This window comes from Bos taurus, chromosome X (genome assembly GCF_002263795.3).
Source record: "Bos taurus isolate L1 Dominette 01449 registration number 42190680 breed Hereford chromosome X, ARS-UCD2.0, whole genome shotgun sequence".
Lineage (NCBI taxonomy): Eukaryota > Metazoa > Chordata > Mammalia > Artiodactyla > Bovidae > Bos > Bos taurus.
In genome coordinates, this window is record NC_037357.1 from 99,785,919 (window position 1) to 100,074,276 (window position 288,358).

At 41.2% G+C, this 288,358-nt stretch overlaps 2 protein-coding genes across 2 annotated transcripts; one reads left to right on the forward strand and one right to left on the reverse strand.

Annotated features, from left to right (window-relative positions):
• The first annotated feature begins 4,558 nt into the window (after window positions 1-4,558).
• MAOB (monoamine oxidase B) lies at window positions 4,559-126,478 on the forward strand. Its single transcript, NM_177944.2, has 15 exons — window positions 4,559-4,633; window positions 50,650-50,744; window positions 53,745-53,882; window positions 95,158-95,262; window positions 95,953-96,044; window positions 102,928-103,069; window positions 104,501-104,650; window positions 105,646-105,805; window positions 111,851-111,947; window positions 113,107-113,160; window positions 116,412-116,469; window positions 119,798-119,895; window positions 123,307-123,418; window positions 124,207-124,269; window positions 125,453-126,478. The coding sequence occupies exons 1-15, from the start codon at window positions 4,588-4,590 to the stop codon at window positions 125,603-125,605; spliced, it is 1,563 nt and encodes a 520-aa protein (NP_808813.2). The 5' UTR covers window positions 4,559-4,587; the 3' UTR covers window positions 125,606-126,478.
• Window positions 126,479-147,513: 21,035 nt separating this feature from the next.
• MAOA (monoamine oxidase A) lies at window positions 147,514-228,195 on the reverse strand. Its single transcript, NM_181014.2, has 15 exons — window positions 227,910-228,195; window positions 210,600-210,694; window positions 198,393-198,530; window positions 175,895-175,999; window positions 174,628-174,719; window positions 171,124-171,265; window positions 164,885-165,034; window positions 164,109-164,268; window positions 163,135-163,231; window positions 158,157-158,210; window positions 151,956-152,013; window positions 150,656-150,753; window positions 148,423-148,534; window positions 148,115-148,177; window positions 147,514-147,928 (listed from the first exon to the last, which is right to left on the reverse strand). Exons 1-15 carry the CDS (start codon window positions 227,980-227,982, stop codon window positions 147,782-147,784), a joined length of 1,584 nt encoding a protein of 527 aa, NP_851357.2. The 5' UTR covers window positions 227,983-228,195; the 3' UTR covers window positions 147,514-147,781.
• Between the last annotated feature and the right edge of the window lie 60,163 nt (window positions 228,196-288,358).

Genomic DNA, 288,358 nt, shown 5'->3' on the forward strand with positions numbered 1-288,358 from the left:
TGCTTACTTGGGACAGACACTGACTCCTGACTCGGAAACTTGAGTTTTGGGAGAAGCTACTACTTTTGGAGATGAATGGCTTGAATGTGAGATAAGGGGAAAGAGGAAACACGAAATAGCCCTCTTCCCTACTAGAAGCCAAGCAGTTCCTATAACAGAGCCAGTTTGTCAGGTGTAATCTTGAAGGACTCACGTGAGTGCACATCGTGAGACTTTAGACTGTGCTAAGATGGTTAACATAGAACAGGGAGAGAAGAAACTCCTGGTAAATTCCTAGATAGACTACATGAGGCTCTCTGAAAGTTTACTTATGTTGATCCCAAAAGTTCAGAGGGAGAAATGATCTTAAAAGATAGATCACTTAGTTGGCTCCAAATACTTGCTGTACATTACAAAAACAGGAATTTGGACCAAATCAGTCTTTAAAAAAAACTGTTACAGCTGGCTCAGATAGTATATTATGGTAGAGAATACAAGGAGGAAGAAAGAACCAGACAAAAGACTGAAGCCCCAACAATGACAGTTAGATCTGCTCTGAAACAGCCTGAGGAAAAATGTCCAGAGGAACCCAGGTGAAAAGAGATGGACTTGTTATTACTGTGGAAAGGAGGGGCATCTCAAGCAAGATTGCCCTCAGGCATCTATAAGCTGCCCCTGGATCCATGTCAAGTCTGCAAAGGACTATACTGGAGAAGAGACTGCCCTCTGAGGTGTAGGCCCCAGAGGTGGAATCTCAAGACAATTGGGACTGAAGGTGCCCAGGGGTCCCCACACAAGCCCTTATTCTAAGGCTGAAGAGCTCCATGTATTAATAACTGTGGAGGGCCTATCAGGGCCCCGTCGATTTTCTTTTGGACACTGGGGCAACTTTCTGCTCACTAAAGCCCCTGGTCTGCTTTCCTCCTGATCCACTGCCATAATGAGGCTGTCTGGACAACCCAAATGCTATTATTTCAGTCATCCTTTAATCTGAAACTGGGACTCTGTGCTATTTTCTCGAGTTTCTAACCTTGCCAGAGTCTCCCTCACCCCTTCTGGGTAGGGATATACTGAGCAAGGTCCAGGTCTCTGGTTTCATAAATATGGAACCTGCTGTTTTAATTGAACAAAATGTAAATCCTAAAGTGTGGGCTGATGGAAAAACTGTGGGTCAAGCACAAAATACTGTTTCTGTCGTCATCAAGCTCAATGACCCTCATCTATTTTCACATCAAAAGCAGTATCCATTAAAGCCTGACGTGTTAAGGAAAGGTTAAAACCCATCATTGAAAATTTAAAGGAACAGAGGTTATTAATTCCCTGTAACACTCCATACAACACTCCTATTTTGGGTGTAAAAAAGTCAAATGATAAATGGAGACTTGTTCAAGATATACTAATAATAAGTGTCTAATCCTTATACTTTATTGTCTGAAATTCCTAAACAAGCCAAATATTTTTCAATCAATTATTTGAAGGATGCTTTCTAGAGTTAAACCTATATTAGATCATCCTCTACCTATGATTTTAAGACAATTGAGAGGATTCTTGGGCATTACAGGCTATTGCCGCATTTGGATTCCAGGTTATAGGGACTTGCCCAGCCTTTATATAAACTTATAACTGAGACTCAGCAGGCGCAAACCCACTAGCTGGTTTGGTCCCCAGAGACTCAAAAGGCTTTTAAGTCTATTCAAACTGCTCTCTTGCAGGCTCCCACTTTGAGCTTGCCCACAGGATCAGAGTTTGTTTGTTACTGGAAAAAAAAAAAAAAACAGGCTATGGCCACCTTGCTTAAGGGCAATTGTTACTATTGTTTTGCTAATGCCTAAAGCTCATAAGTTTACTAATGGGCAAAATTTTACTGTACTGACTTCTCTTGATGTAAGTGGGATCTTAAACTTTAAATTTCAGAGCAAAGATGCTCCACCTTTAAAGCTGCTATAATTCAAGGGGTATTGAAAGCTCTAGGAATAGAATATCACTTACACTATTTCTGGAAACCCCAATATTCAGAAAAAGTTGAAAAGGCTAATGACATTATTAAAAGACATCCATGTAAGCTAATTCAGGAAACACAAGACAGTTTAAAGCTTTACCTATAGCTTTAATGAGGGCTTGAACTGACCCTAAGAAGAAGGGACTGTCCTAAAGCCTTAGAACTAACTATCTGAGTCAGCTTTCAGCTTTTCAACCTCCTCATCAATTGAAGGCTTCCCATGGTGGGTTTCTCCACTTCAAGGAAAGGACTTTCTTCAGCTCTGTGAATACCTTTACCAACAACAATCATATGTGACACCTCTTCTTGATCTGATGACATCTAGCAATCCTAAAATGGACTGATGTAACTATGGACATAATGTAACTTTTAATTTTGATTAGGTTTTAACTTGATTTAATGACTATTTTGCCTTACATCTGTAACTATATAACGGGGTTTGTTTCTAACCGTGTGAAGGCTTTTAGGTTACAAATGGTTTTCCAGGCTCCTACAAGTGTCATAGCCTCCTCCAACTATTACTTGGGGCCTCTGGATCAGAAACCCTCAATATGAGGTTTAGAAGAACATGTTGCCTCAACAATTTAGGGATGATGCCCTTCAACAGCAAGAAGTAGTTATGGAATGAGAACGATGCCCCTTTCCCTTTTCAACATAATTTTCCTAAAAGAAAAAGGGGAAATGAGAGCGTCAGTTCCTAGGCAGGTTGATAAGAAGTCCAGGGTCCTCAAGGAGAAAGAGGTCTGGGGCTCTTGAAGAGGAGATAGGGGTCTGGAATTCTCAAGGAGGAGGAAAGGGCAAACATCTTTTTTTTTTTCCTCTACATTCCTTAGTCTTAGTCACATTAAATGTTTTTTTTCTTTAAGCCTGGAACTGATGATTACACAACAAATAACTCAGTTTGAACTCTGTACTAAGGATTATATAACAACATATCCTGCTTGAGGACAGTTTCTCCTCCTGAGAAACTTCTGGCTAATCCTGTTATCTTAAAATGTAAATTATGAGAGTGGATCTAGTAAGATCTTTACAACTTTGAGACATTCTTTGATTTATTGTAATAATTAATTAAAAAGTATATAACTCCCTTGCTAACACTAGTGAAGGGGGCACTCTCTGTCCCCCTTCTGATGTCTATGTCAGACGCTTTCTCTGTCCCTTTTTACACTTTAATAAAACTCTGCTATACAAAAAAAAAGCATCAGTTCTTCGGCACTCAGCTATATGGTCCAACTCTCACATTCATGCATGACTGCTGGAAAAACCATAGCTTTGACTATATGGACCATTGTTGGCAAAGTAATGTCTCTGCTTTTTAATATGCTGTGTAGGTTGATCATAGCTTTTCTTCCAAGGAGCAAGCATCTTTTAATCTCATAGCTTCAGTAACCATCTGCAGTGACTTTCGAGCCCAAGAAAATAAAGTCTGTCACTGTTTTCGTTCTCTCCCCATCTATTTCCCATTCAAGTACAATGCCAAGATAATAACAATCCTGGGTAGCAGATCAAGGTAGGGCTTGGAATCTTCCTAGCCCTCAGGAAATTGTTGTGTGTGTTTTTTTTTTTTACTTTTTAAAAAAATTTATTATTATTAGTATTTTTACTTTACAATATTGTATTGGTTTTGCCATACATCAACATGCATCCACCACGGGTGTACACGTGTTCCCCATCCTGAACCCCCCTCCCACCTCCCTCCCCATACCATCTCTCTGGGTCATCCCAGTGCACCAGCCCCAGGCTTCCTGTATCCTGCATTGAACCTGGACTGGCGATTCGTTTATTATATGATTTCTGACTCTTTCTCTTGTCTTTGCCCCTTCTTAACGACTTTATCTCACTTTGCTCATCCATAAAATGAGTTGTTGTAAGGTTTAACTGGAATTATGCATGTAAAATGCTGAGGATGGTGCCTGGTACCAGAAAAGCCTTCACATTATGTTTGCCCTTCTCTACTGGCTTCCCTGGTGGCTCAGACACTAAAGCGTCTGCCCGCAATGCGGGAGACCCGGCCGGGTTCGATCCCTGGGTTGGGAAGATCCCGTGGAGAAGGGAATGGCAACCCACTCCAGTACTCTTGCCTGGAAAATTCCATGGACTGAGAGGCTCCTCAGAGCCTGGTAGGCTACGGTCCATGGGGTCGCAAAGAGTCAGACACGACTGAGCGACTTCACTTCACTTTACTGCTCCATTCCAGGGAGTCGTTTGAGGTGCTGGAGGAGGACATCCCGATCTGCCATCCTCCCAGCCCCCAAGCTGAACAGCGCACCAGGGAAGCTGATGGGAAAATACCGTGCAATGCATAAGGCCAACGGGGAGTGGTGGCCCTGGGGATGGACTCTTGGGGGCCCTGGGCGACCTTTCTGCCCCGGCGTCCACCCTCCCCAGATCTGAGCCGCAGACCTCCGGGCGGGAACGGGGGCGGTGCGCTCTAGCCCCGCCGGCGCGTAGGCGGGCGGGCGGGCGGGGCTCTGCGACCCGAAGCCCTGGGCCGCCAATATAGGCGCTCGGCGGAGGCGCTAGTGTGCGGGGGCAGCGCTGCAGGCGGGGGCCGAGATCCAGACACCGAAGCAGCTGGCACCCGGGTAGCCCGGAGAGGGGCGAGCAACATGAGCAGCAAATGCGACGTGGTCGTGGTGGGGGGCGGCATCTCAGGTCAGTGGCTGCTGCGCGCCCTCTTTCCCCCTCCCAGGGCTCCGACAAGTGGCCGCCCGGGGAGGCATGCGGGGCGGCCGTGCGGCGGCGTATCCCCCGGAGCCCCTAGACTCTCCGTGCGCCGGAGGGGATCTAGAGGGTCCCAAGCGTCGCACACGAAATCCTCCCTCAGGGGGAGAAGGATTTGGTGGCCCCCCCTCCCCTCCCCGGACAGAAGCTAGAGGATGTCTTTTGAAGGTCTGGGGCTAGACTTTGAACTTCTGCCCCGGACAGCTGCCAAGCCTGAGACTGCTGGAATTTTCAAAGCGCCGGGGGGCAGGGAGAGAGGGTGGTGGTGGTGAGAAAACGGGCAGGGGAGAGACTCTTACTAGGGGGTGGCATAAAGGTCAGTCGCTTGCCCCAGGCAAAGGTCAGTCCTTTTGCTCCAGCCCGACCTGGACACTCTACACCCTCACTCGGACCACGACGTGTTGTTATTCTGGAACCAGGAAAACGACCTTGAACAGCTTCCCGTTCAAAAAGAAGGGATTGGACCCTGGGGTATCGACCCTCCTGATCCCGATTCTTTCTGATTCCACGATTTCCATGGGTCTACCTGCGGCTGCAGGGCCTTCTTGTCAAATGCCTTCTTGTCGAATGTCTCCTCTCCTTCTGCCCCTTCTTCTCCTCGCCCCCACACTCAGTGCAGGGTGGCCAAAAAGCTTAGAAGGGATGGGGGACAGAAAGTACCCTCATAGACACGGGGAAGGGAGGTGGGACTGGGCCTCGAGAAACAGACGCCAGAAGATGGATGGGGTCAGCGGGGGAACCCACCTTCTGAAGAAAGTCAGCCAGATCCTATGGGGAGGGGTCAGTGGAATATGAAGTGATGCTTCCAGAACAGCCTGTCTCACAGACCCCTGAGAATGCTTTGGTCCAACCCCCAGGACCTCCTGGTACTTGAGCAATTACGAGGACACCTCCAAAATCCACCACTGTGTTGACTAAGACGTGCCCTAACCAGACGTCAGGAGCCGGCCTCCAACTTGCTTCCTGGGGGGCAGGCAGGGCAGAGGCGTTCAGATTCTCTTGTGGCAGGTAAAGAAAGCAAGGTGCTGGATGTTGGATGCCATGCCTCCATTCCAGCTTTCCTCACCTTTGAGTCAGATCTCAGGCTATCCCTTCTGTTTGCCGGGTCCCCCACCCCCTCCCCTAGCTCACCCATGCCAGGCTCTGTACACAGGGCTACAGATGCTTTAAGTACAACAGCATGCTGTGGTGGGCTCTGGCTATATAGATTCCATGTTCATTCAGTATTTTAGACATCATTTCTCCTAGAGGAACTCAGTGTGTGTCCGTGCGGCCTTGCACAGCACTCCCATCTTACGGAAGAGGAAACCTCTCTTTCTAGGCCTTCAAAGTCCTTTTCTTACCCAAACTATGTCTAACGTGTTCCAATTCTTCGTTTCCCCCTTTATTTTGTTTTTTTTTTTTGTTTGTTTGTTTGTTTGTTTTTTCTGATTCATTCTCTAAACCTTCACGCTCACTCAAATTATTCATGTAAGACTCGTACTGGAAGGATAGATAAGGGTTTAGTTATTTTTTACAGCAGTGGTGAATCTCTGCTTTTGACTCCCAAACTCTCCAAACAAGGGACTGGTGAGTAGATCTGCCTTTTCTCAAGAATGTCACATGGAATAGGCATTGTTCTAAAAACTGAGAAAGCAGGGTTCCAAGGCCTTACTTAAATGCTTTATCTGCTATGTGAGGATAACTCCAACTAGTCATAGCTAGATTACAAGATCATCTAAAAGGTAGGTGAAGCAATGTGTGTGAAAATGGCTTTGCAAAGTCTGATATATGTGTGACACAAGGGATTACAAGAGTTTTGCTCATTTATTCAAACAGTACACGTTAGGGCAGGCTGTGGTTGAGGATGCAAAACTAGATCACATTTTTCTTGTCCTGGAAGATTTTTCAGTCTAGGAAAAGAGATGAGGTATCCAGACAAAGACAATACAAGGTAGAAAGTGTTAGGTGCCACAAAAGAGGTCCATTCATTTGTTCATTATCCATTCATTCAAGGAACATTTGCTTCCTGTCCCACATCCTATCGAAAAGGGAAGGAAAGTTGAGTTAGTCAGAGCCATTGCCCCTGGGGTACTCACAAGCTAATGTGGGAGGCAGAGTTGTGAACGAGTGGTACTAATGACCTACGATATATGCCTTTTCCTAGGACCTCCTACTGAAAGTTATAGGAAAGGTGAATGTTGAACTCTAGGTGAATGTTGAACTCTGCCTGGGAATATCCAAGCAGACTTCACAGGGATGGTGAAGTAGATCTTAAAGAATGGATATGAATTCACCAGGAGACTGGATGAAGAAAGTATCTGAAGCTAAAGAATAGCTTAAATCACAAATACGTGAGATATTCTCATGCTTAGGAAAGATAAGAACTTTAGCACAGGGACTTCCTTGGTGTTTCAATGGTTTAAGACTTGGCCTTCCAATGCAGGGGGTTGCAGATTCAATCCCTGGTCGGGAAGCCAAGATCCCACATGCCTCAAGGCAAAAAAACCCCAAAACATAAAACAGAAGCAATGTTGTAACAAATTCAATTAAGACTTTAAAAATGGTCCACAGGAAAAATTCTTTAAAAAAAAAAAGAAAGAAAAAACTTCAGTGTGGAGAATTGAGGGGAACTTGTGGGAGACCAAGCTACAGAGGTGGGTTGGGATGAGTTGTAGGTAGCCTTGTATGTCATCACCCAAAGATTTAGCTCCCTGGTGGCTCAGATGGTACAGAATCCACCTACAATGCAGGAGACCCAGGTTCAATCCCTGGGTCAGGAAGATTCCCTGGAGATGGGAATGGCTTCCCACTCTAGTATTCTTACCTAGGAAATCTCATGGACAGAGGAGCCTGGCGGGCTACAGTCCATTTGGTCGCAAAGAGTTAGACATGACTGAGTGGCTAATTTTGGGGGCTTCCCAGGTAGTGCTGGTGGTAAAGAACCCACCTGCCAATGCAGGAGACATAAGAGATGTGGGTTCGATCCCTGGGTCAGGAAGATCTCCTGGAGGGGAGCATGGCAACCCACTCCAGCATTCTTGCCTGGAGAATCCCATGGACAGAGGATAGGGTCACAAAGAGTCAGACATGACTGAGTGACTTAGCACACATGCAGTCAATGAATAGCCACTAATGATTTTTCATTCACAAAGTGATATGTCGAGTGACAGGAATATGATCTACAAAAAGAGGAATGTGCAGAAGAGCAGGTTTGGGGAAAGATGGAGCATCTAGAATTGAAGGTGCTGATAGAACACCTAGGGAGAGATGTCTAGCAGCTCCAAGTGCAAAGAACAGGTTGGGCTGACAGATTTGTGTGACAGAGACGTATTAGTTGAGGCCCCTGAAGTCTGTGAAATGACCCAAACCAAGAGTGGCGAGAGAAGAGAGGATGCCTAGGATGGAACTGGTTGAGGCGGTGCTCACCTTCTCCACTGGGAGGAAGATATTTCGGTCTTTATAGTTTGATGAGAGAGATGAGGAAACTGAGAAACTGAAAAACACTTGCTGCTGCTAAGTCGCTTCAGTCGTGTCCGACTCTGTGCGACCCCATAGACGGCAGCCAACCAGGCTCCCCCGTCCCTGGGATTCTCCAGGCAAGAACACTGGAGTGGGTTGCCGTTTCCTTCTCTAATATATGAAAGTGAAAAGTGAAAGGGAAGTCGCTCAGTCGTGTCCGACTCTTAGCGACCCCAAGGACTGCAGCCTACCAGGCTCCTCTGCCCATGGGATTTTCCAGGCAAGAGTACTGGAGTGGGTTGCCATTGCCTTCTCCGGAAAAAAACTTGGTTAATCTCAAATCTTAGCTCATATGTCATTTACTGGGGACAGCCTTCCCAAATCCCTCCAAATAGGTTGAGATGCCTTTGTTTAACTCTCCTCTGCCATCTTGTTCTTTTCCTTGAGTTTTTAATTGTTCACATTTTAGTGTCATTTCTTGTTCAATCACTTTCTCCTCCACTAGTCTGTAAGCCCCTGGAGCCCTGGGAAGTGTTTCTATGTCTCCTGGAGAACCCCCAAACTCCAGCTCCAGAGCTCTGCCTGGCCTAGTTAGCACTTAATAAATGTGTTAAATGAACAAACTTTAACATATTCCCCACAAAACAGCAGTTGATTGCATCTGAAATTCACATCCACTTACTCCTGACCCTTTTGCATGTCCTGCCAAATCTTATTGAGTAAGGGGAAAATGGTAAAATCAGAATTTTAGGATTGGTTGGTGACTGACGCAGTTAACTTTGTTAATTATTAAACTTGGGCCATTCTGGTAGTTCTCTGATAGTTTTCGAAGCTGTCAGCAAATTTTAATCACTCCCTTTGGCATAAGCAGAGACAGACTGGGGGTACGGATGGTTAATATATAACCTTTTTTTTAGTGTTTGAAAAATTCCAAGGCGACTGCAGAACAGCATTTTGTTTGGGGAAATGCGTGTGGCATACAAACACACACCTGCTGACATCTCTTTCACCCAAGGAGCAGGTCATCTCTGGGGACTTGGCAGAGTAATGGCATTTCCCACATGGAGCTGGACAACAGCATACGGCTTCTGTTCCGAGTCTCGATTTTAATGTTTGGTTTGGTAGAACCATGGAAACTATCTTTTGCAATTCTGGAATGGCTCTTGCTCAAGCCTCAAAATAAAAGCTAAAAAAGGGAAACTTGAAACAGAAAGGAGAATTTTTTTTCCAGGCTTGAGAGAAGTGATCTGGCCATCTGAGGGTGGCAGGCACTCGGCTAACAGCCTGGAAGAGTCAAAGTCAGTCTTCCAAGTGGTAATCAACACCTGGAAGGTGATCTGTCCAGCCAGAAGGGCCAGGGGGGCAAGCCTGCTGCAGGCTGGAGGGACTGGCCTAGGCAGGGTGCATCAGAGAGGGCCCACAGAGGATCATGAGTTGAGGGATGTGATAGGCAGATGAGGCCTGTGTGTTAATGGCAAAGCCCCCGCCTCACCTTTGATGAAGAAAGATGGAGAACTTCCTGGACGCCTATAAACCACCTGAATGTTCTAAGAAATGGTAACTGGATGGAAGTGCTTGGAAATGTGTGTATCCCAAAGATAGGCTATAAAGAGGCAGTATGCAATGTTAAAAGAGCATAGGTCAGACATCAAACAGACTCGTTATGAATTCCGTTTCCTATACTTAGCTATTGTGTCACCTTAAAATTTCCCTCACCTCTCTGTTCTTCAGCTGCCTTTTAAAATGAGATTCCCAGTGCCGTTATTGGCCGAGAGCTTGTTGCTAGGATTAGAAAGAACGCACATAAAGGACTGTACACAAGAGGCCATTATGGCGACAGGTTGTACTAAAAAGACAGCTTGTCTTTTTGGAAAAGACATCCTTTTTTTTTTTTAGCTTCTAGGGTTTTTTCATCTGTGGGAGCAGAAGCAGGCATCTCTGTAATCATGTCTTCCTCTTTACTGACCAGTCATTTTTCTCGCTGTGAGGCATTTATAAGGTGACTACAGGATCTGTACAGGCATCATTCTGACCTCATCCTGCCCCACCCCCATCCCTTCAGTCCCTCCAGTGAGGAGTCTGAGAACTCAGGCTTATCCTGGGCTTCAGAGCCACCAAACCCATTGTGTTCCTTATCAGAAGAAATTTTCAAAGCCCTCGATCTGTATTTCATCACTACCCCAGCCTGGCTGTTATTCCCTTTCTGATCTGGTCTTCATTTTAGCCACCTGACACCCATCTTAATTATAAGAAATAATAAATGGGATTATTATTTATCTCTTGAATAATATTAATTATGTAATAATAATAGAAGAGTCAGCATTTTGAGTGTTGTCTATATGTTAAATTGAGTAACAGTGAGGTGATCTTAATATTAGCATCTCCAGGCACTGGATGAATTCAAACTCTTAGTGTAGAAATCTGTCCTGTGTTTAGAATTTCTGACATATTTATCTCTTAACTATATACAAAAAATAATTAGAATTTCAGACTTTTCTTTCAGTTTAGCTGCTACGTTTCTTACATCATCTGTGTTGGTAAATCATATACAAGCCAAGAAAGTAGGGCTGTGAAACACAGCCTTGTTATAAGACAATATTCCATGAGTGTGTGTGTGTGTGGGGGGGTACATATACATGCACAGCCACTAAGCCACTAGCCACCTCCTCCAGCTAAAGTTTGACAGTGGAGTTGGCCGCACACTGACACTTCACATCCACTAGTGGTTAGAGGCCATTTTGTCGGCCTGATTAACAATAATAGCAAGGTCTACTGTGTGCTTGCCAGATCCTAAGCCCCATTCCAAGCATTTTACATGCATTTTCTCCTTTACCCCTCTAGACCACTTTATGAAGTAGATACCTTTATTATCCTTACTCTCCAGATGAGAAAACTAAGTCATCAAAAGGTTACCAATTTTTCTTAAGGTGACATAGCTAGTGAGTGGTAAAACCACAATAAATGCCATGCTCTTAACCTCTGTACTCTACCACTGCTGATTTCTTCTGTTCCCAGTGAAAATGTCACTACAGGAACAGTTCCTTCCAATCTGTAGCAATAATTTAGGATTTGTTTTGATATAATTTGTTCACATTGGAACAGTGGAAAAGACATATATATTGAGTGATGTGCATGATATGTATGTCATCAGTTTGAAAATCATTTGTTTTATAGCTCGTACACCTTGATATAAAAAAAAGGCTCAATCAAAAAATGGGCAGAAGAGCTAGATAGACATTTCTCCAAAGACAGGTGACCAACATGCTCATGAAAAGATGCTGAATATGCTGATTGTTAGAGGAATGCAAATCAAAACCACAATGAGTAGTTGATCTTACACCAGCCAGAATGCCCATCATTAAAAAGTCTACAAATAATAAATGCTGGAGAGGGTGTGGAGAAAAAGGAACCCTCCTACACTGTTGGTGGGAATGTAAATTGGTGCAGCCACTATGGAGAATAGTATGGAGGGTCCTTAAAAACTAAAAATAGAGTTGCCATATCATCCTGAAATCCAGCTCCTATACCCAGAAAAAACTCTAATTCAAAAAGATAAATGCACAACAATGTTCATAGCAGCACTATTTACAATAGCCAAGACATGGAAGTAACCTAAATGTCCATCAACAGATGAGTGAATTTAAGATGTGGTGTATATATATGGGCTCCCGTGATGGCTCAGCAGGTAAAGAATCCACCTGCCACTTCAGGAGATGTAAGAGACACGGGTTCAATCCCTGGGTCAGGAAGATCCCTTGGAAAAGGGCATGACAACCCACTCCAGTATTCTTGCCTGGAGAATCCCATGGACAGAGGCACCTGGAAGGCTACAGTCCATAGGGTCACAAGGAGTTGGACACAAGTGAAGCGACTGAGCACACACACGCATATTCAGCCATTAAAAAAAGAATGAAAATGCCATTTGCAACAACATGGATGGACCTAGGGATTATCATACTAAGTGAAGTAAGTCAGACAGAGAAAGACAAATTTATGTGATATCACTTATATGTGGAATATAAAAAATGATACAAGTGAACTTATTTACAAAACAGAAACAGACTCACAGACATAGAAAATAAATTTATGGTTACCAAAGGGGATAGTGATGGGGGAGAGATAAATTAGTTGTTTGGGATTAACAGATACACACTACTATATATAAAATAGATGAACAATAAAGACCTACTGTATAGCACAGGGAGCCATATTCAATATCTTGTAATAATCTATAATGAAAAAGAATCTGAAAAAGAATATGCATATATATACATATCTGAATCACTTTGATGTACACCTGAAACTAACACAGCATCGTACATTAAATATACTTCAACTTTAAAATGGTTAAGAGATAAAGAAAGGCAGAATATACAGATTTCTGGATTATCACTGGAAAAAAAATCTGCTTATAAATGCAACCAATAGGGCAAAAGGAAAAGAAAAAAGAATAAATCAGCTGCTTTGATGATTTCTACATTTTTGTCAATAAATATACAGATGGGATCTGACTCAAATTTTGAGATAATTTAGTTTCTAACTTATTTCTCTAATATTTTGGGCTTCAGTGGCATTTTCATGTTCTACTAACACAATAAAGTCAATAAAATGTTCCAGTATCAAGCATTTCTCCAGATATCAGTAATGACAACAAATGTTGCTATCACCGAATTCTAATGTTTGTACATTTCTTTATTCTTGTCAAGATTCAAAGTCTATGTACACATGCCCTTAACTGATGTACACTGAATTAGAACTTCTGCATTTTAAATACCTTTTAGAATTAGGTAATATTGAAGTATTACAGGTGGCAAGGTCATAGTATAATGTCACCCGAGACACCTGGGACAAATGAAATGTGTACAGTAGCATGTCACTCTGAATTGGAACTCACACTAACTTTAGTTTCATCTTTGGATTTGATGGCCATTATACATATAGTCTTAGCAGTGTTCCATGTGTGTGTCTATTACCGGATCTCACTTACTGTGTTTAAATGACCTGTTTAAGCATCTGTGAACGTTCACCTGATCATAGGCTGCTCAAAATCAAAGACTTCGTACAATGTATCTCCCTATTTCTGGTGTTTAGCAAAGAACCCAGCTCACCTTAGCCCCCAGAAATTGAATTAAATTGATAGAATCCCTTGATCAAGATTGTAGGTCTTCTTAGGCTTTGGGCTCAGAAAAGGTAAGCCTTACAACCAGAGATCTATTGGAAGGATGGGACTAACTTTTTACTTCCTGGAGGAAGCAGGATAACACAGAAGTTAACCCAGAGGGATGATATGGGGAGGGAAGAGGGAGGAGGATTCAGGATGGGGAACACATGTATACCTGTGGCGGATTCATTTTGATATTTGGCAAAACTAATACAATTATGTAAAGTTTAAAAATAAAATAAAATTTAAAAAAAAGCAAAAAAAAAAAAAAAAAAAGAAGTTAAATGCAAAAACCCTAGGAGCCTAACATTTGGGTTCAGATCCTACCTGTGTCCCTAACTGTATAGCTTCGGTTAGTTACCTACTTCCTCAGCCTCCAGATATTCACTTATTAAGTAGAGTGATGTTTCTAGGGCTAACTTTTGGGATGCTCAGTCAGTGTTAACTCGGCTATTTTTACAAGTCAGCAGGCAAGGCTTAACTGAGGGGATCTTGGAAATGTACAAGATTGAATACACTTCTAGGTCCCCAAAACTGAGCCAAATGGAGAGGCCATGTTCAGGATGAGGGTTTTTGTTCCCATAACAAAATACTTTGGAAATTTCCTCATGTGAAAAGTACAGCATTTTCATTTTTCAAGGGCCCCAAGCTTCTTGAGCTTAGCTTTTTAGGGACGTCTCCAGTAGCTCAGCTGGTAAAGAATATGCCTGCAATGCAGGAGACCCTGGTTTGATTCCTGGGTCGGGAAGATCCCCTGGAGAAGGGATACACTACCCACTCCAGTATTTTGGGGCTTCCCCGATGGCTCAGCTGGTAAAGAATCCACCTGCAATGTGGGAGACCTGGGTTTGATCCCTGGGTTGAGAAGATCCCATGGAGAAGGGAGTGGAGAAGGCAATGGCAACCCACTCCAGTACTCTTGCCTGGAAAATCCCGTGGATGGAGGAGCTTGGTAGGCTACAGTCTATGGGGTCTCTAAGAGTTGGACACAACTGAGCGACTTCACTTTCACTTTTCACTTTCATGCATTGGAGAAGGAAATGGCAACCCACTCCAGTATTCTTGCCTGGAGAATCCCAGGGACAGAGGAGCCTGGTGTGCTGCTGTCTATGGGGTTGCACAGAGTTGGACACGACTGAAGCCACTTAGCCACCACCTGGAGAAGGGAATGGCTACCCACTCCAGTATTCTGGCCTGGAGAATTCCATGGACTATTCCATGGGGTCACAAAGAGTTGGACAAGACTGAGTGACTTTCACTGACTAGAAGTCAGTAATTCCCTTGATAATGGTATAAATTTTTTCCTGACTTTGACCATCCAAATCCCATAAATTTCTTCTGAGCTAAAAACATGTTCTAAGGAATTCCCTGGTGGTCCAGTGGTTAGGACTCTGCTTTCGCTTCAGAAGGGCATGGCTCCAATCCCTGGTAGGGGAACAGAAATCCTGAATGCCATGTGGTGCAGAAAAAAAAGTTTTTTTGCTCTAATAGAGTCATTGATGACTGAAGATGGAAATATCTTTAGTTTTATCTACTAGTGACAGCACCTGGTTTTCCAGTGAATAAAGTCCCTGTTCTGGAGGATGAACCCTCAGCTTTAGGAGAAAGGGCAGTTGGAACAAGAACCTGACCAAATGATGCTATGTGGAAGATAAAAATGACTAACATTTTGAATGCACTGTTTTTACTTTCAAGTTTACAAAACGGATCCATGTTCAGTCTCCTCAGTTAACTCAGTAAACCAAGTACTACAGAAAATGAAGATCTGTAAGCCATGATCTCAAGTCGTCATCTGTCGGTTTACTTAAGGGAGGTACAGAAAGTCTTCTGTAAGACCAAGTTCCTACCCTCAGAAAACTTAAAATGCAATTGCAGACACAAGACCAGCACATACAGGCAATAAGAAATGTCTAGAAATGATAAATAATTGAGTTTTGTACTGTGGGACCCAAGTAAATCACAGAAGACCCCAGGAGTTAGAGAAGTTCTTCTTCAGATCAGATCAGATCAGTCGCTCAGTCGTGTCCGACTCTTTGCGACCCCATGAATCACAGCACGCCAGCCTCCCTGTCCATCACCAACTCCCGGAGTTCACTCAGACTCATAGCCATCGAGTCAGTGATGCCATCCAGCCATCTCATCCTCTGTCGTCCCCTTCTCCTCCTGCCCCCAATCCCTCCCAGCATCAGAGTCTTTTCCAATGAGTCAACTCTTCACATGAGGTGGCCAAAGTACTGGAGTTTCAGTTTTAGCATCATTCCTTCCAAAGAAATCCCAGGGCTGATCTCCTTCAGAATGGACTGGTTGGATCTCCTTACAGTCCAAGGGACTCTCAAGAGTCTTCTCCAACACCACAGTTCAAAAGCATCAATTCTTCGGCGCTCAGCCTTCTTCACAGTCCAACTCTCACATCCATACATGACCACAGGAAAAACCATAGCCTTGACTAGATGAACCTTTGTTGGCAAAGTAATGTCTCTGCTTTTGCATATGCTATCTAGGTTGGTCATAACTTTCCTTCCAAGGAGTAAGCGTCTTTTAATTTCATGGCTGCAGTCACCATCTGCAGTGGTTTTGGAGCCCAGAAAAATAAAATCTGACACTGTTTCCACTGTTTCCCCATCTATTACCCATGAAGTGATGGGACTGGATGCCATGATCTTCGTTTTCTGAATGTTGAGCTTTAAGCCAACTTTTTCACTCTCCACTTTCACTTTCATCAAGAGGCTTTTGAATTCCTCTTCACTTTCTGCCATAAGGGTGGTGTCATCTGCATATCTGAGGTTATTGATATTTCTCCCTGCAATCTTGATTCCAGCTTGTGTTTCTTCCAGCCCAGCGTTTCTCATGATGTACTCTGCATTTAAGTTAAATAAACAGGGTGACAATATACAGCCTTGACAAACTCCTTTTCCTATTTGGAACCAGTCTGTTGTTCCATGTCCAGTTCTAACTGTTGCTTCCTGACCTGCATACAAATTTCTCAAGAGGCAGTTCTTCTTAGAAGTGTGAAATTGGAACAGTTCCTGAAGAACAGTCAATGTTTGGGGTTGGTAGAGAAGGAGAGGCTTTAAAGATGGGAGGAATAATATAAATCATAAGGCTATAGGCTCCAGTTTACAGGTGATATTTTTATTTATAGGAAGGTAAAAAGTGTAATAAGTCTAAGATAGTACTAGGGAGATATGGGTAATAAATTTGGAAGGAGGAGGGCAGGATCAAGCAATGAAATGTTGAAGAGCAAAGTGAGTTTGTTACGTTTTTCAGTGGTTTGGAACTAAGGAAGCATTGACAGTTTTTGCCAAAAAGATAAGATGGGCAGTTGTGAAAGAGGGCACCCCTAGAGCCAAAGAAACCAAGAGATGGGTAGTAATTCAGGAATAGGTTGAGAGGTGATTAGCTGATTATAATGAATTGAGTTATCCTGAAGCTCAAAGTAGATTGCAAGAGAAAGTGGGGGGAGGCAAGAATGGGAAGAAGTTCTTCTGTTTTACTGAGAAAACACCTAGAAAAGAGGTATCACAAAAATTAATTAGTATTTTCCCCCTGAAGTTTCATAGTTGAAATGGAAGGACTTGATTGTACTTAAAATTTTCCTTTTTTGAAAAAATAAGATCAAAGAGATTTTCTCCCTAAGGGTTGTGACCCAGCTTACTAAATGACAAACACACATCTTGAGCAATTTCAAACACAAAGTGAATCCTATTCTGTTCATCCTATTCTGTTCAGAATAGTTCATCCTATTCTGTAATGTAAGAGTTTTCATTGAAACCTGTTGTTTTGTGAGAGAGAGGACAAAATCAGAAAGCAAGGTCAAAGTTTGACTTTTCAAATGTTAGTTATGTTACCAGAGTCTCTATTTAATGGCATCTTAAATGTCATATTCTGGTTAATTTCCATTTTAAGTCAGAAGTTTACATTCTTTATCTTATGTTAGTCATCTCTTACCTGGCTCATTTTTCACTCTGGACTCATCATCAGCTTCAACATTTAATCTAAAAAAATGATGCAAATGAACATATTTATTAAGCAGAAGCAGACTCCCAAACTTAAAGAAGGAAACTAGTGGTGTTAGTGGTGAAGAATCTGCCTGCCAATGCAGGAGACACAAGAGAAACAGGTTTGATCCCTGGGTTGGGAAGATTCCCTGGAGTTGGAAATGGCAACTCACTCCAGTGATATTCCATAGACAGAGGAGCCTGGTGGGCTACAGTCCTTGGGACCACAAAAAGTTGGACACGACTGAGCTATTAAGGGGAGAAGGCTGGGGAAAAGGATAGTTAGGGAGTTTAGGATTGACATGTACATACTGCTTTTAGTATATATAATGATTTGTATGTTCATTCATTTTGAGAAGCATCCATTTGCACCTTGTACCTCAAGCAGTCTTAAAAACTTGTTATAAACTTAAAAAAAAAAAACACATTTGTCAGAATTGCACAATGCTGAAAGTGTCCTTCTAGGTCCTTAGTTTTATTTGCTCTCCTTCCAACCTAAATAACACCCCCCCTTTTTAATTTATCTCACAGACATTTCCAATGATTTGTTTATAGTGAATTTGGAATACTGACCTCATCTTTTGTATTTTTTAATTCCTGTGATCCCAGTCCTGTTTCTGTCTTAAATTGTGTCTTTATAATCATGTTTAATTCTATCTCACTTTTTTGGGTTGTTTTCCAGTTTTTTACATTAAAGCAACAAATTCTTTGGAAAAAGTTTGTTATCCAACACGGCCCCCTTTCAGATAACTTCGGGTAAAGAGTTAATAATCAAATTAATAACCAAAGTTCCCTCAGAAATTTTTAGGAAGACGAGCCACTGATGTAAATGAAAGATGAAATCACATTCGTTCTTGGTTATTTACAGCTTAAGGAGTTTTTTTTGGAGAGGTAGGAATGTTTTTTAATAATGTGAATTGAGGAATAATACATACTTACTGTGAAAATGTGTAAATTACAGAAAGGAGCAGAAAGAAAACAAAAATAGTCTATAATTGATTCCTACAAAAAAAGCCACTGTTACAATTGTCACCTGTATTTCCTATTTGTAAACCATCTACTGGATTTGCCATACTCACTGGTAGTCCCTTTAACATAAATAGCAACATATTATGAATGTTTAACCATGTCTTAAGTTCTCTTCTATACAATATTAATAACTTTATATTACTTCATCTGATTGTATTTATTTACCAATCTTCTATTGCTGAACATTTGTATTGTTTCCAAATTTCTATTTTAAATGAAGCTATTGTGAATGTCCTTGTACCTAAACCTTTGTGCATAATTATGATTACTTCTTTAGGAAAGTCCTAGACATAAGTGTTGGGAATCATTTTAAGGCATTTCGTAATGATCACGAAATTGTTACTCCAAGAAAGTTTTGTCAATTTAAGGTAGAATTTTAATAATGGGTTTCTTAGTTACTTCTCTAGGAAGCCAGTATTTTTCCATCTTTGACACAACACAAAGAAAACCAGGGATCTTCACCAGTTCAGAGGTGTAATTTAATGAAGTTGTAGGTACTAGTTTTTGTAAATGTTCTTTAGTTTTATAAAATTTCAGTAGTGGCATTCTTGCTCTCTTTCTCTTTTTGCTCTCTATAACATGCAGGCAAACCACTTTTGCAATTAATGCTTTATGCCTACCACTGTTTACTAGGTATTTATATATTATACAGTGCTTTAAAAATTTTTGAATATCATTATCCTGTGCTTCTAGAAGTTTGATATCATTAATTAGATCATTCTATGTGTTTCAGCCGGAGAAGGCAATGGCAACCCACTCCAGTACTCTTGCCTGGAAAATCCCATGGACCGAGGAGCCCGGTAGGCTGCAGTCCATGGGGTCGCAAAGAGTCGGATACGACTGAGCGACTTCACTTTCACTTTTCACTTTCATGCATTGGAGAAGGAAATGGCAACCCACTCCAGTGTTCTTGCCTGGAGAATCCCAGGGACGGGGGAGCCTTGTGGGCTGCCGTCCATTGGGTCGCACAGAATCGGACACGACTGAAGCGACTTAGCTGCAGCAGCAGCATGTGTTTCAGCACAGAAAAGAAAAAAGAATAGTCCTGCGGAAAACCATTTTCTATGATTATTTTTGCCCATCTAGATAAGAAATGAATATTGCCTGTGTCCAGGGTCTATTGTAAAAGCTGATCAAACAGCTGTTTCATGTTTTACATTTTAATTTCCTCTCCAGTTTGCATTCAAATCCCATGATAGATTTTGGTTTGTTTAGGAGTCCTGTAAGATACAGTTGGCTGTTTCAGAGTAGCCCTTTTATGCTATGCCTGTTAAAATTAAATAGCCCTTGTTAAGTAGTGATGATAAGCACCCATAAACGCATACACTCAGATGAGTTATCCTCATTTCATCAAGCATGTTTTATTTTATCATTTCTGCAGAGGAGAAAAAAGTCAAGTTTGTTCATTCGTTGATTCATCCATTCATCCAATAAACCCTTATCAAGGGCCCTATTTACCAAGCATGGGGCTAGACATGAGAATATACAGATGGGTAATCCATGTTTCCTTCTTTGAAGGGTACACCAAGCAGAGGGAGGCACATTCAGCTACATACAGGTGAATTCTCTGAGCGGTGGTGGGTGCTGAGAAAGATAAATTCATCTGGTTCAGGTGATACAGAAGAGAGGAATATGGCAGCTTCACCTCGGGGCCTCAGAGGACCCGAAGGAGGACTTGGTGATAGGATTTATTGGAGAGATAGTTAGCCAATTCAAATATTCTTCCATCAAATAGAGTGTTATGTGCTTGACATTTAAATCTACGTTGGTATCTACCTCTATTCTTCCCTTAATCTACAACCATTTTATGCAGCTCCCTGTAGGATTTCTCACAAGGAATCAGAGATGCTGAAAGTGATGAACAAGAGAGAAAGTGACACTGTGAGGGAGCTGTTGATAGGATTTGAGTGGAAAGGTTAATAGACTGAGGATCTTGGGTTAAAGGGCATTCATATTAGATGGATTTGAACAAGTGAACTAGAAAGATAGAAGATCATGATTGCAAGGGAGAGTGCTATAGTGTTTTGACAGACAACCTTTTGATTGTACTTCTTGGAAATGACCATTAATAGCATTTACATGAGCTGCAACATTTTGAATCAGCATATCCAGAGATGGGATTCTCTGTGTGATTCAACAAATGGTTTAAAGGCAAGAAAAATAAATGCCTTAAAAAAAGTAATTAATCTGCTATTTTACAGTTGGGCAGAGGAAACAACCAGTCATTTAGTCTAAGTTTAGGGATGTCTGGAAGGCCCCTCTGCTGGACTGAGAAACGCAGGAATCTTGAAGATGATTGGAAAAGCATAGAAAAAGGCAAGGGCTATATATAATGCAGCATTATGTAAAGTCCAGTAGGGACACCACATTGTCCCATTCCATGGCAAAACAGAGGAGAGAGAAAGAGAAAGTCCATCCTTCCCATGCCCCACCAGATCAAACGTTGTAGAGCTAGACTATTAGTATTATAATGACATTGACAATTGGAGGATTCTGTTCTCTGATTAAAAAGATGAAGCCTATGACTTATGCAAACGTCTGTAAAAGGAAATTGTGGTCTAGTTTTTAATCCTGTGATTCAGCCTCTTCTGTTTACAATCTATCAAAAAATCTTGGCTGGCAACATGCCAATCTGTCTCCATCCATCTGCTGCTAGTCTTAGATTGGGAAAACATTAAGTAAGAGCCTTTTTCACTCTCCTCTTTCACTTTCATCAAGAGGCTTTTTAGTTCCTCTTCACTTTCTGCCATAAGAGTGGTGTCATCTGCATATCTGAAATTATTGATATTTCTCCCAGCAATCTTGATTCCAGCTTGTGCTTCATCCAGTCCAGCATTTCGAATGATGTAGTCTGCATATAAGTTAAATAAGCAAGATGACAATACACAGCCTTGAATTACTCCTTTCCCGATTTGGAACCAGTCTGTTGTTCTATGTCCAATTCTAACTGTTGTTTCCTGACCTGTGTACAGATTTCTCAGGAGGCAGGTAAGGTGGTCTGGTATTCCCATCTCTTGAAGAATTTCCCACAGTTTCTTGTGAGCCACACAGTCAAAGGTTTTGGGGTAGTCAATAAAACAGAAGTAGATGTTTTTCTGGAACTCTCTTGCCTTTTCAATGATCCAATAGATGTTGGCAATTTGATCACTGGTTCGTCTGACTTTTCTAAATCCACCTTGAACATCTAAAAGTTCACGGTTCACGTACTGTTGAAGCCTGACTTGAAGAATTTTGAGCATTATGTTGCTAATGTGTGAGATGAGTGCAATTGTGCAGTAGTTTGAGCATTCTTTGGCATTGTCTTTCTTTGGGATTGGAATGAAAACTGACCTTTTCCAGGCCTGTAGTCACTGCTGAGTTTTCCAAATTTGCTGACATATTGAGCACAGCACTTTCAGAGCATCATCTTTTAGGATTTGAAATAGCTCAACTGGAATTCCATCACCACCACTAGCTTTGTTCGTAGTGATGCTTCCTAAGGCCCCCTTGACTTCAAATTCTGGGATATCTGGTTCTAGGTGAGTGATCACACCATCGTGATTATGTGGGTCAGGAAGGTCTTTTTGGTATAGTCCTTCTGTATATTCTTGCCACCTCTTCTTAATATCTTCTGCTTTTGTTAGATCCATACCATTTCTATCTTTTATTGTGCCCATCTTTGCATGAAATGTTCTCTTGGTATCTCTAATTTTCTTGAAGGTATCTCTAGTCTTTCCGATGTTGTTGTTTTCCTCTATTTCTTTGCACTGATCACTGAGGTAGGCTTTCTTATCTCTCCTTGCTATTTTTTGGAACTCTGCATTCAAATGGGTATATCTTTCCTTTTCTCTTTTGCCTTTAGCTTCTCTTCTTTTCTCAGCTATTTTCAATGCCTCCTCAGACAACCATTTTGCCTTTTTGCATTTCTTTTTCTTAGGGATGGTCTTGATCACTGCCTCCTGTACAATGTCACTCACCTCCATCCATAGTTCTTCAGGCACTCTATCAGATCTAATCCCTTGAATCTATCTGTCACTTCCACTGTATCATAGTAAGGGATTTGATTTAGGTCATACCTGAATGGCCCAGTGGTTTTCCCTACTTTCTTCAATTTAAGTCTGAATTTGGCAATAAGGAATTTATGATCTGATCCACAGTCATCTCCCAGTTTTACTGACTACATATAGCTTCTCCATCTTTGGCTGCAAAGAATAAAATCAATCTGATTTCAGTATTGACCATCTGGTGATGTCCATGTGTAGAGTCTTCTCTTGTGTTGTTGGAAGAGGGTGTTTGCTATGACCAGTGCATTCTCTTGGCAAAACTCTGTTAGGCTTTGACTTGCTTCATTTTGTACTCCACGGCCAAATTTGCCTGTTACTCTGGTATCTCTTGACTTCCTACTTTTGCATTCCAGTCCCCTATTATGAAAAGGACATCTTTTTTGGGTATTAGTTCTAGAAGATCTTGTACGTCTTTATAGAACCGTTCATCTTCAGCCTCTTCAGCATTGCTGGTCAGGGCATAGATTTGGATTACTGTGATATTGAATGGTGTGCCTTGGAAATGAACAAAAATCATTCTGTCATTTTTGAGATTGCATCTAAGTACTGCATCTCAGACTCTTTTGTTTACTATGATTGCTACTCTATTTCTTGATGAAAGGGAAAGAGGAGAGTGAAAAAGTTGGCTTAAAACTCAACATTCAGAAAACGAAGATCATGGCATCTGGTCCCATCACTTCATGGCAAATAGATGGGGAAACAATGGAAAGAGTGGGAGACTTTATTTTTTTTTTACTCCAAAATCACCACCAATGGTGACTGCAGCCAGGAAATTAAAAGACGCTTACTCCTTGGAAGAAAAGTTATGAAGAACCTAGATAGCATATTAAAAAGAAGAGACATTACTTTGCCAACAAAGGTCCATCTTGTCAAAGGTATGGTTTTTCCAGTAGTCATGTATGGATGTGAGAATTAGACTATAAAGAAAACTGAGTGCCGAAGAATTGATGCTTTTGATATGTGATGTTGGAGAAGACTCTTGAGAGTCCCTTGGACTGCAAGGAGATCCAACCAGTCAATCCTAAAGAAAATCAGTCCTTAATATTCATTGGAAGGACTGATGCTGAAGCTGAAACTCCAATACTTTGGCCTCCTGATGTGAAGAACTGCCTCACTGGAAAAGACCCTGATGCTGGGAAAGATTGAAGGCAGGAGGAGAAGAGGATGACAGAGGATGAGATGGTTGGATGACATCACCAATTTGATGGACATGAGTTTGAGTAGGCTCCAGGAGTTGGTGATGAACAGGGAAGCCTGGTGTGCTGCAGTCCATGGGGTTGCAAAGAGTTGGACACAACTAAGTGACTGAACTGAACTGAACTGAACTGAGAGCCTTCTATGTGCCTGGTGCCAGGAATGAATAGTGAAGAAACATTTCCAGTTTAACCAGGTGCACACACAAGGAAAGATGTTAAATTACATTTCTTGTGCACATCTATTGTTATTGCATGCACCAAAATGTCCTTTTTTTCGATGAAAGAAGCTTCTGGGTGCCTTTCAAGAGATCACCCTTGGACCAAGTTAGAATAGATGCTAAGATAACTTGGGGTTGAGTTTCCAAGTATTATGTCCTATCCTAGCTTTTTTAGTCTTACTTGTAGATAGTGTGATATTTCTGGCCTCAGGAGGGGTAAGGAGAACATCAGAAATGCCTTTTCTGTCATCAGAAATTGGGTTGCATGAGGGAACAGTCACAATTTGAAAGGAAATCACATGGTCCACCCTAGTTGATAAAAGGCAGAACATCCAAAATACACTGTCTGTTGTCTGATTTTCTCCCCTTGGTCCATCCTTTCTGATTTCATGAAGAATATGTCCAAAGGGAAATGAGTTTTCTGTAGATAAATCAGTCTGCTGGCCCACAATATTGCACTTCCAGTGGACAGGTCTGAGAAATGGGGAAAAGTACAAAAAGTTGAGCTGACTGTAAGATAAGGGAGGCAGAAATATTTTATTTGCAAAAGAAAAATCTTTTGGGTTTATGCTTGCTTTATTTCTGGGTTTTAGTTTGTGAACAGAATAGTATGAGAAGTGATGGAGTGCATTTTCTTCTCCCATTGCATTCTTTTAAAAGATATATTTCAGTAAACAGGTATCTTTTAAATCTGGCTTCCTTTCCGTTAGGTGTGAGAGCAAGTTTAAAACCAATCTTTAAAATTCTAAGCATTAGTAAATTATAATTTCCAAAGAATGCTTATGTGTTAGTGATTTTAATTTTTTCTTAGAAAAATAAGGGTTTTAAACAGTATTAGCAATTAGAATTTAAATCAGTATTCATATCTATACAGCATTCTGTATAGAAACTCTTAGCATTATTTTTCAGTGTTTTTTAAATACAGTGGATAAAGACCGCAATGACAGTGAAAAATGATGTCTGCATTTTTCAAATTACAAGTAATTGGTAAAGTAAGAGCTTATTCCATCTTGTGAAACCATTGGAATGAAGTGTGAAGAACAAAGCACATGTGCAAAATATAGTAACAAAAATATCTGCCTGACATTGCTAAAGGACCTTGGTTACGTACTAATATAATGACCTTCTGTACATGTAAGAACATATAAAGAAAGGCAATATTAGGATATTTTTCCTCCCCAAATACATCCTTCCTATAAGGTGGTATGTGCAGTGCCGGGGTCCAGCCCTGGCTGATCCAGGGAGTTTGAAGCGGGGATGGCGTTGGCGAGGATCAGGATACAATAGCTTCAATTAGATATTAATTAGAGATGTAAAGAGTAATAGAATGAGGATAGCTCAGTAGGAAAATTCAGTGGAGAAAAGAGGCTGAGTAGCTTGGTTTACGCGGGAGACCAATAAAACTTCAAGACAAGAAGTTTGCACCACTTACGTAGGCCGCAGGCGTCCTTCCGTTCTCCCGAAGGAGAGGAGACACTGAGGCCTCCCCGGTCGGATCTTAGAAGCCCAGGCATAATTAGTAAGCATGGTGGGTTCCGCGCTCCAGATGGAGACTCAGCCAGAGTGAGATAGAGAGCGACATGGGGAGACCAGTATTTCGAGAAACTAATCCCAATTCTTTATTTTCCATGGTCTACTTTTATACACTGAGCTGTTATGCAAAAGTCACGCGGGGTCAGCAGTCCTGACTTTTATCAAAGTCAGGTGCTTCATACAAATGTATACAGAGGTCTTAGGGGTGTTACATCATCTTCTTGCCAGGGGGCCTGCTGACAATTTATGACCCTCTCCTTGTGACAGCGGTCAGTCAACCAGGACACTTATTTCTCCAGGGGTGATTATTCTTAAAAGAGACGCCACCCAAATAAAGTTACATTTCTATAGGGTGAGGGTGTAGTGGGTTTTAGTTAAGGAAAGAATTTACTTAGCCTAAGGTCTAACGTGCTTAATATCAAAGGTTAATACTTATTTCTTCTATGTATTCGTTAATGTGTATAAGGGCAGGGGATGTGGAAACTTAGCAACAAACATTGGCTCAACAAATGAAAAATCCTTCACCAATAAAATTTCTAATCAGCCCATTATACTTATACTAATAGTTTTCTAACTTTTCTAAGGATCCTGTTTTTAGAAGGTTTAAAGCATCTCGTGCCTCTCATGGTTGGGAGGCTGTGAGCAATCACATGTGGCCAGACAAGCCTGTCAGGCAGGCTAGAGAACCTTCAGAGGAGTTTGTAGGTTAAAACACTTGTCACGCCCAGGAATTTTTATTAACTGGAGCTCTAAGTTAACTCCTTCTCTGAAAGAGGTGGTGGGGGACAGCCCCCCGTAAAGTCAGAGGTGTAGGTGAGAGCACAAAGTAGTAAAGTAGGCAGGCTCTGGTTATGGGGGTAGATGCTCGAGGATTTCCAGGGGGACTCCTGAGGCTCGATCCCCACTTTGCGTATGTCGAGCCTCCTTCCTCATGACCTTTGCCATGGGCAGAGTGCCTCACTCTGGCCCCCAACAGTGCAGTATATTGATTTGTGTGATTTTACATATAGTGGAAGGTCAGAAAGAGGTGGAGTGTGGGACTGCACTGGAAGCTTTTATTTCACTCACTGAGTTGTCTGGTTGAATAATGTTTCCTCCATCTTTGACATCTGAGCCTTGTGGTACAGCACAGGATAAGGGTGTTTATTTTTTGGTTTTAACTAATACTGTGTATTTTATTTAACTATAACCTTTTATTTAACTAATAACTGTTTTCCAAAAGAGTTCCCACTGTCTGAAAAAAAGATTTTTCAACTTTTTATGCTAAGTACTAACCAAGCATTTTAAAACAGCACTTCTCATCACTCCCACAATCCCACTGTTTCCTGCTTCCCTCCTCCTTCTCTAGTTGCTCCTTCCATCTCTTGTGGCAGCATCGACACCCTTCACCTCCAGTGTCCCCTGTTTTGGGAAACAGAATCACCTTCAGACAAGTTCTCAAGCCAAGACCCTTGACATTGGTAGCAGACATTGGAGGGGTCCCACTGTCCCTCTGCACTCCCCTGTATGGGGACCTATGGCTTCTGAGTGCTGCAAGTCTTTGCCTGAGGGCTTTCTCTGACCACTGGAACCCATAAGGGGCTCCCACTCAGGACAGGCCAGCAGTGGGGTGGGGTTAATGCCCCCAATAGCAGCCATCTTCCTAAGACTGACACAATGGCTCAGCACTTAGTAAAATCACCTAGGTGTGTTCCACACAGTCTTCAGAGGTCCCGAGCATGATCCATCATCAGTTGCCCACAGTGACAGTCTGCTGGCTAGTACACCTTTACTACCTCCCTTCTCTTCTTTGCCTCACTTCCCTTAAGCCCTACTTGGGCTTCTTGAGGTCTCCTTACGAATAAACTAGCGGCATCTAACTCCTTGTTTCACGGTCTGCTTTGGGATATTAGACATTTTCTTCTTTTCTTCTTCCTAAAGCCCTATTAGTTGCAGTTTCAAAATATAACTTGGATCTGTCCATCTCACCGCCTCTGTGTCCCTGTGAATCTGGGGTTCTGCACGTGGGCCACTCTAGTTCTGAGTCGCTCGTTTATGTCTGTCACTTGGTCCAGCCCTTCTCCAGTCCATTCTTTTTCTTTGTTTACAGTGATAAAATATGTATAATGTAAAAAATACCACTGTAGCCATTTTAAGCATACAATTCAGTAGTGTTATGTACATCCACATTGTACAACCATCACCACCATCCATCTCCAGAGTTTTGTCAGCACTCTAAATTGAAACCCTGTCCCCATTTAGCACTAACTCCCCATTCCTCAATCCTTTCAGCCACTGGTAACCTCCATATTACTTCCTGCTTCTATGCATTTGACTGCTCTGGGAACTTCATGTACTGAAATCATGCAATATTTGTCCTTTTGTGTCTGGTTTATTTCACTTAGCATAACACCCTCAAGATTCAGCCATCCAGTCCATTCTTACAACTGAAGGAAGAAGAATAATTTTTTTTTAATGGAAAAGCACAAATTTGATGTTTCTAAGTGACAAAAAAAAAAAAAAATTATTGTCAGAAGTGATGTAAACAAAGTTGTTCAGAGACAAAGCTAACTACCCGTCAGACTTTACCCCATCTCATCCCTTCAGAGGTGACTCGTGTTGACAGTCTGGCATGTATCTTTCCAGACTTTTCCCCAGGAAGGATAATCTTTCTAAAATATAAATCTCATGAGGTTACTCGTGTGCTTTAAACCCTTCAGTGGCCTTCCATTACACCCAAGATCAAGTCCAAAATGATGACTCTGGCCCAGACATGCTGCAAACCTGACCCCTGCCTACAGTGGAAGCCTGATCTCCCATGACCTCTTTGGTTTACTCTCTAGCCACACTAGTCCATTTTCAAGTTCTCAGTCTACCACAGACTCTGGCCATTGCACTTGCTCTTCATGTGGATCTCTTCCTAGCTCTTCTCCTTCCTATCTATCACTTTGGCAACTTGATTGTCTTTCAGAGTTTATTTTAAAACTTACTTTTTTGAGAGTCTCCTTATCTAATAACTTTCTGCACACTACCCTGCACCCCCACTTCTTCCTTCCTATAGCACCTTGTTTTATACCTTTCTTGCCCTCCCAGCAATCTACTTTTTGTCTCTAGATATTTGCTTGTTCTGGACATTGCATACAGATGCAATCATACCATAAATGGCTTTTGTGTCTGGCTTTTTTCAGCATAAGGTTTTCAAGGTTCATCTACTTTGTAGCATGTATGAGTACTTGATTCCTTTTTATGACTGACTAATATTTCATTGTACGGATATACCACATTTTGTTTATCTGTTCATTAGTTTATGGGCATTTTGTTTTTTCCACTTTGGAGTTATCATGGATAGTGATAGTGCTGCTATGAACATTCATGCATGTGGGGACTTATGCTTTCATTTTTTTGGGGGGTGGTTAGATGTCTAGAAGTGGAATTGCTTGGTTGTATGGTAAATCTATGTGTAACCTTCTAAGGATCATCTTCCTAAGATTTTTTTAAATTTTATTGAAGAATAGTTGATTTACAATGCTGTGTTAGTTTCTCTGTACAGCAAAGTGACTCAGTTTATATACATATATGTGTTATATTGTGGTTGTTTAGTTGCTCAGTCACGTCCAACTCTTTGCAACCCCATGAACTGTAACCCACCAGGCCCCTCTGTCCATAGAATTCTCCAGGCAAGAATATTGGAGTGGGTTGCCATTCTCTTCTCCAGGGGATCTTCCCAACCCAGGGATAGAACCCATGTCTCCTGCCTTGCAGGCAGATTCCTTACCACCTAGCCACCTTGGAAGCCCCACGTGTGTGTGTGTGTGTGTGTGTGTGTGTGTGTACTTTTCCTTTATGGTTTGTCACAGAATATTGAATATAGTTCCCTGTGCTATATGGTAGGACCTTACTGTTTATCCATCCTGTATATAATAGCTTGCCTCTGCTAATACCAAACTCTCATTCTTTCCCTTGCCTATCCCCCCACTTGGGAACCACAAATCTGTTCTCTCTACCTAAGGTTTTTAAATGTCACCTTCAGTGGTTTTCTGGATACCACATTGTGTGGATCACCTAGCAAGCTGGTATTTTTTGTTGCCTTCTGAGAGAAGAAGTTGACTGTATTAATCCAGGAAATTGGAATGAGACAGGCGGAACTTGCCTGCTTCTCCTGTATGCTTTCCCCAGATGACTGGGACTGAAAGAGATCCTTGGGGCAAAATGTTCCAACATTCACATGAAAACCCTGACCAAAAAAAAAAAAACAAAAAACTTACCTATATATTTAAGTATATGCTTATATAGAGAATGTGTATATTTACAGGAGTATATTTATGTGTATATTTAGATATTGTATTTAACATATAAGAAGTATTTTTCTTGGTTACAATTTTTTCTATTAACATTGGGGAATTTTAGTTGGCCTGTGAGCCTGGAATACAGATCATGATGCCAAATTCAGTCCCTTAATGGGTGAACGATAATTACATTGTATTCATCAGTTTAGAAAGCACAATATAAACAATATTATTAAGTTCCAAAATTTACAGGGTAATCTAATAAAGATGTATTGGTGGTGTTCAAAAAACAGTTAAGGGAAACAGCTCCTGAGCCTTGAAAAAATAATGTACATCCTTTGCTTTTCCCCCCAATCCCATCATTAGGTTGTAATTGGAGTAAATTTCATAAAATATCAAGTAGTTGAGTTTATTAGATTTGACAGCTTTGGGTAAGCACTTCTGTGAATGTACTTGCATGCAATTTTCTTCTGAAATAGGGAGGGTTGGTGTCAATATAAAGGCAGACTATGATTTACAGAGAGAGAAGTTTTGCAACTATGGGACTCTAAGTGCTTAATTTTAGGTCTCTAAAAAGTACAAATTTATAACAAAAAGTCAGTCATTTACACAGTGATTCCTGGAAATAGCCCAATAACCTAAACCACTCATTTGTCATCACAATAATTTTTTCTTACTATTCCTGGATGAGTTAGTTTCATAAGTTCATTTTTAAGTTTTACCATCCAAAGACAACCACTCTTAACACTTGGGTGTGTTTTCTTTCAGTCTTTTTTCATGCATTTGTTTGGTTCTTCTGCGTGTGTGTGACATATTGATATTTATAGCCATAGTACAGACACAATTTTATATCTTTTCACCTGATATTAAAACATGAACATTTTCTACATTTTTACAGTCTTTATGAACACAATTTAATATCAAATAAGCTTACCATAGCTTACTTAACTAATACCAAATTATTGGACATTATATTTTTTGTATGAGTATTGTTATTATAAATGACATTAACCCCAAAATCTTTAGGAATAATATTTTTCCACATTTGATATTATTTCTTGGAATTAAATCGTAAAGTAACAATGTCTGATTTAAAGATATGGACAGTTTAAAGGTTTTGATAGATACTGCCAGATTGCTTTTCTCAAATGTCTTACCAATTACTATTCCAGCCAGCTTTGTTTCATCACATTGTTGGCAGCCTTTAATACCATCCTTTTTTCCCAAAACTTTCTTAAATTGTGAGTGAAAATGGTATTTCTCCGTTTCTCAAATTGACAGGTGTATGGTTGTAATTTTTACTTACTAAAAAGTTGAACATTTTTCTTTTATCTATTAATCAATTACATTTTCTGGAAGGGCTACTATTATTTCATTATTTTTCTTAATTTGTGGTTAGAATATGGGGTGGAATCTATTCTTTTTGAATAAACCAGTATTTATGTATTTGTTTTTGAACTGGTAAGTAACTAATACTAGAAACATTTTAACCAAGATATTTAAATGCTCTTTGAGAGCCATTATGCATGCATGCAGTCTTCTGTGAGCTTCTCAGCCCCTTTCAGGGTACAGATTTCACACCCAGGTGTATGGCCAGTGGCCATAGGATGGTTCTGATACTATAATTAAAGTGACTTAATCCAATAAGTAAACGTCCTTGAACATATTTTCCTTGAGGTATTATTCTATGCAAAATTCGTGCTGTGATTCTCCTGCTTTCACAAAGCACTCCTACGGGAAAGAGTGATTTCAAACTTCGCCTGTGCTGAGATGAGTCCCAAATTGCTATATATTTTCAGCCAAAGTCAACAAATGGGAAAATAAGTAACTATTGGCTTTGTAGTTGGGTCAGTTATGAGAGACAGAAGGAACTGGGGAAGTATGGGATATAGATGGATATAGTAAGACAGAGCTAAGAATGTATTAAATACATGGAGCCCCACACACTTAGAGGGGCCCCAGAAATAGACTCACTAGATCTATAGAAATTCAGGGGGACAGAGGAGCACAGAAAAACAGAATATCACAGCATAACTTTCCAGATTTAGAATTTTGTTACTGCTGCTGCTGCTGCTGCTGCTGGTAAGTTGCATCAGTCGTGTCCAACTCTGTGCGACCCCATAGATGGCAGCCCACCAGGCTCCCCCGTCCCTGGGATTCTCCAGGCAAGAACACTGGAGTGGGTTGCCATTTCCTTCTCCAATGCATGAAAGTGAAAAGTGAAAGTGAAGTCGCTCAGTCGTATCTGACTCTTCGCGACCAGCTGTTAAATATAATTTTTGCAACTGTGGGTTATGAGTGGTGATGCTGGCATTTTCAGTTCCATTTGCTCCTTCATCTAGAAGGATTTTGTCAAAGATCACAGGATCCCTAGTTCTGGATTCTACCTCCATTTAACAAGATGAAGTGGCCTTTCCCATTAGAAGTGGTTTCTGCTTTCAATTTGGAAGGCGGCTATGCCCAGAGCTTGGGAGTACAGAGTTTGTTTAAGGTACTTAAACACACACACACAATTTCAGCTAGAATATATTAAAACACATTTAATGTATAAGAAATTTCTGTGAGTAGGTAGTTCAACATAGGCCAGGTACCTTTCTGTCCCATAATCTCATGGTGCAGGCTTAAGATTTAAATGCCCCAGAGGATTTAGTAATTAACAAAGCCTTTAAAATACCTCTTTAAAATATCAGTTGCTCCAGTGATCTTCTATTGAGTTTAGTTTTCTGACCAGTGCCAGGTTGTGTTATTGATTAAAAGGAACTCTAAAGCCTTTAGATGTGAGGAAGGCAGGCAGGCTATGGAGCTGACATTGTACTTTTAATATTTGGGGGCCTATTTGAATCCTTAACCAGATGGAAGGCTCCATTTCTATACTGATACTTTTTCCCTTGAAAAATTTTATGTTAAATTTGTGATTAAAAAGATACTTGGAAAAGGAAATTTGGGGTTGAATATTTTAAAGGGCACTTGCGATCAAATGGTCACATTGACATTAAAATAAGTTTCATGATACATCAGATTTTGAGTAGAAATGCATTCTGATGGACCCACTAGAGTAAGTTCTTTGCAAGATGAGCCCCTCTTCGTCTTTCACAGCTGAGCTAACTAACTTGTCTGACTTGTTTCAGATCAGATCAGTCACTCAGTCATGTCCAACCCTTTGCGACCCCATGAATCGCAGCACGCCAGGCCTCCCTGTCCATCACCAACTCCCAGAGTTCACACAGACTCATGTCCATTGAGTCAGTGATGCCATCCGGCCATCTCATCCTCTGTTGTCCCCTTCTCCTCTTGCCCCCAATCCCTCCCAGCATCAGAGTCTTCTCCAATGAGTCAACTCTTTGCATGAGGTGGCCAAAGTACTGGAGTTTCAGCTTTAGCATCATTCCTTCCAAAGAAATCCCAGGGCTGATCTCCTTCAGAATGGACTGGTTGGATCTCCTTGCAGCCCAAGGGACTCTCAAGAGTCTTCTCCAACACCACAGTTCAAAAGCATCAATTCTTCGGTGCTCAGCCTTCTTCATAGTCCAACTCTCACATCCATACATGACCACAGGAAAAACCATAGCCTTGACTAGGCGAACCTTTGTTGGCAAAGTAATGTCTCTGCTTTTGAATATGCTATCTAGGTTGGTTGTAACTTTCCTTCCAAGGAGTAGGCGTCTTTTAATTTCATGGCTGCAGTCACCATCTGTAGTGATTTTGGAGCCCAGAAAAATAAAGTCTGACACTGTTTCCACTGTTTCCCCATCTATTTCCCATGAAGTGATGGGACTGGATGCCATGATCTTCATTTTCTGAATGTTGAGCTTTAAGCCAACTTTTTCACTCTCCAATTTCACCTTCATCAAGAGGCTTTTGAGTTCCTCTTCACTTTCTGCCATAAGGGTGGTGTCATCTGCATATCTGAGGTTATTGATATTTCTCCCGGCAATCTTGATTCCAGCTTGTGTTTCTTCCAGTCCAGCATTTCTCATGATATACTCTGCATATAAGTTAAATAAGCAGGGTGACAATATACAGCCTTGACGTACTCCTTTTCCTATTTGGAACCAGTCTGTTGTTCCATGTCCAGTTCTAACTGTTGCTTCCTGACCTGCATACAAATTTCTCAAGAGGCAGATCAGGTGGTCTGGTGTTCCCATCTCTTTCAGAATTTTCCACAGTTTATTGTGATCCACACAGTGAAAGGCTTTGGCATAGTCAATAAAGCAGAAATAGATGCTTTTCTGGAACTCTCTTGCTTTTTCCATGATCCAGCGGATGTTGGCAATTTGATCTCTGGTTCCTCTTCCTTTTCTAAAACCAGCCTGAACATCAGGAAGTTCATGGTTCACATATTGCTGAAGCCTGGCTTTGAGAATTTTAAGCATTACTTTACTAGCATGTGAGATGAGTGCAACTGTGTGGTAGTTTGAGCATTTTTTGGCATTGCCTGTCTTTGGGATTGGAATGAAAACTGACCTTTTCCAGTCCTGTGGCCACTGCTGAGTTTTCCAAATTTGCTGGCATATTGAGTGCAGCACTTTCACAGCATCATCTTTCAGGATTTGGAATAGCTCAACTGGAATTCCATCACCTCCACTAGCTTTGTTCGTAGTGATGCTTTCTAAGGCCCACTTGACTTCACATTCCAGGATGTTTGGCTCTAGGTCAGTGATCACATCATCGTGATTATCTGGGTCATGAAGATCTTTTTTGTACAGTTCTTCTGTGTATTCTTGCCATCTCTTCTTAATATCTTCTGCTTCTGTTAGGTCCATACCATTTCTGTCCTTTATCGAGCCCATCTTTGCATGAAATGTTCCTTTGGTATCTCTGATTTTCTTGAAGAGATCCCTAGTCTTTCCCATTCTGTTGTTTTCCTCTATTTCTTTGCATTGATCGCTGAAGAAGGCTTTCTTATCTCTTCTTGCTATTCTTTGGAACTCTGCATTCAGATGTTTATATCTTTCCTTTTCTCCTTTGCTTTCTGCTTCTCTTCTTTTCACAGCTATTTGTAAGGCCTCCACAGACAGCCATTTTGCTTTTTTGCATTTCTTTTCCCTGGGGATGGTCTTGATCCCTGTCTCCTGTACAATGTCACGACCTCATTCCATAGCTCATCAGGCACTCTATCTATCAGATCTTGGCCCTTAAATCTAGACTTGTCTAGGCCCTTAAATCTAGACTTGTTTCAAGCCAGCAACAAATATTGAGAATGTCTGCATGTCAGATACTCTCCCTGATGCTGGGAATAAAGTAGGAAACAAAACAAATAAGATCCCTGCCTTCATAGAGCTTATAATCTAGTAAGGAAGATCATACAATAGATAACCAATTAATCAACCAGATAAATTCCTATCTACCTACATACATTGTTGTTGTTTATTCGCTCAGTTGTGTCCAACTCTTTTGCGACCCCATGGACTGTAGCCTGCCAGGCTCCTCTGTCCATGGGATTTTTCCAGGCAAGAATACTGGAGTGGGTTGCCATTTCCTTCTCTAGGGGATCTTCCTGACCCAGGGATCAAATTGCAGGCAGATTCTTTACTGCTGAGCCACCTATATATATACACACACAAAGTACTACCAGTGGTAAGTAATCCATGAAAAATAAAATAGATGGTGTGATGGAGCAGAGTCAAGGAATACTTCTTCCTTAGACTTGAAATATAAGTTGAGATCAGAGATGCTGAACATGTAAATATCAGGGGGAAAAAAAAGTATCATAGGAGATGGGAACAATTGATCCAAAGCCCCTATGGTGGGGAAACCTTGAAGTGTTCAAGGAACAGAAGGAAAATCAACAAAGCTAGAGTGGAATAAAGTGGGTAGGAAGGCAGGATACATAGACAAGAGTTCATATGTGTCCCGGTAAGTTAAGTAATGAGGTGGGGTTGTCTCTTTGCACTAGACGTCATTGGAAGATTTGAAACAGGGAAATGTCATAAATTTGATTTTGCTTTAAAAGATATTCTATGCTATGTAAATTGAAACTTTAGAGACGTTAGAGTGGAAGCAATTGCAAGGCTATTGCAATAATCCAAAGGAGAGATTCTGTCCTAAGAATCTCTAAGAGATCAAGGTGGTAGTAGTAGTAGTAGTAGTAGTAGTAGTAGTATGGGTGCTAAGAAATGGTTGTATTCAGGTCAAGTTGACTTACTGATGTATTGATTGGAGGGTGGAGTGGCCAGGGGAAAAAGAATCAAAGACAAATTCTGGATTTTGGCCTGAACAACTGGGTGAAAAGTGGTACCATTACTGAGATGGAAAAGCATGCACAAGAACTGATTTGGGGGAGGGGACTCACTCAAGACCTCTGTTTGGAATATGTTCAGTTTGAGATGATTTTTTAAATAGCTGAAGGCATAATTAAGGATCTCCCAGAAAGGATTTTTTTAAAAAAGGTCCAAGAAACCTAGTCCCAGGGTTCTCCAACATTTAGAAGCTGGAAAGGGGAGAAAATCCAGCAAAGGAGTCTGAGAAGGATAAGAGAGAGGAAGAATCTCAAGGAAGTGTGTAGCCCAAAAACCAGTGAAGAGAGTGGGTCAAGAAGGAAGATAAGAGAGTTCCAGGTGGCCTAGTGGTTGGGATTCCAGCCTTTCACTGCCATGGCCTGGGTTTGATCCCTAGTCAGGGAAGTAAGATCCTGAAAGTTGCATAGTGCAGCTTAAAAAATAAAGACATCAATGCAGATCCTACAGATATTTAAAGAGAGAGGAGGATAAAAAAGAGGACAAGACCAGAAGATGCTAAGAGGACAAATAATTTAAGGACCAAGACTGGACTGTGGGGTTTGCATTATGAAAATCACTGGCATACTTGACAAGAGTAGTCTAGGTGGAATGGTAAAGAAGAAAGTGATTGCAGTGAAATGGGGAAATAGAGGCAATGGCCAAAGATAACTCTCTGTAGTATTATGAAGAGATGCAGAGGGAAGGGGTTTTAGCTAAAGGAGATATTGGGCCACAGTTAGGTTTTTGGAAGATGGGAGATACCAGAGCAGGTTTGTTTGCTGATAACAGTGATCCAAGAGGGAGGGAGAAATTGATGTTGCAGGAGAGAAAGTATGTGATTAGAGGATCAAAGCCCTGGGGGGAATAGGATCCAAAGAGAGTCGCAAAGGTTGACTTCCTCAAAGAATCCACTTCATTTGAGTCATAGAAGGTAAAGCAGCACATATAGGCACAGGTGAAGGTATACAGTTGGATTTATTATGAAAAAATGAAAGAGTTATTTTATTTTCTCAATAAAAAATGAAACAGAGCCATTAGTTGAAGAGGGCTAGGGTCAGGGGGTTAGTGTCATGGAAGTTTAAGAAGAAAAGGTATGAAATAGCCATTTTGGACAGTGGGATGTGTGAAGATATCTGTCAAATAGGCTTCCCGAGTAGCTCAGCAGTAAAGAATCCACCTACCAATGCAGGAGATGCAGAGGAAGTGGGTTCAATCCCTGGGTCAGGAAGATCCCCTGGAGAAGGAAATGGCAACCTATTCCAGTATTTTTGCCTGGAGAATCCCATGGACAGAGGAGCCTGGCGGGCTACAGTCCATGGGGTCACAAAGAGTCAGACACGACTGAGTGACTAAACAACAATTTGTCAAATATAATGGCCTTAATTTTAGAAAAGAGATCGCAATATTCATTCCAAGGATTGCTAATCAAAAGATATTGCTTAGATTGCTCCAGGTCCATGATAAAAATGTTACCAACAGAAAAAATCGCTTTACCTCTTCCCTGCTGTGGTCGTTGGGCATTCATACAGTCTATGATGCAGTTTATCCATTTGTTTTGTATAGGTTAAAAATAAGGTGGCTTAAGATCCAGTCATTTTTTTGGTTGTTCTATCAACTCTGCCTGAAAGGGAAATCCCTGTTTTACAGACTGGAATTAGAAGGAGTTTGGAAGTTACTTCCTAAAGATTTCACAGGGCCTAAGGGGCAGAGTGGGATGGGAACCTCATTCTTCCAATTTCAAGGCCAAATACTTCCTAAGATGCTGGATTCATTCATCCGTCTGTTATTTACTGAGTATACACCATGCAACAGGCAATGTGCTGAGAGCCTTATATATTTGGCCTCAATTTCTTTTTACAACTACTTGACAAGGTAGGGAGTAAATAAGGGGGTGACAGACGATGAGATGGTTGGATGGTATCACTGACTCAGTGAACATGAGTTTGAGCAAGCTCCGGGAGAGAAGGACCTGGTGTGCTGCAGTCCGTGGTGTCACAAAGAGTCAGATACAACTGAGCGACTAAACAACAACAACAAATACTTCCACTCCTTTACAGATCAGGGACTTGAGGTTTAAAGAAGGAGGATACATTTATTTAATCACCTAACTCATGGTAGACCATGAATATGAGAGGGGTTGAATTTTTTAGAAAGAAGAACATTTCCTTTTTGAAGTGATACAAAGGCAATTTCACACAAGGAATTAATGAAGACAAATGGATTGGTAAATGTTGGGGCCCACTGCTCAGCATGAAATCTAGATATTCTGGCTAAAAGCACCCAAATTTGTTTCTGATTTGGGATTAACTGAGTAGATGTCCTAAGGTGGATAAGGAAACTAGATCCCAACTACAGATACCCCTGAAATAATTTGCTCAGACAGCAGCAGCTATTGTTTTCCTGTACATTTTGGCACTAGTTTTCATTCTTGTTGGCAGGTCCTCTTTTGATATTAGCCTGACAACTGAGTCGAGGGCCTCTCACTGAGATTTAACAATTTTTTTTTTTTTTTACTTTTTTTTTTAGGTATAATCTTCCTTAGAAAGAATTGAACCTAACGAACACATAAGTAATTTCATCCGAGTTCCATTTGAGGCCTTGTCTTCACAGACGTTGTCAGCTCATTTTGGCTTTCTGAAAGCCTTTTATCAAACCACAGGCTGAGTTTTGAACAGACATGGAGTGCTTTCAACCTATCTCTGAACTGTTGATATGAAATAACAGGAAAATCCTCTATCCAAAAGTAAATTGAGTGAGAAGTTTAAAATTATAGAGCTCTCAAAATAGTCTTGGGGATTTAGATGCAAATTTTGCCTCAGCCCCAAATGGCCTCCTCATTCTTATTGTAGGTGATCTAAAAGGGGGTAACGTATTCATTGTTATGAAAACCTCAACTCTGGGCTCCTAACCCACCTTGGGGTGGGGGGCTGGTTAGGGCAAATTGTCTACAGCCTGAGCCAAATTTTGGGGGGTGAGATGAAACTAAGTGAAATATTTCCAGTATAACAAAGGTCTGGAAACACTAAATAGTGTGGGATATGGAAAGAATCATGGGGAGGGGGGTGGGTGTGGTAGGATTTCAATATTGCTGGAGTATAAGGTGCCAGGTGGGGAACCGAAGGACAAAGATAGAAGAGTTGGCAGGGACAAAGTCATGCTGGATCTTTAGGGCATTAAGGGTAAGATGGGAGAAGGGACCAGGAAAATTAAAAGATGAATTCCAGGTTTCATTCCATGGGCTCTTGGGCAAATGACTGGGCCCAAGTTATGAGTCAGAAAAAAACCTGGGGAAAAGAAAAAAGAAAGAAAAAAACCTGGGAAAATGGATAAGAGTTGCTCATTCACCAGTTTCAGGTTTGTCAGTTATCCCTACATTGTAAATATGCTGAAAACTAGGGATTTCCTTATTGGTTTGATGAACAACCCTCCTTTGTAGTTGGAAGGACTGCCATATTTGAAGCCATGTGAGCAGCTAATGCATCAGTAAAAACCCAATAAAATGGTGTCCTTTGCTGAAGTCATGTCACTATTAATGAGTTGAGGCCCAGATAGTAGTTTAGAGCAGAGGTTCTAAACTGGTAGCCCATGGGCCTTCCTACTGTACTTCGTGTCTTGAAAGAGGAAGAAAGAGGGAAACTTCTAGTTTCATTCTTGGTAGGACACTTTTTCCTTCTCGTTTCACTATTTTCCACTTGGTGGAACTAAATACACTTTTCAGCCTCTCCAGGAAGCTCCCTTTCCAAATACATTACAGTCATCTTCTTCCCACTGCCTGGTGCCTCTCTTGTTGGGCGTTGTTCTCGTCTAGAAGCAAATCATGCTTGGTGATCAACTCCTTGACTACGTGCAGCTTAAGGACATGGTGTGGTTGAGAATGTTTGACATGTAGGGGGAAAGAGAGGAGGACTCTTTCTGAGAGGGATTTCTGTGACCAACCTACCACCAGTTGTAGCCACATTGACCAAATGGACCAGTTGCTTTAGGATAGTATTTCCCAAAATATATAAGGAGACATTTCTGCCTTTGAGAAAGTCATTTTCACCCCCTGTTGCCCAATAGGTTATAGAGACTAAGAAATGATATAAATAGTACATACAGCACCTGGGGCTTCCCAGGTAGCTCAGTAGTTAAAGAATTCGCCTGCAATGCAGGAGATGCAGGAGACATGGGTTTGATCCCTGGGTGGGGAAGATCCCCTGAAGGAGGGCATGGTAACCCACTCCAGTATTCTTGCCTAGAGAATTCCATGGACAGAGGAGCCTGGTGGGCTACAGTCCATAAGGTCGCCAACAGTTGACATGACTGGAGCGACTAAGCATGCACACAAGCATGCATATATAGTATCTGCTGATGCAGGTATGCATGTTAGTCACTGAGTCATGTCCATCTCTTTACGACCCCATGACCTGTAGCCTGGCAAGCTCCTCTGTCCATGGAATTCTCCAGGCAAGAAGAAGGAAATGGATAGCCATTCCCTTCTCCAGGGGATCTTCCTGACCCAGGGATGGAACCTGAGTCTCCTGAATTGCAGGCAAATTCTTTACTGTCTGAGCCACCTGGGAAACCCTGATGGAGACATACAGTACATTAATTAAAGACTCTCAAAGTCCATCTGGATGGAAACCAGTTTAACTTGTGTGTGTGTGTTTATTTTATTTTACAGCAGCTTGGTAACATATTACTAACAGCCATTGTTGATACAGAAAATGTCAGCAAACATTTGAACATTTGTACTTAAACAGTGCTTCACTCATCTTTAAGTTGGGCAAATCTTAAGTATTCTGCAATTAAAGATATACATATATGTGTGTGTGTGTGTGTGTGTGTGTGTGTGTGTGTGTATAGTCTAAGAAAACCCACCTATTTCACACTTCAAATAATCATCCTCATAATTTTGACTTTATAGCCAATTTTAGCAAATAGAGATACAATTGACATGTACCATTCATTATATCAGTTTCGGGTACACCATATAAAGTTTCAATATTTGTATATACTATGAAATGATCACCACAATATGTCTAGTTAATATCCATCACCACATAGGTGATGTGTGTGGATTTGTATGGAGAAGGAAATGGGAACTCACTCCAGTATTCTTGCCTGGAAAATCCCATGGATGGAGGAGCCTGGTGGGCTACAGTTCATGGGGTTGCAAAGAATCAGACATGACTGAGCGACTTCACTTTCACCACACAGGTACAAATGTTTTTCTTGTGATGAGGGCTCTGAAGATCTACTTTCTTAGCAATTTTCATATGTATAATGTAGTATTATTAATTATAGTCACCATACTATACATCACATCACGATGACTTAGTTTATAACTGGAAGTTTGTTCCTTTTGACCACTTGATTTAATGTTTTTTTCCCCCAAGATCTTTTTTATTGAGAAAATTTTCAAGGAATTATATAGTCAACACTCATATACCTACCAACTAAATTCTGTGGTTAACTTTTTTGCTGTATTTGCCTTATTCCATATTATCTATCTAGCTGTCCTGCTCTTGATCCATCAATCCTTCTTATTTTGTGATGCATTGAAGAGGAAATGACAGCATCAGAACCTTTTACCTCTAATTACCTTAGCATGCCTATCCTCAACCAGCTTTGTTTGAATCTGCATTTCCTGGTTCCAGCAGAGCACAAAAATCACATGTGTTTTATTAACACCTCTGGAGGTCACTCAAATTTCATTCTCCACAGGGCAGGCTTTGGGATAATGCTTTAGTGTTGTAAAGACACCACCTATATCATGAAATCTTGGATTACTTAAAATTGTTGTCTTGTCATATGTAGACTAATCACAGAATGGAAAGGGGGTTGATCTAACCACTTCATTTTATAGATGGGGAAAATGAGGGCCAGACAGGTGAGGACTCATGCTTTTCTACAGAATGCCTTGTCCTTGAATGAGGCTGTTTTCCCTTCACTCTAGTCCTTGCACACCGCTGACTGCCTTGGTCTCTGGCTCACAAGAGTGTTTCTGGGGCAAAGTAAAACTCCTGGGCCAGGCTCCAAACTAGGCTCCCAAGTGACTGCCTTGTAACTTCATTTCTTCCAGTTACTTGTTAATCTCATCCAGATTTCCTTTCCTTAACAATACCCACATTTTATTCTGTTCTGGAATTCCAAGTTGATCATCTCAGTTTTGGTGAATGGAGCTGTTTAAATGAGAAGTGTTCAAAGTATTCTACAGCAGACTTCTGACCCTTTTCTGGGCATTTGTAACACCCAGCTCTTTCAGAGACTAGGGTGTAGAGAGTGGGTGAGCCGAAGTGGGAATGATATCTCTGCAATTTTATGTTCTACCTTAAGAATGTTCATGATTCTAAAAACCATGTTGGTAAAAAAAAATTTTTTTAATCATGTTGGTAATCCATAGGAGGGCTGCTATCATGGCAATGAGTTATTTTACCCTTAAATCATAGTCAGGGAAATTATGGTGGTATCATATGATTATTTTTGATACTTCAAAAACAGTATTGCTAAAGGAGTATGTTTATTTATTTATATATATTCCATTGAATTTCCAAAAGGATTCAAGGCAGGTGAATTAAATGATTGTAGTTTTCTGTGCCAATTTAAAAAATGAAGACTATAACACCCATATTTGGGAAAGACCAAGCTGGAATTTCTGGGTTTGCCTCCTTTTTTCTTGGGAGATCATACTGAGGTAAGACAAGAACAAGTTTTGTCCACCACGATTGTAAAACACAAAAGATAACCCCACTCCTTTCAGACAACAAAGAAAGACAAGAGCTTGCCTATGAAACAAGACTCATGATGATGGCTGACATTTTAAGAAAATGCAATAATTTACATATAAAGCATGATAAAATGATTTGTATGGTTTTAGACGTATTCTTGGAGAAGGCAATGGCACCCCACTCCAGTACTCTTGCCTGGAAAATCCCATGGATGGAGGAGCCTGGTAGGCTGCAGTCCATGGGGTCGCTAAGAGTCGGACACGACTGAGCGACTTCACTTTCACGAATTGGATAAGGAAATGGCAACCCACTCCAGTGTTCTTGCCTGGAGAATCCCAGGGATGGGGGAGCCTGGTGGGCTGCTGTCTATGGGGTCGCACAGAGTCAGACATGACTGAAGCGACTTAGCAGCAGACGTATTCTGAAAGGCCTTGGAAGGCAGTCTTATTGTAGTATTTCAGAAGCAGCACATCTGGAGAAAGGTTTCTATGGCAACTCATGAAAGTTTGATTTTTTTTTTTCTCTCCTTTTCAAGAGCATAAATCATCCTACAGCCTAAGGCTTCAGTAAAGGTCTCCTGTATTTTAGCAGCTATTGCCATTTGTTTTGGGGGTTGTATATTTTGACTGTCTAAGAGAAAACAGAGCAAAGGGCTTCCAAGAAGGCTTGGAGTCTTACATTTTTCGTATTTGGGAGCAAGATGTCAATAATCTTATTCTAGACTTAGTTTCTCTGTGATCAAAAGGATGGTGCACACTGGTATGTTTGGTTTATAGCATGTGTTATTTCAGTTTTCAAGAAAGTTGTGGGACTTCCCTGGTGGTCCAGTGGTAAAGACTTGGCAGTCCCAATCCAGGGGCACGGGTTCAATCCCCAGTCAGGGATCTAAGATCCCCCAAGTGCCATGTGGCACTGCTTTAAAAAAAAGAAAGAAAGTTGTGATCAGTGTGTTCTCAGGAAAGAGGAGTCAGTCTAGACTTAAGAAGGAGGAACTGTTTGGCCAAAGCATCTCCTAATCAGTAGTTTAGTGGAGGTGTCCTACTGTCTTCACGTCTGCCTGTGAATGACATGGTCCTGGGGTTTTGCACACTGATATGCTTAAGGTGATTTTTTATCAATATATCCTTTCCAAGAAAGTCAATAAAGAAATATGATATATGGCAAAACCAATACAATATTGTAAAGTTAAAGAATAAAAGAAAAGAAAAAAACAAGATATTCAAAAATTAAAAAAAAAAAAAAACTCAGAACAGTTTGAGAAATTGTTTTAAACAACTTTGGCCTTTGTATATTATAGGATGTCACATGACTAATGAAAAACACCCAAGACACAGAAACAGAGCTAGACTATAGACCGAGCTCTGCCATCACTAATTGTATCATAGTGAGCAAGCCCTTGAGAATGTCTTTGAGCCTCCATTTTCTAATCTGAAAAATAAGATAAACAACACGAGCCTCAAGGCTTATTGTTAAGAACTGAATGTGTGTGAGTATTGGAAACTATAGTGTTGTAGCAATGTAAGGTAGTTATTATAATTGATGGGCTGGCTTTCTTTCCAGCTCTTTTTCTTTGTTAAAGTCCCTTTACCATTTCTGGTGTGACAAGAAGAAATCAGTTTCAATGTGCATCAATATTTTAGTTTTCTTATACTATGTTAAATATGATTATATAGACACCACTGCAGCCAGTTGTTTATTTCTTGACTAAGTAATTAAATATCATCTTTGCTGAAGGCTATTAAATGAATCCAGGCAAGTGCCAACTGTGTACTCACATTGAGGACACAAAGACTAGGTAATTAAATTCTTATCATTCAGGAAATAAGTTCTCTGAGTTTTGAGGCCACAGCATGAGCTATTCAGACTGATGCAGTGAAAGAGGGGGGATGCAATCCAGCTCACACACTGCTAGCCAAGCATCAATGTGAGCTGTATTCACCTGAAGAAAGGATGCTTTTTTGAAACTTACCTGCCACGAGTGTAATTTCTTCTTTCTTCCTATAATTTACACAAAGGCATGGAATGTGCTAGCAGTGGCCCTGGTATTTATGTGGTTCGTGATGTTCTGCAGAAGGCTTTCAGTGTTTCATCATTTAGTGTGAGGAAGACTGCTTTCCGTGTTTGTTTTCTGGAGTTACATTGCCTAGATTTGAATACTGGCTCTGCTGGTCGCCAGCTGTGTGACCTTGGGTACATTACTTGACCTCTCTGTGCTTTGCTTTTTACATCTGCAAACTTCATAGAGTTGTTAGGAGAATAAATAAATTCTTATATGTAAAACATTTGGAATTGAAACTGGCATGTAGTCAGTGCTCAAAATATTCCCGTCTTTTGGGAACTAAACCAATAAACTACTCATTAAGAAATACTTTGACCAAACAGTTCCTCCTCTTTAAGTCCAGACTGACTCCTCTTTCCTGAGAACACATTGATCACAACTTTCATTCTTCTTTTCTTTTTTTGGCAGTGCTGCAGGACATGTGTGATCTTAGTTCCCTAACCAAGGATTGAACCTGTGTCCACCTGCCCCTCTACTCTGTGTTGAAGAGTTCAGCAATTAACGTTTGAATTGTACCTATAAATGCCACTTTCCTTTAATTGATTTAGTCTCACATTGGTGATATTTTTTCTTCTTACCCCAGCCTCTTTTGTGTGTGTGTATGTGTTAAATAACTGAAAAGGCATTCTTTGTAGAGACATCAAAGAATTCCAGTTCTTTGATTAGAAGGTCAGTTGGTTGTTTCTAGAATTTTCTCATAAAACCATTGCTTTGTCCGAAGCGACAGAGGTGATGAGGGCTATTTGCATGTTTTTGGCTTTTTTCCTTCCTAAGAGCGTGCTTATAAGGTTTACTAGGGTTATAAGTTTAGAGATGCTTTGAGGTACCATGAATTTTTTTTTCTCAGTTTTGGTCAACATGATACTTTTTTGGTAACTTTAAACTGAGAAAAAGTCCTTTGTAACATGGAAGTACTGATATTTGATAATATTTTCAGAACAATTAGCCTTGCATTTCATAATGCCGAAAAATTCTGTTAAATATCAGCTTTTGATAGGAAGGACATAAGACAGACTGACAAAGCGAAGAGTGAGGCAGAGGGCGATTTTGATTTTTATCTTCCTTCCAAATCCCAACTCCTTCACTGTTCTTAAGACTCTTAGAAGAGGCCCTTTTGTTACTTGCACTGTGTACTTTTCAGTCTCCTACAGTCTCTAACTCTTAAGCCCTTTTCCGTGGCACAAAACAGGAAGCATAGAATGTTAATAATGCTGCAAACCACTGATTTCTAGGTATTTAAAATAATTTGGGCATCTAATACAGATTGAAATATCCAAATAATTGAGATAGTCATCACTTTGAGGAAACATTTTCCAAGTGAGCTACGTGGAAAGGGAGATGAAATATTTTGATCATTTCATGGCATTAGGCTTTCATCCACCATTTAGTCAGCTATGCCATACTATGCTTATTCATCCAAAGAAGACTCCCTGAGGCAAAATACCATAGATCCCGCACCATTTAGAACTAACAAGTGAGATGATCTTATCAGGGACCTGTCTAGGACACATAGGGGCTACTTCTGAAAGTGCCAAATAATCATTTGTTTGTGAAATATTCATTGATCCTGCATATTAAACTCAAGTTTTTATTAGCTTTTTAAAAGTAGGCAGCGATTATGTACTTGTTTCTAAACTGGTTGCCTAAAGAGTCTGCCACAATGTGGAAGACCCGGGTTCGATCCCTGGAGAAGGAAATGGCAACCCACTCCAGTATTCTTGCCTGGAAAATCCCATGGATGGAGGAGCCTGGCAGGCTGCGTGCAGTCCATGGGGTCACAAAGAGTCAGACACAACTGAGAGACTTTACTTTCACTTTCAAACTGATGGCAAAAATTAAATCTCTGTTTAAAAGAAAAACCAATATTTTAAGATTCTTCTGTTTAGATGGACAGCAGAATGTTTTAAAGACATTGCATCAATCTGTGTATAGAGTTACTGCATTTTTAACTTTTGCTTTTTGGTCCAAGGGCGGTGGCTAAGAAGTCCAGTTTGGGGCTGAACCCTCACCATTTACTAATTGTATAGTCTATGGCAAGTCAGTGAATGTCTCTTAACCTCCATTTTTGTTTTCTTTTTAAAATGAGGATAATAATACCTGTCAGTACTGTGGTGAAAATCAAAAGGTTTTTTTTTTATGTGAAATGCTACTTCTTCACACAGAGCAAAGTAACGCTCAGTGCTTTATGGTGGCGTTTGTTATTATCATGGATATTTTCTTTTTCCTTTTTTTAGCTGTTACTGCATTGTATCAGGAAATGATTGCCTAAGGGTTTCAACAGCACTGATTACATTGTTTAGTGTTTCTACTTTATATTATTTTTCACAATAGTATTACATTTTAAAATTCTCAGACTTCCAAGAGAATACACCATCTCTCCTATTTTTGTTTTATGGCAAAATGTGTCAAAAGTTCCAAATTACTGACATAAACATGAACCCTTGGGAAACAACCCTGTTGTCAGCCCGGGGGCTCTGGGTCCTCAGTTGTTTGCTTATCTTTTGATTAATTCAACCATTAATCCTTTTGCCAGTCATCAGCGAGGAATCCCTTGAGAGCTCAGTTGCTCAGTTGTGTAACACTGAACACCATGGACTGGACTGTAGCCCACCAGGCTCCTCTGTCCATGGGATTTTCCAGGCGAGAATACTGGAGTGGGTTGCCATTTCCTCCTCCAGGGGATCTTCCCAAGCCAGGGATTGAACCCACATCTCCTTGTCTCCTATATTAGCAGGCGAATTCTTTACCACTGAGCCACTGGGGAAGCCCCTCCCTTGAGAGCTACATGTAAACAATCTTTTTAAATTTTCTTTATTAAAAAATTTTTTATTGAAGCATATAATTGGTTTACAATGTTTGGGTTAATTTCTGCTGTATAGCATAGTGATTCTGTTATATATATCTATATATATACACATACATACATTCTTTTTTAAGTGTTTTTTCCATTGTGGTTTATCAGAGGATATTTAAGATAGTTCTCTGTGCTGTACAGTAAGACCTTGTTGTTTCTACATCTTGACAATCTTAATAACCTCCGGACCAGACTCCAACTCCTCAATTTCTTTGGTAACGTAAAACTCCCTCTTCCTAAAATGCAGAGGATGAGATGGTTGGATGGCATCACCAACTCAATGGACATGAGTTTGAGCAAACTCCAGGGGATAGTGAAGGACAAGGAAGCTTGGTATGCTGCAGTCCATGGGGTTGCAAAGAGTCAGACACAATTTAGCGACTGAACAGAAACAAACTGCAGGGACTTTCTTAAGCCATTGTTATTTGGGTCAGTTATTTTTCAAATCAGTCTTTGTCAGTTGATGTCCAACAAGCATTTTGAATATCACCCCGCATGAGCATGAGTGAGACAAATTGTGAGGTATTTCCCACAATATATTTTTGTATTGCTCTATTTAAAGATACTTTTGTAATTTCTATTTATGCCTTTTTAAGGCACATGAACCTAGAGAACTCTAGTCAATGATTTGATAAGACCCCGGATTGTTCTAGTAAATGTTCCAGTATAGCATCAGGTACTTACTTAGTAGTATCTTTTGTGGAATGTAAAATACTAGTGTATTTGAGTGATGTTGTGTTTCATTCTGAGCCCCTTTTTAAGCCTCAACATGCTTAGCAAGTCTATCTGAATTCCTTGATAACTGCTGTTACTATGGCTGCATGTTATTTCATCTTTCATTTGTTGAACTGATGCTTGATAAGAGAGATGGCATTGAATCGTGGGTAATTTTGACTCAATAGAAAGGTTTTCTTTTTTTTTTTTTTTTCTTATGGAGGTAAAATTGGGAAACTGTAGTTAAAAATCCAAGCCTTGTATTTCTAAATTAGGGTTGTGCAATGCTTGTGCACACTGTGTGTGTGTGGGGGGGTGGACTTTGGCACCATCACCCCACCACCTGCTGGATGTTCTGGCCTTGGCCCCAAGGACAGTTATCAGAAGGTGGATTAACTCAAATAATGAAATGTCACATCAGCCTCTTTAAAAAAAAAATGGTTTTCTTCTTTTAGGACAGCTCACAGAGGGTGAATGGAGCCTCATGTTTTCATTATGGTTTCCATGGTAGACTCATATCTTGTGTTCCACGGATTCTTATCAAACTGCAAGATACAAGTGTGCTTTCAAAACATGGTGACCCAAACAAAGTGAAAAACACTTTTGAAATGTAATTTCTCCCTGAAGCAAAAATTGAGAGATGCAATCTATGAAAAGGATGGCTCTAAGGCCCCATGGAAACCAGTGCTCATAGTGCTTATAGAAGCAGACACTGGAGTGAAACTGCCTGGCTTTGCTGCTGGCTCATTATGTGATCTTGGACACCTCTTTGTGCTTCAGTTTCCTCAGCCATAAAATGGGAATATCAATAGTACTTTTTTAAAAATTGGATTGCTGTGAAAATTCATTGAATTGATACATTAAAACACTCAGAATAGCATCTGAAATATTGTGCGCACTACAGGAATATGAGCTATTTTTGTAGGAATTTTTTTTTTCCACACTCGTGCTTGTGCTCAGTTGTTTAGTCATGTCTGACTCTTTGCGACCCCATGGACTGTAGCCCGCCAGGCTCCTCTATCCATGGAATTTTCCAGTCAAGAATACTGGAGTGGGTTGCCATTTCCTCTTCCAGGGGATCTTCCCGACCCAGGGATTGAACCTGTGTCTCCTGCACTGGCAGATGGATTCTTTACCACTGAGCCACCGGGGAAGCCCTTTTTCACACTGCTACTGCTGCTAAGTCGCTTCAGTCGTGTCCAACTCTGTGAAACCCCATAGACGGCAGCCTACCAGGCTCCCCCATCCCTGGGATTCTCCAGGCAAGAACACTGGAGTGGGTTGCCATTTCCTCCTCCAATGCATGAAAGTGAAAAGTGAAAGTGAAGTCGCTCAGTCGTGTCTGACTCTTAGCAAACCCATGGACTGCAGCCTTCCAGGCTCCTCCATCCATGGGATTTTCCAGGCAAGAGTACTGGAGTGGGGTGCCATTGCCTTCTCTGCTTTTTCGCACTAGTGGGATCTAAAAGTTCCAGAACTATTATTTTTAAAAGACAAGGTAGAAATTGTTTTATTTCTCTGTAAGGCACAGAATCTTGGCATTTCCTTGATTTTGTTTGATTTCATAAAGCAAATGAGTAAGGTATTTGGAACTGAGTAAATTCAATTCATTGTGGTAAGAACACCAGTTATATTGTCTGAAAAACTCTTACTAAACTCTGTAAGTTAAAGATGTAGAATTTTAAGATTTGTGAGATCAAAAACTACATTCAGGATGTATTTATACCAAAAATTACATATTTGAACTTTACACTAAGCTCTATCCCTTATCAAAACTCACTGAACTCATTGGTTAAAGTTTATTGTATGTAAATGTATCTCAGTAAGCTGTTTTGTTATGTTGAATTCATGATGTTGGAATTGTAGTAGGCATAAGTATTTTTGACTACATTAATAGATGAATAAATGAAAGGAGTCATTTTATTCTTCAGTGATGGATCCTACGGGGAATGAGGACAATTAAATGAGTTGCATTTTATGTCTTTGGTTTTGTAACTTTACATCAACTTCCAAAAGTTCAGTTTTAACAGTGAATTTTAGGTCCTTTCACATGCTTTGAAGAGTGACTCCCCTCTTTTCTCTTTCACCTAAATTTATTGGATTTTCATATTACCAATTGCTCCATTTGGTCCTGGGTTTGCTGGGGCTTATACACTTCTTTTTTGTGGGGCTTTGTGTTTTCTTTCATGTTGTCAGGCACATAATCACGTACTTTAGTCTTTAAAGATAAACATTTTGATAAAGTGACCAAAGAAGTTTTTTAGGGTTTGAGACTTTTACTAAAAATGAAACCTTTTTTTATTCTTTCAAGAAATAGCAGTTGGTTTTGCAGACTTGGAATCTGGGTCTCTAGTGAGAAACCCTAGACACCTGTAAGTTGGTTAAGTTGAACGTGATGATATGCTATGTGTATGAGCCAACATGGACTTTAATCATTGGCTGTTAGCATGGGGAGCTTATCTGGAGTTGAGTGTTTGGTTCTGATTTTTTTCTTGTATTTTCTACCAGGTATGGCAGCAGCCAAACTTCTACATGACTCTGGCTTGAATGTGATTGTTCTGGAAGCCCGGGACCGCGTGGGAGGCAGGACTTACACCCTTAGGGTAAGACAATAAGAATTGGCTGGAAAATTGTGACCCTGAAACTGAGTTTCCTTTTTTCTTTCTGAAAGTCTTGAACTTCACTTGACTCTTGACAAGAGAGTGAAAATTACTTCAAAACACTCCACGTCCTCTCAATTTGCTTTCTTTCCATGTCTTTCTTCTGTCCCTTTTCTCTTCTTACCTCATAACACTTGGCACTTTCCCCATAAATGATTGCACCAATAATTAGATTTTTGAAATACATTAGTGAGTAAAACAAAGATTCCCTGCCCTTGTGAAATATATACTCCCCCTTTTTTTTTAAGTGGGGGAGCAATAGTGACTCAGTAGGTAAAGAATCCGCCTGCCAATGCAAGAGACCCAAGTTCCATCCCTGGGTCGGGAAGGTCCCCTGGAGAAGGAAATGGCAACCCACTCCAGTATTCTTACCTGGAGAATCCCATGGACAGAGGAGCCTGGCGGGCTACAGTCCATGGGATTTCAGGAATTAGATGCAACTTAGTGACTAAACCATACCACCATACAATAAACAAACAAAAGCAGAAAAGGAGGACCTGCTCTGGTGTCCCTGACTATTAGGAATCCAGTTATGTTTGGACATGTTCAAACATAGGGAGTTTTTCTAGTCATTCTTGTTCAAAAGTTGGTCCTTAGTCATTGCAAATGGAGCTAATTCAAAACCATATGAAAGCCTTTCTACTGAACATAAGAGCAATTTCAAAGGTTTAAATTAGGACTCTAATGCTATCTTTCAAGTGTCTGGATTAACGAACCACAAAAGAAATGGTCATTTCCTGGATGGACTTAGAGTTTATCATACTAGGTAAAGAAAGTCACACAAAGACAATTATCATATGATATCATTTATATGTAGATGCTTTAAAAATGATACAGATGAACTTACAAAACAGAAACTGACTCACATAGAAAACAAATTTATGGTTACCAAAGTGAATAGAGGGGAAGGAAGTTTGGGATTAAAATTAGGAGTTTGAGATTAACAGATACACACTGCTGCTGCTGCTAAGTCGCTTTAGTCATGTCCAACTCTGTGTGACCCCATAGACGGCAGCCCACCAGGCTCCCCCGTCCCTTGGAGTCTCCAGGCAAGAACACTGGAGTGGGTTGCCATTTCCTTCCCCAGTGCATGAAAGTGAAAAGTGAAAGTGAAGTCGCTTAGTCGTGTCTGACCCTTAGCGGCCCCATGGACTGCAGCCTACCAGGCTCCTCCATCCATGGGATTTTCCAGGCAAGAGTACTGGAGTGGGGTGCCATTGCCTTCTCCACCCAGATACACACTATTATATATAAAATAGACAAACAAAGGCCTACTGTATAGCACAGGGAAGTATATCAAAATTTTCTAGTAACCTATAATGGAAAAGAATCTGAAAAAGAATATATATATACACACACACATAAAACTGAATCTTTTGACTGGTGTGAAATGGTACCTCATAGTGGTTTTGATTTGCATTTCTCTGATAATGAGTGATGTTGAGCATCTTTTCATGTGTTTGTTAGCCATCTGTATGTCTTCTTTGGAGAAATGTCTGTTTAGTTCTTTGGCCCGTTTTTTGATTGGGTCGTTTATTTTTCTGGAGTTGAGCTGTAGGAGTTGCTTGTATATTTTTGAGATTAGTTGTTTGTCGGTTGCTTCATTTGCTATTATTTTCTCCCATTCTGAAGGCTGTCTTTTCACCTTGCTAATAGTTTCCTTTGATGTGCAGAAGCTTTTAAGGTTAATTAGGTCCCATGCTGGAGAGGGTGTGGAGAAAAGGGAACCCTCTTACACTGTTGGTGGGAATGCAAACTAGTACAGCCACTATGGAGAACAGTGTGGAGATTCCTTAAAAAACTGGAAATAGAACTGCCTTATGATCCAGCAATCCCACTGCTGGGCATACACACTGAGGAAACCAGAAGGGAAAGAGACACGTGTACCCCAATGTTCATCGCAGCACTGTTTATAATAGCCAGTACATGGAAGCAACCTAGATGTCCATCAGCAGATGAATGGATAAGAAAGCAGTGGTACATATACACAATGGAGTATTACTCAGCCATTAAAAAGAATACATTTGAATCAGTTCTAATGAGGTGGATGAAACTGGAGCCTATTATACAGAGTGAAGTAAGCCAGAAGGAAAAACATAAATACAGTATACTAATGCATATATATGGAATTTAGAAAGATGGTAACAATAACCCAGTGTACGAGACAGCAAAAGAGACACTGATGTATAGAACAGTCTTATGGACTCTGTGGGAGAGGGAGAGGGTGGGAAGATTTGGGAGAATGGCATTGAAACATGTAAAATATCATGTAAGAAACGAGTTGCCAGTCCAGGTTCGATGCACGATACTGGATGCTTGGGGCTAGTGCACTGGGACGACCCAGAGGGATGGTATGGGGAGGGAGGAGGGAGGAGGGTTCAGGATGGGGAACACATGTATACCTGTGGTGGATTCATTCTGATATTTGGCAAAACTAATACAATTATGTAAAGTTTAAAAATAAAATAAAATTAGAAAAAAAAAAACTGAATCTTTTTGCTACACACCTGAAACATTGTGAATCAACTATACTTCAATAAAAAAAGTGGTCCTTTCCTTTCTTGCTTTTCCTCTAGCATTAGGTACCTCAAAATTAGCCAGAAATGCTAAGTAAAGAGAAATTTATTAATAATTCATAGTTTACAAATCTAAGCCAGTAAAACCCAGAGCACGTTGTGGTACATAGTGAGAATGATGGGGTTCAGAAATCTCTTGCTTATTTCAAGTCCGATCAGTTTTGTTTTAAAATTAGGAATGATTCAATAACCATTTAGTTGCATGAATGAGGTAGATAAAGAACAGAGTCCAGTTTTCTATAGGTACTCCTCAAGGTGTATCTAGAACCTGTGAAATGCCAATCTGCTTTTTTTAGGGCTGTCTTTTTTATCTTAAGAATAACATTTTCACAAATATTTATTTTTATTTCTTTCCATGGGAAAACAGAACCAAAAAGTTAAATATGTGGACCTTGGAGGATCTTATGTTGGGCCAACTCAGAATCATATCTTAAGATTATCCAAGGAGCTAGGATTAGAAACCTACAAGGTGAATGAAGTAGAGCGTCTGATTCACCATACAAAGGTAAGCCTGGAACAACCTTTGAAGGATTTGGAGATTATTCTGTCAGTATTTCCATATATTAGTACAAATTCCAGATCCTCCCCTCAGACAACCTCCTTTATCCTTGAATGATGCGTATGTATTTTATAACTATATTTCAACCATTCTAAGAATTTTCTTTACAGTTATCAAAGGCTAATTCTAAATCTATTTGGGAAGGTTATTGATGAAGTAGTATTAACCATTTGGTAACAAGATGAACAAAACCAATAGAGAAAAAACATTTGTGATTAATTAAATACCTCTATTAAAATAATTAGGGCTCTTTCATGTGATACAAAAACTTGTGAACAGTTTTACAAATGCTATCTTAGACATCATGTGATAGAGTATTTGCAATATGTCTAATGTAATTATTTTGAAATTTGGTTATTATGTCCTATATATAGGCTAAACTCACTTTCTTTTGGAGATTTACATAAACATAGGTCAAGTCCCAAATTTCATCTTCTGTGGGAAAGCTCCATTGATCTCCCTCAAATTTCTGTGAGTTTACTGTGTCTCGCATTCTCACGATCATTTGTGGTCCACGGTTCTTGCTTCCATGACACGTATGCTCATTCACATTCGTGGCCTGTGACTCTCTTCTTTCGTTTGCTCTATGTCAACCTGGGTTCGAATTCACCTCTTTGTCTTGACTTTCTTTGGACTACCCCGAGCATTTGTGTACAGTAGACTGGACTGAAGTTTTGAACAATGGGGGTGAGGGGTTCAATCACAGAAACTTAAAACTGAATATTGGACATTGTTATTCTAGGAAGCTCTTCAAACAGGGTGCCCTTGGTGATTTCTCACTGGCCACATTTTTCTGTGAATTCCAGTCTCCCACCATGTTTCTCCCTTTAGACTCTTCTCACAACTCCCTGATGCTTGTTTTCCCAGCATCTCTGTCTTGGTCCAAAATATCACTGATGTTCTCTGACAGAGATTTTTAATTTCAATCTTTCCTCTCTCTTCCTCACTTACCTCCTTAAAGGATTTGAGCAATATAGAGACAAGTTCCTCACTGGAAAAAATTGTACCCTTAGGAGACAGAAGAAACTATCAACAGTTAGTTTTGAATCACATAATAGTGTCGATGTGTTTATTATTTGTGGGTGATAATATTAAGAAGGACAAATAATAGACTATATGTTGTGAACTGTTTAATGAAACAGAAAATAAAAATTTATCTGATTTGGTATAATGTGGGTAACATTTATAAGAAATGTTTTGTTTGACCTTCAAATTTTGTTTTATGAGCCTTTTCACCTTGCTTCCATATGTGTCTAGTGGGAAAAGAGACATTTGAATTAGAAATGAAAATGAAGCATGGTAATAGCGTGATTTATTGAACATTCATCAGCAACTCTTTGTAAACATCGTTCATTGTGTTCCCGGCTTTTATATGTAGATCATCTTGACCGATTTCTTCTGTCTTCATGTCCTAACATTTAAGACTTGCAGAGACTGAATTCCCAGAACACTAGGATCTCTTTTAAATTTCTCTGGACAAAGGAGATGATGACTAGAAATTAAATTCATTTTTCTGTCTTTGTGAGGGCAGGGTTTCTTGGCAATCAGGGGCTATGTTCAGGACACTTTGTTTTTCTGGAAATCTTTCCGCCGACACTGTGTTCCTTGTTTGAAAGAGATTGCTCACAGTCATCAACTGTGGCAAGGATGTTATACTTGAATTTTTCAGAGTGATGACCAAATATGCTTCTTTCTTTAGCTATTTCATATAATCCACATGCAGCTAAGAAAATAATTAAGCACTATCTCTGATTTTATACAGAATACATATGCCAACATTGGTCTTCATGAAATTCAAATGAATGTTATTGCTTTCTAATTATTACAAAAGGAAAGCAGGTTTATTGTAAAAATATAAGAAGAAAACTTGGGTAGAGGAAAAACAATTACAAAACCCCTTCAATAATCTTATGTAGAGAAAATCACTCTAAAATATTCTTTTGGTACATAGATTTTCATGTTCCTGTATTGCTATTTTCTGACCTCTGCTGGAGGAAATAAGAAATATCAGTACACTTTAAAATATTGTATACATATGCATATGTGTATATGTTTGATATACTTACTCTTTAATTCTCATCCTGAGACAATTAAAGCACTAATGAATTTATGAAACAAAGATTTCAGTTTTCAGTCCACTGAAAACTGGTTGTATCCAGTGAAGTGTTACTTGATGATAAATAATAATAAAGATTTTAGAGCTAAAAAGTCCTCCCTAAACTAAAAATTTGTTCTCCACCATCATCACTTCCATGTCTTTGCTTATATGTCGTTTTTCTTCTTTTGAATCTGTAAAAAGCATCTGAGATGCTTCCATCCATTTCTGGAATTATTGACCAGAGCTCTGACATCTGATCTCCTACTACATGACAAAGAATGTAGTTCAGAAATTTGTTTCCTCTGTAATGGTAGGAAGTACTTTGGCCATTTGGACATTACCTATTTCAACAACTACTGTTCCCAAATGCAAACAATTATTCATGCAAATATCTAGTATATTTGTGCCTTGTTTCTTCAGTGGACCTGCACTCTATTTCTCAACCCAAAGCCTGAGAATGTCAAGAGTATCAAGTGTGTTACTTCTCATATTGTCAGATCCTGCTATTCAAATCAGCCTGCTCAAGGACTCTGTTTTTTCAGTTTCTTACATGATTGTTAACGTAAGACAGAGTTTTACATGCAGTCTTAATAACATTAAGCTAAAGAATTTGAAGTTGGTTGTTGGAATTGAAACTGGTGAAATGGATGGAGCTACTCACAAAGAGGGGTGAGGGGCCCTAGCAGCCCGTGATAGGCTAGCTATTCAAAGGAAGGACATCTTTTCTAAGAAACGAGGACCCTCAGTATCACCAGTTCTCTGATAGTACTGGAAGAAGTGGTCTGTTGACAGTTGGGTTGTGCCCATGCTAATCCCATAACAAGCATGCATCAACCTCTAATGTGTTATGATATACGGGGTGTTTTGCTCTCTGCCTCTGATCTCCAGAAATATTTCTGTCTACTGAGTGGTACTCATTTTTAGTGCTACAGTAGATCTGTCTTACATTGCTAAAAAGTGACTTTCCAAACCCTTGTTCATGAATTGGTACCAAGCTATATGGGGATTTTATTATCAGTGGGAAAATGATCACCTAAGCTCAAATCTATATAATTTAGAAAGTGTTTTCCATACTTCTCAAATCGGTGATGCAGTCCTTCATGCTTAATAATTATTGTGAAACAGCTACTCAAGTTTATAATCTATTTCACAGTCATGTTGATTTCTGCTAGGATGGTTTAGAAGGCAGTTGTTTACATGCCTTGGAAGTGAATTGTGAAAAATGTCCCCTTTTAGGGACTAACTCATAATTAAAGAGAAAAATACAAGAAATATAAACCTCTTATGGAATGTTGCTGCATTTTGCCTTGCGCCTCTTCCTCTTTTATCTTGTGTGTGTGTGTGTTTGCATGCTCACATGTGTGGTTATTGTGTTTTTGTTTGTTTTTTGTTCTTTCAGGCTCATACTTTGAAGGAGTTTTGTACAATGTAGGCTATTGACATTCAGAGTTTCTCTGTCTCAGAAGTTTTATAAGTCTGAAATTTAGAATGAGTGTCAAGTGAAAATATGCATGCAACTGCTTTAGGCCCAAAGGCTGAACTGCTAGGCATCTGGTGAATGTAAAGATGTAGCATGACTTAAACTTAAGAGTCCAACTTCACACTGATAGTTGTGTGTTTCCAAACTTCAGCTCTTGTGATAAACTGAAAAAGAAAGAAAGAAAAAAAAAAAGATGCTCTGGTCTTAGTCTACTTCCCAATGAGCAGAAGCCAAGATCACTGTCAAAGTCCCTTTTGTGTTGTATGTGGTAAATATCAATGCTTGAAGGGATGAGGAGCTATTTCTCAAATACTTTGCCTATGTGTCGCTGCTACAACTGCTATTGCTTAAACAGCTTTGTGGAGGAGGCACCATTTGGCAGAACTTTTCCATTTGTTGACAACACTGAAAGCCAACAGAAAATACGGTACCCCCAGAGGACATAAAGGCGTAGAGTAGAAACTAGATCTCTAGCGATCAGACCAGTTGGGTGAACTTCTTGGAAGAGATCACTGTCTCTCTGTGTTGGGGAACAGCAATAGAATTAGAGGAAACGTTGAAAAAGAAAATACTCAAATTTGAATTGCATTTGGCTAATGAAAACCATCCTAAGATGTAGGACTTCAGTATCTTGCAGAGATCAACAGACCAGGAGTGTCCAGTCTTCTTCAGACTCTTAGTATCCCCTTCTGCATGCCTCTCCCTCCAACATTATTAATCCAGAGAAGCCTGGATCAAAGTCGAGGGTGTACTTGCTTTTCTCACAATGACAGAAGAATCCAGGAACAGGTTGGACAAAATCTTGTATTTCACCCAGGAACAGCTGCCATTTTCCCAAGAACTTCACACATGCCACCCAGAGCTCACTGGTTCTGAGATGGGCTTCCTGAACCTTTTCTTCCATACATACCCCTACTCCACTTCATTTCTTATTTGTTGGAAACAGATATGTCTTATCATCACGGGAATATCCCCCCCCCCCCCCGCTAAATATGTAGAATAGTAATTTCCTCTTCAGCAGGAAAAACCTATTTGTCTAGTGATCATTCTGAAGCTTATGTTAAGTTCTTCTGGAAAACAAAGTGCTAATTTGCGTTTATGAAAGACAGGCAGATTTTTGACATGTAATTGATGAGGATGATGCTTTCAGTGGCTGAATGTGGGGGAATATTTGGGGGATAAGAGAGCAATTTATTCTAAGCCTTCAAGGTTTCCTTTTAGAATTTAAAATATGATAAAATCAGTAAAGAAAGTGAAGTCAGTCAGTTGTGTCCTACTCTTTGCAACCCCATGGACTGTAGCCTTTCAGGCTCTTCAGTCCATGGTATTTTCCAGGCAAGAATACTGGAGTGGGTTGCCATTTCCTTCTCCAAAATCTGTAAACATAGTCTCTATGTAAAAATACATGCACACACATCTGGATAAATTTAACAATGGTTAGAGTTGTGGGTAACACAGAGTTTTAAATTATAGTGAAGGTAGAAGGTAGAGAATGTATAGAATTCAGTTATGGTAGTGAAGTTCATGAAAGGAAACAAGCCTGTGGCTTAAAATCTTGTGGGAAATGTTTACAGCAGCTGTACCATATCATCATGGAGTATGGCCAAGTAGTCCAACTACTTGACTACATGCGTGCTCAGTCATGTCTGACTTTTTGTGACCCCATGGACTGTAGCCTGTCAGGCTCCTCTGTCCTTGGAATTCTCTAGGCAAGAATGCTGGAGTGGGTTGCCAGGGGATCTTTCTGACCCGGGGATCAAACCCTAGTCTCTTGTGTCTAGGGCATTGGCAGGTGGATTCTTTACCACTGTGCCACCTGGGAATCCAAGTAGTCCAAAGGAAATGCATTGGTGAGGCCCAGCTCATCAAAGGATGGCGACTAACAAGGGTGATCATATAATAGGTCAAAGCTTCAGCAGCCTGTAGGGATTGGCAGGAAGTAGAAGATGGCCTAAAATATGTTAGTCTACCTTGCCACACCCTCACAGAGCCCATGCCTTTCTATTGGCCTCTGCTTCAACTAGTAAATAATAACAATGGGAACGTTGCTCTGTTATGGACATCTAGAACCTTCCAAGTGCTTTCATGCATGACATCTTTTTTGTTTTTTTGTTTTTTTTTTGACTGCTTGGTATATGGGATTTTAATTCCCTGACCAGGGATGGAACCCACACCCCCTATAGTGGAGTCTTAACCACTGGACCATCAAGGAAGTCCTCATGATATCTTATTTGGACCTCACAATTGTGAGTCTCAAATAGCTAGAAGTTTTGTCCCCGTTTAACAGATTAGAATGTAAAGGCTAAAGAGATTAATTGCATATGGCAGGAAGCGATACAGTCAGAGCATGAACTGAGATGCCAAGAATACACATTAAAGAGCTTGCTGTCCTCTGTATGGGAGACTTTTTGTCATTTCCATCTGAGCCCCAGCACCTGCCTTTGTCCTCCTTCTTTCCTGCCAAACTTACACTCTAGCATCTTGGAAAAACCCTGTTGAAGATCCTCCCTTCTTTAAAATTATCTGCAATTGGCTCCAGTTATTCCACTAACTTCTTCCCAAGTCCTGTATTCTCTTCACTTTCTTAATTACATTCTGTGAAAAGCAGTTTGGAAGTAGAAAGTGAAAATCGCTCAGTCATGTCCGACTCTTTGCAACCCCATGGACTATATAGTCCATGGAATTCTCCAGGCCAGAATACTGGAGTGGGTAGCCTTTCCCTTCCCCAGGGGATCTTCCCAATCCAGGGATCAAACCCAGGTCTCCCACATTGCAAGCAGATTCTTTACCAACTGAGCTGTGAGGGAAGCCATTGGAAATAGAAAGAAGTCTGTTATTTGTACTTTAAGATTAAGACCCTGCCCCCTACCTTCCACACACACAGAGAACATATTTTGATTACATTTGACATTCTTGGATTCTTATTTTTGTATTTTCACATAAAATTTTTAGGTTTGCTTTTTTCACTTATAAATATTCACAGATATTTTCTAATGTCCTTAGACATTCTCTGTAGATACCATTTAAAATAGATATATAATATTCTGTCCCAAGAACATTCTGCAATGTAGTGGCTATTTTGCTGATCGGTTGCATTAGTTAAGTTTCTCCACTCTATTCAAACGGTCTAACATGTAATACAGATCTAATATAGGTTACTACTATGCAAGGCACAGGACTAAATAATTTAGTTTGTGACAATTTGAGGTAAAGTCGTTGTGGGATTTGTGGAATCAAAAAAATTTTTTTAATATGAAAAGAAACATAAAAAGGCACAGTGATTAAATAAAATAAAGCAGGAGAAAAAAAAGATTTCCATGGTGCAATTAAACCAGGAAAAGACTGCAGCCATAGATCATAAAATTTGAGAATTGATGGCAAGAAAATTCCTGACTGATAGCAAAAAAAAATTCATTCCTGGCTCTCCAATCCCAGAATTACTCCATTGCTGAAAGCAAACGTGTTACAAAGTAAAAAATCACTAAGGACTCTCACAGTTTCTTTTGGCCGCTTCAGGGTCGTTAAGTTACTTGGTCTGCTCTCCCAATCATCCAGGTGACAGTTTTGCCAATGCCTTACCACTTTCTCTGGTGGCTTAGATGGTAAAGGATCTACCTATTAATGCAGGAGATCCAAGTTTGATCCCTGGGTCAGGAATATCACCGGCAGAAGGGAATGGCTACCAACTTCGGTATTCTTGCCTGGAGAATCCATACATGCCATGGACAGAGGAGCCTGGTGGGCCCCAGTCTATGCGGTCATGAAGAGTTGGATGTGACTAAGCTAGTGCTTTCTCTACCTTTCAATCATGTGCCATTTCTTTCCTGGGCACTTGCACCAGATCCACTAAGCTAATGGTACACAATTTAAAATTTTGTCCTAGCAGTGCTCCACTTCAAGTTATCATCACATGGTGACTCCAGATAAAGAACTCTGGAATGGACCAGCTTGGATGAAATTGGCACTCAACATTAAATACATTTAAATAAAGATTTAAACATAAAGAATTAGAAGAATTATGATTGTAGTACAAAATGTACTATAGTTTGTTTTTTAAAAAAGCCCCTATATGGTCAAACATTATAGAATATATAAAATCTGAATGTGAGGAAGGTGAGAAAGGAAGAAGTATAAGAAAGATGAGTATTACTTGAAAATTTCCATCATAGCATGGAATCAGTATATACCAAAATTATACTTGTAGCTAATAAAAAAAAAGAGTCAAATCTCTTAATGATCTTTATGATCTTTTGACTTTATGCCACAGGGCTCTTTCTCTTGTTTTAAGCAACATGCATTTGAAGTTTAACCCTTTCTTCAATTCCCTTCAGTTTGTGTTTCTTCTGACTGAAGTGACTAAGCACACATGCATGTCATTAAAAATAGCAAATCTTATCTGATTTGATTCTCATATATTTGTATTTCTTTCTTTGCTCCTCCTTCTCGTCATCTCTTACTTCTCTGTTTCCTTCCTCTTTCTCTCAGTCATCCATTTGTTCACTTGTCCATCCATACCAACCATCCATCCATCCTTCTTTTGATGTTGTAGACGCATACACAGAGGTCTGGAATGTCGTGTTATAGCTATTTTTTTTAATCTGGAGTAGTACGATTTGAAGTAATGTGCGGCCTTCTTCATTGTATTTTTGAGTACTGCTCAAACTTTTTATGGACAGCTCCTTTCATTTTTACTTTAAAAATGTAATTAGACAAATACTCTACTTTTTCATATTCTTTACCATTATACTTTATGACAAGATACTGAATATAATTCCCTGTGCTATACAGTAGGAATTTGTTGGTTATCTATTTTGTATATAGTAGTGTATATCTGCTAATTCCAAACTCCTAATTTATGCATCCCCATACCTTTCCCCTTTAGTAACCATAGTTTGTTTTCTACGTAAAGATGCTACTTTGAGAATTCATGGTATATGAGAAGAGGTTAGGCCCAGTGTTTCCAGCAGATCTCTGTTATTCTCACATGCCAAGGCAGCAGTCTCTTGGGTGACATAACTATTAACAAGAACCGAACTGCTTCCAGCCAGGCTTAGCTACTGAGTTTTGACCCTTTGAGTTTAGACAGTCTAGATCCCAAAGCAGCTGTTTGAATGCAAACCCTCAAAGATTCTGATCCTGGTATTAATGGGCTGCAGAATTTTCCCAGTGTATTCCACACACACACACACACACACACTTCATTGACTTTTTTTGTGACCTTGGCCATGTTGTTTCTGCTTTGTACCTTGATTTCTCCATTTGCAAAAGGTGGATATTTGTACCTGTCCTATTTAGTGCTTTGAGATTTTAAAGAGAAAAGAGAACAGAAGCCACTGATTAACATTATTTTCACCAATAAGACTACTGTGGTACACTGAAGATACTAAGAATGTTTTGACAGAGCCTGTTTCCTTTCCTTTTGAAAACAAACTTTTCTAATAGGCTCTGAGGATTCTTACTACCAAGTAAAAATTTAAATGGTAAAACACCAGATAGGATAAAGCTATACAAGTTCTTTTCAAAAGAAAACCAGGTCAGTAAACTCACCCTGAAAATATTTTCACAGGTGCCTTATACAATGAAATATAACTTCTCTTACTGTAAAATCCAGCCTTCTTTATTTATTCCTCATATTTTAAAAAAAATCTGTATTTATTTGGCTATGCTGAGTCTTGCAGCATAGCCAAATGCAGGATCTATTTCCCTGACCAGGGATCACCAGGGATCACATTCAGACCCCCCTGCATTGGGAGTACAGCATGTTAGCCACTGGACCAACAATGTATTGGCTGCTCAATTGTGTCTGATTCTGCAACCCCATGGATGGTAGCCTTCCAGGCTCCTCTGCCCATGGAATTCTCCAGGAAAGAATACTGGAGTGGGTTGCCATTCTCTTCTCCAGGGGGTCTTCCCAACCCAGGGATCAAACTTGGGTCTCCTGCATTGCAGGCAGATTCTTTACCACCTGAGCCACCAGGTAAGCCCATTTGGACTACCCCCATACTAAGTGCCTTAGCGGCAGCAGCAGCATACTAAGTGCTCTAGTGGATACTGTATGGGAACAGCAGAGGCCTAGAAAGTTAGCAGATTCTGTGTATTTTTCCAAATGTTTCCAATCCAGCTTCAATTTTTTAAAAAGTCTGTCTAAAACATGTCTAGATCTTACAACAGAAACCCTACATTGTGGTGTAGATTAATTTTGCTTATTCTGTCAACTCCAAATGTATGGCATCACAAAGAACTTGGAAATATACAAAGAGTGAAATTCCTTATGTGCCTGTTGCTTCCTAAGAGCAAACCAGTTTGCTGCTGCTGCTGCTAAGTCGCTTCAGTCGTGTCCAACTCTGTGTGACCCCATAGACGGCAACCCACCAGGCTCCCCCATCCCTGGGATTCTCAGGCAAGAACACTGGAGTGGGTTGCCATTTCCTTCTCCAGTGCATGAAAGTGAAAAGTGAAAGGGAAGTCGCTCAGCCGTGTCCGACTCTTAGCGACTCCATGGACTGTAGCCTACCAGGCTCCTCCATCCATGGGATTTTCCAGGCAAGAGTACTGAAGTGGGGTGCCATTGCCTTCTCTGTAAGAGCGAACCAGCTTAGAATCCTTTTTTAAAAACTCTCCTAGGTACCCAGAAAAAGGCCATGTCCCTGAGGCTTTCATGTATAAGACAGTGAGCAAGTTGTAATTAAACAGGATTGAAGTAGTCAGAGATGCTTTCATAGAGAGCGCTTTGGACACTTCTCAAAACCTTGAAAGACACTGCTAAATGAATTTAAGGGACTAACTTTGTGGAGAGCATAAATACTTTTCCTATGGTCGCATTACTTTAATATTATTTTAATGAAGTTGTTAAACTATCCCTGACTGTGACTGACTCTGGAGAAACCACGGAACTGGCCCAAAGGGTTATAAATTATTATTGTCTTAAAATAGAGTTAAGGAAAATTCCTACAAGTAATAAGCTGTAGAGAAGATAAGGCTATAGTTAAGAGAAAGATGTTTATTCATTTCATCTTTGAACACACATGCTCCATGCAAAGCTTTGAGCAAAAGGGCGGCAGAGTGACCTGGAGCCTTTTACTGCTGACATTTACTGTTGCCTCTTTTTCAAGTTGGCAAATGTTAAGGGCAGCTGCTGCAGACAGTGTCTAGTCACATACAAACCAAGAAAAAAAAATTACAATTCACAATCACCTATAGTTTAGATTCTCACATAGAATTAAACACACATGTGCCTTGTGGTTCCTGGAAACTCAGTTCAAAATTGAATGTAATAATAGCCAATACCTTTTGAGATTCAAATATGTGCAAAGCACCATTCTAAGCATTTGATATGCATTATCTCAATCCTCAGGAAAGCCTTACAGCTATTACTATCTCTTATTTACAAATGAGGGCATTTCAGTACAAGATGTTTGGGTGATTAGCTCAAGTCTCTCAGTTGGTTAGTGATGATCCCCCTCAATCCAGAGTTTGTGTGCTTGGCTCCACAGCTGCGGTGCCAACCCCAGAAATCCTTATGAGAAAGGAGCGGAAGCCTCAAGAAAAACAAAGAAAAGGGTAAAGGTGCTCAGAACTGAACTGTGGACTCAACCCTCCTCTTCTTTCTGCTCAGTCTTGGTCCATAAGGCTACCTTTTTTCTGTCTTATTCCTCATTGCTGATTTTTTAAACCTCCATTTCACCTCCTGAGACCTACCTGATCTCCTGGTGGCATTAGGAGCCCATGAAGGCCACTGACATGAATTTTCCTTTTGGTTTAATCAGAGGCTTTCAGTATCTCTATCTCAGAGAGATATTGAACCACCTCATTTCATTCATAATCCAGGAGTTTAAGAAAGTATTAAAATTGCTCATTCTGGTAAGACTGCTGGAACTCTGTTATACCAGATCAGTCTGAGAGTAGACAGCCATACATGTGTCTCACATTTATTTCATTTTCCTACTACAAATTGTAAACATAATATAGTTAGAAGAAGAAGCATTGCTCTATGTCTAACTTGATGCTAAGGCAGAAAAGGAAAGGTAAAATAATATATTTAAGGGTGACCTATGTAGGGTAGGTGTTTTGGCAGTTGAAGGAGGTCATTATGATACCTAATGACATTGATCCTTTGGATTAGAAAGGATGAGAGTCCTTCTAAAAAACAACAGGTTGTTTTAAGCTCCTACCTCTCTTTTCTAAGGCCAGGGTGGTTGTACTGCTGCTATTTTAGGGACCTCATATTTCTCCATTATTACTTCCAGGCATTTTTCCCAGGTCATTCTTGACATCTTGTCTATGAATACAGGCTGATTTCTTGACTGGAGAACCCTGGAAGAAAAACAGCAGTAAAAAATAAATTAGAATGAATGAAACTAAATTTTTGTTATGGCTTACAACTACCTACATGCTGTGCCCCTTCCAATGTCGTGACCCAGGTCACTCTAGTCTCCAGGCACTCTGGCTTCTAGTATGTCAAGTTTATTCCTATCCCAGGGCTTTTTCACTTTGAAGTAAATTAAATATAAAACAATGATACAAATGAATTTATTTACAAAAGAGAAGCAGACTCACAAGCTTCAAAAACAAACTTACGGTTACCAAAGGGGAAAGGTGGAAGTGAGTGGTAAATTAAGAGATTGGAATTAACAGATACACATCACTATATATAAAATAGATAAAAAGAATTTACTGTATAACACAGAGAACTATACAAATGTCTTATAATATCTATAATAGGAAATAATCTGAAAATAATATATATGTAGATATATGCATGTTGGAGAAGGCAATGGCACCCCACTCCAGTACTCTTGCCCAGAAAATCCCATGGACGGAGGAGCCTGGTAGGTTGCAGTCCATGGGGTCGCTAGGAGTCAGACATGACTGAGCGACTTCACTTTCACTTTTCACTTTCATGCATTGGAGAAGGAAATTGCAACCCACTCCAGTGTTCTTGCCTGGAGAATCCCAGGGATGGGAAGCCTGGTGGGCTGCCGTTTATGGGGTCACACAGACTCAGACACGACTAAAGCGACGTAGCAGCAGCAGATATATGCATGTATATAAATCACTTTGCTGTATACTTGAAACTAATATAATGTAAATTAACTATATTTCAATTTTTAAAACATTAAAAAAAAGTGACTAGATATTCTTTGACACCCCTCCCATGGGGAGGGAGAGGTGAATTCTATGACCACCCACCCCCCGTACTGAGAGGGCTCTGTTGCTTATTTGACAAGTAGAATATGATGGAGGTGATGCTGTTCTAGTTTGGGGCCCAGGACTTAAGAAACTGGCAAAAACACTTCTGTCTTGGAATAGTCACTCAGTAGAGCTTTTGAGTTACATCATATGTGAAGTCCAAATACCCTGAGACCACTGTGCTGGAAGAAACCTCATATGCCTAGTCTCCTGTCCCAGCTGATTGTATAGTCTCCTGTCCCAGCTGAATGCTGCCTTCCAGCCTTACCTTTCAAGGCACTAAACTTGGCAGTGAAGCTGTCTTGGACGTCCAACACAGTCAAGCCTTCAAATGACTCCAGCGCCAGCCATTCTCTGACATAAGCCACACTAGTAACCTCAAGCAACAACTGCCTAGCTGAGCCCAGTCAATTCATATAACTAAAAGAGATAGTAACAGGCTAATGTTTTCCGACATGGACTGTTTCTTTATGCATCAATAGATAACCAACACATACTTGCTGTTTTTTCCATTTGGAATGCTCTGTCTCAGGTCTCAGCTCAAACATCCCCTCCTGGGAGACCTTCCCTGATAACCTCACCTTGCTGCTGCTGCTGCTGCTAAGTCGCTTCAGTCGTGTCCGACTCTGTGCAACCCCATAGACGGCAGCCCACCAGTCTCCTCTGTCCATGGGATTCTCCAGGCAAGAACACTGGAGTGGGTTGCCATTTCCTCCTCCAATGCATGAAAGTGAAAAGTCAAAGTGAAGTCGCTCAGTCATGTCCGACTCCTAGCGACCCCATGGACTGCAGCCTACCAGGCTCCTCCGTCCATGGGATTTTCCAGGCAAGAGTACTGGAGTGGGGTGCCATTGCCTTCTCCAACCTCACCTTAAGGAGTAGCTTCTCCCACCCCCACCTAATATTCTCTATTCCTAATTTATCCCTTCCCTGCTTTATTGTTTTTCCAATGCATTTATACATGCTTAACATCATATATGTATGTATCAGTGTTTTTTTAAATATTTATTTTTGGCTGCCTTAGGTCTTGGTTGCAGCATGCGGATCTTTCATTGTGGTGTGCAGGCTTCTCTCTAGTTGTGGTGTGGGCTCTGTAGTTTGTGGCACTCTGGCTCTCTAGTTGTGGTGCACAGGCTTAGTGGCCTCACAGCATGTGGAATCTTAGTTCTGCGACCAGGGATCAAAACCACATCCCCTGCATTGGAAGGTGAATTCTTAACCACTGGATCAACAGGGAAATCCCTATGTATTCAGTTTTCATATGCTTTCTCCAAGTAGAATATAAGCTCCACGAGGGAAGAATTTTGTTTCTATTTTGTCCACTGAGACACCTCCAACACTTGGATAAGGATCTGATGCATGTTAGGCTTTAGGTAAATGTTTTTTGCATTAATGACTGAAAGAATGGATGTTCACCCCCATGTGAGCCTATCTTTTAGAGCACAACTGGGTGGATTTTGATTTGGTATTGCTCTTAGGGGCAAAGTGAAATATTTTAGTCACAAGAAATCTAGTCTTACAAGACAACAAGTGCCTACCTCATCTGGTGTCAGGAAACCAGGCGATCCTACCCCCATCTCAATACATACACCACCAGTTCCCACCAGAATTCCACAACTAAAGACTTACTTTCTTTGTTCACCGTTAAGGTACAAATAAACTTACAAACAAAACATACAAAAATCCTTGTGTTCATGGAGCTTATGTGTTAACTGGGTAGGACTGGCAGTAAACAAACAAAATATACAGAAAGCCCAACTTTATACCCAAAATAGAATTAGAATTAACCATGTGTGGTTTTATATTACTTTTCAGGCACAATCAAGAAATATGAAAAAGTACAAAATAAAAAAGGGTATAAAATATGGATTTTCTTAAAAGTGAAGTTAATTCAAATGTACCAAAAATTCATGTATTTCTTTGTCTGAAACTTTTTTTTAAAAAAGTTCATTTATAATTTAACACTCTCAACTCTAATAAGTATATGAGTTAATTTTCAAATACATTTTAGAGTTAAAAATCAGTTAACCACCAACTTGTGAATTATGCAGAAAGCTTTGGCTTTTAAAACCTGTTATTTTTCCCATGTCAAGATTTAATTAAATTTCTATGAAGGGTTTAAACTTTTTAACCAGGTCTGCTAAAATCCCCTGTATACATTAAAGCAATGTGTAATAAAACATCTGCTCAACCATATTTGGATGAATATATATATATATATATATATATATATATATATATTTGTTTGTTTTTCAGAAAGTCCCAATGCTACAAAGAATTGGAGGTACAGGAGTGTAAGAGAGTGGGATAGAATATCAAATAAAGTAGGGCCTAACCCAGGGGGTGACATTCCAACAAAAACCTAACTCTAATCTGTAGGGTTTGCATGATGTAAATATTTCATTGTGGCTCAGGTCAACCTACCAACGTACTGTTAATTAATATAGACTTGGGGAGAGACGAGCACAGTGGGTTTTCCTGACTCAGTATGCACAAGCCCCAGTAACCCCACTGGAAGGTCAGTTCATATAGGCAGTTATAAGAATATTGGCTTTTATTCTGGGTGTTATGAGAATCCATAGGAAGATTTTTTTTTTTTTTTTGGCTATGCTGCGGAATGTAGTTCCCTGACCAGGGATCAAACCCAAGGCCCTTGCGTTGGAAGCACAGAGTCTTAACCACTGGACGGCCAGGGAAATCCCTATTGGAAGATTTTAAGTAGAGAGGTAACATGATCTTAATTTTGATTTAAAAGTTATATTCTACAGAAGTTCACTCATGAGAAAATAGATACTCTGTGTGTGTGTAGGCTCATATACATATATGCACATTAGCACATGGTTATGTGTGTATTTCTTCTTCATAGATGTCAATTCCCCCCAGCCACCACTCTGCTTTTTCTTTGGGGCAGATACAAGGGAAGAACGCACATCCTTTCCTGTGAAGGGCTGGTCCTTTTGCTTCATTGAGGCATTTAACCAAGAGCCTGCTGAAATAAAAAATGCCATATATTATCATAGCTTTTAAGAATATGTGGCTTATTCAACCCTAGAGCTTCTCATAAAAGCAAAATTCAGCATACATGGTGAAGCCTTAAGTTGTCATCACAATTAGTTATATTCATTTCATTAAAAATATTCTTATGATCCTGCTGTGTCCTCCAGCTTGGAAGCTCATAGCATTCTATTCAAATGGATTTATGTACATTTAGGAAACATAAGGGTTGTCAGCAGACATTCAATAACTTTGAAGGGGAGCTTTTTGAAACTATACTTTGACAGTCTGCATTTCTCATTGCTATGATCATCATTTAAATCTAGTTTCAGTCAGCATAAGTTAGCTAGCACCTTGTGGACTGTTTTGGAATTTAAAACAACCATATGAGACAGTATCCCTGAATGGAATTTTACAACTGAAGCTATGCATATGAATGGTGTTAGAGGTATTTTAGGAACCGTCTCAGTTAATAGATTAATTTCAAGTGAGTCTAAATGATACAGATCAAAGAAAGAAAAAATACTTGTATGGTGACAGACTTCCTGAGCATAAATACATAGACTTGGAGACAGAAAAAGTGAGATGGTTGAAAATAATGTCCAGAAGAAGAAAGACATAAATGCTTATAAATTTAACAGAGACCATGAATATGTCTTAATTACAATAAATCTTAAATAAAAGACATCTTAAAGAGTATCTCTCTTAGCTATGAATGAAACAGCCTTTGTCTCAATGGTCTTTTGCTATGATCTTCCACCAGCTTGAAGATATGTTGGCAGTATCATATTAAGGTTCCTCATAGCCTTGAAAATACATTTTGGGGGAAAATCAAAAGATAAAAACAACTCTCCCATCTGTAATAGTATAAAGACTGGGAACAAAATAGTGCCACTTGCAGCGACATGGATGGACCTAGAGATTGTCATACAGTGAAGTAAGTCAGAAAGAAAAAGACAAATATCATATAACATCACTTATATGTGGAATCTAGAAAAATGGTACAGATGAACTTATTTGCAAGGTATAAAAATAGCGTCACACATGTATAAAACAAACTTACGGCTACCAACAGGAGAAGGGATGTGGGATGAACTGGGAGGTTGGGACTGACATACATACACTACTATGTATAAAATAGATAACTAATGAGGACCTACTGTACAGCACAGGGAACTCTACTCAGTGTTCTGTGGTGACCTAAATGGGAACGAAATCTAAAAAAGAGGAGAGATATGTATAACTGATCCACGTTGCTGTATAGCAGAAACACAACATTGTAAAGCAACTACAATAAATATTAAAGATTGGGATCATAGGCTTAGAAGCCAGAGGATCTGAATTTGAATTTGAGTCACTACCTATTGGCTATGCAATTTGAGGCAAATTTCTTAATCTTTCTGCACCTCTATTTCTTAATCTAAAATGAAGATAATGATAACACCTTCCTTGTAGGTTGTTGAGAGAGAAATGAATGAAACTTGTAAAATCCTTGAAAGAATGCCTGGTCCAGAATTCCTGGTACAGAAAGTGTTAGCCATGGTGATGATGGTAATTATGATGCTTGCCTATCACAATCCTTATTTCTCTTACCCACCTTCTTCTTGCTCATGACTTCCCTTTTGCAGTGATGGTTTTTTTTTTTTTTTTTTTTTAAGCATATGGACATCCATCAGAAGTACCCCTTAAGTGAATTTCTTTGAAAACTCTTTGTTCCTGATAAGATTTTTTTTCCAAATAAACAGATACTTCTGGGATATTCCTTTCATCTCAGGCTGGTTGGTAAAGTTTGAATTCCCTTAAAGGGTCTACAGAGTGTATGTAAACTTCATGAGTGGCCTCTTTGCCAGATTTGCCTCTTTCTTCATCTGAATTTCACTCCAGGTTTCTCCTGCCATGTCTCTTCTCTACCAGAGTCCACCCCCAAGGATTAATGTCCATAGCAGTTATGTTCATTTTGGGGCCAAGGAAACCTTTCTATTTATGCATAAAATCTCTTTTGATTTATTCCAATGTGGAGTTCTTATTTCAAAGCATTGCATTTGAAATCTTGAGATCTTCTGGCTCATCAAGTGAATCATTGTTTTAGTCTGTACCATTAGAGAAAGTAAACAATTTGCCCCAAACTATTTATGGGGTGAAAAGTTGAAATCTTTACTGGCATTAATCAGTGGCTGACTTTGGAACTGGATGAGTTATTCAGTGGGAAGTAGAATACATGTTGTGTTGGATACATTCAAAGATATGAATTTCCATCTTGGGAGAGGACCTCTCCATAGACGAAGGCAGACTATGGAGTCATGGCCCTTCGTTAAGGCCTGGGCTTTCAATAAATTCGCTATGGACTTTAGATATATCACTTACTGTTTCTTAGAACCCTCAATTTCTAGTCTGTAAAGAGGGACTACTAGTTTCCACTCCCAGTGTTCTCATGAAAATTAAATATGGTAAGATAAAAAATGATTTTATAAATATCAGGTACTTTTACTATTTTAAAAAATCTTATGTGGCAGAAAAACCTTTCAGGTGGGAATTTTTTTTTTTTTGATAATTTACTTTTTAGACACAATTTTTCCAGATGTAGATCATTATGTATCCTCAGATTTCAAAATGATAGTGTGGTAACCCAAACAGGGTAATAATTGACATCTGAGGAAAAACCCATTGTGAGAAAAATTATTTCTTTTAGGAGACTTAATCTCTCTCTTATTCCCCTTTGATGTTGTGTGTGCCCAAGTTACAAAGAGCTTTTTCATCTTCTCATTACTCTATATAGTTTAGGGACATCAAAAGCATTTGGATAATACCTTTGAAAGACTAGGGACGCACCTGTCGTCTGGCACCTGTGAGCCCAGTGAGGCTACAGTTGGACTAGGAAAGGGGTGCAGTTGTTTGGGATTAGTTGAGCTGCTCTCTGAGGCTGGAGTTCAGGGTCCAGGTCAGGAGGTTGAGAGAGTCCTTGACAGAGAAGGTGGCTGGATGAACACCTTCCCTGACAAGGGTGTTTTGGGGTGAGCAGTGGGGATTGATTGTTTTCTGCTGGTAAACCCCAGCATGCTGAGTGATGCCATAAGGGCAGGAAGCTTTGCACCTTCTGCTGCAAAGTCCTCCAGGGACTCACACAGTGGAATTCCCCTAGAGGACCCCAGGGCATTGTGTCTGTAAAGTTCAGTTCAGTTGCTCAGTCGTGTCCGATTCTTTGCAACCCCATGGACTGCAGCACACCAGGCTTCCCTGTCCATCACCAATTCCAGGAGCTTGCTCAAACTCATGTCCATCAAGTCAGTATGTGTTTGTAAAGAGATATTGTATTTACTAAAATAATAATACTAGTATCCTTCTTAACACTTTACATATAGTATCTCATGTAATCCTCTCTTCAGCCCTGGAGGTAGGTATTATTACATACATTTTATAAATGATGAAAGTGTCAGCCGTGTAGAGTAACTTACCTACGGTCTGTCAGAGAATCAGCCTCTTTCTATGCAATCTGTTTCTTGCAGTCTCTTGGCCTCTAAATGACAGTTGGTAAATAAAAAAGAATGAAATAATGCCATTTGTAGCAACATGAATACAACTAGAGATGATCATACTAAGTGAAGTCAGAAAGAGAAGGACAAATACCATATGATATCACTTATCTGTGGAATCTAAAACATGACACAAGTGAACCTATCTACAAAACAGAAACAGAATCAGGGAAGTAGAGAACTGACGGGTGGTTGCCAAAGGGGAGGGAGTTTGGGGAGAGATGGGGTGAAAGGTTGGGGTTAAGAGCTTTGAGCTATTATATATGGAATGGGTAAACAACAAGGTCCTACTGTATAGCACAGAGAGTATCCTATGGTAAACCAAAATGGAAAAGAATATATTTTAAAACATGTATATGTATGTATAACTGAGTCACTTTGCTGTGTAGCAGAAATTAACACAGCATTGTAAATCAACTATACTTTAATTAAGAAAAGTTAATTGGTGATACTTTTTGTGGAAAGAAAAGTGTATCAAAAAAAAAAAAAGTGTATCGACAGTAGTGATGATATTAGTCAGTATTTACCCATTTGCTATAGACAGGGCACTCTGTTAAGAGATGTACTGCTTCCTGGCAATGACACCAGGACATTGGTTCTATTTAAAGCCATATTATACAGAGATTAGACAGTGGAAGTTGGTTGCCCCAGTTCATATGGTTAGCTAGTGCTGGACATCACAGGCTGTGTTCTCATCTCTAATCGTGTGTAATTGGGCACAAAAAGGGATCTTTTTCAAGTGACTTTTGATGTCTGAATATTCTAAAATAAGAGTTGGCCACATTTACTATTAAGCCAGTGTCCCTTTTTTGCTAGGACTAATTGTGTTTTTCGGAGAAGGCAATGGCACCCCACTCCAGTACTCTTGCCTGGAAAATCCCATGGACAGAGGAGCCTGGTGGGCTGCAGTCCATGGGGTCACTAAGAGTCGGACACGACCGAGTGACTTCACTTTCACTTTCACTTTTCACCTTCATACATTGAAGAAGGAAATGGCAACCCACTCCAGTATTCTCTCCTGGAGAATCCCAGGGACGGGGGAGCCTGGTGGGCTGCCATCTATGGGGTCGCACAGAGTCGGGCACGACTGAAGTGACTTAGCAGCAATTGTGTTTAGTTTTATTTCTTTAATGTCCTACAACCTACACAAACCAATTCTTTAACTCTTTTCACATTGACTGGGTAACCTACAGTTCAGTTCAATTCTGACACTAACTACTTGAAGTCCGCATGAACCCCACAATTTAAGGACTCAGTCTCACAAAACTGCTCCCTCTTCCGATGCCAGATGAAATTTCCATGCCTCACCTACTTCCGACTGACCAATAGAAATCAAAGGTTCCCAGGACACACTCTTCAGGTTCGAAAGTTTGCCACGGAACTGGTCACAGAACTCAGAGAAAACAGTTTACTATTACTGGTTTTATTATAAAGGATACAGATGAACAACCAGGTGAGAAGGTACACAGGGTGAGGTCTGGAAGGGTCCTGAGCACAGTAGCTTCTATCCCCAAGAAATTGGCATATACCATCCTCTAGGCATATAGATGCATTCTAGTTCACCGACTTGAGGCTCTCTGAACTCCCTTCTTAGGGGGGTTTATAGAGTTTTCATTATGTAGGCGTGATTGATTAAATCACTGGGCATTTGATTACATCAGTAATCAGCAACCCCCTTCCTCCCTGGAGGTTCTGGGGCGGGGCTGAAAGTTCCAACTCTCTCATCATGTGGTTGGTTCCCTTGGCAACCAGCTACCATCCAGAAGCTATCTAAAGGCTCGTTAAGAGTCACCTTCATTAGCATAAACTGGTTTGATTGAAGGGGGCTTGTTAGGAATAACAAAAGACACTCTTCTCACCCCAGTTGCTCTAGAACTCCTGAAGGTTTTAGAAGCTCTTGTGCCAGGAACTTGAGATAAAGACCAAATATATATTATCACAATATCACACTATTGAAGTAGCATTTTCCAAATATCTATATAAGCTCTTACAGCCCTTTAGTAATGGCTATTTTAATAAGCATTTGATCTATTTTTTCCTATGAATAAACCACATTGGATTTATTAATTAAACTCTAATACTAGACCTGAGAAAACTATCTTTCATGTAAATTATTTATGGAGGATTTTATAAAGTCTTTTAGTGAGACTACAGTGATCTTTTCTCTAATTTAAGATTGTGTATAAGTTAATGCAGCTAACAGAGCATGTTAAAAATGCATGGAAGGGAAGATTTCAATATTTAGATGTGTTTAAAATTTATTGGAATTTGGAGACCATGTGGATTTTAACTACCAGGTCCTTGCCTAAATAACTCAAAACATGCAATAGGAATTATTTTTTTTTAAGTCCTTGGAGATACTTTTATGATGGCAAATTCACTCTTGCTCCTGGTGCAAACCTCTATGTGACCTTAATGAGATTTTAAAATTATGATGTATGATATAAAAGTCAGTTTTGCTTTGTAGGCCTTCTGTCACCTGAAAACTTGGTTTACTCATGGGTGTCAAGCCCATAGACACACCCAAGTCAAAGTGAAGGAGAATTTATTATTACTTGCAGCAAAGAAGAACACTGGGGATCTTTCCCAAAGCAGCGTCTCCCCACAAAAATTGTGCTGTGCTTAGTCACTCAGTCGTGTTCGACTCTTTGTGACTCCATGGAATGTATGTATCTCTCCAGGCTCCTGTCCATGGGGATTCTCTAGGCAAAAATACTGGAGTGGATTGCCATGCCCTCCTCCAGAGTATCTTCCCAATCTAGGGTTCAAACCAAGGTCTCCTGCATTGGCGTGCATTCTTTACCATCTGAGCCACCAGGGAAGCCCCAGAATAACTGGAGCAGGTAGACTATCCCTTCTCCAGGGAAACTTTCTGACCCAGAAATCAAAGTGGTATCTCCTGCATTGCAGGTGAATTCTTTACCAGCTGAGCTACCAGGGAAGCCCCCAACAAAATTGAGGAAGTTTTAAGTTAAAGGTACATGCATATTCATGAAAGGGCTTGAGCAAAGGAGAATTCAGCATAGAATTGGGACAAAGGTCGACAGAGGCAAGTTTCGGTTGATTGGAGGGTCATGGGGGCCTTAATTTCTGCTGCTGCTGCTTCTGCTAAGTCGCTTCAGTCGTGTCCGACTCTGTGCGACCCCGTAGACTGCAGCCCACCAGGCTCCTCTGTCCCTGGGATTCTCCAGGCAAGAACACTGGAGTGGGTTGCCATTTCCTTCTCCATTAATTCCTGCAGAAGACCTCAAAGATATTATGTATATTCCTTGAGCAGGAACCAGGACCCTGCTTTAATGGCTGTGCTATTGTTTCTTATTCAGCTGCAAAACTTAACCACGGAACAACAAATTGTTTCTTGATTGCTCTTCCTTTGTTTCTGCATTCCCTCCCTTCCTTGATCAGCAACTGTTTGAATCTGCCTTTTGGAACTCTGAAAAGGTCAGGGAGGCTGAATGAAGCCTATTTCCTATGAACATGAAACATGCATTCATGCTTGCTGCTACTAATGCTGCTAAGTCACCTCAGTCGTGTCCAACTCTGTGTGACCCCATAGACGGAAGCCCACCAAGGCTCTCCCGTCCTTGGGATTCTCCAGGCAAGAATACTGGAGTGGGTTGCCATTTGCTTAGTTGTGTCCAACTCTTTGAGACCCCATGCACTGTACCCCACCAGGCTCCTCCATCCGTGGGATTCTCCAGGCAAAATACTGGAGTGGGCTACCAATTCCTCGTCCAGGGGATCTTCCCTACCCAGGGATCAAACCCACGTATCCTGTGGCTTCTGCATTGGCAGGCAGACTACCACTGAGCCACCTGGGAGGCCCCACAAACAAGAAACAGGGACTGAGGGTGGGACTCGGAAAGGATTTTTACCTGGGAGTCCTGCGGGTCCTGCTCAGTTTCACTTAGATTTGATTACAGTCTTTCTCCTCTGAATTTCCCCTGTCAGTCTGTTAACCTATCTGAATATGTTTGTAACAGCTATGGCTGTATTTCTTATTTCCTTTAGCAAGTCTCTGGTCAGGATCACAGAGAAGAAGATTGGGACCTCCCCACTAATCCTCCCCAAAGAAAACTTGTATTCTCAAAGGGGGTCCCGATGTACCTGGTTCTGTATATTTTCCTGAGATTAACCCCGCCCCTCACCCCCAGAGCCTGGAGATTGAGAGTCTTTAGACAATGCTACAGTCTGTTGTGTCTATTCCGTTGAATGGCTGTTATGAGGGAGTTTCCCAGGAATCAGATCTCTGAGATGGAGAGGAGCATCACTTCACTTCACTTCAGTCACTCACTCGTATCCAACTCTTTGTGACTCCATGGACTGCAGCACTCCAGGCATCACCAAATCCTGGAGTTTACTCAAACTCATGTCTGTTGAGTCAGTGATGCCATCCAACCATCTCATCCTCTGTTATCCCCTTCTCCTCCTGCCTTCAATCTTTCCCAGCGTCAGGGTCTTTTCAAATGAGTCAGCTCTTCACATCAGGTGGCCAAAGTATTGGAGTTTCAGCTTCAACATCTGTCCTCCCGATGAACATTCAGGACTGATCTCCTTTAGGATGGACTGGTTGGATCTCCTTGCAGTCCAAGGGACTCTCAAGAGTCTTCTCCAACACCATAGTTCAAAAGAATCAATTCGGTGCTCAGCTTTCTTTATAGTCCAACTCTCACATCCATACATGACCACTGGAAAAACCATAGCCTTGACTAGACGGACCTTTGTTGGCAAAGTAATGTCTCTAGCATGCTGGAGGGATGTTGGGGAGTGCTCTGGGCATCAACAGCTGTGGATGGAAGGGGAAAGAGGCAGGACCCAGCAGAGGGAGAAGTCAAACTGTGATATATTTTCAATGGAATCCTCAGCCCACCCTGAAAGGAATTCTGAAGATGGGGTGACACTTCAGAGCTGTCCTGACTGGGGCAAGAGGACAAGACTTCTCTACCCTCACATCAGTCAGTCACTGGAAGTGCATTGCTCAGAGAAGGGAGCATGACCTTGGGTAAAGTGGTTTTTTCTGCAGCTGGGGTTGTCTCTGAAGGAGGCTAAGAGCCAAGGGTTGCCTGCTAGGAACACTCTTAGCAGGTAAACAAATAAGACCCTTACTTCTGAGTGGGGAGATGGGCAAGCTCATCACAGTGTCCACCATATTGACCATTTGGGTAGACCACTCTGTTCTTATGTAGTTCTAGATCAAGCTTTACTTATTGGGGCTTTTGTAGACTTAGCCCCCTGGCTAACAGAATGGCTCTGGATGGATATGCATAGGGGTGTTTGGAGTAAGATAGCTGCCGTCATGGGGCTTCCTTTGTGGCTCAGGGGTAAAGAATCTGCATGCAGTGCAAGAGAGGCAGGAGATGCAGGTTCAATCTCTGGGTCAGGAAGATCCCCTGGAGGAGGGCATGGCAACCCACTCCAGTATTCTTGCCTGGAGAATCCCATGGAAAGAGGAGTCTGGCTGGCTACAGTCCATGGGGTGGCAAAGAGTTGACATGACTGAGGTGACTGAGCATGCACGCAGGCAGATGACCTCATGAATCCTGCTGACCGCACTCTGCAAAGCTCTCTTTAACAGCCATGTAGCCAGGTGACACCATGAAGTCAACCATGTACATGCCTTGTTATAATTATGGTGCTGTAACTGTTTCCATGGACCTGCTCTCCAACTAGACTTTGGAGCTCGTTGAGCCTGGGATTGTGTCTTATTTCTTTTCTGTGTCTTCAGAGGGTCACATGGTGCTTGTCTCATATCTGTGGTCAGTATGCTGTTAGTGATTGAAATAAATTGTCCTAATGTTCTTAGCAGTTAAAAATATGATGTCTAGAGATTTTTTTTCTGGGCCTATCCAAGCCTATCATTAGGGTTCCCTGGTGGCTCAGACAGTAAAGAATCCACCTGCAATGCGGGAGACCTGAGTTAGATCACTGGGTTGGGAAGATCCCCTGGAGGACAGCATGGCAACCCTCTCGGTATTTTTGCCTAGAGAATCCCCATGGGCAGAGGAGCCTGGTGGACTACAGTCCATGGGGTCTCAAAGAGTTGGACATGACTGAGCGACTAAGCACAGCAACATCCAAGCCTATCAGTAAAATGATCTTAATTCTCTTCATCATTTAGCTAAATATAGTGTCAGTTCTAATTTGATAGTTATCCTTTGCTTGGGCTTTTAAAGTCACAAACACATTTAAGCAGACAGAGTGTAATGGCAATGAGGTGGGCCACATTGGTGCCTGCTGCTGTTTATGCCCTTGTGACCATCCAGATCTTGGATCTCCTGCTGTTACTGAGTCCAAGCTCACTTTGCTTGCTGCGTGACAGGCCAATGAATCCGAGAGAGGAGGTGTTGAGGCAAAAAGAGACTTTAATTGGGGAGCCAGCAGACCGAGAAGATGGCAGGCTAGTGCCTCAAAATCACCATCTTATTGGGGTCCAGATGCCAGGTTCTTTTATAGATCAGAGAGAAAGAAGCAATAAGTAACTAAAGTAAAAGGGCAGAATAGAGAGGGAGAGGCAGTGGGGAAGTAAAGTGAAAGGGTTTTCAGTCTTGCAAAACATCTCAAAGGGAGTGGCCAGCCTTTGGAAGGGGTGTGTTAATCTCTTCTATTCACAGGTGAGCACGGACAAGCTATCTCTCCAGGAGCTGAACAAAGGCCTTTTAGTTTACAGTCATGCAGAGGGTCAGGGTTCTCCAGGCAAGCCATTAAGTATGATTATAATAACAAGAGTAACGAAAAGCAAGTCAAAGAAACAGTTTCCAATGTGGAGTCAGAATTGGCTTTCTCCCTGCAACACTGCTGCATCATGAGAGGTGGCATGAGGTGGAGAACCAGCTTGATTTTAAGCACGGCTAAACTTGAACCCCTCTCATTAGCTGGATGATCCCGGGGAAGTTGTTTATCCTAAGATTCACTCTCCTCTGTAAAATGGGTCAATACACAAATGTTCATGGACATTTCACATTTTTGCGTAGGTGTTTGGGGACCATTTTCTTGGGCGTTTACCTAGAAGTGAGTCATAAACTGTGTGCATAAGCATCTTTAGTAGATACTGCCAAAAGGTTTTCCAAAGTGGTTATACTATGTCACACCATCTTAATTTCACCAACACTCAGTGTTGTCATCAAGCTTTCTCAACCTCAAATTCGTGACTCTTAAGAAAGGGCTCAAGTTAAGTTTCAGTTATACTCTCTGATTTTACATACAGAATTGTTTGTATATGTGTGCTTTGCTGGAGAGATTACATGGTTTTCTACAGAGCTTCAGGGGGGCCCTTGTCCCAGAGAAGAGCAGGGACCACGGCTTCAAGTTGTTGGCTTTCTTATAATCCTTAACACTATAATGGTACACGTAGTGTTTATTCGAGCCAAGATTCCTCTTGGGAAAACTAAAACTGCTGGGTAGCTGTCTCTATTTTTGAAAAGCACATTATGGAAGGCCAAAGCACTCTGGCATTTTGCTAGTGCTGGTGGATGTCGGGAGATGTTGGCAATGTTCAAAATTTCATGCCCTAAAAAAAGAGATGATATTTATTGGGGTATTTTAGGTGTCTGTAATAATTTGATCAAATAAACACATACGTGTCTACTAATTGAAAGAGTGAAAAAATTGGCTCAGGAAGATAGATTTTAGCTGTGGGCGTTATTCTGCTTTGGAAACAACCTGTTGACATCAGTGGTGTGTCCTGATGGTTTGCAATGTGATACAGCTGGAAATGGCTAATACAAGTAGCAGAGGATTAGAGGCACAAAATCCTGCATCCTTCTCAATACACTCTTATTCTTTGAGGTAAATGTATGGGCTTATTTTGGGAACTCTTTCCTGTGGAGGTCTCCATCTCCATCAGCAGGTGCATTTAGAAAAGATTAGGAAAGTAAAGAGAACAAAGATACTGATCAAGTTCTGGTGGGGGAAGAATTACAATGTTCAGTTTTCCTAGTTGAAACCCTTTAAGTTTTTTTTTTTTTTCCGAAGATATTAAGTTTCATGGTGTTTACAAAGCATTCAGTCGTTCTTCTGTTTCAGACGGTGAAGAATTCTTCTTCTTATTTTAAAACTATTTGCCTTCATCCGTTTGGGTTGCTATAACAAAATACCACAGACTGGATGGCTTATAAACAGCAGAAATTTATTTCTCCCAGTTCTGGAGGCTGGGAAGTCCAAGATCAAGGTCACTGGCAGATCTGGTGATGCTGTCTGCTCGCTGTGTTCTTGCTTGGCAGAAGCTTCCAGACGTTCTTTTATAAGGGTGCTGATCTCATTCATGAGAATGAAGCCCTCATAACATAATCATCTCCCAAAGACCCCCGCCCTCACATACCATCATGGGGCGGGGTGGGGGGTGGTTAGGCTTCAACATACAAATTTGAGGGGGAAACAAATATTCAGTCTGTAGCACTGTTCATCCAATCAATCATCTATCCATCCAATCATCCAATTATCCAACAGTTGTAAAACACCAGTCAAATATACATCACCTTTAAGCATTATCAATCAGTCAATTCAGTCACTCAGCCGTGTCTGACACTTTGGAACCCTATGGACTGCAGCACACTAGGCTTCCCAGTCCTTTACCATCTCCTGGAGTTTGCTTAAACTTATGTCCATCAAGTCGGTGATGCCATCCAACTATCTCATCCTCTGTCATCCCCTTCTCCTCCTGCCTTCAATCCTTCCCAGCATCAGGGTCTTTGCCAATGAGTCAGTTCTTCACATCAGGTGGCCACAGTACTGCAGTTTCAGCTTCAGCATCAGTCCTTCCAATGAATATTCAGGACTGATTTCCTTTAGGATGGACTGGTTGGATCTCCTTGCAGTCCAAGGGACTCTCAAGAGTCTTCTCCAGCACCACAGTTCAAAAGCATCATGGGAGGAGGTAAATAATTGATTTTTTTCCTGAAGTAGCTGGGGAAAGAAGACAAAGTCACGTGGAACACCTAGAGAATAATGTCGAGCTGACATGGGCAAATATTAATATGAGTTGCTATGGTAAGAATTCAAAATGGGGTGAACTTTATGTTTTGAAGAGTAATGGGGGGTGAGGTGAATTTTTGGAAGGCTTCCTGAAGAAAGTGAGTCTTGAGCTGGGTGTAGAAAGTAGTTTAAGCTTTTCACTGCCAGAACTCAGAAGGCAAAGGAACATCTGAGGGCACATGGAGCCACGATGCAGGGGTCAGGTTGTCCTGCAGAGACCAGAGCACAGAGGCCTCTCCTCGGCAACCACCTCTTTCCAGCCTGGATTATTCCAGTGAGCAGAAGAAAGAGGATGAAACAGGCCTCCTTTCTGTTCTTGTGTATCTGTTTCATCTCAGGATGCTTGCCGGGGCCTCTAACTAAAGCACTGTTTCCTCTCCTGCCCCACCACACTGAGAGTCACATGGTTCCCTCTTCTCTTCTTGTCTTTTCCTTCAAATGGTACCTTCTCAGTGAGGCCTTCCCTGAAGACCTTATTTAAAATTGCAATCCACCCCAAACCACCAACAGTCCCTCTTTGCCTTTCTTACTCTCTCTTTCTTTCTGCTTTTTAATTAGTGTAATTGCTTTACCATGTTGCTATACGATGTTCCTGCTATATGATGTTCCTGCTATACGATGAAGTGAATTAGTTATATGTATACATATATCCCCTCCATCTTGGACCTCCCTCCCACCTGCATCCCCCATCGCACTCCTCTAGGTCACCACGGAGCACCCAGCAGAACTTCCTTCATAGCACTTATCATCTTTGAATATACCACATGATTTTCTTCTTTATGTTTTTAGCCTCTTTTATTTTGTTTCTGTCTATTACAGTGTAAGCTCCCAGGAGAGCAGAGACTTTTATCTGTTGTCACTCAGTACTGTGCCCCCAGAGCCTGGAACAGGTGCTTAGGAGGTGGTCAAGAAATATTTGTTGACCTATGTAATTTTAAAATTTCTGTTTTAAAAAAATTATTTATTTTGATTGGAGGATAATTATTTACAAAAATGTGATGGTTTTTGCCATACATAGACATGAATCGACCATAGGTATACATGCGTCCCCTCCATCATGAATCCCCCTCCCAGCTCCCTCCCCGCCCCATCCCTCTAGGTTGTCACAGAGCACCAGCTTTGGGTGCCCTGCTTCATGCATCAAACTTGCAACTAGTTATCTATTTTACATATGGTAATATATGTTTCAATGCCATTCTCTCAAATCATCCCACCCTCTCCTTCTCCAAGAGTCCAAAAGTCTGTTCGTTATGTCTGTGTCTTGTTTCACAACAAAAAAAAAAAAAGAAAGAAAGAAAAAGAAAGATCCGTGAGCTAATGAACTGGCATGGAAGTCATCTTAGGAGGGGGATGGACTGGTCTTTGCCTGGAGAGTCACAGAAAAGATCTGGCAGGTTATTGAACCCATCATTAGCTTCCACCTGGTTTGTAAGAATCTCAAGTGGTTCCTGGATCTAAATATCTTCCAGAGACCTTCTTGAGCAGCAGCTCACAGAGCAGAGATCTAAGTAAGTGCTTGAGCTCTAAATGAACAAACCTGAAGTTAAGTTCTGTTCTACTTGTGTGCAAGCTGTGTGACCTTTGAACATATTACTCAACCTCTGTGTGCTTCAGAACACATCTGTAAAGTGAAACATACAATTAGCAATTTACTCACTGGGTTGTGAGAATTTAAGTAAAACCATTAACCTAGTGTCTGGCAAATGGTATTCAATGATTATAATTAAAGGCTGGAAAGTTTCATGATCAAGAGCATTGACTTTTGAATGTCTGAATTTCAGTCCCATTGCCACTTAGTACTTGTGAGTCCTTGATAATTATTTTACCTCTCTCTGTCTCAGCTTCTCCATCTGAAAGGCGGCTGTGAAGATTAATGAATTAATACATGCAAAGTATACAGAACAAGGCCTGAATGGGGTAAACATTCACTGTAAGCTGTTGCTGTTAATGTTATTATAATTCCTGCAGAGCTTTGCCTAATGTCTCAGCCACTATCACCACCACCTTCCCTATTTCTCCCTACATGGACAATTCTGTTGCAGGAAGAAGGACCCTTCAAGGGCCCAAGAGTGAGCTCCTGTCTAACACTTGGATTGCCCGAGGAGATACATGTGCTGACAAAGTGAGAGACTTTATTGGGAAGGGGTGCCCAGGAGGAGAGCAGGAGGGTAAGGGAACCCAGGAGAACTGCTCTGTCATGTAGATCGCAGTCTCAGGTTTTATGGTGATGATGTCAGCTTTCTGGGTTGTCTCTAACCAGTCACCTTGCTTGGTCTGACTCAAGGTCCTTTCTGGTGGTGTGTATCTCTCAGCCAAGATGGAATCCAGCATGAGGATTTCTGGGAGGTTGCTCATCTCCTCCCTCTTTTGGCACCTCCCCAATTCTCCTGGTTATTTTTTGGAGATAGCATTCTATTCCTTATCAAGACCTCCTGTTGTGAGAAAGTCAGGCTGGCCTGGCCAAGGCGAGTGGCTTCCGTCAACAGTTACCTAACCACTCCAGGCCTTTCCTGTACTAAGTGTCACTGTTGTCTGTGCCTCCCTCCAGCTTCACCCATGTGATGATGCAATCAGAGCACAGTGTTGACACCAGGCTCCAGGCACTTAGAAATGAGAACACATTAACAGAGGAAGAAAGCCATTTGGCTAAGTAGAGCTTCCTGCCCTCCTCCCCCACAAAAGTGAATGTGAAGTTGCTCAGTCATGTCTGACTCTTTGCGACCCCGTGGACTGTAGCCTACCAGGCTTCTTCGTCCATGGGATTCTCCAGGCAAGAATACTGGAGTGGGTTACCATTTCCTTCTCCAGGGGATCTTCCCAACCCAGGGATCGAACCTGGGTCTCCCGCATTGGACGCAGACACTTTAACCTCTGAGCCACCAGGGAAGCCTAAATTTCTTTTCTTCCAAACTGGAAATATAGATCAAAAGTTAAGCTCGGTCCTCCTCCTGTTTTGTCTGTGACTCAGTTGGAATCCTTGCCAAGAGCTGTAAAAATGACTGCATTCTAGAGGGGCCAGGTGACTGGCTCTGGCTCCCAGGAGGAAGGCAAGATTTCCATGAATAGCAGAGGAGACACTGAGAAGGAATCTGTTTTGAATCTGTTGTTTGGTCTTTTAAAAGTCACCCTGTACCCCTTCTCCTGTAGTTGTGTTCCAGCCCTTCTCAGACTTTTTTCATTCTTGAAGATTACTGAGAACTGAAAGTAGCTTGGCCTCACCTGTTCTTACTGCAGAGACTGGGGTCAGCGTGGGAAGTTCAGTTCACTTGCTCAATCATGTCTGACTCTTTGCTACCCCATGGACTGCAGCATGCCAGGCCTCCTGTCCATCACCAACTCCTGGAGCTTGCTCAAACTCATGTCCATTGAGTCGGTGATGCCATCCAACCATCTCATCCTCTGTCTTCCCCTTCTCCTCCTGCCTTCAATCTTTCCCAGCATCAGGATCTTTCCCAATGAGTCAGTTCTTTGCATCAATGTGGGAAATAAGATGGCAAAAGGGCTTCCCAGATGGGACCGAATTCAGGGTGGGTGGTCTTTGCCTCCAAAGAATGAGGGTCAGGAGAAGGGTGAGAACACCTGGAACATTAGGATTGTCGCCGTCATTAGTAATGTGTGTGCCTGCCAAGCCAGCCCATCTCATTACGGGCCAAGAAGGCAGATTTCAGGTGTTTTAAATGGGCTTGCATGGCTCAAAGGCTACAAAATAAGGCCATGAGGTAATCAAGTTGGTTGCCGGTTGTCTGCAAGTTTCCTTTAAAATGTCACACATCAATCTCCATGCTAGGTTTTCTGATTCAAGGAATTTACTCAAAGGAGATTAATTGATAAACATGGATTTATGGGTAAGAAGTGGTTGTATAAATGACAGGGCATGCCTCATGATCCTGGAACTGTCAGCACCAACCATTTAGTGAGTGCATCCTATTTGCTATGCATCATTTGGGTTAATTCTGACAATACCCCTGTGAGATGGCTACCATTATTCCAAATCTAAGGATAGGAGTACACAAATGTTAAGCAACTGGCCTGTAGTCACACAACTATTAAGTTTCAGAGCCTGTTTTGAATCCATTCTTTGGTCTTTTAAAGCCACCCTGCATCCCTTCTCCTGTGCTTCTGTTTCAGCCCTTCTCAGACTTTTACATTCTTGAAAATTACTGAGAACTTCAAGTAGCTTTGGCTCAAGTGACTCCATCTGTTTGTATTTTCCATATTAGGAATCAAAACTGAGAGTTTTTAACAATATCTATTAATTCACCGAAACTTACTGTGTTGCTGCTACTGCTGCTAAGTCGCTTCAGTTGTGTCCGACTCTGTGCCACCCCATAGACAGCAGCCCACCAGGCTCCTCTGTCCCTGGGATTTTCCAGGCAAGAATACTGAAGTGGGTTGCCATTTCCTTCTCCAATGCAAGAAAGTGAAAAGTGAAACTGAAGTCGATCAGTCGTGCCCAACTCTTAGTGACCCCATGGACTGCAGCCTATCAGGCTGCTCCATCCATGGGATTTTCCAGGCAAGAGTATTGGAGTTGGGTGCCATTGCCTTCTCCAAACTTACTGTGTGGGTCACAACAAACTGTGGAAAATTCTGAAAGAGATGGGAATACCAGACCACCTGACCTGCCACTTGAGAAACCTGTATACAGGTCAGGAAGCAACAGTTAGAACTGGACATGGAACAACAGACTGGTTCCAAATAGGAAAAGGAATATGTCAAGGCTGTATATTGTCACCCTGCTTATTTAACTTGTATGCAGAATACATCATGAGAAGCACTGGGCTGGAGGAAGCACAAGCTGGAATCAAGATTGTCGGGAGAAATATCAATAACCTCACATATGCAGATGACACCACCCTTATGGCAGAAAGTGAAGAGGAACTAAAAAGTCTCTTGATGAAAGTGAAAGAGCTGAGTGAAAAAGTTGGCTTAAAGCTCAACATTCAGAAAACGAAGATCATGGCATCTGGTCCCATCACTTCACGGCAAATAGATAGGGAAACAGTGGAAAGTGTCAGACTTTATTTTTGGGGGCTCCAAAATCACTGCAGATGGTGACAGCAGCCATGAAATTAAAAGATGCTTACTCCTTGGAAGAAAAGTTATGACCATACTAGATAGCATATTGAAAAGGAGAGACATTACTTTGCCAAAAAAGATTCGTCCAGTCAAAGCTATGGTTTTTCCAGTAGTCATGTATGGATGTGAGAGTTGGATTGTGAAGAAGGCTGAGCACCGAAGAATTGATGGTTTTGAACTGTGGTGTTGGAGAAGACTCTTGAGAGTCCCTTGGACTGCAAGGAGATCCAACCAGTCCATTCTAAAGGAGATCAGCCCTGGGATTTCTTTGGAGGGAATGATGCTGAAGCTGAAACTCCAGTACTCTGGCCACCTCATGCGAAGACTTGACTCATTGGAAAAGACTCTGATGCTGGGAGGGATTGGGGGCAGGAGGAGAAGGGGACGACAGAGGATGAGATGGCTGGATGGCATCACCGACTTGATGGACGTGAGTTTGAGTGAACTCTGGGAGATGGTGATGGACAGGGAGGCCTGGCGCACTGGGATTTATGGGGTTGCAAAGAGTCGGACACGACTGAGCTACTGAACTGAACTGAACTGAAAGTGAAAGTTGCTCAGTCGTGTCCAACTATTTGTGACCCCATGGACTGCAGCACACCAGGCTTCCCTGTCCATCACTAACTCCCAGAGCTTGATTAAACTCATGTCTATCGAGTTGGTGATGCCATCCAACCATCTCATCCTCTGTCGTCCCCTTTTCCTCATGGCTTCAATGTTTCCCAGCATCAGGGTCTTTTCTAATGTATCAGTTCTTTGCATCAGGTGGCCTAAGTATTGGAGTTTCAGCTTTAGCATCAGTCCTTCCAATGAATATTCAGGGCTGATTTTCTTTAGGATGGACTGGTTGGATCTCCTTGCAGTCCAAGGGACTCTCAAGAGTCTACTCCAATACCACAGTTCAAAAGCATTAATTCTTCCGCACTCAGCTTTCTTTATAGTCCAACTCTCACATTCATACATGACTACTGGAAAGACCATAGCTTTGACTAGACTATATATAGTCCATTTGACTAGACCATATATAGTCCACTAGACTATACAGTCCATGGAATTCTCCACGCCAGAATACTAGAGTGGGTAACCTTTCCCCTCTCCAGGGGATCTTCCCAACCCAGGGATTGAACCCAGGTCTCCCGCATTGCAGGTGGATTCTTTACCAGCTGAGACACCAGGGAAGCCCAGTTCACCTAAAGTAACAATAATACCCCTATGACAAGTTAAAATAGTTGTATGGAAAAAAAGATGTTTTCTAAAGCAAACACATGAGTGAGTGCCACTGATTTTCATTTTTGTGTATCTTTCCCATCTGGCTGAAGAGGAAATAGCTGGATTCTCCTATCTGTGTTTGGCATTCAATCTGTTGTGATATGTTGCTTTGTCCATGAGCTGGGGACTTACTCTGATGTCTTCCCATGATTTCCTCAGATGAGACAGGCCTCCCTGGACAATATTCTAAATAGTAATAGTCACTGGAATGTTTCTACAAAAGCCAAATCTGAGGCACAAAACTCTCGCAGTATCTTTGGTTATGTCAAATAAATTTAGACCTTTCCCTACTTTCCCTACTTATTCCCTGAAGCTTGAAAACTTGAGTTTTTATGGCTCTAATAATAGTTATTTCCTGGGTTCATCATAAGATTTCTGTAATCTTATACAACAATACAGTTGGCTCTCCATGTTTGCAGATTCAACTGACCACAGATCATGTACCATATTTATGATTGTGGTTGGTTGAATTCGTGGATATAGAACTCACAGATACAGAGGGCCAGCTCTGGGACTTGAGAATCCATGGATTTGGGTGTCTGCTGTGCATCTTGGAAACAGTACCCTGAAGACACTGAAGGATGTAATCACTTTTATAAACTTAGCTAAGGTGCTACTTACTTGGATGTAAGACACCAAGGACTGTCAGTAAATGAACACATAAAAAGGGTAAAGTGTTTTATTCTTTTTCATCACAGTACTCTTTGTACATTGTTTGGTTTCCATTTACTCACACAGAGCTCTTTGTGGTGGTCACTTCTCACTTTGGTTTTGGCTTTAGAGTTCTGAACACACCCCCTGTCTACGAGCATTCCTGATTTAGGAGGGCTTTGGCAGCTGATCTCTGACCCCATTGTGTTGCCAGAATGATTGCTGTTGGTGTAGCCCCCACTGTGTTTAGGACCCAGTTGAATGCCTGGCCTTCAGTGGGGGTGACGTCTCAACTGGGCTGCTAAGCTGGCATCTGTCAAGTGCAGTCTTGGAAGCCCCGCACCCACCTCCGTCATACCCTTTCCATATGATGTGTGCTTTACAAAGGTGTTATCCTTGAGAAAGGAGGGAGGGATAGTGGAGAGGTACCCATCTCACAATGGGTCAAAGGTTAACCAGGAAGGAGAAATAGGTCACTGTTGTTGGATGGGGCTCTCTGTGCAGGTCATGATAACTCTGCCCTCACCCAAAAGCTGTTCTTTACCTTTTCCTGGGCCAAACCACATGCATCAGATAGACGTTCCCAGTTTCTGAAGCCATTGCTCTTATGTTCCCAGGAGCTGCCATGGCTGTTAGTGCAGACCTTGGCAGTGACAGAGCAGACACAAATTAACCAAATGTGCTGGGCTCACATGCTTCTTCAAGTCATCTGCTGGTGATTTCTGGCAGAACCAAAGTGTTTGTGAAAACCAGCACACACAAAGTGCTGAACAACCTGTCTGTCTGACTACTAATTTCTTCCCCTCCATTCTTGGTCCTGGAGCATGGAACAACAGACTGGTTCCAAATAGGAAAAGGTATATGTCAAGGCTGTATATTATCACCCTGCTTATTGAACTTATATGCAGAGTACATCATAAGAAACGCTGGGCTGGAGGAAGCACAAGCTGGAATCAAGATTGCCGGGAGAAATATCAATAACCACAGATACACAGGTGACATAACCCTTATGGCAGAAAGTGAAGAGGAACTAAAGAGCCTCTTGATGAAAGTGAAAGAGGAGAGTGAAAAAGTTGGCTTAAAGCTCAACATTCAGAAAACAAAGATCATGGCATCCATTCCCATCACTTCATGGTAAATAGATGGAGAAACAGTGGAAAAAGTGGAAGACTTTGTTTTCTTGAGCTCCAAAATCACTACAGATGGTGACTGCAACCATGAAATAAAAAGACGCTTGCTCCTTGGAAGAAAAGTTATGACCAACTTAGACAGCATGTTAAAAAGCAGAGACATTACTTTGCCATCAAAGGTCCGTCTAGTCAAGGCTACGGTTTTTCCAGTAGTCATGTATGGATGTGAGAATTGGACTATAACGAAAGCTGAGCGCCAAAGAACTGATGCTTTTGAACTGTGGTGTTGGGGAAGGCTCTTGAGAGTCCCTTGGACTGCAAGGAGATCCAACTAGTCCATCCTAAAGGAAATCAGTCCTGAATGTTCATTGGAAGGACTGATGTTGAAGCTGAAACTCCAATACTTTGGCCACTTGATGTGAAGAACTGACTCATTTGAAAAGACACTGATGCTGGGAAAGATTGAAGGCGAGAGAAGGGGACGACAGAGGATGAGATGGTTGGATGGCATCACCGACACAATGGACATGGGTTTGGGTGGACTCCGGGAGTTGGTGATGGACAGGGAGGCCTGGCGTGCTGCAGTCCATGGGGTCGCAAAGAGTGAGACACGACTGAGCGACTGAACTGAATTGAATTGATTCTTGGTCCTAAAGGATTTTGCAGCAAAAATGGGCTGTTCTTCCCATTTAAGGGGTGATTATTCAACCTGCTCGTGGTTTTATCTCTTTCTGATCTCCTTTACCTGTGGGCAGAAGGCCCAAAGAGTCCAGGGAGAGGTCTTTGAGTGCCAGCCTTGGGTGTATTCTGTCTTTGCGAGGTAGCCTGACCTATTTCTTTACTGTGGGAGTTCTATCTCTTAACTTCTTTTATAAGTGCATCTCTGGTGTGTGGTGGGAAGGGGGAAAGTATTGATGGTGGGGACCTGCAGGGGCCAGGGGAGGGAACTTAAAAGCAAAGAAGTTAATAATAGCTAATAATAATAGGAAACCTGCTATAAACCAAATGTTTGTGCCCTCCCTCAAATTCATATATTGAAATCCTAACCTGTAGTGAGATAGTATTAGAAGACGGAGCCTTTGGGAGGTGATTAGGTCATAAAGGCAGAGTCCTCATGAATGAGATCAGTGCCCTTATAAAGAGACCTAGAGAGCTCCCTTGTCTCTTCTATTGTGTGATGATACAGCAAGAAGATGGTCGTCTGTGAACCAGGAAGTTGGTCCTCACCAGACACCACATCTGCCAGTGTCTTGACCTTGAACTTCCCAACCTCCAGAACTTTGAGAAATAAGTTTCTGTTATTCATAAACACCCAGTGTATTGTATTTTTGTTGTTGTTGTTAGAGCAGCCCAAAAGGACTAAGACCAAAGATCTTTCTTAGAATTTAGGACATTGTGTGTCAAATAAGTAAGTTCAAGGTCACACACCTGAGATGATAGCCAACATTTATTGTGAACTTACTGTGTGCCAGCAATCTATGCCCACAGGTCCTAGACATGCAAAAATAATAATTACAGCAGTGGTAACTGCTGCAGGAATAACGGCGATGTTTGTTGATAACTGACAATATGCCAGTTGTCAGAGTAACTCATGTGAGTCATCTCACTTCATCTTTCCAGTACATCTATGAGGTAGTGACTGTCATCCCATTTTACACATGGATAAACTGAGGACAGAGAGCTTAAGCAGCTGAACACAGCTAGTGAGTGGCAGAGACATGACTTGATCGTAAGATTGGCTCCAGAGTGTGTGACCTTGTAGCTTAGAGTCCAGTGGGTAACACAGAGTGGTCAAATGACATTGGTGCAGTGGAGTTAGTGGCAGGAGAGCTCTGGGACATGGAGAAGTCCCCCTAACCCGGTTGTTTATGGTAATCTGGACATACTTCCTGGAGGAAGATGATGGGGCCAAGAGTTGTTGAGTTGGAAAGACTGATATATGGGGCCTAATGAGATCAAGCAACTTACTTGTTCCATGTCAATCAGCTTTGGAGAGGCAGTGCAGGGGTGGGACCCACCTGTCCTTTGCAATGAATGCTCCTGTGGATCCAAGTTTAGAAATGTACAGTGGTAATGTACAATATTAGCATTAGGGAAAACTAGTTGAAAGGTATAAGGGCACTTTCTGTACTGTCTCTGCAATTTCTCCATAAGTCTAATATTCTAAAATCAAAAGGTACTTAAAGCATAAAAGTCAACCAAGTGTTGATCAGGCTGTGGAGCAAGTAGAACTCTTGTACATTTCTGGTGAGAATGTAAAGCGGTAGAATCACTTTGGGAAGCTATTAAACTTGAAAAGTTCAATGTACAGCTACCATGCATCTCAGCCATTCCGGTCCTAGGCATTTATTCAAGAGAAAAAAAATACATATGTGTGTGTGACAAGAAACAAGGATGTTCTTAATAGCTTTATTCACAATGAATCAAAACTGGAAATAATCATCAGTGGAGGAATGGATAAACAAACCATGGTGCATCCATACAGTGAAACACTCAGCAATCAAAAGGGACCATTGCAGCATGGATGAGCCTCAAGAACACCATGTCGAGCAAAAGAAGCCAGATAAATGTGGAATCATACATGCTGCATGATTCCATTTGTAGAAAAACAAAAAAATTCTAGAACAGGCAAAACCAATCTATAGTGACAAAAAACTGATCAGTGGTTGTCTGGGGGCAGAAAGGGAATAGGAATTCACTGGGAAGGGGTAGGAGAGAACTTTCTGGGGTGATGGAAATGTTTTATATCTTGATTGTGATAATGGTTACACAGGTACATACAGTGTGTCAAAAACTTCCCAAATGGTGCGTTTAAAATAGTTTCATTGTATGTGAATTATACCTTGTGAAAGTTTTACTCAGTTGTGTCCCACTCTTTGTGACTCCCTGGACTGTATCCTCTGTCCATGGAATTCTCCAGGCAAGAATACTGAAGTGGGTAGCCATTCCCTTTGCCAGGGGATCTTCCCGACCCTGGGATGGAACCTGGGTCTCATGCACTGTAGACAGATTCTTTGTCGGCTGAAATGTGTAGCAGTTAATTTTATGTGTAACTTGGCTAGGCCACAATACCCAGATATTTGATCAAACACTCTTCTAGATGCTTCTGTGCAGGTATTTTTTTAGATGAGATTATCATTTAAATTAGACTTTGAATAAAGCAGATTCCCCTCCATAATGTGAGTGGACCTCATCCAATCAGTTAAAGGCCTTAACAGAAAAACACTGAGGTTCCCCAAGGAAAAGGGAATTCTGCTACCAGATGGTCTTTGGACTTGAACTGCAACTCTTCCCTGAGTTTCCAGCCAGCCGGCCTGCCCTGTAGATTATGGAGTTGCCAAGCCTCTACAATTGCCTGAGCCAACTCCTTAAATTAAGTTAATCTCTCTCTCATCACTCCCATGCACACACACATGCACACACATTCAATTGGCTTTGTTTGTCTGGAGAATCTTGACTAATAGAAGAAAAGTAAGCCTATATGATAACTCTTCCCTGAGAACCTTAGGACCTTGTTGGAGAAAAGATCAATATGACCATAGAGTTTGTAATTAAAATTATTTCTGTGAGCACAAAATCAGTATGAGATGAAACTTTGCTGAATGACTGAGATTATTGTGAGATTTGGGTTGATTGTGGACCTTGACTTACTCCAATTTGGTTGCAAGATGATGCCAGAATACACAGCCTGACTCAGGTTTTCAAATAAACCAAAAGTGATTAACAGTAGTTTTCTTCCAGCATTAACAAGTTAAGTTTCCCAGAGATGACTTACATGCTGCCATATTAGTAATCTTTGCCGAAATATTAATATATGCCTTTTATTTCTGTGTTGAGGTATCCCTGCTCTCTTGGAAGCACCAGGTAGTGTAAACGTGTCACAAAGAGATCCTTGAAGTCATCTGTTATTGTGTGTGTGGCTGTACTCTGCTTGCAGGATCTTAGTTCCCCAACCAGGGATTGAACCTGGGGCCATGACAGTGAAAGTTAGGAGTCCTAACTGGACCACGAGGGAACTCCCTAAGTTGTCTCTTCTTTTTGCTTTGACCTTGATCTTTGGGAACTCCTGTGTTGACCTAGTGTATCTATTCCTGGGAAAAAACTTTCTGGGCCCTCTTTTGTGACTCTCCCTAGAGATATTTCTCCTTAGAGAAGCCTGGCGGGCTACAGTCCGTAGGGTTGCGATTGGTTTTCTGTCCCCTTCTAACTTGTGTAATATTTATAGTTTCCATTTTCTGACCCTCCACCATGCAGGGATATCCTGGCTCTGAGATATTTGTAAGTACCATTGGCAAATGAGATTAGGTAACCTCAATTCTGTACTGGCATTTATATTTTACATGGAAAGAGTTCTAGTTTCAGAAAGAAGCTTCTCTATTGTGTTGGGTGTGGCACCAAATTCATTTAGTAACAGAGAATTCTGCTGGAAATGTTTATGCTTAAAAGTTAAGTTCTGAGGACAGAAGGAACTAAAACATTTGAGTATCTATCACAAACTGATAGGGGGCTTCCCAGGTGGTGCTAGTGGTTAAGAACTCATCTGCTAATGCAGGAGATTTAGGAGATCTGGGTTCGATCCCTGGGTGGGGAAGATCCCCTGGAGGAGGAAATGGAAACCCACTCCAGTATACTTGCCTGGAGAATCCCATGGACAGAGAAGCCTGGCGGGCTACAGTCCATAGGGTTGCAAAGAGTCAGACACGACTGAAACGACTTAGCATGCACATACTGATAACATGATTTTGCTTGCAGCTATTTAACAGCTTAGCATATTTAACTACTCTTCCATCGAAGTAAATGTTTCCTTTGAAAAATATCTTGTATCTCACAGGGCAAATCCTACCCCTTCAGGGGCTCATTCCCGTCTGTGTGGAATCCTATCACCTACCTAGATCATAACAACCTCTGGAGGACGATGGATGACATGGGACGAGAGGTAAAACTTCCACAAGCTTCTTTGATGACATTTGTATTCTTCATGATAAGTTTAGTCCTTGAAAGACGGTGAAACATGTCACCAATGCCTAGCACATTGTGTGGCACAGTGACTCACAGTAAAGATTTGTGAGATGAATGAATGAACTTGTTTCTAACCCTTAAAAGAATGAGATGTCCAACAGGCTCCTATTTGCATACCACCAGTGTTGGGGGAGGGAAGATTTTATATCATTCAGCCTTCCTGTGATAATGTTTCTAATTTACAGAAATAGCAAATAAGATTTCTGGATCTTTGAGTCATCACCATGCCCAAACCTGCATCTCCTAAGTAAACACACACAGAGTAAACACACCTGAAGGTCCAGTTTAAACATGATTTGGTGCAACTGACTGATCTTTGTTAAGGCGTTGACTTTCTGAATTGTTCTCTCTAAATTAGTAACTTAGTAGTTATTTGGAAACTGCCTGATTACAGAATCACCTCCATTTATGGTAGAGGAAAGGTTAGCATAAATTAAATATGGATTGAGTGAATAGGAATAGGAAGGGGATTGTGCAATAAAAACCACTATTGAGGGAATTTCGAATTTTCTTTCTTTAAGTTAGAGCTTTTAATACTATTGAAATGGTTATTTAAAATGGAAAATTACATTTGTTTTTTCCCCTCTGAATCATCACCCGAATGTAGATTCCCAGTGATGCCCCGTGGAAGGCACCCCTTGCAGAACAGTGGGACCTGATGACAATGAAGGAGTTGCTGGACAAGATCTGCTGGACAGAGTAAGACTCGCCATCAGACACAGGCATTGACTGTGACCTGCTTTCAGATGTATTTAGCAATTCCATTCAGCAACTCTGAGATAAAGAGCTGTTTTGTGTTTAAAACCACAGTTGGTCAAGTGGAGGGCTGAAAAATATTGCGATCATGTCCTAAAGGCGTCTATACATCAAACCTACTTCTTGGAAATAGTTTTGCATCACAAAGGTGATGTTGCCCCATAAAGTCCTCAGGACAGTCTAGAATATGCCATCTCTTTTATTTAGAACAGCTTAAAGGGAAACTTCCCTGGTGGTCTGGTAGTTAGGACTCTGTGGTTCCAGTGCAGGGGGCACGGTTTTAATCCCTGGTGGGGGAAACTAAGATCCTACAAGGCATGGCCAAAATAAATAAATAATTAATTAAAAATAAATATGTGTTTTTTTTAAAAAAAAAAAAACAGCTTAAAGATCTCATTTATTAAGCTGTTGAAGTAAAGATAGTTTTGTACTCCTTGCTAAAGGTCAGGTATGGAGATAGTGTACCAGGATATACATTTCAAACACCTATGGAATGGGGTGCAACTCTTTAAAGCTTTGAAGGGGAACTTCTAGAGACCTTCTCTGGATCATTCACGAGTATCCAGGAAATATGGATGACTAGACTGACTACTCCCCATTAAGGAGAAACATGTAGCATTGAAAGAAAGTGTGCATGAGTCAAGTATTAAATTGCAGTTGGCAGAGTTGTGGAAGCTGTATAGACAGACAAGATGAAGAGGCCTCACTGATCTTGGACATCAGGGAAAAGGGAAAGGATGTGGTGAATTTGTGGTAAACAAAGTAAGAAAATGGAATTGCAATGAGGGTATTTGCCCATGCTAAACAGCATTAGTTGGGAATATGACTCTGCGGTTGATATCTTCATTCTCTAGGCTTTGGGGAGGGAAGTTGGAGCTCTGGCAGCTAAAAATAAAAAAGATTTGAGGGATATCTGAATCTGAGATATGGAAATAATCGAAAGACATAAAATGTACATACATTTTCATATGTAAATTCAACTTTTAAAAATTTAGCTTAAAGAAGGAGAGAAAAAGAGAGAAAGGGAGATTCAAAGCATTATTATTATTATTATTTTGGCCACTTGGCTTGCAGGATCTTAGTTCCCTGAACAGGAATCAAACCCAGGCCCTTGACAGTGGAAGCACAGAGTCCTCACCACTGGATCACCAGGGAATTTCCTCAAAGCATTATTTTTAAAAGAAAAATCTAAAGGTCCTCAAATTGAAGATTGGTTAAATTAATTATGCTTTGTCTGAAAATTGGAATACCCTAAAATCTTTAAAGTTTTGTTGTAGAAGAATATTTAATGACTTGAAAAAATTGTATTATTAAACAAATAGAAAAGCAGACTATAATCAAGTATGTACAATGTGATCTCATTTCTAAAAAGGAAACAGTATATGCACTGCAAGCAATGGACATCCATCAGAACATTTTTTTTAACATATATTGCAGTGCAAACATTTGTCCGAGTAATTAAAATTCTTCATCAAACACCATATTTCATGGTTGCAGACTATTCCATGAAAAGTGAATATTATAATGTGTTTATCTATTATCATTAGATATTTTAGTTACTTCCAGTTTTTAATCATTGCCATTATTATATAATAGTTTGTGATAAACATGTACTACTCTTATGTCTTCAGCCTTTGAAAGCAACCAATTTTGAAAGAGTAAAACCCTTTTATTGTCATGAAATCATGCCTATTATTAATTACATCATTTTAACACATGTGATTTACCACATTTTTTGAGAATGTAGCTTGTGATACAACGGGTTTTTTTGGTAATAAAATTGCAGTATTAAGTTTTAAATTTTATACATGAGATTTTAAAAATATAATGAGTATTTATTACCTGCATTTATAACTCCCATTATAAAAAGCTTTTAATAAATTCATGAGTTCTTCTCTCTCCAGAGAGCTTTAAAGCTCACTGAAGATAAGACTAATTATATTTCTTTGGTCTCATAGAGATCTGAGTTTTTCTGTCATAGTCTTTGGCCTTGTCCTCCTGTTAGTGAATATTTCAGGTTGTTGGCTGACAAAATACTGCATTCTGAGATGTTAGGACTATATGAACACAAGCTAATTTTTAAATTTTTCCTAAGCAAGATAACTATGACATCATTTCGTAGTTTCAAAGAAAGTAACCCTTGGAACTTCTCTGGTGGTCCAGTGGCTAAGACTCTGCTCTCCCAATGCAGGGGGCCCAGGTTTGATACCTGGTCAGGGAACTAGATCCCACATGCTGCAACTAAGACCCAGTGTAGCCAAATAAATATTTTAAAAATAAATAAAATAAAGGGAAGGGGACAACAGAGAGTGAGATGGTTGGATGGCATCACCGACTCAATGGAGATGAGTTTGGGTAAACTCCGGGAGTTGGTGACGGACAGGGATGCCTGCAGTCAAGTGTGCTGCAGTCCATGGGGTCGCAAAGAGTCAGACATGACGGAGTGACTGAACTGAACTGAACTGAACAAAATCCCCACCATATCCAACCTACTGTGATTCAAACTAAAGTATAGTCATACATTCAAAAATTAATATTGATCATTTTGTCTGTTATTATCATTTTATAATACACTTTAAGAAACACATTGAATTTATGATATAGTCACAACTATGTAAATATACTTTTTAAAATTTATAACTAGAAAAAATGCACCAAAATGAGTCTAAGGATTATCTTTGGGGGAGGCAGAAATGTGGAAGATACTCATTCTCTCTTTTTATTTTTATAAATTTTCCAAATTTTATATAATATATTTATTTTTTCCATGTAGAAAATATAGTAACGTTTACCTTTTAAAAAGTCAACAAGGCAAGGAATACAAAAATATTATTGCACTAGCTTCCTTGACCTTCCATCCCTCAGATATTTTTCTTCTAGTTCTTTTCCCACTAAAGCTCCCAGAGTAAATCAAATAAAGCATTAGATATGGCCTGACCCTCCAGAGAGAATGACTTATAGATTTCCCTTGATTTCAAGCCAGTTATTTCTTTCTCACCAAAGTGGCAACAGTAACAATCACAGCACTATTTTTATGTTTGATATTGGTTATCTAGCCAGGGCAATATTAGATTTTAGTTATTTATGACTCCCTTTGGAGAAGACTCTTGAGAGTCCCTTGGACTGCAAGGAGATCCAACCAGTCCATTGTGAAGGAGATCAGCCCTGGGATTTCTTTGGAAGGAATGATGCTAAAGCTGAAACTCCAGTACTTTGGCCACCTCATGCGAAGAGTTGACTCATTGGAAAAGACTCTGATGCTGGGAGGGATTGGGGGCAGGAGGAGAAGGGGACGACAGAGGGTGAGATGGCTGGGATGGCATCACTGACTCGATGGACGTGAGTCTGGGTGAACTCCGGGAGTTGGTGATGGACAGGGAGGCCTGGAGTGCTGCAATTCATGGGGTCACAAAGAGTTGAACACGACTGAGCGACTGATCTGATCTGATTACCTTATATTGTCCGAATTCACCTATAAATTAAAGAACAAAGGATATAAGACATGAGGAAACAGCAAAGGATATTTTTACTTTGAAGTAATATTTTAAACCATTCTTTGGATATTTGCTTTAGATAGATGACAAAAATTGCCTCTACAAAGAAACCATGAGTCAGCAATTTCCGTCCCTTCCATTATCATGAGGAATCTTGCAAAACTAACTTTAAGTCACTTCAACATATATATTACACTATTTTCAGGCTTAATGATGGGGACTATCACAAAAGTGCTACCAGGTGGTTATGGTTGCAAACATTGTCACAAGTAACTGGTGTGTGTTATTTGATTCTACAAACTTCCAGAGCTAAGGTACACTAGGGTAGAGAGGTGTCCCTTGGTCAGGGGATTCATCCCTTTGAGGTCAGCTGATTAATTATAAAGCATTTTGAGGTATTAAAAGCATGAGGTTTGAATTATGTATGATGTGGTTTACAGTGGTACCATTTAATGAGCTCCCTGAGACTCAGTTTTGGGGCTTGTGAACTGGGGAAAAATAATAACTGTCATTTTTATAACAAATCAGTAAGACAGTGGGTTTAAAAAAACCATGGAGTATGAAAGAGTTCAATAAGTGGAAGACAATATTATTTATTCCATGTATTGTCAGCATTACCAGGTGGCAAATTCTGCCTCAGATATAAAACAACATGCAAACTTTATGTCAAAGTCAAAAGCAGGGTTGGTCCTAATTAAAGATATCCCAGAGTACACATTACTCCTGGTCTGTTAGACGTAACTGAGTTGTTGGAATTGCATGAGATCTTTCACCTTCTGGTGTGGCTACAGGTAGGACATAACCTCTCATCATTTACCTGCCAACCTCAAGCAAAAGTTCATCTATTTTTTGCCTCCTTCATTCTTTGGGCTGCTCTTCCATTAGGTGGTAAAATAACTGAATAGGTAACTGTGACTAATTCTGTACTTGGTACATCACCTAGCATATCCTTTGAGCATTATCAGTTCAGTTCAGTCACTCAGTCGTGTCTGACTCTTTGTGACCCCATGGACTGCAGCACGCCAGTCTTCCCTGTCCATCACCAACTCCCAGAGCTTGCTCAAACTCATGTCCATCGAGTCAGTGACGCCATCCAACCATCTCATCCTCTGTAATCCCCTTCTCCTACTGCCTTCAGTCTTTCCCAGCAGCAGGGTCTTTTAAGTGAGTCAGTTCTTTGCATCAGGTGGCCAAAGTATTGGAGTTTCAGCTTCAACTTCAGTCCTTCCAATGAATATTCAGGACTGATTTCCTTTAGGGTTGACTGGTTTGATCTCCTTGCTTATGTAGACCATTTACAAATAATGTTTAGGGAGTTCCCCCTAGTGGCCGAGTACTTAAGGATTCCAGGCTGTGGCACAGCTTCAATCCCTGGTTGGGAAACTGAGATCCCACAAGTTGTTTTGTTGTTTAGTTGCTCAGTTGTGTCCAACTCTTTGTGACCCCGTGGACTGTAGCCTGCCAGGCTCCTCTGCCCACTAGGCAAGAATGCTGGAGTAGGTTGCCATTTCCTTCCCCACGGGATCTTCCTAACCCAGGGATCAAACCTGGGTCTCCTGTGTCTGCTGCACTGGCAGGTGAATTCTTTACTCCTGAGACATGAGTGAAGCTCTGCAAGTTGTGTGGCATGGCCAAAAAAATAAATAAAATGAAAGTAATGTTGAATTGATATTTCTCATCAACGTGTGTTCATTCAGTCATATAACAAGTAATCTATTCAGTGCTTACTATGTGCCAGACATTATTTTATTAAAGAGGACACTATGATGAGCAAAAAAGTTAAGATTCCCGTCTCACTGATGATATTCTAGTGTGGGAGACAGCAATAAAAAATAATAAACCAATAATTAAGATAAGACAGTGAAAAGAGTTTAAATGATACTGTGGTAAAATGATAGAGAATGCCAGTGTGCTGGGAATATAGAAGCTGGTGCTCACTTTCATGAGCATGTAAGAGTTCATTTGGGGCTTCGCTGGTGGTCCATGGGCCTGGTTGCCCTGTGGCATGTGGGATCCTCCTTGACCAGGGATCGAACCTGTATCCCACATGCCATAGAGCAACTAGGCCCATGTGCCACAGCTACTGAGCCTACACAGCCCTAGAGCCCGTGCTCCACAAGAAGAGAACCGCCACAGTGAGAAAGCTGCACACCGCAACTAGAGAGTAGTCTTCACTCGCTGCAACTAGAGAAGAACCCACACAACGATGGAGATCTAGCACAGCCAAAAGTAACTGCATAATTAACTAACTAAACAAAAATTTTAAAATTTAGTTTAAAATAGATGTATGGCAAAACCAATACAATATTGTAAAGTAATTAGCCTGCAATTAAAATTTTAAAAAAAATTTTAAAAATTAAAAAAAAAACAGTTCATCTTTCTGAGGAGAAATTAGAATAAGGAGAGAAGGTATGGGATAAAATAGAAAACATAGGAATGGGTTAGACCACTTAGGACTTTGAAGGCTGTGGTAAAAGATCTGAATCTTATTCTGGTTTTGAAAGGATGCCACTGAAGAGTTTTAAGCAGGGGGATGATGTGACTTGATTTACACTTTAAAAAGAGCATCACAGAGGCAAAGGCAATAAACAGATTTTGGCTTCAAGAATGGTAAATAGATACTAGGTGAGGACAAATGGAACCTTGTCCAGGAACCAGTCTGGAGGAAATAATTGCAATAACCTTGGCAAGAGAGGTTGCCAAATTGGTAGTGATGAAGATGGAGTGATGTGGTGAGAAACAATAGGATTTCCCAATGGATTGGATGGGAGGGAGAGTGATGGAAAGAGAAATTAAAGTTGATTTCTCTAGTGTTGGCCTTAGCAAGTGGATAAATGGTGATGCCTTTTGCTGAGATGGGGATGACTGGAAGAGTAGCAAGTGTGTGGAGAGCAATCATGTGTGTGTTAGTTGCTCAGTTGTGTCCGACTCTTTGTGACCTCATGGACTGTAGCCCACCAGGCTCCTCTGTCCATGGGATTCTCCAGGCAAGAATACTGGAGTGGGTAGCCATTTCCTTCTCCAGGGGAATCTTCTTGACCGAGGGATTGAACCTGGGTCTCTTGCATTGCAGGCAGATTCTTTACTACCTGAGCCACCAGAGAAGCCTGCTTCTGAGTTAGGTCTTTTGATGAAGGGGAAAATATATCTCTTATTCCCCAAATCTTTGATGTCATGTTTTATAATATTAGATTCTAGTGATTACGAATTTCTACAACTTGCCAAATTGCATTCCACTTAGCCAAGTAAGTTTGCTGTTTGAATAATTTCCAGACAATGAAGAAGATGCTCCCCTGCATTTGCCAATGTTGCTCTTATTTCTTCCTGAGCAGATCTTCAAAGCAGCTTGCTATTCTCTTTGTGAACCTTTGCGTCACTGCAGAGATCCATGAGGTCTCCGCTCTCTGGTTCCTGTGGTATGTGAAGCAGTGTGGGGGCACGACCAGGATCTTCTCAACATCCAATGGAGGGCAGGTACCCATTCATACCCAGACCATTCCAACAGAAAACCACCACTGCCTAATTCAAAGATTGCCATCATCCATCCTTCATTCATGAACAGACAGAGCTGGAAGCACGCTTGTGGCTTTTGGAATTTAAGCATAGCAGCTCAAAGTGACTTTTGAAAGGGGGAGTCCATTGTTAGGTACCAAATGTGACAACCCAGTGGCCAATAGCATTTAAAAATTAGGCTTTTTAATGTACTTTTGCAGTCTTCCATTTGGATATACATCTGATGATTGTTTATAAGTTTGTAAGAGACCAGCTGATGAACTGGGTACTTCTTAGAAAGCTCAACAGAGAAAATCAGAAATATATTTTCAATTAAAAACACATACACCACATGGAATTCATTCATTGCTTATTTCCTGAAGCCCAGCTTTGTATAAGGGGCTGTGCTGGCACTGTAGGAAATGGATTAGAGTTCTTAGATAATCTGCTTGACAGCCATTTTCCTTTTCTTTCCTTACTCTTCCTCCCCTTCCTTCCTCTCATCTCCCTTCTCCTTCTCCCCCTCCGTTCTCTTTCTCCTTCACTTTCTTCTTCTGAGAACTATTTGAAATAGTCTTTTAAAAATTTAGCTGAACTGAACATGTAGGAGGAGGTGGTCAGTTCAACTGTGTGTACAATCATGCAGAACATTTTGAAGCGTTTTCCTGGGCTTGGGACAAGGGGGTGCAGGGAGGTGAAATGACCTCAGTGACCACAGAAACAGCAGGCACCTGACCCAGGGTGAGATAGACAGACTGTAACAGGGAGTAAGCTGGCCTGGGGACAGGTAGGCCAGCAAGGTTCTGAGACTGGGTGACAAGGAAAGGGGAAGCAGGCCTGTGTGGGCTCAAGCAAGTGGTTGGCCCAGCAACCCAATCAAAGGATGCAGGTACGACACAGAGCAGGGGCAGTGGCCAGGCAGGTGGGACTTGGGAGTCAGGCTGAGGATGTCTACCTGAGTTTGGAGCCTACGAGCCCATCAGAACATAGCATGAAATGTGACTGTTAGAAAACCTGTCATTTTGTTGAAAGCGGCTTCCCAGGTGGCACAAGTGGTAAAGAATCTGCCTGCAATGCAGAAGACCCAAGTTGGATCCCTGGGTTGGGAAGATCCCCTGGAGGAGGGAATGGTTTCCCACTCCAGTATTCTTGCCTGGAGAATCGCATGGACAGAGGAGCCTGGCGGGCTACAGGCCATGGGGTCTCAAGGAGTAGGACACGACTGAAGCTACTGAGGACAGAAGCATCCATCATTAGTTAGAAAACAAAGGTGAAAAAAAGCAGCCAGGAGAGCAACATGAAGCTGAATACCTCACACAGTAAAGATGTGTGAGGAAAACTAGCAATTTAGCAATTTGTATCTATTTTTATATTTCCTACTCACTCCTTGGGTCCTTTTTTTTTTCTTTCCAGGAGAGGAAATTTGTGGGTGGATCTGGTCAAGTGAGTGAGCGGATAATGGACCTCCTGGGGGATCGAGTGAAGCTGGAGAGGCCTGTGATCCACATTGACCAGACAGGAGAAAATGTCCTTGTGGAGACCCTAAACCATGAATTGTACGAGGTAACCAAGAGCCTTAAACCAGGTAGAGGAGACCAGAGTACCATAGGTAACCAGAGCACAAATAAAGCCAAGAACATTCCAGACTTCAAAGACAATGCCCTTGCCCAAAGTGAAAAAGCTACCTCTATCTGAAAGAAAGGAAAAGGGAACCATAATATTTGGGGCTAAGTTGGAAGATTTATAAAATATATATTATCAGTCCTCTGTATTGGGCTCCTGCAGAATTAGAAAACCAAACAAAACATTGATTTGATACATATTAAGTGCTTCCTATGTGCCTGGCATTCTTCTAGGAGTTGGAAACATAGCAGTGAACAAAACAGATAAAATTGCCTGCTTTCATGTGACTTACGTTCTAGTGAAGGAGAAAAGCTGTAATCAAATATATAGTTAAAACATAGACAATGCCAGATAGTGATGAGTACTGTGGAAAAAACCAAGCAGGAAAGGGACAGGGGGGTGATGCCAGAGGTGGGGTGGGCCATTGGTCATGCAATTTGAAATAAGGTCATCAAGGAAGGTCTCACTCAGAAGGTGATGTTTGAGGGCAGAACCCAAAGAGATGATAGATTGGGCCAGGTGGCTCTCTGGGGAATAATTTTTCAGATAGACTGAACATCAGTGCAAAGGCTCTGAGGTAGGAGCAAGCCTGGCATAATGAAGTAATAGCAAGGTAGTAAAAATGGTGATATTAAGAGGATTGTGGGGAAGAGTAACAGAAGATGAGATCAGAGATGTGACAGGGGTTCCTCTCATGTATGGCCTTGAAAGTGACTGAGGAACTTGGCTTGGACTCCAAGTGTGATGGGAAGTCATTGGAGGTTTTGAACTATGGAACAATCAGAGCTCATTCTGATTTTAACAGGGCTCTTCTAGTTTCTCTGTTAAGAAGAGACTGAGTAGGGGACAAAGGTAAAATGAGGGAGAAACATTTAAAAAGAGAGAGTAGAAACAACCCACCAACAATGTTTAATCACACCATTTTTTTCCCCCAGGCTAAGTACGTGATTAGCGCTGTTCCTCCTGTTCTGGGCATGAAGATTCACTTCAATCCCCCTCTGCCAATGATGAGAAATCAGCTGATCACTCGTGTGCCTTTGGGTTCAGTCATCAAGAGTATAGTTTATTATAAAGAGCCCTTCTGGAGAAATATGGGTGAGTACTTTTCTTTGGTAGAAGGTCCAAGAAACTTGGTGCAAAGTTACACATTTGTGTATAACTGTTTTTCTTAGCATGCGGGCATAAAACATTCATCCAGGTTCTAAGGTCAGTTCCATTAAGTAAAGTACATTGGCACAAACTCATGGAATTAACTTTCTTTAGAATATGATTAACTCTTTTTATGATTCAATATGGGCTTCCCAGGTGGTGCTAGTGGTAAAGAACCCGCCTGCCAATGTAAGAGACCCTGGTTCAGTCCCTGGGTTGGGAAGATCCCCTGGAGGACGAAATGGCAACCCACTCCAGTATTCTTGCTTGGAGAATCCTCATGGACAGAGGAGTCCGGTGGGCTACAGTCCATGGGGTTTCAAAGAGTCGTACAAGACTGCGGTAACTTAGCACAGCACATCATAATTCAATGTTTACTTAATCCTTTCACAGAATTTTGTGAAAATAGATTATTAACACTTTCTGATACAGTTTTTTTAAAGTGCAAGTTTATAGAGCCATTCACAAAGATGGGGATTCTGAAAATTTCCAGGCAATTTCTCGCTTGTGTCAGGATTCTACTGTGTAAAATACATATTCAATAAGTGTGTTGCCCTGCTGGATAGAATATTACATAGATGCCCACTAAAATACTAGATTCTGCAATGATGGAAATGTTCCAGAGTGGTTTTCTCCAGTACAGCAGCCACTGGTCACTTGTGTTGAGAATTGAATACTTGAAATGTAGCTAATAAGACTGAGGACCTGAATTTTTCAATTTTGTCTCATTTTAATTGCTTTAAAGTCAAATGTAAGAAGCCACACATGGCTACTTCATTTTAATTGCTTTAAATTTAAAAATATTATGCAGCCATTAAAAAGAGAGAAATAATGCCATTTGTAGCAGCGTGGATGGACCTAGAGATTATCACACTGAGTGAAGTAAGCCAGACAAAGACAAATGCCATATGATATGACTTATGTGTGGAATCTAAAAAGAAAAACTACAAATGAACTTATTTACAAAACAGAAACAGACTCACAGACTTAGAGAACAAATTTATGGTTACCTTGTGGGGAAAGGTTGTGGGGAGGGATGGTTAGGAGTTTGGAAATTGACATGTACATACTGCTCTATTTAAAATGGATAACCAACAAGGTCTTAAATGTATAGCACAGGGAACTCGGCTCAATATTCTATAGTAACCTAAACGGGAAAAGAATCTGAAAAAGAGTAGATATGTGTATATATATTAATGTATTAACTGAGTCACTTTGCTATACCCTTGAAAATATCACAACATTGGTTTTTTTAATTGATGAATTAATTTTTTTACTTTACAATATTGTATTTGTTTTGCCATACATTGACATGAATCCGCCATGGGTGTACACGTGTTCCCCATCCTGAATCCCCCTCCCACCTCCCTCCCCATCCCATCCCCCAGGGTCATCCCAGTGCACCAGCCCCGAACACCCTGTCTCATGCATCAAACCTAGACTGGAGATTCGTTTCACATATGATAATATACATGTTTCAATGCCATTCTCCCATATCATCCCACCCTCGCCCTCTCCTTCAGAGTCCAAAAGACTGTTCTATACATCTGTGTTTCTTTTGCTGTCTCGCATACAGGGTTATCATTACCATCTTTCTAAATTCCATATATATGCGTTAGTATACTGTATTGGTGTTTTTCTTTCTGGCTTACTTCACTCTGTATAATAGGCTCCAGTTTCATCCACCTCATTAGAACTGATTCAAATGTATTCTTTTTAATGGCTGAGTAATACTCCAGTATGTACCACAGCTTTCTTATCCATTCATCTGCTGATGGACATCTAGGTTGCTTCCATGTCCTGGCTATTATAAACAGTGCTGCGATGAACATTGGGGTACACATGTCTCTTTCAATTCTGGTTTCCTCGGTGTGTGAAAATATCACAACACTGTTAATCAACTTTACTCCAATATGAAATTTAAAAGCTTAAAAAAAGAAAAAAAAATTCAAATGTACAAAAGCCACACATGCCTACTATATTGAACAGCACAATGCTAGAGTCTTACCACATTTACCCTCATCACAGCTCCTTTTCTTCCAAGAGGAGGCCAGGTAAGAACAGTCAGTACCTGAGACTGAGGGCAAAGGGAAGGGTGGACTGAAATGAGGACCTATATTACAGAAGATGAGAGGAAGCTTGTGCTGCAGGCAAAGGGGGAAAGTTCCATGTTTTTCCCTTAGGACAGTTCTTACTGTATCTACCCCTTTCCACCACATTGCAGCCTCCTAATCCTCCGCCTTTGCAGGACATTCTATTTAGGACTGTTACTGGGTTGGTGCATCACTTGAGCAAGTAATTTATCTTTTCCAAAGAACTGGATAGTGACCCACCATGGAGAACTTGCTGGTGCTAAGCTGCTTCCCTCTGTGACCACAGATATTTCTCCACATCTTGGCATTTAAATCTACTTTATTTCAACAAGTGAATAAACAGTAATTCCCTGTATGGCTCTATCAAGATGTGTCCAGTAGTTATGCTGATAATAGGCATTTCCATTGTTTTTAAGTTTTTGCTATTATATACGATGCTGCAATAAACAGCTTCTTCTGTATCACTCTGAAGATTTGAATAGAAGCATTTCTTTTTTATAAAATCTGTAACTTTTATCATTAATAAGGCTTCAGAACTATGTAAAATCATTTTGTCAATTATCTCTTTGTCCTGTGCTCATTAATTTTTTTCTGCATCTGTTGCAAATATTTTCTTCCAGTGCATCATTTTTAAAAAATGTGTTTAAGATGGTTTCATCCTACTAGGAAATATATCTACATGGGGCTTTTCTGGACCAACCATTCTTTTTCTCTGATCTTTGTCACTGGGTTCCAGATGTGTTTTTTTGTAGCACTCTATATAAAAGGGGCTTCCCCAGTGGCTCAGCAGTAAAGAATCCAATGCAGGTTGGATTCCTGGGTCAGGAAGATCCTCTGGAGGAGGGCATGGAGACCCACTCCAGTATTCGCGCCTGGGAAATCCCGTGGACAGAGGAGCCTGGTGGGTTACAATGCATGGGTGTCACAAAAGAATCAGACACAGCTTAGCGACTAAACAAAAAACCACTGAATATATTATTTCTAAATTATGTCGGAAAAAAAGATATGTTTATTATAAGATATACAAGAGTAGTCAAAACAGTTAAAATTGAAAATAAGAATTTCGAATATCTTTCTCCTCTATCCAGATGTGCAATCTAGGTGGGCATACTCCACTTTAGAGAACACAGATTCTATTTTCTAGTCCTTTAGAAGCACTTGTACTATTGTAACCCATGTGGCTATAATATGTATGTTTGATATTTGGTACAAGAGTCTCTCTTTGGCTTCCCAGGTGGTGCTAGTGGTAAAGAACCTGTCTGTCAATGCAGGAGACCTAAGAGACTTGGGTTTGATCCTTAAGTAAGGAAGATGCCCTAGAGGAGGGCATGGCACCCGCTCCAGTATTCTTGCCTGGAAAATCCCATGGACAGAGGAGCCTGGAGGGCTGCAGTCCATGGGATTGCAAAGTCACACAACACTGAAGCAACTTACTATGCACACACATCCTCTCTTCATTATTTTTCCTATAATTTTGTCCTTGGTAAATATCATTCTTCCAGATGAATGTGATCATCAGCTCAGCATTCCTCCTTCCACACTCCCACACTAAAAAAAGCTTCTCATGTATTATTTGATTCTAAATAGTCCTCTTTGCATGCATGTACTAAGTTATTTCAGTCATGTCCGAATCTGTGTGGCTCTATAGACTACAGCCCTCCAGGCTCCTCTGTCCATGGGACTCTCCAGGCAACAATATTGGAGTGGGTTGCCATGCCCTCCTCCAGGGCATTTTCCTGACCCAGGGTTCGAACCCACATCTCTTACATCTTCTGTGTTGGCAGGCAGGTTTTATTTTATTTTTTAAACCACTAGCGCCACCTGGGAATAGTCCTCTTTATCACGGACCATAGGTACAATATCTTCTCTTTTCTCCCTGAGGATGTTACTTGCCGCTTTGGGAGGTACTTCCTCTCTTTGTCTTTTTTTCCTTAGGGTTCCTTTTTGTTTGTTAGTTTGTTTCTGCTTTTGTCTGCTTCTTTTGTTAAAGGACTTTGTTAAATGTCTAGATGTCTTTGAATGCCTCTTTTTAAGAGTAAGGCTGGACCAAGTTAATCAGAAGTCCCCTGTGCATGGGCAGAACTCCTGAGCTTTCTACCTACAAATGACAGAAATACTACTGTCATCTCATGATTTGTCCTGGCATGAACAGGGCTCTTCTCTCTGCCTCTTGGTCCTTTGCTTCCTCCCAGTGCACCTGGGTGGTACAGAGGCCAAGCAGCGTCTCTGCCCAGGAAGCAGGGCCTCCACCCCAGCCAATTCAGCTGACTATGTGACCAGTGTGCCCTTGCTCTTTTCTCTTATCACATCCTGTCTTCTTTCTTGTCTTCTTATAACATGGTGATTCCTTAGCTATTTCTCTTGTATTCTTAAATCTTCTTAAATTCTCCGACAGACTTTAAACATTTCTTCTCCCTGTAGTTCAGTTTTTCTCAATGTTTTTTCTAGCCCCAGTACACCTGCTACTGCTGCTAAGTCACTTCAGTCATGTCCGACTCTGTGCAACCCCATAGACGGCAGTCCACCAGGCTCCCCTGTCCCTGGGATTCTCCAGGCAAGAACATTGGAGTGGGTTGCCATTTCCTTCTCCAATGCATGAAAGTGAAAAGTGAAAGGGAAGTTGCTCAGTCGTGCCCGACTCTTAGTGACCCCATGAACTGCAGCCTACCAGTCTCCTCCATCCATGGGATTTTCCAGGCAAGAGTACTGGAGTGGGGTGCCATTGCCTTCTCTGCAGTACGCCTGAGGGGCATGCAAGTGCCCCTCAATTCAGTGACCGACTAGGACGTTGATTCTCACAGATGCAAAGTGGGGAGGGTCATGAAGGGAGACAGAGAAGCAAATGCAGGTTCAAAGGTCTAGAGGTGTGCCTGCTCACACACAAGCTGGGGGCATTGCATATCCTCCAAGTTCTTTCTCTAGTCGTTATTCCTCATTTTGAAGCCCTCTCATTGGATTTTCTATACAACCTTTGTTCCAAGGTGTCCCACCATAATTTTGTTCAAACAACCCCAATTTCCTAGTAAATTATGGAGCAGAAAGAGTGGTACACTGTAGTAGGATCTTATTCTAACATTTAAAATTCTGCCCTGACATTTTCACCATTGCTCTGTTGTATTCTCTTGATAAAATTACATATCTTTTTTGTTCAGGAGGGGAATCAGATAAGCACATTTGTCCAGAATGAGTTGAAATTGTTTCCCAAGTTGTTCTGGAGGTGCTGTATGAAATGCTCTCTGCCCTGTCTACAGATAATTAAGAACTAGTTAGAATAAGTACATGTGCTCTATGTCACTTCAGTCATATCTGACTCTTTGCAGCCCTTCGGACTATAACCTCTCAGGCTCCTCTGTCCATGAGATTCTCCAGGCAGGAATATTGGAGTGGGTTGCCATACCCTCCTCCAGGGGATCTTCCTGACCCAGGGATCGAACCCACATCTCTTATGTCTCCTACATTGACAGACAGGTTCTTTATCTCTAGCGCCATCTAAGTGGCCCCTCATAAAATGTGAATGTTCAGTGCCTTCTATTTTACAGGAATAGACTAGCATGTCTTTGATACATCTTTGGTTTTATGTGATTTTTTGTGAAAAAAGAAATGGGGACACATGTGGTAACAGTAAGGGAAAATAAGATTTCGTTTAATGGTGGCCTGGATTAATTCATGATATCACATTGCTTCTTTGCAGAGAGGAACTTAGCATTTGAGTTTTTCACCAAATGTTGGCTCCTTCACTTTCCAAACATCAGTTTGATTTGCCTTCATATATTTAGAGTATAAGTTCTTATTTTCATCTTTTGGGCTTCTCAAATTGAAAACTGTATGCTTCATTGTAACTGCTATAGGTAATTTGATAGGGTGATGAATGTCTTTTTCCATTTTGTTTTTCTCCAAGATTACTGTGGAAGCATGATTATTGAAGGAGAGGAAGCTCCAGTTGCCTATGCATTGGATGATACTAAACCTGATGGCAGCTATCCTGCCATAATAGGGTAAGGCATGCTTGTGGTGGTGTGATGATCTTCCATATTGACAATATGTTCCTATACTATCAATAATTGTGTCCCAAACTTTGTTCAATAATTTTTTACCCAATGTCACTTTTCTCCAAATCCAGCAGTAAGAAAGATCTTATTGATTTTTTACAAATAATGTCTTCTGGTAATTCCCTGATAGTCCACTGGCTAGGACTCCACACTTTCATTACAGGGGACACAGGTTCGATCCCTGCTCAGGTCCTACAAGCCACATGGCAAGGCCAAAAAATAATTTTAAATAATATCTTACAATGGGTAACAATTTAGAAAGGAATTAAAATATCAGTAACATTTTAAAATGTGTTATACTAGTTTTCTTCTTCATGTTTGGCACTGGGTGTTGATATATTATGGTAAGCTATCTTTTGTGAAAGCATGATATGAAGATTTGACTTACGGTGTTCCACTAACAAGGCTTCTTGTGGAGGCTACATGAGCATCGATGGTACTTATGTGGGATGCTGAGATTTCCCATAAGAGAGAAGCCAAGGCCAGCCCAGTCCTCAGTTTGGTAGGGAAGAGCAACGTAGATATGGTTGTCATGGGGATGGAGAGGTGGTGATTACCTGGAGCAGCCAAAACTGAGAAGGATCTTAGGATATGTATGAGTTTATTTCAGAGAGAGCCAAAAGTCAAAAGAGGGAGATCAAAGCCAGTTGGTTAGTTGACAATCATAGGGCTGGAAATGGAGGCAGATTCTAGAAGGCTGGGCAATTGGGAGAAGCATATTGAAAACAGAACCAAAGAACAAGAACTGGATGGAACTGTAAAATCTCAGGCACATCTTAAATAGGCATTTGAGATCCAGAGTGTATTCCTATTGACCACCAGCCATATATGGGGAGATAGCTTAGTCATGGTATACCCCTAGGCAAAAATTATGACCAGTGATCTGTTTTTAGTCCCTTGAATTCCTAAAACTAGAAGGTATCTTTTAATGTCAGGAGTGTAACACGTAAATAGTAAAACATGGAACATAAAATAAGATAGTGTGTTGTTTGTTTCTTCTGGCTTACTTTTAACTTGTACACTAGGCATATGTGTAGCTATAGAAATGAGGCCAAGACGATAGCACCCATTGATTTCCCCCCATTTTCTTATTTGTTTGTTTTAGATTTATCCTTGCCCACAAAGCCAGAAAGCTGGCTCGTCTTACCAAGGAGGAAAGGTAAGGAAAAAAGTATCTGTTCTTTCTCCCTCCCTCTCTGCCTCCCTCCCTTCCTTCCTTTCCCCCTCTCTCCTTTCCTGCACCACCCCATACCCCTCTCCTTTTTTCCTCTGTTTCTTCTTTCTACCTACTTTCAACTTCACTTTAACTTTTTAACTTAAAGACTGCTTAATGTGTATTCCTAATATGACATGTCTGTTAAGTTTCATCATGAGGGTCTTGTAGAGAGGCACAAGGCTGATAATTGAAGAACCAAGTATTCAAAATAATATTTGTTGAGTTTATCATACATAAGATACCATGCAAGGAGCTATGGAGAATACAAAAATGGATATAGCCCAGGAGCTGAAAACTTACTGGGGGAGGAGATAACCAGGTAAATAAACGACCCCTTGCAGGGCACTCTGCCATACATCCTGCATGAATGACGCATAACAATGAAAAAGTATAGGTACAGACGGACTAGGTTCCTTGGAGGTGGCAATTTCTTTCAGCAATTGGTATTCACCACTACCAACTATTTATTCCCATACCACCCCTGATAACATGGTGTGCTTCTAGCATGGTGTGCGTGCTTAGTCATGTCTGACTCTGCAAGTCCAAAGACTGTAGCCTGCCAGGCTCTTCTGTCCATGGGATTTCCCAGGCAAGAATACTGGAGCAGGTTGCTGTTTCCTTCTCCAGGGCACATTCCCAACCCGGGGATCAGAGCCATGTCTCCTGTGTCTCCTGCTTTGGCAGGCAGATTCTTTACCACTGCGCCACCTTGGGAGCCTCCCTGATAACATATTTACCAACTAAGAGCCCCTGGAGGGCTTCCCAGGTGGCACTAGTGGTAAAGAACCCACCTGCCAATGCAGGAGATGCAGGAGACATGGGTTTGATCTCTGGGTCGGGAAGGTCCCCTGGAGAAGGAAATGGCAACCTACCTCAGTATTCTTGCCTGGGAAATACTATGGACAGAAGAGCCTGGTGGGCTACAGTCCATGGGGTCACAAAGAGTTGGACATGATGAGCATGCACGCACAAGAGCCCCTGGATACATTATGGCACACCCTCTCCTGCCTCCATTCTTAGCTCGCTGCTTTATGACTATTGCCACCACTGTGCTTGGCCAGGGCTATGGAGGGCTGATTGGACCACTTACCTAAAAAATGTCCCCACTAGAATATTAAGATCCAAGGAGGGATGGATTGGGAGTTTGGAATTAGATGCAAACTCTTATACATAGAATGGATAGACAACAAGGTCCTGCTGTATAGCACAGGGAACTATACTCAATATCTGGTGATAAACCATAATGGAAAAGAATAGGAAAAAAAATGTACAAAAATTACATACAATAAAACATATTATAAACCAATAAGAAAGTAGTATTATCTGTAAATATTAATATTACAGTATTAAGTAAAATAAAATGTTGCAAAACAGTAAAAAGAAAAAAATCCATGAAAGTAGGAAGTTTTGTCTGGTTGGTTCACTGCTGAATCTCCAGTGCCTGGAACAGATCTTTTCCCAATATGTCTTTTGATCATATTTATGGCTTATTCATTTTATACTATAATAAATATTTAGCTTTTTATGAAGTTAGGTTGATCTGTTTTTAAAATCATTGCTTCTGAATGGTCTATCATGCATAGAAAAGACTTTCCCATTTCATTTCAAGATTGTTTTAAAGTACTCATTTTCAGTGCTTTTCTGTTTTCGTCTATTCTGTGTAAATCTTTGATCCTTCTGAAATATATTTTGGTGTAAGAAGTCACATAGGAGTCCAGTTTTGCTTCTTTCAGGGTAGCCATTTGTCCCAGTGCCATTTTATCAAATAATCTATCTTTTCTTCATGAGTTTAAAATGCCCACCTTTATGATTCTAAATTCCCTTATGTATTTGGTTCTATTTAATTTTCTTTGTTCTGTCTGACTATTCCTCTGCTTCTGCCAAATTAGTCCGTTTATGTAAAAAGAAATTAGAAAGAAAAAGTGAAAGAAAGAGAGATGGCAGGGTAGAAGGGAGGGAGGAAGGATGGAAGGAAGGAGGGATGGAAGAGAGGGAAGAAGGGAGGAGAAATTAGGAATTTTCTTTTTAAATTTATTTTATTGAAACATAGCTAATTTACAATGTTATGTTAATTTCTTCTGCACAGCAAACTGATTCAATTATACATATACTAGGCATCTTCATATATTTTTATTTGTAGAAAGAGTTCCTGTATTTAAAATAATAATAATGATAATAATACTAATACTTTTGAAAGTCATTGGCCTAACTTTATATCACCTGTAAGATCCCGTTTAACAATGCTATTCTCTAAAAATCAGAATGGAAATAAGTCTAATGTTGTACCTAAATTAACTAATTATAACTTTTGGCTTGTATCCGATTCCCCCATAAGACTAAATCTCTTAAGAGCTATCATTTATCAAGCATTATTACATATGTACCAGTTGTTGTGGAGATAGTGAGGGACAGGGCAGCCTGGAGTGCTGCATGCAGTCCATGAGGTCAAAAAGAGGCGGACACGACTGAGCAACTGAACAACAACCACCAGTTATTCACCTGGAAACTTTATATGCTTTCTACCCATGGTTCTCAAACTTAATCACCTAGAAGGTTTGTGAAAACACAGATGTGCCACTGCTGTTTCTGAATTGGCAGGTCTGGGATGAGATCTGAGAGTCTGCATTTCTGACAAGCTTCCAAATGATGCAGTTGCTACTGGTCCTGGGGCCACACTGTTTTACTGTGATTAGTGAAAAAATCAGGCAAGTTTGTGAACAAAACTAAAGGTCGAAGAGCTTAAGTAACCTGCTTAAGACTTCACAGCATGGAGGAGACAGAAGCAGAATTCAAAGTTGTTCTTTCTCCACTTTGCTCATTTCCTCTTAGTGGGATGAGGAGAGAAGGAGGGTAGCAGGAATCCTATCCTGGTCCTCCCAGAATCTCCAGTGCTTAGGAAATTGACAACAGGTACACAAGGTTTCCTTCGATGAATGAGTAAATTGCCCTGTGCCCCTGGTGATGCAGGCAATGCATCCCTTTCTTTTCATTATAACTTTTTGTGACCTCGTAGATTTCAGATACTGGAACTAAAATAAAGTGCCTTGTTTTGAAAAGTTAAAATCAAATGTCAAGTGGAAGCAAAAGTTCAGAGGCTCAGAATCTTTTTGAATGATGAGAATCATAGGTACCTCTTCCACTTTTGCTTCCTTCTTCATTTTCATTTATTTATTTTTTCTCCCATCTTCCCATAGGTTGAAGAAACTCTGTGACCTCTATGCAAAGGTTCTGGGCTCACAAGAAGCTTTGCACGTAAGGCTTCCCAACCCTTCCCTATGGGAGAGACATCTTGCTTTTCTTTTTCTCTTTTTCTTTCTTTTTTTTTTTTTCAACTTTGGCAGCACTATGCAGCATGTGGGATCTTAGTTCCCTGACCAGGGATTGCATCTGTGCACCCTGCAGTGGAAGCTGGGAATCTTAACCACTAGACCACCAGGGAAGTCCTGAGAGATCTTTCTTTGTTGTCTTGGGCCTAGCAGTGATGGGCTCATGCAAGTCAGGTTCTAGAGCTCATGTTTTTCTTGCTCTATTCTTGGAGGGCTGTGCACAACAGGGCTGGTCAACTTATGAGTTGTCCCAGAAGGGATGGACCCTGGCTAGTGGCAGCTTGAAAAGTGAAAGTGAGGTCACTCAGTCGTGTCTGACTCTTTGCAGCCCCATGGACTGTAGCCTACTAGGCTACTCTATCCATGGGATTTTCCAGGCAAGAGTACTGGAGTGAGTTGCCATTTTCTTCTCCAAGTGGCAGCTTAAGGACCCTGCAAACTAATGTGTTTTATGTGATGCTACCCTTGTCCCTGAGTTTAGAGCTCTTCCCGGAGCAGGGAAGCAATGCTGAATGGCTCAAGGTGAGCCTTAGCTGAGCTTCCTAGACATCTTTGCAGGTAGTTCTCCTCCCTTCCGCGTGGCTAAAGGTGGGATGATATGGGAGGCAGGGAAGTAGGGGCTTTTGGTGATAATCAAAGGACCTAATATGCCCATAACCAGTAACCATAACCACCACCCCCATCAATATTTAAAACAATGAGCTGACGTTTCCTTCCATTCACCAGACTGCTGGGTTTTAATGTTTTGACACGGATTACATCACCTTTTGAAAGCTATTATTAAATCCAGTTATCCATGAAGCATTTGAAGACAATGGAAAACAATGTACAAATGAGCGGTTAAAGCATAAGGAAAATCTAATGAAGGGGCTAAGAATATTTAACTTGTTAAGCCTCTTAAATCCAAATCTCTGCACCACACATCATGACCTACTTGAACAGCTCCGTGGCTTCATCTTATCCCTTGAACATTTATTTTGCTCAACTTTGCAATGGCTGATTTCCTCCTAGTCAAAAGTTGTTGTGGTTTTTGAATTCGTCATTTATGTTCATCCTTTTAAAGCAAGAGTTACTTGTTATAGGTGAAACACATGCTCTTGAAGCTTCAAAGAATTTGTCCACAACAAATGAACAAGAATGACAAATTGATTGGTTTGGAGAGAAACATAATAATAATGAAGAATGGGTTTTGTTTCATTTTTCACTGTCATACACCATTTAACAAGATTAAATATAAGCATAGCCTCTGGACACAAGGATACTATGAGTGAGGTAGCAAAATCCAAACTCTATGCATGTTAAAAATTAATCCTGTCACATCTGCTGAAATTGGCTGGTCTTTCTATTTAAAAATTACAGTTCAAGATATTTCTCCCTGGTAGATACTCAAGCTTTATTGAAGTTACGTTCTGAGACACCCTCAGGCTGAGGCAGTGCAAAGCTGAGGTTCCTCCAACCACCTGTGAGATGGTTGTTTGGGGAACCCCAGTGGGAGGGAAAAGCAGTTCTCAAAATCCCAAAAAGCTGATCATTTTTAACAGGGGAACAGTCTCTTTTTCATAGAAAAATATGTAAAATTAATTTCTGATGATAAAAATGAGTTGTTTGCTCTTGGCATAGAGAGTGGCAGTTGCTTTGGCATTTGTCCTGGGATCAGGGAAAGGTGAAACATGAAGTCCAAGCTTTCTTCTGATTGGCTGACTGGATATAGGCAGAGAAGCATGCTTATAAGGTGGTTATCACACTCAGATGCAGAGAGGGAAGAGGGCTGGGCCAGAGGCATCAGAGCCACTTATACCTAGCAGAAAGGGCTTGTGCCCTTTTGTTCATTGTTACAAATAGCTATCCAAAGTCCCATGTGTGACTACAATTGTTTTAAATGAAACATCTTTTCCAAATCTCTTTTTACAATTAACATTTTTCTCTTAAGACTTGCCATGCTGATTTTATTAACAACTTTTCAAAATAATGCTTAATGATAACACTTATGTTTACTTTTTTTTAGTACAACTTGAAGTTCACAAAACCTCAGCTAATGTTTTGCCTGTTCATGGCAAAAACATATTTTTCAGGCTGATCGTTGCCTGTATGTATTGCCATCAATGGGCTTCAGCTGGTAAAGAATCTGCCTGCAATGCAAGAGACCCCAGTTCGATTCCTGGGTCAGGAAGTTCCCATGGAGAAGGGATAGGCTACCCACTCCAGTATTCTTGGGCTTCCCTTGTGGCTCAGCTGGTAAAGAATCTGCCTGCAATTCAGGAGACCTGTGTTTGATCCCTGGGTTGGAAAGATCACCTGGAAGAGGGCATGGCAACCTACTCCAGTATTCTTGCCTGGAGAATCCCCATGGACAAAGGAATCTGGCGTACTACAGTCCATAGGGTCTCAAAGAGTCAGACATAACTGAGTGACTAAGCACAGCACAGCACTCCACGTTTCCATCAACACAATTGCCTACATCCCATGAAAACATTAAGTCGTCTGTCCTGGCTTCTCTTAACAAAGTTGACTTGCACCAAAAATGTGAATCTGGTCATTCTTTTTACTTAACAGGAAGTCTTTCTACTTTTTTTCCCTCCTCCTTACTCTAGTAAGCATAAATCCTTTTTCAAACTTGTCCTGAAACTATTAGGCACTAAAGCTTCTTAACACCTAAGACCACTTTAAACATGAGCTAGACAATTGCAATTTATGAACGGTACCTGGGACATGAATGAAGCAAGTGTGAAAACTAAGTCAGAATTTCTTAGAAGTTTATAACCAAGGACATTTACATGTCCAAAGTCATATCTCTAAAAACATCATAACAATAAAGCTTTATTTTAGACATAGGGCTTTCCTGATAGCTCAGTTGATAAAGAATTTGCCTGCAGTGCAGAAGACCCCCCCTTTGATTCCTGAGTCAGGAAGATCCACTGGAGAAGGGATGGGCTGCCCACTCCAGTATTCTTGGGCTTCCATTGTGGTACAGCTGGTAAAGAATCTGCCTGCAATGCAGGAGACCTGGATTCGATCCCTGGGTTGGGAAGATCCCCTGGAGAAGGGAAAGGTTACCCACTCCAGTATTCTGGCCTGGAGAATTCCATGGACTGTATAGTCCATGGGGTCGCAAAGAGTTGGACACAACTGAGTGACTTTCGCTTTAGATATATGTTGGTTCTCCAGTATGAAGCCTACCGTGATGTGTTTGATTTATTCTGGATGAGATCACTTCCTTTGATTCTTCTCTGAGTTTTTGTCACTCTGCCTTGCAGCCAGTGCACTATGAAGAGAAGAACTGGTGTGAGGAGCAGTACTCCGGAGGCTGCTACACTTCCTACTTCCCTCCTGGGATCATGACTCAATATGGAAGGTAGAGTAAAAGTGGGCTCAGTTCTAACTGAAATTCCCTGAATCTGAATCCATAACTCTAAGAAGGTTCATGTAGCTCTTCTCCCTTGTTTCTTATAAATGCTGGGGGAAAATAATCCCCAAATCTCTGGGTTCCTTTGTATCTTGTGAATCTCACTACTGAAGTCATTGCAATGCCACATCATGGTGGCACTTTGGACTCTGAATTCCTCTGAAGGAGCAATCCCAATCAATAGAACCAAAGAAGACTGCAGCCTAAGATTAGGAATTAGATAGGGGGTTCATGTATATTGTCAGAAGAACTGTCTTTATAGCAAGTGTAGGGCTCAGTGAAACTTCCTCAAATGGTACCACATAAGTGCCAACATGGGTACAGCATTATAAAAACAACTTGAGTTCTAGGCTGGGGATAAAGGGACTTGGATTCCACTCCTGATTCTACCAATAACCAACTTTTCCATCCTGGACAGGCCACTTGTCTCTGAACCTTGTTTTCCTTATCAGGTGTATGAGAAAACACAAGGTAGCATACAGTAGACAAGAATCAGTATATTAATGAGAGCATACTTTCTTTAAACATCTTTATTGGGATATAATTCACATACCATTACTTTGCCAACAAAGGTCTGTCTAGTCAAAGCTATGGTTTTTCCAGTGGTCATGTATGGATGTGAGAGTTGAACTATAAAGAAAGCTGAGCACAGAAGAATTGACGCTTTTGAACTGTGCTGTTGGAGAAGACTCTTGAGAGTCCCTTGGACTGCAAGGAGATCCAACCAGTCCATGCTAAAGGAGATCAGTCCTGGGTGCTCATTGGAAGGACTGATGTTGAAGCTGAAACTCCAATACTTTGGCCACATGATGGGAAGAACTGATTCACTGGAAAAGACCCTGATGCTGGGAAAGATTGAAGGCAGGAGGAGAAGGGGATGACAGAGGATGAGACGGGTGGATGGCATCACTGACTCGATGAACATGAGTTTGAGTAAGCTCCAGGAGTTGGTGATGGACAGGTAGGCCTGGCATGCTGCAGTCCATGGGGTTGCAAAGAGTTGGACACAACTGAGCGACTGAACTGAATTCACATACAATAAAATTCACCCATTCAAAATTCATAATTCAATGGCTTTAGCATTTTATAGTGTTGTGCAGGCAAGTATGAATCATTAGTGTTTAGTTTATTGTAGTTAACAAGGTGTGAATTAATAATACAGCAGTAACTATTGACCGTTAGAGTAATACTAAACCAAGAGATCATTTGGTACCAAGAGCTCAATCTGAACAGAATAGGAAATGTAGAGTGATGAGTAAAAGCCTGAGTATGCAACAGGAAAAAAAAGAAAGGGTGTGAGTAAATGTAAATGGCTAAGCAATCTGTTCGTGAAAACCAGTCAAAGAAGGATTAAAACCTGCTTGTGAGAAGATACGTAGTGGCTTTGGTTAGCACTGTCCCATCCTCCTGAAGATGGCAAAATATCATCTACGAGATCATTCTGTGGTAAAAGGGCACCACCTGATTAGTTACTGGGTCAATAAACTAATTTTTGTATATGCTGATTGTAGACTATGTCAGTAATAATTGTTTCATTCATCACTTATTACCTGTGTGCCAACTATTTGCCAAGCATTCTGCTAAAAACTTCAGTATAGGCAGACCTTGAAGATATTGAGGGTTCAGTTCCAGACCACTACAATAAAGTGAGTCACACAATTTTTGTTTTTTGGTTTCCTAGTGCATTGTTTCCTTGTTAGTACAGTGATGAGTATCCCTACCTGTCAGGTGGGAGACTGGGGTTACATTACCCGAAGCAGAGGTGAGCTCTTTTGAAGCTTCCCAGGTGGCACTGTGGTAAAGAGTCTGCCTGCAATGCAGGAGACTCTGGTTCGATCCCTGGGTTGGGAAGATCCCCTGGAGGAGGGCCTGGAAACCCACTCCAGTATTCTTGCCTGGAAAACCCTTCTTGAATACCCTTAGGCTCTGCAACCCGTGCTGGCTATGGATAATTCCAGATGATGCTGTGTATTGTTATCAGGATTCTAGTCTTTTATAATATCTTCTAGTGTCCTCCTGGGTTTTTTTTTCTTGATGGCTGCAATAAGGGTAGGTGAAAGAAAACCCACCAATTCAAGCCAACTCGTTTTGTTTTCTCTGAAAGGTCCAGTGGTGTACAGTGTTGTCTAAGAGTGAGGGTATTAGCTCTGGACATCCACATCCATTATCTGGAATATAATGGAAACATGGAATAGGATGAATAATGCCATATTGATGGTGCCCTCCTTATGGTATTTTTGTCAGGGTAACAGCAAACAGTCCCTCTTAGAAACCAAGTGCTGTGACCTTCTGTCCTATTATGTAGCATATGGGCTTCTTGTTGTTACTGTTGCTTAGTCACTTAGTTATATCCGACTCTTTGCAACCCCATGGACTATAGCCTACATAGCTCCTCTGTCCATGGGGATTCTCCAGACAAGAATACTGGAGTGGGTTGCCATTTTCTCCTCTAGGGGATCTTCCTGATCCAGGGATCAAACCTGCATCTCTTACATTTCCTGCATTGCAGGGGGATTCTTTACCACTAAGCCACCAGGAAGCCCACGGCAATTTTCTTTAGTGGAGGCAATAGCCAAACAGTGCTGACATCAGAAGACTACCTTTCAGCAGCTGGAAGTAAGTCCTTCATTCTTGAAGGAAGGTCTAGGTGGACCTAATGTCCACCATAGTTCCTGTACCTCCATATTCTCATCTGCAAAATGAGGATAATGATAGTATTGACTTCATAGGGTTGTGGTAAAGATTAATGCACTTAGAGGAGCGCTTGGTGCCCCCCAAAATGTTAACTGCTTATCATTTAATGCAATAAAACTCTTCACACTGATAAAGTGCTCAGTGAATGGTTATTGTGGAGCCATAGTGATATGCACAGATTTGTTGAATGTTACTGGTAAGAAAGGTTTTAAAAATCAGTGGATCATGCCCCTTAAGGGATGGGGAAGCTGGAGCTCAGTGAGAGGACACTTTGCCAAATTCACTGGTGGAATGACCAGGTGGGAAACTGGGGTACGAGTCTCCTTGTTCAAACCTGGTGAATCATAAAAGGAGCTTATCCATGACCGGGCACATATAGTTTCTCACTTCATGTACTCAAAGCAAATGCTTCTTTTACCTCAGCTGATGGCAGCCCCTTTACCTGTAAGCTCTTGGTGCAGGAAGGAATTTTGGATTTTATTCCACTTTTGTCTGTGACAAAGATCATGCAAGAACTGAAGGAAACTATGAACCTCATTCCAAAATTGCCATTGGACCTCCTGACATTTAAAATCTGAGGAAAGTGACCAGCCATGGTCTTTGTAGGAAGGCTCTCTTCTGGCTCTCTGAGACTGACCACTTTTATCTCTTTGCTTTCTTTTCAAGGGTTCTACGCCAGCCAGTGGGCAGGATTTACTTTGCAGGCACAGAGACTGCCACACACTGGAGTGGCTACATGGAGGGGGCTGTGGAGGCTGGCGAGAGAGCGGCCCGAGAGGTGGGGCCTGAGGTCATGCGCTGTGGAGAAGGAAGTAACTCAGGGTCCTGACAAGCAGGTTAAAGATGTCTGAGATCCTGGAGGCCAACTGCCCATTAACCCCCATCTGAAAAACCACAAAACACCCTTTTAACAGTAGTCTTGGGTGAAATGAACACCTTAACCCCAAAGTAATGAGTCCAAGGTAAAAAGACTCCATGGGGCAAAATATCACCATGGCTATACTTGAGAGAGAACCTCGGTCTAATATTATGAAACCAAACATGTTTACCCTAGGACTCAGAATTCATTTATGTATTTTCTGACAGTTCCTCTGGTCTCATCCCTATTAAGGCATGTTTGCAGCTACTAAGATTTATTGTGAGTCTAATGATTGTGCTTAGTCTCTTAGTCGTGTCTGACTCGGTGCGACCCTATGGACTATAGCCTACCAGGCTCCTCTGTCCTTGGAATTCTCCAGGCAAGAATACTGGAGTGGGTTGCCATGCCCTCCTCCAGGGCATCTTCCCAACCCAGGGATCGAACCTGAGTCTCCTGTGTTGCAGGCAGATTCCTTACCACTGAGCCACCAGGGAACCCCAAGATGCCACAGATGAAAGATCTTTTGGACATTTTTTGAAGGTTCAGTGGACTACACTGGCTTTTACCCTGGAGTGTATAATGGATATCCCAAAAGACATTGTTAGTCTGTATTTAAAGAGCAGATTAGGAGATTAAGAGAAAGATTAGTAGATTGGGAGAAAGACAGTGTTGTTTTTGTTATTCACCAACATGCTCTTTCTTTTCAGATCCTGCATGCCATGGGCAAGATCCCAGAGGATGAAATCTGGCTGCCTGAACCAGAGTCTGTGGTAGGTTCTATTTTATTTCATGAATTAATTTCTTTCCTTTGAGAACAGTTATTTGCAAATAGAACACACTTGTATATATTCACAGACCCTCCCCTTAGTGATTCAGCCCATGGATGTTTAAAGGGATGTCATGGGTTAGGGCAGAGGTGAGGGATTTAGAAGACCTTTGATAAATTTGTAGTTGCCACATGCCTTGCAAATTATTAGGAAAAAGTATTTTTTTGGTCTGGTGAGATTACTCAGAGAGTTCTAGGCTTATTAAGAACTCAATAAAGGTCTCTTGAATAAATCTCTAACCTGGTGATAGGGTGGAGGAAATGAAGGGAAGATAAGTCAGTATACTCTGTTCAGAGGGCAAATAAGTGGAATGAAACAGAGCAGATTTAAATTAAAAATGCATTTTCAATATGCCTATCATTTTGTAATAAGACCCCAGGAGATTTTCCTGACTGGAAGGAAGGATACGTAGAGGGATAGAGTGAAATGCATAAAGTTACTCGTCTATCAGGTAGAAGGTCAAAGGCAATAGCCTGGCCACCCTGAAGTCTTTCTCTTAGTGCTTCTGTCAGAGATGGGATTGAGGACTGAGTGGACCATAGATCAATTCACTCAACACATATTTATTGTGCAACCTGCCACTGGCACAATACTTATTGTGCCATCAGCCACTGGGATAATGGTACAACCGCACTTTCAGAGCTCAGCACGTGGTGGGGAGAAGAGATGACAACCAAAAAGCCCCATGTGCGATAAAGATGACATGCTGAGAATGTAAAAAGAGAGTCAACTTAGCTTGGGGGCACTGGAAAGGCTCCTGGAGGAAGTGAGGGGGAAACTGAGGCTTGAAGTTAGTGGTCAGAGTTAGCTAATTCAAGGGCCCCGTGGTTGAAGAGCATCACTGACTCAAAGGACATGAACTTGGGCAGACTCTGGGAGTTGATGAAGGACAGGGAGGCCTGGCATGCTGCAGTCCATGGGGTCGCAGAGAGTCGGGCATGACCAAGCAACTGAACAACAACAACCGGTGGGGAATGGAGATGAATGTTCTGAGCGAAGGGAGTGTGATGTTTCATGGCCTGGAGGTTGGCAAATGTGAGTCACATTCAGAGAACTGGGGGAATACAGACTTCTTGGAGCAAGGTGCACAAGCCCTGTACTGACACCAAGTATTCTCTGACCCCAGGATGTCCCTGCGAAGCCCATCACCACCACCTTCTTGCAAAGGCATTTGCCCTCCGTGCCAGGCCTGCTGAAGCTGATTGGATTGACCACCATCTTTTCAGCAACTGCTCTCGGCTACCTGGCCCACAAGAGGGGGCTCCTGGTGCGAATCTAAAGAGAGGGCATCTGTAACCACACCCTGGTGTGTGGGTTTGGGGGAAGGCATTGTAATAAAGTTCCACAAAGATGCAAAGAATGTAGAGTGAGGCGGCGAACATGATGATCAGTCAGACTTTCTGACCACAGGATACACAGTCTCTTTCTCCATTTTGACACCTGTGTATTGTCTAGTACCTAGCTTAGCACTGTCTCACCCACTTCCAAGTTCACTGGCTCCAGAATCTTTACAGTAGTTAAATTGGCTTGTGAAAGGTCCTTGCTATCCTACTATACATTGCCCAGGCACACACACACACACACACACACACACCCCCCCACACACACACACTACTTTTTTCTGACCTCTATGGCTTTGTGCTTGTCCTTCCTCTTTCCTGTAATGTCCACAACCTTCCAGGTTCTCTGCATTTGTCCTTAGAATCCCATATTGTTACAGCTGGAAGAACTTAGACACCATCCAACCCTTACTTTCTATTTTAGAGTTGAGCAAACTGAAGCGGAGAGAGGAGGAACTTAATGGCTCAGTGTCCACAATAAGCCACTGATATTTTGGTGACTAGGACACAGGTCCATTGCTTTATCCCATCTCTCAGGATGGATTGCCCAATCACCCTTCTCTACTCCCTGCCAAGGTCGCTGTGTTCCCTTGGGTAGGTTTACTCTGTACTAAGCTGTTTTGTGCTGCTCAGATGCTACTACTCAGTATATATCCTTAAGTCTTACCGTCTTGCGCAGTGTGCCTTCAGCTCATTTTACTTTTTTTTCATGGTAAGAGTTCTTGTCTTTTCTTCCTTTTGTATCCTCCACTGAATCTGGATACAAAGGTTGGTGCACATTTGGGTAATTCAAATAAAGTTGATTGACCAGATGTCTGTTGTCTTTTCTTTCTGGGTAATGACTTTCAGGGTTTTGATAGATCAAATCAAGATTCAGTATTAGGCATATAATTGAGGCTTAAAAGCATTTAGTCAAAATTTCCTTGAAGCTCAGATGATGCATGCATTTTGATTGTGTGATCCATCATGGGTGGCGTCTATGTGAGCACTTGGCAAGTGATTTATAATAATATGATAAGGATGCTAAAAGACAAAGCTCCTTGTTTCTGCCCCCCAAAAGTCTGTCAAAATAATTGACATATTAATAAGCAAGATGCTTTAACAATTAAGATAATTGTAATATTTCAGTTGACCTTTCATATGCCTGTTAGTGCAAAGCTTTTTACTAGGTACACTCATTAATTTAAAACCACAGTTCCACAGTCCATTAAATCCTATTTGAACTACTTTTTTTCAACTCCCAAGGTCAGCTTTTATCAGGATATATGTTAAATCCATAAATGACAATTCTCACATGCTCCTTTAGAAAATGAATGTTATTATTCTTAGCATAAATGACATTTAAGAAATCTCCCAGGATTAATCAATAATAATATAGTTTCTGATTTTGCAGTGACATTTACACTTGTGAATTTGTAGGAACTTTAGAGACTAAATGAGGAGATGAAAAAACCAACTAAGACTTATGAAGTGATTTCCCTAGCAGTCTCATGGTTGGGACTCCGAGTTTCTACTGCAAGAGGCACGGTTTGGATCCCTGGTCAGGGTACTAAGGTTCCCACATGCTGTGTGGCATGGCCAAAATAAAAACACTTCTGCAATAATTTTGGTTTTTCCATCTGTCTAGAAATATAATGTATTTGGCTTAGGAGTGTCTACTTGAGCATGTTGCCCTTTAAAACAGCCCCACCCACCCTGAGAGTTGTCATACTACTCAACTCCAGCGTATCCATTAAGTGAAAAATGTTTGTGCTCACCAGGCTCCTCTGTCCATGGAATTCTCCAGGCAAGGATTCTGGAGTGGGTTGCCATTCCCTTCTCTGGGTTATCTACCTGATTCAGGGATCAAACCTGGGTCTCTTGCATTGCAGATAGATTCTTTACCATCTGAGCCATGAGGGAACACCCATTATGGAAGAGTCAAGTAAGAGATTACCTTCTTCAGGAATCTCCTGGACCAGCCAGGAATCTCCTTCCTCAGGAGTTACCTTCTACCAGGAATTACCTTCTTCAGGAATCTCCTGGTCCTCCAGCCAGGCCAGTGGAGGATGCCCAGTGTTCTTCCAGTATTACTTCTTGTTCTGTACGGACATAGAAAAGAAAATGAAAGTGTTAGTCGCTCAGTCATGTCCGACTCTTTGTGACCCCATGGACTATGGCCCTCCAGGCTCCTCTGTCCATGGGATTCTCCAGGGAAGAATCCTGGAGTGAGTTGCCATGCCCTTCTCCAGGGGATTTTCCCAACCCAGGGATCGAATGTAGGCCTCTCACACTGCAGGCAGGCTCTTTACCGTCTGAGCCACCAGAGTAGCACTTAAACTGTGATACTGCAATTATGACATCTTGTTAAATTACATGATTTGAGGTGCCAAGTTACATTCGATATTAATTACCAAGGTAAATCCTGAGGTAGATGAAAATGGGTAAATGAAAGACCTAAAAACCAATTTCTTGTCTGATGAAACCTCTCACCAGTTTTGAGCATATGAAAAGAATGAAAATTTTAAAAATTTTTTGAAATATAGTTGATTTACAATATTCTGTTAGCTTCAGGTATACAGCAAAGTTATTCAGTTACATGTATATATATATATGTATATACATACATATGTTCTTTTCATTCTCTTCTGTTATAGGCTTTTTTCAAGAAAATGAATATATGTGGAATCTAAACAATTACACAAATGAACTGCTTTACAAAACAGAAATACACTCACATAGTACACAAACTTATGGTTACAAAAGGGGAAAGGGGGGAGGGATAAATTAGGAGTTTGTAATGAAAATCTGAACACTACTGTATATAAAATGGGATTCCCACATGGCACTAGTGATAAGGAATCCACCTGTCAATGCAGGAGAATTAAGAGACGAAGTTTCAATCCTTGGGTCGGAAGATCCCCTGGAGGAGGGCATGGAAACCCACTCCAGTATTCTTGCCTGGAGAATCCCATGGACAGAGGAGCCTGGTGGGCTACAGTCCATGGGGTTGCAAAGATTCGGACACGACTGAAGTGACTTAGCATACATGCATGAGAATATAAAATAAATAGCAAGGCCCTACTGTCTAGCACACAGAGGGGATTTGAAGGGGTAGATTCGTGAAGAGATCTCTTTAGAGAGAGCTACCATTCTTGAGTCCAGCCCACCCCAAAAGGGAGGGCCAGGGTTTTACCTTCTCATCTGAAGCCTTGTGAGAAGGTCTTCAAGGAGACCCTTTCGACCGCGTGAAACACCCCAGAGGAATTTAAAGTCTTGGCTTTTGTTCAAGACACTTCTGACTGGAGAGTAAGGGTATGCCACCGAGACTGCCAGAAAACAGGAGCTGCGTGGGGATCAACATTGAGGGACAAAGGAGAGGTCTTCCTGTGCTATGGTAGTCAAAGTCAGAAAAGGCCAGCACAAAATTCCCTGAAAAAAAATCTGTAAGTGTCCCCACAAGAAAAAGTCAGTTCTCATAACAGCCAGGCCCAGAGCATATAAAACTATCTTAGAAGAGGATGGGTCAAGTAGGAATGTTCAGGAGCCCTTTTCCCTCCTCCCTTTCCACACTCAACCCATGAAGTCCCAGAATTCACAGTTGTCAAGATAAGCAAGGAGAGGAAAAGCTAACCACAGGCTCCTGCAAGATCCTAAATCAAGTTTAGAGGTTTGCTTTTTACACAATATTAGACAGGCTTCCCTTGTGGCTCAGATGGTTAAAAAAAAAAAAAAAAAAATCTGCATGCAATGCAGGAGACGCTGGTTCGATACCTGGGTTGGAAAGATCCTCTGGAGAAGGGAATGGCAACCTAGTCCAGTATTCTTAGCTGGATAATTCTATGAACAGAGGAGCCTGGCGGGCTACAGTCCCTAGGGTCACAAAGAGTCAGACACGACTGAGGGACTAACATCTTCACACTTTCAATATTAGACATTCAAATTATTGAATTGAAGCTGTGCTTTGTGATTTAAAGAAACCTTAGGATTGCCTCTAATTTAAGAGTGATTGGTAAAATCATAGACCTGCCCAGGTTTTCAGCAAGAAGGGAAGACATTTCTCTCACTGTTCAGGTTTAAATGAACAACAGAAGATAAACTTGTGATTTCTATGCATCCTATTGAATGCACTGGTGTTATTGTCACCTATTCATGAGAGCAGAGACTGTCTTCTATTCATCTTTTCATCTTCCTTATCACTATGGTGCATAAGCCATCAAAATTTCTCAAAAATAAATGAATAGATTCCTGTAATTTTCATTATAATTTTGGATTTGATGATCCTATCATACCTACTCTTTTTAAAGAGAATGTATCAGTGAGAGCTAATTTTCATGTTTCCTCATATTCATTTTGAAAGTATCAACTGCCTTGATCATATCTTAGTTGAGGTAGCTCTAATAAGTGGTTGGATCTGGTTTTCTTCTTGAGTAGGTGATGAGTCTAAAGCAATGATTCTCAACTGAGGGTACACACCAAAATTACTGGGGTGCTTCGGAAAGACCCACATGTCTTCACGCTTTTCATGGGGAGTTTAATTCAGCAGGTTGAGAAGAAGGCAAGTATCTTCATAGAACTTTGTGAAGGTTTTGCGTGAGTGCTGTCACTTCAGTCATGTCCGACTCTTTGCAACCCCATGGACTATAGCCCACCAGGCTCCTCTGTCCATGGGATTCTCCTGGCAATAATACTGGAGTGGGTTGCCATGTCCTCCTCCAGGGGATCTCCCTGACCCAGGGATCAAACCCACGTCTCTTACGTCTTCTGCATTGACAGGTGGATTCTTTACCACTAGTGCTACCTGGGAAGCCAGCATATACACATAACTAAAACTAAAACTGAAAATTAAAAAAAAATTTTTTAAGTGGTCAGAAGTGGATCCTTGCAGGTAGGACACCTGCTTTTGTGATCCTACTACTCTGGCCACAACAGATTGGACTAGGGTTGATTCCTGAGTCAAAGGTAGAACTCTATGAGAGGGCAGTGGCCCATGAGTTGGCCTGACCCAAAGCCTTTCTGTGGCAGTGGTGAAGATAAAATGGACACAAGGAGAGGCAGACTAAGGCATTGGAATGGAGAAATGACGGCTGATTCCAAGGGAGTGACAGTAGAGTGGTTCCTGTGTCACTTGACCTATTGATGCATCTCAGCAGCAATGGCCAGTGTTCCAGGGCATTAGAAGTGTCCTGAACCCTAGTGGCCTAATCCCCCGACTTCTTCACTTCCTCTAGTTTTTCTATAGAAACTCAACGTATCTAACAGAGATGTCTTTTTTCCTGCCAACATTCACCTCCCTCCTGTCTGCTTCCTCTTGAACTTCAACTTCTGCTTGTCCCCAATGACCCCTGTCACTGTATACCTTTTAGGGTCTTGTGTCCTGGATAATCTGGTAGGATCCCTTAACTTCCATCTTAGCCTTGGCTCCAAACTAAGAAGAATGAGTTCCCATTTCCACAATAAATTACATCTTGTAACCAAATAGATGACTTCCCAGGTGGTGCTAGTGGTAAAGAATCTGCCTGCCAATGCAGGAGACATAAGAGACAGGAAAAGTCTAGAATGCTCTGTACTCTGCTGCTACTGCTAAGTCACTTCAGTGGTTTCCGACTCTGTGTGACCCCATAGATGGCAGCCCACCAGGCTCCCCCGTCCCTGGGATTCTCCAGGCAAGAACACTGGAGTGGGTTGCCATTTCCTTCTCCAATGCATGAAAATGAAAAGTGAAAGTGAGGTCGCTCAGTCATGTCTGACTCTTAGCGACCCCATGGACTGCAGCCTACTAGGCTCCTCTGTCCATGGGATTTTCCAGGCAAGAGTACTGGAGTGGGCTGCCGTTGCCTTTTCTGGCTCTGTACTCTAAGTGAATGTAAAGACAGCTTGGTGTAATGTGGTGGTGGGTTTGTCATTTGTTTCCTGTTAATTTGTTTTTTAAGTGCTGAGCAAGGTTCATCCGAGTGGAAACTTCTCCTGGAGAGTGATCTTAATAACATTTCAGCCTGTGGACAGTGGAAGCCAAGCCCCTGTATTAGAAACAGCTGATCTAATCAGACCCTGCACTTAGCCTGGGCTGCTCCTTTCTGATGTGATTGTTTTTGGCGTTTCTGCTGAGATCTCACAGTGAGTCACGGACAAGACATACACCACTCCGGCAGAAAGACATTTTAGCCTCTGGCCTCCATCCATGATCACTTTGACCTCTTCTTTCACCCTTCTTTACATCTCTAATCCTCAGCCATTTCTTCCTCAAGCATTCTGGTTCAGTTTATTCTCTTCAAAAATCCATTTCCACGCAAGGCAGAATGCTCAGTGGCACTGAGTTTTTGCTCTTGAGTTTGACATATTTAACTGTCTTACCTCTAGGCCATCTTCATTGCATTACAGTTTTTTTCCCTAACCTCCTGTCAAAAATCTTTTCATGGCAACCCACTCCAGTATTCCTGCCTGGAGAATTTCATGGACAGAGATGCCTGGTGGGCTACAGTCCATGGGATTACAAAGGGTCAGACACAACTGCAGTTTCTTAGCACACACAGGCATGCATGTAGAAGACACTGTACATCATCTCATTTTCTCATGAAATCATCCCTATCTACATTTTGCAGATGAGGAGTCTGACTCTCAGAGATGCTATGAGTCTAAGGTCTCATAATCAGTTAAGTATGGACATGCCTTCTAAGCCACACTATTACAGCTTTTCAATGATTATAATAACCTGATGTTAAAAAGCGAGTAGTTATTTTTTTAAAAATGTCCTTTCAACATTTGCGTTATATATTTCTGGAGTTCAGACACCTAGTTAAACAACCTGCCACTGTTTTTAGGTATTTGTTTATTGTCTGCTACCTCCCAAAGAATTTGAGACAACATCCAGCAGTACATGAACATATCAACTTAATAAAACAAATACAGATCAAGACTCGTGCCAAAAAGGAGATGGTGGGTAAACTGTAAGTGGATAAAGAGAAGATGGATGAAGAGCTGGCCACAGGGAAGGCCAACTGCTATGTAAGTGCAGAATCTGAGTTAGCAGGGACACATTGACCCAGGCCTGAGATGTTGCTATTTTGTTTTGTCACGCTGCTGAAATATTACATTAGAAATCCTCTTGGATCAGGGTTTCTCAAAATGGACATTCAACTCACCAAGTCGATTCCTGGCAGTCTTTGTTGTTGTTGTTCAGTCGCTCAGTCGTGTCTGACTCTTTGCAACCCCATGGACTGCAGCACACCAGGCCTCCCTGTCCTTCTGCCTCCCAGAGTTTGTTCCAACTCTTGTCCACTGAGTCAGTGATGCCATCCAACCATCTCATCCTCCATTGCCCCCTTCTCCTCTTGCCCTCAATCTTTCCCAGCTAGTATAAATAAACTTCATCAAACTGTGGTCAACCTAGAATAAAATCTACTCTGAAAATGAATTTTGGGGGAGCATCAGCTTGAGGTGACTGCAGAATGTTGGGAGGCCCAAGGATTCCTCCTTCCCCATGGCTTTCTGGGCTTCTCTTTCTGCCCTCTTTGTCCACATCAGCTTTTCCTCATGTCTTTCCTTGTCCTCTGCCAGGAGCCCTTTCAGTTAGTGACCTCCTCCTTTCCAAGATCCTGCTGATGCCCAGAGATAAACCCATGCACCTATGATCAATTAATCTATGACCAAGGAGGCAAGGGATTCCAAGGAGTCAAGGAGAATGTTCCCTGGTGGCTCAGATGGTAAAGAATCTGCCTGCAATGTGGGAGACCTGGGTTCGATCCCTGGGACAGGAAGATCCCCTGGAGGAGGGCACGGCTACCCACTCCAGCATTCTTGCATGGAGAATTCCCTGTACTGAAGAGCCTGGAGGGCTACAGTTCACAGACTCGCAAAGAGGCAGACATGACTGAGTGACTAATGCTTTTACTTTCAAGGAGGTAAAAATATACAATGGAGGAAAAGACAGTCTATTCAGTAAGTGGTGTTGGGAAAACTAGACAGCTCCATGTGAAAGAGTAAAATTAGAACACTCTCTAATATCATACACAAAAATAAACTCAAAATGGATTTAAGACCCAAATGTAAGACCAGGTACTATAAAATTCCTAGAGGAAAGCATAGGAAGGATACTCTTTGACATAAATGGTGCCAAGATCTTGCTGATGGAGAGAAGACGGTGCCATGTGTGTCCAGTGTTTCCCAGGGACCAACAGGGAGATGCTAAAGGATACTTTTCATGGTTTGCCCTCATAAAGATGGGTTCCTTATTTGAATGAGCTCCATGAAAAAGTGGATGGGTGAGAGAACCGAAACATAGGTGGAGGGAGTGGGGAAGGCTCCAATGAGTTTGGTTGGCCTTTTGTCTACTCAGCTGACTGTGGCCTGAGAACCTTCTCCTGGGACTTGTACCCGTGGACAGTACTATTTCATCTGCCTTGGGTGTCCTTCCCTGTTGTCAGCCTGGAGAATGGCTATATTTTGTCTTCAGCCACTCAGCTCCAGAATATCCTTCTTCAGGAAGGTAAGGGGAAGAAAGCCAGCCCATATCCTTCCCCCTAAGCCAACCCATCAAGGCTTGTAGTGCCAATCACACAGAACACCTGGCTTGGTAGGGTGACCCGGATAGCTAAGTGGAGGGCGTTAGTCAGTCAGTCGTGTCCAACTCTTTGTGACCCCATGGACTGTAGCCCACCAGACTCCTCTGCCCATGGGATTCTCCAGGCAAGAATACTGGAATGTGTTGCCATTTCCTCCTCCAGGGAATCTTTCTGACCCAAGGATTGAACTCAGGTCTCCTGCATTATAGGCAGGTTCTTTACTGTCTGAGCCACCAGGGAAGCCCAGGTGAGTGGGGCAGAATACCAGATCCCAGGTTGGTAGGTGATTCAGTCGTGGTACCATGGAGACCAGTGCAGGTGGATTCAGGGGCCCAGACCTCAACAGGGGTATGAAAGGTCTACTTCAGCTGGGAGGGTGGGGAGGTAGGAGACTGGCAGCTTCTGGGTTCCAGTGATATCTGTGTCTCATAGGGAGATGTAGTGAGAATAGGGTGAGATGCTCAGTGCTGACCCCTGACCTAGGACGGCCCCAGACCCCATCTTTTCACAAAGGGTCTGCCTGAGGGGACATGACAGAGGATCCATGTCCAGTAGCCATCAGCAGTCCCCTGGGAATTCTGTGGGAGGCTCAGCCTCTGTTCCTTGGCCTGGGGGAAGGAAGGCCCTCCTGCCTGAACTCAAAAGGGTGTCCTGCCCCAGATTAAGATTTCCTGTTGTTATTCTCTGCCAACTTCCAGAGAAACCCAGACTGAGAATGGCTGGACCCTCACATGGCAAGCTCTTCTTTTCCTCTGAATGCTCCTTGACCACCAAGACTGTCATTTCCCTTTGGCTCACCTTGGCTGCCCCCGTGATGCCTCTGCCCCAGGAGACAGAATTGCGCTGGGCACGGGCTTCTTCTTTCTGTCTCAGAGGGACTGGCCATGCAGATCCAGTTTTCCTGGACATTGATCCATGAAGGATGTTATCTGCCAAGTGCTTGAAAGCACCCACCTGATGCTAAACAACCCTGGTGCATGCATGCTAAGTCGCTTCAGTCATATCCGACTCTGTGACCCCCATGGACTGGAGCCCGCCAGGCTCCATGGAATTCTCCAGGCAATAATATTGGAGTGGGTTGCCATGGCCTCATCCAGGGGATCATCCTGACCCAGGGGTCTTCCTGACCCATGTCTCTGGCACCTCCTACATTGGCAGGCAGGTTCATTACCACTAGCGCCATCTGGGAAGCCCAAACAATGCTCATACTGCCCTAATACTGTCCTGTGTCTTTACCTAACTAGAAATGTCTACGTTGGACATATTCAAGCATGCTTGGCTGTGGGGTGCAGAAGGTGGAGGAAAAGACTAGCCCAACTTTGAGAAGCCAGAGGTGCCCTTCCTGGATGCCTCTGTGTCAGTCCCAGCCCTTGAAGTGAGCCGAGGCAAGACTGGATTTGTTCCTTTCTGTGCTTGTTAATTTTAATTTGTTAATTTTGTATTTCAGCCAGACACCTGGTTTCCCCTCAAGATTGGGCATGTCATAAATGATCGAGTGAAATAAATAATGAATAAATGCTTCTCCCTTGGATTCCAATTTAAATCCAAGGAGCCCTGGTGAGATCTGAGGACTGGTCTTGTCAATTATTTCTTCCAAACTGACCTCCAGTTACTAATTGGCTCATTTAAATTCCTTCTTTTGAGGACATGTTACAATGGAAGTAAAATAATTAAAGAGCAGAAGACTTGAATTTGTGGTTGGATATGTTTGAAGCTATGTGATTACCATTATGATGCTGGGCACCATATGAAATTGTGGGCCAGGGAAATGATAGAGGGTTTTTAATTTTTCTCTTGCAGATGATGTTTCATAGTTAAATCTGAATATTAATGAAGATCCTTGATCCTTACTTGCTTATATCTCTATGTGTACCCCAAATACTATCTTTAAGGCAGTGCATTCCAAACTTGTTCACATCATATCACAAAGAGAAAAAATGATTGTATTTATATGGCATATTTTGTAAATGGATAAGTTTACTCCAGGTGGCTCAGTGGGTAAAGAATCTGCCTGCAGTGTAGGAGATTCAGGAGACCCAGGTTTGATCCCTGGGTGGGAAGATCCCCTGGTGATGGGAATGGCAACCTACTCCAGTATTCTTGCCTGGAGAATCCCATGGACAGAGGAGCCTGGAGAGCTACAGTCCATAGGGTTACAAAGAGTCGGTTATGACTGAAGTGACAGAGTACGAATGCATGCAAGGTCAGTCCATGCCTGGAAGTGAAGTGAGAAGCTTGAGGGCTCCAGCCATATGACACCTCCACCCAGAGGGTTAATGGCCTCCAGATTCTGCACACATTTGAGGCGGCCTTATCATCCGGGAAGACATGAAACATCATTTAAACAAATATGTAATTTTAAATCTTTATGGAGGGAAAGTAAATATAATGATGTGCTGTGCTTAGTTGTTCTGTTGTGTCCAACTCTTTGTGACCCCATGAACTGTAGCCTGCCAGGCTCCTCTGTCCATGGGATTCTCCAGGCAAGAATACTGGAGTGGGTTGCCATGCCCTCCTCTAGGAGATCTTCCCAAGCTAGGGATAGAACCCAGATCTCCTGCATTGAAGGTGGATTCTTTACCATCTAAACCACCAGGGAAGCCCAAAGACAATGATAAGGCATTCTAATGGAGAATCCACAGTGGGGAAAGGATTGTCAGGACAGACATTTCTGAGGAAGTCACTGGTGACCTGAAGGATTTAGTCAAGTAAAGAATGGAGTGATGTATAGAACAGTCTTTTGGACTCTGTGGGAGAGGGAGAGGGTGGGATGATTTGGGAGAATGGCATTGAAATATGTATAACATCATATATGAAACGAGTCACCAGTCCAGGTTCGATGCACGATACTGGATGCTTGGGGCTGGTGCACTGGGACGACCCAGAGGGATGGTATGGGGAGGGAGGAGGGAGGAGGGTTCAGGATGGGGAACACATGTATACCTGTGGCAGATTCATTTTGATATATGGCAAAACCAATACAATATTGTAAAGTTAAATAAAAAAAAAAAAAGAATGGGGAAAAGAACCTTCCAGAAAGAGGGAACTGAGACTGAAAAGGACTGGCTGTGTCTAAGGATTTATAAGCAGAACTAGATGGCTGGAAGCTTCTGAGGGAGGAGAGTGGCTCTGGGCTAAGACAGGGAAGCAGGCAGGGGATAGAAGCTTTGTGAGCCCTGATCTGTCACATCCACAGCACAACAGCAGCCATTGAAGGGATGTTGTCTCTGACTGAGGTTCAGATTTGCACTTTCCTAAAAGATCCCTCAGGCTACTGGCGGTGTGGTAAACAAAAAGAAACCAGGGCATTTTGATAGAAGAAGACTAATGAGAAAGAAGATAGTACAGAGAAGTACTTCAAGTTGTATTTTTAGAAGCAGTAGTCATAATAAACCACAGACTGCTATTTGCATCTTCATTTTCACTTTTTTAAATTTAATTTTTCTTAACTTGTGTCCGATTCTTCTTCAACCCTATGGGCTGTGCACAGGATTTCCCAGGCAAGAATACTGGAGTGGGTTGCCATTTCCTCCTCCAAGGGATCTTCTCGACCCAGGAATTGAACCCATGGCTCCAGCAGCATCTCTTGCACAGGCAGGTAGATTCTTTACCACTGAGCCACAAGGAAAGGCCCCTATATTGGACTATAGTTGGTTTACAATCTTGTGTTAGTTTCAGGTGTACAAAAAAGTGTATCTCTTGTACATATACACATCCGTTCTTTTTCAGATTCTTTTCCCATGTAGGTTATTACAGAATATTGAGTAGAGTTCCCTGTGCTGTACAGGGGTCCATAGTAGTTATCTCTTTTATATATAGTGGCGTGTATATGTTAATCCAAAACTCCTAATTTATCCCTCCCCCGTGAATTTTTGTATTTAAGGACAACACTTACTGTTACTAACAGCTTTACCTGCCTTATCCTACTGAATGCTCAGAATAACTGAAAAGCTCCATTTAACAGGTGAGAAAATCTACATTCAATATCAAGATTCAAACCCAGGCTGAGCTGGCTCCAGAAACCTGAGTTGTTCACATTTAAGCTCTTCCCTTGTGGCTCAGCTGGTAAAGAATCCGCCTGCAATGTGGGAGACCTGGGTTCGATCCCTGGGTTGGGAAGATCCCCTGGAGAAGGGAAAGGCTACCCACTCCAGTATTCTGGCCTAGAGAATTCCATGGACAGTCCATGGGGTTGCAAAGAGTCGGACACGACTGAGCGACTTTCACTTTCACTAAGAAGGGTAATTTAACGAAGAATCAGTTTCCAAAGAAAATTCTTAGCACTCGTAAATCAAAATGAACATGTAGGAATAGTAAGTATTCTCAGTTATGTGTTAAATCTTAAACTGAAACTACCATGCTTTCCTGTCCCTGAGCTAAACAGTATATGGGAACCAGTCAAAAATAAGTTGGCTGCTTGTCCCAGGAAGTACTTGCTGCTGGAATACAAACCCTTGAACTAACAAAAATAGATTATTTATTGAGACTAACAGCTTGCTCATCAAGACTCACTTCAAGACCCCAGCCTCACTATGCTTACCAATCGTAAGCTATTATGTCATCAACTCTGCCAATCTGAACCAGTTTTCTGCCTTTCAAGACTGGCTTTAAAAAGCACCCACCCCAAATTGAAACCTATAGACCCTACAAACCCATAAAATCTATATACCTATAAGTGAAAGTGTTGGTCCCTCAGTCATGTCCGACTCTTTAAGACCCCATGGATTATAGCCCGCCAGGTGCCTCTGTTCATGGGATTCTCCAGGCAAGAATACTGGACTGGGTTGCCATGCCCTCCTCCAGGGGATCTTCCTGACCCAGGGATCGAACTTGAGTCTCCTGCATTGCAGGTGGATTCTTTACTGTTTGAGCCACCAGAGAAACTCATATACCTATAAACTCTGCTCTAATTTCTCCACTTTGAGACACGGCTAAGACTCTGTTAATGTGATGTTCACGTTTACAGCAGTGAGTCTAATAAACTAAGCTTTACTTGATTTGACATGTTTCCTGGTAATCTTTTGGGAGGTCATCAGCTAAGTGTCTGGTAGGAAGCTCTGTTGCCTAAGGGGAGGCCTAAGGTTCTTATAAGAGCACACTACTCAGTTGTGTGTAGAGTCTGAAACGTTTTAGATTAGAACAGGAATCCCCAACCTCTGCGGTCTAATGGCCGATGATCTGAAATGGAGCTGATATTATAATAATAGAAATAAAGTGCACAACAAATGTAGTGTGCTTGAATCATCCTAAAACCATCCCCCCCAACACCCATTGAAAAATTGTCTTCCACGAACCCAGCCCCTAGTGGCAAAAAGGTTGGGCACTGCTAGATTAGAAAATAGGAATTTACTTGGATAGGAGAATAGAAATTTCTGGTCTCTAGTTTATTAAAGGTGCAAAATTAGAGTCTAGTTTTGTGTTTGTGTCAGGCGAACACATTTGCGTCTCAGGACCACAGATTCCAATCTTTTTGTATCTAAAATAAAATCTAATTCACTGCTAGACCTATTTGGTGTATATTCAGTCTAGGGTGCATGGTTTACCAGCTTAGATGTTGCTCTTTTCAGGGCAGAGTGGCTGAGGTTCTTTCTGTTTAGTTCCACTGAGATCCCATAACTGAACCTATGAGACTCTTTCACATCATTTAAGATGTTAGACACTATTACCCGTATGTTTTCTAAATTCATAGAGCCCAGAATAATATAGGCTGTTTGGGGGGCCTCCAAGGTGGTCCTAGTACAATATAATGTGTAGTCACAATTTTGACTCCCAATGCTTAATGAGTAGTTGTAGATGTTTATTGCACCAAATGACTCTAAGTTAAACTTTCTAAAATCCCTCCTTACATTCTGTCTCCCTAGGCTGTCAAGACAGCTTTTGAAAACTCCTCCTTCTCTCCAGCTGCACTCCGTAGCCCCAAGTCGATTTTTCTGAAATTTTCTCTTCTTCTACCCTCTTCCCTTCGCCTGCTTTTCGCAAATTAGTTCCCTGCCCAATTTAAGGTGAAAGCAATTCCATCTCTCTCAGCTCCCACCAACGTTCTTCCTCATCCATTGCCAAGATGGATACAACAGATCAAAGGACCAAGCAGTTCTAACCAAAAATCTTACTGGGTAATTAGGACAGTGGAAAGGCTGCGGATATTAGACATTAATATTTTTGACCCATGTTGCAACTGGAAACTAAGAGAAACACAAGCAAGTGTGTTTGGAGGAAATTCTGAATGCAGGGAATGCCTTTTATTTTCTTGAAAGATGAAACTGTCTTGAACACTTTAGGATTTCTGTTGGAAGGAAACATCAGTATTTGGCCAGAAGATGGCACTCTTTGAAAACAAATTTAGGCAGCCCCTTCGCACAGAGGGCTGGCAGACAGAGTCCTAGAGGATAAAGATCTTGGAGTACAGAGAAGGGCCGGGTAGACAGGAACAGAAAATGACTGAGGGGATGAACAATAGTCAGTGGAGCAAAAGGGACTTAACATTCGGGGCTTACTGGTGATACTTGCGGTTTTCTTACCATTTAGCCATGCTATCTGCTGTGGCCTGAATGTTTGTATCTTCCCAAAATTCATGGTGAAATTCTAACCCCAAAGTTGATGATATTTGGGGCTCGGACATTTGGAAGCTGATCAGGTCATGAGGGTGGCATCTTCATGAATAGAATTAGTGCTCTTATAAAGAGGCTCCACAAAGATCCTTTGCCCCTTCCACCATGTGAGGACACAGCTAGACCTCTATGAACCCGAAAGCAGGCCCTTGCCACACCTCGAATCTTCCAGGGCCTTGATCTTGAACTTCCCAGCCTCCAGAATTGGCAGGAATTAACTACTGCTGTTTATAAGCCATCTAATTTATGACGTTTTTGTTAGAGTAGCCCAAACAGACTAAGATAACAATCTTATTATTTTTTTATTTCCTTTCTCTGCCCTGTATAAGGTTCTTTTTTTGTCTTTTATGTGTGTGTGTATATATATATACACACATAAATTTTTATTTTTTGGCTGTGTTGGGTCTTTGTTGCTGCACAGGCTTTCTCTAGTTGCCGTGAATAGGGGCTACTCTGTAGTTGTGGTGCTTGGGCTTCTCATTGTGGTAGCTTCTTGTTGCGGGGCACAGGCTCTAGACACATGGGTTCAGTAGTTGCGGCTCCCAGGGTCTAGAGCACAGGTTCAGTAGTTGATGCACGGGCTTAGCTGCTCTGCAGCATGTAGGATCCTCCCGGATCAGGGATGGAACCCGAGTCTCCTGCATTGGCAGGCGATTCTTCACCACTGAGCCATCAGGGAAGCCCCAGCCCTGTGTAGGGTTCTTACTGATGTGTCCCATAGTGATAATGCTTATAGAGGTTTGAGGACAGATCCTCAAAACCTCCCCTTAAATCTCATATCCTTCTGGAAACTCCCCCTAGTATCTCGTGAATGTGCTGGTGTCTGCAGTGCTATGCGCTCCATAAGGTAGGCTCTACCTGTCTTATTTGCTGAATACCAGGGAACAGAGCCTTAAGCTCTAACAGAGAAGAGATTCTTACTAGATACCCAGCATCTTCCTTTGTTTGGATCCTGTTCCTCCAACATATCAGCCAGTTTCTCCAGGCTAAGGGATGTGTCTTGCAGTTTTACCACCATGTCAGTGTAAAGTGGATAGTGTGGTTTTAAAAAGTTAATCCATTCAATATTGATATGCTGCTTACTAGAACTGTATCATAGAAAAAAAAAAGAATTATAGTCAGCAGAAATTAAATGCTGACTGAAGAGCTATGACTTCTATCTTACAGAGAGGGTGCAGTTTTCCCAATAAATTTTGGCACTGCTCTTATCAATCATGACATGGACACAGCAGAAGATAAGAAGTGCCTTGGGATGGGCCACTGGAAGTGTTATTTCATGAGGGGGATTTTTGATCTAGGAGAGCTTTTTTTCTGTCTTTTCCGCCCCTCTCTTTTTGCCCTTAATCAGGCCTTTTTTGCCCATTCCTGAGAGTTTTACCAATTGGTTGCTGGTCTTGGTTCTCAGAACATCAAAGGCATCTGAGAAGAGTTTGGCATTCATGTGATGTAAAACCAAACCTAGCATTTATTTGAGACTTGAGAACAATCTGGACCTCTGAGAAAAGCCTTCATATGTTTTGGTTGGCTAGGAATCTTTTAAAGGAATTTTGATATAAATGTTCTTCTGAGGGGCAGATTCTTCCCAGGTCAGCTACAGTCCATCAGATCAGATCAGTCGCTCAGTCGTGTCCGACTCTTTGTGACCCCATGAATCGAAGCATGCCAGGCCTCCCTGTCCATCACCAACTCCCGGAGTTCACTCAGACTCACATCCATCGAGTCGGTGATGCCATCCAGCCATCTCATCCTCTGTCATCCCCTTCTCCTCTTGCCCCCAATCCCTCCCAGCATCAGAGTCTTTTCCAATGAGTCAACTCTTCGCACGAGGTGGCCAAAGTACTGGAGTTTCAGCTTTAGCATCATTCCTTCCAAAGAAATCCCAGGGCTGATCTCCTTCAGAATGGACTGGTTGGATCTCCTTGCAGTCCAAGGGACTCTCAAGAGTCTTCTCCAACACCACAGTTCAAAAGCATCAACTCTTCGGCACTCAACCTTCTTCACAGTCCAACTCTCACATCCATACATGACCACAGGAAAAACCATAGCCTTGACTAGACGGACCTTTGTTGGCAAAGTAATGTCTCTGCTTTTGAATATGCTATCTAGGTTGGTCATAACTTTCCTTCCAAGGAGTAAGCGTCTTTTAATTTCATGGCTGCAGTCACCATCTGTAGTGATTTTGGAGCCCAGAAAAATAAAGTCTGACACTGTTTCTACTGTTTCCCCATCTATTTCCCATGAAGTGATGGGACCGGATGCCATGATCTTCGTTTTCTGAATGCTACAGTCCATACTACTCCCTAATGTCTCATGCCTGCTGCTGTTCATTTTAAGCTGCCTGACTCCTGAAGACATGGGATTTTGGACTCTTGCTTGTAAGTGCACATCCCTCCTCCACTTTAATCTATTAGTAACTTGTAGAGGGGGGTTCCTTTGTTGAGACAGAGTTTGAATCACTTCCAGGGTAACTTCCAGTTTTATTTTTCTTCCACATAAACAGTGCAGAATGCCATCTTTAAAGGCAATTTCCTTACCTAACAGGGATAGGTTCACATAGACAGCTCCATTCTATCTGTAAAACCAAAGCTCAAGTCCACAATGTCTTTTACCTGACAAAGGGCAACTCTGTTTTTGGATGGTGTAGAGTATCCATACTGTGAGTACCCCTGCCTGGACTCCCTTGGCTGCTGGGAATCTAGGCTGAGCTCGGTTCACAACAGCAGTTCCTCATCCAACATAACAACCCTTCCCAGCTCTGTTCTGCTTTTCAGTTGCTTATTAGTGTCCAACTCTCTGTGACCCCATGGACCACAGCCTGTCTGTGGGATTCTCCAGGCAAGACTACAGGAGTTGGTAGCCATTTCCTTCACCAGGGGATCTTCCTGACCCAGGGACTGAACCTGCGTCTCTTGCTTAGCAGGTGGATTCTTTACCGCTGAGTCACCTGGGAAGACTCCAGAGGGAAGCCAGTGAAGGGATACAGAAGCCAGACCCCCTTGCCTCAATGGGGGATGATTCTCAAGGGCCCTTTCAGCTCCCTCTTAAGATCTGCTGAGGCCCTGGCTGCAACTGCTTTGTGGGTCAACTCCTGCCCAATCCTGCCTTTCTCACCCCCTTATGTGTATTTCCTGAGAGTCATCCCCAATTAACTTTCTGCCCTGACTCTACATCTCAGAGTCTGTTTCTAGAAAACCTAACTTAAGTCAAGGAGTGAACTGAGATACAGAAAGGCTGAGTGACTCGTCCTGCCATATAGATAGGCAAGCACAGAATTCTGGCAACAAATGCATAAATGACATAATGCTGACACAAAAAGAATCCTTGAGAACCATCAAGGTCAACCCACCCTTTTCCAGATGGGGAGACTGAGGCAGAGAACCAAGGCATTTGTTCAAGGAATCATAAGCTAATTAAGTGAAAAAGCTCTGATCAAACTCTACATCTTTTGTGGCCCAGTTGGGCAGATAATATTCTTGTGTTTAATCAGCTTCCAGGAAACCTTGAAAAAATCCAACTCAAACTGAACTTTGGGAATTTGGAGTCCATACCAGGTGGCTTTTTAAGCTCATCCTTCATGGACAACACTTCACTGTAACCTCCTGCTATAAGAAGCCATTTAACGTTCAAGCCATCACCTAAATAGAGGAGCCAGGTCTGAATCAGAGGTGATAGTGCACTTTATTAACAAACAAAACAATACCAGAAAGGCAAAACCGTACTGCAGTGTCAATACATACATGTGTACTCCCACGTATAGCACTGGGGCACATTTCAGACAGAACAGTAGGCACCAAGTTCACAGACTAAACATGGTTCACAATCCTTCAATACTGCGTCTTCAGGCTGATATACATCCTTATTTAAAAGCTGTGAAAAGAAGGTTAACTTTTCAAATCTCATTCTTAACCTTACTATTGAGTGAGGCTGACAGCCTTCCGAACTGTGAAGCAGGTGACTGAACAGGGCCAGGCTTGATCAGCGGCTTAAACTGACTTGAGAGCAGGTGGAAGAGAAGACCTGTTGCATCTCGGGATTGGATCACCTCATGTATGTGGGAAAGTTCTCAGCTGCCATTTCACCCATAGGCACCACCTGGGCTGGCATTCATTTTTAATAATCTGTAGCTTAACAGGGTTGATCTAATTCGGATGAATTAAAGGGTTCGCTAAAAAGTTTGAGAAGAGGGTAAATCCCACATTCTGGGAGTCCTTCGACATGTGAGACATGTTAACTATGTTAACAACTTGATGACTGTTAAAACTGTTGTCAGTTAAATTTGTCAGCATTTCCCCAGAGGTGTGTCAGAACCAAGTTAATCAGTAAGCAAACAGAAATAACTGAAATAGATCAGGGATGTGATTTCTCAAAGCACTTTGGTATAAAATGCAGCAAGTTCTTACATATTAGGGCATATCCAAGACAATACCAAAACTCTCAACTTAGCTAAAATGCTTTTCAATTGCAAGGTATAGACTGGCAGAAAATCCTGCTCTTTGCTCTCAGGATGTAATTTTGGATTTACAATAAGGTTAATTATGTAATAAACTTGGGTTGGTTCCTCTGGCAATCTTTAATTCCCATTCAATAAAAAAATAGACAGCAGATTAGATTAAGAGTTACTGGGAGATAATAGAAATAAGGATGTGACATGAATACCGAATATGGGAGAAGATAGAAGCAGCAGTAGACTCTTCAGCTTTGAAACAACTGTGCGGCATTTAGTACAGGGGCAAAGACGATGGTATCACTCTATTAAAAATGGTATCACTCTATTACAAATGGCATACTCTATTATAAAAGTATAAAATAATCCAGAGACAGAACGGTTGACAGGATTAATTCTAAAAAAGGAATCTGAATCTAGCTTATGTACTAAATGTGTGGAAGTGACTCCATCAAAATTTTAGTTGATTTAAATATTTTTGCACACAAAGAACAAGCTTCAGCTAGCTAGAAACTTCATTTAAAATGAAATGCCTCATTCATCAATGATGCAGAATATTACTGGGTATCTACCACCTGGGTAGCTGAGTCCACAGAATCTTCTGAATCTTCTTGACTGCTTTATTTGATCACATCTGTGCTGATTTTCATATATGTGTGTGTGTGTGTGTATACACTTTATGGCTGAAACTTTTGGGTTTTTTAAAAAATCTGACAGTTTTTTTTTGTTTGTTTGTTTGTTTGCCACATGGGGCAGCTTGCAGGATCTTAGTTCCCCAACCAGGGATCAAACCCTGGACCTGGTGGTGAAAGCACAGAGTCTTAACCTCTGGACCGCCAGGGAACTCCCCCGACAGTTTTTAAAATGGGAAAGATAAGAGGCGAGTACTGTTCTGAACTCACATTTCTCCTAAGATAAACTTAGTCTTCATATATAAAATCATTCAATTTCATGTCTTTTATAAATCTTAATAATGAAAACAAGTGAGGTTATAACAAGAGCCCTAATTTCCTTTCTGTGCTTGATTAGTCTCATGAAATAACAATCAGAAATTTGTCATGTGCATTTCAGTACTTATTTGAGAGAAACTGGCATGGTGGTATTACTCAAAGGTAACCATGTGGAAGTGCTTCCCTGGTGGCACAGTGGTAAAGAATCTGCCTGCAATGCAGGAGACAGAGGTTTGATCCCTGGGTCAGAAATATCCCCTGGAGAAGGAAACGGCAACCCACTCCAGTATTCTTGCCTGGAAAATCCCATGGACAGAGGAGCCTAGTGGGCTACAGTTCATGGGGTCACAAAGAGTCAGACATGACTGACCCAGTAAACAACAATAACAAACCATGTAAAAACATAGTTAACAGATCTGCCTGATTTTATTATGGCTGTAGAAAAAAGAAAAGAAAAAAATATCTGCCACTAGGGGCCTTCAGAAGGGTCTACCCGAAGAAAGGAAAATACTGCTTCCTTGGAATTGGCAGAATGTTATCAAGGACAATGGGCCAAGTAATGTCTAGCCACCTTCCAGGAGGATGCGAAGAAGCCTACTGTAGTTGGTCTCACGAGGAGCGAAACAGGGAGCTCTCCTGGGGGACAGTCTGGCTACTATTTTGCTCATCTAGGGAGCTACATACCAGTCACAGCAAATCAATTTAAACATCCCTTGGTAAACACTGTCCTCTTTAAGAAAAAGGGGAAAAATGCAAACAAACTATCACGAAGACTAGATGTCTAGAAGTTTAGTTTAGTTTTAGTGTTAGTAGCTCAGTTGTGTCCAACTCTTTATGACCCCATGGACTGTAGCCTGCCAGGCTCCTCTGTCCATGGAATTCTCCAGGCAAGAATACTAGAGTAGATTGCCATGCTCTCCTCAAGGGGATCTTCCTGACCCAGGGATCAAACCTGGGTCTCCTACATTGCAGGCAGATTCTTTGTGGTCTGAGCTACCAGTGTCTAGAAACTTCACAGGAATTAGAAGTGGTCAGGAGATCCCTGAGACAGCAGCCCACAAGATGTTGTGGTCTGAGGGCCTGAACTCTACCTCCACTGCTTTCCCTTATCCAAAGTGGGGGCTGCTCACCCAGGAAGTTTCGAGTCTCTGGGCCTACACTTTATCCTTTGCTAAGAACTTCGAAGGACAGTCACAGGCTGGGCTTTAATCTACTCAACCTCTACAGAGAGAAAGTTAAATGCTTCATTCCTGTGATCATCAGGTATTTTATGTTAAAGGGGAGAAAAATAGGACACAGAAACTGTTTATCATGAGCATGTCAACTTTAACTTCTTGATGTTAAGAAATTGATCACAGGTTATTTTTCTACCAATCAACACGAGCTGGTCTACAGACAAATCACAAGATGGAGCTTGATCTTCTGGAAATTAAGGAGGTCATACACTGAGATTAAACTGAGGGGTTAAATCAGTTCACTTAAAGATGATCTGATTGCACGGCTGTTCTATGGGTCAGCAATTTGCTTTTGATGATACCGGGGAAGGATAAGCAAAAAGCATGAAGCCAAAACTTCAGGATCGGCTTAGCAGCCTGAATCTGTACATCACAAACCACAGGGCAGTTATCGATGTGGAAAACCCAACAATCTTCAGCAGGCCTGATACGGAAGGCAGGTTTCTCTCCCAGAAGCTGGGGGTGATCTCTACAGCTGGAACATCCTGGATGAATGAACATAGATCGTTAGCAAAAAAAACTCTTGCAGGAATAAGGAGTGGTAAAATATATCTGCAAAATCAGTATCTGGATCTTCCCTGGAGAGTGGCATCTACAAAGACATCAGAGGCTAGAAGTTGAGATTTTTATATGCGATTCCTGGTCTATAGAGATGGAGCTACCAAACTTACTTCAGCTTCAGGTTCTTGGATCCAGATATCTTTGGCAGACAGCTTCCCCAAAGCATTCAAAACCTGAAAGAAACAAAAAAGAAAAAGAAAAGACCTGAAAGAAAGTGGCCATGGTATTATGAGGTTCTGTACTTTCGACAGATTCAAGGCCCTGCTGGCCACAGATGAGCCTCATGAGTGGAGTGAGGGGCAGAGAAGTGGACATCTATTAATAGATAGATGATCAGTGGCACGATCTGGAAAGACCAGATGACAACTACGTCAGTGGACTCAAGAGGGAGAGCCAGCCATTCGGCTTCCTGTCTTACCTCTCTAGCTGCCCGTTCACCAGCCTCTACTGCTCCTTCCATATAACCGCTCCATTGTGTGGCAGTTTCCGTGCCAGCAAAGTAAATCCTGCCTACAGGTTGGCGAATAACCCTTCAAGGGAACAGAGAGGTCACACAGTTACCTGGGAAGGCGCTGAGGGTAAATGAGCTAATCGTGGCCCTCACCTAAAACCCCACAGAAGACAAGGAAGCCCAAATTGTTTCCAAAACTCCTATGCAACTCAGCCAAAGGTGAAAGGCTCCTCCTTGTTTCCTGGGTCTGCACCAAAGGATCTGAGCTTTTAAGCCAGAGAGAATCAGGATATGAGATCATCAATCGCTAAGGATAATGAGACCTTTTTCTAGCTAGCTAGAATTAAAATGTAAGAACATACATTAAGTCCACACTCAGATTCATTTGCTGCATGTTTCCTATTTGCAGTCCATTCTGCTACCTACAGGAAGGGGTGTGTTCTTCATGAGATCTCATCTGACTGCCGGGAAGAACAATGGTGGTGAGTGGGAAGACAGGAAGAGGAACTCATTTCTAGCAAAGGAGAGATCCAAAGGATTATGTGTCTATCTTCTTCAAAAACAACCTCTGGGAGTTTGGGGTTAGTAGATGCAAACTGTTACATATACAATGGATGGACAACAAGGCCCTATTGTATAGCTCAGGGAGCTATACTCAATGTCCTGGGATAAACCATACTGGAAACAAATATAAAAAAGAATATGTAAAATGCATAACTGAGTCACTTTCCTGTATGGAAGAAATTAACACAACACAGTAAATCAACTACAATTAAAAACAAACAAACAAACAAACAAACCTCTGTACAATTAGCTTCTATGGATGTATCCAGAGACTGGCTGAGGGTAGTGAAATGGGCTTTCTCTTACAGAGAGGTCTTGGTGAAAAGAACCACGGAAAGGCTGGGCTGAATGAGCCACTGTCCCCTCCTACCTTGTTGGCTTTGATTCTTACAGCCACTTGCATGAAATCTCCTAAACGGTGTACCTCCACCCCAAAGGACTTCACCTCAACCTGCCGTCACGCCTTTTTCCAACTCAGGAATCCTTGGCTTCATCTATCCCTGATCCTAGTCCCATCTCCTAGACTTCTACTTTGATTCCAGAACCACTCCAGTTCATCAATACTGTTATCACTAACAAAGGCTATTCATTCTCGGCTTGAGATTTGACAGAAATAAGCCAACACTAACTGCCCTTTGGAAAAGGAATTGTAAAAAGCACCCAAGATCTAAATAGGGTTCCCCATGAACCGTTTAATCTTGCATCAGATATTGATGACTTTCACTGAAATACTACACATGTCTATTGAACTCAAATCATTGCGTAATTAATAATTCAATTAAGAAAAACAAATGAAAAGCTCATATAAGGAAAGGATTATTAACAAACCCTTATTCCTTCTCTGTGGACACACATGACCTTGAGTTAACATTTTAGGTCTGTTTCTCTAGAAACCTGATGAAGGCATGAGGCCATATATGTTACCAGGCAACTGCTGCTTATGGTAAAAATGGTTGTCCTCCACCCCCTCACTGGTAACTTGTATCTAGGCTGGGAAAACTCATAAATTGCAAATATCTGGAAAGAGTCTAAATATCTGGGAAATGTTTGGGCTTTCTTGAGCATGCTGCCTCTTGTAACTGGGCATATCCTTTGTGGAGATCCTAGATACTGCCTATGAGGCTGTTTTAAGACACAAAGGCTCCTGTGAGCTAAGGGGTTTCTAAGCTAAGGTGAATTTTCCCATCTTGTGCGCATGTCAACTGCTCACACCTTAGCCGTACACAGTGAGATGCTTCCCCATGATGTCTGATGCTGCTCTGCTGGCAAGACATCTTTAGCCCATGTCCTTTTCTGTAGATTGGTGCCCAGGAGCCTAGGGTAGTCGTGCAAGACTAAATGTTTAGTTGAGCTCAAGAAGGCTCCTTGGAGGACACTGCAGCTTGCAGGATTCTCACGTGTACCAGTGACTCCTGAATTCCTCACCAGTGCTCTGCAATTGTTCTATGTGCTGCCAGGCACTGTTCTACATATGGACATACTTCTTTTCCTATGGACACCTAGAGAATACAAACTATCTGGGACATTACATATAGGAATGCTGATTCCTGTTTCTAAAATCCCCACTGAGCTTGGCTTATCTAGCTTTAAGCTTGGCACACGTCTTGTATCCATTGGTACAGTGTTTGGGTAGTACCTTCCGTATTGAGTCATGATCCCCGGGGGGAAGTAGGCAGTGTAGCAGCCTCCGGAGTACTGCTCCTGACACCAGTTCTTCTCTTCATAGTGCACTGGCTGCAGTTCAGGGGGAGAAAATTTCAAAGGGAAGACAAAGCTGAAATGCTGCCAGTCAACAATTAAGGCTCTTATGTGCTTTACTGTAACAAAACGTTTAAAGTTTATTTTTTTAAAGTAGTCCTGTTTTTCTAACTTAAGGGGAAACATGACAGTACCAAGTAATGGCCTTTTGTGAGGTACCAACAGACAAAACACATACACTTTGACTTTCTCAACCTCTTGCCTAGGAGAGACAGGAAGTATCCCAATATCTGGAAAAGAGGGTATCTCTATGTGGATTTTGAAGTCTTTAAGACTCTATCAACAATCAGGTTCTGGAAGGGTTTGCTCAAATCTCTGCATTCTTTAAATAACAGACCTTACTTCCCTATCTACCAGGGCATTACTGCTAAAAAAGGGGTGGGGGGTAGAAGGGAGAAAGTAGAAGGAAAGCATAGTGTCTAAGAAAAAGGCTTTTTTCAGAACCACTTCTCTCAGCTGGAAATGTGAATGATGGGAATACTATTAAAAAGAGGACACTTAAAGATGAAAAATATTTCCCAAGGGACGTGAGAGGACCTTCTCTGATTTCCCTAACACATTCTGCAAGTTTAGTCTTCCAACAGTTCAGAGAAAATCCCCTGGAAGAGCCCCCCGCTCTCTGCTAGGGTCTTTAAAAATAATTTCATCCTCTTAATTGCTTTCAGTGGTAGATTGAGAGCACCGAAATTCCTAAATGAAGTATAAATTGAGTCTGCAGATGGAAAAACAAATTAGTATGACTTTGACCTGGGCAGAGAGTCCAGATTCAGTCTATCTTATCAAGTATATACTACTGTGTCTGCATCAACAAATAATGATATAGCTGGGATTTTATTTGGCAGTGATCAGTTGACGCTGACAAGAGGGCAGGGCCTCTGTTCCAGGGACTGATCTCAGTCACCCTGGAGATAATACCTGCAGCTTCTGCCTCTCATTACTCCTGGCTGCCAGTTATCCAGCGAGCATTTAAACAGCCCAAGGAACTGCTGCATCAGAAATTGCATGCACCGACAGCAGCATTTTAATGGCCCTTTGTGACTGCTGAAGTTAATCCTCCAGTAAGCATATCCCTTTATACTCTCTTCATAAGACTGTCAGGAAACCAGAATCTGCTTTGCTTTACCACTCAGAGCAAACAGAGCAGAACCTGCTAGGGATTAAAGATGGGGATTTCTTACATGTAAAGCTTCTTGAGATCCTAGCACTTTGGCGTACAGTTCACAGATTTTTCTTTTCCTATAAAAAAAAAAGAACCAAAGAATGTGAAGGAAGTAATGACTGATGAGTATGGAATAAACACAGTGAGTTCCAGGGTTCTTGCAATGAACCAGATTTATTAAGTGAAAAATTAAAATCAATGGCCTTCAGTCACTACACTGAATGACCAGTTCCTTGAATCTCTGCCCTCAAATTAACCCTCTTTTTCCTGACACAGTTATGTGCTTTGAAGATTCAACCAACTGTTCTCTTTTACATTTTTGCCTCTTCCACTACCTACTACCATATCTTTTCAAGATTAAAATGGAGAAAATGAGATTGAATTAAATTCAGTTTTAGGAATTGATTCTAAGTTACTATTTGGAAATATGCAAAATTCTAAATCCCTTTTATAAGTCTATAGTAAGTATGATGTGTCTTTTAACTATCCTATGTTTATGTTTTAAATATCTACCAACATATAAAGCTCATTTAATCTTTTAAATATAACATAACACATGCTATACTAGGAGAGGCCTATGGTCATTCCAGGGTAGTAATCTGTCACTTGTCAGAATGGTCTGTGGACACAGTACTGGGTCCTAAGGGCATGGAGGAGCAGTGGGCATGATGTGTTATGTGATATTACCTTAAAACAGTCTCTGACCACCCTCATAATTCATTGTGCAAATGACCAGCACAGAACATGGCACATACTGTATCTTAAAAATCAGTAGTTTTATTCATCTAAGCACTTCTTTTAAAAAAAGATTACCATTAATTTATTTTTATTTGGCCATGCCATTTGACCTGCAGGATCTTAGTTCCCCAACCAGGGACTGAACCAGAAGTTAAAGCATTGAGTCCTAACCACTGGACTGCCAGAGAATTCCCTATCTAAGCACTTCTTGAAACAGATACATTTTAAACTCACAATCACTCTTGGTAAAGTTTAAAAGCTCTAATTTACTAAAATTACCCATTTTAGAAATGAATAGGTCTGTTTTAGAAATTGTTTAAACAGGTTAACACTGATCCAGTTATACACGTTAGGTATTTATCTTTTTTAGTCTTTATATAGGTTAAATATTGAAAGTGCTTCAAGATACTTTCTTATACACTAATAAATGACTGGAAAAAATTGCTAAAAATGTCATAAAGGGTTTAATTCAAATCTGTAAGATAAGCATTAAAAGCTAAAGAGACAAATGGTAAAAAAAAATATTGGGGGGAAGGAAGGAGGTAAGGGAAGGTTATAGTTATTAGAAATAAATTTTAAAAGATGCCAATTTCATGTTGCCAGTTACAATAGAAAACAAGTGTTCCCAATTTCACAGGTGTTCCCAATGTCTCTGAATAATGTTGGACAAAGTGTAACTTTATACATTTACCTGAAGGCTCACACTTACATGATTTATACAACTCCTAGAGTTTCCATCCCGTGGCTATAGTAGTAAATCAAGAGAAGGAGGCGGAATGATAGATGCTGTTTACCAATACCACTTTACCATGGAAGGTTTTAAGGGAGAGACAAATGCCACTTCTGAGGTGATGTCACACATCATGAGATAGCTATTTAAGTTCCAGTACAGGCAGGCAAGATTCACTGTCCTTCAAGGAGCTGTTCATACTACAGCTCAATAATGACAAAGGAAAGGCAGAACTGGAAGAAGTCTCAAGACTACTGTGTACCTGTCTGTCTCTCTCTGTGTAATCCAAGCCATTCATTTCAGACATGAAGAGACTGAGGCTCAGTGTGCTCAAGAGACTAGCTCAACATCACTCAGCTCATTAATGGCAGGGTCAAGGGTATACTCTCCTGAGCATCCCACCTGTAGTAAGTGCTCAATAAAAATTTACTGAATCAAAATCCATCCTCAGTCCAGTGTGGTACCCTCTTTTCTACTCTATGATATGACCAATTCTTACCTACTTCACAAGAGTGTTACAAGAAATAATTCTGATATTTTGAGTCAATAAGAAAACAAAAATATTGACAATTGTTATCCTGAAAACTTAACAATGCTTCATTTACTTTAGGTACATGTAATAACATCTTTGTTAAAACAGAGTGAACTCTAAAATGTAATCAAACTACTCTATAGTTAACTTTTCATTCAAGAACAGTAAACCAGTTATCATAGAAATTTGTCATTATTGACTGTATTTCACATTATTAAATGAGTCAATGATGAGTTCTAATGAACACATAGGAAATTATCTTCTCTATCCCTTCCTCCCATTAATATAAAAATTTTTAGAAAAGTTATATAAGATAAGGATGGTACAACAATGCACTGGTTGCTTAGCTAGGCTCTAAAAATAACAGAACATACTTTAAATGATGTACAAAAGAAGTCATTGTGCAAGTTGGATATACGTACTGGTTTCTAAACCTGGCTGCTCATCATAATTACTCAAAAGGCTTGTTAAAATATGCAAATACTCAGGCCCCACCCCTAACCTACCAAATCAAAATCTATCAGCCTCAGAAAAAATATATTTTCCAAACATCCTTTGGGAAATGTTGACGTAGTTTGTTCTGGGAACTATTACTTGAGTCAATGACATTCAGAATTCCAAGTGGTTTTGCCTTATAAAAACTTTTGAGAAGTTTAGCCACTATGTGGAATCAAAACCAAATGTCTACATCCAGGCTGGTATTTATTTTACTATTAATAAGGAGGGAAGGCAGGAAATCCAAAAGAAAATGTCAAGCTTAGTATGACATAATGAAAAAAAATACACATTAGATGCTATTCGTGACTTTGTCACAAGCTGGCTATGGAGCCTTGAACAAATCATTCCCCATCGCCAGACCCCCAACTTCTTCCTCTATTGAGTGAGTAGGCAGACACTAAAATAGTTCCCCTTTCCTGACATCAAATCTCATGGTTGCTCAAATAAACAAACCCATGTGCAATTGTGGGAACGTCTGCGGCCTTTCCCTAACTTGCAAAGTCATCAAAGTAACTCTCAAAGCAAGGTCTGCTAGTTGATTTGCTGCTTCATTTTTAAATCAAATGCAGAGAGAAGTATATATTTGCACGCACACCCTCTTCAAAAGCTAACAAAGGATTTAGGGTTATCCCTGTCGTAATGAAAGGGTTTGCATAACTCAATGAAGCTATGAGCCATATCATGCAGGGCCACCCAAGATGGAAGGGTCATAGTGAAGAGTTTTGAGACAATGTGGTCCACTGGAGGAGGGAATGGCAAACCACTCCAGTATTTTGACTGTGAGAACCCCATGAATATTATGAAAAGGCAGAAAGATATGACACCAGAAGATGAGCACCCCCAGGTTGGAAGGTGTTTAATATGCTACTGGGGAAGAGTAGAGGGCAGTTACTAGTATCTCCAGAAAGAATGAAAGAAGAAGCTGGGACAAAGCAGAAATGATGCTCAGTTGTGGATGTATCTGGTGGTGAAACTAAAGTCCAATGCTGTAAAGAACAATATTGCACAGGAACCTGGAATGTTAGGTCCATGAATCAAGGTAAATTGGATGTGGTCAAGCAGGAGATGGCAAGAGTGAACATCAACATCTTAGGAATCAGTGAACTAAAATGGACAGGAATGGGCGAATTTAATTCAGATGACCATCATATCAACTACTGTGGGCAAGAATCCCTTCAAAGAAATGGAGTAGCCCTCATAGTCAACAAAAGAGTCTGAAATGCAGTACTTGAGTGCAATCTCAAAAACGACAGAATGATCTTAGTTCGTTTCCAAGGCAAACCATTCAACATCACAGTAATCTAATCACAGTAAGTCTATGACCCAAGCAGTAATGCTGAAAGAGGAATAGTTCCATGAAGACCTACATGACCTTCTAGAACTAACACCAAAAAAAGATGTCCTTTTCATCATGTGGGGGTTGGAATGCAAAAGTAGGAAGTCAAGAGATACCTGGAGTAACAGGCCTTTGGAGTACAAAATGAAGCAGGGCAAAGGCTAACAGTTTTGTCAAGAGAACACACTGGTTATAGAAAACACCCTTTTCCACCAATACAAGAGATGACTCTATGCATGGATATCACCAGATGTAATCAGATTGATTATATTCTTTGCAGCCAGAGATGGAGAAGCTCTATACAGTCAGCAAAAACAAGACCAGATCTGACTATGGCTCAGATCACGAGCTCTATAAGGGGCAAAATTCAGACTTAAATTGAATAAACTATGAAAAACCACAAGGCCATTCAGGTATGATCTAAATCAAATCCCTTATGATTATACAATGGAGGTTATGAATAGATTCAAGGGATTAGATCTGGTAGAGAAAGTGCCTGAACAACTATGGAGAGAAGTTTGTTAACATTGGACAGGAGGCAGTAACCAAAGGCACCCCCAAGAAAAATAAATGCAAGAAGGCAAAGTGGTTGTCTCTGGAGGCTTTACAAATAGCTGAGGAAAAAGAAAAGTGAAAGGCAAGTGAGAAAGGGAAAGATATACCCAACTGAATGCAGAGTTCCAGAGAATAACAAGGAGAGATAAGGTCTTCTTAAACGAACAATGCAAAAATAGAGGAAAACAACAGAATGGGAAAGACTAGGTATCTCTTCAAGAAAACTGGAGACACCAAGGGAACATTTCATGCAAGGATGGGCATGATAAAGGACAGAAATGGTAAGGACCTAACTGAAGCAGAAGAGATTAAGAATAGGTGGTAAGAATACACAGAAGAATTATACAAAAAAGGCCTTAATGGCCCAGATAACCATGATGATGTGGTCACTCAACTAGAGCCAGACATCCTGGAGTGTGAAGTCAAGTGGGCCTTAGGAAGCATTGCTATGAACAAAGCTAGTGGAGGTGATGGAATTCCAGCTGAGCTATTTCAAATCCTAAAAGATAATGCTGTGAAAGTGCTGCACTCAATATGCCAGCAAATTTGGAAAACAGCAGTGACCACAGGCCTGGAAAAAGTCATTTTTCATTGCAATCCTAAAGAAGGGTAATGCCAAAGAATGTTCAAACTACCATACAATTACACTCATTTCACTTGCTACTAAGGTTATGCTCAAAATCCTTCAAGCTAGTCTTCAGCAGTACATGAACTGAGAATTTCCAGATGTACAAGCTGGATTTAGAAAAGGCAGGGCAAATTGCCAACATCTGCTAGATCATAGAGAAAGCAAGGGAATTCCAGAAGAACATCTGCTTCATTGACTCCACTAAAGCCTTTGACTGTGTGGATCACAACAAACTGTGGAAAATTCTTAAAGAGATGGGAATATCAGACCACCTTACCTGTCTCCTGAGAAACCTGTGTGTAGGACAAGAAGCAACAATTAGAACCAGACATGGAACAATGGACTGGTTCCAAATTGGGAAAGGAGTATGATAAGGCTGTGTACTGTCACCCTGTTTATTTAACTTATATGCAGAGTACATCATGCGAAATGCTGGACTGGATGAATCCCAAGCTGGAACCAAAACTGCCAGGAGAAACATCAACAATCTGAGATATGCAGATGATACCACTCTAATGGCAGAAAATGAAGAGGAACTAAAGAGCCTCTTGGTGAGGGTGAAAGAGGAGAGTGAAACAGCTGACTTGAAACTCAACATTCAAAAAACTAAGACCATGGCATTTGGTCCCACCACTTCATGACAAATAGAAGGGGAAAAAGTGGAAGTAGTGACAGATTTTATTTTCTTGGACTCCAAAATCACTGTGGATGGTGACTGCAGGCATGAAATTAAAAGACGCTTGCACCTTGGAAGGGAAGTCATGACAAACCTAGATGGTATTTTAAAAAGCAGAGACATCACCTTGCTGACAAACATGCAATAGGTTTGAACACCTATGTATGGATCTGCTTTTCAGAAAAAGTACATGTTGGAGAACCTTGGAGATGGAATAAAGGTCATTGGGACTTGGCCTCTTAAGCTTTTTTCAGAGCTACCATTTTTAAATGATTTTTCTCCATCCATCTTACTGAGAAACCCTACCTCTCAACCCCTGTAAAACAAACAGAGGTGTAAAACTAAATTAATATAAGCACGTGGGAGGCATGAGTCAAAAGGGGGCTAGCAAAATACAAAAAGGTTGATTTGTTGGGATTTTGAGATTAACAGATGATTGCATTTTTCATAATGTTATTATACTGTTGTTAGTGCATCAAGCACAATAAAAAGCTAACCTTTTACGTGTTTCAGATGTAAATTCTTACCTTATATCTTTATGCACTTTAGCGAGGCGGTCAGCTTTTCGAGCGAGGATGAAGCTGGGGAGAGAAATTACGTTTGAATGATTAGGTGACGGTGGTTTATCTTAAGAGTTGTCTCTTCTTTTTAAAGTGTTCTTGCCTATATCTACAGTAATACCCTAAATACAAGCAAGTTCCATTCCAAGAACGCATCTGTAAATCCAATTTTTTCATAAGTCCAACATAGTTAGCCTAGGTACCCAACTAACACAATCGATTATATAGTACTATACTCTACTACTAATAATAAATCTAATAATAATAATAAGTAAGTAAGTGTTAGTCGCTCAGATGTGCCCAACTCTTTGAGACCCCATGGACTGCAGCCCACCAGGGTCCTCTGTCCATGAGATTTTCCAGGCAAGGATACTGGAGTGGGTTGCCATTTCCTTCTCCAGGAGATCTTCCCAACCCAGGGATTGAACCTGGGTCTCTCGCAATGCAGGCAGATTCTTTACCAACTGAGCTACAAGGGAAGCAGGCTTATAATATTTTTCACACAAATAATATATAAAAAACAAACACAGAAAAAAACACTTTTAGTCTTACAGTACAGTACCTAGAAAAGTGCAGGCGTATAGTACAACAGCTGGCATATGGGGCTGGCACCCACGTTTGTATCTTTGAAAGTTCACAACTTGAAGGTTTGTACGTAGGGGACTTACTGTACTCAGCACTAATACTACTCTCCCAACACTCTCCCATTATTTCCATATACTAGAGCAAATGCCAAGCTGTCCTCATCTGCTTCTGGGTCCAAAACCCCTGCCAGGGGTGGGCTCCTAAACAATATATCACTACCTACTCAATATTTTATAGCCAAAGTTCAGTACAGTTCTTGGCATACAGTAGGAAATTGACTATGTAGATGAATTAATGTTGCATTAAATGATGAGCCTGGTAATGACTGTTGCCATCTGTCAAGTTACTTGATAAAAGCTGGAAAAACAAATATCAAAAAGTGCTTGTTGGGAATTCCCCGGTGGTCCAGAAGTTAGGACTTCGAGCTTCCACTGCAGGGGGCACGGGTTCAATTCTTGGTCAGGGATTTAAGATCCCACATGCCAAAGGCATGGCCAAAAAAATAAATAAATGAAGTGCCTGAAGTGGATGCCATGGTGGGCCACCCAGATTCCTCTTCAGGACCAAACACTCATTACCCTCAGCTCACAGCCAAACCCCTCCCTAGCAATTATACTCTGCAGCAGAGAACTGCCTGGTGAAAGGTCCCATCCCTTCTCAGAATGAATGCCAGAGTGCGATGGGTACCAAAGCCTACCACACAATGCAGACACCCAGTGCAGATACCTCTGAAAGGCAATCCTTACTTCGAGGCCTCTGTTGGGACAACACTGGAGCCCAACCGTTCCCTCTGCCCAATCCTGATTCCTTCCCTCCCCCACAGGTAGTATGTGTCCATGTGCTCAGTCACTTCAGTCGTATCTGACTCTGTGAGACCCTATGAACTGTAGCCTGTCAGGCTCCTCTGTCCATGGAATTCTCCAGGCAAGAATACTGGAGTGGGTTGACATTCCCTTCTCCAGGGGATCTTCCCAACCCAGGAATAGAACCTGCATCTCTTGCATCTCCTGCATTGACAGGCTGGTTCTTTACCACTAGCGCCACCTGGGAAGCCCAGGCAGCACTCCACAGAGCAATTCCTGATGAACCTCCTAAACCCAAATCTCCACCTCCAAGTTGACTTCCTGGGAAACCAGCCTAGTACAGTTCTCAAATTCAGTGACTCAGTAAAACTCAGTTATGATCTGTCTGCTTCCCTTTGATCAAGTAGATTCTACTTATTATGCCATTATTAATTGCTTGTATATTTTAAAGAATGGAATTGTAACAAGAAATCCTTAGCTATACTATGATTAGAAAGCTTGCCAAAAAATCCAAATGAGCCAAAGGAGAATGGAGTGATTTCTCCATTTAAGAAAAGTTTTAAAATTGTATTTTTTTGTTATTTTTCTAGACAAAGACAAATAGATCAGGACTGAAAATGCAAGGGATGAAGACAGAAATTTTGTCCTCTCCCTCAATTCCCTCTCCCCCAATTAAACTGTTCCTCAATTTGATTGGCCATTCCTTTAGAGTTGTTATTTGAGACCATTCTGGGAAGCAAAGATATAAAATGCATTTGTGTTTACCCAGAGAACAGTATTTCAGAGGAAGCTGTGGAATCTTTAAGAAATTTGAACCATTGAACTCTGGGAGATATAGTCATGATTTTGCTTGATTTAACTAACACTTTATGTTGTGGCTTGCTGGTAAGGTGAAAGTGAAAGGGAAGTCAGTGGTGTCCGACTCTTTGCGACCCCATGGACTGTAGCCTATCAGGCTTCTCAGTCCATGGGATTTTCCAGGCAATAGTAATGGAGTGAATTGCCATTTCCTTCTCCAGGGGATCTTCCCGACCCAGGCATTGAACCCAGGTCTCCCACATTGTACACAGACGCTTAACAGCTGGTAGGTGCTAGGTGCTAAGTCACTTCAGTCATGTCTGACTCTTTGTAACCTGGTGGACTGTAGCTCACCTGGCTCCTCTGGAAAGAACACGAGTGGGTTGCATACCCTCCTCCAGGGGATCTTCCCGACCCAGGGATCAAACCCACATCTCTTGCATTGGCAGGCAGGTTCTTTACCACTGCACCACCTGGGAAGCCGTAGTACTAATGATTTTAGTTAAATTTTAGGTGTATGCAACAATTGTATGTGGTATTTCAGTGAAAATCACCAACAGCTGATAGAAGATTAAATGATCTATCTGAAAGCCTTTTAGATCCTGGGTGCTTTTCACAGTTCCTTTTCTAAAGGGCAGTGAGTGTTGGTTCTGTCTGTCAAATCTCAAGTCCTAAATGAAATAACCTCTTTGATCTAACTGTAAGAATGGACAATTATCATCCAACTTTCTTTGGTGTTTTATTGGGGAAATTACACACCCTGGCTTTGGGGTGGGAACATTTCACAGCTCTAAAGTACAAGGTCCTTTCTAGTTTCCAAAGGCAAGTAGTTATCACACACAGTGCTGGGCAATTACAGCATCCCTATCTTCAAGGCTTTCATTGCCTAGAGCAAAGAGCAGGGCAGAGGCAATATAGCTTCAATGCAAGAACAGGGTGGAAGCAATTTTCCAGATAAAACAGATTAGAATATCACTTTCTCAGTGTGTTAGTCGCTCAGTTGTGCCCAACTCTTTGGGACCCCATGGACTGTAGGAGCTGCATAAATAAACCCATTACCATCTAGAAGGCTTCTGCAATCCATGTCCTTGTTGCTGTGCTGTGCTTAGTCACTCAGTCGTGTCCAACTCCTTGCAACCCGTGGACTGTAGCCTGCCAGGCTTCGCTGTCTTTGGGGATTCTCCAGGCAAGAATACTGGAGTGGGTTGCCATGCCCTCTTCCAGGGGATCTTCCCTACCCAGGGATCGAACCCAGGTCTCCCGCACTGCAAGTGGAGACTTTTTACCGTCTGAGCCACCAGGGAAGCCCATATCCTTGTGAATAAAGCTAAAGAAAGCCCAGAACAGCGGATGCCACAGTATTTCATTCCCAGGGCAAGAAAAACATCAATATTCTTTCATCTTCAGTCAGATAGGTCTTGACCAGTAGTCTCTAGAAACCTCTGTCTCAACTTCTTGCTTTTCTTTGGCACATAAAAAGGGACAGCAAACTCCCCAATCTATGTATTTTCTTGCCCAGTGGGGTCGGAGATGAATAGGGTACAATGTTCCTATAATCTTTACATTGTGAGCACCTGCCCTTGCCAGGGAAGCTGGTGCTCTTTCTTACATCTGACAGTGAGAGAAGCAGTTACAAAATGTTTTGCTGAAAAAAAAAAAAAAAAGTTTTGCTGGCAGTCCAGTAGCAGAGTCTGCTTTCTAAGTCCCTAGGGTCCTGGGTGTGCTCCTTTGGATTTTGTAATTTCCCTTCAATGACACAATGCACATGAGCTTAACTCTCCTGGGGCACAGGGGGAAACCAATGGTCTCCAAAAGTCACTTGACTGCTAGAGAAGCTGTGCTCTTTTATTGCAATGTGCTAGAATAAATAACCCTTTTGTTGGTATTGCTTTGAGGAGGACTAAAAGGTATGACAACTGGGAGGCTACAGCACTCCTTGGAAATTTCTTTGTGGGAGCTCCGATTCCCTCTCTGGACCCCTAGTCTCCAGAGGGAAGAGTAGCTGTGTGAGGCAGGAGAGGAAAAGAGTTCCTCTTCCAGACACAGAACCTCGCCCTGGCACCATTCTTCATGGAAGACAGCCATGGAGTGACTTACTGGAAAAAGTGCCCTACATTCAAGGCCTGGCTGGCTCTCCTTCAAACTGCACTTCATTGGTCATTCATCTTATCTCCCAGGGTAACTGTGAACAAAATTTTCTTTTCTTTTGGCCATGCCACATGGCTTGTGGGATCTTAGTTTCCCGACCAGAGATTGGACCTGGGCCCTTGGCATTGAGCTATTGGAGTCCTAACCGCTGGACCAGCAGGGAATTCCAACAATTAAAATATTAACATTTGCTATGTAGTGCTGTCTAGAATGGAGAGAGGACTAGAGCCCAGAAAACATAACTTTGGAAGGTTGTACAGGACAAAATAGTTCTCGTTCCAGAATGGCTATAAACATTCTGTAGGCAAAGTGGTCTGCCATGCCATCTGTCTAGCTGTATTTTTCACTCTTGTCCTCCACATGTAAGTTTCATGGGGGAAAGTAATCAATGGACACAGGTTCAAAGTGGTGTTCACTTTAGTAAAGTTTCCCAGTGTTCTCGTGCCACTTACTCTATGACTCTAATATTACCAAACATGAAAACATGATATATTGTCTATAGGGTTACTTAGTGTTGCTTGAGCTTGAGTGCAAAACAACACGCTCTGCTAGTTCCCACACCAAGACACCAACATAGTTTGCAAAATGCAGAACATCCAGGTCTCACTTACCCCATGATAGCAGGCAGTGATCCATCTGGCTTGGTATCATCCAGTGTTATTGAAATTGGAGCTTCCTCATCTTCGATGATCATACAGCCACAGTAATCTTAACCAGAAGAAAAATAATAGGAGATTGAGAAACTTCGTCAGGGATTTAGGAAGGACATTTTAAAGTATATATATATAACTATTTCGCTAAAAGGAAGGCAAAACTTAAACTATTGGTCTTTGCCCTGATCCCAGAAGTTCTTTTCCATTAAATACACTCACTGATTCAACAAGGATGTTTGGTGACCCAGACGTATTAGAAAATGACCCATCTCGATGACCTTTACATAAAGGTCAGGTATGATCAATGCATGAGTAAAATTGTAAGATGGCCTTGGAGTTGTGGAATACACAAGAAACAGTAGGGTGTGTTAGAAGGAATCGCCTCTGGGAAACCAGGGAAGAAGTGTCAAGAAGGAATCCTTTTAGGATGAGATGAAGGCTTAGCAACAACCAACACCACATCCGCCCAGACCTTGCCTCATGCCAACACCCGAACAGGAAGTCTCATTGTTACCATTTTATACAGAGGCTGAGGCTGAGAGGTGAAGTGCCACCTGAGGCAACACAGCTAGTAAGCAAGTGGGGCCCAGGAATGTGTGACTTCAAAGCAGCGCTCTTTCACAGTGGTCCTTTGTCTTACTCCGCTCATGAAGAGGAAGTGGTGAGACATATGCCAGGGGCCTGGACAGTGTGGCCCTGCAACTGGAGGGCCTGCTGCCTTGCCTCTCACTGCCAGCAAGCACTCTTGGGGCCATTTTGTGTTGCTGGGGACTATGAAGAGATGGACAGACTAAGATCTCTGATCCTTTCTCTACCAACTGGAAACACATCTTTTTCTGTTCAATATGTTCCTACTGAACTGAACTGTATGTTCCTAAAAAAGAGTGCAGTCTTCTCTTAATACAATTTAAACATGAATAAACACAACCTACCCTTTTTCTTCCAAAAGGCCTCCTTGTAATACATCATGCACTTAATGACAGCCCCCATTGGAAGACGCTGTATCAGCTGGTTTCGCTCTGATGGAAGCTCTGGTCTAAAGTGTATCTTGGCAGTCAAAGTTGGTGGGATGGCACTAATGACATACCGGCACTGAAACAAACAGACACAAAATACCATCTCAAACGTGAGTCACAGTCTTTGCAGGGGACATGAAACATCACATTTATCATTTTGAGGGACACTAAGCAGTCACAATGTACAGTATGAGACCACTGTGAGGCAACAACACAGAACAAGGCACATCAACTAAGGCTAATAATTGGAAGACTGAGTCAGAAATATGCCAGCATCAATCATGCCACCGCTTGGATTATATTTGGTTAGAAGCTGCAGAAGACAGAAACATGTTAGTCGCTCAGTCGTGACTGACTCTTTGTGAGCCTGCCAGGCTTCTCTGTCCATGGAATTCTCCAGGTAAGAATACTGGAGTGGGTGGCCATTCCCTTCTCCAGGGGATCCTCCCCACCCAGGGATCGAACCCAGGTCTCTTGCATTGCAGGCAGATTCTTCACCATCTGAGCCACCAGGCTATTAGAGACCTACTTAATATAAGCTCTTTAAATTTTATTTATTTATGGGCCACACCGTGAGGCAGGCAGGATCTTAGTTCTCTAACCAGGGGATGGAACTTGTGTCCCCAGGTCCTAACCACGGGACTGTCAGGGAATTCCCATAATACACATTTCTTTTGACAAAACTGAATTACCTCATAAAGTTCACGATTCAGGGTCTCTACGGTGATGTTTTCACTTGACTGGTCAACATAGGTGACAGGGCTCCTCAGTTTCACCCTGTCCCCTAGGAGTTGCATTATCCGTTCGCTTACTTGACCAGATCCACCTACAAACTTCCGTTCCTACAGGAAAAGGCAGGCAGGGATGGAAATGTGACAAATGCCCCAGGAAGGAAAGCCATATTTACCACTGATTAGAAACCTGTGGAAAAATCACAGGCCATACCTCCACTCTCTACACTGTTAACTGTTAGAAGAACTCATTAGGACAGGGGCAGTCTACCAAGACACCTCAGTCACCATGCTCTATGCAGCTTCATGTGACAAAAAGCTGTTACCAGTTTATGGAATCACAGAATCAGTGGGAAGGGATGAATTGGGAGATTGGGATTGACATTATATATATAAAATAGATAACTAATAAGAACCTACTGTGTAGCACAGGGAACTCTACTCAATACTCTGTTAAAGGTCTATATGGGGAAACAATCTATTAAAAAAAGAGTGGATACATGTGCATGTATAACTGATTCACTTTGCTGTATACCTGAAACTAACATGACATTGGAAATCAACTATATCCCAATAAAAATTTAAAATCAAATCACAGAATCAGAAGGAAGGTTTCCCTAGACCACTGGCACCTTGACCAAATGCAAATATCAGCAAGCTTCAAATGCTCAAGAGTGCAGTGCATGGAGGGTGTCTGGCGACAGGGAGGATGCTGCGCTTCTCCCAGGGGGAGGCAGTTTCCTTTTTTTTTAAAAAAAGTTGATTATTTTTTTCTAGTTTCACTGAGATGCGGATGCAGTTTCTTAACTCCCCTCAGTTTTTTAAAGTCCCAGGCCAGGACTGTCTAGGCGCAACAGGCTCATGGTGCTCTCAAGGATCACCTGGTCATCACCAAAAGATGTTCTAAGAATCTAAATCTCAGCTGTTGAGAACTTTTTGCCAAAAGGCCTGGAAGTTTCCCTGGGAGGACAGAAGAATGAAGGCTCAGCATCTGCCTATTCCTCCAGACACTGTGGACTAGCTTCCTTGAGCAACTCTATAAGACCGTGAGTGCTGCATCCTAGTGCCATCTGCTACGCTCACCATGGAGATGCTTCCGGCTTAATCTAAGGTCGGTCCTTAATACAGTGCATTTTGTAAGAACCAGGGGAATATTTTTAGCCTGCTAGAGATTGATGATTCTTTGAATGATTAGAAATACAAGTAGGCAGACTGAAGCACAGCCCACCATTGTACAATTAGGTACCTTAATCACGTTCCTCCAGAAAGCCTATGCCAGCAACCTCACAATAATTTTTACACTTGGATAACTGGCTATTGTCTTAATGACACCACTATAGCTCCTTATAAAAACATTCCCAAAGTAGTTTAGTTTCATGATCCGTACATCCTCACAAAACCAGAACCATTTCATTTATAATTTGACCTCTGTTTTCCAAGAGTTACTCTAAATGTTAGTATAGTGGAAAGACCAGGAACTCTTTTCCATCTTCATGTCTAGTATTTGTTGAACTAAACTATTAAAGGATAAATAACCATTAAACTATTAAAGGATAAATCTAAGTTCTTTGTAAAGGTATTGTGATAATGGTTTTACATTCATAATCTGAACTATGCCCTCCAAAAGGTCATGTGGAGTCTGCCCAGAAGTATCTTGGCTCCTCTGAATGAGGGATATAACACAGTACTGTAAAGAAATTATCTTTCAATTAAAAAATAAATTAACTAAATACATATATATATATATATATATATATATATATATATGAAAAAGAAGTGAAGCCGCTCAGTTGTGCCAACTCTTTGTGACCCCATGGATTGTAGCCTACAAGGCTCCTCTGTCCATGGAATTTTCCAGGCAAGAGTACTGGAGTGGGTTGCCATTTCCTTCTTTTATATATATATATATATATATATATATATATATATATATATATATATATAAATTGAGTCAAGATATTTCCAAAGACAAATATAGATTAAAAGGAGTAATATGGGATTTCTAGATGTAAAGGCACTTAAAAAATGCGACTGCCTTATGTTTGCTAAAGCTGAAGGTCAAACTGGCAACCATAAGAACAACTTAGGGACTTCTGATGGTCTCCCAAGGAGAGGAATAATTCACTAAGTAGACAATGACTCTACACCTCACACTATGAAACAGAGCATAAGTTAGAACTAAATTGCTCTCAATTAAACCTTATTCCATTGAGGCATAACATTCTTAGAAAAGAGATACCCATTTTCTTTCACTAAGGGAGAGTCTTGAAATAAAGACTCACAGAGTTTGGAAAACCCGGGAATTAAAATTCTGGCTTTACTACTGGCTTGTTGTGTATCCAACCAGGGAGCCAGATGAGTTACATTCATTAGTAATGGCTGTGGTATCAGTTCAGTTCAGTCGCTCAGTTGTGTCCGACTCTTTGCAACTCCATGGACTGCAGCACATCAGGCCTCCCTGTCCATCACCAACTCCCGGAGTTTACTCAAATTCATGTCTATCAAGTCAGTGATGCCATTCAACCATCTCATCCTCTATCGTTCCCTTCTCCTCCTGCCTTCAATCTTTCCCAGCACAAGGGTCTTTTCAAATGAATCAGTTCTTCGCATCAGGTGGCCAAAGTATTAGAGTTTCAGCTTCAGCATCAGTCCTTCTAATGAATATTCAGGACTGATATCCTTTAGGATTGACTGGTTTGATCTCGTTGCACTCCCTGGGACTCTCAAAAGTCTTATCCAGCACCACAGTTCAAAAGCATCAATTCACTGGGGCATCAGAGTCTTGCTGATCTTAATCTGCTTCTTGTTGGTTCAATATTTCTTATGAAGAAGAGCTTGAAGTATAGAGCTTGAATTATTTAAAATACTAAGTCATTCTACGTTTCCATTTTATTAATGGGATGTTGCAATCAGTTGTAAACTAATAAACTTATATAGTGATTTGCACAAAGACTCCATGAACAAAAACTGCACAGTTAAGTACAAAAAGTATCTAATTTGGAGACTTAAATGTTTTCCATAGTCATAGTAATGGCCTTTACATAAAGACTAATAGGAATTCTACATATATTAATTATTTGATAAAATCTAGACTCAAATCAGTGTACTCTCCATTATACACTTACTTGAATCAGTCCTATTAGGTTGGTAATAGATTTTTTTTTATATACCCAAATTTGATTTAAAAGTAAACGCTAGTTATTAAGCTCTATTAAAAAGAAATCCAGAAGCGCATTTTATCTGCACAAATCAGTTACAAAGTTCAAAAGTGTTTCTTATGCTTTAAGACTCAGTTTTTAACTTTGTAAACCACATCTGAAAGACTTGGCACTTCTGCATTATTGTGTTTCATTTCTTTCTCTTTTTTTTTCTATTTTGATTAAGAGGATAGTAGAAAAAGATTTTCTGGCATTTTTATTCACTTGGTTAATTTGTATAAGCTTCTGATTGCCAGTTGCTCAGATAACAAGTGACAAAGCAGAATTCTTGAAAGCATTAAAGTTCCTTAAACCTAAGGCTAAATCTTGAATATATTGTTGAATTCTTTACTATGCTGATAGCTGGCAGATTGACAGCTGCACATTTGGCATGCTTTGATTTTTGGTTCTGGGGGTATTTTGGGACTTTATTTTTCATTGCAGATTTATTTGGCAATGTACAGTAAAATTTGTAAACTTGCTTCAAGTTTATGAATAAAGAACCACTTTTTTAAAAAAAGCATCGATTCATTGGTGCTCAGCTTTCTTTATAGTCCAACTCTCACATCCATACATGACTACTGGAAAAACCATAGCCTTAACCAGATGGACCTTTGTTGGAAAGTAATGTCTCTGCTTTTTAATATGCTGTCCAAGTTGGTCATAACTTTTCTTCCAAGGAGCAAGCGTCTTTCAATTTCATGACTGCAGTCACCATCCGCAGTGATTTTAGAGCCCCAAAAGATAAAGCGTGCCACTGTTTCCACTGTTTCCCCATCTATTTGCCATGAAGTGATGGGACTGGATGCCATGATCTTACTTTTCTGAATGTTGAGCTTTAAGCCAATTTTTTCACTCTCCTCTTTCACTTTCATTAAGAGCTCTTTACTTATAACTTCACTTTCTGCCATAAGGGTGGTGTCATCTGCATATCTGAGGTTATTGATATTTCTCCTGGCAATCTTGACTCCAGCTTGTGCTTCAGCCAGACCAGCATTTCTCATGATGTACTCTGCATATAAGTTCAATAAGCAAGGTAACAATATACAACCTTGACATACTCCTTTCCTGATTTGTAACCAGTCTGTTGTTCCATGTCCAGTTCTAACTGTTGCTTCCTGACCTGCATACAGATTTCTCAAGAGGCAGGTCAGGTGGTCTGGTATTCCCATCTCTTTCAGAATTTTCCATAGTTTGTTGTGATCTACACAGTCAAAGGCTTTGGCATAGTTAATAAAGCAGAAGTAGATGTTTTTCCGCAACTCTCTTGCTTTTTCGGTGATCCAACAGATACTGGCAGTTTGATCTCTGGCTCCTCTGACTTTTCTAAATCCATATTGACCATCTGAAAGTTCACTGTTCATGTACTGTTGAAGCCTGGCTTGGAGAAATTTGAGCATTACTTTACTAGCGTGTGAGATGAGTGCAATTGTGTGGTAGTTTGAGCATTCTTTGGCATTGCCTTTCTTTGGGATTGTAATGAAAACAGACCTTTTCCAGTCCTGTGGCCACTACTGAATTTTCCAAATTTGCTGGCATATTAAGTGCAACACTTTCACAGCATCATATTTTAGGATTTGAAATAGCTCAACTGGAATTCCATCACCTCCACTAGCTTTGTTTGTAGTGATGCTTCCTAAGGCCCACTCGACTTCACACTCCAGGGTGTCTGGCTCTAGGTGAGTGATCACACCATCGTGATTATCTGGGTCATTAAGATCTTTTTTTTGTATAGTTCTTCTATGTATTCTTGCCACCTCTTCTTAATATCTTCTACTTCTGTTAGGTCCATACCATTTCTGTCCTTTACTGTACCCATCTTTTCATGAGATGTTCCCTTGGTAACTCTAATTTTCTTGAAGAGATTTCTAGTCTTTCCCATTCTATTGTTTTCCTCTATTTCTTTGCATTGATCTCCGAGGTCGGCTTTCTTATCTCTCCTTGCTGTTCTTTGGAACTCTGCATTCAAATGGGTATATCTTTTCTTTTCTCCTTTGCCTTTTGCTTCTCTTCTTTACACAGCTATTTGTAAGGCCTCCTCAGACAACCATTTTGCCTTTTTGCATTTCTTTCTCTTGGGGATGGGCTTGATCCCTGCCTCCTGTATAATGTCACAAACCTCCGTCTGTAGTTCTTCAGGCACTCTGTCTATCAGATCTAATCCCTTGAATCTACTTGTTACTTCCACTGTAAAATCATAAGGGATTTGATTTAGGATGTGTTATGGAAGCAGGGCAAATGGTGCTGCTGCTAAGTCGCTTCAGTCGTGTCTGACTCTGTGTGACCCCATAGACCGCAGCCCACCAGGCTCCTCCGTCCCTGGGATTCCCCAGGCAAGAACACTGGAGTGGGTTGCCATTTACTTCTCCAATATGTGAAAGTGAAGTTGCTCAGTCGCGTCCGACTTATAGCGACCCCATGGACTGCAGCCTACCAGGCTCCTCCATCCATGGGATTTTCTAGGCAAGAGCACTGGAGTGGCTTGCCATTGCCTTCTCCGAGGGCAAATGCTAGTAGGCAGCAAAATTTATCCCCCAAATGTCGAATTTACTATTGAAAGAGTAACCAGAAATCACTTGTATTAGAAGAATAGTCAGTTCCATTCTATAACAGGTAACATAAAATAATAACTCAGACACAGAATGGGACCAAAAGTCTCATGCCTGGAACAGAGATGACTTTAATGACAATTTTACAAGAACTAGATTTTTTTGCAAATTAGTTGATTTTAATAAGTGAGCTCCTCCTACATATTCTAATTTCACCTACTTCCAAAAGGAAGGAACTGAATTCCTCAAACCAAATTCAAAATGAAACATTCTTTAGTTGTGAACTTACTTTTGGAAATGAGAAAATTTTGTTTTCAGGAAACTTTTTTTTGAAATTGTTTCAAATTTAGAAATATGTTTCATGTTTCAAAATATAGAAGCAATTATTAAGATACTGCACTGGCTGAGGACAAAATCAGACATGAAGTTTAGTGTAAGAATGGACACTTCATACCTGGCCACCGTTGGTAATGGAGAATATCCGAGTTGTGCCCCCACATTGTTTCACGTACCACAAGAACCACAGGGCAGACACCTCATGGGGTTCAGAGGTCACATTGATATTCACAAAGAGAGATGCAAACTGCCGAGCAGTCCTGGTCATAGAACAAGAGTCAGGAGTAAACACATACATGCTTCACATGACATTATCTTTAGAAACATAATTTAGTATAGTTAGAAACCATTTCTATGCCTTTAAAAAATACTCATGGACTCAATCTCTGACAGAATGCAGATTTTTAACTCTCGGGGAAAATAATTTTTTCCTGACTTGTTGGAAATTATGGGTTAGCTCCAAACATGCTAATCCCAGTGCAGTCTAAAAGGTTAATATGCTTGTCAGGTTCATTGACGATACTGTTTTCACTTATTTGAACAAACCTCCTCTCCTCAACACCTCCACTGCCCCCACCCTGGTCCAGGCAACCACTGACCCTCACCTGGGTTAAAACAGTGATGGCTGCTCCTGGGTATCCCTACCTAGTCATATGACTACATCCCCTCATGTTCCTTCTCTACATTACAGCCAATTAAGTCTTTCCACAGTCCAAAACTAAAACAAACAAACAAAAAATAAACACTCTGCTTGGTGGTGGTGGTTTAGTCACTAAGTCGTGCCCAACTCTTGCGACACCATGGACGGTAGCCTGCCAGGCTCCTCTGTTCATGGGATTCTCCAGGCAAGAATACTGGAGTGGGCTGCCATTTCCTTCTCCAACCCTTCAATGATGTTAATGGCAAAAGGCAAAAAGTCTTGTATATGGTCAATAATGTGTCTTGCACCATCAGCCTCTCAAGTTCTGTAAACTCCCATTACATCATTTCCTCATGGCATCTTTATGGTCTAGGCATACATACTGTTCACTCATTGTTAAAAGATGTCAATCTCCCCATCTTGGGGGCCTTCATAAGCTGCTCCCTGTTCTCTATACTGGGCATGGGGGTGGGCATTTCCCACACTATACAACCTTCACATCTTCCACCATTATTTGTGGTCGATTACTGGAAAATACCATGCCTCAACCATTCATCCTTCCATCCATCCCATCCACTATGACTTATTCCTGAAAGAAACCATCCCTCCCCCTTTACTATTTTTCTCAATTACTATGGCTCGCTACTGCAACATCACCCCTCCTCACCAACCATATCTCCTGTCTCCTCCATCCACTATGGATCATTCCTGAAAGATACCATCCATTGCATCACCCACTTTTCCATCTCATTCCATCACTGTGGTTCACCTGTGAGATACCAACACCCCACACCATCCACTGTTCCTATTTCCAATTCATTGTGATTTATTCCTGGAATATATATCCTCCCCATACCCTGATCTCCACTCATCCACTGGGCTCATTCGTGGAAGACACATCATTCCCCAACACCATCCATCAGTCCTATATCCCCCATCAACTGACTCATTCCTTTAAGATACTTGGACAAAAACATCCTCCTCACCATCCATCCTTCCTGACAGCTTTCCACCATTAATTGCAGGTCATTATTGGAAGATTCCATCCTGCCACATCATCCACCTTTCTCCATCTACCCCTATCCACGGTGTCTCATTTCAGAAAGATGTCACCATTCATACCATCCATCCTTCCTTTCTCCACCATCCACTGCTGCTCATTCCTTGTTGATACCATCCCCTCATACCATCCTCTTTTCCTCCCATCACTATGGTCACTCCTAGAAGATACATCCCACCCATCCATCCATCCATACTATCTCCCCCCATCCACTGTAGCTCATTTCTGGAAGATACCATCCCCTCATACCATACTCTTCCTGTCATCCATAAACTGACTTATTCTTGGAATATACCATCTCCCCACGTCATCCACTCTTCCTGTCTCCTCCATCAACTGACTTGTCCTTGGAAGATACCATCTACACATACTATCCCTCTTTCGTCTCTCCCCCATCCACTGTAATTCATTCCTGAAAAATACCAACATCTCACATAATATATCTTTTATATCCTCCACCAATTGGTGCATTTCTCAAGATACTATCTCCACAACCACACAACCTCCCCACTTTCCTCCATCCACTGTGGCTTATCCTGGAAGACACCATCCCACCATATCATCCATCCTTCCTGTCTCTACCCATGCACTATGGCTCATTCTTGGCACATACCTGCCTCCCACACCATCCATCTTTCCTGTTTCCCCTGTCAACAGAGGCTCATACCCAGAAGATACCATTCTTACACCATCCATTATTTCCTGTCCCGTGCACACAATATGGTTTATTCCTGAACATAGTAACCCCACATACCATCCACTCTTCCTTTCTCTCTCATCAACTGGGTCATTCTTAAAAGACACCATGTTCACGCACCATTTTTCATGTCTCCTTCCATCCCCTGTGGTTAATTCCTAAAAGATACCATCCCCTCACAGCATCCATTTTCTTGTCTCCCTCATCTACTGGCTCATTCCTGGAATATACCATCTCCTCACACCATCCCCTCTTCCTAACTTCCCCATCCCGTTACTCATCCTGCAAGATACCATTTACTCACACTAAACACCCTTCCTGTCTTCCCCCACCCACTATGGCGCCTTCAATGAAGATTCTTAATTCCCACAGCATCCACCCTTCCTGTCTCCCCCATCTATTATGGCTCATTCATGGAAGATGCCATTCTCTCATATCATCTATCTTTCCTCTTTCCCTCATCCATTAGGCACATTCCTGGAAGATAGCTTGCCCTCACACCATCCATCCTTCCCTGTCCCTTACCACCCTCTGTGGCTCATTCTTAGTTGATGTAGTTACAACTCCTTTATTTCAACAAGGAATCTCTCCTTCACCCTCAAGAGAGGTCAGGTTCCTCCATTTCAATCTCTCTTAGAATTATGTAACATGTGTATAATTACAGTCTCTCCTGCTAAAAATATATCAGCTCCATGAGGTTAGGGGCCACACATCATAAGTTCACCACCATTCCTCAGTGCTTCTTCGTATGGTGCCTTCACACAGCAGCCCCAAAATGCTGACAGAATGATCTGTAACTCAGTTAGTAACACAGATTCTCATTGAAAACATAATTTAGAGTTTTCATTAATATAGACTAGCTTCCCTCTAGTTCTTCTATATTTATATGAAATTACTTTAACACCTTTCCAAATTGCTTTTGCAGCTGACCTCTGTACTATCTGAAAACACAATTACTTCTTTTATGGTGAAGCGCACAATTCTTTCATTAAAAAAAAAAAAGTTCAACTTCCTTCACATACTTTTCTTCTTATGTTTTAGATTCACTTTATGTTGAATCCTGCTCTGATTGTCTCAAGGGCCCTTAAAGTCACTATTAATGGAAAGGTCATTAAGTTTCCCCTTAACTTTTCCTATACTTATGAAAAAAAACTCTGAAGTTCAAGATAGGATAGGGATGATATGAAGGGAAGATAAAAAATACATTTTAAATAGTCAAGATTACTTTGTCCAGCAGATTTTTTCGATGAGATCTTTCATAGTCATCTTATCCCATTCCACTGCATGTGGGGCCTCCCATGGTGCATCAGCTGGAATCTGCAAAGAAAGGAAGGCCGACATTTAGGTCTGATGGTTACTGCCCACTGGCCTGCCAAGAGGCCCTCAGGAGAAACTCTGAAAACTGGTTTCTCTATGTTGGATGTGTGATGTGCATAGAATCCTATGTGCATATAGACAGTGGTGTATACATACACTACATATGTACACTACGTACCCAGTGGTGGGTTTGGGATGGATAGCTCTTTGGATTCTATGCCCTAATGCTGTTGCCAAAATAATACCTAAATATATGGCACCCCACTCCAGTACTCTTGCCTAGAAAATCCCATGGACGGAGGAGCCTGGTAGGCTGCAGTCCATGGCCGCTAAGAGTCGGACACGACTGAACGACTTCACTTTCACTTTTCACTTTCATGCATTGGAGGAGGAAATGGCAACCCACTCCAGTGTTCTTGCCTGGAGAATCCCAGGGATGGCAGGGCCTGGTGGGCTGCCGTCTCTGGGGTCACACAGAGTCGGACATGACTGAAGCGACTTAGCAGCATATGCACTAATATAAATTAATATGTAATTATGATGGTCATCATCATAATTATTATTGAAAGGTAATGGAAGAGGGTATGGTAACCCACTCCAGTATTCTTACCTGGAGAATCCCATGGACAGAGGAGCTTGGTGGGCTACCGTCAGTAGGGTCACAAAGAGTCAGACATGACTGGAGAGACTTAGCATGCACACATGCACCCACAACAGCCATTTTAAATTTCCAAATTAAGTTTGAGAGATGGATGTTATAGTTATTGAGTTACTGATACTCAGTGAAAAAACACTTTGAGGAAACAAATCTTCCTCCCCCTTTATTATCTCAGGTGGCATAATATATGGATAAGATCACTCTGAATAGGATTCCCAATAAAAATATGTCATATAAAAACTCAGTGGCATAGAGCTGAAAACACACAGGTACACACATTAGTATCAGAGACATGTGGGTTTGAATCCTGGTTCCCTTGTTGTATGATCTTGGGGAAATTATGTAACCCCTTGGCACTGAATTTCTCCTCGCTAAAGCAGAAATACTACCAATGTGGCAGAGTTATTGGGTACATTGGAAATGATATACATCAATGTTCCCTGCACTGTGGAAGGATATTAAACATTTGCTATTGATTTCAGTCACAGGTTAAGGGCAAGCTGAACGCACACTTTACCTCTTTTCCCATGTTATCCATGGTCCGCCACAGGTTGTTGTAATCCAGATAAGCAATGGGATTCCATACTGGAGGGAAGGCACCCCGAAATGGATAAGTTTTTCCCTAAAAGCAAAGGATATTATGTTAAATTAGGATGACATTCTAAAAATCCCAACCAGTCAACCTCAGAGCCATTTTCAAAGAAACAGGATCCTCTATTGTGTCAAAAAGCAATGATGGACAGCACCTATACAAGACTCAAATTACAGTTAGATTGTCAAGAATTCCCTAGTGTCATTTTAGCTGGTTTTGACTGATTTTTTTTTTTTTTTTTGGCTGCTTGGCTTGTGGGATCTCAGTTTCCTGACCACGGGTTGAACCTGGGCCCTGTCAATGAAAACCTAGAATCCTAACAACTTAGCCACCATTTACTTCATTTCAGTTGTGTGACAGGCACTGTGCTACTATGAGGGAAGGGTGAATCCTCAGGAAAAGAGAGCAGGTCTAGATTCTTCCTAAGCCTTTCTTTTCTTTTTTTTTTTTGGTCACACCATACAGCTTATGGGATCTTAGTTCCCTGCCATGGATTGAACCCATGCCCTTTGCATTGGAAGCACCAGGGAATTCCCTTTATTTCCTAATTGAATTCCTTTTTCTTTAAAACATCTTGTAAATCTTCATAAGGTCAAAACACTGTCTATTAATACATTTTGCACACAATTTCAATTTTATTGAATAGAAACATATTCAGTATTTGTAGAAAGCCTACTGTGTGTACTGTGTGCACTGACCAATATTCAGAGCTGGATTTTTAAAAAGGGCTAAAGTAAGACTCCTGACCATCAAGGCAGGGACACAAGACAGAAGAGCATTAGCATTCATGGGCGCACACTCACACACACTCTCCAACTGAGTAAGACTACATGGCAGCCATTAAGTGACAAAGAAGTAATTTTCTTTCCAGAGTAGCAAATTCAAATAACCTTGGCAGATTATGTGATCTGATTTCTTATCTGAAAATGCTGTGTAGTAGTGCTGCAAGACAACTTTTTAAGACTCCAAATCCTTTATCATCATCACTACCACCATCACCACCATTATTACTAATAGTCATTAAGATCTTTTTCCATGCCTGGCACTGCCCTAAGCTCTTTCTATGCATTGTCTCCTGTAATGCTCACCCCAACCCTCTGGAGGAAAGAACTATTAATATTCCCATTTTACAAATGAGGAAACCGAAGCTTAGTGATATTAGCTAGAAAACGGTTTGGACAGAAATTTCCTGCTCCCACAGCCTTTTCTCATAAACAATAAGCTTTCCGGCCTCTTATATGATTGATGGAATGTTGAGATAGTTTTGTCCAAGAGACATCTTAAACTTCCTGACTAAAAGAAAGAGAACTCTGAAATGTGAACCTTATAAATCTCCCACACATCTTTTATGTTTCTAAGGAATAAAAAAGGAGACTAAGAAGCTCAAGGGTAACAGGGTCAACTTTGGAAAATGTGCAAGAATGTTCTGAGAGAAACTGGCAGACACAAAAATAACTCTGCACAGGAGAGAAACTGGGTTAAATAATAGTTCACCAGCAGCCTTCAGAACAGTTGGCTCTTGTTGCAATTCTTCCCTTAATTGAAACTGTAAAAAAATCTATATTTTATACTCAAGTAATAGTCTCATACCAAACTGATATTTGCTTTGAAAAAAACTGTTTAAGAAAATCCTTCAGTTCATTTCAGTTCAGTTGCTCAGTCATGTCTGACTCTTTGTGACCCCATGAGCTGCAGCACGCCAGGCCTCCCTGTCCAACATCAACTCCGGGAGTTTACCCAAACTCATGTCCATCGAGTCAGTGATGCCATCCAGCCATCTCATCCTCTGTCATCCCCTTCTCCTCCTGCCCCCAATCCCTCCCAGCATCAGGGTCTTTTCAAATGAGTCAACTCTTTGCATGAGGTGGCCAAAGTATTGAAGTTTCAGCTTTAGCATCAGTCCTTCCAATGAACACCCAGGACTGATCTCCTTTAGGATGGACTGGTTGGATCTCCTTGCAGTCCAAGGGACTTTAAAGAGTCTTCTCCAACACCACAGTTCAAAAGTATCAATTCTTCGGCGCTCAGTTTTCTTTATAGTCCAACTCTCACATCCATATGTGACTATTGGAAAAGCAATAGCCTAGACTAGATGGACCTTTGTTGGCAAAGTAATGTCTCTGCTTTTTAATATGCTGTCTAGGTTGGTCATAACTTTCCTTCCAAGGAGTAAGTGTCTTTTAATTTCATGGCTGCAATCACCATCTGCAGTGATTTTGGAGCCCCCCAGAATAAAGTCTCTCACTGTTTCCACTGTTTCCCCATCTATTTGCCATGAACTGATGGGACCAGATGCCATGAACTTAGTTTTATGAATCTTGAACTTTTTAAAGCCAACCTTTTCACTCTCCTCTTTCACTTTCATCAAGAGGCTCTTTAGTTCCTCTTCACTTTCTGCCCTAAGGGTGGTGTCATCTGCATATTTGAGGTTATTGATATTTTTCCCGGCAATCTTGATTCCAGCTTGGGCTTCTTCCAGTCCAGCATTTCTCATGATGTACTCTGCATATAAGTTAAGTAAGCAGGGAGACAATATATAGTACTCCTTTTCCTATTTGGAACCAGTCTGTTGTTCCATGTCCAGTTCTAACTGTTGCTTTCTGACCTGTATACAGATTTCTCAAGAGGCAGGTCAGGTGGTCTGGTATTCCCATCTCTTTCAGAATTTCCCACAGTTTGTTGTGATCCACACAGTCAAAGGCTTTGGCATAGTCAATAAAGCAGAAATAGATGTTTTTCTGGAACTCTCTTGCATTTTCGAAGATGCAGCAGATGTTGGCAATTTGATCTCTGGTTCCTCTGCCTTTTCTCAATCCAGCTTAAACATCTGGAAGTTCATGGTTCACGTATTGCTGAAGTCTGGCTTGGAGGATTTTGAGCATTACGTTACTAGCATGTGAGATGAATGCAATTGTGTGGTAGTTTGAGCATTCTTTGGCATTTCCTTTCTTTGGGATTGGAATGAAAACTGACCTTTTCCAGTCCTGTGGCCACTGCTGAGTTTTCCAAATTTGCTGGCATATTGAGTTCAGCACTTTCACAGCATCATCTTTTAGGATTTGAAATAGCTCAACTGGAATTCCATCACCTCCACTAGCTTTGTTTGTAGTGATGCTTCCTAAGGCCCACTTGACATCACATTCCAGGATTTTTAGCTCTAGGTGAATGATCACACCATCGTGATTATCTGGGTCATGAAGCTCTTTTTTGTATAGTTCTTCTGTGTATTCTTGCCACCTCTTCTTAATATCTTGTGCTTCTGTTAGGTCCATACCATTTCTGTCCTTTATCGAGCCCATCTTTGCATGAAGTGTTCCCTTGGTATCTCTAATTTTCTTGAAGAGATCTCTAGTCTCTCCCATTCTATTGTTTTCCTCTATTTCTTTGCATTGATCACTGATGAAGGCTTTCTTATCTCTTCTTGCTATTCTTTGAAAACTCTGCATTCAAATGGGTATATCTTTCCTTTTCTCCTTTGCTTTTCGCTTCTCTTCTTTTCACAGCTATTTGTAAGGCCTCCTCAGACAGCCATTTTGTTTTTTTGCATTTCTTTTTCCTAGGGATGGTTTTGATCCGTCTCCTGGACAGTGTCACGAACCTCCATCCATAGTTCTTCAGGCACTCTGTCTACCAGATCTAGTCCCTTAAATCTATTTCTCACTTCCACTGTATAATCATAAGGGATTTGATTTAGGTCATACCTGAATGGTCTAGTGGTTTTCCCTACTTTCTTCAATTTAAGTCTAAATTTGGCAATAAGGCGTTCGTGATCTGAGCCACAGTCAGCTCCTGGTTGTGTTTTTGTTGACTGTATAGAGCTTCTCCATCTTCGGCTGCAAAGGATATAATCAATCTGATTTAGGTCTTGACCATCTGGTGATGTCCATGTGTAGAGTATTCTCTTGTGTTGTTGGAAAAGGGTGTTTGCTATGACCAGTGTATTCTCTTGGCATAACTCTATTAGCCTTTGCCTTGCTTCACTCTGTACTCCAAGGCCAAATTTGCCTGTTACTCCCAGTGTTTCCTGACTTTCTACTTTTGCATTCCAGTCCCCTATAATGAAAAGCACATCTTTTTTGGGTGTTAGTTCTAAAAGGTCTTGTAAAAAAAAAAAAAAATAAAAAAAATAAAAGGTCTTGTAGGTCTTCATAGAACCGTTCAACTTCAGCTTCTTCAGTGTTACTGGTCAGGGCATAGACTTGGATTACCGTGATATTGAATGGTTTGCCTTGGAAACAAACAGAAATCATTCTGTCGTTTTTGAGACTGCATCTAAGTACTGCGTTTCGGACTCTTTTGTTGACTATGATGGCTACTCCATTTCTTCTAAGGGATTCCTGCCCACAGTAGTAGATAAAATGGTCATCTGAGTTAAATTCACCCATTCCAGTCCATTTTAGTTCGCTGATTCCATTTGCCTTGATTCATGAACCTAACATTCCAGATTCCTATGCAATATTGCTCTTTACAGCATCGGAGCTTACTTCTATCACCAGTCACATCCACAGTCGGGTGTTGTTTTTGCTTTGGCTCCATCCTTTCATTCTTTCTTAAGTCATTTCTCCACTGATCTCCTGTATCATATTGGGCACATACCAACCTGGGGAGTTCATCTTTCAGTGTCCTATCTTTTTGCCTTTTCATACTGTTCATGGGGTTCTTAAGGCAAGAATACTGAAGTGGTTTGCCATTCCCTTCTCCAGTGAACCACATTCTGTCAGACCTCTCCACCATGATCCCTCTGTCTTGGGTGGCCCCACATGGCATGGCCTAGTTTCCTTGAAAATCCTTAAATATGCTTAATCATAGGGGGACATTAAGTATGATAAATAAATATGATAAGTATGATACCAACCAGAATAGTATTTTACCCAAGGTCCTAAAGACCCTGTAGTGTGAGCTTTGAACAACAAAGAGAGGTGGCAGGAGAGGTGAAACATTCAGCTAGTGAGAAGTGTCTAGCCTGCCCATCTTTTTTAGAAATGGGAGTCATGGAATATTTTAAAAGGAGATCTTAGAGGCCCGCCATGATGTTAATTTTTATCCTGCTGATAGAGGTACTAAGTTTATAAAAGGTGTTCATGAGTTTCTCTCTTAGCAGTGTTTGGCTTCTTTGTTCTTATTTCACAGAAAATCTCAGTGTGCTAAAGATATGCATTTATGTGGAAACAGTCACATACCTCTTCCTTTCTCACCAGTCCCTGAAGGCTTATTTCCTCCATGGCCTGCTTCTAAACTAGACAATTCAAGACTACTTTCTGCCTGGGTAAATCCCTGAAATAGGGCAGTGGGAGAGCCTGGAGATGGCTCTTAGCTGGGTGAAAATTGTTTGGGAATGCACCTTCACATTATCTTAAATGTGATTCTATGCATGTGTGCATGCTAAGTCACTTCAGTCATGTCTGACTCTTTGCGACCCCATGGACTGTAGCCCTCCAGGCTCCTCTGTCCATGGGGATTTGCCAGGCAAGAATACTGGAATGAGATGCCGTATCCTCCTCCAAGGGATCTTCCCAACCCAGGGATTGAATTCCCATCTCTTACATCTCCTGCATTGGCAGGTGATTCTATAGTTTTCTCCCCAAAGTGTCAGCTGTTTCTCAATCCTAAACCACTTCTCAGCAAGAAATGCCTTTATAACCTAAGAATGTGAGGCAGGATCTCCTAGAATACTACATTTTCCAAAGAGCATGGATAAAGTAAAAATTAAAAAAAAAAATCTTGGGTAAAAGTAAAGTTAATTTTGTGCCTATACTCTGAAATCTTTCTACCCTTTCTAAGTGGCTTGTAATCTCTGTGCCTTTGACACAGCCAGAGTTGTTGATGTCAAGTAGAACGCAATGTCCCTGGAATTGTGCCCCAAATACTTACGTCTCCTTGAGAAACCACATCTTCACTCTACCAATGTCATAATAAAGGGAGACTGTTGCCAGGAGAGGATAGTTTGTTGTTGCTTTTTTTTTTTTAAGTTTTTGGATGCTTGCCCAATTAAGGCAAGGGGAAGGCGTTCTTAACACTTCAATGTTACTGAGCAAGCTATTTAATGCTATTAAATTTTTACTATGAAATATGCTATATATGATAAAAAATTGATAGTTTAAAGAGAAATAATAGAAATGAACAACCACATGTACCCCATCCAATTTGAGAAGCGTGATATCACCAGAAATTTAGACATACACCATGTTTCTCCCCAATCACATCCAGCCTCCTCTGCACAAGAGGGAGCCACTGTAGTGAATTTTGTGTCTAACATTCCTTTTCTTCCATCTCCTTCATATACATACCTGCATGATACATTGTTTGGTTTTGTCTATTTTTGAGCTTTAGATAGACAGACTAAGACACACATGAATGTCCATTCTGGAGCAGTGAAAATGAATAAACCATGAACAACACAAATCAACATGGATTTAACTTTAAAATATATCAGTGAGGGAATTCCCAGGTGATCCATTGGTTAGGACTTGGAGCTCTCAGTGCCAGGGCCCCGATTTGATCCCTAGCTGGGGAACTAAGATCCCACAAGTCATTGCAGCATGGCCATAAACAATTAAAAAAATATGCTGGTGAAAGAAGAAAGTCAAAGAATACATAGAGTTTGAGTCCATTTACATAAAGCTCAAAAATAAGAAAGGAGGACAGTTGATGCCTCCCACATCATTCTTTATTGTTGAAAGAAAAGTGAAAATGAAAGTTGCTCAGTAGTGTCCGACTATTCACAACTGCATGGACTACACAGTCCGTGGAATTCTCTAGGCCAGAATACTGGAATGGGTAGCCTTTCCCTTTTCCAGGGGATCTTCCCAACTCAGGGATTGAACCCAGGTCTCCCACACTGCAAGCTGATTCTTTACCAGCTGAGCCACTAGGGAAGCCCAAGAATACCGGAGTGAGTAGCCTATCCCTTCTCCAGGGGATCTTCCTGACCCAGGAATCAAACCAGGGTCTCCTGCATTGCAGGCGGATTCTTTACCAACTGAGCTATCAGGGAAGCCCACCAGCTTTATTGTTGGTCCCGTAAAATAAGCCAGAAAGTAGCATTTACCAATTGGCATGGTGGTGAGTTTCAGCTCTGTACTTTTAATATTTAGTTGAACAGAAGGGAATCAGTGTTATTAAAGAGTATCATAGGCCACTGAGGGAAGCTGACAAATATTTTTCTTTGATCATCTTGAAAATAAGCAGATATGTTCTGGATTGATTTAGGAACATGTCTGTGCAAGCCATATGAATTCCCTGGCACCTTTCTAGTCTCACTGTTTTGTGATTGGCCTGTATGAGAAATCTTTTGGTGGTTTAATTTTCTATAGTTCATAATGCTTTAAATAAAGAAATTATCTAAAAAGAGACCCATTAAATAGGATCGTGTTGTATTTTAAGTTTAAAAAATCATTTTTTACCTCTTCCAATAAGCAGGTAGCCAAACTCTTTTTAAACATTATACATAGTGCTACTTTACCTAGAAAAAGCCATCATAATTTACAAGGAAACATCTATCCTATCTTTTTTTTCCCCCCTTTTTTTGGCTATGGTTTAAGGTTTATGGGATCTTAATTCCCCAGGGACCAGGGACTGAACCCAGGCCTTCCCCAGTGAAAGTGTGGAATCCTATCCACCAGACTGCCAGGGAATTTCCATATCTTATCTTAATGTATTGGTTCTCCCAAGTGGCCATCTGGTTCATAAGACCCTCTCTTCTCTGATCTACTGACTCTCCCAGGGTCCAATCCTCAGCCTTCCTTGGCCCACCCATTTCCCTGGGGAACTCATTCATCATCTGGATTTGTTGTTATTTTATTTGCACAGCATTATGGCTTGCAATTTTCATGCCTCTTCTCCCTCTACCTCTTATACAACTTCAAGGGCTAGCAGCATATTCTTAAGTTCATGACCTCATTTTCACCTTATGCTCAGCCCCCTCTTTCAGGATTTGTACAGCTAACACAATGGGCACTTGAGTTGTGCAATCTCATCCCTTGAAAAAGAGAATCATTAAACTCAGGTATAAATTACACCATAACATTAAGAATAAAAGGTTTCAGATGCATAGTTATGCCATCTTTCCCAAGGGACTCTAGGTATATACAAACATTACAAATAAAGCAATTAATATAGAAATAATACGAGTTCTTCTGGAGGTTCTTGGGTAAGTAAAGATAACTGACAGGGCGTTGAAAAAAATATTTTTCCTCTTTCACAAATGCTATTAACTCAAGAGAACTAGGTAGTTAGAAAAAAGATGAAAATATTACAGTGTGAAGATAAGTGGCTGTTTTTCTTTCACAGTTTTACTAAGATATCAGTCACATACTCTATAATCCATCCATTCGAAGTGCACAATTCAATGCTTTTTAGTATATTCAGAGTTGTGAAACCATCACCACAGCTAATTTTAGAACACTTTCATCAGCCCAAGAAGAAACCTTTATTCATTAAAAGTCACTCTCAATTTTCTCCCACTCCATTTTGAAGAACTGTCAAAGTATTTCACAAAGCAGCTGCCACCAACTTACATTCCCACCAGCAATATATGAAGATTCCAATATCTCCATATCCTTGCCAACACTTGTTATTGTCTGTCTCTCTGATTATAGTCACCCTGGTGGATGCAAAGTGGTATCTCATTGTGGTTTGGACTTACACTTCCTTAATGACTAATGATAGCCAAAATCAAATCTGTCTTGGTGAGTGGAAGGTCATATTGTTGAGACCATACATTGTCTCCATCCTTGATGCCATGGATGCCATTTTGTATGTGGGCTCACTGAGCAAGTGGTAGAGGGAAGAGATGATATAATGGCTTTGTACTCTGTCAACTTGTTCAGGCCGAACTGGATTTCTGAGTTTTCTTTCCTATGTATTTCTGGTTAGGATAGGTCACAAGAAAGATTCTTATGGGAAATCTAAAGAGTAAAAGTGAAGCAGCCACTCCTTTTGGGGGTCACACACATTGCTGCTGATTTTCATGGCATGAGGGCCTGCAACTATTCCACCCTTCTGGGATCCTCCTTCAGCTTCTCCAACTCTTAGGCCAGGTATATGTATTTAGCTCTATGATGAAGAATCCTGGCTTCTGCAAGACACCCACAGTGTCAAGATCAGAGGCAACAAAGGCTAATCTGGACTCCAGCTCACACTTGTGGGTTCCAGCTTGTTCTTGCTTTTCCCCATCATACATCTATCTTCCCTTCCTAACTGCCTGCCCTTCAAACTCCAGCATCAGATGCAAAGACTTATTTCCCCACAGTTGCTGCTGCTGCTGCTAAGTTGCTTCAGTCGTGTCCGACTCTGTGCGACCCCATAGACGGAAGCCCACCAGGCTCCCCTGCCCCTGGGATTCTCCAGGCAAGAACATTGGAGTGGGTTGCCATTTCCTTCTCCAATGCACGACAGTGAAAAGTGAAAAGGAAGTTGCTCAGTCGTGTCCGACTCTTCACGACCCCATGGACTGAAGCCTACCAGGCTCCTCCGTCCATGGGATTTTCCAGGCCAGAGTACTGGAGTGGGGTGCCATTGCCTTCTCCGTCCCCACAGTTAGGTAAGGCCAAGTCCCTATAATAAATCCTTTAGTCATTTTGCTTATCTCACTGAACCTTGACTGATGAGGCTGATATCCTAAGGACTGATCATCTTATACTTGATTATTGAAGCTTACTCTGCAACAGATGTTCAGTGGTCAACATCCACCATGGGACATAAGGGCAACCCCAGCCAATGAGGAACACGGACAAATTCTCTCAGCTTCTCTGTTCTTTTTTTTTTTTTTTAAGCTTCTCTGCTCTTGGTGGGGCAATTCTTTGGCATAGTCCACACAATTTCTCAGGTAAAACTAAGGGGAACTGAGCCTCAGTTGCCCACAGCTGTAACAACTCATTAACCCTTTATTGGCATTTATTTCCTTCCCTTTTATAACCCAACCTACACTTCAGGTTCTATCTATGGAGGCTGGTAAAGTGCTATATTGAGATCTTTTGTATATTTTGAGTGATACACACTCCAGTAGAAAGTGTAAAGGGGAAATGTGTCTTATACCAAAGTCTACATAAGTTGATTATTAGTGTTTGGTGTGTCTAGTACTTGAGTGGGATAGCTGAGACATTAAGAGGACAGGTAGACAGACCCTTCTGAGAATGTTTTCTTTGGGGACCTCAAGTTTTTAGAGAAAGGTGCTCTTCACTGTTAACAGATTTGATCTAGAAAGATCAGTATCACTATCTCTAGTCTGACTCCTGGGGCTTTGGTCCCTGTTGAGGAGTGCTTCTCAACCAGGATTGACTATGCTCCCCAGATTATATGTGGCAATGTCTGGAGACAGTTTTAATTGTCATTATTGGTTGGGGGTTGCTGCTTGATAGCCTACAATGCACAGGACAGCCCCATTACAACAAAGAGTTATCCAGTTCCAAAAGTCAGTAGTGCCCTCGTTGAGAAACCCTGCTGTAGAGTAATATACATGTGAATGAATATCATAAACTTTTCCGGAATCCAACCCTTTCCATTTGCAGGATTCCTGGATTTATAGCAGAAGTTGCTCAGAATAACTCAGGGTACAGATTACAGGAATCCTGCCATCAGGCCTATTAATCAAGGGTGTGTGGGCAGGCAATCTATATTTTGAACAAATCCCACAGGTAATGCTAATATTCACTAAAACTTAGATCTTATCACATTATAGTGTTTGTGTAAAATTCTTCTTATTCATTTAGCCATGCATGCATGCATGCTAAGTTGCTTCAACTGTGACCAACTCTTTGCAACCCTATGGACTGTAGCCCACCAGACTCCTCTATCCATGGGATTCTCCAGGCAAGAATACTGGAGTGGGTTGCCATGCTGTCCTCCAGGGGATCTTCCCGACCCAGGGATCGAACCCAGGTCTTCTGCATTGCAGGCGGATTCTTTACCATCTGAGCCACCAGGGAAGTCCCATAACGCTCTTACACACTTAATAGTATAGTGTAAATATAACTCTTATATATGTAATGAGAAACAAAGTTGTGTGGCTCACTTTATTGTGATATTTTTGCCTCATTGCAGTGGTTCTAGAACCAAAGCTATAGTATCTCTGAAGTATGCCTGTGGTGTGTGTGTGTGTGTGTCTAATTTGTTTAAACCCAGCTGGTACCTGGTAGTGGCAGAACCAGAGTTCATGTCTCCATGCTTTCAGTTCAGACTCCCCTGGCCCCCAACTCTGTGTCTCAGTCTCCATGTCGGAAAGATTGGACCTGCAAAGCCACTGAGATGGATCCCCCACTGAGAACCTATTAGGATGTACTTCCACCCCTGGAGGTTGTAGGCATGAGTGAATACTGATCTGAGAGGGACATGGTCCCAAAGATCTCACCTAGCTGCCTGGATCAGAAACCACTTTAGCTTCCTCTGAATGCACTAGAGCACTTTGTTCATTTGTTCAAAGCCCTTTGCCATTCCTTACAATGTTAAACTGAGTTAAGTACATGTCTTACCATCTGGACTAGTCTCAACACACCTGAGAAGAAGGATTATGCCTCATTTCCTACATTGCCTTGTATTATAAATACCAAGGTTCTAAGAAATGCTTGTTAAATGAAGGAATAAGAGGAAGACTGGAAATCTTGCTTTTTTATATCCCATCTCCTATCACACTTAGTTCCCCTAGTCCCCAGAAAGGATCCACTCTCTTTTTATGCAAATGACCCCCTCTTTTCCCAACTCAGACAAGAGCTTCAAATGAATGCCAATTTGGCACTGATTTTTCCTTATCAATTCACAGGCATAGCTTTTTAAAAATAACCATAATCAATATTACCATTGGTAGTAATTACCAAAACTAGTAAATTACCATCCAAGTTATTAGAATTCACTATGTGTAAGGTGCTAAAGAGAAGAGAAAGATGAAAGACTCACTTTCTTAGGGAACCTAAATCTCTAAACACATATATATTAACATTTCTCACTCTGATCTTTCTGGATGCTATATGAAAATGAGTTCCATGGCCATAAATCTGGAGAATGCTGACTTATAGTTAAACAGCTTAAAAAAAAAAAAACTGCTAGCCCTCATAATACTTCTAATTTCCTAATGGATATCTTGGCTCTCAAAGACAGGCTTAGAATATGGAGAATTTCCAAAATTTATCCAACCAACAAACTCTCTCTTTTGCAAAGCATTTTTGGAAATAAAATTGCTTGGAAAATATTCCCTTAGGCATGCTTTCTTCATATGTTGGCTGTCACTGGTAGGGGCCTGAGATAACACAGGAAAACACAAACTAGAAAGAAAACCCAAAATAAACAATATTTATTTTCCAAATGCTACAAATGAGAATAAATTCTTATGCATACCTCTGCTGGACAAAAGGCACATAGTTCCACAACACTGAGTCAAACAGGAGAAGTCAGATGAAGTTGTTAGGGGAACCACTGACTGAAACCTCCTGCCCTGGTCAGGCCTGACACATTCAGGAGGCATCGGTCCTGGTAAGGAATGAGAAACTAAGAAGCTACCAACAACTGGAAGAATTGGGAAAGGTCAAAAGGAAGAAAGAGACTCTAGTCCATATGTCCTACCAACCTCCCAGAATCCTCCTCACTGGAATCCATCTTGGCTGAGCAATGTGTGTGCCACCAGGAAGGACCTTGAGCCAGAATGATTGGCCAGGGACAACCCAGAAACTAATCCCATCACCATAAAACCCAAGATTTCGAGCCATGTGGCAGAGAGGTTCTCCTGGATTCCCTGCCATTCTCTGCCTGGGCGCCCCTTCCCAATAGTCTCTCTCTTTGTCAGCATGTGTGTCCTCGGGCAATTCATTTCCAAGTGTGAGACAGGAGCCCATTCTCGGGCCCTGGAAGTGGTCCTCCTTCCTGCAACAAATTCACTTGTACATCTAGCTAAAACTGCAAGGGCTCTGTGTTGAGTCTCAGGTCTGGGTCTCTGCTCCCCTGGGAACAGGGCAGTACAGACAGAAAGTACAGCAGAGCAGGTTGAGAGGGTCAAGGGCAAAGCGGAACTTCTTGCCAGATAGGCTGTTAACTGAGAGCTTTCACTTTGTGTATCCCAGTGACCAGGCAGAGGCAGCCCTGTCCCTGTACTGGGTGGAGTTTCGTCTGTGATGGCTCCTGCACTCAGGCTGGTAGAGATGTGATGACGGCTTGCAGTGGGAGGGAGGGTGGACCAGAAACCATCAGATTCCTAGCACAATCTCTCCAACATCTGGACATCAGAAAAGTATTTTTAAAAATTCTACCAACCGGGGGAAAGTCACAGATATTCAGGACTTCTCGGGTGGGTGCCCAGACAATTATGTGGACTAGTGAGTGACTGCACCCACGGCTTGGAGAAGGAAATGGCAACCCACTCCAGTACTCCTGTCTGGAGAATCCCAGGGACAGAGGAGCCTGGTAGGCTGCCGTCTATGGGGTCCCAGAGTTGGACACGACTGAAGGGACTTAGCAACAGCAGCACCCACGGCTATGCCCCAGGGTCTACTTTATCACCTTCTGCTGGTCAGGAAGTGTGAGCTGATGGTGATTTCCTACCATGTCTCTAAAGCCTGATATTTTTTTCAGAGCCGTTTATCTGCTGGATATGACTGTGGAAACTAGGCCACTGGGTACTTTGGCAAACACACAAAATTAAATCTCAGCCTGAGGTTCACTGTGTATCATCTGAGTCTGACAAATTACATGAGAGCCATGGGAATGAAAGCAAATGTACTAATAGTTTGGTAATTGTTCTCTTAGTTTGAAAAACCTGACATAAGCAAAGTCTTTGAAATGAAGAGGACTCAGCTCAACAGCTTTTGCGAGCAAAGTATTCATTACATTTAACAATAATTAACACTCAAATTTTCTGCGATCCCACCTAGAATTTTCTTCTTCCAGTTGCACCAAATCCAATCACAAGGCAAAAAATACAATAAAGTACTATGAAAACAATACTGGACCATTCAAATATAAAGTATCAACATTATTTTCATTATTTGGTTTTTTTCAGTTTCAAGTTCTCTGTTTACTAAGAGTAATTATCAACTAGGCTTTCACATCTGCCTATCTGTCTGTCTGTCTCTCTCATTCACTTCTTGTAGGACCTGGAACCAAATACTTACATTCCTATAACTGAACAAGACGCTATGGGGCCTTCCTGAGACGGGCCTTCCCCCATATTCTCTGCTTTAGCTCCTCTCTGAAGTACCTAGATAATAGTACTTGATGAACATTTCCTGAGTTGTTTTACAGATGCTATAAACTTCCCCCTTTCTTAGAGTGGGAAATGGCAATCCGCTACAGTATTCTTGCCTGGAAAATTCCATGGACAGAGGAGTCTGGCGGGCTACAGTCCATGGGGTTGGAAAGAATCAGACACAACTTAGTGACACACCCTCTCCAACAATGGAAGACGTTAACTACTTGAGCACCAGAAGCATATAGCCCCAGGCCTTCTGTAGCCTAAGGACTAATAATGTTAACCCCTGTGACACCACCTTGCTACTTCACCATCAGCCAGAGAACTGTGCACAAACTGGTCACAGACCCTGTGACTCCCCCTCCCTCACCTGGCTTTTAAAAGTGCTTTGCCAAAACCCTTCAGGGAGCTCAGGGCTTTTTAGGGCACGAGCCCACCCAGCTCATTACATGGCCTTGCAATAACCCTTTCTCTGCTCCAAACTCTGACCTTTCAGTTTGTTTGGCCTCATTGTAATGGGGCACACAAACTGACACTAACGTTCTTACAACTTTCTCCTATCTCTAAAGTGAGGATAACTGTCACTTACTGAGATCCACTAGGTTTTCAAAAGGTATTCGTTCACTGAGTTTGCTATACAAGTGAAAAGGCTTGGAGCCCACACCTGAGACAGAGGGCTACTGATCCTGTTAAGCGGCAAGACAGGGCAATGACAGAAAAGACTTTCTGGCTGGGCCAGTGGGACAAGTGAACTTTCCCTTTTTCGGGAGGCTCAGACTGGACAAGATTAAAAAAAAGTTAAAAAATTCAGGACCCTGGGGTTGCAAAGAGTTGGACACGCCTGAGCAACTGAGCTGAACTGAATGATTAAGCCTTCTGGTTGGGATACTTGGGTGTGTGCTCTGGGGTGGGAATAGGGGCTACTCAGGGAGGAAGTAGAAAGCAAGGAGTGGGGAGGCAGGGGGAGATCTCTAGCTGGAAACTACATTCTGTCCTGAAAGGTCAGAACCTCCCAGAGTTGGGTAATCATGGAGACTAGAACAGTCTCTCTTGAGGAAGCTGCTTTTGTAATGTTTCATTCTATTCACAAGTTCTTTTTTGCCATTAACCAAAATGCCAGAGTCCCACTTGAAGAGGTAATTGAAAAGTCCCACAGCCTCAGTGAGAGAAAAGCTTTGTGTGTGACCTATTGCCCTTTCTATGCTGCCAGTGAAGGCCAGTCCAAGGCGGGTGGGTGATTCTAGACTATTTCTCAATGAATGTCTAGAAAAATGATTTCTGTAGTGAATTACTTCCTATTAAAAATGAATGAAAGGAATATAAAAAGTGAATGTACTTAATGTCACTAAATTACATACCTAAGTAGGTTAAGATGGTGACTTTTAGGTTATGTCTGCTGCTGCTGCTGCTAAGTTGCTTCAGTCGTGTCTGACTCTGTGCGACCTCATAGACGGCAGCCCACCAGGCTCCCCTGTCCCTGGGATTCTCTAGGCAAGAACACTGGAGGGGGTTGCCATTTCCTTCTCCAATGTATGAAAGTGAAAACTAAAAGTTAAGTCACTGTGTCCAACTATTAGCGACCCCATGGACTGCACCCTACCTACCAGGCTCCTCCGTCCATGGAATTTTCCAGGCAAGAGTACTGGAGTGGGTTGCCACTGCCTTGTCTATTTTATCACAATTTTTTTTAATTAATAAAAAGGAAAAATCTAATAATTAATTGGACTTTGCTGTATATTGAGAAAATGGTTAACGCTGACCTAACTTTCTAAACAGCACAAGGCTTTAAGGGTAATTTGTCATTAAGCTTTCCTATGATCCACAAGAAGTATATGAAGCCTTTTAAAATACAGAAGAAAAAAAGAATGGAAACTACTAGCAACTATTTCTTACAAGCTATTTCTATATTTCTTTATACTGAATACTTGATAGAACAGAGTGAAAATATGTGAATATTTTTAGTCTTTCTGCTTTTAAAATCCTATGTATAATTGAATTTAGAGAAAAACATCCCTTTTGTATTACTTCATTTCTATGATCAAAACAATTTCTTATCATGAACACAAGCCCATTACCACTTGCCTGTCCTTACCTAATTGTCTTTTTTCATCTTCTACTCTGACTTATACAAATTACTTTAAATCCTCTTTTCTTCTTTTGTAAACCAGGCAGAGTACAATGGCATAAAATAAAATACTCTTATTGATGATACGTTGACTAATAAGTTTACATAAGTCACTTATAAAAAAGAATATATAGCCAACAATTCTAAGCCATGTCCCAGGCCTCTAGCTTTAGTATTTTATTTTATTTTTTTTAGCTTTAGTATTTTAACACAATAACAAAATCCATCCTCTTCAGCCTGCTGAGCCTAACTGGGGCAGCCTGGGGCTTTCTCAGGAGTCAAGTCGTCACCGAAGACCAGAAGGGGACCAGATCTATGGCTAAGAGTACAAGAGATGAGGCCACCCTGGTGAATGGCGCCACATGTGACTCCTAGGCATACCCACTCCACACCAACCCCTGGAATCCATAGGAGCCCTTACTGCCAAAGTGGCATCTGAGGACTCTAAAGCCTGTTGGGGTAAGATGATTCCTGTTGTATCTCGGAGCAGTTTATTAAAGGGGTTCACAAGTTAACTCTGCCCACAGAATAAGGAATGGTGTGATGTAACTCACAGAACCTGAGTTCAATACCTGGAAAGCCCCACTTTGGCTCCTAAACTCTCTAAGCCTCAATTTTCTCATGTGTAAGATGGGGTAAATAATGCACTTACCTCAAAGGATCAAGGAAGCTCAAATGAGGTAACACAGATATATGTATATTACAGATAGAAGGCAACACCAATGCGTGGAATCAGGAGGGATGAATTCAGGTGATTAAAAGAAATGAGGCAAAGACAGGACAATCGACATCCCTACAAGAGCCTAAAACTTTTGGCTCCTAGGGTTTCCTACTGAGAGGGGTGGAAAGTGAAAGCATAACTTTCTTTGAAGACAAAAGAAAAGACTTCTGTGAGTTGGTATGGAAAGGTGTTAAAAGCGGCTTAAAAATATATGTCCCCGATCCAAAAGAAACACCTTATTAGAAGCAAAGGGTCAAAGTCGCAGTTATATCTGGCAAGCATTAAGACAAACTAACAAAAAAAAAAACACATCCTCTGCTTTCAACACAGCCTACTGGCAAAAACAAAATTCACCTCTTAGCAACAACAAAGAAAATTAGTTAGCATTCCAGAACACACACGTTCTGAAAAGCCTTTGATTTCAGTCGTTGGCACAGAAACATGGAGTAAATGTGTGGGAAGAACAGAACCAATACTCAGAAAGATTGCTTGGTGAACTGTTACTATCAGGAAACTAGACTGTTTCAAACAAATCTTTATCACATCATTCTCTAAAAGCAAATGTGTGGTCTATCTAGTCTGTATTTTTATTTAAGGAGGATTCAAAAAGCAGGCAGAAAGTGAGAATGCATAAAAATATCAGTGTCTCCTTTAAAGCAGTCCCTGCAAAAAGCCTTGCTCCATCTCTGGCAGTGTTCACCCTCTTGATACCCTACCTGCATTGTTATGGTCTGGAGAAACCCATGGAAAGCAAAAGAAAAGAAAATGAAGTATTTCTTCCTCCTTTTCCAAGATGCGGCAATGCAAAACTTAACCCCAAAGTCTCCACAACTCAATGAAAGTAACTCATAAAACAACTGCAAAGATGGTGCATTTTCTTTACTAACACAAGTAATCAATCACTCAGTCCAAGAGATGTTCAAGTCCACCTGCTTCCTGTGCACATTCCAAAAGAAGAGATCCATAGAGTACATTTTAAACTAAAGTATCTAGCTGACACCACCTCAAAGCCACCTTTTAGGTTAAAGACGTGATTAATTTCCGATTTCACAAATCAGATACAGTCTCCCAAATAAAGCCATATCAAATTCACAACATATATAAAACCTGTTCACTGTAGGAATCAGTCAGGAAACTATGATATGAGAATCAGATTTACTAAACCAGAGTTAGAATAGCAACTCTATTCTCAAGATCCATGAAGAATACAGGCAGAAATGTTATTTAATATTACTTATTTACTGTTTGTTGTTTACTTATTTCCTCCCCTGAAATGGCAAGCTCTATGTGAGCAGGAACCTGAATTATGTATCCATCAGTCTATATCCAGCCTAGAACAATATCTGGTACACAGTTGATTGTCCAGTGACTACTTACTGAAACAACGAATGAATTTAGCATAACCATAAGAACCTTCTAAAAATGAAGTAGATAGGGACTTCCCTGTCAGTCCAATGGTTAAGACTCCATGCTTCCACTGCCGGGGGCCTGGGTTTGATCCCCAGTTGGGATCACAACAAACTGGAAAATTCTTCAAGAGATGGGAATACCAGACCACCTGACCTGCCTCCTGAGAAATCTGTATGCAGGTCAAGAAGCAACAGTTAGAACTGGACATAGAACAACAGACTGGTTCCAAATCGGAAAAGGAGTACATCAAGGCTTTATATTGTCACCCTGCTCATTTAACTTATATGCAGAGCATATCATTTCTATGATGAGCTGGATGGAGCACAAGCTGTAATCAAGATTGCTGGGAGAAATATCAATAACCTCAGATACACAGATGACACCACCCTTATGGCAGAAAGTGAAGAAGAACTAAAGAGCCTCTTGATGAAAGTGAAAAAGGAAAGTGAAAACGTTGGCTTAAAACTCAACATTCAGAAAACTAAGATCATGGCATCTGGTCCCATCATTTCGTGGCAAATAGATGCGGAAACAATGGAAACAATGACAGACTTATTTTTCTGGGCTCCAAAATCACTGCAGATGGTGACTGCAGCCATAAAATTAAAAGACACTTGCTCCTTGGAAGAAAAGTTATGACCAACCTAGAGAGCATATTAAAAAGCAGAGACATTACTTTGCCAACAAAGGTCCTTCTTGTCAAAGCTATGGTTTTTCCAGTAGTCATGTATGGATGTGAGAGTTGGATTATAAAGAAAGCTGAGTGCTGAAGAATTGATACTTTTGAACTGTGGTGTTGGAGAAGACTCTTGAGAGTCCCTTGGACTGCAAGGAGATCAAACCAGTCCATCCTAAAGGAAATCAGTCCTGAGTATTCATTGGAAGGACTGATGTTGAAACTGAAACTCCAATACTTTGGCCACCTGATGCGAAGAGCTGACTCATTTGAAAAGACCCTGATGCTGGGAAAGACTGAAGGCAGGAGGAGAAGGGGACAACAGAGGATGAGCTGGTTGGATGGCATCACCGACTCAATGGACATGAGCTTGAGTAAACTCCAGGATTTGGTGATGGCACACTGCAGTCCATGGGGTCGCAAAGAGTCAGACATGACTGAGCGACTGAAGTTAACTGAACTAAACTGGGGAACCAAGATCCCACTAAAGCAGGTAAACTTAGTCCTCTTGGGGAAGGGAGAGAGTGGAAAACACCACCCAGCATCTATCCCCAGTGCTTCAGAGGCTCAGGCTTGGGACCACACAATCAAAATTTGCCCCGTAAACACAATCTAGCTAAGGTCAAGAGTAGCTCTCTGGTGAATAGTGAAAATCATCCTAGAGTAGGTGGAAACTGAATGCACTACAGTCTGCTGACAGAAGAAACAATGGAGGTATTCCTGAAGGCTGCAGATTAGTAAAATTTAAGAGCTGGAGCAATCTGGATCATAAATAATATGGCTTGGTTTAACTAGACAGCCGCAATCGTCCAGTTATTTGCCCACTTCATTTCAGTGTTATTTACTGAAAAGAATATACTGTATTAGATTACAGAAGCTGAGCTTGTGAGGAGAGCTAATGTAGAGTGTCACATAAACAATTTGCATTATTGGCCCAATTCATGACCATGCTGGCAGGAAAAGTCCTTTCTTCTCCCTAGAAGCAAACATAACACTAAGAGTGGAGATAGTCTTAAATAAGTGGAATTATTTTTTGCTATACAATTAATTGGGCTTCCCTGGTGGCTCAGACGGTAAAGAATCCACCTGCAATGCGGGAGACCTGGGTTCAATCCCTGGGTCAGGAAGGTCCCCTGGAGGAGGGCATGGCAACCCACTCCAGTATTCTTGCCTGGAGAATCCCCATGGACAGAGAATCCTGGCGGGCTACAGTCCATGGGGTTGCAAAGTGTTGGACACGACTGAGCGACTAAGCACATACAGTTGATTATCATCTTATCTGGAATAGCTAAATATCTGCCTGCTCTTTCCCTAATCCGGCCTCCTCACTTTCTAGTTTCCTGGTCATTATAAAAACATCCACTACCTTGCGTATTTCTCATTGCAGAAATGATGTGATTTATCAGAAACACTAGCAGAAAGCCACTCATTCAGGTAAAATAAATTAACCTTTAACTGGTGCCCTAGTTTTTTTTTTTTTTTTTTTTTTTTTACCTTAACTTTGTAGTCTACCTTGGGTGAAAATAGGTGCTCCTTGGCAGGTTAAAGTATGTGAGAGGATGGTTTAATGGTAAGTGTTTATTTATTTATTGGCTGTGCCACATGGCTTGTAGAATCTTTGTTCCCCAACCAGGGATCTAACCCAGGCCATGGAAGTGAAAGTCCTGAGTCCTAACCACTGGACTGCTACGGAATTTCCTAACAGCATATCTATTCTCCACCTTTCCATTAGATGAGACCGTCTTAAATTAAAAGAACAGTCTTTAGCATCTTAAGAATATAAGTAAGTCCTAAAATTCATAAAGAGCACGTATATTCAGGGGGTAGGTAGACCATTACTAGTTTTATACTTCTGTCAAGTCACTTGACCTCACTGAACCTCAGTGTTTTCCTCTATAAAGCGGAGTATAAATTTGCTCAGGTTCCAAGATAATTACCAGACTCCTTTGAGTCCTAGATGGACTAGACAGTAAATTTAGATGACTGTTTAACTAGCAGTTGAGTAGTACAAAGGATTTGGTTTCTCTCCCTACATTAAATACGATAATACAGGTCAAAGTGCTCAATACATGTTATTTAACAGTTGCTATTACTCTTACCTTTGTTATTACTTACTAGTCCAGGTAAACATCATGCTGTGCAGAGAAAACAAAGTGGGAAAGCAAAGGAGTTTTTCCTTTTTGATCATGGCCTATTGAACCCAGTGTTCATAAATTTACTTTGTCTAAATTTTTTTTTATACTTTTCCATTTCTCCCTTGACCTCTGAAACCAGTTTTTCTAAAGGCTGCTGGTTTCTTTTCTCATTTGTCTGACTGCCAAACTTCCCCAAGCATCACAAACAAACCCAAAGCAGCTAATCAAAGTTTCCCAAGATTCCTGACCTCACCAACTGGGCATCAGTGTCCATATGTACATTCAAGGATCCTCAAATCTCTGCTCTGAAAGGCCCTGAAGATGGCACACCCACATGATTGCTGGGGGTTGGGTGATGCATCTGTTGAGAAGTGATATGGTTAGTGGTGTGGGAATCCTGGCATTAGGAGTAACTGACCCCTGCTCTGGTGATACTAGTTCCAGGAAGTGGGCTGCAGTATCAGACCAGAAACTTGATTTCTCCAGGCTGTTTTTCAGACTCCATCTGCTCCATGTTTGGCTTCAGGAAGAAAGAATAACATGGGCAACAGCTGCTGTTCCTTGAGGGGATAGCAGCACTTTGAGTTTAGACAATCTCTTGTTTAAACAGTAGGAAATTGCACAACTGAGCTAGACTTCCCAATAGTCATGGCTAGGTGCAGAGAAAACGATCAAAGTGTGCAAAGAAATGTCAGGTAAGGATGAGGATGAATGACCCATTTAGAGTCTTAAGTGGCCTCAAACTGTTGTGTTCCTTGGGGCCTTAGAACTGCCTCATAGGTGCCTCAGGAGCTGCCTGGACTGTGTGTGTGTGTGTGTGTGTGTGTGTGTGTGTGTCTATTTCAGGTGCTTCCCTCAGCCCCAGAGGGATGGGAATAAAGGAAGCTGAGAGCCTTGCACCCCTATTCCAGCTGGACTAGAGGCAGGGAGTGGCCTTCTAGGGCCACAGTGGGTGAGGTGGAGGAGAACCAAGCTGAAGAATGCCCACTTTCAGTGACTGCAGGAGTCCACAAGGACTTTTTTTAAAAAGAAGGAAAGCAAGGCAGAATACTACTTTAAAGCTGAGAACCTACTTTTGTGCTTGCTTTGACAAAAAAAAAAAAAAAACTGAAAACAAAACCAAATGTTTTCCCAAATAAAATGCTTCCCCACTGAGTAAAACACTTGAGTAAAACATCAGGCTTACCTTGACATAATGAACAAGACGCTCGTTTACATTCACTTTGTAAGTTTCTAAACCCAGTTGCTTAGATAACCGTAAGATCCTATTCTGGGTCGGGCCTACATAAGCACCGCCAACATCTACGTAGTCAACATGTTCATTCTGTAGAAAGAGAAAAAGTGACCAGAAGACTTTGGTTAGAACTCTAAGAAATATATATATATATGTTGCTAAGTCTCATAAAAACAAAAAGAACCTGTTTATTTTTTACAGTTTAAATGTGCCTTACATCTCTCTTTCAAAGGACCACTGAAAATAGCAATCCTTTCACCTCAAGAACTGACCCTCCAATCCCATATGACGTCACTAAGCAATCCCATTTGTTTAGTTATTGATGAGGCCAATTCGCCAAGAACATGCACAAACAGTAAAGAGCACTATAGTACATCCTGCCCATCTAGGTCTTCTTCAAAGCATTTAGGTCATCTGTGCTTTTCTTTGGGATTGTTGCTGGGAGGGCCACCCAGAGATTTATGAAGCCTAATTATCACCCTGCTTATTTAACTTATATGCAGAGTACATCATGAGAAATGCTGGACTGGAAGAAACACAAGCTGGAATCAAGATTGCCGGGAGAAATATCAATAACCTCAGATATGCAGATGACACCACCCTTATGGCAGAAAGGGAAGAGGAACTAAAAAGCCTCTTGGTGAAAGTGAAAGTGGAGAGTGAAAAAGTTGGCTTAAAGCTCAACATTCAGAAAATGAAGATCATGGCATCCGGTCACATCACTTCATGGGAAATAGATGGGGAAACAGTGGAAACAGTGTCAGACTTTATTTTTCTGGGCTCCAAAATCACTGCAGATGGTGACTGCAGCCATGAAATTAAAAGACGCTTACTCCTTGGAAGGAAAGTTATGACCAACCTAGACAGCATATTCAAAAGCAGAGACATTACTTTGCCAACAAAGGTCCATCTAGTCAAGGCTATGGTTTTTCCTGTGGTCATGTATGGATGTGAGAGTTGGACTGTGAAGAAGGCTGAGTGCCGAAGAATTGATGCTTTTGAACTGTGGTGTTGGAGAAGACTCTTGAGAGTCCTTGGACTGCAAGGAGATCCAACCAGTCCATTCTGAAGGAGATCAGCCTTGGGATTTCTTTGGAGGGAATGATGCTGAAGCTGAAACTCCAGTACTTTGGCCACCTCATGCAAAGAGTTGACTCATTGGAAAAGACTCTGATGCTGGTAGGGATTGGGGGCAGGAGGAGAAGGGGACGATGGAGGATGGGATGGCTGGATGGCATCACTGACTCGATGGACGTGAGTCTGAGTGAACTCCGGGAGTTGGTGATGGACAGGGAGGTCTGGCGTGCTGCAATTCATGGGGTTGTGAAGAGTCGGACACGACTGAGCGACTAAACTGAACTGAACTGAACTGAACTTTCTGATTTCCAGCAGATAAACTCTTCAGTCAGCCCAAACTGGTGGCCTCTTGATCCTATTTTATTTATTTATTTATTGGTTAAAGCAACATGAAATTTGCCTTCCCCAGTTGTTTTTGTTTTTAATATTTATTTGGCTGAGCTCTCTAGTTGTGGCCCATGGACTTAGTTGCCCTGCACCGTGTGGGATCTTAGTTCCCAAACCAGGGATGGAACCTGAGTCTCCTGCATTGGAAGGCAGATTCTTAACCACTGGACTGCCAGGAAAGTCCTCTGCCTGATTATTTTTTATTGTGTGCCACTCATTGAACATTAGAAATGCAGAAATAATCTGAATCCTGGAAGGATTATATCTTTCTCAGAGAGGATTTATGTCTGCTTCTACCCAGCACTTGGGGATGCTAACATTACTAGATAATTCTATTGCATTTTCTGTGCCTGAGATGATTTGAAAGCAGGTTGAAATGCAACATGACCTAGTCATTTTACTGTTCTCCTTTAGTGCTAGGATGCAGTCCAACCCAAAGCACAAGGAGTTTACAAACACCTCTTTCCATAAACACACACTTTGGTGGGCCCCGCTGAAGAAGCTGAGTTGAATGGTTCTATGAAGACCTACAAGATCTTTTAGAACTAACACCCAAAAAAGATGTCCTTTTCATTATAGGGGACTGGAATGCAAAAGTAGGAAGTCAAGAAACACCGGGGGTAACAGGCAAATTTGGCCTTGGAATACGGAATGAAGCAGGGCAAAGGCTAATAGAGTTTTGCCAAGAAAATACACTGGTCATAGCAAACACCCTCTTCCAACAACACAAGAGAAGACTCTACACATGGACATCAGCAGATGGTCAACACTGAAATCAGATTGATTATATTCTTTGCAGCCAAAGATGGAGAAGCTCTATACAGTCAGCAAAAAACAAGACCAGGAGCTGAATGTGGCTCAGATCATGAACTCCTTATTTCCAAATTCAGACTTAAATTGAAGAAAGTAGGGAAAACCACTAGACCATTCAAGTATGACCTAAATCAAATCCCTTATGATTATACAGTGGAACTGAGAAATAGATTTAAGGGACTAGATCTGATGAGTGCCTGATGAGCTACGGATGAAGGTTCGTGACATTGTACAGGAGACAGGGATCAAGACCATTCCCATGGAAAAGAAATGCAAAAATGCAAAATGGCTGTCTGGGGAGGCCTTACAAATAGTTGTGAAAAGAAGAGAAGTGAAATGCAAAGGAGAAAAGGAAAGATATAAGCATCTGAATGCAGAGTTCCAAAGAATAGCAAGAAGAGATAAGAAAGCCTTCCTCAGTGATCAATGCAAAGAAATAGAGGAAAACAACAGAATGGGAAAGACTAGAGATTTCTTCAAGAACATTAGAGATACCAAGGGAACATTTCATGCAGATGGGCTCGATAAAGGACAGAAATGGTATGGACCTAGTAGAAGCAGAAGATATTAAGAAGAGATGGCAAGAATACACAGAAGAACTGTGCAAAAAAGCTCTTCACAACCAAGATAATCACAATGGCGTGATTACTGACCTAGAGCCAGACATCCTGGAATGTGATGTCAAGTGGGCCTTAGAAAGCATCACTATGAACAAAGCTAGTGGAGGTGATGGAATTCCAGTTGAGCTATTTCAAATCCTGGAAGATGATGCTGTGAAAGTGCTACATTCAATATGCCAGCAAATTTGGAAAACTCAGCAGTGGCCACAGGACTGAAAAAGGTCAGTTTTCATTCCAATCCCAAAGAAAGGCAGTGCCAAAGAATCCTCAAACTACCACACAATTGCACTCATCTCACACACCAGTAAAGTAATGCTCAAAATTCTCCAAGCCAGGCTTCAGCAATATGTGAACCGTGAACTTCTAGATGTTCAAGCTGGTTTTAGAAAAGGCAGAAGAACCAGAGATCAAATTGCCAACATCCTCTGGATCATCAAAAAAGCAAGAGAGTTCCAGAAAAACATCTATTTCTGCTTTATTGACTATGCCAAAGCCTTTGTGTGGATCACAATAAACTGTGGAAAATTCTGAAAGAGATGGGAATACCAGACCACCTGACCTGCCTCTTAAGAAACCTGTATGCAGGTCAGGAAGCAACAGTTAGAACTGGACATGGACCAACAGACTGGTTCCAAATAGGAAAAGGAGTGCGTCAAGGCTGTATATTGTCACCCTGCTTATTTAACTTATATGCAGAGTACATCATGAGAAATGCTGGGCTGGAAGAAGCACAAGCTGGAATCAAGATTGCCGGGAGAAATATCAATAGCCTCAGATATGCAGATGACATCACCCTTATGGCAGAAAGTGAAGAGGAACTAAAAAGCCTCTTGATGAAAGTGAAAGAGGAGAGTGAAAAAGTTGGCTTAAAGCTCAACATTCAGAAAATGAAGATCATGGCATCGGGTCCCCTCACTTCATGGGAAATAGATGGGGAAACAGTGGAAACTGTCAGACTTTATTTTTTGGAGCTCCAAAATCACTGCAGATGGTGATTGCAGCCATGAAATTAAAATTTCCTTCCTTACTCCTTGGAAGGAAAGTTATGACCAACCTAGATAGTATATTCAAAAGCAGAGACATTACTTTGCCAACAAAGGTTTGTCTAGTCAAGGCTATCGTTTTTCCAGTGGTCATGTATGGATGTGAGAGTTGGACTGTGAAGAAAGCTGAGCACCAAAGAATTGATGCTTTTGAACTGTGGTGTTGGAGAAGACTCTTGAGAGTCCCTTGGACTGCAAGGAGATCCAGTCAGTCCATTCTAAAGGAGATTGGTCCTGGGTGTTCTTTGGAAGGAATGATGCTAAAGCTGAAACTCCAATACTTTGGCCACCTCATGGGAAAAGTTGACTCACTGGAAAAGACTCTGATGCTGGGAGGGATTGGGAGCAGTAGGAGAAGGGGACGACAGAGGATGAGATGGCTGGATGGCATCACTGACTCGATGGACGTGAGTCTGGGTGAACTCCAGGAGTTGGTGATGGACAGGGAGGCCTGGCGTGCTGCGATTCATGGGGTCGCGAAGAGTCGGACACGACTGAGCGACTGAACTCAACTAAACTGAACTGGACTTGCCCTTCAGTTGCCCTAGCTTTGTTAACATTTTGAAAGTACTACTCGGTCTCTCACTTGCTTTTATAGTAATCAGCAAACTCCCACCTCCCCACCCCCAAGGGAAAAGCAAGTCAATGTTTTCTGGATGTTGGTCTAGTGATTCTTCACTACCTTGTCAGCTCTCTGGTGCTTTGAAGATGTGTGTGTGTGTGTGTGTGTGTATGTGTGTGGTGTCTATGTGTAATTTGTCTAGTATCCTTGTATGTAGTAGGAGGGCTGGGACAATTTACCTTATCTGCTATTTCCACAAAATTGAATGCCTAGAACCTTGCCTTCCTGGGGTAATATAATCTGATATTATCTTTCTATGGCTGGATATGCTTTGCTAACCTTTTGCTTAGAATTTTTATATCTGTGTTTATAAGTGATACTGAGATTGCCCCAGGAGTCTCCTCTATTCTCCAGCCCTTGTCTGTTTTCCAGCATTACAGTATTGCTAATTTCATAAGTTAGTGATTATACTTTCTTCTGTTCTTTAGAAGGGCTCATATATATACAGAATAATCTCTTCTTTGAACAGTAGGTAGGACATGCCTGTAGAGCTATCTAGGCTTAGTGTTTTCTTTGTGGGAAAAACTTAAACTACAGATTTAGTTTATTTTGAGGCTAAAGCATTACTCATATTTTCTATTTCTAATTTTTATAAATTATATTTTCTCATAATATATACATTTCATATGTGTCAAAAATATTGCTGTAAAATTCAGGACCTCCTCTTCTCATTTACTGTTTATTGCATCAGTGGTTATATCTTCATTTTCATCCCTTTTATTTTTTTAGAGATCTCTCCTTTTCCTTTTTCTTAAAAAATCTTAGCAAACATGTCAGCTTTTAATAAGACTTAAAAAAAAAACCAACCTTTCTATTACTGATCATTTTTATTGAGTATTTATTTTATATATCATTGATTTATGCTCCTTTTTTTGGATTTTTTACACTCAATTTTCTATTTCTTGAACACTTAGCTTATTCATATTGAGCCTTCTATCGTTTTCTGACAGAAAAATTTAGGCTATGAATCTTCTTCTCATATGGTTTTAACTATACAACTTTATTTTAGTATTTACATTACTGTGCAGTTTTAAGTGTTTGCAAATTTCCATTACAATTTCTTCTAAATCAATGTTTCTAAAAGTTTTGCTGTGTTTTAATTTCTATAACTGGAATTCTTTTCAGCTATCTTTCTGTCATAACTGTATTGTGGTAAAAAAATGGATTATATGGTATCAATCCTTGAGGTTTACTTTATGACCTAGCACATGGTTGATCTTCAAAGATTTTTCATTTCAGAATGAAAAGAACATATAGTCTTCCGTTAAGTAATATGTTTTATATATGTCCATTAGAAAAAGATTAATTGTGCTCAGCCTTTGTTTGCTTCATTTATTATTAAGTTAGAAAAGTATGTTAAAAATCCCCTAGTCTATTGGGCATTTATGTTTGATTACTATCAATTTTTGCTTTATATTTTGAGGCTACATTATTCAGGATATACAAGTTTAGAACTGTTTGGTCTTCCAGGTCTCTTACCATTATTGTACTGATAATTAATTCAATGAAACATTTTTTTGTTTAAACCTTATTTTGTCTGGTATTAATCTAGTTAAAACAGCTTAGATTAGTATTTGTATACTATCTCTTTTTCTATCTTTCAGTTAAAGTTTTCTTTATTCTGACATTTCCTCCTTTTAACTTGAGTTTAACCCATTTATATTTTATTTCTTTTAAAATGTCTTAATTTTACTTATTATGGCTTTCCATTTATCCCACTGTTAACAGTTTCCTGCCTGATTTCTTTCCTTCTTTGGGATTAAGGGTTTTCTTTTGAAGTTTTTTCTTCTACTTGTTTGGAGATTATACACTCAGGCCTACTCTTTTACACATTTCTTTTAGTGCCTAGCTTCCTTGTATGTTCTGTCACTTTTTTTTTTGGCTCTGTTACTTTTGACTATAAGTCGTTTGTTTTCTTTAGAACCTTTTCTGTTTAAGTTATTTGTCCTAGGTGGACAGGAATTGAGTCTGTTTCTGCCAGCATCCTTGATACCTTATATATTCTAAGGTTTTTTTCATGCCACATAGTGTGAATTTAGATGGAAGCCACGGATGAAGGCAAGGTTTATTTTTATCCCTTTTTGAATGCTAAGATTTATTTTGCTTTCATGTACAGAGTATAGCACAGGGGATTCCAATTTGGAGTGTTTTCGTACCTTTGACAGAGTGAGGATTTTATCTCCTGTTCCCTGCATGCCATACATCCATCCTGGTGGAACTGCAAAGTCTTCAGGGTTCAGTAGGCATTCAAGGTGGAAGTCAAATTTTGAGCTCACTGCATTCCTAAGCTTCATGTTTTTACTTTGCTTTGGGGATTCATTAGTTCATTCAATAACTATATCTTGAGTTCCTACAAGGTTCCACATATAGATCAAGACGCTTCTGTTGTATCAGTGAACAAAATGAAGATCTCTGCTCTCAAGGAGCTTTCATTTAGTAGGAAGAGACAGAAATTGAACAAGAACCATAATAAGTAAATATCTTAGAAGTAGATAACATTTAAAAAGAAAAAACTAGAGAATGACAAGACAGATTGAAACTACAGAGGAGAGAAGGAAAGATTTCAGGTTCAAATACAAGCAACACGTAGGCCTCCAAAAAAAGGTGATCTTTTCATAAAGACTTGAAGGAGGTGAGGGAGTTATCCATTTGGCTATTTGGAACAAGAACATTCCTGGCAGAAGAGCCAGTGTAAAGATTCTAAGGCAGAAACGTGTCTGATGTGTTCACAAAACACAGACTAATCTGTCTAGAAAAGAGTGAGCAAAGGAAAGAGAACTGGAGATGAGATTAGAGAAGTCAAGGGCAGGGAGGGCACATCATGGAACACCTCACAATGCATTGAAAGAACATCAGCTTTTACCCTGAATGAAAAGGGGAGCCTTTGGAAGGTTTCAAGCAGAGAAGTGCCAAGATCTGACTTAGGTTTGAGAGCTCATTCTGGCTGTCACTCTAATAGTAGATTTTAGGGGGCAAGGGTAAAAGCTGAGAAAGTAGTTAAGAGGCTATTGCAGTAATCTTCCCTGGTGGCTCAAATGGTAAAGAATCCGCCTGCAATGCAGGAGATGTGGGTTCAATCCCTGGGTCAGGAAGATCCCCTGGAGGAAATGGCAACCCACTCCAGTATTCTTGCCTGGAGAATCCCAGGGACAGAGGAGCCTGGTGGGCTACAGTCCACGGGATCCCAAAGAATTGAACACGACTGAGCGACTAACACTTTCACTTTCCCTAGAGATGATTGTGGCTGCTACCAGGTGGTAGCCCTGGAAGTGGAGGGTAAGGTTGAATTCTGGATATATTTTGAAGGCAGAGCCAAAAGAATTTCCTGACAGAATGAATGTAGGGCCTATGGGGTTAAACATGATTCCAGGTGTTTGGGGGAGTTGCCATCCTCCCTTATGGGGAAGGCTGCAGGAATAGTGTTCTTGATGAGGAACACAAGAAATTCAGTTTGGATGTGTTAGGTCTGAGATGTATGTTTAACATCCAGGAGATCTGCAATTTTCTCACTTCAAGGTAGCACAATATATTTTATTCAGCATTTTACTTATTTTAAGAGGGACAGTCAGTCATTCTGCTATAACAGCAGAAATGAAGTATTCCTCTGACTTCTGTCCCTCGCATAACCTAATCTTCCCTTTTACTAACTACTGGTGTTGTGCTCCAAACCTTCTCCAGTCTCCAACATCCTTATTAAACTGTGAAGAACAAAACTGAAGTCAGAAGTCCAATAAATTTAACTAAGACAGCAAGAGAACTCTTGGGAGTTTCTAAACAGGATGTCTTTAGAATGCTGACACTATTTAAAGTAAATAATCCTAAGTGAAGCAGTAAAAAGAATGAGACGTTACAGAATCTTTCTTTACAAAGTGAAAACACTGGAAAGGAGATGCCCCAGCTTCAGCAGGAAGACAGTAGAACTGTAACACCATGTTCTGCTATGCTGCCCTTCAGTCTTTAGGATCTCAGCTTGGATCTCATTACTCTGGGAAAGATTGAAGGCAGGAGGAGAAGGGGATGACAGAGGATGAGATGGTTGGATGGCATCATTGACTCAATGGGGACATGAGTTTGAGCAAGCTCTGGGAGATGGTGAAGGACAGGGAAGCCTGGTGTGCTGCAGTCCATGGGGTTGCAAAGAGTCGGACATGACTGAGTGACTGAACAACAACTCAGCCTTTGAAGAGGCCACCAACACAGGACCATATTAGGAAAACCAATACACCATCCCTGTGGTCCTTTGAAGAGGCCACCAACACACAACCATATTAGGAAAACTAATACACCATCCCTGTGGTAGCCTTGCATGCATTTCAACTTCATTCATTTGGTCCTGAAGAATTATGGGGGAATCATGCTAGCACAAACTGGGAAGTTTTGAATGAATAGAAGATGTAGCTGAACCACTGCCAAGGGACAATATCAAATTTGATATTTCAGTAGTTAAAGATTCAGAGTAATTTTTATGGCATCTCCTCTCCACACTCTAATTGATTATGCTAGTAGAAGCAACTGTAACAACGTTCAGTTCAGTTTCTGATTAAATACCATTTCTGTCCCTGCTTTGTAAAGCCCTTTTTACCCCTTCTATTCATTTGAATTCACTTGAAATCTTATAGATGTCAAGTCTTAGTTTCTCAGCATTTCAGAGTTAATTTCTCACATTCTGAAAGGGAATTTTAATATCATACTCAGTACACAATACTTCATGTATGCCACTGATATATATAAATGATGCAGCATGAAAAAGCAGCCTGGGGCAATAACATAGATGGGGCTAAGCATGTTGGAATTCTCATTTCCCTTGCACAAAGAAACTTTTTCTAGACTCAAAGGTATAGAAAACAAACTGGTATTTACTAGAGGGAAGAGAGAAGGGAGGCGGGGCAAGTTAGGGGCATAGGAATAAGAGATACAAAGTACTGTGTATAAAATAGATAAGGAACAAGGATATATTGTGGAGCACAAGGAATTATAGCCATTATCTTATATTAACTTTTAATGGAGCATAATCTGTAAAAATACTGAATCACTATGCTATAACCTAAAACAATATAATATTATAAATGAACAATGTGTGTGTTAACCGCTCAGTCATGTCTGACTCTTTGCAACCCCAAGAACTATAGCCCGCCAGGCTCCTCTGTCCATGGAATTCTCCAGGCAAGAATCCTGGAGTGGGTAGCCATTCCTTTCTCCAGGGGATCTTCTTGATCCAGGGATTGACCCCAGGTCTCCCACATTGCAGGCGGATTCTTTACCATCTGAGCCACCAGGGAAACTATACTTCAATTAAAAAAAAACAAAACTAGATTCTGCCAAAAGAGAACTGAAAAATCCACAATATGACTGATGCTCCTATTTGATAACAAAAAGGTTTTAGAGATAAGCAAAGTAGGGCAAAGGGACAACTTAATACCTATCTCCAAAATGAAGGAATATTCTTCAGAAAATGACAGATGAATCATATCTATTAAGATGGTACAGGCAGAATATGCAATCCTTCTTTTGCACTACAACACACTACCTTCAATTAGAACCTGAAGTTGGAGGGAGCTTCAAGCCCATTTATATCCCACTGCCCAGATGAGAAAACTGAGGTGTAAAGTGCTAATAGTATTTACCCAAGACAGGGTGTCAGGCCAGTACAAGGGTCAGAGTCCCAGTCTCCTCACTCCCAGACTAATAGCCTTCTCTGAGGAGGTACTCAAATGCTTCAAATGCAGTTTATGTAGATTCACATTAATTTAAAGCAAGCGAGCCTACAGCAAAGAGCAGCACTTCTGTAGGGGCCCCTAAAGATCTTGTCAGAATGCAGAGTCAGCAGGTCTAGGACAGGGCCTGATACTCTGCATGTCTATCAAGCTCCAGGTCCCAGGCAGGTGGCTCACAGTATACTTTGAGTAGCAAGGCTGTAGGATACTCTTAGAGCTGAGCAAAGTAAAAATAGGCCTATGATACATCCTTGTACATCTGAAAAGGCAGAAAGTGACGGACAGAAGGGGAGCTTGGCTTGGTGTGACTGAAAAGAGCTGGTACAATATCCTTGTTTAGATGTTGGTTGACTATTTTATACCCATGTATGTTCCTTTTCCCATGCCTGCTTCTATTATGCAGCCTGGAAATGTTAAATACTTGTTTTCCCAGGCTCCCTGGCAGCTGAGGGTAGCTGTGTGCCCCAAATCTAACCAATGAGACTAAAGCAAATGTCTCACGGGGTCTTCTGGAAAAAGAAAGGCTTTGTTGCAGATAAGACTTGGGCCAGCTCTTCACGCCCTTTCCTGCCTTGAGTGAGGGCCTGATGCTGCAAGATGCTGAAGCCATCTGCTTACCACTAGGCAAGAAGCCAACAGGAAAAGAATGGCTGGGCAGAAAGACAGAGAGATCGTAAAGATTTGCTGGCAAAGCTGAACCTCTGCACCAGCCTGGACTACCTACCACCAGACTTCTTATGTAAAAGGACTGAATGTTTGGATTGCCTAAATCATTGTTATTATCACTGCATAAGCCATTCTATTATAAGTCTGATACATCTTCTAATCAGATGCTTCCTCTCCTTCCAGTCACTTCAACAGTCTGGTTTTGTCCCTATTGTCAATCCTCAGCCTTTAATGCTCAATTTGTGTGCTCTAGCAAAGGGGCTCATTAATGACCTTCTAAAAGCCAAATACAAGGGCCTCTTAACAGCTTTCATCCTGTGTCAAATGCCCCTGGCATTTGATTCTATTCATCATCCCATCCTCTTTACTGATTTTCATGGCACTGCCCCATTCTGGTCTTCCTCCTCTGCCTCCACTGCTCCTCTCTGGCTTCTCTGCCTCTGGCCCCATGCTCAAATCTGCATGTTCTCCAACTTCCATCTTTGTCTTTATTTCTTTCCCACCCTAGATCCTTCCCTGTATACTTTCATCAGATCTCACAGATCCAACAACCTGCAACCATTTCTTTAAATAGCTGTAAACACCAGTTAGCTTGCATATTCCCCAAAATGGTGATGTAAGCCTAAGTATTAAAAGGCTGTGATGTAGCAAGAACTGGGATTCTGTCTCATGTCTCACTGACCCCACCTGAGCAAAGAGTGCCTCTGTCAGCAGAGCACCTCTTGGAGAACAAGGACTACGGATAAAGTTGCACAGAAACATGCTACATTTGCCTCTGCTTTCTGTGGTCACACTTCTTTTAAGTTGTGTGTCCTTGGATAAATAAACAAGGAATCTCTATTGTGTGTGTGTGTGTGTGTGTGTGTGAGTGTGTGGTGAAGCTTTAGTCACTTCAAGTCCAGCTAAACCTTACCTCACCTGAGATACTATATCCTCTATTTAGGTCTCTGGTATGGAAATGATGATGCTGTATTGAAATTATTTGTCCACGTTTGTTTTCTTCACTAGAATCCAAGCTACTGAAGGTCAGAGGCTGACACTCTTTGGTGGGTGTTTGTTGAAAAGAACAGATGCTTAATAAAGTAGTCTAGGACTACGGTCAATCAATGGCTTAACTGCATACACTCATGAGATTTCCCCCAGCTCTGGGACTTCCAATGACCCCACTTCTAGTTTGTGTGAGATTTTGTATTTATGTAGGTATCAAAATCATTTACCCTCACTGTGTATGTTCTTCCTCCAACTCTCTCCCGGGCTTCTAAAACCAAAACATTAACTTCATGTTCGGCTAAGAGTTTCGCAGCAGATAATCCTAGAAGGGGGAAAAAAAAAAAGTCGAAGAACATATTAACATCTAAATGTGAAACACTGAAGATTTAAGCAGGTCTACATATAATATAAATGCAAAACATCATATACAATTCATTGATTGTCCTATCTAATAAATTTTGTGATTCTATCTAATCACCTCATCGTGATTACTGAGGTAATCACAGAAATTTTATAATCTAGAATATATTATGTTATGTATCATAATTTACTTTTATTATCTATCATAAGGTTGGTTAAAATGTAATAATTAAAAAAATATATATATATGGGTTTGGTGATAATCAAATCATATGCAAAAGAATCTGTTGAACCCCTCAATCAACCCTTATCATCCCCCTCTTCTAGAAATCCTGACTGTATAAACAGAAGTGTTTTCCTGGAAACTCGCCCTACCTCACACCAGCCCACAGTATCTCTGTACTTTACTCAATTTAAACCCCCCTATAATGACCTCTGATTATTTATATCTGGATTACATGCTAGCTAGATCTTGTTTTCCCAACTAGATTAAAAATTACCAAAGGCAGGAACCACGTTTCATACTTTATGTATTTGCTCAAAGCTGTGTACAGGCTTTCACTCATAAATAAAAACGTTCATAAAAAGTAGATTTTTAAATGCAGTATAGTAAGGGAATTCTCTGGTGGTCCAGTGGTTAGGACTCATTGGTTGCACTGCCGTGGCCCAGGTTCAATCCCTGGTTGGGGAACTAAGATTCCACAAGCCAAGTGGTAAGAAACCAAATCAAACAAAATGAAAGAAACAAAAAAAAACCCCAGTATAGTTAATACCAGAAAAGTAGAGGCAAATGTTGTAGATTAACGTTATATCAAGGGTGCATGAACATGACTTATCACTGATGTTAATCTCGATCACTGAGGCTGAGGTAGTGTTTGGCCAGGTTTCTCCACTGTAAAGCTACTCTTTTCTCTCCCCTCCCATGCTATACTCTTTGGAAGGAAGTCTATGTAAAGTCTGCACTTAAGAAGTAGAGAGTTATGTCCTACTTCCTCGAGGGTGGAGTGCTTAGTTGCTCAGTCGTGTCCAACTCTTCGTGACCCCATGGACTGTAGCCCGTCAGGCTCTTCTGTCCATGGGGATTCTCCAGGCATGAATACTGGAGTGGGTTGCCATGCCCTTTTCTGAGGGCATAAATTATTTGAAATTCATCTGCACAGGACATTTGTCTCTTCTCCCCCAATTATTTATTTATTTAACCATTTACTTAAATCCTTATGGATTCATAGACAGTTGCTTTGTAGTTTCGGTTATAATCCAATATTATGTTACTTATTTTGTTGCTCAAATTGTTTCAGCTTTGACCACTTAGCATTTTGTGTGTATGCATGTATTTGAGGACTTCGTTACTTTCTAGTATCACAAGATGCACCAGGCTCATCTTTCTCTGCCCGGCCCTACAATCAGCTATTTCTCCAGTGAGCACTGGTTCCTTTTATTAGAGAACAGTTTTAGAAACCAAGATCTGGGCTCTAAGCATGCCCACTGCTACTAGAGAATCATGTTTCTAAGACCTCTCAGCTCACAGAGTTAAGGAAAAAAGGGCGTGTATACACATTTTTAAATCTACCTTTTTTGTACTTCAATTTCTGTCTTATACCTACTTATCTTTATACTCCTCTATTACAAAAAAAACATGAAGCAGACTACATAGATAAACATACTTCAAGGAGAAAAAAATGTCAGAATATTAGGGTGAAAGAGAAATAAGAATGACACCAGAGATAAGATTAATAAAATGATACCTAAATATGTGTACAAGTAGTTAAGAAGAGGAACTGTTCTTAGTGATTTTAAAGCCCAGTAACTTGACAGTTCATTTCTAATGGTATATATCCTAAAAACAGAAAAGAATTGCAAACATTTTAATCAGTAATCATTTTGTGGGTTTAGAATTGTTATTTTGAGGCCATTATGTATGTAATGTGAAACAAAGCAAATGAGTAATCAGGTTGCTATCACTGTGATCCAGGATTTGGGGCCTAGGAATAAGGAAATTCAGATGTAAGAACAATGAGACTAAGTAGAAATCTGGGGCAGGAAATGTATAAGATGGGTCTGGAACATCAAATCATAACAGAGAGCAAGGAGGCTAACAGAGACCACTAGGATCGTGACAAAACGGCTCAGAAACCTCTCTATAAGAACTCCCACTGGCCAAAGATGGAACAGTTTGAGTATCAAATAAAAACAACTGCAGGGAGTTCCCTGGTGGCCTAGTGTTTAGGAATCTGGGCGTTCACTGCAATGCCCCAGGTTTAATCCCTTGTTGGGTAACTGAGATCCTAGCAAGCTGTGCAGCATGGCCAAAACAATAACAACAACAACCCCCCAGCTGTAATGGCTTAAATTCACTCATAATAATAATAAATAAATAAAAACTCTCATTGGTCACCTTTGGAAAATACTAAGGAATCAATTTATTAAAAAAAAAAAAAGAATTTGGCATTCATCCTATCTTCTCATTTTGCACTGAACCTCAGAGTAACCAGGTAGCTAACAAAGAGAGATTTCACTGTATAAAAGTATGCTAGCTAATAAGTGAAGACAGAAATAATTAGAATATCAACATTTTGCAACCTTTAAGGAATTAATAGATATAGTGCAATGATTGTCAACAGATGCTAACAGGACGCACACAAGAGACAGATAACCAGATATTAGCAGTCTTTTAAAGGAAGTGCATACCACCATGTATGAAGTAATTAGGAAGAAAGGAAGGAAGGAAGGGAGGGGAGAAAGGGAAAGAGCAACCAAACTAAATTCTAAGGTGATCTAGCCTCTAGCTATGACACTTAGGGGCCAGAAGGACATGTTAAATAATATCACTGGGATGCAATCAACAAAATCTAGATTGTAGGAAATCATACAGGAGTACCTGGTTTCTTTCATTTTTTAAAAAACAACTTGCCTGCTCCTGCTCTCTCTCCCCCTTTATCCTTCACCAGCTTTTCCTATAATAAACTTCTAAACATGGCTAGTTCTGTTTTGATGTCTGCTCTCAGAGGACCCAGACTGACATGGTATTTTGCTGATACAGAGAATGGTATAAAATACACATACCCAGAATCAGGGATGAGTTCGCGTCTATAAGATCTAAAATGCAGGAAGGCTAAACCATAATGTCCAGCGCTGCTCTCTGCTAATGTTTGTATGCACCTTTGACTCCTTCAAGTACAATGTACTGTTGCATTACTGACATCCATCCAAGATTTAAGTATGCAACAAATATTTGGAATCTACTCACAAAAAAAGGCATCCCGTGACAGTTTAAATAAATGTGAGCCAATGTCTGCAAACTTTGGTACAATGTGTTTTCTGGGACAGAGCCAAAGGCCTCTTCTGCTGACCATCACAAGAAAAGAAAAAGGATGAAGGTGTGATGAAAAACATATTTATGCATAAATCTTTGTTATGTTTATTTCTGTAGAATTACATCCTAGAAGGGAGATTACTAGGACAAAAGATATGAACATTTTTTAGGCTCAAAGCACTGCTCTATATTGAAAAGCAGAGAAACTCAGATGCAAAAAGTTTAATTTCTTCCCAGTTCCCCTTAATCAATCTAACCATAAACCAATTAGATTGATTAAAAACACCCATGGGTTTGCTAGAATTACTTGATTAGCTCCTCTTCTAAGGGAGGAGGAACTTGCCCTCTGCATGCTTCCTAAGGAGAAGCAGAGGTGGCTCTGAATTCCAGCAGCTGTTGGGACCTGTAGCAATCATGCCCCCAGAGGCAGCCTGACAGTTGGTTTAGTGCTTCACATCCTACAGATCAATTTCAGGTGCCTTTCCTGTTGCCTTTCAGTCTTTCTTCAGAATAGATTTTATTACCCCCATATTCCCGATAAGGAAACCAAGTGCCTGATATGCCCACAACAAAGTCTCCTAAAAAGTGAAAATTTTTATTTCTTACACCCTAACTTATAAAGCTGGAGCCTCAATAAAGTAGAATCTAATGTGTAATTCTAAACAAGCTTGATGAGTGGGGTTCAGTGACAGTAGTAAATAAACACTACTCCAGAGGCTAAAGGAGGTAGGGGAAGCAGAGCTAGCTGAGCCAGGACAAATGAGCACACCAGTAACAAAGGTCATTTTGCACTTTGGCATTTAAGGATATAAACAAAATTAAAAAGCTTGGGGGTGAGGGGAAGGTTTCTACATTACAGGAAAATGATTGGCCCTATCTCAGCAAGGGCCAAAAAAGTTTGAGCTCTTAGTTTGAGAAATAAGTAACATGTTTAAAACGTTTCAAAGAGATTCCAGAAAAAATGGTTTTCAAAAGGTCTGTTAGGGAAATTAAAATGGAAGCAGTCTTGTTCAGGCTTCAGAAGTAGGGGAGCAGGCCTCTGACCAACTTCTGATCCTGCTTGGACTACATGTCTGCCTATAAACACACCAATTGTTATCAGCAAGTCAAGCGGCACTTTATAGATAAGAAAGAGAGTAGGTCTTAGAATTCCTTAGGCCCCTGGGGACCTAGCCAGGCCCCCAGGATTTAAGGAATCTTGTGACTCACAAGATGAAATAAACAGCATTGTAAAAGTTAAAAAAAATAGAGCTGCATTTTTGCATGCAAACTGATGAAAATACCAGTTTGTGGCCTAGGGTTATAGGCAGGACCCCCAAAGCTGCAATCTAAAGTCTCGCCAGTGGGATGGAGGCACCGGCTTGGACCCTTTTCCCAACTGGGACTCCAGATTGCTGTTACTTGGAGCTGCCCAGAGCTGTTCAAGTCTAGATGCAGGTTTCAGCCCAATTTGGTGATGTATATGCTGTTATTTCTCTATATTGTTTCTATACCTTTCCTTTAAATGACTATATATTGAAATTAAGTTAAATAAACTTCTATTAAAAATTGAAATTCTTTATTCATGTATAACAAGTGGTTTCTTTTGTTACGAATCCATCAAACCCAAAATGAAAGTAAAACTTTAGGTAAAACAAGGCCTTGGAATTTTAAAGGGAAAGATTTAAGTCATTTTAAAAAATACACTTTCTGTATTGGTGTATGAAAAAAGTCGCCAGTCCAGGTTCGATGCACGGTACTGGATGCTTGGGGCTGGTGCACTGGGACGACCCAGAGGGAGGGTAGGGGAGGGAGGAGGGAGGAGGGTTCAGGATGGGGAACGCGGGTATACCTGTGGCAGATTCATTTCAATATTTGGCAAAACTAATACAATATTGTAAAGTTTAAAAATAAAATTAAAAAAAAAAAAAAAAAAAAGAAACGAATCGCCAGTCTGGGTTCCATGTGGGATACAGGAAGCTTGGGGCTGGTGCACTGGGATGACCCAGAGGGATGGTATGGGGAGGGAGGTGGGAGGGGGGTTCAGGATGGGGAACACCTGTATACCCGTGATGGATGCATGTTGATGTATGGCAAAACCAATACAATATTGTAAAGTAAAAAATAATAATAATAATTAAAAAAATACACTTTCTAAGATGCTGAATAAATTGGGGGTGGGGAGTGAATGTTTCAGTTTGCATATTTACTGTGAAGAAGACTCTGATAAAGAACTTCCATGGTAATTTAAAACTAGAAAATACAGAATATGAAAATACAGTCAAGATGCCATTAGAAAATTTACTTTTGAATAATAACTAATTTTGAATAAATAGCTCAGTTAAGTCATAAATAAAGCACAGACAAACACTTGTGGTCCAAAAGGGTTTTTTCTAATATATCAACTACTGTCTGTTGATTTGAATGGGGAAAAAAAACACTAAAATAATGTCTGCTTCAAGGTATAAGTGTTCAGTTATATTTCTGAATTCTTTTCTTGTCCTTATTCTGTGTAATTACTATGCATTCTACCCTCCCCTCATCACTACAAAATTCAATAATCACCTATGGGAAAAAATCATCTCTCAAATGTCAACTCCACAGATTAGTTTAAGGGCTTTTGACATATATTTCAAAATCAATAAATAGAAGTTGGGTTTTTTTTTTTTTTGATAAATGGGATAAAATTGTTAGAAAAGAAAAGATTTTTAAGTCTGAAGGTAAGTTATCAAATACAATGTAGCTAATAAAAATAAATTTTAAAATCAAATTTTTTATTTTCATATTTGTTAGAGAAAATGTCATATTAAACCTATTTCATTTTGTTCCAGAGATACACAGGTTTGCCAAAGCTAAGAGTATTGTGCATGATAGCTCTTCCTGTCATTCATTTTCTCTAGTTTAATGGCCACATGAAATCTAGGGCAATAAAAGAAGCCAGCTTCCCACCCACCTCTCCTGGCACCCCTCCCAACCTTCAAGATAGGGAAAAGGGTTTTAATAGTGGTAGGCTAGTAAATGGTTAACAACCATCCCTGGCCTCAGGCCATGGAGAGGACACTTGATTTGCAACATTTGTATCTCCATGATATATATACACTCTCATCATGGCTGATTTGGAATCACCAGTGTGATTACAAGCTACCAGTGTGATATCACTGAACGTGAAACTGGGAAGACATATGTTTGATCAGGCTCAGTCCTTTCAAGACAGTAGAAGCTGGCTCCAACACATGCTGTTAGATCTATAGATTCCTGGACTCCTGTCAGAGATGGGAAGGAAAAACAAGTCTTGCAGAGAGGCAATCTATTGAACTTGCAAGTGTATGAGATTCATTGATATCCTAGACTCTTAAGTGTCCTAGTGTCTAGCCTGTGAACCTCCCATGGGCATGTCTGAAGAAAGAGATCTAAGGGGGGCACTGCTAAAATATTTATGCACCTGCACCAAGAGCTCTTCCTCTCCCAAATCGTGGCAAACCAAGTTCATTAGGAGGGAAAGAGCCCCAAACTCCCAAATTTCCAGTGGTCTTCTGTCACAGTAGTAGGTTTTCTGTGACAGTGGTCTTCTGTGGAGAAACTAAATGCACAGAATTTGTTAAAGCCCTATTATGTATATAAGGATCTGATCAGTTTCAAAATGCAAAAATCCCAAAAAAGAGAAAACGGCAGAAGGGAATCTTTAATCACTTTGCAATTAAGTATTTTAAATAAGGATGATGAGCTTAAAACAATACAATTTCTTTTCTGGTTTCTCTCTCTTCAACCATTTGGGTTTTAGAGAAACCAAAATAAAATAGGTTAATGGATTTATTAGAGAGGCTTAAAAAAAACTCAAGTCTGCTAAAAGCACACCTCATATGAGAGTTCAGGCAATTGTTAATCCTGGTTATTAGATCAGGAAAGCCTGGGTGAGATGATGTATGCAGCCAGCATCAGTGTTGCCATAGCAACCTCAAACCAACCTCCAGCTTCTTACAGCCACTGCCCATGGAAACCGTGCTTCCATAGATTCAGCAGTGCCTCTGATGTCCTGAAATGGCTCCTCCCCATAGAAATGGAATAGGAAATGATTTAAGCCACACAGCACACCTGGAGAAGGAATTAATATCAGCAACGGAGCCTTTGAGGAAATGGCCCTTTGCTTCCTGGGCTATAAATCTGTAACTGTGGAACCTAGCTTCATACCTGCCTTCTCTACCTCCTCAGCAAGGGCCCTTTCTTTTACCTTACTTCTTCAAGTACATTCACATTAGGAAAAGATGAAATTTTTCCATTTGACTTGTGCTACCCTTTCCAGTTCAATTATTGATTTTCCTTCTACAACAAATGATTAGAATAAACCTTGAAATGTAGCATATTCCTCATGAAAAATGTCCAGTGACCCCACTTTCAGTATGGACAAGTGATCATCTCTCACAATCTGTTACCCTGCTGTATTTTTTTTCTTATCACACATCACCACCTGGTACTCTCTATACATCTGCTGCTTCCCACCACTGCAGTCATAGCCACTCTTGTCCAAACCATTGTGGCCCTTTGCCCTTGTCCAAGGAAACATAACCTCCTGCCCAGAGATCTGCCTCTTGACTAGTGTCTAATATGTGTTATACACCTTTGCATCCCTGGAATGGAGCCTGCTGTGTTGCAGGTGCTCAAACGCTTGTTGCAATGAACAGAGGAACTACATACCAAGAAAACAAAACCGTGCTCACCTGTATGAGGGCAACAGGCAAGTTTCCAAAGCTACTTAGATTATATTTATCTCAAGCAACTAAGAGATACTGACAAGGATAGAGTGCCTGGTCATTTAAACCTTTATGCCCAGGTAAGTTAAAAGATTCTTAATACTACTAGTACATTTTCTACATACATACACATGATAAAACCATTCTTGTTATCTATCTACCTACCTATCTATCTATATCTACCTGCATTTTGTGCTTCCTTTCAGAGAAATAATTATCTGCTTTTGAAAATGCCAAATCTTCTAATCCCTTTGATAAGCTAAAAAAGACAGAACTGTCTCAAATGATAAACAGATAAAAACTAGCAATTAACTTTAATTTGCCCTCAATTCGACAGACTGGTTGTCTAGACAGTGCTAATTTATTTGATTATTGTTCAGCATTCATCTTCACTTTAGATAAATGGATCTCACCCAACTTAGGGAATGCAATTACCCTTTAATTCATTATTTGCCCCATTCTTTCACTGAAACTGAAAATACACTCAGGGGCACCCCATAGTGCTGTACTCAGATTCTGCATACTAGGATGCACTGTGGTTAGGCAGCAATTTCCAAAATGTTTTACAGAATACTAGTCTTCAAGATGCTCTGGGGTAAAGTATCAATGGTCATGGAAGTTGGGACATAGGCTGTTTATCCTTCTGGGAAATGTATGGTGCATGCTAGCATACTAAAGGCTCTGATAAGTCCTGCATTGAAGAGACTCATTTAACTTAGCATTTCTCCACCTTTTGCCTAAAAAAAAAAAAAAATCACATCTAAAAAAATACACTTTGGGAAATCTTGGTTTCATTTCTTAAAATATTCGCAAATATTTAGTAATAAACTCACCTAAGCAGGGTCCCAAATGAACAATGCCTAGAGCACAAGCTAAGGGTTGAAGCAAAGCTTTAGTGTAGCTATTGTTTATGTTCTGCTGGCTCTCCTAGTTCTTCCTGTTTATTTATTAAAGTGGGATTTTTCTTCAACTTTGACGTTCATCACCACCTATGAATGTGTATAGTGTACATCACATATTAAATATTTTATTAATTTTCTATTATTCAGTGAAGTGTTCTCTGACCAATGAATTCTTATATAATGGCACTTTTGGATTCTTGGATCAAATACTACAAGGAAAAAAGTACAATCAAACATCAGTTCATACTGAAGTTCTAGAAGCAATGTTCCCAAAGAAAGAAAAAAGCTAAAACCATAAATTTCGTTCAAAGCACATATTGAGCATTCAATCAATATTTACTGAATAAATAAATAAATAAATGAGTGAAGAATACATGCAGGACATGCAAGAAAAAGGTTTTTAACTTAGGCCACAGCTAACAATTAATTTAATCTGAAAAAAAAGTCACCTGAAAGGTCATTCTTGTTACATTTCAGAATTCATCCAAGATCCACAGCACTTCTGTCAAGCATTATTTCCACCATGAAACACTTCCCTGCCTGTCATTTCCTTCTCCTTTTTGTGTCACCACTGAACTAGCCTCAAACATCAAGGGCACTTCAGGATCATAGTTGTAATCCCTGCTACATAGAGGGGTCCTAAGCCTCACATGGTCACTGGATAGATAAATGGACTAACATAACTTAACTCTTCCATTTGGGTCTGAATTTTGTCAGATGTCTTCAATGACCAATGACCTTATTTGTTATTACAAATGCATATTAAATTGAAATGTATATTTAACACTGATGGCTTCAATTCAATACATAAAATCTGTAAATACCAATATTAGTATTTAAAAATCACATTGACCACCACAGCCTTCCATTTTCTTCACCAATGTTCTCTCCCCAAGTTCTTTCTTTTCAAAATAGGCAGGTTCACTGTTCTATTTGGATGAACCACAAGCTGGAATCAAGATTGCCAGGAGAAATGGCAATAACCTCAGATATGCAGATGACACCACCCTTATGGCAGAAAGTGAAGAAGATCTAAAGAGCCTCTTAATGAAAGTGAAAGAGGAGAGTGAAAAAGTTGGCTTAAACCTCAACATTCAGAAAAGTAAGATCATGGCATTCAGTCCCATCACTTCATGGCAAATAGATGGAGAAACAATGGAAACAGTGACAGACTTTATTTTCTTGGGCTCCAAAATCTCTGAAGATGGTGACTGCAGCCATGAAATTAAAAGATGCTTGCTCTTTGGGAGAAAAGCTATGACCAACCTAGGCAGCATATTAAAAAGCAGAGACATTACTTTGCCAACAAAGGTCTGTATAGTCAAAGCTATGGTTTTTCCAGTGTTATGTATGGATGTGAGAATTGGACCATAAAGAAAGCTGTGTGCCGAAGAATTGATGCTTTTGAACTGTGGTGTTGGAGAAGACTCTTGAGAGTCCCTTGGACTGCAAGGAAATCAAACCAGCTAATCCTAAGAAAATCAGTCCTGAATATTCATTGGAAGGACTGATGCTGAAGCTGAAACTCCAATACTCTGGCCACCTGATGCAAAGAACTGACTCATTGGAAAAGACCCTAATGCTGGGAAAGACTGAAGGCAAGAGAAAAAGCGGGTATTAGAGGATAAGATGGTTGGATGGCATCACTGACTCCATGGACATGAGTTTGGGCAAGCTCTGGGAGTTGGTGATGGACAGTGTGAATGAGTATCTGGAAGAAAGACCCAAATACTGATTTAAGTTAGAGTAGGATATCAATATGAAGGATGATGAAAACCATTTCCAAAATACAACATGGAAGGAAAAAAAAAAAAAAGCTTTGAAGAAGGGGTCCAAAAGAGAAAGCTGAAGACAGACCCTTGAACCAACTATATTGAAAAAGATACTGGAAGATAGATCATGCATAACTTAATCCAACCTTTAATTTTACAGATGACAGAACTGTGATTCAAAGATGTTAAGCTGCCTTAATTCATAAGGCTAGATGACAAGAGAACAAAAAACAGATCATCCAAAGGAAAACACAAATTGCTGGTAAAACTGCAAAACATTTTTCAAATAAAAGGATAAAGCAGTCCTAGTAATCAACTTGTCTCAAACACTTACAGCATTTAAAATGTAACTTGACTTCTTTTGATTCATTTTATGCAGTTCTAAACACTTGAATTTAAAATGAAAAGTAACTGATATTATGAAATCCATCTATCTCATACATGCAAGGAATTCCCTGGTGGCTCAGACGGTAAAGAGTCTGCCTGCAATGCAGGATAACCAGGTTCGACCCCCGGGTCAGGAAGATCCTCTGGAGAAGGAGATGGCAACCTACTCTAGTACCTCGCCTAGAAAATTCCATGGATGGAGGAGCCTGGCAGGCTATAGTCCATGGGGTCACAGAGTCAGACACAACTAAAGCAACTTCACTTCACTTCATACATGCAAGTGTCGTTTTCAAACCAGTGCCAATTGGATGTCTATACTCTTGCAAACCCCTGTTTGTGATATGAAACTGCAATATTATCTCAGTTTTGGGGAGTATACCTGCATTTAAATACTGGCCAGATTTATCATATATAAAATATGTGTATGTCACACCTGCACAAAGGCTGCATGACCCGATATTTGCCAATAACAGACTTCCACATTTCCTTTTCTCAACTACTGGTCTCTGTGATCCAATTATACTATAGTTATACTATACTTCTATAATTATATTATATTTAGATCTATTGTTTTATGTTTGTTTGGGTTTTTTGCTTGTTTGTTTTTCCCTTTTGGCAATGCCACAGCATGTGGGATCTTAGTTCCCCAACCAGGGATCAAACCCATGCCCGCTGCAGTGGAAGCGCAGTCTTAACCACTAAACCACCAGGGAAGTCCTTAGATCTATTGCTAAATAGCCAAGAATTATGTATAGATTCATATAAATTAGTATTGGACAAATGCTAAAACTGCCTATTAAATGTCAGATAAACCCCAAAGCTCATTCAACCATGAAGACCTCAAAAAATCAGAATCAAATAAATTTAATTCTTGTATTCTTTGTTGACCATCAAAAGTTAATAAAGTCAAAGAATTCTAGCTTAGAGAAAAAAAAAATAGGGGCCAAGAAGTGGTCCTGAGAGGCAGAAAATGAATGCTTAAGTTGCAATAAACCACAGAGTATCTAAATAACCAAGGCACGGAAACTTAGTGACATATCTTTTACTGTAAGCTTTTCTTAATCACTACAAAACCATACAGTATGTGCTGCCAAGTTCTGGGTTAAAATGCCTAAAACACTGCTAGCAGAAATGATTCTTCATGGTGGTGTAGTTCAACAAAAAGGGAAACTGTGGTATGTTGTGGACTTGCTGGCAGGATTTAGAACATTAGTCAATCTTCTTGCGAAACGACTTTCTGTCTCCAGTGATAAGAAAGATTTCATCCTTGCTGCTCTTACACAGCACAACGTTCTGAGTGGCTAGTGCTCTCAAGTCTTTTAGTAGAGCTCAGTCTGTGGATATAAATATAGGGAGGTTCTGTTGCTTAGTCACTATTTAGAAATACCTCTCTCTACAAGACACTTGAAATTTAATCTAACAAAACAAAACATGGAAAGACTCTAATCACCCAGGACTATCCAGTGTTATGGTGAAAGTGCTTTCACTGTGTCCTGGCTAACCAAGGGGGCAGACGTGACACACTAGGGTGACCTCAGCGACTACCAGGATCACATCACTAGAGGCACAGCAGGCAACAGTTTTCCTTCCCTGGAACTCTTAGCATGCGTTTAAATTAAACATTGCTCATATGCGGCTTAGGGCTTCCCGACTCTGTACTCCTTTGGACTCTCTGGTATGTCTTTTTTCTATCCTCTTATCTCTACCTGTTAAAAATCCTACTTATCTCTCAAGGTCCTGGCATTTTGTTCAGATTCATAATATTAATATTTCTCTTATTGTACGAATGTCAATTATTTTCTCACTTGGTTACTGCTCACAAGAGGGTGGGGCACTGTGTGAGCTGGGACACTTGTTATTCCTCTTTATCTACCTCTAGCCTTGTGGTCTGGTAGGCATATGGCAGCAGCTCCCAAAATGCTTGAACGAGTTTCCAGGTCCCACAGCCACCCCTGCTCATAATGAGCTGCTTTCAGGGGTACAGCATTCTCTTTCCCTAGATGTGTTTGTTCAAAGCTATAGCCAGGAGATACTGTGGAGATGATTAAAATCTTAGGGGACTGAACTAGATTGTCTTTTAAAAACTCCTTTAGCCCAAAGACTCTGAAGTATTCACTGTCCCCTGGAGGTGGGATTTTTTTTTTTCTCTCTTTCCCTTTTATTCTCTCTTCCTAAAGAGAGCTAATTCAGAAATTCCCAGGGGCAGATTTTAAAATCTTACACCACCGGATTTCTGTCATTTGCTTTATCTGTGTTGGTTCGTAAGAACTAGCATGTAAAGTCAGTGACTCAACTGCTATCCTTAAAATAACATCAAGACATAGGACAGAAAGTTCAAATGGTCAGATATAGATTACAAGCTCCACAAGAGAGAAAAGTCAAGGAGAGGCAAAAGGACCAAGCAAAAGGGCTTTAATCGGGTATTGAAGAATGGATAGAATGCAAATGTTCAGAGAGAAGCACTTCTGTGTTAAGAAAAACAAAAAACAGGGAAGGACCAGAGGAACAAAATAAACATGGTGTAGCACTGAAGACAAGACAGCAGTGTGCCTAAAGCCATGTTAGGGATGGTGGGAAATGCTACTTGTCCAACAAGGTGAGACTAGACACGTGTGGGGTGGGGAGGGGAGCTTGAGAGGCTGGCAATAGACCACTGAATGTCTTGAGCAGAACAAGCTGATGAAAGAAGTATTTTTAAAAAATCAAGTCTTAAAAAAACTTAAAAAAAAACCAAGGGATGGACATGAAGGGAGACCCCAAAGGGTGGTCATTAGGAAGATGGTTAAAACCTGGTTAGCCGAAGGGGTTAAGGGTCCTTCCTGGGGATGGCAGACATACAAGAGAGGAAAGAGCTCCAAGGAGGAGTTAGAAGAATTTGTTGACTGGCTATAGAAGATAAAACAGAAGGGGTGCCCAAAATGATGGAAAGGATAGTGGTGCCAAGAACAGAGTCGAGGAAGTGAGTAAGAGAAGCTGGGTTGGAGGACAAGGAGGCTTTGGAACACATTGAATATGAAGTAAGAATAAGACAGTCAACTCTGAAATATAAATATCCAAGAGCAGACAAGCTATGGTACAGGAGTTGGGACAAAGCAAAGGATTTAAACTAGACACTTCAGAGCTTTGTGTAGATAAAGCAAAAGGTGAGGTCCTGGAATGAAAAGAGAGGGGGAGAATGCATATGAGCGCCAAAGTGATAAATAACTTCCTGGAGGCCATTTCAAAACCAGAAGGTTGCAAGAATATGGGCCCAATGAAAGGACTAGAAAAGGAGCAATCAGTGTAGGATAAAAACTCAGGATCTGATGATGTCACAGAAAACACGAAAGAAGTTCCAGAAAGGACTTGGTGATGGATGACAGATGATGGATGAAGGGCCAGAGCATATTGAAGATACCATAACACTACTTACAAATGAGTAGGAAGGGTTGCCCCTTCTCAATTAAATACATAAAATTTAATTGGTGAGTGGGAGGAAAAAGGGATCTTGTGGCTGTAAGACATGGTCTGTTCTATGATTTTTAATGACAAAGGGGAGATACATTAAGATGTTGCTGTTCTTTGTGCAGAGATAGTTACAAAAAATGAAAGATAATTCCGTGCATATGGATTGCTTTTGAGGAATTTAGGATTTGTATGCTTTGGAGAACTATTTTGTTATAAAACAGGAATAACACAGCAGATGCAAAGTATTGGCCATATATTATAAGTATGTATATATGTGGCACACTAAAATGTGCCAGTTCTGACGAGTTTTAAGAAAGCATTTAAAACTGATATGGGGACTATTAAGTAACTCATGGGATACTCCTAAGAAAACACAAAGATGAGTGTTTCAGAGCTCAAGAACCATTGCAAAGTAACGCCTCTCACCTGCTTGGGAAACACCCCGTTCGTGTGCAGGATTTATCCTGAGCTAGACTTACATCTACTTTCATTTTAGCTGTGAAGCATCTGGCAAGACACCGCAGCCAGAAAGCAATGTTTCTGGTCACTTTTGGTGTTAAAATAAAATCATACTGATAAGAGATGATATTAAAGGAATCCCAGTGCCTTTTCCACTGTCACTGATGAAGTGGAAGTTGGGTTCTGGAATAGGAGTGTGAACTACAATGCAAGAAATACTCTCTTCTTCCTGAATGTGGAAATGAACAAAGTAATAATTCTTAGTGACCATGGAAAGATCCAGATTTTGAGGAACCTAAAGCTTACATAATTTGGTTGCCTCTTCAAGAAAAAAAAAAAAAAAGAATGCAAAATTACAAATACAAGATTCAGTATGAAACTGGTTATTTTTTTTTTTTTGGATGAGAACCAGAAGGGACCTGCAGTTCTAAGGCTGTAGAACCTTACATCAGCTACATGGTAAATCCAATTCTGTTCATGACCAACTACTTCGAGTAAAGTATGGAAAGGGAGAAGAGCCAGTCATCAGGCAGAGAAAAAGTAAAAGACAAAATGCTCCTTAAGGGATACGAGAACAAGAAGACAGGCATAAAATCACAGTAAGAACCCTAAACTGTGAAATATGAATGATATGGAGATGGGGAACGGAGACGGAACTCCTAGTCAATTTACACAACACATTATCATCATCTTTATTTTCCAGTGATGAACAATCACAGTGCTTATCTAGGAGGCTTGCATACAAGAATCAGGCTTTTAGAAACACCAGTCCACTTCATTGCAGGCACTCAACAAGTGTTTGCTGAATGAATAAATAAGCTAATAAATGAATGAAGGGAAACAAGAGAAATACTTTTTCATACTCTCAACCAAGATCTGCTTTCCTAATGCTCTGACATACATGTGTGTTTTTGCTGGCCCTGACTGGAGTTGTTAGAGCAATAGCTCAAGTCGGTCTCTTCCCTGGTGGTTAAGAATGTTACCTGAAACAGGCCAAGTCAAAAGCTATCTCCAAGCAAAATTCATCTGTAAGCATGTTCAGAGTCTCTTCAAAAGGATTATAGATAAAAATGGCTACTTGGAGGCACCCTACTTACTCCCTCCCACCTCATTTCTCCCTCCTTCTAAATTAGATCCTGCAGGTATATTTCAGAAATGATTAACATCCTCCCAGGTCGTGGACAGACTAGTGTGGGGCTCTATCTAGATGTGAAACACAATTCTTAAATTTCAAACATTTTACCAAATATGACATCATAAGTGACAATTTGATGTGTCAATCATGATGAGGTTTCCAGGAAGATCCGAGGAAACTTCCTACACCACTCAGTTGGTCAGCTACAAACCCAAACTGAGACTAGAGGAACATAGGCTTGCCAGCTGCTTCGTAACAGGGCAAGATTCAGGCGGTGAAGAAAGACACAAACAGGGCATTCCCTTATCTGCCCGCAGCCCCTGCTTCACAGAGGGATTCCCTTTGAGCAATAAATGCCCTACACTTTCTGCGAGTTCTGAAAAAAAAAAGAGGCGGGGGGTGGAGTAGGTTAAAACTAAGAGCCCACCTTTCTCCCCCTGCCCCCACCTTAAAAAAAAAAAAAAAAAAAGAATAGCAGGACTGGAACAACACTATTACTACCTCGATACGACAAAAATCCATAAACTGATCTTCTGTTTGGGGCAAAGGGCGTGAAATCAGTAAGGCAGAACAACCACCGCCGGAATTAGGAGTAAGGGTCTCACGTGAGAGAAAACCATTGTCACTTTCCCAGCTGGGTGAGGTGACTTCGCAGAGTTACCTCCGTTTCTAGGTTTTGTAAAATAGGGACGAATAGAGTACCCACCTCACAGGACCGCTGAGGACTGAGAAAATCCACGTAAACTACTAAATGCAACTGCACCGCAAGAGCTAATTATTTCGTAGTAGTAGTAAAAATTATTGTGCCTGCCTCCCCCAGGTCACACCACCGGCTCAATCCCATTCCCTCCTCGCAGGATCGGGGGCCCGGCAGCTGTAGCAATCTCGCATGCACAAGGGGGAGGCCCGCAGGGGGACACCCCCCCCCCCCGGGGACCCCTCCCACCCCCGCCCCCAAACGCCACTTTCAGACTGCAAGTCCCCCACACTGGGCCGCCCAGGGTCCCTCAGGCTAGTGCTACGGTCCACACTGACCTGAGATGCCGCCTCCTATCACGACTACGTCGAACATCTGGCCCGCGTCACTCGTCTTCTGCAGACTCTCCATGCTCTGGTTGCGGTTCTCCCGGGGCGTGGGTACAGGAGTGGGTCTGGCCGAGGGCGGAGCGGACTTTTCTACCGAGTCTCGGGGGGAGCCCGAGGGCGGAGCCGATTCCTCCACCGATTCCTGGGCGGAGCCGGGCGCCGAGGGCGGAGCGACCCCTGGTACTGGTACCCCGGGGGAATCCGGGGGTGGAGCCGATCCTTCCACTAATCTTTGGGGGTAACTTTGCTCTGAGAGCTGAGTGGACTCTTGTGTGGACACTTGAGAGTTCACGGGACTAAGAGGTCCCGGTATCGAACTCCGAGGGGTGCTAAGATCTGAGGGTGGGGAGGACCCTCGAATTGACACTCGGGAGAAGTCCGAAATCGCGATAGATCCTCGCGCCAAACTCTCAGGAAAGCTGACCACCGAGGGCGGGGCAGACCCTTGTACGGACTCTCGGGACAAGGCTGAGAGCGGGGCAGATCTTTTTGCAGATAACTGCTGGAAGTCGGACATGGAGACACGGCTGGACTCTTGTCCTGATAGTGGGGGGGAGTTACTGGGTGTAGGTGGTCCTTGCACCGAACCCAAGGGGGAGCCGGATACTGAGGGCGAGGTTAATCCAAGTAGTGACACTGGGGGTGTGTTATTGGGTGGTGGAGGTGCTGGTGCCGATATTTTGATAAAGGCGGGCTTCACGGGTGAGATGGACCCCTGCACCGACCCTCTGAAGGTGTTAGTGGGTCTAGGAGTTTCTCCTATTGATATCCGGGTGGAGCCCGGTGCTGAGTGCAAGGTGGTGTGTAGGGGCAATCGGGGAGACCTTGAGGGCTGGACAGATCCTTGTACGGATACCCGGGGGGAGCTGGGGCCCGGGTTAGAGGCCGAGGCGGCCTCGTCTGTGGTGGTCGGGTGGAGGGCAGACATACGGACCCTGTCGTTCAGGCCGCGGGTGCCAAAGCCCCAGATGTCAACCCTGAGACCTGTGTCAGTTCTTAAGCCAAAACCCGGGATGAGTTGGGAGGGCGCGCTGAAGCCTCGGGTGTATCTGGCGTCCGCCGCTGTGGACGTGTTCGACAGGCGGCTGGAATGCTGGTGGGAGGTCAACCACTCTGAACTGGTGTTCCAGGAAGAGGACGAGGCTACGCCCGCGATGTTGGCAGCCTCCGGGATCTGGGCCGGGAGGTTTCCGACTCCTGGCGAGCGTTGTAACTCGCGCTCATTCCCGCCGCGGCGGCCGCTGCTGAAGGGGGCAGCCGAGTTGGGTGCGCTCATTGATCCGGAGCGGGGGGCCGGGGAGGAGGAGCGGGGCTGGGGGCGATGTTCTACTCTCTTTCGCCCCTCACTCAGGGGCGCGCGCCTCTCCCGCCCAAGCTGGCCAGGATCGGCACTCTTAGAGCCTAGCCCCGGGAGCCAGGCCCGCTATGGGGCTGAAAAACTAGGCGCTGGAGAGGCCTGGCTCCGCCTTCCCCGCCTGAACGCGCCGCGCGTGGGAGCCCTCCTGCCGTTGGTGCCTGGGAGACGCCACCCAAGTAGGGGGTGTGGCCTGAAGAGAGTATGGGCGTGGCCACGTGGAGATTCAACCTGGTGCTTTTATTCTTAACGATTTAACTAAAAGGGGAGTACTGGGCGGGGGTAGTGGGGTGGTCTTAGGGAAGGAAGCAGACCTGAAAGGCTGGTCGCAGGGCTGCCCCCCCCACACAACTCCCCGCCACCTGGTTTGGCTCTTTTGTGACATCACAGGGAGGTCTGCGCAGTCGCGGTCCCTCCCTCGAGAGGGGGCGGGGCGCAGTGGGAGGTGTCCCTAGGGGAAGATTTGGCAGTTATTGGTGGTCTATAGGGTTTTTCAAGCTGAAGTTCTTAAACTGAAGCAAGTAGGCAAAAAAGTTAAGAACTCAATATCACAGATTAAGTGGGACACACAGTTTAAAAGCGAAGGTCAATGAATGGCTAAAGTGCAGAATCAACTTAAAAAAAGAAAGCTTGTTTCCAGTTCAACTGTAAAGAATATTAAGTGCATATATTTTATTGTGCAATCAGTCTCTTGTTTTGTTAGTTTTATCCCTTAAATTTCCACCTTATCCTCCTAGAGCTGGATTTGTCATCACTAGAGCCCTCAAAAAGATGTAATTTTGACATGAATTCAGAGTAAATGTTGAGAACTCTAAGAAATTAATGAAAATCTGTTGGCACTTACAAACATTTCTCTTGCATGCCCACCTGCCCTGATACCTCCATTTGTATCAAATAGTATCTTCTTGAAGAAACTAAAATACAGATTTAATTTTTTTCTTTATCCAGTTTTAATAGCTTTTACTTTCTAGTAAAGGAGTTGAAGCATGACTAAATTGGTATCATTTTTAGACTTGGAAGCAAAGAAACAGGAAATAATAAAGAATTCAGCACTTTCTAATATGATTCTGTCCAACTTTCTCATTAGTCCCACTGCATTATTTTCATTCAAATATTTGATTTCATACTATGGGCTAGGCATGGAACAAGGTACTTGGGATACACAGGTAACACAAGACAGTTGGAGACCTTCATTGACATACAGCTTACTAGAGGATCTGTGGAGGAAATAAACCACATGCTTGGTGTGTCAATTCAAACTCTGATAAATATTATTTTGGAAAGGTCCATAGGGATAAAGTGTCAGAGTGTTTACACCATTCTGGAAGTTAACATTGCCGGGTGGGGGGGCAGTTTATGTAAAAATGTTCCAGAAAGAGAGAACAAGGAGGCCCCATAGTAGAAAGAAGCATAGTTCACTGGAGCAGCTGAAAGCCAACCCATGGAGCTTTGGCAAGGAGAGAAGTGCAGGAGGCAGAGCAGCTGAGGTCAGCTGGGCCAAAATAAGATCCTTGATCTATATTCTAAATCAGTGGAAGCCACTTTCTGGTTTTAAGCAAGGGGCACTATGACTAGACTGAATTTTGAAAAGGTCTCTCTGACTGCCGTGTGAATAATAGATTGAAGTGGACAAGAGTAGATGGATAGAGACAGGGAGACCAAGGTTTGGAGTTCTCCAAAGAAAGAGATGGTGGTGTCTTGGACTAAGATGGGTGGTGGCAGTGGAGCTGGAGACATATGGACATACTAGAGACATTTACATGTAAAATTGTGGCTAGGATTTGGAAGATCATGAAAGAACTTGTTTTTGGACATGTTGAGTTTCAAGTGCCTTTGAGACATCCAAATGAAGCATATATAATAAGAAACTGAATATAAAGCCTGAGGCTCAATGTAGGAATTTGGAGATAAAAATGTGGGAATCTTATTAAATATATAATGGATGGAATAGATGAGCAGAAATGTATTTTCTCTCTTCATTTTGCTTATTTGTACAGAATATTATGCTTACCTTTTCTAATAAAAAAAATGTAAGTTAGTTTAAGATAGATACATAAATAATTGTCACATATCCTACAAGTATCGTTTCCTCCCTTTGGGACCTTGGGCAAATTACTTAATTTCTCTCTGCCTATCTCAGCCATAGTATCTCTTAAGTTGTTGTATCTGTCAAGGTTTCTGCAGAAAACAGCAAACCTCATTTGGAGAGAGTTTCAAAAAGGAAATATTTTAAAAGATATGGGAAGGGACTTCTCCGGTAGTCCAGTGATTAAGACTCCGACTTCTGATGCAGGAGCGGGGAGGGTTCAAGCCCTGGTTGGGGAATTAAGATCCCACAGTGGGGAAAGATATACCCATTTGAATGCAGAGTTCCAAAGAATAGCAAGGAGAGATAAGGAAGCCTTTGTCAATGATCATTGCAAAGAAATAGAGAAAAACAATAGAAAGGCAAAGACTAGAGATCTCTTCAAGAAAATTAGAGATACCAAGGGGACATTTCATGCAAAGATGGGCACAATAAAGGACAGAAATGGTATTGACCTAACAGAAGCAGAAGATATTAAGAGGAGGTGGCAAGCATACACAGAAGAACTGTACAAAAAAGATCTTCATGACCCAGATAACCACATGGTGTGATCACTCACCTAGAGCCAGACATCCTGGAATGCGAAGTCAAGTGGGCCTTAGGAAGCATCACTATGAACAAAAGCTAGTGGAGATGATGGAATTCCAGTTGAGCTATTTCAAATCCTAAAAGATGATGCTGTGAAAGTGCTACATTCAATATGCCAGCAAATTTGGAAAACTCAGCAGTGGCTACAGGACTGAAAAAGGTCAGTTTTCATTCCAGTCCCAAAGAAGGGCAATGCCAAAGAATGTTCAAACTACCACACGATTGCACTCATTTCACATTCTGGCAAAGTAATGCTCAAAATCCTTCAAGCTAGGCTTCAACAGTATGTGAACTGAGAACTTCCAGATGTACAAGCTGGATTTAGAAACGGCAGAGGAACCAGGGATCAAGTTGCTAGAACCCTCTGGATCATAGAAAAACTAGAGAATTCCAGAAAAACGTCTACTTCTGCTTCATTGACTAGGCTAAAGCCTTTGACTGTGTAGATTACAACAAACTGTGGAAAATTCTTAAAGACATGGGAATACCAGACCACCTTACCTGCCTCCTGAGAAATCTATACACAGGTCAAGAAGCAATAGTTATAACTGGACATAGAACAACAGACTGGTTCCAAATTGGGAAAGGAGTATGTCAAGGCTGTTTAACTTATTTGCAGAGTGCATCATGTGAAATGCCGAGCTGGATGAAGCACAAGCTGGAATCAAGAATGCTGGGAGAAATATCAGTAACTTCAGATATGCAGATGACACCACCCTTATGGCAGAAAGCGAAGAAGAACCTAAGAGCCTCTTGATGAAAGTGAAAGAGGAGCGTGAAAAGGCTGGCTTAAAACTCAACACTCAAAAAACTAAGATCATGGCATCTAGTCCCATCACTTCATGGCAAATAAATGGGGAAACAATGGAAACAGTGAGAGACATTATTTTGGGGGCTCCAAAATCACTGCAGATAGTGACTGCAGCCATGAAATTAAAAGACGTTTGCTCCTTGGAAAAAAGCTATAACTAACCTAGACAGCACTTTAAAAAGCAGAGACCTTACTTTGCTGACAAGGGTCCATCTAGTCAAGGCCATGGTTTTTCCAGTATTGATGTATGGGTATGAAAGTTGGACTATCAAGAAAGCTGAGTGCCGAAGAACTGATGCTTTTGAACTGTGGTGTTGGAGAAGACTCTTGAGAGTCCCTTGGACTGCAAGGAGATCAAACCAGCCAATCCTAAAGGAAATCAGTCCTGAATATTCATTGGAAGGACTTATGCTGAAGCTGAAGCTCCAATACTTTGGCCACCTGATGAGAAGAACTGACTCATTGGAAAAAACCCCTATGCTGGGAAAGATTGAAGGCAGAAGAAGGGGACAGTAGAGGATGAGATGGTTGAATAGCATCACCAACTCAATGGACATGAGTTTGGGCAAGCTCTGGGAGTTGATGATAGACAGGGAAGCCTGGCGTGCTGCAGTCCATGGGGTCGCAAAGAGTCGGGCACGTCTGAGCAACTGAACTGACTGACTGATGCCTTGCAGTGCAGCCCCAAAAAAGTAGTACAGATGACTTTATTTTAAAAATAAAAAATATGGGAAGATGGAGAAAAACCACAAGGAATTGCACAGTACCTCCAGCCTGGTGACATCACTATAAAGGGGTAGGAGTAGACAGCAGTAATCAGAACCTGGTGAAAGAGGTGTTTGGGAAGGGTTGCCTGATACCAGCTGTGATCTTTAGTTCTGAAAGGCAGTCAGCCCACAGGAAGCCCAGAGAGAGTGATCCAGGACACATAAACCCCCTACCTCTCACCCTCCAACAATCTCCTGCTGATTCTCTCCATTGACCTAAGACAACCAGAAGCTAGAAGGCAAGGAAACCTGTTGATGCAGTTCATACAGGTCAGCCTTCAAGGGATATAATAGGCTAGAGAAAAATGGTGAGTACACCTCGAAGGCCAGGAGAAGATATCCAGTACCCTTATAGTGAGATTTCAATGAGCAAATGACTAAAAATACTTGAATAATTACTCATACATGCCCACATTTTAATTTCTAAAAACTACATTAATGTCATGGACTGTAATTTACTTAATCATTACATTAAACATTTAGTACCTTCCATTTTTGTATAATACATAACATGGGGTTGAACATTTTTGTGCATAAGATATGGTATATATTTTTTAGAATTTCCTTGAGAAAGAATCCTAAAAATAGAATTATTGGGCAAGAGAATAGCAGCATCTTTAAAGCTCTTTGAAATTACCCAGTTTCTTGTCCAAAAAATTGTCCAGATTTGTACCTCATCAGCAATATCTAAGAATGGCTATCTTCTTACTACCCGAACTGTAACATTAAGCAAGTTAACTTTTTAACCACTAACTTGAAAAATCAACATGTTACTGGAATTCTAAAAATCAGTGTTTCTTTGGTTATTAATGAAACAGTTTTTTCACATATTTAATAGCCAGTTCAATTTCTTCTGTAGTGGATGATCAATGCCTGTCTTTTGAAGTTGATTCTATGAGTGCTTTATAAAATAACATTAACCACTTACTAGGTATTTTCACTGCAGGTAGCTTTTACAATTCATATTTTAGTATTGTTTATAGCATTGTTTTGGACTTCCCTGGTAGCTCAGGCAGTAAAGAGTCTGCCTGCAATGTGGGAGACCTGGATTTGATCCCTGGGTCAGGAAGATACCTTGGAGAAAGAAATGGCAACCCACTCCAGTGTTCTTGCCTGGAAAATCCCATGGACAGAGGAGCCTGGTGGGCTACAGTCCATGGGGTCATGGAGAGTCAGACACAACTGAGCGAAGGAACTAAGGATCCCACCCAGGTGGGATGGTAACTTCAAGCTGAGCACAAGATTCCTGGAACACCGCCCAGTTATCTCACCACCCACCAATCAGAACAAAGTCACACAGCCTGAAGTCCTCACCCTAAATCTGTGGTAGTATTGGTAGCTCAGCTGGTAAAGAATCTACCTGCAATACAGGAGACCTCAGTTTGATTCCTGGGTCAGGAAGATCTCCTGGAGAAGGGATAGGCTACTCACTCCAGTATTTATGGGCTTCCCTGGTGGCTCAGACAGTAAAGAATCCACCTGCAATACAGGAGACCTGGGTTCAATCCTGGGTTGGGAAGATCCCCTGGAGGAGGGCATGACAACCCCTTCCAGTATTCTTGCCTGGAGAATCCCCATGGACAGAGAAGCCTGGCAGTCTACAGTCCGTGAGGACACAAAGAGTCAAATACGACTGAGCGACCAAGCACACACATGGCATTTTAGATATGCAGAAAATTTAAATGTATGTGATCCTATCTATTCTCTAGTGACTTCTTTCCTTGCTTTCAAACAAATTTTATTTATTTGGCCACACCACTTGGCTCGTGGGATCTTAGTTCTCTACCCAGGGACTGAACCCAGGCCATGACAGTGAAAGCGCTGGTCTACACTAGGGAACTCCCTTCCATTGCATTTAAACTTAGAGACCAGAGGGGATTAAAATCTATATTTTCTTTTTTTTTGATGGTTTGATATTTTAAACATGAATTATTTAATCCTAATCTATTGGTGTGGATTTTGTCATGTGCTGTAGAATGAGGTTCTAAATAACACCCCTCCACACATACACACACACAAATAGTTAATCAATCATAACAAAATTATCTGTTGAAAAATCCTTCCATTTCCCATTGATTTGTTTTATATCATATAATAAATACCAGATCTGGTTTTGAACTGTTTCTTCTGTTTTATTGACCTGCTTATTTTTGCCACATTGCCATCAACGCCACATTGATTTACTTGTTGTCACTTTTTAGTAGGTTTTACTAGAAGGAAAGATGAATCCCTTCTCAATATTCTTTCTTACAAACTATTTACTATCTTCTCACATATTCTTTCTGTTAATATATTCCTATAGAGTTAAGTGAATTTTAGAATCATTTCATCAGTTAAAAACTCTGGTGATTAATTTAATTGGGATGATGATGATACCTAAACATGGATCTAGGAAGCTTATATTTGGCATTTTCATTTAATATCTTTTTTTAGGGATTTTCTGGTGGCTAAGATGGTAAAGAATCCGCCTACAGTGTGGGAGACCCAGGTTCGATCCCTGGGTCAGAAAGATGCCCTGGAGAAGGAAATGGCAACCCACTCCAGTATTCTTGCCTGGAGAATCCCCATGGACAGAAGAGCCTGGTGGGCTACACAGTCCATGGGATTGCAAAGAGTCGGATATGACTGAGCAACTTCATTTCACTTTAATATCTTTTTAAAATATGTCTTTATTTTCAGAATACTTATAGGAAATTGTTTTATTTACCTCTGAAATTAAACAATTTTGTGAGAATAATATGACTGTATGTGTGTTATCATAAATCCTTTCAATCTGTGGATTTTAAATTTAATTAATTTCAAATTAATTAAATTTTGGGTTAAAATTAGACTCTAACTTGGATTATTGCATCTTTTTAAAGTGATTTCTTCCTAAGAAACACCTATAATTATGTTATTAGTGCATTGTCAAAACCAGGAAATGTACTTACAAAGGTTAATACATGCTCACAGCAGCGCTGAAGTTATTTCTGAATGATAAGTCACATAGACCCTTAGCAATCATACTTGATTTACATATGTATTACTATTGAAGTGCTAACACTTTAATTTTTAAAATATCATTATTAGGTAAAGTCTGAGTAAAAGATGTAGTCTAGCTGTATGTCAATGTCAATTTCCTGGTGTGGCCCTCCACGCTCCTCTCCGTTCTGCTTCCCTGCCTCCTACTCCCAACAGAGCAACACAGTGGTTCATAATTTTCTGTTAATGTGCTCCATCCGGGGCTTCATTCTCCCTCTACATGATTTTTTTGCCTGGATGTTCTATATCCATTATTGTATTTATTTATGGTTGCAATGGGTTTTTGTTGCTGCATGGGCTTTCTCTAGTTTCCGTAAGCAGGTACTCCCCTTCATTGCAGTGCAAGGGCTTCTCATTGTGGTGGCTTTTCTTGTTTTGGAGCACAGGCTCTAAGCACATGGGCTTCCGTAGCTGTGGCTCTGGGGCTCCAGAGCATTGACCTAGTAGTTGTAGTGCATGAGCTTAGTTGCTCCTCAGCTTGTAGAATATTCCCAGCCCAGGGATTGAGCCCATGTCCCCAGCATTGGCAGGCAGATTCTTATCCACTGTACCACCAGGGAAGTGCTCTGTATCCATTATTCTAGACCTAATTTCCAAATGAGGGTGCCACAGATTAAGGATTCTTTGGGTAGCAGATATTGAGTTGAAACTAGTTATGCAAAAGCTTTAGTAAAAAAGGAAAAGGGCAGAAGTGGAATTGGTCAGGAGCCAGCATGCAGCATTGCAGATCTAACTGCTTTCCGCTCAGCAGGAGCTCCAAGCAAAAAGTACCATCAGAGGAGCCCCAAGTTGGGTGGAAATGGCCAGTCTGGAGTACCAGAGCTTTGCTCAGTCATTACTGGGAGTTGCCCTGAGAAGGCTGTGCATGTGTGCTTAGTTGCTTCAGTCGTGTCTGGCTTTTTGCAACCCTATGGATTGTAGCTCACCAGGCTCTTCTGTCCATGGGATTTTCCAGGCAAGAATACTGGAGTGAGTTGCCAAGCTCTCCTCCAGGGGATCTTCCCGAACTAAGGATCAAACCCACGTCTCTTGCCTTATAGACAGATTCTTTACCATTGAGTCACCAGGGAAGCCCCCTAACAAGACTGCTTTTGCTTATTTCTTGGATTGTGCTTCCCCAAGAATATTGCCAAGCAGGCTCTAAAGTTGAGGCAGATTCTGAAGAAAATCACATCTAGAGCCCATGAGCTAACCACACTCCTCGCTTCTGGGCAGAGGGTCCTTTTTTTTCTTTTTTTTTTTTCCCCCTTTCTGTCAAATTTTTAAATCTTTTTTATTGATGTAGTTAATTTTCAATGTTGTGTTTGTTTCAATTGTATAGCCAAGTGATTCTGTTATATACATATTCATATACATGTACATATACGGGCTTCCCTGGTGGCTCAGACAGTACAGAATCTGCCTTCAGTGCAGGAGACTCAGGTTTGATCCCTGGGTGGGAAGATCCTCTGGTGATGGGAATGGCAACCCACTCCAGTATTCTTGTCTGGAGAATCCCATGGACAGTGGGGCCTGGTGGGTTACAATCCATAGGGTCGCAATTGGACACAACTGAGTGTTGGACACAACTGAGCAACACACACACACACACACACACACGTACATATGTATATTCTTTTTCAAATTCTTTTCTATTACAGGTTATTACAGTATGGTTCCCTGTGCTATATAGCAGTTCCTGTCTGTTATTTACAGAGGGTCCTTTCTTGAAGAGGGAAATGAGTGGCACATGTCTACGACAGCACCTGGGGCTGGCTTGCTGGGCATGTGACCTGTGCAGTCCCACAGGGCTCCATGTTCAGGAGGGTCCTGCCATTATTTTAATGCCCTGAAGTCACTGTCTTGAAACAATAATTTTATCTTTGAACTTGTGTTTTGTAAGTGAAGCTCAAGGAGACAGTGACACATGCATGGGAACTGAGGAGGTAAACACAAAATGCATGTTCTCTGTTTATCGCCTCACTTGCCTGTAGCATTAGTGATGCCCTTTTTGAACAAGGGGCTTTGTCTTTTCATTTTTCATGGGGCCATGCGAATTATGAAACTGGCCCTGACAATGGCCCTCTTTGACCAGGCTCCAATCTTGAATAAATGTATGTCTTCTGATCCTACTGTATAACATCTTCTACTGCATATAGTATAAATATATTAAAATTGGCTGTTCATATATCTGTTGCCACATTACAGGTTCAGATTTTTTTTTTACCATACTTCACTCTTATAAAGGATAAATGCCAAGAATTTATGCATTTTTTCTGTTATTTTATCTCTGTCTCTGATTTTCTGTTAATTCCCATCTTTTATTCCATTATAAATTGTTATAAAACAAAATTCAACTGAGTAAAATTTTAAGATCTTATTGGCTTTATTCAATGATTCAAGAATCAGGCAGCACTCAATCTAGCAAAATGAAAGGAGCTCCAAGGCACTGTACAAAATGAAAGATTTTTATAGGCAGAGGAGAGCAGGAAAAAGAAAGTTACACTAGGCAAAAAATATATTGGTGATTACATAGTTACTTTCCCTTCGGAGATGACAGAGCTCTATCTTGCTAACCTAACTAGTGTTATCAGGCAATTCCTGATTGTCTGGTTTAAAATTCCATTTCTAGGAGAGCTGAAAGTGTAATTAAGCCTCAGTATGATGATGTGGGGGGCTTCCTTGGTGGCTTAGCTGGTAAAGAATCTGCCTGAAATGCAGGAGACCCCGGTTAGATTCCCAGGTTGGGAAGATCCCCTGGAGGAGAGCATGGCAACCCACTCCAGTATTCTTGCCTGGAGGATCCCCATGGACAGAGGAGCTTGGCGAGCTCAAAGAGTTGGACACGACTGAGCAACTAAGCACAGCACAGCACAGCATGATGACGTGGGGCTTAGCATAAGTGACCCCATTTGGGGCCTGTTGTCTTGTTTTTAACAAAATGAAAGATCACTGTGATTATCTTCATGGAAGACACAGTTAGTTATACCCCAATATCTGTTTTCCCTTTTCTCCTTAGAAATAGAACCCACAGATTTTGCTGCTCAAAATAAAGGCTATAATTTTCCAGCCTTCCTTTGGTGACTAAGTTCTGGCAAATAGATATAATTGGAAATATCACGTGACACTCCCAAAAAGTTTTCTTAAAGGAGAGATTGTCCCCTCATTTTCCCTTCCTGTTACCTGGAATATGGACATGAAGGCTGGAATTCCCATTGCTATCCCATTCCCCGAGACTATGAGATGAAAGGAGGCTGGCAGAGTCATACAATGCATCAAGTATGTATGTTTGTAGCCTTCTTTTACATGAGAGCTATGCTTCCTTTTATTTAAGCCATTATTATTTGGAGTTTTGAGTCACAAGCAGGGAGCTTAATGCTTCCGATATAACTCATTAAATGAATGTGAAACAGTAAATTGTATCTATCTACTGTTTCCCTGCTCAAAAAGGATACTCCCAAATGTTTCTATTTAGGTCCAGCTTACCAGGGGCAAAGATTCTCCTTTCTTACCTGCCATCCCCATCTTGTGGTCAAAGGTGGGGTGGGAAAGGAGACTTATACATGTCCAGTATTTTCAAAAGGTGTTTGGAGATTATCAGTTGGCTAGGAGAGGGGGAGGGGATTCCTTTTACTCAGAACTCTGGTTGTTGTGACAGAAAATTCATTCCTCCCACTATTCAGTGCTTCTTCCACTTGGACTTCTGTTTTGCCATCTCTTTCCACTTTGCCTAAACTCTGTCTCAACTAATTTCTGGGAGAGGGAAAACTGGTATACATATTTCTGAGACTCTTCATTTGACACAAAAGTTAGAAGATTCTTTGAATATCTTTAAGATATCTTTATTTTATCTACAAAGTCGACTGGAGGAGAGTGAAATTGACCCTCTGTGTATCCGTGAAGGGGGGTGGGTAGGGAAAATCATAGAACACTAACAGAATAATACTTTTCCATAAAACCCCACTGTGGGAAGGAACCACATTGATTATCATGGTGATGACCAGAGATAGGGCGTATGTGGACTGAATGAAATTCTCAGAAGAGTGTACCACATCCAAGAAGTAGAAATGTTTGTGGTTGAGTTTCTGAAACAGTGACAGGTGAAAGGTGACTTAAGCGCAGAGCAAGGCACTGAATGTAGAGCAGTAAGATAGAAACTAACTTTGTTGTCTCAGCTGCTGGCCCCTTTAAAGAGGTTCTTGTGTGCGGTGACATTGATCGGGGATAGGTAAGACTTTCCAAGCACATCAACATCCGTTCTTTCCCAGACTTCTGGTCAGCAATGATATTGAATCAAGCCCTTTAGATAATTTTTTTAATGCCGTCTCTGGCTGTCTGCATCAATAGCCCCTAGAGGGGCTGTGTCTGACATTTATAAACGTGTTTACTTTTTCCTTCAACTCAACAGTCGAAGAGTCAGAGAACCCTCTGTATTATGTTGCTCTAGGCAATTTGAAGTCCAGTTTCTTTGAACCATCCCTTTAACTTTTAATATTTCAAGACAGAATTTGAACAACAAGAATGATTCAACAACAACAATGATTAAACAACAACAACAACAACAACAAACAGGCGGTGCTTTCCTTGGAGCGGATAAAAAAATTAAGCTCAAATCCATCTCACTTTAGAGATAAGCTCCAGGCATTCCCACTGACTGGGACCGGGAAGGCAATGTCAGATGGTAAGGTAAACAAACAATTATCTCCACAATTTGATCAATAAGGGACTGGAACGACAGGCAAACAAGATGTTCCTTAAAAGCATCATCTTCTGAGGGACTTGAATTATAAACCAGATAACCGTTTTCAATTTCCCCAACTTGTTCTTTTGTATAAATACTGTTCAAAAAGCTGAGGCCGTGTGCTGGTTATTCCCCATTTCTCCCTTCTGCACATTGATTTTCCACCCTTTTCTACCCTGCTCTGACACCCACGGAATACATGGCCTGGGCACCCCTGCCCTTTAACTTCTTGTTGGGCTAGGCCATAGGAGTAGGAGTTGTCAAGAGAGTGAAGGGCATGGGAGAAAGGTCAGGGTGTTTATTCCATTAATTTCAACATCTCTGCCCCCCTTCCCCCACCCCCACACCCTCTCCCCAGTTGTATGAGGTCATGGCCCTGGTTGTCTTCCTCTAACTCCTTCATTTATTCCCCATGCCCAGTTAGGCCAAGTAATGGCTCTCCAACATGGCTAATCCCTGCAAGTTTCAGCATCTCTTATTGGTTCCCTCAATGCAGTTCATACTTTTGTAACTGTTCCCTTCTTTAAAAACCTATTTTTAAAAACCCCATCTGGGATACATGTACACGGATGGCTGAGTCCCTTCTCTGTTCATCTGAAGTATCATGGCATTGCTAATCAGCTATACCCCAATAGTAAATAAAAAGTTTTAAAAAATGCCCAAGGGAGTCCCTGAAAGGTAAACTCTAGTTACTTAAAAAAAAAAAAAAAAAACAACAGGATACAATAGTCAATGCTTAATATGGAATGTAAATTCAGCCCAGGTGGCACTAGTGGTAAAGAACCTGCCTGCCAATACAGGAGACATAAGATATGTGGGTTTGATCCCTGGGTTGGGAAGATCCCCTGGAGGAGGGCATGGCAACCCACTCCAGTATTCTTGCCTGCAGAATTCCATGGACAGAGGAGCTTGGCAGGCTACAGTCAATGGGGTCACAAAGAGTCAGACACAACTGAGCAACTAACACTTTCAATATGGAATATAATCAATCTTTATTTCTTAAAAAAACTCATTGTCTTGTATTTCTGATCAGGCTCCTGATTACCAGTCAACTGCATCAATGTGTGACCCTCTGAGAAGCAGGAATTTGGAGCTATGTTTACTTTCTATGTTCTATTTTTGAATGAGTCCCTTAAACTATTTCAGAAATGAAGTTGTAATCCCAGTGTATACGCATGGTTGAGTATACCATTCTAAATTTGCTGAGCTGGGAAAGAATGTTTAAAAAGAGAAAGTGTGACCTGATATCTATTATCATCACCATGATCCTTTGCATGGAGGTGAAAGTTCTTTACAACAGTTTGGATTGATAAGTATGAGCCTGAGTCAGCTTCATTATTTTCAATTGCTTCATATTCCATATTAAAAAAAAATTGGATCTAACAGCTCTTGCTACAAGTACAGAGTAACTGTGTTCATGGAAATCCTTTCAGTGTACATCTGTGGTATATTAAGATGAAAAATTTTTAAATGTCCTGAGAGGACTAAAATTTGAAATCATGATTATGACAAATTTTTTCAAAAGATGAGTTACATAAGGCCATCAGATACAGGGCAAGCTGAGAGTTATAGGTAAAAAGTTATGAACAGATACTATGCAAATAGCAGAGTTGCCAGACACTGCCCAGTCTTCTGACCACTTTTATATGGTTCAAAAAGGGGGTGGGGGTCTGGAAAACCTTGGGTATTGTCTCTGAGCATGTAGCTTGGTATATAATGGGGATTTTCTGAGGACACACTAGCAGAGCCTGTTTTGGGGGATGGACCACAGATTATGGGGGGTTCTTATCTAAGGGTTAACAAATAGAATTCAGGAAGATCTGTAATCTTGAGAAGGAAAAATCTTACATCTTCATTTTTGATGCTAAAAACTCATCCTGTGTACAACAGTGCTGAATTGAATTTTGGAGATAGAGTTCTGTGAAGTAGACAAGAATAGCTTTATTGCTTTGCCAGGCAAAGGGGAACACAGTGGGATTTTGCTCTCAAAACTGTGTGTCCCAACCCGGGAGTATTTGATGAGGAGTTTTATAGCAATGTTTCATGTATGGGGTTGCTGATAAAGATAAGGGTATGTGTAGGGCTTACACTTCTTTAATGTGGTTTCAGGTTGTCTCTTGATGAGTTTCTCAAGTTTCTTTAATCTGGCCTCAGGTAGTCCTTTCTGGAAAGAAGAATGCTGACATCTTCCATCCCTTCGGGGTGTCAATCCTGTAAAGAGCTCAGAGATATTGTTAAATGCATCCCCTGAGGTGGAACCAGGGCCCTGACTCAAGATTGTACTATTGTTTCTTGGCTTCTCCTCCCTTGTCTCTGCATTCCCTCCCTTCCCTTATTCATGTTCAGGCTCAGTCCTGTCTGACTCTTTGTAACCACATGGGCTGTAGCCCACCAGGCTCCTCTGTCCATGGAATTTTCCAGGCAAGAATACTGGAAGTGGGTGACATTTCCTCCTCCAGGGTATCTTCCCAACCCAGGGATTGAACCCACATCTCCTGAATCTCCTTCATTGGCAGACAGAATCTTTACCACTGAGCCACCTCGGAAGCCCAAGGTGTCAGTCGCTCAGTCATGTCCAACTCCTGTAGCCTGCCAGGCTCCTCTGTCCATGGGATTTCCCAAGCAATAATACTGGAGTGGGTTGCTGTTTCCTTCTCCAGGGGCTCTTCCCAAGCCAGGGATCAAACCTGGGTCCCTTGCATTGTAGGCAGATTCTTTACCATTTGAGCCACAGGAAAGCCTCTTCCCTAACAGATTAGCAACTATTTGAAAGGCTTCTGTGCCCAAGAGTCTCACAGGGTCCTGCTGGGTTACACTTTCACCAACCTCTAACTGAAATTAGCATTTTTTCAATTTCAGATGTGGGTAACAAACCCCAGTAATATTAGCAGTACCTGTGACTTTGTCACCAACAAGAATCACAAGCATTGTTATATAGTAGTTTTTGCAACAATCTTGAAAATCGTTTATACTTCTTACAGTACTTCAAACTAGTCACAAAGTCCACTGCTACACCTTCCTATTTAATGCACTAATTAAAAAATCACATGTATACTGTGTTACAAACTTCCCAGATGGCTCAGCAGGTAAAAAATCTGCCTGCAATGCAGGAGACAGAGGAGATGTGGGTTCAATCCCTGGGTTGAGGAGATCCCCTGGAGAAGGCAATGGCAACGCACTCCAGTACTCTTGCCTGGAAAATCCCATGGATGGAGGAGCCTGGTAGGCTGCAGTCAGTCCATGGGGTCGCGAAGAGTCGGGCACAACTGAGTGGCTTCACTTTCACTTTTCACTTTCATGCATTGGAGAAGGAAATGGCAACCCACTCCAGTGTTCTTGCCTAGAGAATCCCAGGGACGGGGGGAGCCTGGTGGGCTGCCGTCTATGGGGTCGCACAGAGTCGGACACAACTGAAGTGACTTAGCAGCAGCAGCAGCAGCAGCAGAGTGACTAAGCGCAATACTGTACCATAAAAATTTTAATACTTTGATAACTGTGTTTTGATGTAATTGGTTTCCTTTGTAATCTTAGATCATTTGCTTTATTTAGAAAAATTGTTATCCGTACTGCCAAAAGGTCCATGCCACAAAAATCTTTACGATCATCTGCCTTAGTCAACCAGCTATAACTTAGAAAGTTACAGCTAGTCTCTATTTTAGAAAGTTTTCTAGTCTTTATTGAGTCTTAGGTCCCAATGATCACTTCAGTCATTACTTTTTCAACGATCAGAACAAATATTTCTCTTCTGCTGTGTTTAGGAGGAAGTAAATTCCTTGGATAACGCTCCCAGAAACACTGTCCCTAGGGACAGAGAAATCCATTTTCTTTTACTTTTACTGTTCCCATCAAAGGATAACAGAATATGCCATACCAAAATGTCACTTTGCCATAAAGATAATTTTGAACTGGAGGCAAATGGGAATCAACAGAAGCAAAATGAAGCCTTCCAGAGCTTTCCTTATCTATATAAAAGGAGACAGTTCTGAGAAATGAGGACTGCCATAAATCCCCTCTCCCAGGCAAGTTTTATGACCATGAAGAAGATGGAAAGTCAGCACCAAAATGGGCCTGAAAAAGTAACCTTTACCTGTCATTAGTTTCTGCCCTGTATTTACCTTCCCACAGTTTGCTACCCTCGGAAGCCTAAAACCCTGGTTCTTGGCCTTGTCAAATTTCTGCAAATTTATTGTTCTGTTCTTAAGATGTTAATACTATATAAGCCCAAGTTTTGACCACTCCTTTGAGTTACTCACCAAGTGCTTCCATGTGCACACATCATACAGATGTTAAAAATTCTGCTTGTTTTTTCTTGTTCATCTGTCTTTTGTCAGTCTAGTCTTTCCCCTCCTACACCATTTTGAAAACTTCACAATTGAGGAGCAAAGGACAAAACTACCACGTCTGATAGGTCAAAGTCATAGTTTGCTTATAAATACCTGATGTCTCAGCAAAAACAGCAAACAACCCTTTGAACACTTAGACTGAAACTTTTGTCAGCCCTATTATCTTTGGGCTACATGGGATTACCACTGCAGCAAGTTTCCAGCTGTTCCAACAGAACTGCTTGCATTTTGAACTCTTAAGAACTTAGTGTATTCATTTCTATTTGCATTGTTCAGCTTCCTAGCTGGATTGCATGCTTCCATATGACAGAGGCTGTCTGCATTTCATGCCAGTGATTGTGATAATGATAGTGAAAAGTCACTCAGTTGTGTCTGACTCTGTGACCCCATGGACTATACAGTCCATGGAACTCTCTAGGCCAGAATACTAGAGTGAGGAGCCTTTCCCTTCTCCAGGGGATCTTCCCAACCCAGGGATCGAACCCATGTCTCCTGCATTGCAGGCAGATTCTTTACCAGCTGAGTCACCAGGGAAGCCCAAGAATACTGGAGTGGGTAGCCTATCTCTTCTCCAGCAGATCTTCCCAACCCAGGAATTGAACTGGGGTCTCCTGCATTGCAGGCAAATTCTTTACCAACTGAGGCATCAGGGAAGTCCTTAAATATACTTAAATTGGTTGATGCATGCTCACCATCATCAATGAAGTTATTTCTTTCTCTTTTTTTATGTGATCTTTTTAAACAAAATATTTATTTATTTATTTATTTATTTATTAGCTGTGCTGGGTCTTTGTTGTGGTACATGGGTTAACTCTAGTTGTGTACACAGGTTTCTCTTGCTGTGGCACAAGGGCTTCTTGTTGTGGTATGTGGACTTGGTTGCCCCACATCATGTGGGATCTTAGTTCCCTGACCAGGTATTGAATCCATGTCCTCTGCATTGGAAGATAAATTCTTAACCATTGGACCACCAGGGAAGTCCCATCACTGAAGTAATTTCTACATAATAGTCCACACAAACCATTAGCAATCATCCTTTACTTATATACATATTACTATTGGAATGCTAACACTTTAATTTTTAAAATATTGTTATTTGGTAAATTCCAAGCAAGATCAGTAGTCTAGCTAATCATAGCGCCAATGTCAATTTCCTGTTTGGCCCCCCACTCTCCTGCCCCAATCTCCACCTCCTAGGTACCAGCAAGAGCAGCACAATGTTTTATAATGTCACTTCTTTATTTGTGCTGCTTCCTGGGCTTCATTCTCCCTCTGTATGAATTTCTGCCTGGATAATTTTTATTTGTTCTTTTAGGCTAATTTAATCATTATCTAAATGAAACTAAAGAGCCTCTTGAAAAAAGTGAAAAAGGAGAGTGAAAAATCTGGTTTAAAACTCAACATTTAAAGAGCTGAGATCTTGGCATTCACTCCCATCACTTCATGGCAAATAGATGTGGAAACAATGGAAATAGTGACAGACTTTATTTTCTTGGGCTCCAAAATCTCTGCAGATGGTGACTACAGCCGTGAAATTAAAAGACACTTGCTCCTTGGAAGAAAAGCTATGACTAACCTAGGCAGCATATTAAAAAGCAGAGACATTACTTTGCCAACAAAGGTCCGTCTAGTCAAATCTATGGTTTTTCCAGTAGTCATGTATGGATGTGAGAGTTGGATTATAGAGAAGGCTGAGCACTGAAGAATTGATGCTTTTAAACTGTGATGTTGGAGAAGACTCTTGAGAGTCCCTTGGACTGCAAGGAGATCCAACCAGTCCATCCTAAAGGAGATCAGTCCTGAATATTCATTGGAAGGACTGATGCTGAAGCTGAAACTCCATACATTTGCCACCGGTTACAAAGAACTGATTCATTGGAAAAGACCCTGATGCTGGGAATGATTGAAGGCAGGAGGAGAAGGGGATGACAGAGGATGAGATGGTTGGATGGTATCACCGACCCAATGGATATGAGTTTGAGCAAGCTCTGGGAGCTGGTGATGGACAGGGAAGCTGGGTGTGCTGCAGTCCATCGGGTCACAAAGAGTTGGACACTACTGAGTGACTGAACTGTACTGAACTGAATTATTATCTACTTATGAAGCTGTGAAAGTCAAAGTGAAGTTGCTCAGTCATGTCTGACTCTTTGTGACCCCGTGGACTATAGCCTGCCAGGTTCCTCTGTCCATGGGATTCTCCAGGCAATAATACTGGAGGAGGTTGCCATTTGTACCTATCAGTAAATGTTGTGGAGTCTCATTTGCTTCAAGGGTCTACCTTTCTAGGCAACCCAGTTTTCTTTTCCCCTAGAGCCTCTTGATGAAGGTGAAAGAGGAGAGTGAAAAAGCTGGCTTCAAACTCAACATTCAAAAAACTAAAATCATGGCATCCAGTCCCATCACTTCATGGCAAATAGATTGAAAAACAATGAAAACAGTGACAGACTTTATTTTCTTAGACTCCAAAAATCCCTGTGGATGGTGACTACAGCCATGAAATTAAAAGACGCTTGTTCCTTGGAAGAAAAGCTATGACAAACCTGCTCCTGCTGCTGCTTAGTCGCTTCAGTCATGTCCTAGACAATGTATTAAAAAGCACAGATGTCACTCTGCCAACAAAAGTCCATCTAGTCAAAGCTTTGGTTTTTCTAGTAGTCGTGCATGGATGTGAGACTTGGACCATAAAGAAAGCTGAGCACTGAAGAATTGATGCTTTCGAACTGTGGTGCTGGAGAAGACTCATGAGAGTCCCTTGGACAGCAAGGAGACCAAATCAATCAATCCTAAAGGAAATCAGTCCTGAATATTCATTGGAAGGACTGATGCTGAAGCTGAAGTTCCAATACTTTGGCCACCTGATGTGAAGAGCTAACTCACTGGAAAAGACCCTGATCGTGGGAAAGATTGAAGGCAGGAGCCGAAGGGAGTGACAGAGGATGAGATGGCTGGATGGCATCACTGACTCAATGGACATGAGTTTTAGCAAACTCCAGGAGATAGTGAAGGACAGGAAAGCCTGGTGTGCTGCAATCCATGGGGTCACAAAGAGTCAAACATGACTGAGTGAGTGAACAAAAACAACAACCCCAAAGTAATCAGACTTAGGGTGTGTCTTTCCCTCTTCTCATCTATTTTTTGTATTCTTCGGCTTTCTCATCATTTTCTTGTCGGTTTCACCCTTGTGTTACCCCAGAAATTGCCCTGTTCATGTCAGAACTTTTAGATGTGAACCTATTCTTTCTGCTCATGAAGGTATTTAAAAACAAGATCCAAAGCTCATTTTCGTATTGTTATCTCAAAGCCCTATGCCAAAAGGATCCAGAGAGTTAAGGTTAAACCAGTTCCAAAGCAGCCTTAGAGGGAAGATGTATTCAATAGGATTCATCCTTTGCTTCAAGGAAGACAGATCCAATATTCCTAACTTGTTTAGGATATCTGCTTCCGTGGCTGACACATCAAATCAGAGATAGCAGACCCCCAGGCTTCTGGCCTTCCTTTGCTATCTCTCTCTCTACTTTGCTTACCCAGATGAAGTGTAAAATCTTTCAACTGGGTTTGACTTTTAAATACTAACTGATACTTGGGGAAATTGTCCATGGGTGGAGTTTTACTAAAAGAAGAGATTCTGCAGGATGATGTATGTCTTCACATGCACTTCCTAGACACCTTTCCTTGCCTACAGAATAGGCTGCAATCTGTCAGGTGAGTGCCTGCTTTGTATTCTAAGGGTTTTTAATGTTTTATATCCTTCTCTCTTGGATGGAGAAATTTTAGATTATATTTGGGTCAGGATTTTATGTGCTCAGGATTCTACTTTGCTTTCCCCGAATCTCTGATGGAGAGATTGCATTATTGTTGATATTTAAATAAAATATCTCTATCTCTCCCAGGGGTATTATTACATAGCTGAAGACCTGGTGAATAGAAAGTCACTAAGTAACTATCCCCTCTATAAGATTCTTCCAGCTCTGTTGCTTGTCCTTATGTAACTTCCCAAGCAATTCCTTGACCAGGGATGGAAACTGGGCCCCCTTCAGTGGAAGCACGGAGTCTTAACCACCGGACCACCAGGGAAGTCCCCTAAGCAATTCTTTAAAAGACAAGATGTATAAATTTTATATCCTCTTTTAAAGAAATTCATTCATCACATATTATTTTTTCTTACAACATTTTTCTGTTGAACATTATTCCTTCTATTATTTATTTATTTTTAAAGACCTCATGATATTAATATTTATTAATTTATTATTCATTTGGCTACCTCAGGTCTTAGTTACAGCATATGGGTCTTAGTTCCCCGACCAGGGATTAAACCCACGTCCACTGCATTGTAAGTGAGTGAAGTCGCTCAGTCGTGTCCTACTCTTTGCAATCCTATGTACTGTAGCCTACCAGGTTCCTCTGTCCATGGAATTTTCCAGGCAAGAATACTGAAGTGGGTTGCCATTTCCTTCTCCAGGAGATCTTCCAGACCCAGGGATCGAACCCAGGTCTCTTGCATTGTATGCAGACACTTTACTGTCTGAGACACCAGGGAAGTCCACTGCATTGGAAAGTGGATTCTTAATCCCTGGACCACCAAGGAAGTCCCCTTTATTTTTATTTATTTATTTTTTGGCTGCACTAGATGGCTTGTGGGATCTGGGGCCATGGCAGTGAAAATGCCAAGTCCTAAGCACTGGACCACCAGGGGACTTCCAATATTTAAGGGCTTTATTGAGGTATAATTGACATACAGCAAACTGCCCAGATTTAGAGTATAATTTCATACATTTTGACTTGTGTATACACACCTGAAACCATGACCACACTTTAGAAAATGAACATATTCATCAGCCCTCAAAGTTTCCTTGAGCTACTTCGCCATCCTACTCTCCTACCCCTGCAGACTCCTAATTCCTAAGCAACCATCAATCAGCTTTCTATGACTTTAGATGAGCTTGCATTTTCTATAATGTTGGCTACAAGGACTCAAAACAGAATGTATTCTTTTTTATCTGATTTTATTCAGCATATTATTTTGAAATCCATCCATGATACTATGTATATCAGCAGTTCTTTTTTATTGCCGATATGAGATATCTGTAGATGATGGACAACTTTAGATATGTTAGAGGGAAGAAATGACTCCACGTTGGATCTGTTTCTTTTACTTTAACCTTTGCTTCTCATTGCTTTTGTTCATTAAAAAGATACTGTCCATATATAATGGCCAGCCTTGGGGAACCCTGCCCCTCTGCCTGAATATTAAACCAAAGTGCCTTTGTTCAGGACCCTGTCCACCTGTGGATGGCTACAGGAAGGAAGAAATTAACACATCCTCTTCCCAAGACTGGCCATTCCAGGAGATATTTGCAAGATTAATGGCCTTTTTACTTTACTTCCTTATCTTCCCCCACCTCTGTTCTATAAAAGAACCTGTCATCCAGACCCTAATAGGAAAGCTATTTTGAGATATCAGTCTGCCATCTTCTTGGTCAGCTGACTTTCCAAATGAAGTCATATTCCTTTCCTCAACACCTTGTCTCTAGGTTGATTGGTCTGTCATACGGCGAGCAGAGTGAGTTTGGACTTGGTAACAAATACATCACATTTGTTTATTCACTCACCTTTGAATGGACATTTAGGTTGATTTCAGTTTTTCTTTATTACAATGGAACTGCTATGAACATTTATGTGCAAGTATTTGTATAGATGTATACTTTCATTTCTCTTGGATAAAACCTTTAGTTGGAATGGTTGGATTGTACAGTGAGAGTGTGTTCAACCTTTTAAGAAACTGCCAAACTGTTTGCCAAGTGGTTGTACTATTTTACATCCCTATTAGCAATGTACAAGTGTTCCAGTTCCTCGATATCTTTGCTACACTCTGTTGAATATTGACTGTTCTCTTAACAAAATTGATTTGCTCTAATTACACCTGAGGAGAAAGATTTTTGTTTCTTTTATTTGTTTGTTTGTTTTTGGTTTTGGCCACACTGTGAGACTTGTGGGATCCCAGTTCCCCAACCAAGGATGGAACCTGGGCCCTCCTCAGCAGTGAAAATCCATGTTAGGACACGGAGTCCTAACTACTGAACTGCCAGGGAATTCCCTTTGTTTTTGGTATAGGAATGTATGTAAATCTGTGGTTGAGACAAATAATCATACTGTTACAACAAATGTTAAATGCTCTTAAAATTCATGTTGTTATTACCTTCTTATAGAAAATCATATCCCACTGAGAAGAAATAAGACAATAAAAGTCAAGTATAAAAAAATGAGAAAACCATTGATTTTATATTTCATAGCCAAGATAACACATATTACAAATAACTTTTGAAAATTTATTCCCAGGTGGCACAGTGGTAAAGACTCTGCCTGCCAATGCAGGAGAAACAAGAGACGCAGGTTCAATCCCTGGGTTGGAAAGATCCCCTGGAGGTGGAAATGGCAACCTACCCCAGTATTCTTGGCTGGAAAATTCCATGGACAGAGGAGCTTGGCTGGCTACAGTCCAGGGGGTTGCAAAGAGTTACATATGACTGAGCACACATGCACACGTGACAAGAGGATAAATTATACATTTCTCATCATTTTTAAATTTGAAATGCAAATTTAAACATTTAAATTATGTTATATGAACACATTTTTTTTTGGTAATATGTAAATGATTTCCCAAGTACTGCTCTGGTAACAAAACAGACTTTTATATGTATCAAACTCATCCAGGGCAGTGATGCTAAGGAATTAAGTCACAGATCAAGCTATCTGATTAGCATTTCTTCCCTCAAGAAGTATTGTTTGAAAAATGCAGAGAAATGCAGAAGAAGTTTGCCTGTGTTTCTAGTACCTAACTGTAGATTTTACTCTGGAACACTTATATAAAACATAAAGCCATTACCATTTCTTCTGGCTGTACACCACTCATTACATGGAGACTAACTGGTTAATGATGAAGCAGCTCTTCCTGCAGGAGCTAACACCAGCAGGATGCAGTCTTCCTGCTAGGAAGTCCTTGGGTTTTACTGTTGATGGCTTTATGGGTTGAGTCACCTTGAGGTAAATTTCCTTTGGTAGTTCAGTAAATAAAGTCTTTTTTACTGCATTTGCCAGAGCAAATAGAGTTAGGGCGATGATCCAGGGCTTTGAACTACTTAAAAACCCTAAAGTTCTTGAAGTCATCCCACAGTGGGACCGTGTTTTAACCTGCTACTGTACTGTGTTCCAATCAAAAGTTTCAGTGAACCATTTTGTCTGATTGCTGGAGGCAATGGATGTGAAAGAAACGTGTCCAACACAACAGGGATCATCTTAAAATGAAATAAAACTGAGATACACAATATCTTTTCAGTATCTTAAATTGTTGAGAAAAAGTATTTTAAATGTGGGATATAGTTGTCCAAAAGCGATATCAGGTGGAAGAGAAATTTTCCACTCAATAGAAGAGGGGAAATGCACAATGTATCTTTTAAAATTTCACTTAGCATTAAGTTATGAGCATTTCCCAAATTTTTATAAACTCTTTGTAATCACTTATGATTGTATAACAGTCCATCAAATGCATATATAGGCTTAATGTCTCACATTTGTTTTCACAGTTTTGCAAACTGAATTAATGCTGTGATGAAAAGAAATGTAGAACAAAACTTTTACCATATTTGGAATTGTTCCTTGAGGATTAGTTACTTGGTTAGTTCAGTTGCTCAGTTGTGTCCGACTCTTTGTGACCCCATGAACTGCAGCACGCCGGGCCTCCCTGTCCATCACCAACTCCCGGAGTCCACCCAAACCCATGTCCATTGAGTTGGTGATGCCATCCAACCATCTCGTCCTCTGTCGTCCCCTTCTCCTCCTGCCTTCAATCTTTCCCAGCATCAGGGTCTTTTCAAATGAGTCAGCTCTTCGCATCAGGTGGCCAAAGTATTGGAGTTTCAGCTTCAACATCAGTCCTTCCAATGAACACCCAGGACTGATCTCCTTTAGGATGGACTGGTTGGATCTCCTTGCAGTCCAAGGGGCTCTCAAGAGTCTTCTCCAACACCACAGTGCAAAAGCATCAATTCTTCGGCACTCAGCTTTCTTCACAGTCCAACTCTAACTGGAAAAACCATACATTACTACTGGAAAAACCATACATGACTACTGGAAAAACCATAGCCTTGACTAGACGTAACTTTGTTGGCAAAGTAATGTCTCTGCTTTTTAATATGCTGTCTAGGTTGGTCATAACTTTCCTTCCAAGGAGTAGTCGTCTTTTAATTTCATGGCTGCAATCACCATCTGCAGTGATTTTAGAGCCCCTCAAAATAAAGTCTGACACTGTTTCCACTGTTTCCCCATCTATTTGCCATGAAGTGATGGGACCAGATGCCATGATAGGTTCCAAGAAATGGAATTAGTTTGACCAAGGATGTTAATCTCTTAGTTTTACTATCAAACTTTAAAGTATTTCCCCCCAAAGACTGCCAATTTGCACCCCACTGGCAGTAAGTAAGAACTTGTTTTATTGAAACCTCACCAGCGTTAGGAATTTTATAATTTTTTAATGTATTCTAATTTAATAGGGAAAATATTGCTTTAATTGCAGTTTAAATTACTGGAGATTTTTCTTAATATATGCTTGCTTTTGAGTTATCTACTCACACCATTACATATTTATATCTTTTGAAGTATTCATGCTTTTATTTATTGATATAGATGAGCTTTTTAGATATTAAAAGTATCAACCCTTGGTCTCTTCAGGCACAGTTTACCACAGACAAAAACTCAGCACTTCTGCCTGCGTCTCCAGTTCTAAAATAGCTGTAGGCTGAAACATCCCTAAAATTAAAATGAAGTCTAAGCTAAATCTATTTTTTTTAATTGCAGTTTTGTTATGGACCCTCCAGAGTTGGTCCCCAACAAAGGTCCTTCTGCCTGGCGTCCTTGGAACCAGTGCAAGGAAATCAAGTTCAGTTCAGAAACAAAAGGAAGCTTTTAATCTTCATCAAAGAAAGACAAGAGGTGTGAGCACTTGCTCTTCACCACTGGTCAGGTTGTGGGCGGGGCTGCTTTGTAGATATCTCTGGTTCAGGGGGAGGGGTGCAGAGTTCTTTCCAGCTGTGCAGACATGTTAATCACGGCCAGGATTTCAGGGTGAAGCCCAGCATCTCCGCACACTCCTTGCCGCCATCATCTTGAATCGAGGTGTGGTTGCTGCCGTTTTGCACCTGGAACTCCAGTCCTAAGTGCTGCGTGCAAGACCTCTGCAGGCGGCAGCCTCTGAGCAAGTGAAACTTGACTAAGCACAAAGGAAAAGCAAGAGGTTAGACTTTGTTTTATTGCCCAAATTCTATTTGTATTTCCTGGGCATTGTTTATGGGCAACGTGACAGTTTCACGTTGTCCTCCTTTCAAAGTGTCTCAATCTACTGCTTCTAAAATAACATTCCAAGGAAGATATTTTCTGCTGCATTCATATTGTAGCTATTTACATTCATGACCTTTACGTTTCCCAAACTTACAATAACTTCTATATTTTATAACGGTTTGTTTGAGGTCAGGTTCCCTGTTCCCAGAAAACGGACTCAGCTGGAGCTTGTGAGCTTGTTCTCAGTCGCACAGTTGTGTTCGACTCTTTGCCACCCCATGGACTGTAGCCCACCAGGCTCCTCTGTCTGTGGGATTCTCTAGGCAAGAATACTGGAGTGGGTTGCCATTTCCTCCTCCAGGGGATCTTCACCACCAGGGGATCAAACCCGGGTCTCTTAGGACTCCTGCATTGGCAGGTGGGTTCTTTACCACTAGGGCCAGCTGGGAAGCCCCTGAAAGTGAAAGTGAAGTTGCTGAGTCAGGTCCGACTCTTTGCGACTCCATGGACTGTAGCCTACCAGGTTCCACCATCCATGGGATTTTCCAGGCAAGAATACTGGAGTGGGTTGCCATTTCCTTCTCCAGGAGATCTTCTTTCCCCAGGGATTGAACCCCTGTCTCCTGCATTGTAGGTGGATGCTTTACTGTCTGAGCCACCAGGGAAGCCCCTAGGCTTTGTTAAATCTAATCTGGTCTCAAGTCCAATCAATTCTGGGTCTTATCTAATGCTTTATCTTAGAACTTTGGATCAAGTTCAGGTTCCTCCTGGGATACAGAACTGTCATTTCTGATGCTCACACGGGGGCTTTGTGGCTATGTTGGTTTATGTGAATTACACATATTAATCTTATTGGCCCAAGAAGAGGCCTGCACCAAGCCCTCAAGATCTGATAGAATTCTGGGAAAACTGGTCTTCCTGAGACCACTTTATGCCAAAGTGCATCTCACTTCTTTTCCTCTAATAGCCTACATTCTCATTCAATCAGGATTTGATAATCCTTGATTGGTTCATAAATCAATGTCTTGAACTTAGATGTTGGAGAAGTGGTTACCCAGGCATTGCCTTAAATGATTCCATCAGCTTTGAGGTGAAATATCTAGGCCTCAACAGAGGATAGTAATTTTTCAGGGTGATTTCTGTTTATTACTATTTATAACCAGAGAATAGCTGTACAGAGGATCCTAGAAATAAAACATGGCTGCACTCAGAGCCTAGCTATATCTGTGGTTAGACTTGGTGAATGCTTAATGAAGATTCATAGTTTCCGTGCTCATAAAAAAAAAGCCAAGTGCCACTCAAAGCAGGTGGAGAGGAGTCATGGGAGATGTTAAAGGGAGTCTTGAAGATGGTCATCACTCACAGAGGATCTTCTTATCAGACCGTTCTTCCTGAGATGGCCCAAGCCCAACCCCATTGGCTCTGTCTCTTCTCTTCCAGATTGCCATGTACTCATACAGGAAGTAGTAAGAGGCATACTGTGCTGCTCCTAGAGTCAGAGGAACTTGACTCCAGCCTTTCTGTATGTGCAACTATAAAAAAATTGGATAACTTCTCTGGGTCTCAATGTTCTCTTCTGTAAAATGGGGCAGTGGTTCTGGCCTGGATATTATGGTTGTTCTAATGGCATTAATGTATTAATATTTTATTTCTTGAGCATCAAGGAAGCACAAGGTACTCCACTTAAGTCAAATTTGCAGATAATGGACCCAACTCAGTGGCATGATTTAACTATTTTTAGTGGAAATCTTTTAAAAAATACATTACACACTTAAAGTTTTAGAAAGTAGTTCACAATAAACATAATCTTATTGATCACTTAGGCCACCATTATGAACATTTGTTATTGTACCTTGATGTCACATGGTCCATATAAAGTATGTTTTTCCTCAATTTTCACTTTTTTTAGAAATATACATCCAGAAAAGTGCACAAACTGAACACAGTTGGGTAGTCAGCACCCAAATAAAGAAACAGAACCCACACCCCTCCAAGAGAAAGCATCATTCTGACCTCTAGTAGCATAGATTAGTTTTGCCTTAAACACTCTTATTGTCATTATATTTATTAGACAAGGAGAATTTATGATCTCTTCTTATGTGCTCTCACAAATTTTATCTTATGTGTAATTCAGTATACTTTCATTCTGCTTTGTTTATTGGTTAGTTTTTTTTTTTTTTTTTTACTTTACAATATTGTATTGGTTTTGCCTTGAGCAATTCATTTATTCAAGCTACGTTTTTGAATGTCTTTCATATGCCAGGCCTTATTCTAGGAACTGGGACAAGACACACATTGTCCCTGCCCTCATGGAATTTACATTCTAGTGGGAAATACAAACAGCAAAAGCAAACCCATAAAATGACTACAAATTGTCTTTGGTGTTATGATGGGAATCATTAAAGTGCTATCATAGGTAGTAAACTGAGACACTTTTAATGAAATTATCAAGCAAGAGTGACATTAGGGTTGAATAAGAGCCAGTCATGGAAAAAGCCAGAAGCATGCTTTAGGCAGAGGAACAGCAAGTTCAAAGCCCCCAAGTTGAACAGGAGTTCAGCAAATTCTAGGAACTAAGATGGGGCCTATGTCCCCGTGTGGAAGAGATGATTTGCTTTTTTTTTTTTTTTTTCGGTTATGATAACATTTTTGGGGGGAGGTGTTTTGAGTGAGGGAAGTGTGGACAAGTGGTCAGGAAAAAATGTAGGGTCTTTCAGGGTATAGTGACAATTTTATTTTCTGAGCAGTTGGAAACTGTTAGAAGGTTTTATGTAGGTGACTATAATGATCTGATCTATGTTATTGCTGTTGGTTATCAGGAAGAAACAAGTTAAAAGGTGTTAAAGACAAAAGACTCAAAATGGAGTGGTTTATGCTAAGCCTCACTACCAAACTGAGCTGTAATTTAATTATACTCTCAGCTCTCTCACTAATGGAATCTTAAACCAGCCAATCAGCAATCTGATCAGCGCTAGTCAGGTAATCTGACCAATAAGCCCTTACCATCCCCTAAAGGAAAGTAATCTTGCAGTAATTGATCTGCTTTGTTACCTTGTCCAACGTCCTGGTTTCTGCTTCTTTCTGTCTATAAAATTCTTACCTTGTATGGCTCCTCAGAGTTCCTTTGTATCTGCTAGATTGGATGCTGCCCAACTCATAAATCACTGAATAAAGCCAATAAGGTTTGTAAATTGTATTCAGTTGAATTTTTATTCTTTAACAGAGGCTACTATAATAGTCCAGATGAAAAATGTTAGTGGTTTGGATCAAGATTGAGGCAGTGGAGATGCAAATACCAGTCAAATTCCAGACTTGTTTTAGAAATAGAATTGACAGGGCTTCCCAATGTTGGATACGGGATGTGTGTGTGTGTTGTGTGTGCATGCATGGAGGGTAGATGAAGGAAAGGAAGGAGTTAATGTTGACTCCTGGGTTCTCCTCCAAGCAACTAGATGAATGGCAGAATGGTAGGGGTTACCATTTACTAAAAGAGGGAAGATTTTTTTTTCCCATTGGTTTGTAAAATTAAGACAATTTTTTTCATCAAAAATATAATATTCTCATAAAACCTATTATAGTACTTTACCATCTGAGCCACTGCTGCTGCTGCTGCTGCTAAGTCGCTTCAGTCATGTCCGACTCTGTGCGACTCCATAGACGGCAGCCCACCAGGCTCCCCCGTCCCTGGGATTCTCCAGGCAAGAACACTGGAGTGGGTTGCCATTTCCTTCTTCAATGCATGAAAGGGAAAAGTGAAAGTGAAGTCACTCAGTCGTGTCCAACTCTTCGAGACCCCGTGGACTGCAGCCCACCAGGCTCTTCCGTCCATGGGATTTTCCAGGCAAGAGTACTGGAGTGGGGTGCCATTGCCTTCTCCTATCTGAGCCAGTAGGGAAGCCCTATTATAGTACTAGGTGAGTGTTTGTTAAATAAATGAATTTCATGTCCTTTAAGATCAACTATTACTTTTATAACAGCTGGACCCTAACAGGTCCACTCCTTTTATTTATTTTTTTTTTTTAGGAGTTTTATTTTTATTTATTTATTTATTTATTTATTTTTTTAATTGGAGGCTAATTACTTTACAGTATTGTATTGGATTTGTAATACATCAACATGAATCTGCCATGGGTGCACATGTGTTCCCCATCCTGAAACCCCCTCCCACCTCCCTCCCCATCCCATCCCTCTGGGTCATCCCAGTGCACCAGCCTCAAGCATCCTGTGTCATGCATGGAACCTGGACTGGCAATTTGCTTCACATATGATAATATACATGTTTCAATGCCATTGTCCCAAAATGTCCCACCCTGGCCCTCTCCCACAGAGTCCAAAAGACTGTTCTATATATCTGTGTCTCTTTTGCTGTCTTGCATACAGGACTATTGTTACCATCTTTCTCAATTCCATATATATGCGTTAGTATACTGTATTGGTGTTTTTCTTTCTGGCTTACTTCACTCTGTATAATAGGCTCCAGTTTCATCCACCTCATTAGAACTGATTCAAATGTATTCTTTTTAATGGCTGAGTAATACTCCATTGTGTATATGTACCACAGCTTTCTTATCCATTCATTTGCTGATGAACATCTAGCTTGCTTCCATGTCCTGGCTATTATAAACAGTGCTGCGATGAACTAACTCCTTTTCATTTCTTGTTTTTTATCTTATGTGGCCTGGAAAACTCAATAACAAAATCCTCTCAACTTTCTGCAATTACCTCTACCAACCTTTATCAGCATTCACAGTAGTCTTTTCCTTCATTCCTGCCAGTTGCGGTAGGAACTGTGCTCTGAATTCTTGCTCCTTCAGTATTTATATTTCTGGCCATTTTCATTCCCTTTCTTGCTCTTCATCTCCATCTTCCTCTCTGACGTTTATTTTTTCCCTTTCTTTTCTACACTCTCTTTCCCATCAAAGTGCGAATCTGCAAATATCTCCCATTCAAAAGACAAAGAGAAAAAAGTCTCTCTTTTTAAAAATTGAAGTACAGTTGATTTACAATATCATGTTAGTTTACCAGACCATAGAAAACAAACTAAGGTTACCAAAGGCAAAGGTGAGGGGGATGGACAAAAAAACCCTCTTTTTGTCCCATCCTGCTTCACCTATTGCTTAGTCAATTCATCTTCCTTTTCTTGCCCACTCACTGTCCAAGCTCTCTCAAGTCCCTTGCACAGCCAAACTTCTAGAAAAAATTGTCTACACTTGATGTTTCTCCTAATTCAGCTCCCACTCTAGCAATCTGTATTCTGTCTCTTCCACTATTCTCAAACTGGTTTTGCCAAGTTTATCCTAGTGTTTTGTCACTAATTTAATTAACATTCCCCAGTTGTCATTTTACTTGGCTTTCCACAGCATTCAACATTCCCTCTCTTCCTGAGGCACTCTTTCTTTTCTTTCTGGAGCCCTACAGTCTTGGAATTCTATTTACTTATCTGGTAGCTCTCTCTCTGACTCTTTTTCCTCTACCTTCGGATGTTTTTGTCTTTCATTGTATTGCCCTAGGCATCCTCTCTTCCATTTCCTGTCTTCTGACTGGGTGAGCTCATTTACCCGCTCTGGCTTCCTTTACCCAGCTTCCTAGGCGGTGCTAGTGATAAAGAACCCGCCTGCCAATATAGGAGGTACAGGAGATGCAGGTTCGATCCCTGGGTGGTGAAAGATCCCCTGGAGTAGGAAATGTCAGGTTACCCCAGTATTCTTGCCTGGAGAATCCTGTTGGAGAGAGGAGCCTGGTGGGCTACAGTCATGGGGTTGCAGAGAGTCAGGCACGACTGAACACACACACACACTTCCTTTACCAGCCACACTGTGAAGACTTCCAAGTTAGAGGTCTCTTGTGAGCTCCAGACAAGATTCATCTGACTGCCACCAAAATATAACTTGTGTTTAGGCACCATAAGCTCACTCAACAGACCTAGAATAAAATTCTTCATTTCCTTTGCTGTAAATACCCGTCTCCTCTATGACCTTAATGAATGACATCATCTTTCACCTGGCTGGAAAGTCCGCTTTCCCTGACTGCCTTCACTAGTTTAGGTCTCTGTGACACATGTTCCCTCAGTTCTCCTCCAGTAATGACACTGCTGCTGCTGCTGCTGCTGCTGCTAAGTCGCTTCAGTCTTATCCGACTCTGTGCGACCCCATAGATGGAAGCCCACCAGGCTCCCCCGTCCCTAGGATTCTCCAGGCAAGAACACTGGAGTGGGTTGCCATTTCCTTCTGCAATGCATGAAAGGGAAAAGTGAAAGTGAAGTCGCTCAGTCATGCCCGACTCTTTGCGACCCCATGGACTGCAGCCCACCAGGCTCCTCTGTCCATGGGATTTTCCAGGCAAGAGTACTGGAGTGGGGTGCCATTGCCTTCTCCGAGTAATGACACTACATTTAAAAATTTATTTTATTAATACTACATATTTTATTATCGTCCTTTGTTTCATTATCTACATCTGCCTCCCCCAGCCCCACTATACAATGTGAGATTCATTAGAGCAGGAACTATTTCTATTTTCTTATAATTCCAATAACTAGCATAAGGAGCTGACCTAGAATAGGTGTTCAGTATTTGTTTAATGAAGGAATGAAATATGTTAGAATTGTAAATTAACTCAGAATGATAGATTAGGGCTCTCTAGTAGGAAAACGGAGAAGGCAATGGCACCCCACTCCAGTACTCTTGCCTGGAAAATCCCATGGACGGAGGAGCCTGGTAGGCTGCAGTCCATGGGGTTGCGAAGAGTCGGGCACGACTGAGCGACTTCCCTTTCACTTTTCACTTTCACACATTGGAGAAGGAAATGGCAACCCACTCCAGAGTTCTTGTCTAGAGAATCCCAGGGACGGGGGAGCCTGGTGGGCTACCGTCTGTGGGGTCACACAGAGTCAGACACGACTGAAGCGACTTAGCAGCAGCAGCAGTAGGAAAAAGTTACATGGGATTTAGTGTGTGAACTTTCTTTTAGGTGGTTAAAGAGAAGGTGAGGGAAAGGCATAGATGTTTCCTGTGCATTGTTAGGTATTCAGCCATCTCCCTCTCTTACTCATTGAAAAAAGTTCCAGACCTGAAGTCAAGTAAATGCTTTCCTGATTTCAACCACTGCTGCCTACCAGAGTAGTTAAGCCTTAAGTAGACCACCTGAAGTTCAGGAAAAATATGCTGTTCAAGCAGTTCTGCTAATTGTTCTAGCCAGTTCTTCCATTTTAAAAGCTAGTCTCATAATCAAAAATGAATTTGATAGTCCCCCTGTGTTTAGAGAGTTTTAAGCTTATTAAAGTTAATTTTTATTATGATATTTTCCTGTAATTGTTCACAGGCAATTTTATTTGCTGATTTGCTTCTGGGGCGGGGGGCTTCCCTGGTGGCTCCGTGGTAAAGAATCCACTTACCTATGCAGGAGACACGAGTTGATCTCTGGGTCAGGAAGATTCCCTGGAGAAGGAAACGGCAACCCACTCCAGTATTCTTGCCTGGGAAATCCCATGGACAGGGGAGCCTAGCAGGCTACAGTCACTAAACAACAGCAACAACTTAGTGTGAAGCCACAGGAAAAGTAGACCTTGGCCTCTGCCCCTGGTTCCTGGCACAGAGCTCTTAAAACCCTTGTCATTTCCTAAGTGATGAGAATTAGAACATCTCTTGTTCTAATGAAGCAGTGCTTTGTGTGTTCCTGGATGGGGACGAGTTACCAGGAAGACCAAGCTATGACAAGAAGTTACTTTCAGCCCCATCCTCATCTTCCAGGAAGGGGAGTGGGCTGGAACCTGCCTTCATGATGAATCTTGCATAAGTGATGAAGCCCCCATAAAAATTCCAGTGGTATGGGGTTTGGGGAGCTTCTAGATTGATGAACACATGGAGGTGCTGGGAGAATGATGCTCCTGGAGAGGTCCTGGAAGCTCTGTGTTCTTTCCCATGTACTTTGCCCTCTGTGTCTCTTCTATCTGGATGTACCCTTTATCTTATCCTTTATATAATAAACTAGTAAATCGTGTGTCCCTGAGTTCTGTGTTTTCTAGGAAATTATCCAACCCAAGGAAGGGATCCTGGGAACTTGATTTATAGCCATTTAGTCAAAAGTACAAGTGATAACCTGGGCTTGCAATTGGTATCTGAAGTGGGGCTGGGGCAGTCTTATGGACCTGAACTCTTACCTTGTAGGAGCTGATGCTAACTCTTGGTAGATAGTATCAGAATTAAATTAAATTGAATTATAGGACACTCAGCTAGTGTCGCAGAGAATTGCTTGGTGGGGGAAACCCTATCCCCCAAACATTGGGTGGCTAGAGTGTTGGAAGTGAAACGTTCTGTGTGAGTCATAAAAAGACACACCAGACAGGTGAGTTTTTCCTACTCACTTAGCAAGTCACAGAGTTGAAGTGAGAAAATAAATACGAAAAAAAGTACACCTATGGTTAATTCATGTTGATGTATGACAGAAATCAAACCACTATTGTAAACCAATCATCAATCAATTAAAAATAAATAAATATTTAAAAAGTACTAAGTGAGCATTGCATGATGGTGGTGGAATATCACATGAGAAGCTTGTACTAATGCCTTTCGAATTCAACAAGGTAGGCTTCATTTCATCCTCTTCATTGTCTATATTCTTAACATCCTTAAACCTGTGTGAAGGATTCATTGCAATATGAAATCTGTTTAAAAACTACAAAAGCAAAAAAATAAAAAATAAAAATAAAAACTACAAAAGCAGCTCTAGGTGACATAGTTTTTCACACAGAAATCCTCAAATCATTATCTAAATATCACAGCTGTCACTGCTTTCATGAATTATATTTGCTAAATATAGAACAATTGTTAATCACGGTATGGGTGCACTCACTGTGCAAATGTCTGGAAAAGGAAAACGAGACCAACACACTCATTTGACAGTAGAAATATGTTGCAAGTTGGCATGTCAGCATATTCCCCTAAAAACATAGAGCCAAGAAAGAATCTCAGGATTAAGACCAATCCTGAAGTTGCATAACCTCGGTTCTTCTCAGTGATTTGTAACTTACAGTAAAGCAGTTTTGCATATACCTGTACACGACACAAACTTAATAAGTGCACATTTCACCTAGGGATAGGTATCTTGGAATATCAAGATATGAGTTATTCACTTCTGAAAGCTTCCTAGGAAAGCCTAATCACTGACAAACAAATGCATCTTTTGTTTTCCTTAGAAGTCAGGATTTTGCTTTCTTCAGAAATTCTTGCCAAATTCTGGGGTTAGTCCTAGACTAACCTGTTTTTCTCTTCTGAGAACGCCTTGTTTGCTGCCAAGTTTAATCCATGCTACTATTAGTCAGGGAGAGAGACTAGAACAAAGTTTATACCATTTAACACTCCAAAATTGTAATGTTTTCCACCTAGCTTGAACGTGATTGCATTAAGATATGTCTGTAATAAGTGCTTACGCTTTACTTATAACTTCTGAACACAGATAAATTTATTTTAGGTTAATGATCATCTACCATTAGTATAGTGTTAGTCTCTCAGTCGTGTCTGACACTTTAAGACCCTGTAGACTGTAGCCCGCCAGGCTCCTGTCCATGGGGATTCTCCAGGCAAGAATACTGGAGTGGTTGCCACTTCCTTCTCCAGGGGATCTTCCCAACCCAGGGATCAAACCTCCTGCATTGCCAGGGGCATTCTTTTCCACTACACCACTGGGGAAGCCCTTCTAGCTATGTAATGTTGCACTACAAATCACGCTGAAAAGTTAGTAGCTTAAAGCAACAAATGTTTATTATGGGTCAGGAATCTGGGTACACCTTGGCTGGGTCCTCTGATTCAGGGTCTCTCATTAGGCTGCAGTCAAGGCCTTGGATGGGGTCACAGTCACCTTGAAGCTCGAGTAGAGGACAACACACTTCCCATCTCATTCATGTGATTGTTGGTAGGATTCAGTTCCATGTGTTGGGCTGGGGGCTTCAGTTCCTCCCTAGCTATTGGCTGAAGGCCATTCTCAGTTTCCTGTCCCATGAACCTCTCCATAGGGTGGATCACAACATGGCAGCTGGCTTTATCAGAGCAAGCAAGTCAGAAGAATCAGAAAGTGAGCAAGGCAGAAGTTACAATCTTTTTGCTCTAATTTCTGGGAGATTATCTCATCTATATTTTCCAAACCATCTACTGAAGTTTAAAATTTTTGCTGTCTTGTTTTTGAGTTCTGATAACTTCTTTGGGTTGTTTTCTAAATGTCCCTTTTGTTATAGTATCCTAGTCTTTTTTCACAGATGCAATATTTTCTCATAACTCTCTAGGTACATTAATAATTAATATATATATGTGTGTGTGTGTATGTATATATATATATATATATATATATCCATTACGGTTCAACTAGGCTCTAGAGGCAGAGCCACGCGTGTGTGTGTAAATCTTTGTGTCTGACGCTAGAAGGTGAAGCCTTCAGGGCAGGCAATCAGGAAGGAAAGACAGCTGTAAAGTAGAAAGAGAAAAGGCAGCCTGGAACCCCCAAGGACAGACTGAGATCCATGTTAGTTCTTGTTGCCCTTGACCTTAGTGGGTGTGACTGTGATGCATTGTTAAAGAGCTGATGACACACACCTGCCTCAGAAATTGGAGATGCTGCAGGGGAATCCAGGCAAAGGTAGAATGGTCTCAGATCTAGCCTTACACTAGTGAGTGAGTCAGCAGATCAGCATCGATATGTCTGAGCTACAAAACACCTGCTGCTTCCTTCTGGGTTCCACATTTCCCAAGAATCTCCCCACTGACCCTCACTGGAAACATACAAGAAAGGGAATTCTGGAAAATGTAGTTCTGTCTAGCCAAGCTGACACATTATAAAGCCACCACTGTTACCAAGCCACTGCTATAGATTGCTGGCTAATCAATTCAGTCACAACACTTGAAAAGGCATCTTAGAGAGATTTATTTAGTCATCCTACATTTATTGAATCCCCATAGTTACAGTTGCTGCCTCCAAGGAATTCACAGTTCAATGGGAAAAGCAGAAAAATCAATGGAGAGCAGGAGCTTTCCAGAACTCTACAGTCTCTCCAGTAATCTATTCCTCAGTCTTCACCTCACCATTGACAGGAATGAGAAGGAAACCAGAACACTACATGTATCTGGCAAAATCTCCATACCCAATACCCAAGTCTCCTTTTCCTGCTACTATCTGCCTTGAGAGCACCAGGAACCAGCTCACAATGACCCAAAGCCCATAACAACTCCCATCTCAGCTCCCAATTGTCTTCCTTGCTTTGTTTTTCCCTGTAGCACTTACAACCTTTTGACACACTATTTATCTCACTGAATCATTTATTTGTCTATCTGTATCCAGATCCAGAATGAAAGCTTTAAATGGGTAGAGAATTTCTCTGTATGGCTACTGTTTCATCTTCAGAGAAATCTGCCTCACACTTAATATATGTTCAGTGCATATTTGTAGAGAGAAAGTAAACCATTTACTCATCTCAAGGAGGTAGCCTGTGATACCAGTCTATCATGGTTTTGTTGAACTGAGAAAGAGATGGAATGAATAAAAGATACTCAGACACCATATTTGTCTGTGAGTTTAGATGGCATGCATGTTCTGGAAATATTCTGTTTATTCATATATTTAGAAGAAATGAGACACAGAAACAACTTCAGTGAGCTATCTTATCTTGCCGTCTGAGGAAAAATGTGGAAAAATGCGTATTTGGCTCCTTGGTGTTTTGACAGACCACCAGTCCTCTCTTGATTCTGGGTTTCTTAAAATTGTGAAGATTTTTTTTCTAAAATAGTATTTGAACTTGAACATATATTAATATAGCTTTTCAGTTCTACTCATCATTTTTATACCCCAGTAGTTTCAAGGTGTATAGATAAGCAAAGACAATGGTCCTTGGGTACCAAGTTGTCTCAAAATTTAGTTTAATGTCTTCTTCCCCAAAGCAGTTGTTTGGCATTGCTGATATACAGTGCAAAATCTGGGATTATTTAACCCAAATAAAAGTAAGAGTAACTGAGAAGTGGGTTTGAAGGTGCACCAGGATTTTTTACAGAACCAAACTGCCATCTATCCCTCATTGTGTAAAAGGCAATGCCATGTGCTCACCAAATCCACTCCGTTTTCTACTATCTTGATACACAGGAAGGTTACAGTTTCCAACTTCTATTGTCTTGAAGTTGTAGCCGTGGCACTGGATTCTGGTTAATGAGCTGACATGTAGAAGTGAGTGGTGAACATGTTTTCTGAATGGCATGGCTTCAAGATGGTGGGCCTTTACACCTTGGGTGATTGAGTGTATATAGCACAGTGTCCCCTTGACTGTATAATGTGAGTGAGAATGAATCTTTTGTCATGTGAAGCCACTGAGATTTTAGGGTTTATTTGTTACTGTTTCCTGACTAATACACCCACCATTTATGGGAACCTGTGACTGAACCAAAAAATTCAGAATATATATGAGAATTATATTCTGGTTCCTAGGCAAACATTGGAGTACATAAGAGTACAAAACGAAGCAGGGTAAAGGCTAACAGAGTTTTGCCAAGAGAATGCACTGGTCATAGCAAACACCCTCTTCCAACAACACAAGAGAAGACTCTACACATGGACATCACCAGATGGTCAATACTGAAATCAGATTGATTATGTTCTTTGCAGCCAAAGATGGAGCAGCTCTATACAGTCAGCAAACACAAGACCAGGAGCTGACTGTGGCTCAGATAGTGAACTCCTTATTGCCAAATTTAGATGTAAATTGAAGAAAGTAGGGAAAACCACTAGACTATTCAGGTATGACCTACATCAAATCTCTTACAGTTATACAGTGGAAGTGACAAATACATTCAAGAGATTAGATCTGATAGACAGAGTGCCTGAAGAATGATGGACAGAGATTCATGACATTGCACAAGAGGCAGTGATCGAAGTCATCCCCATGAAAAAGAAATGCAAAAAGGCAAAATGATTGTCTGAGGAGGCCTTACAATAGGTGAGAAAAGAAGAGAAGCTAAAGGCAAAGGAGAAAAGGAAAGATATACCCATTTGAATATAGAGTTGCAAAGAATAGCAAGGAGAGATAAGAAGGCCTTCCTCAGAAATCAATGCAAAGAAATAGAGGAAAACAATAGAATGGGAAAAGACTAGAGATCTCTTCAAGAAAATTAGAGATACCAAGGGAACGTTGATGGGCTCAATAAAAGACAGAAATGGTATGGACCTAACAGAAGCAGAAGATATTAAGAAGAGGTGGCAAGAATACACAGAACAACCATACAAAAAAGATCTTCAGGAACCAGATAACCATGATGGTGTGATCATTCACCTAGAGCCAGACATCCTGGAATGTGAAGTCAAGTGGACCTTAGGAAGCATCACTACGAACAAAGCTAGTGGAAATGATGGAATTCCAGCTGAGCTATTTCAAACCCTAAAAGATGATGCTGTGAAAGTGCTGCACTCAATATGTCAGCAAATTTGAAAAACTCAGCAGTGGCCACAGGACTGGAAAAGGTCTGTTTTCATTCCAATTCCAAAGAAAGGCAATGCCAAAGAATGCTCAAAGTACTGTACAACTGCACTCATCTCACACGTTAGCGAAGTAATGCTCAAAAGTCTCCAAGCCAGGCTTCAATAGTACACGCACCATGAACTTCCAGATGTTCAAGCTGGATTTAGAAAAGGCAGAGGAACCAGAGATCAAATTGAAAACATCTGTTGGATCATCAAAAAAGCAAGAGAGTTCCAGAAATACATCTACTTCTGCTTTATTGACTATGCCAAAGTCTTTGTGTGGATCACAACAGACTGCGGAAAATTCTGAAAGAGATGGGAATACCAGATCACCTGACCTGCCTCCTGAGGAATCTGTATGCAGGTCAAGAAGCAACGGTTAGAAATGGACATGGAAAAGACTGGTTCCAAATTGGGAAAGGAGTATGTCAAGGCTGTATATTGTCACCCTGCTTATGTAACTTATATGCAGAGTACATCATGAGAAACGCTGGGCAGGATAAAGCACAAGCTTGAATCAAGAGTGCTGGGAGAAATATCAATAACCTCAGATATGCAGATGACACCATCCTTATGCCAGAAAGTGAAGAACTAAAGAATCTCCTGATGAAAATGAAAGAGGAGAGTGAAAAAGTTGGCTTAAAACGCAACATTCAGAAAACTAAGATCATGGCATCTAGTCCCAGCACTTCACGGCAAATAGATGGGGAAACAATGGAAACAGTGACATTATTTTTTGGTCTCCAAAATCATTGCAGATGGTGACTGCAGCCATGAAATTAAAAGATGCTTGCTCCTTGGAAGAAAATCTATGACCAACCTAGACAGTGTATTAAAAAGCAGAGACATTACTTTGCTATCAAAGGTCTGTCTAGTCAAAGCTATGGTTTTTCCAGTAGTGATCTATGGATGTGAGAGTTGGACGATAAAGAAAGCTGAGCACTGAAGAACTGACGCTTTTGTACTGTGGTGTTGGAGAAGACTCTTGAGAGTCCCTTGGACTGCAAGGAGATCCAACCAGTCCATCGTAAAGGAAATCAGTCCTGAATATTCATTGGAAGGACTGATGCTGAAGCTGAAACTCCAATACTCTGGCCACTTGATGTGAAGAACTGACTCATTGGAAATGACCCTGATGCTGGGAAAGACTGAAAGCAGGAGAAGGTGATGACAGAGGATGAGATGGTTGGATGGCATCACTGACTCAATGGACTTGAGTTTGAGGAAGCTCCAGTAGTTGGTGATGGACAGGGAAGACTGGCGTGTTGCAGTCCATGGGGTTGCAAAGAGTGAGACACGACTGAGCAACTGAACTGAGGCAAACATTTCAGAAAAAGCTACTTCACAATGTGGGAAGATTGAAAGTAAACTAGGAGTTTTCTGGGTCCCTCCCTTCTTTCTTAAAAGTGAAAATGTTTGTCGCTCAGTTGTGTCTAACTCTGTGACCCCATGGCCTGTAGCCAGCCAGGCTTCTCTGTCCATGGGATTCTTCAGGCCAGAATACTTTCCTTCTCCAGGGGATCTTCTCAACCCAGGGACTGAACCCAGGTATCCTACATTGCAGGCAGATTCTTTACCATCTTGGCCACCAGGAAAGGCCCCCTTTGTTCTTAAGAGCTGTCATTTTCCTTATCTATAGCCATAGCCTAAAGGTTTGGTCTTATTTTCTGCATATGTTCTGTCCAGAACATTTCTCTTAGGGGCTTGGTGCTTTATGCTACCTCTGGCTTAACTGTGGGAAACTTCCCAGGGCCAGAAATCACCATGGTGTTCTCTCTCAGAGATATGGGAGACACCCTCTGGCTATCCTGTCCCTAAAGAGATAAAGTTTTTATAGAAAAGAGGAACAGAAGGTAGAGATAGAAATCAAAGTTTTTGCTTCATTTGAATTTCCAGTCCATCTCTCAAAGGATGTGCCCAGAGACACAGGCCTTCCCTTCTCCAGCTTTCCCTAACTCTTAGTGGGCTTTTCTCTCCTGAGTTTTGGTCTCTGCTTCCCAAGAACACTTTCTTTCAAATATTCCAGTCTGAATATTCTCTCCTCCCTATCAGGAAAACCACATCCCATCCCACAGAAAAAGACTGATGTGGCTCTGTGTTCAGCACAGAGATGCACCACCCAACTCTTCTTCAAGGATTTGATACCTGGCTGTGAGGAGTGGAGTCAGCAGGCAGCCTCCAGCTGTCAGTGCCTTCAGGGTCTCTTCCTTTGCATAAAGCAGCCTTGTGAAAGGTCATGCTCTTCCAGGGGAGCCCACATCCAATGACTAAGGGACACAGTGGGGTAAAGGCCTTGCTATTTTATCTGGTTGGGAGACACCTCTGATGGACGATCCCATCTTCACAGATTCTCACTGGATTGAACTAACCTGTATTGGACCTGCACCATAGTTCAGCTTCTCCCTCTGCTCCCCTTTCTTTCAAACATTTCGATCTCTAATAGTCATCTTGTGGCCTTCCCAGATGGTGCTAGTGGTAAAGAACCTGCCTGTCAATGTAGGAGATGTAAGAGACGCGAGTTCGATTCCAGTGTTGGGAAGATCCCCTGGAAGGGCATGGTAACCCGTTCCAGTATTCTTGCCTAGAAAAATCCCATGGACAGAGGACTCTGGTGGGCTATTGTCCATAGGGACTCAAAGAGCTGGACATGATGATGAAGCAATTTAGCACGCAGTCATATTGTACCCCAGATTCTATCACAGCATCTGCTTCCAGAGAACTGAATCTGTAAGAGGATCTTTGGATGCCATCTGGCTCCTGAAGTCATCACTAAATCTGCGCCATTTTGCTGAATAGATCTTGATGTTTGTTACTGGTTGTTCTGCATGCAGTGGCAGGGTGGGGTATGTGTATGGGGGGCAGTCCACTATTGTCTGGGAGAGCAGTCGGCTATGCAGGTCCATTGTTTGGTGACCTTCACCTCTTTTAAGTGCTATCACTCATTTCTTTTAGAGCTCATATAATCCAAATACATAATGAGAAAAACTATTCCCTCAATCAGCAATGAGCTGTCTCTGCTTTTATAGACCGTGTAAAATGTCTCTTTTTGCTATTATTTGAGAATAATACAACTGCTATCATTCATATTTCCGCTAGAATTCAATAATTTGTTTCTGCTATGGAAAAGAAAATTAAGTGGGACAGATGAAAACCATAAGAAGTGTTAAGCATAAATAGTAATAAGCTAGATGCTCATAAGATATATGCAAAATTCATAGGATGTGTTAAGTATAGACAATGAGTAAGCATGTAGCTTGTGAGATAGGCAGAACTTTTAAGAGGTTTTGAATTTAGATAAGTTAGTAACCTAACAGATATGTTAAGGTTAAATAGAACAAATGAAGGCTAGAATAGAATAGACAAGTGTTCTTATGGATATAAAGTAATGGAAAAAACAAAACCAAATCATGATCATGCTACCTCTGGTTGACAGTCATGTCACCTCTAAACTGGCCACACATTAGTGATATCCTGCAGGGTTCAATTATGGCTTCACATGTGCTCTTCCCAAGAGAAACAAATTAATCTCATAGCTGTTCAGCAGGCTTATTGACAGCCTACATCTGTGTCCAGGAATGCCTGTCCCTGAAACCCACAATGCAGTTTCCTAACTCCATCATCAGTGGACAAAGGCTGATGTTGCCCAGAAGGGGAGAGAAGGAGAGAGGGAAAGAGAGAGAGAGAGAGGAAAAGAGAGAGAGAAACTATTCTAAAGACTTAGGTGTTCAGTTCTTCTGTTCTACCTATCTTAAGGGTATTAAACTATCCCATCTTTTCCTTCTTGTTTCTCATTGTGTTTCAGATAGATTTAATAAACTATATGTTTATTATTTACATAATACTTTGGTCTGTGAACTTTTCTATTCTGTAACCTCTGGGATTCTGCGATAGCTTGCTTAATATTAATGATTGCATCAAAATGATTTCCTATGTGACACAGCAGGTCACCATCACTCTTAACAGATAATCACAACAGAGCACTGCTAATGTATGGTAGGAACTTTTTCTGTTTCATGGGGAAGCATTTTAGTTTTTTTTTTTTTTCACTAAAATGATTATAGTGATTTTTTTTAAAAAGTTCACAAATTCTTTGATGCTTCTCCTTTCAAGACAAGATGCGGCGTTTACTTCTCTTTAAGTGTGGACTGTGTAGTCCCTGGTGGCTTAGACAGTAAAGTGTCTGCCTGCAATGCAGGAGACCTGGGTTTGATCCCTAGGTCGGGAAGATCCTCTGGAGAAGGAAGTGGCAACCCACTCCAGTACTCTTGCCTGGAAAACCCCATGGACAGAGTATCCTGGTAGGCTCCTGTCTATGGGGTCACAAAGAGTTGGACACAACTGAGTGACTTCACTTCACTTTTCACTTTAAGTGTGGGCTAGACTTAAGAGACTCACTTCTAATGGATAGCATATTGTCATAAATAGTGATGCTATTTAATTTCAAAGACTAAGTCATAATCCTATTGTGGCTTCCCCCTTGTTTTCTTCTGTCTTGATCATTTCCTCTTAGGGAAACCACCTGCCACGTTGGGAGGACACTCAAGCAGCCCTACGGTATGACCCATCTGATGAGGAACTAAGGCCTCTGGCCAGAAGCCACATGAGTAAGCTTAGAGTTAGATCCCCAGCCCCAGGCTTACATTCTCTTTGAGTGTAGGGTGACTTCAGTCCTGGCCAACATTTTGATTATGCCCTCACAGCAGACCCTGAATCAGAACGACCCACTAAACCACTCTCAAATTTTTGACCACAGAAAGTGTTCAATAAATACTTGTTTTAGGCCACCAAATCTTGAGGTAAATTGTTACTCAGCCATGGGTAACTAGTACAACAATGCACTATGATGGGTAGCTGAGGGGGAGGGATTTTTACCTATGAATATTCTTGGGAAAGAGGTCTTTTATTTACTTCCAAAAGTTTGACTTTATCTTATGACACACAGAGAGCAAGTAAACCAGAAATTTGTAGTGTTAAAAAAAATCTCTAGGTTTTGTTGGAAAGACATGCAGGAAACTCTGCATTTGAAATTGTTTAATTTTCACAAGGCTGTGCCACCTTCACGATATTAAAAAAGCTTGGAATGATTTTCTTTGCCCTTTCTGTGTTTGAGTGATGAATGATATCTCCAAGAGAGTCAGTGCCTCATTGGAGGCAAAAACCTCATGTGAATTTCATGCCTTATCATTGCTTCTCAAATTTGTATTTAACCTAAAGTTGTATTTAATGTATCAAAACCCAAAATCTACCCCATGGGAAAAATATATTTACTTAATTTAATATTAGACTTAAGTCAAGCTTCAGGGAACCTCAAAAATACAATACTTGCAGCAAAACTGATTAGCAGTCCTGCAACAGATTTACTTCCCAGCACAATCAAGCTTATGCGCTTCTTGTTACCATGGTCTGTCTATCTTGTGATCATGCCAAAGTCATATATTTTTTTCAGTGGACTTGATAAATGGTTCAAAATGTTGGAAGACAGAGGTATTTTGGCTTTCAGCAGCTCTTTTATGGGCCTGCCTTTCCAGCTTGAATTAGCTGAAAAATCTTTTTGTTTTAAACTGAGCAAACATTTTATTCATAGAGTACTGATAAGAACTCAAAAGGGATTCTTTACACAAATAAAGATCTTCATTGAAAAGGTAGACTATGAAAACTATAAGATCATTTTAGAAAAGTTTTGTCTAATTAATCTTTATGTCTATGACTGCCAAATATCAGATATATAGGATTCTTCAAAGTGTCTTTCTTCTCTCTCTTTTCCCAGATGACTTGATGTCAAGAACCAAAGTTCATAGACATAGTTGATTCTAGCTGAAAATCTAGAGAGATGACTGTGTGCCTTGATTTTCTAAACCAGTACACCCACACAACTGGAAGTGTTTTAGACATTTGTTTCTATGTTTTGTAGCACTTGCAAAACTTGGTGGCATAAATATCAATATACAGTTTTGTCTTAAGCTTTAAATACCATCACTGGTTTGTAAATTCTTTGTCAGCTGTGAAGAACAAAGAAGAAAGCATAGACAGGCTTTCAATTCAGTTCAGTCGCTTAGTCGTGTCCGACTCTTTGCGACTCCATGAATCGCAGCACACCAGGCCTCCCTGTCCATCACCAACTCCCAAAGTTTACTCAAACTCATGTCCATCGAGTCGGTGATGCCATCCAGCCATCTCATCCTCTGTCGTCCCCTTCTCCTCCTGCCCCCAATCCCTCCCAGCATCAGGGTCTTTTCCAATGAGTCAACTCTTCCCATGAGGTGGCCAAAGTATTGGAGTTTCAGCTTTAGCATCAGTCCTTCCAATGAACACCCAGGACTGATCTCCTTTAGGATGGACTGGTTGGATCTCCTTGCAGTCCAAGGGACTCTCAAGAGTCTTCTCCAACACCACAGTTCAAAACCATCAATTCTTCAGCGCTCAGCTTTCTTCACAGTCCAACTCTCACATCCATACATGACCACTGGAAAAACCATAGCCTTGACTAGACGGACCTTTGTTGGCAAAGTAATGTCTCTGCTTTTTAATATGCTGTCTAGGTTGGTCATAACTTTCCTTCCAAGGAGTAAGCGTCTTTTAATTTCATGGCTGCAATCACAATCTGCAGTGATTTTGGAGCCCAAAAAAATAAAGTCTGACACTGTTTCCACTGTTTCCCTATCTATTTGCCATGAAGTGATGGGACCAGATGCCATGATCTTAGTTTTCTGAATGTTGAGCTTTAAGCCAACTTTTTCACTCTCCTCTTTCACTTTCATCAAGAGGCTCTTTAATTCTTCTTCACTTTCTGCCATAAGGGTGGTGTCATCTGCATATCTGAGATTATTGATATTTCTCCTGGCAAGCTTGATTCCAGCTTCTGTTTCTTCCAGCCCAGCGTTTCTCATGATGTACACTGCATATAAGTTAAATAAGCAGGGTGACAATACACAGCCTTGACATACTCTTTTTCCTATTTGGAACCAGTGTGTTGTTCCATGTCCAGTTCTACCTGTTGCTTCCTGACCTGCATACAGGTTTCTCAAGAGGCAGATCAGGTGGTCTGGTATTCCCATCTCTTTCAGAATTTTCCACAGTTTATTGTGATCCACACAGTCAAAGGCTTTGGCATAGTCAATAAAGCAGAGATAGATGTTTTTCTGGAACTCTGTTGCTTTTTCGATGATCCAGCAGATGTTGGCAATTTGATCTCTGGTTCCTCTGCCTTTTCTAAAACCAGCTTGAACATCTGGAAGTTCACAGTTCATGTATTGCTGAAGCCTGGCTTGGAGAATTTTGAGCATTACTTTACTAGCATGTGAGATGAGTACAGTTGTGTGGTAGTTTGAGCATTCTTTGGCATTGCCTTTCTTTGGGATTCCATGAAGGCAGGGTACTTGTCTCATTCAGCATTATTTTCCTGGCACTCCTCGCATCTTATGGTGAATGATACAAAACATTTGCTAGCCGCACCCTCCCCTCCACCCCCCACCCCGCTTTACTATTCAACAATCTTCATATTACCTTCCTTTTGTCTATATATATATCTGATGGATAGGATATCCAAAGAAGGCTATGAAAGTGAAAGTGAAGTCACTTAGTCATGTCTGACTCTTTGCGACCCCGTGGACTGTAGCCCACCAGGCTCCTCCGTCCATGGGATTCTCCAGGCAAGAATACTGGAGTGGGTTTCCATCTCCTTCTCCAGGGGATCTTCCTGACCCAGGGATCGAACCCAGGTCTCCTGCATTGCAGGCAGATGCTTTAACTTCTGAGCCACCAGGGAAGCCCAAAAAGAAGGCTATAAAGTTGTTAAAAATTGAGGACAAACAGTTGATTGATTTAGTCTGAGTGATTTTCCTTTCCAGTGAAAAACTCTCACTGTGCAGCTGTACAGCTCAGTAATGGAGCTGGCAAATAGTACAGCTTAACCAAGAGGCTTTAAAACTCCTTTAACTATTAAGAAAATTGACAGAATATATTGAGGAAGGGGAGCAGAGAATCTTAGCTTTAATATATCCCAAACTTGCATCAAGAACCCTACAACAAAGAGAAGGTAAATAATCTGCTGTCTTAAGGGAATAATTAGCTTTAAAAACCATCTAGCAGATGATACTCCCATGTAATAAAATACCTGGTAAGGTCTTTTATAGGATTCCTCTTGTTAGACTATGGATCCTCAGCAGGAGTGCTTCAACACAAGGTTGCCAAGGATATTGCTAATCATCCCCCTGCAGGTCCTGTTCAGGGCTTTCCAGGTGGCACTAGTGGTAAAGAATCCACGTGCCAATGTGGGAGATGTGAAAGACTCGGGTTCGATCCCTGGGTTGGGAAAATCCCTGAGTTGGACACAACTCAGTGACTGAGCACACACCATGAATCAAAAGACAGCCAATGGTGGTTAGTTTTCTAGGAAATGTTTGCTCAATACGCACCAGGGCAAGACTCCTTCTGAAGGAAAGAGAGCTGAGCCTGTCAGATTTTTGGCTGTTTGGAATGGTTTTGCAAGTTGACAATGGCCAAAATTTTGGCGAAAATGTGGCTTAGCAGGGCCTCAGTGTCCTTTGCAAACAGTTTTTCCCCTGGTGTGCAGCCAATCCTCTCTCCCCTATGTCCCGCGTATAACCAGCTCAATTTTACAGTTGAGAATAAGGAAGGAACCTGCATACTTTCATGCTGGTTTCTAGATAGAGGTTTCTCTTGGAGAATGGCGTTCTTCAGCAAATATCTGTCTTTGCTACAACCTAATGAGACGCTTCAGTAATCCAAGGAGTTAATCTCTGTAGGAACAACTTCTCTTGTGACACAGAGCACTTACTAAAGCAGCCTGGCCTGATTTGAGAACAAACAACCTTTCCTTGGCCAGACATCACTTGTGTCCTGTGCCTGTGAATGTTAAAAAGCTAAAGTTCATGGTTGGTAAATCCCCTTAGTTTTCTCTCTGTGTTCTACCTGATTTCTCATCTTAGGTCTGCAAGTCAGGAAAATAAACTGGAAAATTTAACAACTTTTCTTATTCTTCATGAAGTCTCTCTAATTCAGACTTTGCTTTTTACCCACAAGTGACTTTACCTCTTAAACTCAGACATATTGTTCTAAAATTGTTCTAAGCAGTTAGCTGTGGAGAAAATTGACTAAAGTCATTAAGTCAAGTCATATCCTTTGAGGTGTAAGGGTCTTGACTTGCAAAGACTTTGACTCTGCCTCTTTCTTTCTTTATCATGTGCATCTCTTTTTCCTCCTCAGTTTCCCAGTCTGTGAAAGGACAAGTGAGTTTCATTCCATGTCCATAAAGTCTGCTGGACTCCAAAATTTTGCAGAATTTCCTGTTTTGTTGTCAGAAGCCCCTGGGGCTCTGAGTTGGGGTTTGCTTTGCAGAGGTTTGCCCAGTTGCACGACTGCTCTTTACCATGTGAGGGTGCTGAGTGGCTGCAGTTGCCTTTGAATCTCGTCATGCGCGACTCTTTTGCGACTCCATGGACTTGTAGCCTGCCAGGCTTCTCTGTCTGTGAGATTCTCCAGGCAAGAATGCTGGAGTGGATTGCCATGCCCTCCTTCAGGAGATCATCCCCACCCAGGGATCGAACCTGCATTTTTTAGGTCTCCTGCATCAGCAGGCAGATTCTCTACTACTGGGCCAGATGGGAAGACATCACATAGACTACAATAAGTCCCCTACATATGAATGAGTTACATTCTGAGAGCATGTTTGTAAGTCCAGTTTGTTCTTAGGTCCAGCAGAGTTAGCTGAGGTACCCAACTAACATAGTGGGCTCTATACTACTGTACTGTAATAAGACAAAGGCTCAGTTCACTGTGGCCATGTTGTGACAGCCCTTGGGGGGTAAAACCAGTGGGGGACCCCAGGAAGAGAAAAAACCTATTGGATAGAATAACAGTGCAGGTGTGGACAGGCTGGTTATATATGGACCTGAAAGTGGCTGAGAGGTCAGAGTGGCTCCAAAAGAGGGCCATGTGCTATTTGGAAACAGAGAGAGGGCCTTGGACTAGTAAGTAGCAGTGCCTCGTGCTGTATCAAACATGGATGGTTTCAGGTACACAGCAAAACAACTCAGCCATACATCTACATGCATCGATTGCTCCAAAGTCCCTTCCCATCTAGGCTACCATGTAACATGAGCAGAATTCTATGTGCTACAGTAAGACCTTGTTGGTTATCCATTTTAAATATAGTACAGTGTATATAACACAACATTACTAATTGGCTACTAATTGGCTCTACTCCAATATAAGATAAAAAATTTTTAAAAATGGTTGAAGAAATCTTAAAGGGAAGTAGTCAGTTAAAAAGTCAAGTTGCCAAATCAGATATAGGATACTCCACTCTGTTTACAAGAGTGATTAGTCCAAAAAAAAAAAACAAAAACAAAAAAACAAAACAAAACAGGAAGTCCTGAACAATAGAACCCATTGAGATAAGTTAAATGACTGGTGGCAGCTGGGGACTTCTAGGATATTGGGGAGGAGTGATATACCCCAAGTGTTGTTTGGTAAGCATTCAGGAATAGACGCCAGAGGTGTAGAAGCTGTAGTTTGTGTGGAATGGTTTTGGGGGTGATCCATGGCAACCTACTCCAGTATTCTTGCCTGGGAAATCCAATCGACAGAGGAGCCTGGTAGGCTACAGTCCAAGGGGTAACAAAAGAGCTGGATTCAGTTTAACAACTAAATAGCAACAACAAAAATTGCTGACTACAGTATAGGTGCAACATTGATGTTGTTCATGGGATATGAAATAGCATATATATCTCTTAAACACCACTGATGTACCTTAGATGCCTGGGAGTGATGGGAAAGGAGCTGGGGGTACAGACTTGAGACTGGAGCTTATCCTCAAAAATGTGACTTGGGCTAAAAATAAAGTGGTTTAGTCCACACGTCATAGAGTTTCACTAAGCAAGGTGGTAGTGGATAGAGTAAATGTGGTACCTGAGTTAAGTCTGACATATACCATTTGTTTGAAGATGTCCACTAGTGTAGACACAACAGGCACTGGGAAAATTCATACAAAATCCAGAGATGTTCAGAGCTTGGAAGGGTGAAAGATCTTCAAGTTCCCATGCCTGGTTCTAAGCCAAATTCAGGTGTTACAAAGAGTTTCTCAAAGGTTGTCAATTATGTCACTAGGTATCTCTATATTACAAGTGTGGTGAAAGGAAGAGGTGAATACAGGCTTCTTGGAGCTATTGAGTCTACCTGAAGCAGATTCTCAAGGAGACAACGCCCAGGTGAACTGCCCGAATTCCATTCATAGTCTTGGGTTTTGTCCTTACTGTTGGTGGGCATCCAGCCATTGTCCAGACCAAATTGTTTTCTCCTGCTTCAGTAACAGCTAGAAGTCCTTGCTGAAGGCTGGCAAGACTGGGGGTATCCCAGAGGTATAGTTTGATAAAGACCTGTGACCTTCACATGTGAAGGATCAAAAACAAAGGGTGAGTGGGCTATGCTCTGATCTTGGTGACACGATAGAGGTTGAACTCTCCATTAGCCAAACCACGGATTAACAACCCCTGCTGCAAGTTAGCGTTAGCAAACCTCATCTGGCTTCTAGAAGGGAATCTCCTTTTGCTATGGACTGGGTCCTGGGAACTAAGTCAGCTCTGCAGGAATATAAAACATAGAGGCAACTCCCTTGTCTCTGTATTTGAAATATTTGTAGAGATGGAGCACTTAAAATATGAATATAAGGAGCAAGATGTTGTGGAATACATAAATAGGTCTGGTGGCACAGCTGAAAAAATAGTGGCTGGATCTTGTGGTCACGCTGATGAAGCTTGTTGCTTAAAGGATCCTAGTGCCAAAGGCTCGGTAAAGTCAGTAAGGTAAGACACTAGTCTGTTTCACAGGGTGGTCTTGTGAAATATCACCCCATCCCTGGCAGGAGTTACCCATCAACAGGTGCCTTTCTTTCATTTTCTACTGGACTGTTGAACCAAGGCTTGGTTCACAAATCTGTGGATTCTCTTTGATAGACCATCATGTTGGACAGGAGATGGGTGTATTCAGCAACACTGCTCAGAGGGATGAAATGAGCATGGGAAATGGGAGATACAATATAAGGGCCTGCTTGTCAGTGTCTACTATTGGCCCAGGGTACTTCTTAGCAGAAGGGGCAAAGGCTTTCTGAGCCTGGGGCATCACACTGTAGCAGCCCACCTGTAGGGCACACCTCCTCTGTGGGAGCTAGTGTGAATACGGCTGGCTGCAGGATGCCATATCCTGTTCAGTGGAGGTAAGCAGGGAATGTGGTGGGGAGGAGGTGAATAGAATTGATCTCCAGCCATTCTCAAATCTACTCATTTAGAGGCTGGGCAGCCCACTGGGCTGGATCATTGCCTCCCTCACCTCCATGTTCCTCTTCCTGGGCTTAACAATGGGACTAATGCCATCGATAATGGATGTATGTGCATGGAGCACATGTCTTGTGATGAAAATGTCATGATTTCTCTATGGATTACCAAATGTCATGATTACAGTTGTGGCTGTACCCCATGTCCCACCTCCTTAGTAAGCTGGGGCCTAAAGAACGTTGCTGTTCTGTCCCCTGTGAATTTTGGATTCTGTAGCTCCATATTCAGTTACAGCTGAGCAGAACAGCTGGACAAGTGGGTGAGCTTGATGCAATTAGACTTGGATGGTAGCAACACAGGCACTGCAGCATCAGAGCAGTTACTACTTGAGATTACAGGGCTAGAATTTCTGACTCAGTGGTTTCTTGGCAATCCTTCTCTTTTCAGTGACATCTGAGTTGCAGAGCTGCTCCTCAGTAGCTTTGGGAGCCCTAGAATCTGAGAGGTTGGTTTAATCTGATTCAACTGATCAGTGAATGGGTCCTGCAATGAGAGAGGAAACTCTGGTTCCGAAAGCTATAGGCTTTGATCAACTCTGATTTGCTCACCTACTAGATGACCCCAATTTGGAAAGGAACAGACACTCCAGTGTCCATCTCTAGAACAAATTGGGGTCATAGTTTTGTTCCTTATGTCAGGTATCCCAGAGGTCTGTTAGACTTCTGTCATATATGAAAGACTTCCTAGTGTATTCATTATAAACCCTAAAAGATGCTTGCCCCTTGGAAGAAAAGCTGTGACAAATCTAGACAGCATATTCAAAAGCAGAGACATCATTTCACCAACAAAGTTCCAAATACTCAAAGCTATGCTTTTTCCAGGAGTCATGTATAGATGTGAGAGTTGGACCATAAAGAAGGCTGAACACTGAAGAATTGATGCTTTCGAACTGTGGTGCTGGAGAAGACTCTGTGAGAGTCCCTTGGACTGCAAGGAACTCAAAGCAGTCAATCCTAAGGGAAATCAATTCTGAATACTCGTTGGAAGGACTGATGCTGAAGCTCCAATACTTTGGCCACCTGATGTGAAGAACTGACTCATTGGAAAAGACCCTGATGCTAGGAAAGATTGAAGGCAGGAAGAGAAGGGGACAACAGAGGATGAGATGGTTTGATGGCATCACCAACTCAATGAACACGAGTTTGAGCACACTCCAGGAGATGGTGAAGGGCAGGGAAGCCTGGTGTGTTGCAGTCCAAAGAACTGGACATGACTTAGCAACTGAACAAAACCAACAACAACTGTTGGAGGGACCTACTGTTAGGACAGCAAATAGGCAAAGTTTGCATTGAGAAGGAGATGCTTATATTTGTATGGGAAGCATCAGGTAAATGTCTGCTTATATCTAATTCTGAGAATAGAGCACATAGAGGGAAAAAGAGCAGGTACAGTGGAGAGAAAGATGTCTCAAGCTGAGTAAGAGAGGTAAGTGAATACATTTAAGAAACAGAATAAGCAGATATTAGACAGAAATTAAATAACTGTACTTATAGGCAACTTTAGCTAACAGAAAGAACAGTCAGGAATGGGTGTCGCTAAGTCAGGCAGTCATAAGACCCAGCAGACTATTGATACTTTATCCCCAGAATCTAGAATGAGGACTAGTGGTACTAGTGAAATGGCACGTATATATCAGAATGTTTAAAACCAAGTGCCATAAAGACAAAACAGGGTTATGTGGTTGGGGTAGCTACAGCAAGGGTAGCTATTTTAGTTAAGGTTATAAGGGAGGCCTCTGTAGTGTAGAGACCTGAATGGGAAGGAGGCAGTAGAATGAATGCCTGGAGGGATGGAGGGAGTTTCTTTTTACCAGTAAGTGCAGGAGGACAGAAATGTGACCAGTGTGGCTGAAGAGTACTGAATAAGGAGGAAAGCAGAAAGATATAAGGCAGACAGGGACAGGATTGTGTAGTCTTGCAGACTATGGTAAAGAGTTAGCAGTTGGGATTTTTTTGTTAAGTATCACTATATTGTCACCTCATTGGGGCTGCGTGGCTTGTGGGATATCAGTTCCCTGACCAGGAATCGAACCTGGGCTCCTGGCAGTGGAAGCACAGAGTCTTGATCACTGGACTGCCCGGGAAGTCCCTCTGGGAGGTTTTAAGCAGGGGCATGATACTTGACATACATGGTCGATAGGTCACCCTGACTTGTGCAGGGGTGAGAATGGAGCAGGATCAGTTAAGAGGACCTGGCAGTAGAGTCAAGTAGGTGGTGGTGGTGCAGGTGGGTTTGAGGAAGGTCATGAGAAGTGGGTCTAGTTTTGAAAACTTTGAAGCTTTAACTTCCATGACTGTTGACAAATTGGCTGTGGGATGTGAGATAAATCAAGGGTAGCACAGAATTTTCTCCCAGACTATTGGGTGGATGGTGACATTAGCTGAGATGAGTAAGACTTGGGGTGTGGTGGGATACTGCATGGGGATCCTGAAGTGTTCTGTTTTGAACGTATCAAGGCTGATATGCCTAAATATGCAAAATGATGAACTACAAACTCATTGAGGTCAAGAACAGTCATTTACCTTTGGATCTCCATTGTCTAGCCCTTGACACATGGCAGGTGCTAAAATGATTGAAATGGATAGAAATATTTCCATTAAAAATTATAATATTAGAATCAGGGAATTTAGTAAGGAATTCATCTTCCTCTCAGCAGGAAGCCTCTCCTATTCCATCTTTTGTTTCCTGATTATCTTAAACTTTCATTCTTCACTGATTGATTCTCTTTGTGTCCGAGACCATGGAACGGGAACTTTGTTGATTCGATCATGAGCCTTTTCTTCAGTGTATTGAGGTATTTATATGTATCTTGTGTGTGAGTCCAGATTCTGGTTCTTCCTCAAAGAACCCACCTATAAGTCCTAGCTGACCTAGGCACAGGGCAGTTGACCCAAGAGTCGCCATGCTTTGCACTATAAGGTTGTTTGTTTTTTAAAAACTGGAACAAGAATATACAGTTAGATGCCTTTGATCCCAGGGAATTTGGTTTATATTTCTACTATCTGACTTAGTTGAAAAAAGCCATCTTTCTTACATCCATAATATAGCAGTGAAGATTTACAAACTAGTATCAAATCTACTACCCACAGTGATAATTCTATATAGAAAGCTGGGAAGTTTTCCTAAAAAGATCAAATGTAACTCTGAAGACAATGCCATTTTGGGCTGATATAAGAATCTGCTTTAGGTGCAAACTATTCTATATAGAATAGATAAAAAATAAGGTACTGCTGTGGAGCACAGGGGACTATATTCAATATCCTGTGATAAACCATAATAGAAAAGGATAAACACAACATTGTAAGTCAACTATATTTCAATAACAATTTTTAAAAGACATATATTTGGAATTCCTTGGAGGTCTAGTGATTAAGACAGTGCTTTCATTGCCAGGGCCTGGGTTTGATCCCTGGTTGGGAAACTAAGATCCCACAAGCCACTTGGTGTGGACAAAATGAAAAGAAAAGAAAAAAAAAAGACACACTGAAAAAAAAGTGTGCTTTACAAATTTGCTTGTAATAATTGCAAACAAGCAATCTCGGAAATATCTATTTGCTGGCCTCTTTTAAGGGTTAAAGACTTTTCATATAGAAAAGTCAGAGGCTTCATCTTTCTTGTTACTCCCAATCAAATTGACAGTATGCAATTTGGAACTTTAGATTGAGGTAGAAAAGAGCCAGAGGCTCATTGTTATTCACTATTGATATATTTCAGTACAGCATTTTAAAAAATGCTGCAGTGATTTTTCTTGTCCTTTGGAAGACGTGTTCTTCTCTGCAGTTGCTGCAAGGCCTTTGTGCTTTTCCCCGTGATCTACTTTTGTAGTTTGAACTCTGTGGGCAATTCAGAATAATGTGTATAAAAGTCTAAAATAAAACACATGGGATTTCAAAGTAAAAAATTTGCAAGGTATCAATTTGAAAGCAAACTTGTATAATAAAAATATATATCTTAATGCATTAAATAATAAGACAATCCATTTTAAACATGAATAAGTTAAAGTTTAAAGACATCAGTGTGAAGGCTGCTTAGCTTGTGTCACAGTGTTGAATCTAGGTGGTCTTTGAGTCAGACAGTATGCATGTCATATCGGACATCCATTCAATTCTTATTTTCCAGTTTGTTTAGTGGATGCAAGTGATGAAAACTCTCAGTTTCACAATGTGTTGTTTCAGAAGGAACTAAAACTTCCCTAATACATGTTGTGAGACAAGAACACTTGTCTTCCCCAAGGTTTTTTTATTTTAATATTTATTTGGCTGTGCCAGGTGTTTGTTGTGGCATGTGGGAATTCTTAATTGCAGCATGTGGGATTTAGTTCCCTGACCAGGGATCAAACCCAAGCCCCCAACTATGGGAGCAAAGAGTCTTAGCCACTCTACCACCAGGGAAGTCCCTGGGATTTCTTTTTGAGATGATGAAATGCTTGGAAATTCGATGGTGGTAATGGCTGCACAACTTCCTATACTAAAGAAATCCCACTGAATTTAATAATTTAAATGAGTTAATTCTTTTCATATGTTTATTATATCTCAAAACTACTGTTTAAAAAAATCAATAGATCATATTTGGCTAAGACAAATTCTTTGATATAGTTTTATATTTAAGAAGAGATTACAAACCCATGGTTCAGCATTATCATCAGGAAAAAAAAAAAAACAACTTTTGAAAGAGTTTTGCAGTGTTTCCAGGAGTCAGTCATTTTTCATCAGTGAAATAGAATTTTGAATTGCAGCTTCACCTTGGTAAAGAACTTCTATCATTCCAGATATGTGGCCCTCTGTGCCTTTCTAGAAAAATAGTGTTTTGTGTAATTGGTTTTCTTGCAAAAATTGTTTTTTAAACGCTGAGTAGGGTATTTCCACAAAACGGTATATGAATACCCCTTGTAAAATACCTTATTTCACCCTTGTGTATGTCTTTACTTCCTGCATGCATGCTCAGTCGCTCAGTCATGTCCGACTCTGCGACCCTATGGACTGTAGCCCACCAGGCTCCTCTGTCCATGGGATTTTCCAGACAAGGATACAGGAGTGGGTTGCAATTTTCTCCTCCAGGGTATCTTCCCAACTTAGGGATCGAACCCACACCTCTTGCATCTCCTGCATTGACAGATAAATTCTTTACCACTGAGCCACCTGGGAAGCCCCTTTACTTCCTAACCATGTACTAAAAGAGTATAAGGAAAAAATCATTTGTTAATCATCACATTTACACTGTGCATGACCTACAACATTACACAATCTGTTAGTAATAACTGTTTAAATGTCTTGGTTAAGGTTACTACGACTCTCAGATGTGTCTCAACTTGCCTGGTCCACCCTTACAGTCCATGTACTATCTGTTAGAAAATTCATGCTGCCTTATGAAGAGTTGTGTTCTTATTTGAGTGTGCTAGTTTTGTAAAAACAAGAATGACTCAGAAACTTTCATTTATAGGAAAGAAGTGAAGTGTTAGTTGCTCAGTTGTGTCCGACTCTCTGCGACCCCATGAACTGTAGACTCCTCTGTCCAGGCAAGAATACTGGAGTGGGTTGCCATTCCCTTTTCCAGGGGATCTTCCCGACCCATTAATTGAACCCAGGTCTCCTGCATTGCAGGCAGATTCTTTACCAGCTGAGCCACTGGGGAAGCCCAAACTAATTGTAGGTAGTGAGTACAGGAAAACAACATGGCTTTCTTGGTCGGCCATGACATTAATTTCTACTTCATTCCTCAGTAGCTGAATGTCTACCTGGCCCAGAGTTGGGCAATTACCTTGTACCAATATCTGTAGACACAAAGACAGTGATCTTGTGACAACTGGTGGCTACTCTAATTACTACCATAATTTTGAGGTAGTGAACAACACAAAATTGAGCTCAGTAGCAAGGTAATGTGGAATGAAAAATAACTGATTTCTACGGTGACATTCATTGATTTTGCTAATGGTGAATATATTAGCTGAAGAAGTACTAAATTTGAATTAGAGGTTAGTAAAAATAAAGATGAATGCTTTCCCAATAAAATGAAAATTCCATGGATATTATAATACTTTGGATTCCTAACGTAAGAACTGCTAGTGTAAAAGATAAATTGCTTATTTTGGTTTGGAGCACATGGGTTATGGTCATCCCTACTGTGACAGCATATTTTATAAGGCTCCTTATTCAGATAAGTTAATCTGTGAGGCTAGGAATCTAATTACAAGTGTTCAAAGGATCTCTGACCTTGAGAAAGACCTCTGGAGAGACTCCTGTACCTCATTGAAACAACAACCAAAACTTATACTGAGGTAATTATAGATTCACAATAAATTGAAAAAATGGTACAGAGAGTCCCATTTACCCTTCACGCATCTTCCCCTACTATTAATATCTTACATAACTCTATTACAGTGTCAAAGCCAACACATTAGTACAACTCTTTTTCATGTTTAAATCTGGATATTGGGCTTCCTTGATCTAAGAAAAATCAAGTCCTTAAGTTGATAAGCATACACTATTTAACCCAAAGTGCATTTTGGTAGGTCCTCAGTCTAGAGTACTTGGGATTTGATTGTTGTGGTAGTGGTTTAGCCACAAGTTGTGTCCAACCCTTTGGTAGCAAGGGTCAATTCTCAACCACATGACAAGAAACAGGATTCCAAATTGGGGGATGTTATAAGTTTTGTGTTATACCACTTCTCAGGACAACCCTGTGTCCATTTGTTATAGCCTTGGACTTGCCCAGTCTTTGGGGCAGACGTTCATCTTCACCAAGTGAAACTTCATTTTCCCTGCAAGTTGTTGTGCTCCAAAAACAACTCCATGGGCCTTTAGAAAACTGGTCTCATCCTCTTAAGATGTAGGATGAAGACTGACCATTTAAACTTCTGGCTTTTCTGACTTTTCCACTGCCTGTGATAGCTTGAGCTGTTTGTTATCTTTTTGATCATCAATAGCCCAGTGAGACTTCTTAATATCTAAGACACACTAGGTCATACCTGATAGCCGATCTAGCCATTTGGTTTTGCATTAAATGCCACCATAAGCTGGTATCACCCCAAATTATATCTTCAGCCCAGATCACTTTCCTGATCTCCAGGTTTATATCCCAAATTGTATGTCTAATAGGCGCATCTTTTAAAAAAATTGAAGTATAGTTGATTTGCAATGTTGTGTTAGTTTCATGTGTATAGCTAAGTGATTCAGTTATATATATATATATATATATATATATATATATATATACACACACACACACACACAGACACACACACACACATTCTTTTTCAGGTTCTTTTTCCATATAGGTTATTACAGATTATTGAGTAGAGTTCCCTGTGCTATATGGTAGATGCTTATTAAGTTCATTTGTACCATATTTTTAGATTCCACATATAAGTAATATCATATGTAATTTGATGATAACCACAATGGTGTGATCACTCACCTAGAACCAGACATCCTGGAGTGTGAAGTCAAGTGGGCCTTAGGAAGCATCACTATGAACAAAGCTAGTGGAGATGATGGGATTCCAACTGAGCTATTTCAAATCCTAAAAGATGATGCTGTGAAAGTGC

Excerpts from the sequence above, each read along its gene's own strand:
- MAOA (NM_181014.2), bottom strand. The coding sequence starts at position 227,982 with ATGGAGAGTCTGCAGAAGACGAGTGACGCGGGCCAGATGTTCGACGTA. Across the intron at positions 198,531-210,599 it reads GAAGAACATACACAGTGAGG|AATGAACATGTTGACTACGT; the intron begins GTAAATGATTTT and ends CTCTTTCTACAG. Across the intron at positions 165,035-171,123 it reads CCATTACCAACGGTGGCCAG|GAACGGAAGTTTGTAGGTGG; the intron begins GTATGAAGTGTC and ends CTTTTCCTGTAG.
- MAOB (NM_177944.2), top strand. The coding sequence starts at position 4,588 with ATGAGCAGCAAATGCGACGTGGTCGTGGTGGGGGGCGGCATCTCAG. Across the intron at positions 113,161-116,411 it reads CGTCTTACCAAGGAGGAAAG|GTTGAAGAAACTCTGTGACC; the intron begins GTAAGGAAAAAA and ends ATCTTCCCATAG. Across the intron at positions 119,896-123,306 it reads ATCATGACTCAATATGGAAG|GGTTCTACGCCAGCCAGTGG; the intron begins GTAGAGTAAAAG and ends TTTCTTTTCAAG.